The sequence below is a fragment of the Tachyglossus aculeatus genome, chromosome 2 (assembly GCF_015852505.1).
Source record: "Tachyglossus aculeatus isolate mTacAcu1 chromosome 2, mTacAcu1.pri, whole genome shotgun sequence".
Taxonomy (NCBI): Eukaryota; Metazoa; Chordata; class Mammalia; order Monotremata; family Tachyglossidae; genus Tachyglossus; species Tachyglossus aculeatus.
Window position 1 is genome coordinate 137,951,701 of NC_052067.1, and position 263,330 is coordinate 138,215,030.

The following is a 263,330-nucleotide window of genomic DNA, read 5'->3' on the forward strand; positions in this document are numbered from 1 at the left end:
CCCAGAGCGTTTCTGGACAAAGATAATCCGGGCAGCAGCGTGAAGTATGGATTGAAGTGGAGAGAGACACGAGGATGTGAGATCAGAGAGAAGGCTGATGCAGTAGTCCAGACGGGATAGGATGAGAGCTTGAATGAGCAGGGTAGCGGTATGGATGGAGAGGAAAGGGGGTATCTTGGCAATGTTGCGGAGCTGAGACCGGGAGGTTTTGGTGACGGCTTGGATGTGAGGGGTGAATGAGAGAGCGGAGTCGAGGATGACACCAAGGTTGCGGGCTTGTGAGATGGGAAGGATGGTAGTGCCGTCAACAGAGATGGGAAAGTCAGGGAGAGGGCAAGGTTTGGGAGGGAAGACAAGGAGTTCAGTCTTCGATATGTTGAGCTTTAGGTGGCGGGCAGACATCCAGATGGAGATGTCCTGAAGGCAGGAGGAGATGCGAGCCTGGAGAGACGGGGAGAGAGTAGGGGCAGAGATGTAGATCTGGGTGTGATCAGCGTAGAGATGATAGTTGAAGCCGTGGGAGCGAATGAGGTCACCAAGGGAGTGCGTGTAGATCGAGAACAGAAGGGGACCAAGCACTGAACCTTGGGGAACCCTCACAGTAAGAGGGTGGGAGGGGGAGGAGGAGCCTGCAAAAGAGACTGAGAATGAACGACCGGAGAGGTAAGAGGAGAACCAGGAGAGGACAGAGTCTGTGAAGCCAATGTCAGATAGCGTGTTGAGGAGAAGGGGGTGGTCCACAGTGTCGAAGGCAGCTGAGAGGTCGACTTGCCTGGAAACGGGCGAAACTATGGAAAAGCAGGCCTGGGAGAAGCCCTCGTGTCAGTAATAATAATAATGATGGCATTTATTAAGCGCTTACTATGTGCAAAGCACTGTTCTAAGCGCAAGGGTCATCCTGTCCCTCCCTTTCATTCATTCAATCGTATTGAGCGCTTACTGTGTGCCGAAATAACCTGACTGGAAACGGGCGAAACTACGGAAAAGCAGGCCTGGGAGAAGCCCTCATGTCAATAATAATAATGATGGCATTTATTAAGCGCTTACTACGTGCAAAGCACTGTTCTAAGCGCAAGGGTCATCCTGTCCCTCCCTTTCATTCATTCATTCATTCATTCATTCATTCATTCATTCATTCATTCATTCAATCGTATTGAGCGCTTACTGTGTGCCGAAATAACCTGACTGGAAACGGGCGAAACCACGGAAAAGCTGGCCTGGGAGAAGCCCTCGTGTTAATAATAATAATAATGATGGCATTTATTAAGCACTTACTATATGCAAAGCACTGTTCTAAGCGCAAGGGTCATCCTGTCCCTCCCTTTCTTTCATTCATTCATTCATTCAATCGTATTGAGCGCTTACTGTGTGCCGAAATAACCTGACTGGAAACGAGCGAAACTACGGAAAAGCAGGCCTGGGAGAAGCCCTCGTATCAATAATAATAATAATAATAATGGCATTTATTAAGCACTTACTATGTGCAAAGCAGTGCTCTGCACATAGTAAGCACTCAATAAATATGATTGATTGATTGATTCTAAGTGCAAGGGTCATCCTGTCCCTCCCTTTCATTCATTCATTCATTCAATCGTATTGAGCATTTACTGTGTGCAGAGCACTGTACTAAGCGCTTGGGAAGTACAAGTTGGCAACATATAAAGACGGTTCCTACCCAACAGCAGGCTCACAGTCTAGAAGGGGGAGACAGACAACAAAACAAAACATATTAACAAAATAAAATAAATAGAATAAATATGTACAAATAAAATAAATAAATAGAGTAATAAATACATATATACAGGTGCTGTGGGGAGGGGAAGGAGGTAAGTTGGGGAGGGAAAGGAGGGGGAGAGGAAGGAGGGGGCTCAGTCTGGGAAGGCCTCCTGGAGGAGATGAGCTCTCAGTAGCTCTCCCTCTGCTCCCGCCAATCGAGGAGCGCCCCACATTAACCTCTCAATAAAGGGTATTTATTGAGCCCTTACTGTCCACTGTCGAATGTAAAATTAATAATAATAATGGCATTTTATTAAGCGCTTACTGTGTGTAAAGCACTGTTCTAAGCACTGGGGGGTATACAAGGTGATCAGGTTGTCCCATGGGGGGCTCACAGTCTTAATCCCTATTTTCCAGATGAGGTAACTGAGGCACAGAGAATAATAATAATAATAATAATGGCATTTATTAAGCACTTACTATGTGCAAAGCACTGTTCTAAGCGCTGGGGAGGTTACAAGGTGATCAGGTTGTCCCACGAGGGGTTCACAGTCTTAATCCCCATTTTCCAAATGAGGTAACTGAGACACAGAGAAGTGAAGTGACTTGCCCAAAGTCACACAGCTGACAAGTGGCATAGCCGGAATTTGAACCCATGACCTCTGACTCCAAAGCCCGTGTTCTTTCCACTGAGCCACGCTGCTTCTGAGTTATGCCTGTTCGTTGCTCTACATGGTCAACGAGAGGCGTGCGTGCATGATCCAGATGGTCTCCAAATTTTATTCTGCAGAATGGTCAAACACCACACCTCGGGATGTGATTAGTCTAACACCCCAAAGACACTTTTTAGGGTACATTTATACCCAAACAATAGCCCCCCTTCCCCACCCCCCGCACATGCACATTTTAATCACTGACACAGGCATCTTGATTCTCAAATAAGGTTATCTTAGGCCCAGGGCTTGTTGACACACTCTGAATGGTCAGCAGTAAAATTCAGCAACTACAAAGGATTCTCTAAAGCAGACGGAACTTTTTCTGCATTGACAATTTAAAAGTTAACTTTTCCTATTGACATCTTAAAAGTTCTCAACATATTCCTCAGTGTTCCTCAAATTGTGTTACTTCAGCTAAGGCTATGTTTCCACAAAATGGCCTGCACTGTACTTGCCACGCTGCAGAGGGCTGTCATTCAATCATTCATTCAATCATATTTATTGAGCACTAACTGTGTGCAGAGCACTGTACTAAGGCACTGTCCTCCTAGGTTGTGAGCCCCCTATCAGGGACCATGTCTAGTTCTCACCTGTGTATTAATCTTGGTAATATAATATTAAATTGGGAAGCAGCATGGCCTAGTGAGAAGCAGCGTGGCTTGGTGGAAAAAGCACGGGCTCAGGAGTCAGAGGACGTGGTTTCTAATCTCAGCCCTGCCATTTGTCTGCTGTGTGACTTTGGGCAAGCTATTAACTTCTCAATGCCTCAGTTACCTCATCTGTAAAATGGGGATTTTATGAGTGTGAGCCCCACATGGGACAACATGATTATCTACCCCAACGCTTAGACTGTGCCTCATTTTTGCCTTTCCCCTGGCCTGGAATGCCCTCCCTCCACAGATCTGCCAAACTAGCTCTCTCCCTCCCTTCAAAGCCCTATTGAGAGCTCGCCTCTTCCAGGAGGCCTTCCCAGACTGAGCCCCCCTTTTCTTCTCCTCCTCCTCTCCCCATCACCCCCCCCCCCGCTTTACCTCCTTCCCCTCCCCACAGCACTTGTATATATTTGTACAATTTTATTACTCTATTTTACTTGTACATATTTACTACTCATTAATGATGTGCATATAGCTAAATTCTATTTATTCTGTTGGTTTTGACACCTGTCTATATGTTTTGTTTTGTTGTCTGTCTTCCCCTTCTATACTGTGAGCCCATTGTTGGGTAGGGACTGTCTCTATGTGTTGCCGATTTGTACTTCCCAAATGCTAGTACAGTGCTCTGCACCCAGTAAGCACTCAATAAATATGATTGAATGAATGAATGCTTGGCACATAATAAGCGCTTAACAAATACTACCATTATTATTATTAATAGCAGATTGAGCACTGCCCTGGGTGTCAGAAGGGTTTCTAAAATGTAAGCTCATCTTCTAGACTAAAATTGTTGTGAGCAAGGTATGTGTATATCAACTTTTTTATATTGTTACATTATATTCTCCCAGTGCTTAGTACACTTATGGGCAGAGAAATTGTCTGCTAATTCTGTTGTATTCTACTTTTCCAAGTGCTTAGTACAGTGCTCTGCACATAAGTGCTCAATAAATAACAATTGATTGAAGGACCTGGATTGCTTTGCACACAAGAAGCACTCAGTAAATACAGTTGATTGAAGGACCTGGGTTCTAATCCCAGCTCTGCCACGTGTCTGCAGTGTGACCTTGAGCAAGTCACTTGAGCAAGGCCTCAGTTACCTCATCTGTATCAACCTTCTCACTTGCCTCCTCTCTCACACTTCTCCCCATAAAGCTGTATTACTCCCCCACAGAGACCTCCACTCTCTCAACCGCATCCATTTCTCTCAGCTCTTCACTGCTCACCTAGCCTCCCTACCCACTCTACCCACTCTTGATGACCAAATAGGTGCTCTCAACGCTACCTTTCTACCCAACTCAACTCACTCGCTCCCCCATCCTTTTGTTGCTCTCGCACCACTAACCCACAGCCCTGGATCACCTTCACTGTCCACCTCCTTCACTCTTATGCTCGAGCCTCTGAACGCTGCTGGCGGAAATCTAAACACCAGGCCAAACTTGTCCGCTCTAAGTTTATCCTTTCTTGCCGTAACTCTGCCTTCTCCTTTGCCCAGCAAAACTATTTCCCTTCCCTTATTGACACCCATGCCCATCACCCTCATCAGTTGTTTTGGACATCTAACTCCCTCCTCAGGCCCCCTGTTCCTCCCCCTCTCCCATCTCTCACCCCCAATGATCTGGCCACCTACTGTATTAGGAAAATTAACACCATCAGGTCTGAGCTCCCCAAAGTCACCCCTCTCCCTTCTCCATCCCTCCTCCTCTCGACTCCCTCTTCTATGTTCACATCCTTCCTGGCAGTATCCTCAGAGATTTCCTCCCTCCTCTCAAGTGCCATCCCTCCACATGTGTTTCAGGCCCCATTCCATCCCATCTTATAAAGACACTTTCCCCTTCCCTCCTCCCCTCCTTAACTTCCATCTTCAACCACTTTCCAACGGCTTCATCCCCTTTAAAGAAGCAGCGGGGCTCAGTGGAAAGAGCTTGGGCTTTGGAGTCAGAGGTCATGGGTTTAAATCCCGGCTCTGCCAATTGTCAGCTGTGTGACTTTGGGCAAGTCACTTAACTTCTCTGGGCCTCAGTTACCTCTTCTGTAAAATGGGGATTAAAACTGTGAGCCCCACGTGGGACAACCTGATCACCTTGTATCCCCCCAGCGCTTAGAACAGTGCTTTGCACATAGTAAGCGCTTAACAAAATGCTATCATTATTATTTAAACATGCACTTAAGCACTTAATACAGTGCTCTGCACAAAGGAAGCACTTAATAAATACCGTTGATCGATTATTGATTGAATCCCCATTTTGCAGATTGGGGAACTGCGGCACAGAGAAGTCAAATGACTTGCTCAGAGTCACACAGCCGTAAGTGATGGAGTGAGGATTAGAACTCAGCTCCCCTGCTTCTAGACTGTGAGCCCACTGTTGGGTAGGGACCGTCTCTATATGTTGCCAACTTGTACTTCCCAAGTGCTTAGTACAGTGCTCTGCACACAGTAAGCGCTCAATAAATACGATTGAATGAATCAATGAAGGAATGATTCCCAGGGCTGTGCTCTTTCCATAAGGCTATGCTGCTTCCTGTGGTCTGTATAAACACTTGGGAGAGTACAATATTAACAAAATTGGTAGACACATTCCCTCTCCCAAGGAGCTTACGATCTAAAGGGAGAGACAGATATTGCCCAAAGTCTCACAGCAGACAAGTGGCCGAGCTGGGATTAGAACCCACGACCTCTGACTCCCAAACCCATGCTCTTTCCAGTGAGCCATGCTGCTTCCTCATAGAATGTGAGGAATCATTGCTTGTTGCAGAGGGAAATGGGAAGCCATGTCTCAGATGAAGAGGCCGCACCTTTTCAATCAGTCCTCATCCAGAAGCTTCTCCATCTTCTAGACTGTAAGCTTATTGTGGACAGGGAATGTGTCTATTTATTGTTGTGTTATACTTTCCTAAGCGCTTAGTACAGTGCTCTGCACACAGTAAGTGCTCAATAAATACAAATGACTGACTGACTCGACTATCCTGATTGCTCTCTTTTGTCCTTTCTCCAGCTCTATTATGTCCTCCCAAACAGAGGTGGGAGAAATGACTTATGTACATATATGTAATTTGATTTATCCCTTTGCTCTTCCCCCCATCAGCCCCAAAGCACTTATTTACATGTCTGTAATTTTATTTGTATTCATATCTGTCTCCCTGAAGCTAGACAGTGAGCTCCTTGTGAGCAGGGAATTTCACTGTTTATTGTTGTATTGTACTTTCCCACGCACTTAGTACAGTGCTCTGCACACAGTAAGCACTCAATAAATACAATTGAATGAATGAATGACTGCTCAACTCTCACATCAGGAAACCCTGGAGATGAGGCCCCCTCCTCCATCCTGAAGCCAGTGTCTAAACATAAAGAGCAAGAAGCAGCATGGCCTAGTAACTAGAGCACGGGCTTGGAGCCAGAGGTCATGGGATCTAATCCCAGCCCTGCCACTTGTCTGCTGTGTGACCTTGGGCAAGCCACATAACATCTCTGTGCCTCAGTTACCTCATCTGTAAAATGGGGATTAAGACTGTGAGCCCCACGTGGGACAACCTGATTACTTTGTATCCCCCACAGCACTTAGAACAGTGCAGGAGAAGCAGCATGGCTTAATGGAAAGAGCCCAGGCTTTGGAGTCAGAGGTCATGGGTTCAAATCCCTGCTCTGCCAGTTGTCAGCTGTGTGACTTTGGGCAAGTCACTTAACTTCTCTGGGCCTCAGTTCCCTCATCTGTAAAATGGGGATTAAGACTGTGAGCCCTCTGTGGGACAACCTGATCACCTTGTAACCTCCCCAGTGCTTAGAACAGTGCTTTGCACATAGTAAGGGCTTAATAAATGTCATTATTATTATTATTTATTTATTATTATGCCACATAGTAAGTGCTTAACGAATACCATAATTATTATTATTGTTATTATTATGTGGGACAGGGAACTGTGTTCAACTTGATTACCTTGTACCTATCCTAGTGCTTCAAACAGTGCTTGGCACACAGTAAGCACTTAACAAATACTATTATTATTATTATTATTTTATTGAGGCCATCCATTTGACAGTGGGGCCCCCATGGGACAGGGATTGTGTGAGTCCTGATTACCTTCTGTCTATTTCAGCACATAGTACAGTGCTTGGCACAGAGTAAGTTCTTCTTATTATCATCATCATCATCAATCGTATTTATTGTGCGCTTACTGTGTGCAGAGCACTGTACTAAGCGTTTGGGAAGTACAAGCTGGCAACATATAGAGACAGTCCCTACCCAACAGTGGGCTCACAGTCTAAAAGGGGGAGACAAAACCAAACATACTAACAAAATAAAATAAATAGAATAGATATGTACAAGTAAAATAAATAGAGTAATAAATTACTACTACTAATAATAATAATGGTATTTATTAAGCACTTACTATGTGCCAAGCACTGTACTATGTGATGAAATAGACAGAAGGTAATCAGGTTGCCCGACCTGGGGCTCACAGTCTTAATTTCCATTTTACAGATGAGGGAACTGAGGCACAGAGAAGTTAAGTGGCTTGCCCAAGGTCACACAGCAGACAAGTAGAGGGGCCGGGATTAGTACCCACGACCTTCTGACTCCCAAGCCCTGGCTCTTTCCACTAAGCCATGCTGCTTCTCCCACTAAGCCACACTTAACAAATATGATAATGATTCTTATCATTGTTATTATAATAGTAACAACAATACTATTATATGATTATTGATGACGATGTTATGATTCTATGATTAGAGAAGCAGCGTGGCATAGTGGAAAGGGCAGGGGCTTGGGAGTCAGAGGTCATGGGTTCAAATGCCGACTCCGACAATTGTCAACTGTGTGACCTTGGGCAAGTCACTTCACTTCTCTGGGCCTCAGTTCCCTCATCTGTAAAATGGGGATTAAGACTGTGAGCCCCACGTGGGACAACCTGATCACCTTGTATCCTCAACAGGGCTTAGAACAGTGCTTTGCACATAATAAGCGCTCAACAAACGCCATCATTTTTTTAAATAATAATAACAATAATAATAGCCCGCCTGTTCCAACACTGAATTCCCCTTGATGGGGAGGAAGGTTTTTTTTTTCAGACTCTAACCGAACAATTTAAAGCTTTTTTCTCCTAGGTCAGGAGAGGTAACCTCATTTATATACGTCTGTTCCTGTCCATCTCCCCCTCTAGACTGTCGGCTGGTTGTGGGCAGGGAATGGGTCCGTCGACTGTTCCGTCGTCCTCTGCCAAGCGTTGAGTACAGTGCTCTGCACGCCTGGTAATTCCTCACCCTGGGCTTCAAGGCTGTCCATCCCCTCGCCCCCTCCTGCCTCACCTCCCTTCTCTCCTTCTCCAGCCCAGCCCGCACCCTCCGCTCCTCTGCCACCGCTAATCTCCTCACCGTACCTCGTTCTCACCTGTCCCGCCATCGACCCCCGGCCCACGTCATCCCCCGGGCCTGGAATGCCCCCAGTCCCTCTGCCCATCCGCCCAGCTAGCTCTCTTCCTCCCTTCAAGGTCCTACTGAGAGCTCACCTCCTCCAGGAGGCCTTCCCACACTCAGCCCCTTCCTTCCTCTCCCCCTCCTCCCCCCTCCATCCCCCCATCTTACCTCCTTCCCTTCCCCACAGCACCTGTATATATGTATATATGTCTGTCCATATTTATTACTCTATTTATTTATTTTACTTGTACATATCTATTCTATTTATTTTATTTTGTTAGTATGTTTGGTTTTGTTCTCTGTCTCCCCCTTTTAGACTGTGAGCCCACTGTTGGGTAGGGACTGTCTCTATATGTTGCCAACTTGTACTTCCCAAGCGCTTAGTACAGTGCTCTGCACACACTAAGCGCTCAATAAATACGATTGATGATGATGATTTCTGGGCCCCAATCCGCTCCTCTGGTGGCCCCCGCACCCGCCTGCTGCCACCCTGTGGCTCCGGAGGGAATTTCAGCTCTGAGGTCTGGGCTGAGATTCATTCACTCACCCGGTCGTATTTATTGAGCGCTTACTGTGTGCCGAGCACTGTACTAAGCGCTTGGGAAATACAAATCGGCAACATATAGAGACGGTCCCTACCGAACAACGGGCTCACACTCTGGCTGCCTCCGCTGGTATTAATTGTTAATTTGGTATTTGTCAAGCGCTAATTATGTGCCAAGCACTGTCCTAAGCGCTGGGACAGATACTGTTTTCCACCCTAGCCGCGTACTCCAGCAGAAGCGGCATTGACTGCATTTTCCCTAAAGGCTTAGCATAACCACCAAGCTAGCTCTCTTCCTCCCTTCAAAGCCCTGAGAGCTCACCTCCTCCAGGAGGCCTTCCCAGACTGAGCCCCCTCCTTCCTCTCCCCATCCCCCCGGCCCTACCTCCTTCCCCTCCCCACAGCACCTATATATATGTCTGTACAGATTTATTACTCTATTTTACTTGTACATATTTACTATTCTATTTATTTTATTTTGTTAATATGTGTTTTGTTGTCTGTCTCCCCCTTCTAGACTGTGAGCCCGCTGTTGGGTAGGGACCGTCTCTATATGTTGCCAACTTGGACTTCCCAAGCGCTTAGTACAGTGCTCTGCACACAGTAAGCGCTCAATAAATACGATTGATTGAATGAATGAATGAATGAATGAATGAATGAGTGAATGAATGAATGAACCGACTCCATTGTAAGCAGGGTTTAACGGCAGAGTATGTGAGGGATAGGCGCGGCCTCTTGGAAGATTCTGTAATCGAGGAGGGCTGACTGATCTAATTAATTAATTAATTAATTATGGCATTTATTAAGCGCTTACTATGTGCAGAGCACTGTTTTAAGTGCTGGGGAGGTTACAAGGCAATCAGGTTGTCCCACAGGGGGTTCACAGTCTTCATCCCCATTTTACAGATGAGGTAACTGAGGCACAGAGAAGTGAAGTGACTTGCCCAAAGTCACACAGCTGACAATTGGCGGAGTCGGGATTTGAACCCGTGACCTCTGACTCCAAAGCCCGGGCTCTTTCCACTGAGCCATGCTGCTTCTGAAAGCGGCTAGTCCCTGTCTAAAACGACCCCATCCTGTGTGGGAGGTGGCTCCTGCTAACATCTCCTCACAACAGTGTGCCAAAGTTTCGCACGCCTGGGAATCCTTTGTGTGGCTCTGATGAGGAACCAAATAAAAGGGAAGAAGCGGCTGGAATAGGGGCTGTTTGTCCCTCGTACCTCTCCGGAGATGAACGGGGGCGCAGTCACCTTTTCTACCTCTACTGCTCTATCTGAACTCATGTCTCCGGGTCATTTTTCCTATCTGTGTCACCACCTTGGGTCCTCGAACCCGTGGCCGATTTACACCGGTTAATTTATTTTGCCCCCTACTTGTCGATAACAGATGCAAGGTAATCAGGTTTCCCCACGGGGGGCTCACAGTCTTAATCCAGATTTAAGAGAAGCAGCATGGCTCAGTGGAAAGAGCATGGGTTTTGGAGTCAGAGGTCTAGGGTTCAAATCCCACTCCACCAGCTGTCAGCTGTGTGACTTTGGGCAAGTCACTTCACTTCTCTGGGCCTCGGTTACCTCATCTGCAAAATGGGGATTAAAACTGTGAGCCCCCCTGTGGGACAACCTGATCACCTTGTAACCTCCCCAGCGCTTAGAACGGTGCTTTGCACATAGTAAGCGCTTAACAAATACCATCATTATTATAGAGAAGCAGTGTGGGTCAGTGGAAAGAGTCCGGGCTTTGGAGTCAGAGGTCATGGGTTCAAATCCCGGCTCCGCCAACTGTCAGCTGTGTGACTTTGGAAAAGTCACTTCACTTCTCTGGGCCTCAGTTCCCTCATCTGTAAAATGGGGATTAAGACTATGAGCCCCCCTGTGGGACAACCTCATCACCTTGTAACCTCCCCAGCGCTTAGAACAGTGCTTTGCACATAGTAAGCACTTAATAAATGCCATCATTATTATTAATCCCCATTTTCCAGATGAGATAACTGAGGCACAGAGAAGTTAAGTGGCTTGCCCAAGATCACAAAACAGACAAGTGGCGGAGCTGGAATTAGAACCCGCGACCTCTGACTCCCAAGCCTGTGCTCTTTCCACTAAGCCACGCTGCTTCTCATCAACTGGTGGGATGGCAGCAGCAGAGGATTAAATCTCCTAACTCTCCTAACAACCGATCAGTCAATCAATGGTATTTATTGAGCGCCCACTATGCCCAGAGCACTGTACTAAGCCCTTGAACCAATGGTATTGAACTGAGCCCTGGCTCTGTGCAGAACACTGTACCTTGTTATATTGTACTCTCACAAGTGCTTAGTACAGTGCTCTCTGCGCACAGTAAGCAATCAATAAATATGATTGACTGACCTAGAATTTGAGTCGGTGAACTTGGTGGGGTACACCTGAGAAGGAGGGTGACGTAGTGGAGAGAGCATGCCCCTGGGAGTCAGAGAACCGGGATTCTAATCACTAATAATAACAATAATAATAATAATAGTAATTATGGTATTATTCATTAAGCGCTAAGTGCCAAGCACTGTTCTAAGCACTGGGGTAGATACAGAGTGATCAGGTTGTCCCATGTGGGGCTCACACTTTTAATCCCCATTTTACAGATGAGGTAACTGAAGCACAGATAAGTGACTTGCCCAAGGTCACACAGCAAAGTCATGTACCTGCTGTGAGTCACTTAACTTCTCTGTGCCTCAGTTTCCTCATCTGTAGAATGGGGATTCAATACCTGTTCTCCCTCCTGCTTAAGCTATGAGCACTACATGGGAAAGGGATTGTCAGACCTGATTAACTTGTACCTAATAATAATGATGGTATTTGTTAAGTGCTTAATATGTGTCAGGCACAGTGCTTCATGTAGAGTAAGGACTTAACAAATACCACATTATTATTAGGACAATAGAGTTGATAGATATGATCCCCGCCCTCCAGGAGCTTACAATCTAAAATAACCTACAGATAGGAGGAAACAGTAGAATATAAGGAATCAATCAATCAATCGTATTTATTGAGTGTTTACTATGTGCCAAGCACCGTACAAAGGACTTGGGAGAGTACGATATAACAAAATCGGTAGATGCATTCCCTGCTCATGATGTGTTTACAGTCTAGAGGGGCAAACAGACATTAATATATATAATTTAAAATATATACTTTGAAGATATGTACATAAGCGCTGTGGGATTGGGGGTGGGGTGCATATTGAGTGGCCAAAGGTCAAAGATTGAACTGCACAGACGACAGAGAAGGAAGAGCAAGCTGGGGAAAAGAGGGCTAAATTGGGGAAAGGTTTTTGGAGGAGATGTGCTCTTGGGAATGCTTCAAAGGTGGAGAGAGTGGTGTTCTGGCGTATATGGAGGGGGAAGGAGTTTCAGGCTAGGGGGATAACATGGGAGAGAGAGAGGTGGCAAGAAAGACAAGATTGGGGCACAGTGAGGAAGTTGGCTCTAGAAGAGCGGAGCATGAGGGCTGGGCTGTAGTAGGAGATGAGTTGGGATGAAACAAGCTGATTGAGTGCTTTAAAGCCGATGGTATGGAGTTTCTGTTTGATGCAGAAGTGGATGGACAGCCATTGGAGCTTCTTGAGGAGCAGGGAGTCATGAACTGAACGCTTTTGTTGAAAAATGAACCGTGTAACAGAGTGAAGTATGTTTTGAATGTTTTAAAAAGGAATGAAGGGATGGAGTTAGAAGCACAGGTGGAGGGAGTTGATTTAGTAGATTTAGATTTAGTAGATTCTAGACTGTGAGCCCATTGTCGGGTAGGGACTGTCTCTATATGTTGCCAACTTGTACTTCCCAAGCGCTTAGTACAGTGCTCTGCACATAGTAAGCATTCAATAATACGATTGAACGAATGGATGAATTTAGAGTACCTACCCCAGTGCTTGGAACAGTGCTTGGCACATAGTAAGCTCTTAACAAATACCATCATTATTATTTAGAGAGGAGGTGAGAGATCTAATCTTGAGTTACCGCAGGGAACATAGGGAGAGTCGAAGAGGGTGGAGGAAGAGAGGGGGATTAGAGAGGAGCAGGGAAGATTTCAGGATCACACTTGATGGTTTCAATTTTGTTGATGAAATAGGTAGCCAGGTAATCTGGGGAAAAAGATGGTGGAGGCAGGACAGGAGGATATATAGACAGCTCTGTGGGCAGGAATATGTCTGTTTGTTGTTATATTGTACTTTCCCAAGTGCTTAGTATAGTGCTTTGCACTATAGCACTCAATAAATACGATTGAATGAATGAAGTGACACAGAAGTGCCTTAAATGGCAGTTGGGGGAGGAATAGGATGGGGAGATGAGAGATGAATTAGGGAAGGCCTTCTGGAGGAGATGGGATTTCAGACAGGCTTTGAAGATGAGGAGAGCAGTGGTCTCCTGGGTTATGAAGGGGGAGGGAGTAGGGTGGTAGCAGCGTGGCTCAGTGGAAATGATGATGATGATGATGATGGCATTTATTAAGCGCTTACTATGTGCCAAGCACTGTTCTAAGTGCTGGGGAGGTTAACAAGGTGATCAGGTGGTCCCGAGGTCATGGGTTCAAATTCCAACTCCACCGCTTGTCAGCTGTGTGACTTTGGGCAAGTCACTTAACTTCTCTGGGCCTCAGTTACCTCATCAGTAAAATGGGGATTAAGACTGTGAGCCCCACCATGGAACAACCTGATCACCTTGTAACCTCCCCAGTGCTTAGAACAGTGCTTGGCACATAGTAAGTGCTTAATAAATGCCATTATTATTATTATTATTATTATTAGAGGGGTGAAGTATGTGGCTGGCTTGTGGTGGAAAGAGAACAAGGATAGGTAACCAGGAGAGGGCTGATTTTTTTGTTTAAATGGTATTTGTTAGCACTGTATTAAGTGCTGGTGTAGATATAAATTAATCTACAGAGAAGTGAAGTGACTTACCCAAGGTCAAACAATAGACAAGTTGTGGAGCTGGGATTAGAACCTAGGTCCTTCCGATTCGTAGGCCTGTGCTCTGCCCACTTGTCACGCTGGTGATCTGAGTGCCTCAAAGCCAACAAGGAGCTTGTTTGATATGGAGATGATTGGGCAGCCATTGGAAGTTTTTGAGGTGTGGGGAGAAGGGTGCACAGTGTTACTTTTAGAAAACTGATCCAGGCAGCAGAGTGAAGTACGGACTACGGAGGAGAGAGACTGGAGGAAGGTAGTGTCCACAAAGAGGTTGATGGAGTAGTCAAGGAGGGAATTTGGTACCTGCTTGGGCTGGCATGAATTTCAGCAGTCAAGAATGACCAGGAATGAGCCCCCGCCCTCACCAGTCCCTCCTTCTAGGTAGGCTTCCTCAGGTGTCCATGGTCAAACCAGGCTGGGTCTCAAGTCTCATCTCATCCCAGCTCTGCCAATTGTCAGCTGTATGACTTTGGGCAAGTCACTTAACTTCTCTGGGCCTCAGTTACCTCATCTGTAAAATGGGGATTAAGACTGTTAGCCCCACGTGGGGCAACCTGATCACCTTGTAACCTTCCCAGCGCTTAGAACAGTGCTTTGCACATAGTAAGCGCTTAATAAATGCCATTATTATTATTATCTGCTCTGCAGCTGTTCACTGTTCCTCCACATTGTCCTGGGAACAAATCTGCCCAATGGCTGGCTTCCCCTTCTTTGGCCCCCAGCCCCCTCCTCAGGCCTATTCCTCCCTCCCCTCACCAACCAGAGTGGGGCTCCATCCCCTGAACACCTTGGGAAGACCCATGCGAAGCTTGCCTTCTGCTCTGCGTGGGGCAGGCGGCCAGGACAGAGGAAGAGAGAGTGTGTGTACACTTGCCAAGATCTGGCCTTCTCTACCGTTCTCCAGTCCTCCTCCCACTTTCCTCCCCTCCCCTCACTTCCCACTCCTCCCACTCGTTCTGGCTCTGGGGAGGAAGTGGAGGTGTCTGTGTTGGGGAGGGATAATGAAAGGCGCAGTCAGGGTGGTTAAAATCTCCTACATGCTTTATTGGACTGCACAGAGTGGTGGAAGGCCAGAGAACCCACCCATCGAGGCCCTCCCAGCTCCGGCCCTCCTTGGGGACCTGGGCTCTGGGCAGAGGAACTGGGCTGGGGAGAGTGACATAGATGTGCCCCTCTGGCAGAGGGCGGGGGGGTTGGGGCTCCCCCAGGGAGGGTCAACACCTCAGCCCAGGCACAGCTGGGGGACAGTGGGGTTGCCCCCCCCCCCCCCCCCATGCCCCTATTGGGGCCAAACCTGTGAGCCTGAGGGGCTTCCCAACCTGGTGTCGGGGGGAGGGAGGTGGGAAGCTGGCCCCTCTTCTCTTCCCTTGTCCCGGGGCTCCCCACTGCCTGCCAAGGACTGTGGCACAAGGAGGGAGTTAGGGGAGGGGAGAGCGGGGAGAGCTGGGGGCAAAGGGGGCAGGCACTTGGGAAATTCAGGAGATTGTTTTGTTTTTTGGTTCAAAAGCAATAATAGACTCACCCAACTGCACTCCAATCAGTCCCTGCTGATGCCCTCAGACGTAGGACAGCCCCCCCGCATCCTACCGACTAAACTGGCTAGGATTGGGGTGGCAACTGCCGACAACACGCTCCCCTGCCCCAGTTCCTGGGCTGGCTTTCGGGGAGAGTCCACCTCTCCACAGGCTCACTCCCACCCTGCTCTGCCCAGGGAACGGGCCTGGAAGGCGTTGGGATCGAGGGGCCATGAAGGAAGTTGTAAGGGGCGAGGGGGAAGGGCAGGGCTTTTACTCCCTCCAACCATTTTTTCAGGTGGCTCAGGGGAGGAGCCCCAAAGTGGTTGGTTTTAGGGATGAAGACCCCAGCCCCTAGAGGAGCGCTGAGAGAAAGAAGGAGAAGAGAGGCGTCCCCAAAGCCCCTTCCTTAGCTACTCCTGCCCCCAGCAGCTTGCTTTCACCTATCTCTCTGACTGACCCCCTCCCTGACAGGAAAGGGTTGGGGCAGATGCAGAGACCAGGTCAGGCTGGGTCCCACCAGAAAACCCAACTAAACTCGCCATGACCTAGTGATCTGAGATTTGGAAATGGACCGGGAGGGGGTGGAGTTCAGAGATACAGGGGTTTTGATGCGGGGAGGCAGGGGACACCTCCCCGCAACTGAGCTGCCGGGGCCCAGGGTCTGCCCACCCGGCAGAGCTTCCACGGTACAATCCGCAGTGGAGGGAGGGGGCAGCTCGGGCCGGAGGGTACAAGAGGGGCAGCCATGGATTCTGGTCCCCAGAGCCTCAGCTGGGGCCAGGCCTTGCCCTTGCCGATCAGAAGTGCCAAACACAGAGAAGAAAAAAAAACCCAAAAAAGAAGAAAAAAAAAAGGAACCCACCCACCAACAAAATGGGAAAACATACAAACAAGCCCCATGCCCCTCAGCGTGGGGCCAAGGGCACAGGTCTATGTCATGCACTGCAAAGCGGGGACAGCGCCGGGAAGGGAGGCTCTCGGGAGGAGGGGCCGAAGAAGAGGCCAGTGGTTTCCAAAGTGGGACCAGCAGTGGTCGGCAAATAAATAAGGAAAACCCGGGGGAGGGGTCCTGGGGTGAGCCAGGGCACAGCCAGTGGGGGGATAGAGAGTGGACCTCCAGACCCCCTCACCCAACCCCACTGGGGCTCCAGGCAGCCCCCTACTCCACTCCCTGCCCTCGACCTGCTCAGGGGCTACTTCTTGGGCTTCTTGAAGATTTTGAGGGGAAACTTCTTCTTGCCCTGGTTGGAGTCAGTCTCCTCGCCCGTGGAGCCGCTGTCATCCTCGCCGCCGCCGCCACCATGCTTCTTGCCGGCCAGATGCGGGATCCGAGTGGTCTTGCCGCCGCCGCCCCCGTGGTGGTGGGGGGCCGCCCGGCCGTCCACGACGGGGGAGGGGGTGTCCGGCTCAGTGGAGCTGGGGCTGTGGGAGCGAGAGGAATCCGAGTGGCCATGGTGGCCACTGTGGGCGTGGGCGTGGTGGCCGCCGTGGGCAGGGCGGCCCAGCTCCCCAAGGACGGACGGCTGCTCCAGCCCGTGGTTCAGCAGCTGCAGGGCCTTCTTGGCCACGGTCGGGCTATCGGCGGGTAGCTTCTCCTGCAGGGCTGCTGCCAGGCCGGCCGCCTCCCCCGGCCCGCGGTGACTGCCGTTGGAGGGGAGGGCGGATGAGGCCAGGGGGGCCTCGTCTGTGGAGCGGGTCAGCAGGGCGGGTCTGGAGGCCAGGAGCTTGGAGCCCGAGCTGGAGGTGATCAGGCGCTGCGGGTCACTCATGTGGAGAGAGGAGTCCGAGTCGGAATGGGTCAAGTCCCTGCGGCGGAAACACGCAGATGGGCGGAGACAGAGATGGAGGGAGACCGGCAGGGACAGAGACAAAGACAGAGGTCAGGGGCCGGTGGGAAAAGAGGTCCGGGGTGAAAAAGGAGGGTGGGAGAAAGGAAGAGATGGAGAGAGGGACGAACAAGGATGGACGAAAGGGGGTGAAGGGCAGAGGACAACAGGCACGTGGAAAAGCAGAGTTGGAGAGACAAAAGTAGAGAGACTGTCAACACACCATCAATGGCCCAGGAGCCCCGCCCTTCCACTTCTGGTGGAGATCCAGCCCAGGTCCCACCCCTCCCTCAAAGGCTCCTTCAGACCTGACACTCCTAGGGTGAGCAGGGCAGCTGGTCCCCGGGCTAAAGGGGCCAGCTGAGTCCTCAGCCGAAGATGAGTCCCAACTCCGGGTGAATGGGATGTCCCTCCCCACAAACCTCCTTCTTTCTCCCACTGCAGCTGGTGGGGGTGGGGGGAGGGAAGGGGGAAGAGTGGGAAGGTGGGGCATGCTGGACCCGGCCCCTCCCAGCTTCTCCCCAACCTAACAGGAGCTGCCACAGCCGCCCTGGTCCTGAGTCCACTTAGGGGGTGGTTACGGGGTTGCCCAGCTGGTACTGCCAGGGGGCAATCCAGCCCACGGAGTTCATGCAGTAGTGGGACAGGGTTGGGTGGGTTAGAGCAGCCTAGCAAACAGCCACTGGCTGGGGCCGGGGCTGGATGGCGAGTGAGCAACAGGGGCTGTGGGTTCCCGTCCCAGGGCCCCAGGCAGGCAGCTGGGCCAGCCTAGGAGCTGGGACAGGGTGAGAGGTTCTCAATTCACAGCATATGGCATGCACAGGCCTGGCCTGGGAGACACGCCCACAGTGGCAGTGCCCAGAGCTGTGCCCGGGCTGAATTTGGGGAAGGTCCACAGCTCTGTGCCCTGGGTTTCGGGGAAGCAGGGAAGGGGTCTTGTGGTGAAGAGTCAGTCGGACCACTGCTGGCCCCAGCCCCCTGCCCTCTCCGCTCCCTCAGCCTTCCCCAGCCCCTCTCCCACCCCTCCACTTTTCTGCTTCAGGCAGCAGCTTCCATCCTGAAGGCTGCTGGGAAAGGAAGAGAAAACAGGAGGTCAGAGACTCTCAGAGGGCCCAGAATGGCGCTGCCCCTTGCTGGAGGATCATAGGAAGGTTCCACAGAGAGGAAGCTGGTGGCCAACAGCACTTGGAGCCCACCTTTCCATTCCCAGGCTTCCTGCATTGGGGAAGACACTGAAGCGGCTGCCCAGGAGAGGGGGGGTGAGGGGAGGGGAGCAGAGTGGCAAGGGGAAGAGAAGGAGAGAGTTAAGCACCTCGTCTGTGTGTGTGTGTGTGTGTGTGGGGGGGAGCGGCTAAGGAGGCAGTGGAAGGGTGAAGGGCGGGCAGCAAGAAGGAAGGAAGGAAGGAAGGGAGCTGAGGGCCAGAAAGGGTGTGGGACCTGCACCCCTAGAGGAGGAAGAAAAAGCAGAAGCAGTAGCAGCAGGTTAAGGGATTGCCTGGTCCCAACCCAATTCCACCTTCAAACCCACTGGTTTTGCCCCTCCTCCAAGAAGACTGACAACAGCCCCAGGCAAGCCCTGGGCCCTCAGGCTTTTGGAGCCCACCTTCCTCTTCCAAGGCCCACAATGGGGGTGGGGGAGAGATCTCAGGCTCAAGTTGAACTGTCGCCCCCAGCCTCTCCACGGACCTGGACTCCCTAAATGCTGACCTGGTCTTTTCAGGGAGATTTGGGGGCTTTTTGTCTGTCCAAGACAACTTCCCAAGTCCTCTTCCAGCCAACTGAGATTGGGGCTTTCTGGGACAGGGAAGCGGGTGAGTGTCCTAATGCCGCAGCTTATGGCAAGGGGCTGGTGGGAGCCGTCTTGATCCTCTAACCGACCCTGGTTGGGTCTTTCTCTGTCCACGGACCTTAGCAGTCCCCTCCCCGAGCGGCTGTCCTGAAGGCCGGGCAGAAGGAAGGAAGAGGGAGGTTCCGCTACCTCCACCCTCACCTGCCCCTCCTGGAGGGGCCAGGCAACCCCTGCTCCTCCCCCTCGGGTCTCGGCCCCCAGCGGCGGGAGCGTGGCTGGATGCCACGGCTCGCTGAGGGCAGCGGGTCTCTGCCACTCCCCCGTCCCCTCCCCCCTCCCCGCAGAGCAGCGCTACTGACCTTACTACAGAGCCTGTTTGTCCTGACAGAGCATCCTCTGAAGCACGTTGCAAAAGAAAATCAAATAGTGAATCGAGCTGGATGGTCAGCAGGCCGCCTGGCCAGCATGCAGAGCCCGGGCCAGAGTTGGGATGTCATGGGTCCATGAAGGGGGAGGCAGGTGGAGGGAAGGATGGAACTGTCCTTGTGACAAACATGGTGTTCTCAGAGCCTGGGGTTCACAGAGCCTGCCTGCCTGCTTCCCGGGCCTGGCTACCATTTCAGAAGCCTAGCCTTTGGCCTCCAAGGCTAGGGGCATATGGTGGCGGAGCAGGGGAGTGTGGGAGCTGGCCTCTGCTCATTCCCCACTAGTGGGTCTGTTCTGCCCAGCCACTCTGTAGCCAAGGACTCAAAGCCACTATGGCACCCAAGGGTCGGGGATGAGAAAACGGGGGCCGGGAGGGAGAAGAACAGGGCCTTATCCCTGACTTTGCCGCTCCCCTGCCGGGTGACCTCAGGAAAGCCACTCCCCACCTCTAGACCGTTTTTCCATTCCCTCCCTGTCCTGGCAGGCCTGCTTAGGACCGACATCACGTTAGGAAAGGCCCCGGCTAGCCACTGGGCTGGGGCCACTGGCGCTCGTGATTTGGGAGGAGCCAGAGTCTGAGTCAAGGCTCAGCCACCCGACCGCCTGCCTGGTGTGCCAGCGTCCCAAACCAATCCCTTTCCCCAGTTTCTGGCTAAGTTCCTGTCTGACGAAGGCTCCGTTTCCTGGGGCTGCCAGGACAGGCCAGTTGGAACAGAACTAACCAGGGGCCCCTGCCCGCCCAATTTGGAAGACACTAAGTCTGCTGGTAATGTACTGCTCTCGGCTCTGCTCTTCCACCCTGCATCAACCCCTGGCTCCGCAGGCAGGCTTCAGGGTACTGGGATCAGTCTAGTGGCTTGAGAAGAACCATGCCATTTCCTTAGCCATGTCTCCTGAGGAGAGAGCCTGGGTGGGAAGGGCAGGATGGTAAGCTCAGGTGCTTAGAACACCCCCACTCCTGGGCCTCAAACACCAAGTGACCTCCAAGGGTCACCTCATCCACAGAGATGTGAGAGGCCCAGGGTGAGAATTCAGTTAGCAGGACCTGGGGTTTGAGGGCAGGGATCGGGCCTGAGTTCTTGGTCCCTCCCCTAGGCCCAGAGTGGGGCTCCACCCTGGGCACATGCTCCACACAGTGCGATGGTGACAGTGAACGGCCTGTCCGGGCCCCTGCCAGGCAGATGCTGGGGTCTGGAAGGGCAAACGCACCCTCCATCGCCCCAGGCCTGGGCTTCCAGTGAGGACCTGCTAGAGCCAGGACAAGTGGACAGCACAGTCTGGGTTGTGGGGGGTGGGAGGGCCCTGAGACTGGGCTTTGACTCAAGTTGGGTAAGAATATATGAGTTCCCAGGCTGTCACTGCCGGGGAGAACCTGAGGCCTCACCTGCCAGCAGTTTGGCTGGGCCTAAGGCTTCTGGGAGTGCAGTGCCCCTCTCCCAAGGGCTAGGACGGGTCTCTCCATACCCCTAACTCTAACCCTAACCTACCCTTCCTGCCAGCCTGGCCTGACCCACTGCTGAGGGAAGGGGGACAGAACAGTCTCCGGAAGATCTGCTGTCAAACACCACTGGCTGGCGGGCCCTACTGGCTGGACTGGGGACTCTGGCCCATTTCACTAGTTGAGTTTCTTTTGCAATTGGTTTGTGGGAAACAGTCCCACCTGACACCTGGGTGGGGGCCACCCGGAGTGCCTTTCTGGTGCCCAGAAATAGGAAACCCTCACAAACAGCCAATTAGCGGGGTCGGGGGAGAGACGGACCCTGAGCAGGAGTCTTCGGAGCTCTTAGGAGATTAGAGAACCCAACCCAAGCCAAAGGGGAGGATATGGGGGCCACCGGATAGCACGCCACGGTTGGCGCGTGGGCGGGCACGCCGCCGCCCGGCAGCAGGCGGGGGGAGACAGGAAAGAGACGGCCGTATACCCAAAGCTCTCCGAACGACAGTGAATCCCGGAGGTGACGTCAGGAGGGGGCAGGTCGGGGTGGGGGTCCAACTGGAGGAAATAAGAGGTACTGTGATGGTAATAGACAGGTAATAGACAGGTGCTGTGATGGAAGGTAGGCGCAGAGGCGGCGGCGGAGGAGGAGGTGGTGGCGGTGGTGGTGGTGGAGGAAGAGGAGCAGGAGGAGGAAGAGGCGGCAGATGGCGGGCTGGTCCCGTGAACGTCGGAACTGAAAGACTGTCCGAAGGAGAAGCTGCGCATTCGCCGGAGAGACATTCGGCCCGCCACGTAATGCCCCAGCTGGCCCGACTCATTGTGGCCCGGCCCGGGACCCTCTACCAACCTCTGCGATCCGAGGGGGTGCGGGGGATCCACCAGGCGCTGCCGGATGCTGCTGTGCATGCTGGGGCCTGTAACGACACAGGCAGGGCCAGGTGAGTTGGGGGGGGAGGGGGGGAGGGCGGAGGGGGGCACAGGGAGGGCTGGGATAGCCCCAGGCCGGTGGGAGGAGAGGGCAGGACAGCTCACCAGGTCCCGAGGGTCTAGGCCTGGGCTCTCTAGTTCCAGCCTTGCCTCTGTTGTGCTGGGCCTTTTCTGGCAAACCTCCTACCCTCCTTGGGCTTTAGCCTCTTGGCCCATCTGGGCAGGGAGGAGAATCACACCCTTCTACCCTCATCCCCCACCGCCCGCCCCACCCCCATCCCCAGGGGGGTTGTGAGAGAGAGTGGAGTGGGAGAAGCGGTGGGGACCCTGCTGAAGTTGAGTGCTCTGTCAATCAGAGGTACCGCTGTGAGCTGAAGAGCACAAGAGTAGGGTGCTGTGTGTTACCCCAGAGGAGGAGAGTTAGCAGGTGTTGGACAAGACAGATCAGAACGAGAGCACGGGGAGACTCGAAGAACCAGAGACGGTCAATGCCCTCAGCCGGGGTCCCTGGGCTGGACACAGCTCAGCCCCAAATGTTCTGGGGTTCGGATCCCCAAGCCGTGACTCCTGGATGTCACCCCAATTCTCCTCTTCTTCTCTAGTTGTCCCCTGGCTTGAATGTGGCTGAAGAACTGGCCTGGGGCTGCTCCCCAAGGTAGAGGGGAGGGAGGAAAAAGGGAGAGCTAGAGGCAGGAGACCAGGCCTCAGTTGGGGGAAGCACCCGGCCTATGGTGAGGGGCTACCAGCTGGCTGCAGGACCCCGCCCGTTCTCAGATTGCTTTGACAAGTGGTACTTACAGCGTCCCAGGGCAGGCCAGGGGAGAAAGATCTGAGATGGGCAGTGGTGTGGCGGGGAGGGAGGTGGTTAAGAAGGAGGCAAATTAGCGTGGTACTTTTAATCCTGTCCTGACCCTACGGATCTAGGAAAAGGGAAACCCTTGACCTCTCCCTGTCAGCACGCTGACCCTGGCCTAGCCACTGGCAGGACACCCCTGAAACACACCTGAGACACACACGGTCTGCCCCTCCAACTGCTGGGTCTTTCCATTACTTGCAGATGGTTTGGTCTATCTGCCTCCCCTATTTAATCGAAAGCTCCCGGAGGGCAAGGACGGAGTGTCCTGCTTCCACTGTTCTCTCCCCACACTGAGGTTGAGTGCAGTACGGGGTCAATAAACACCACTGACCAATGAGTCTGAGCCGTGTGGCACTGGGCCAGTGGGCAGTGGGGACTGGGGCAATGGTGGCATGGCAGGGGGCAAGCTCCCGCCTGCCGGAGTTGTCCTGTGGGGAGACAGGGTGGCTTTAGCTATTGCCCAGGGAGAAGCTCATCTTCCTGGTGCAGGTGAGGGTGGCCACAAAGAATGTGTCTGGTGGCTTCCCCTACGGGGGTGATGAAGATTTTTCCTCCGGCCCCTGGGGCAAGTCAGTTCCTGGGTCCAGGAGGGGCTGCCCTGTCTGCAGCCTCAGGTCTGACCTGGATGTGGACAGACAGCAATGTCCGGCACTCTGCTCGCCCCCAAGCCCTTGAGTCCCGGATTCTTCTTCACCCTTTCCGAATCTCCCCTTGAGATTAGTGCAAGGCCAGGGCACCGGGGCCGGGTAGCAGCTGCGTTAGTCGGGGCACCAGGAGGAAAGTTGGAGATGGGGGACAAAGTGCCATTTAGTCCAGAGGGTGAGAGAAAACCAAAGGAAGATCATCAAACCGGGGTATTTCCACAGAGCCTGGTCCTCGGAGCCAAGGGACGGGCGCTCACTGAATCTGCGCCCCAGCAGCCAGGCAGCATCTGGGGAGCGGGCAGGCGATGGGACGGAGGGAGAAAAGAGGCAAGTTTACACGGAGAAGTGCAGTCCTCCAGCCTCTGGGGAGAAGCACCCCAGGAGATATGTTCGCCAGTGGGAGGAGAGCAGTGGCCCTGGGCTTGGGGAAGCCTTATTTCAACCTTCTCTGTGGTACTGGTTTCCTCCTACCAGCACACCCCCACCGTCCCTCCCCGCTCGGATGGCCACCCCACTACCCCGTTCTCAGACCCTCTCTCTCTTCCTGGACTCCTCTGCGCTCTTTTCCAAGACTAAGAAAAAAATCCAAAATCCTTCCAAGCAGACAAAGTTCCGGCCTTCCCACCATCACTTCAGACAGCAACTGGGGGCCTCTTCCTCCATCCAGCCTCCAAGACGGTGTTGGGAAGCAGGAGGGCCTCGCTCTGGACAGCCTCCTGGAGTCCCACTGGCCCCGAGGCCTCTTGGCACCATCCCTGACTAACTAAATAAGAAGCAGCATGGCTCAGTGGAAAGAGCACGGGCTTTGGAGTCAGAGGTTATGGATTCAAATCCCGGCTCCGCCACTTGTCAGCTGTGTGACTTTGGGCAAGTCACTTCACTTCTCTGTGCCTCAGTTACCTCATCTGTAAAATGGGGATGAAGACTAAGTCCCACGTGGGACGACCTGATCACCTTGTTACCTCCCCAGTGCTTTGCACATAATAAGCGCTTAATAAATGTCATCATTATCATTATTATCCCCATCCCCCACCCCCCAACAAATGGTTCCTGGCATTCAGCCAGCCGGCTGCCCCTCACAGCCCCAAGACGACTGGTGAAGGAAGCCCAGCTGGGGCCAGCGGGCTGCTGGGACAAGCCCCTGCTCCCACCAACGTTGTCTGGCAACAGTTCTTCCCTCCCCTGTGCCCTCCCCTATGAGTTTGTCTGCCATGGGCACTGCCTGAGCCAGGAGCCCAGAGCTCCCGGTCAGTGCCCATCCAGAGAGGCATTGGGAGGGCCTCTGAAAGGCCCAGAAACACACCTCACTCTCTTCCCCTGCTCTGCCTCTGGAAGCTGGAAATATCACGTCTCAAAGTATCCACCTGAGTCCGTGGGCCCAAGGGCAGGCCCCCAGGAGCAGGCCCTACAGCACCGGGGGTCAGTCGGCCACACCAGACCGGCTCCTTCAGGTTTTAGGGGGCGGCCGGGAGGCAGTAAGGTTGGGAGGCAGGAACCCAGGGCTGAGAGACAGGAGATCTGGGAGATCCAGCTTCCAGTGCAAACTGTGTCCAGACGTGCTGGTGCATGTCCTGGACTATGCTGGCTCCCCATCTATGGGCTAGGTTCCCCTCTGTCCCATGGTAGGCCTTCCCCAGTGGCCCCCAACATCCTCCTGCCTTGCGCTCCAGCTCGCTGGGCCAGTGGGAGGAGAGAGCGGATTCACAAGGGAAACAGACTGGGTGGCCACCAGTGCCCTCAGGTTACCAGCTTTTTGGGCCAGGGCCCCAAAGCGACCTACACTGCATGGACATGGGGGACACGATCTCCTCATCCATGTCGTCCACATCGTCTGTCATGATGAAGTGGGTGGGATTGGGCCGGGCACTGCCCATCCAGCTGGGGTCGATGTTTAGGGCAGCCACCAGAGTGTGGATGCCGGGGTTGTTGACGATCTGGAAGCCACACAGGATTTCGATCTGCTGCCAGCGGTGTAGACGCTCTCGAAGGGCCGCCGTCACTTCACTCAGGGCTTGCCTAGGGGAGGGGAAGGGAGGGGCCGGGTTAGGACAAGGACAGCAGGAGTCCCGCCACTCACCGGCCTGTATCATCCGGGCCCCCCGCCCTGCCAGGCAGCCGAGGGGGTTCTTGGGAGGTGAGGCAAAGTGCCTTACCGGCAAGCAGAGGTAGACAGGATTCACTGAGCTAAAACCCTTCTTCCCTTTCATTCATTCATTCAATCGTATTTATTGAGTGCTTACTGTGTGCAGAGCACTGTACTAAGCGCTTGGGAAGTACAAGTTGGTCTCCCCCTTTTAGACTGAGAGCCCACTGTTGGGTAGGGACTGTCTCTATATGTTGCCAACTTGTACTTCCCAAGCGCTTAGTACAGTGCTCTGCACACAGTAAGCGCTCAATAAATACGATTGATTGATTGATATAGAGACAGTCCCTACCCAACAACGGGCTCACAGTCTAGAAGGGGGAGACAGACAACAAAACAAAACATGTGGATGGGTGTCAAGTCGTCAGAATAAATAGAATTAAAGCTAAATGCACATCATTAACAAAATAAATAGAATAGTAAATATGTACAAGTAAAATAAATAGAATAATAAATCTGTACAAACATATATACAGGTGCTGTGGGGAGGGGAAGGAGGTAGGGTGGGGGGGGGGATGGGGAGGAGGAGAGGAAAAAGGGGGCTCAGTCTGGGAGCCTTCCCACTGGTCTTTCTACCCTGCCAGGCCCTGCCATTCATTGCAGCAGCTCGTCTGTGGGTAGCTTGCTCTGTGCCAGGATGCCCTTTCCCCACACAGCCATCTGTCAGGAGGTCTAGAGAGGATTTCCGGAATGCCAAGAGTCAGGATCATCCAGAGCACCTTGGCAGGAGGTTGGGCCAGCATGGGGCTCTGAGTGTTTGGGTGGGAAGCCAACCAAACCACCCATCCTGGCTTCCACCTGCCTCAGAAACGGCCACCTCTCTTTTCTAAAGCAGCAAGTGACCCAACTAAGGACTGGCCCCAGGTCTCTCGACTGGCTCAGAGAAGCCCAAGGCACATGGAGAGTCGGGTGGATCGGACCGGGGCAGTTAGGGATACACGACGGGCAGAGACTTACTTAGCAGTCAGGATTTTGTGATCCACGTCATCCAGGGAAGAGCTGTGCGCTACGTGAAAGGTGCCAAACAAAGTGTTCCTCTTCTTTTTGATTTTCTCAGCCTGCAAAAGACGGTGAGACTGAAGGGGCAGGCCCTCAGAATGGGCCTTACAGGGAGGCAGGTCCCCAGGACTCATACATCTAAACAGTTCCACCCTTCCCGGAGGTGGCAGCAGCAGCTGGACGGAGGGAAATAGGTCCCAACAGAGGTGGGCAGCCACTGGCTCCATCACCCTCTCCCCCAGCCCCTGAGAACTCCCCGTTTCTGCCACCAGGCTACACCCAGTATTGCCCTAGTGGTTGGTGGACCCCAGGCAAAACAGGTTCCCCAGTCTTGCCCTGGGCTTCCTAGGGCCTTGGGGAGAAACTTCTTTCCATCCGGTGCTCAGTGAGACACCCTGGCATTCCACAGGGCAGGAGGGGAGGGAAGGCAGAGGCTAGAAAGGAGTCACTGAGCAGCAGCAGGACAAGGAAAAAACTGGCCTGGGCCGTGATAGCCCGGACTTGTACTGGAGAGCTCTGAGGAGGCAGGGACAGGATAGGCACACATGACCACGGCCTGCCACACAACTCTTCTCCTCTGCTCCACCAGGCCAACCTGCTCACTCTCCCTCCACACATCTCCTCCCACCCCCATTCCGCCAAACCACAGCATATACCATCCACCCCCACTGGCCCTCCAACTCTTCTTCTCCAAATCACATCCCTCCTCTCCTTGAAACTTCACTGAAAACCCACCCTCGCCAGGAAGGCTTCAAAGATTGACCTTAGTTGCCAGTCACACTGCCCACTCCAAGTCCCCTTCATCCTTATGCGTCTTTCTATAAAGGATGAGTTTGTTGTCTTTGCTCTCTTGCAACTGGGCTGTTCTATACCCTTATCACACTTGGGCTTTCTGCTTACTTGACCGTCTGTGCCACCCACAGCATTCAGTGTGGGGGGGAGGAGGGAGGGGAGGGAGGAAAGAAGGAGGGAAGGGAGAGAGAGGGAGAGAGAGAGAGAGAAAGTGAGTGTGTGTGTGAGTGAGTGTGTGTGCTACCTCCATCATAATCTGTCCGAGGACAGAGACTACGTCTCTTCCCCTTTCCTTGGTCCCTTTCCCAGGACCAAATACAAGGGTCATCCCAAATGAACCCTGACAACCCCCGCAGCATGGCCACAGTTTCAATGAGCTCCATCTCAAAAGGCAGAAGAGGGGAAAGTGATTGGTTGGGTGGGCAAAGGATGGGGCCTGTGGAACCAGTGGCAGAGAGTTTGATCCCCGAAACCATCCGGGCTCTGGCTCCCGACGGAGACGACAGGTACTACCCAGCCAACGGCCCACAGGAGGCGGATCCGCGGAAGTGGGTGGGTCGAAGCAGAGGGACGGCGAGGGGCAGAAAAGTCTCATGTGTCTCCTGGGTTCTGGCTCTGTCAGCTGGGGCTGGCCCCGGGCCACTCACCCCCTCCTTGGCCACCAGCAGTTGCTTTTCGGCGTTCTGCTTCTTGATGTTGTAGTACTGCACCTCCACCTCATGTGTCAGCTGCAGCCACTTCTGGAGAGCCTCCGGCGCGTACCAGGAACTGTGCGACTCCAGCTCCTTCTCGGCGTTCTTCAGTGCCATCCGGACCTGGCGAGAAAAGAGGAGTAGGACTAGAGCTCCATCTAGAGCCCCAGACCACCCGGCTCCCCCTGGGCTGGGCAGCCAGTCCCAACCCTCAAGACAAATAGGGAGGTTTCCCACCCCTCCCTTGTCCCTGAAGGAGAAAGGGCTCAGCCTCAACTGATTTCCTTCCCCGAGTCGACCCACAGGGGGATCAGGCCCAAGAGAGAGTTCTCTTCTCCTGCAGGGGCGGGGTTCCCTGATCTTGAGGTAGCAGAGCGGCCGCTTGGCTGAATCTGCAGATCGAATACTGCTCTCTCTTTCTTTCCATCCTCTCACTCTGCCTGTGAGGGCCTGCGTGGGTTGCTGGGATCTATGGTCCCAGACCGGCTCTCCACCTCACCTCCTTCAACAGCTCCTGCTGGGAAAAGTGACTCTCACAGAGGCAGGAGGCCGCCCCGTCCGGATGACGGATGGAGAGAGCTCCTGGGATGGACTTGGGACCCCCGAAGTGGGGGGTCAGGAGAGAGGTGAGGGTGGGGGGAAATGCCAAGCCAACCCATGTCTAGTGAGGGCCTAGGATCTGCCCCTGCAGATAAATCCCAGAATGCCCAACCTGGGATGTGCCTGCCTTTGCCCTGCAGCACACATAGCCCAGGTGCAGGATGGGGCTCAGGATCTAATTGTCCGAAGAAGGGGAAAACAGGCCTTCTCTGGGAAATCTCTGGCCTGAGCAATATTTTGCTCTCCTCCAGCTGGAGCTGAGACATTGCTCTGATAAAGCAGGGCACTTTGGATGGGGACACGGAAAGGGACAAGGGTCAGTTAACACGGGCTCCCATCCCCGGGGAGATGACAGGCCTTGGAGGAGCACCAGGAGTCAAGGCCTTTTGAGGAAACTTGAGTCCATTAGCCTTTTGCCTCCCCCAGTTTCCCTTTCGGGTCTGTGATCTCCCTCAGTTTTGGGAGTGGGGGAGGGGAGGAGACTCAGGAAGAGTGACAACCATCTCTTGGGGGCCAGGGTGCTTATTTCCCAGCAGTTTTCTCATCAGGTGCCTCATATGTCCTGACCCTAAACGTGGGATGACGGGAGAGCCAGTGATGATCCTGTCTGCCCATTTTGCAGATGGAGAAACTGAGGCCCTAACTGAGAGTAATTAGCTTGCCCAAGGTCAGGGTCGCAATCAGTCAATCAATCAGCTGATGGTATTTATTGAGCATTTACTGTGTGCAGAGCAAGGTACTATTCGCTGGGGAGAGTACACTACTCCAGATCCCTGTCCACAGCTAGAACTCAGGCCAATGGGGGAAATCCCAGAGAAAGGAGACAATAAGCCAGGGCTCAGGGACAGCTTAAGGAGTGTGAGGCCCAGCCAAGCCTTAACCCAGGCCCTAAAGGCACATCAAAGAGCTCCCAACCTGTGGCACACTTCCTGGGCTTCCGGGTGGTGGAACCCACCCCTCCCTCCTCACCCCAGGTGCTTTCAGCCCCATTCTGCCCAATGTCATGCCTTTAGGCCGAGAGGTGAGCGGATGGCTCATGAGCCTCCATCTTGCAGGCCAAAGGCTTCTCATTCCATTGACTTTAACCCAAGATGTCCAGACCCAATGGAGCAGGAAGAGGATTGAATATTTCAGAGTTCTGGGACGAGATGGAGCCTAGCCCCTGCCCCTGCCCCAGCCTGGAAGAAGAGGAAGTCAGATGCTGAGAGAAAGAGGAAGGGTAACAGGCTTTCACCCCACCCCTAGGGCCGAGTCGGTGCCAGCCCTGCCCTGCCCAGCCCAATCCAGCTGCAGGAAGAAGTGAGCCCCAGGCCCGAGGCTCGGGTGGGGGTTGGGGAGAGGCCTGGGATGGGACCAGGTCAGTGGTGGGCCCTTCCCAGTGGCAGCTCTGAGGGCTTGGATGGCCCTGAGTCTCTCCTTCCAAGAGAGGGAAGTAATCTTTCATTGGTCCCTGATCCACCACCGTCTCCCCCAGGATGCAGGTCGACCCAGGGCTGATTGGCGGGGACCAGTGTGGTCCAGGGCGGGCAGGAGTCAAGGCACCGCCTCACCAACACCCCCAGGAAGCAGGGGGTTAGGCTAGAGAAGCAGTGCCTCTGCTGGGGACGCTGAGCAGAAAGCAGCATGTGATTTCCCCGGGGAAGTGAGAAAGAAGAGGAAGGGCTTCAAGCACTGAGGCAAGCCTTGCTCTGTGGCCCCTGGTCCCACCCCTCAGAGGCCACTGCACTCCTGGGCTTCTGTCTCCTGGCCCTGGGGTACCCCGTGCAGGCTAGCCCCTACCTGCTCCAGCTCCTGCTCGGCGTATTTCTGCCGGCTCAGCTCGTTCTCCGTCCCCTCCCGCAGTTCTCGCAGCCGGTGGGCCTCCTGCTTGGCAATGCTGATCTCATCCTGCAGCTTCTTCTCCAGGTGAACCTTCTCCACCTCCACTGTGCGGTGCTCCTCCTGGGCCTTCTGGAGCCTGGGCGATGGGCAGGGGCAGACAAGAATGGGCGGAGGGATTTGGAGCCAATCAATCAACCCATCAATCAATCAATGGGATTTATGAGAGAGACAGGAGCTGGGAAGGGAACGGGAGGAGGGTGGAGGGGAACAGAAGAGACTGACTGACTTCCGTACATTCAACTCCCTTCTCAGGCCCCCGGTTCCTCCCCCTCCTCCTTCCCTCACCCCCAACGATCTGGCCTCCTTCTTCATTAACAAAATTAAATCCATCAGGTCCGACCTCCCCAAAGTCACTTCCCCCCCTTCTCTAACCCCCCGGCTCTCAACACTCTCTGCTACTCTCCCATCCTTCCCAGCAGTATCCTCAGAGGACCTCTCCTCCCTCCTCTCAAGTGCTACTCCGGCCAACTGTGCTTCTGACCCCATTCCCTCTCATCTTATGAAATCTCTCGCTCCATCCCTTCTCCCCTCCTTAACTTCCATCTTCAACCGCTCACTCTCCACTGGTTCCTTCCCCTCTGCCTTCAAACATGCCCATGTCTCTCCCATCCTAAAAAAACCCTCTCTTGACCCCACCTCACCTTCTAGTTATCGCCCCATATCCCTCCTACCATTCCTTTCCAAACTCCTTGAATGAGCTTTCTACACACGCTGCCTCGAATTCCTCAACAACAACTCTCTCCTCGACCCCTTCCAGTCTGGCTTCCGTCCCCTACATTCCACGGAAACTGCCCTCTCAAAGGTCACCAATGACCTCCTGCTTGCCAAATCCAACGGCTCATACTCTGTCCTAATCCTCCTCGACCTCTCAGCTGCCTTCGACACTGTGGACCACCCCCTTCTCCTCAACACGCTATCTGACCTTGGCTTCACAGACTCCGTCCTCTCCTGGTTCTCCTCTTACCTCTTCGGTCGTTCTTTCTCAGTCTCTTTTGCAGGCTCCTCCTCCCCCTCCCATTCTCTGTGGGGGTTCCCCAAGGTTCAGTGCTGGGTCCCCTTCTGTTCTCGATCTACACGCACTCCCTTGGTGACCTCATTCGCTCCCACGGCTTCAACTATCATCTCTATGCTGATGACACCCAGATCTACATCTCTGCCCCTGCTCTCTCCCCCTCTCTCCAGGCTCGCATCTCCTCCTGCCTTCAGGACATCTCCATCTGGATGTTTGCCCGCCACCTAAAACTCAACATGTCCAAGACTGAACTCCTTGTCTTCCCTCCCAAACCCTGCCCGCTCTCTGGCATTCCCATCTCTGTTGACGGCACTACCATCCTTCCCGTCTCACAAGCCCACAACCTTGGTGTACTCCTCGACTCCGCTCTCTCATTCACCCTTCACATCCAAGCCGTCACCAAAACCTGCCGGTCTCAGGTCCGCAACATTGCCAAGATCCACCCTTTCCTCTTCATCCATACCGCTACCCTGATCGTTCAAGCTCTCATCTTATCCCATCTGGACTACTGCATCAGCCTTCTCTCTGATCTCCCATCCTCGTATCTCTCCTCACTTCAATCCATACTTCATGCTGCTTCCTGGATTGTCTTTGTCCAGAAACGCTCTGGGCATGTTACTCCCCTCCTCAAAAATCTCCAGTGGCTACCAATCAATCTGCGCATCAGGCAGAAACTCCTCACCCTGGGCTTCAAGGCTGTCCATCACCTCACCCCCTCCTACCTCACCTCCCTTCTCTCCTTCTACAGCCCACCCCGCACCCTCTGATCCTCTGCCACTAATCTCCTCACCGGACCTCGTTCTCGTCTGTCCCGCCATCGACCCCCGGCCCACGTCATCCCCCTGGCCTGGAATGCCCTCCCTCTGCCCATCCGCCAAGCTAGCTCTCTTCCTCCCTTCAAGGCCCTACTGAGAGCTCACCTCCTCCAGGAGGCCTTCCCAGACTGAGCCCCTTCCTTCCTCTCCCCCTCGTCCCCCCTCCATCCCCCCATCTTACCTCCTTCTCTTCCCCACAGCACCTGTATATATGTATATATGTTTGTACATATTTATTACTCTATTTATTTATTTGACTTGTACATATCTATTCTATTTATTTTATTTTGTTAGTATGTTTGGTTTTGTTCTCTGTCTCCTCCTTTTAGACTGTGAGCCCACTGTTGGGTAGGGACTGTCTCTATATGTTGCCAACTTGTACTTCCCAAGTGCTTAGTACAGTGCTCTGCACACAGTAAGCGCTCAATAAATACGATTGATTGATTGACAGTGCACCACCTTAGGGACAGCAGAGGACTGGGAGAAGAGCCAAAGCCACGAAGGGAGCAGGGGGGGTTGGGCAATGGAACAGGTATGTGATGTGGATATTTAGAAACGGGACATCTTTGAAAACATGGACAGTTTTGGTGCCAGAAGGTGGCACGACCGTGTGTGCTACCGGCCAATGTTTAGCCTCCATTACTTGAGTTGCCCCTTTCCCTGAGCCCATTAGGCTTCCTGCCTCAGGGATGAAGCCCCCTGGGACAAGTCTTCCAAAGGAACTACCCCCTTCTGCCCTACTCCAGGCCTCGCTACTGCAGGGCAGAGCGAGGGCAGGGTGGGGGCCGGGTATAGCTCGGAGACACGGTGGTGCTCCTTTGCCCCTGATGCGGAACCCATGCGTCATTCCCCAAAGCACCCGGGACCTGAACTGGCCCCTGGGGGGCACGCCGTGCTCCAGGCTATAAATGAGACGGGAGAGAGGACGTCCGCCCAGGCCTGAGAAATTGGGGCACGCGGGGAGGGCGGAGGGAGAGGCTGCCCTTCTTGCTTAGTCTGCCCTGGGGTGGATCCAAATATGAGCTTTCGAAGCGGAACCGACCCCGGGGCGGTGTTCTCCACCCAGTGATGGGGTCAGGGTGCAGCTGGCACTTTGGCCTTTGGGGTACCGCTCCCCTTTCCCAGACTCTGACTGGGAAGGAAGCAAGGCAGCGGCTCTGCCTCTGGGAAGGCCCTCTCCACACGGCTCAAGGTGGGCAGCGGGTGGAGAGCAGCCTCAACTTCAGCCAGCTTCTGCCCCGACCGTGGAAATCTCACCAGGACGCCAGCACAGAGCCCTTTCCTGCCCGGTGCTGCTCACCAGTGTCGGCTGGAACCGTCCCCAGCCCTACACTGGTGCTGCCCCCAAGGACCCCTCTCCACCACCAACACCCGCGATAACCATATCGCCTTGGCCACCTGCCTACCAAGCACAGACATGGGGCTGGGCTCCAAGGAGTCTCTTGCCTTCTGAAGGGTTAATGGGGCCCACCCCCACTACTGGCGATGACTCACTCAACCCCCCCTCCCCCACTCAAACTCCCCCAGCCCCCCAGCAGAGATTCTCCAGGCCAGCTGGTTCCCTGGTGGGGAGGCGGAGGAAATGAGCACTTCATGGAGAAAATACTTTCCTCCCTTCACCTGCTAATCCCCAACCTTTGTTCCTCTCCTGTTCAACCTTCTAGCTATATTTTGCTTTCCACTGTCCCACCTCCAGCCCCTCCTTCATGCTGTTTCCCCCACATGGCCTAGTAGATAGAGCACCGGCCTGGGAGTCAGCAGGACCTGGGTTCTAATCCTGACTCAACCACTTATCTGCTGTGTGACCTTGGGCAAATCACTTCACTTCTCTGTGCCTCAGCTATCTCATCTGTAAAATGGGCATTAAGACTGTGAGCCCCATGTGGGTCTGGAACTGTGTCCAACCTGATTTGCTTGTATCTACCCCAGTGCTTAGTAATAATAATAATAATAATAATAATAATAATAATAATAATAATAATGGCATTTGTTAAGAACTTACTACATACAAAGCACTGTTCTAAGTGCTGGGGAGGTTACAAGGTGATCAGGTTGTCCCACGTGGGGCTCACAGTCTGAATCCCCATTTTACAGATGAGGTAACGGAGGCACAGATACGTTAAGTGACTTGCCCAAAGTCACACAGCTGACAAGTGGTGGAGCCAGGATTTGAACCTATGACCTCTGACTCCAAAGCCTGTGCTCTTTCCACTGAGCCACGCTGCTTCTCGCTGCTTAGTGCGGTATCTAGAACATAGTAAGCTCTTAATGAATACTATATTACCCAACCAATCTCAGCCCTCCACAGTAACAGAGGCCTTCTGAAGTCCATCACCTCCAAAATGGCTTCCCTGCTTATCTCCCGGCATCTCCAGTCATATAAACCCACCAGGTTTCTCTATCACTTATGTTCTCGTGTATACATCTGCATCAAACATGAACTCCTGACCACTGGCTTTAAGGCATTCCGTCAGCTGTCTCCCTCCTACTGGTCCTTACTCTTCCCTCAATACAGAAGCATGGGAAGCAGCATGGTATAGTGGATACAGCACAAGCCTGGGAGTCTGAAGGTCATGAGTTCTAATCCCGGTTCCACCACTTGTGTGCTGTGACCTTGGGCAAGTCACTTAACTTCTCTGTGCCTCAGTTACCTATCTGTAAAATGGGGATTAAGACTTGTGAGCCCCATGTGGGACAGGGACTGTGTCCAACCCAATTACCTTGTATCTACCTCAGTGCTTAGTGTAGTGCCTGGCACATAGTAAGTGCTTAACAAATACCATTATTATTATTGTTTTTAGCTCGGCTGTGCAGGTTTCATTAGAAAATCACCAGGCAAGGATTCCAAGAGCTTGGCTTCCACCAGTCCGGCCCAAACTATCTTCCCTCTGAGCAAGTATTCCAGGGGTCCAGGATAGGCGAGAGGGCCGGCTCTGGGGGGGGTGAGGGAGGAGTGGGAAACACAGGGAGGGGTGCAAACTTGGGGCCAGAGCAATGCTCAGGGGTAAAGGCGGCAGCAGAATAGAATTCCAATTAGTCCAGCTGCCCGGAGCTTTCTGGAGCCCTGCTGCTTCTGGGCTGCCCAGCCGGCATTTCCTTCTCATGTCCAGTTCTGCTGAGAGACAGAATGTTTTCATTCCTGAGCGTAAAGGAGACTATCAAAGGACATTCGCCGTCCAGAGAGAAACATAAGCTCCCGGCTCACTCTACTCAACACAGCCCCCATAGGGAGGCCTAAATATGATCCGTGCACACAAACACCAAACACACCCAAAATGGCCCACAAGGTTTGCTTCCACACTCACCCACAAAGACAAGTACATTGGCAAGCACACCCACATATGCACACTCTCACCCCTATGTTCCCACTCACCCATATATGCACATACACTCATACAGGCAAACACCTTTCTACATAAGCACACACCCACACGTGTGTGTATACATGCATAACTGCACATAGGCATACACATACAACTCTCTCTCAGCACATACACACACAGTCACAGTTCACAATCCCTTCTCCTGCTCCACCCCCATCCAAGCAAAGTTTATATTTTCAGGGTAAGGATGGGATGACTCTTCTGATCAATAATCAATCAGTAAATCAATCAATATTGACCACTTGCTATGTGCTTTGCAAAGTACTAAGTGCTTGGGGGAGTACGATATAACAGAGTGGGTAGACATACCCTGCCAGGCATTTTTTTTAATGGTTTTTGTTAAGTGCTTACGTGCTTAAGTGCCAGGCCCTGCACTAAGCGCTGGGATAGTTACAAGCTAATCAGGTTGAACCACAGTCCATGTCCCACATGGGACTCACAGTCTTAATCCCCATTTTACAGATGACACAGCAGGTCACACAGCAGACAAATGGTCTCTAAAATATATTCCCAAGTTGTACAAGCCACGCAAACCATTGGAAAACTGCCCAAGATTCCTTCGTCATGAAGCTGTGTCTGGTTTCCCCACCAGGCATTGTGACCTTCAGACCCTGAGCCCCAAGGAACCTAAAACTCGGCTCCTCAAGTCCATTGTTCTTATTGCACTTTTCATTGTCCTTGTCTACTATGGTTGGTTTTGTGATTTTATTATGTCTTCTGACAACCCCCAGTCAGCAACACACACAACACCCCATGACAGAAGACTCCCTTTACAACCTCTACAGCTCTGCTTACCTGGAGCAGTGGGAAGTCTAAGGAGCTAAACTTTTACCTGTCTGGACATTTTTTTTTCCTTCATGTTATTTGTTAAGTGTTTACTATGTGCTAGGCACTGTACTAAGCACTGGGGTAGATACAGTATCAATCCCCATTTTACAAATGAAGTAGCTGAGGCTAAGAGACTGTGAGCCCGCTGTCTTCTAGACTGTGAGCCATTTGTTGGGTAGGGATTGTCTCTATCTGTTGCCAAATTGTACTTTCCAAGCACTTAGTACAGTGCTTGGCACATAGTACGCATTTAATAAATACGATTGAATCAAACAGTTGCCCAAAATCACCCAGCAGACAAGTGGCAGAGCAGGAATTAGAAATCAGGTCCTTCTGAACCCCAGGTCGTGCTCAATCCCCAAGACCACCTGATTGGGCAACTCCGTTGCTAGTTGCTTGCAATCCATTCTTTCCATTGTCCTGGTCTCACCCCCGCAATGTTTTTTTTCCACTATCTGTTGAGCGCTTACTGTGTGTCAAGCACTGCTCTAAGCTGCTGGGGTAGATACAAGATAATCAATCAGAACACCAGTCCCTGTTCCACGTGGGGCTAAATAGGAGGGAGAACAAGATTGAATCCCTTATTTTACAGTTGAGGGAGCTGAGGCAGAGAGAAGTTAAGTGACTTGTCCAAGGTCACACAGCAGGCAAGTGGCAGAGCTAGGATTAGAACCAAGGTCACCTGACCTCCAAGCCTGTGCTCTTTCCTTTAGGCCTCACGTTGCTCTGCAATTTGTGTGAGCTTAGCCCACATATATGTGAACTGTACGTGGGGTAAGAATTGTGTCTAGTCTATTATATTTACATCTACCCCAGCACTCAGCACAGTGCTTGGTACATAGCAAGCTCTTAATAAATACCACACCTAACTCTTAAGATTGTGAACCTCTTGGAGGTCAGGGATCAGGCCTATTTCTCACCCATGTATGCTTTTCCAGTGCTTAGTAAGGTACCTGGTTCCCACATGAATAAAGTCTACTACACTATTAATACTATTACAACAACTTCTTTCACTCATTCATTCGCTCATTCATTCAATCGTATTTATTGAGCGCTTACTGTATGCAGAGCACTGGCTGTATCAAGCACTTGGAAAGTACAATTCAGCAACAGAGACAATCCCTGCCCACAATGGGCTCACAGTCTAGAAGGGGAGAGACTGACATCAAAACAAGTACCTGTATATATGTTTGTACAGATTTATTACTCTATTTTACTTGTATATATTTACTATTAAATTTATTTTGTTAATGATGTGTATCTAGCTTTATTTTTATTTATTCTGGTGACTTGACACCTGTCCACATGTTTTGTTTTGTCGTCTGTCTCCCCCTTCTAGACTGTGAGCCCGTTGTTGGGTAGGGACCATCTCTATATGTTGCCAACTTGTACTTCCCAAGCGCTTAGTACAGTGCTCTGTGCACAGTAAGCGCTCAATAAATACGATGGAATGAATAAATGAATGAAAGTAAACAGGTATCAACATTTCTTCTTCTACTGGGTGTTCTCATAGGCCATTCATTCATTCAATCATTTTTATTGATCACTTACTGTGTGCAGAGCACTGTACTAAGTGCTTGGAAAGTACAACTCAGCAACAGAGACAATCCCTACCCAACAACAGGCTCACAGTCTAGACCAAAAATGCTCCCCTAAAAGCTCTCTGTACTTCAATCTGGAGAGAAAAATGACAATCTTCCCCTTGCTTTCCACTTGCCTGGCCCGGGATTTCTGACAGGGAGACAGCTTTTCAGGGACCGCACACCTACAAACTGGGCACCTCCTCTTTTAGGAGAGGACAGCATGGTGTTCTTCCGCTGCGGGCTCGAAGAGGCTGCTACCTCACCCATGCCTGTAGCCCTTCTCTAGCCTGGGTTCCTTTGGGGCCCTTCTGTCATGAAGAGGATGCCAAGGACTGTGCCAGGAGCAGTTGATCTGGGTGGGGTCCTCGGGCACTGCCCACAGTCAAAACAAAGGGAGACCGAACTAGCAGTGAAATCTGCCTGGAGAAGACCCTCTCCAAAATCCAATTCTCCAAGAGTTTTGCTGCCTGAGTCACGTCTGCTCAGGAAGGTATCCTGCCACCTAATCCCCAGAGCCCTTTGGGGTCTGTGACCACACAGGGCTTTACCCAGCACCTTCAGGGGCAGCAATGAACTCCTGAGGGTACTCAGGAATCTCCTTCCTTGAACACTTTTCCAAGGAGGAGACATTGACATGTGCTGGACTGGGGCAGGGAGATAGTCACAATGACCTCTGTCAGGCACTGGTAGGACTGACCACTGAACCAATGCAAAGTCCCCATCAAGTTTCCTAACACATCTGATGGTCCAGCCAAATCTACCTCACTGTCCACCCCTCGCTTCCTTCCACCTAATGATCCCAGTAGGGCTTTGGTGTCCCAGGTGCCCGATGGACTACTGGGCTCTGCTACTCTGCCCTCCCCCACTGACCCTGGGCCCTCTCCTTCTCCCACCACATCATCATCATCATCAATCGTATTTATTGAGCGCTTACTGTGTGCAGAGCACTGTACTAAGCGCTTGGGAAGTACAAGTTGGCAACACATAGAGACAGTCCCTACCCAACAGTGGGCTCACAGTCTAAAAGGGGGAGACAGAGAATAAAACCAAACATACTAACAAAATAAAATAAATGGAATAAATATGTACAAGTAAAATAAATAAATAGAGTAATAAATATGTACAAACATATATACATATATACAGGTGGTGTGGGGAAGGGAAGGAGGTAAGATGGGGGATGGAGAGGGGGGCAAGGGGGAGAGGAAGGAAGGGGCTCAGTCTGGGAAGGCCTCCTGGAGGAGGTGAGCTCTCAGTAGGGCCTTGAAGGGAGGCCACCAGGGCAGCATGGGAGAGATGCTGTGCCCCCTCCCACATGGCTGAGGGAGGAAAACCCACCAGGCTTCTCGGCAGCTACTGACGAGAGAACAGTCCCTAGCTTTGCTGCTGACTCAACCTTCCAGTTCCCATTAGTCTCAGCTGCAACTTCAGACCCCCCTCCCACCAGGAAGCCCACCAGCTTTCCCAAAGGGAAGAGTCTGAAAGATTTCCAGGTCCATCCTGGCCCCTCCAGGGTTGTGCCACCCTCCCTTGGTAGCTTAATCCTCCCACTAGGACATTCACTCTAAAGTCTCCACTCCAGACCAGGTCCCCTACCTCCCTAGCCCCAGGCTGTCGATTCTGGCCCCCGCCCATCCGACCCTATGGCAATCTAAACTGGCTTTTGTCAAGAAGTCTGGTAAAAGCTTGGAGCTTGCCTTGAGAAGCAGTGTGGCCTACTAGAAAGAGTACCAGCCTGGGAGTCAGAGGAACTGGGTTCTAGTCCCGGCTCCGTCGCTTGTCTGCTGTGTGACCTTGGGCAAGTGACTTCACTTCTCTGTGCCTCAGTTACCCAATCTGTAAAATGGGGGTTGAGACCATGAGCCCTGTGTGGGACAGGGACTGTGTCCAACCAGATTATCCTGTAAATACCCTAGTGCTTAGTACGGTGCCTGGAACATAGTAAGCGCTTAATACCACTATTTTTATTATTGTTATAATTATCATTGTTAGGAGGGGGAGCACATTATCTGGACTTTCTGGGGGCTTCAGGCCTAGAGCATCCACTTTTTATTCAGGGCGGCAGCAAGCAACAGAGCTCAAAGGGGCTGCATCCCAGTCAGAGGGAGGAGAACAGGTGAACTGAAAGAGTGAGGAGGAAAGTGAGGTCCCAACAAGCCCAGCCCACCCCTCAGTGGGTCCAGGCTGGAAGGGCTCCACACTCAAATCAACCCCCAGGGCAGACATGACTCTGAGCATCAGGGAGAGGAAGTCACCATCAACCATGGGACAGCAAACTGGACACCCTCTGCTTGTAGCACAGCACCCTACAAGTAAAAGATGTGATCCCTGCCCTTGAGGAGCTTACAGTCCATTGGGATCCCTCTCATAGTCTTTGAGCTGGAGACTACCCTAGGCCAGTCACTCCATTCTCCCCTGGGCCCCTCTCAATCAAGCCTTCGCCCTCAGTAGCCACAGCGGACAGTAGCAATTCGTCTCCACCCCGGACAACGCTGCCCACACCATGGCCTTAGCGGGAGTCACTCTCAGTGGGGACCACTGCCCATGCAGAGTGGGTTTTCCCAAGCAGTCTTCTGCTTCCACTGCCAGGCTCGGGGGAGGGCTGGGCTCCCAACCTTTGTGTAGCTGGAGGCAGGGGCCTCTACAATAGACGACTTCACAGGAGGGCTCCAGGATTCCAGGACAACTCCCAGGGCAAAAAGGCCAGAGGGAAGTCTTTCCCCACAACCCAGGGAGAAAGGTTTATTATGGCAAAATTCTGGAGCCTCCCTGTTAAGAGTTGCTCAAAAGAAAAAAACAACCCAAAAACCCAACACCAGAGGCTTCTCCTTACCGGCAGTTCTTGGGAGAGTCCTGGCCCAGGGCATAAAGGAAACATCGAGACACTTCTTTGAGACCCCTCTGCCCCTCAGGGCTGGGCCGGCCCACCAGCAGGGGACTACTCACCTTTCCTGTAGGTCATGGAGACTCTGCTCAGCCCGATGGAGTCCCTCCAAGTCCTTCATCATCTTCTTCATATGCTCTTTGGAGTAGCGATTCTGGATGTACGCGAACCAACAGCCGCCCACCCCGATGACGATGGACACCACCAGCATGAAGTCCTTCAGGTGGTTGTGGCGGGTCACTGGGGGTAAAATCAATCAATCAATCAATCAATTGTGCCGCAGTACTGTGCTAAGCACTTGGAACAGCCCAATAAAGGGAGAAGGCCCAACCTCCATCCACAAGGAGTGGAGACTCTACCAGTCATCAGAGAGGAACATTTTGGTTGTGGGCCTCTTCGGCAAGTCTTTGCAGCCATCCAAGGTGGGGGCAGAGAGCTACTGGGGGGCCATGAACCCAGTCCTCAAGGAGCTCACAATCTAACAGAAGAGGCAGGCAAGTCCTAGAAAGCAGCCGTCCACACTATCTGGTACACACACCCTCATCCAAAACACAGGAATCCATTGAACGTGAGGAGGGCCTGAGTGGGAATAATCTGGAAAACTCCCAGGAGGAGGTGGCTTATGGAGGAAGCCACGGCTGTGGTTCAAATGCTTCCCTGACAGAGTAAAATGGTCACTCTCCTGTCTCCCCACTTCCTTGGCTCTTTCCCTAATGAACTTACTGTTTGCAGCTCTTCTAAAATACCACTAAGGAGGGAAATAAAACTTGGGGTTCTGCTAGGTAACACTGCCAAGGGATGCAAGAAGCCATAGCCCCAACTGTGCACTTTGGGGGGCAGACAAGTTTGGTCCAGCAGCAGGCAACTGGGAGACTATGATGGCAGGTGAGCTGGCCTGGAGGGCTACCATCAGGGTGGGGACAAAGGCCGGCTCACCAACTTGGACACCTCAGGTAAAATCCTGCTATCAGCTCCATGGCCACCGGTCAGCCAACAGAGCCTGCTGGTCTCTGCTCCAAGAGCTGTTTGCCTGGGAAACAGGAATGGAAATATGGGCTGACAGTGATGACAAGAGACTAAACTTGCTAAAAATCATCACTGCTCAGGGACTCCTCTCCCCACATCTAAAAGGACAGAACCATCCCCTGGCGAAGAGCTGTCAGAGAATGTGGGAAATCTGTAAAAGCCTCCAGTCACAGAGCATTTAGGGGAACCAGACAATTTCTAGATCTTTCGAGGACTATGGTGGCAGAGCACCGGGGAGCTCTAAGTAAATTCCAAGTGAAGAGAATATGAATTAATTTCCCTAATGCAATCATGGAATTCCCTTAGAAAGAACTGGAGAAAATGGGCTGGGTTCTTCTTCAGGTTCTGTGCCTGAAAGTGCCCTCTGGCCCCGCTCCAGCCAAGCACAGGCCTTTTACAGCACTGAGCCAAACCAGGAAAGAGGCGAAGGCCCACAAGGAGGCATGCCTAGCGGAGCAGGAGTTGTGAGATTCCTGAGGCCAGACATTTGAAGAAAGTTTGAGGGAAGCAGCGTGGACTTGTGGAAAGAACGTAGGCTTGGGAGCCACAGAACCGGGGTTCTAACCTATTCATTCATTCATTCAATTGTATTTATTGAGCGCTTACTATGTGCAGAGCACTGTACTAAGCACTTGGGAAGTACAAGGTGGCAACATATAGAGATGGTCCCTACCCAACAACAGGCCTTGTGACTTTGGGTAAGTCATTTAACTTCTCTGTTCCTCAGTTACCTTATTTGTAAAATGGGAATTAAGATGGTGAGCCCAAGTGGGACATGGATTGGGTCCAATCTGATTAGCATGTATCTACCCCAGTGCTTAATACAGTGCCTGGCCCATAGTAAGTGCTTAATAACTACCATAAAAATCCAAGTAATAATATTAATAATAATAGTACTTGCTAAGTGCTTACTATGGGCCAAGCATTGTTCTAAGCTCTGTAGTAGATATACAAGTTAATCAGGTTGGACACAGTCCCTGTCCCACATGGGGCTCACAGTCTAAGTAGGAGGGAGTAGGATTTAATTCCCACTTTTCAGAGGGGGTAACAGGCACAGAGAAGTTAAATGATTTGCCCAAGGTCACACAGCAGATATGTGGCAGAATCATGATTAGAACCTAGGTCTTTTAACTCCTGGCCCAGTGTTCTCTCCGCTAGGCCATACATTGATTCCAGATGCGCAGACAAGGTTCTTCCCTTCTCAGCAGTCAGCTTTGGGTCTCCCAAATGATGCTTTTGGCCAATTTCACCAAGGGGTTCACTTGAACTCAGTTTATCCCTGGATTTTATTCAGGCAGAGAGAATCCCGGCCACCTGCTTCCTTCAATGGGCTGGTCTGGGTTAACTGGCTTGCCCTTATAAAAGCTAAAAATAACCTAGGGATATTAAGAGACCCAGAAAATAATAATAATAATGATGGCATTTATTAAGTGCTTACTATGTGCAAGGCACTGTTCTAAGCCCTGGGGAGGTTACAAGGTGATCAGGTTGTCCCATGGGGGGCTCACAATCTTAATCCCCATTTTACAGATGAGGTAACTGAGGCCCAGAGAAGTTAAGTGACTTGCCCAAAGTCACACAGCTGGCAATTGGCGGAGCCGGGATTTGAAGCCATGACCTCTGACTCCAAAGCCCGTGCTCTTTTCCACTGAGCCACGCTGCAAATGAAGGGGAGTGGAGAGATGGGGGAGAAAGGGCAAAGAGGGGCAAGCCTGGCAGAGCAACGAGACCCTGGCAGGGCCTGGGGTCCCGGGGACGATCGTTGACGCCATCCTCCAGATATCGGGGACTCTGTCTCCCAATGCTGTTGTACTGTCCTCTCTCTCAAGTGCTCAGTCCAGTGCTCTGTACACAGTGAGCGCTCCCTAGATACTGTTGAGGGGCTGACTGCCCAGGCCAGAAGATGACAGTTGAAAGTTGCGAGGTGAGCTCCCAGCGGGGGCAGGGGAGCTGTGGGAACCTCCCGCCTGGGTCTTATCAGGAAGAGGGTGAGGCTGGCCGAGAGGGACGGACCCCACGAGACCAGATCCTGACCTGCTGTGGCAAACTTGGGCCTGACTGCGTTCGCAACATCCACCGTTCTTCTCCGGAGACAAAAGCTGGGCTTCGTTGCCAAGCCATCACTCAGTCCCTGATTGGTTTTCAAAGCTGTCCCCATGGAGTCACGTGCAGCACTGAACTAGTAGCCAGCCTCCTCCTCCTCCTCCTTTTCCCCTTCCTTCCCCGCCGCCCCCCCCGACAGGCTGTTCAGTAGATATTGACCTCTCGGTCCTGGGTTCTTACTCTAGGAAAAATAGCCCTATCTGGGACAGGGACTATGTCCAACCCGATTATCTTTTATCTACCCCAACACTTTGTAAAGTGCCTGGCACATAGTAAAGTACTTAACAAATACCATAAAAAAAAGAGATGGGAGGGGAGGGGGAATTTATAAGATTTCCTGGAAGTCCAACTTACATGTTCTTCAATTGCTTTTTTACAAAACAGCATGACTCTTTGAATGAGAAGGCTGTGTGAGCCAATTTACAGCTTACTACGCCCCCAAATCTGGCTCCAGAAAGCATTTTTGAAGCAACCAGGGCCTAGTGCTCTGTCTGGGGAGCACCCTGGGACTGGTTGTCAAGGAAGGGGGTGAGAGTTGGTGCGGTCCTAATACAACAGTCAAGATGTCAGTTCTGTGATCCCAGGTAAGGCTGGGGAGGAGAACAGCCATCCAGTGGGCTTCCACCGTTCCACTCTCTCTGCCAGGCTGTGCGCAGCCTGAGAGAGGCACATCCAGAGGCCTGGGTACCTGCTGCAAACTGCCCAGTAAAAACTCAAGGCCAGAGCAAAAGAGCGGCAAGAAGGGTTATGTCCACAGATCTTCCGCAGAGACAAGCCTGTGGGTCACACATTCATTCATTCATTCAATCGTATTTATTGAACGCTTACTGTGTGCAGAGCACTGTACTAAGCACTTGGGAAGTACAAGTTGGCAACATATAGAGACAGTCCCTACCCAACAACGGGCTTACAGTCTAGAATGGGGGGGACAGACAACAAAACAGAACATGTGGACAGGTGTCAAGTCGTCAGAATAAATAGAAGTAAAGCTAGACGCACATCATTAACAAAATAGAATAGTAAATATGTACAAGTAAAATAAATAGAGTAATAAATCTGTACAAACATATATACAGGTGCTGTGAGGAGGGGAAGGAGGTAGGGTGAAGGGGATGGGGAGGAGGAGAGGAACAAAGGGGGTCAGTCTGGGAAGGCCTCCCGGAGGAGGTGAGCTCTCAGTAGGGCTTTGAAGGGAGGAGGAGAGCTAGCTTGGCAGATGTGCGGAGGGATGGCATTCCAGGCCAGGGGGAGGACGTTGGTCGGGGGTCGACGGCGGGACAGGTGAGAACGAGGCACAGTGAGGAGGTTAGCGGCAGAGGAGTGGAGGGTGTGGGCTGGGCTGTAGAAGGAAAGAAGGGAGCTGAGGTAGGAGGGGGCGAGGTGCTGGAGAGCCTTGAAGCCGAGAGTGAGTTTTTGCCTGATGCGTAGGTTGATTGGTAGCCACTGGAGATTTTTGAGGAGGGGAGTAACATGCCCAGAGCGTTTCTGCACAAAGATGATCTGGGCAGTGGTGTGAAGTATAGACTGAAGTGGGGAGAGACTGGAGGATGGGAGATCAGAGAGGAGGCTGATGCAGTAATCCGGTCAGGACAGGATGAGAGACTGAACCAGCAGGGTAGCGGTTTGGATGGAGAGGAAAGGGTAGATCTTGGTGATGTTGCAGAGGTGAGACCAGCAGGTTTTGGTGACGGATTGAATGTGAGGGGTGAACGAGAGAGCAGAGTCGAGGATGAAACCAAGGCGGCAGGCTTGTGAGACTGGAAGGATGGTAGTGCCGTCTACAGTGATGGGAAAGTCAGAGAGAGGGCAGGGTTTGGGAGGGAAGATAAGGAGTTCAGGCTTGGACATACTGAGTTTTAGATGGAGGGCAGACATCCAGATGGAGATGTCTTGAAGGCAGGAGGAGACATGAGCCCGAGCATTCTGTCTCTTTCATGCCCTCCTCCTCTGTCTCCCACGCCATAACTGTGGGGGTCCCTCAAGGCTCAGTTCTGGGCCCCCATCTATTCTCCATCTACACCCACTCCCTTGGAAAACTCACTCCCATGGCTTCAACTATCATCTCTGTAAGGAAGATTCCCAAATCTGCCTCTCCAGTCCTGATCTCTCTCCCTTTCTGCAGTCTCGCATTTCCTCCTGCCTTCAAGACAACTCTATCACCTCAAACTTAACATGTCAAAAACAGAACTCCTCATCTTCCCACCCAAACCCTATCTGCCGCTCAACTTTCCCATCACTGCAGACAGCACCACCATCCTTCCTGTCTCACAAGCCCATAACCCTTGCATTATCCTTGACTCCTCTCTTTCATTCAGAACATAAATTCAATCTATTACTAAATCCTGTCATTTCAATCTTCATTACATCACCAAAATCCACCCTTCCCTCTCCATCCAACTGCTACCATATTAATCCATGCACTTACCCTATCCTGCCTTGATTACTGTATCAGCCTCTTTGCTGACCTCCCTGCCTCCTGTCTCTCCCCACTCCAGCCCACTCCAGTCCACTCTGCTGCCTAGATCATTTTTCTACAAAAACGTTCAATCCTTGTTTCCCAACTCCTCAAGAACTTCCAGTGGTTGCCCACTCACCTCCCCATCAAACTGAAACTCTTACCATTGGCTTTAAAGCACTCAATCATCTTGCCCCCTCCTATATCACTTCACTAGTCTCCTAATACAAACCAGCTCGCACACTTCATTCCTCTAATGCCAACCTACTCACTATACCTCAATCTCATCTATCTCCCCACCAACCTCTTGCCCTCATCTTGCCTCTGGCCTGGAACACACTCCCTCTTCATATCTGACAGACAATTACTCTCCTCTGTGCTTAATGAAAGAACATCTCCTCCCAGAGGCCTTCCCTCTCTAAGCCCTCATTTCCTTTTCTCCCACTCCCTTCTGCATTTACCTGACTTGATCCCTTTTTTCACCACCCCCACCCCACAGCATTTACGTACATATCTGTAATTTATTTCTGTCCTAATCCTCCTCGACCTCTCAGCTGCCTTTGACACTGTGGACCACCCCCTTCTCCTCAACACGTTATCTGACCTTGGCTTCACAGACTCCGTCCTCTCCTGGTTCTCCTCTTATCTCTCAGGTCGTTCCTTCTCAGTCTCTTTTGCAGGCTCCTCCTCCCCCTCCCATCCTCTTACTGTGGGGGTTCCCCAAGGTTCAGTGCTTGGTCCCCTTCTGTTCTCGATCTACACTCACTCCCTTGGTGACCTCATTCGCTCCCACGGCTTCAACTATCATCTCTACGCTGATGACACCCAGATCTACATCTCTGCCCCTGCTCTCTCCCCCTCCCTCCAGGCTCGCATCTCCTCCTGCCTTCAGGACATCTCCATCTGGATGTCCGCCCGCCACCTAAAGCTCAACATGTCGAAGACTGAGCTCCTTGTCTTCCCTCCCAAACCTTGTCCTCTCCCTGACTTTCCCATCTCTGTTGACGGCACTACCATCCTTCCCGTCTCACAAGCCCGCAACCTTGGTGTCATCCTCGACTCCGCTCTCTCATTCACCCCTCACATCCAAGCCGTCACCAAAACCTGCCGGTCTCAGCTCCGCAACATTGCCAAGATCCGCCCTTTCCTCTCCATCCAAACCGCTACCCTGCTAATTCAAGCTCTCATCCTATCCCGTCTGGACTACTGCACTAGCCTTCTCTCTGATCTCCCATCCTCGTGTCTCTCTCCACTTCAATCCATACTTCATGCTGCTGCCCGGATTATCTTTGTCCAGAAACGCTCTGGACATATTACTCCCCTCCTCAAAAACCTCCAATGGCTACCGATCAATCTGCGCATCAAGCAGAAACTCCTCACCCTGGGCTTCAAGGCTCTCCATCACCTCGCCCCCTCCTACCTCACCTCCCTTCTCTCCTTCTACTGCCCAGCCCGCACCCTCCGCTCCTCCACCACTAATCTCCTCACTGTACCTCGCTCTCGCCTGTCCCGCCATCGACCCCCGGCCCACGTCATCCCCCGGGCCTGGAATGCCCTCCCTCTGCCAATCCGCCAAGCTAGCTCTCTTCCTCCCTTCAAGGCCCTGCTGAGAGCTCACCTCCTCCAGGAGGCCTTCCCAGACTGAGCCCCTTCTTTCCTCTCCCCCTCGTCCCCCTCTCCATCCCCCCGTCTTACCTCCTTCCCTTCCCCACAGCACCTGTATATATGTATATATGGTTGTACATATTTATTATTCTATTTATCTATTTATTTATTTATTTTACTTGTACATTTCTATCCTACTTATTTTATTTTGTTGGTATGTTTGGTTCTGTTCTCTGTCTCCCCCTTTTAGACTGTGAGCCCACTGTTGGGTAGGGACTGTCTCTATGTGATGCCAATTTGTACTTCCCAAGCGCTTAGTACAGTGCTCTGCACATAGTAAGCGCTCAATAAATACGATTGATTGATTGATTGATTGATTTGGCTCCCCCTTTAGACTGTAAGCTCATTGTTGGCTGGGAATGTACCTGTTATATTATACTCTCCTAAGCCCTTACTGCAGTGCTTTGCATACAGTAAATGCTCTATAAATACGACTGATTGATTGATTGATTGGGCCCGGGGGTGAAAAGTAGATTAACATGTTCTATTTCTATTGTGGCCATGCTGGCCTCTGTGCCTTTCACATGCTGGGGACAGCCTCACAGACGCAAAACTAAGTATGTATATTGGCATCCTAGATGGCTCAAGCTGGAGGGGTCTGCCTGGGTTCATTAGGTCCATCCCTCTGATCTAAGTGTGGCTTAGTGGACAGAGCACAGGTCTGGAAGTCAGAAGGTCCTGGGTTCCAATCCCAACTCCACCACATGTCTGCTCTGTGATCTTGGACAGGTCACTTAACTTCACTGGGCCTCTGTTACCTCATCTGTAAAATGGGGATTAAGAGTGTGAGCCCCCTGTGGGACAGGGACTGTGTCCAACCTGATTAACTTGTATCTGCTCCTGCACTTAGAACGGTGCCTGGCATATTACAAGTGCTTAACATAGATCTTAAAAAAAAAAAAGGAAAAAAAGAAAACATCAAGCCCAGGGTGCCCCATGGCCACGGCTTTGGTCTTCAGGTGGCATTTCCGGAGGGCCCCAGGGTCTGACAGCAAACCCACTCATGGGGCTACTAGAGCAAGAAGCCAGGAAACCAGAAGGCAACAACTCTGAGAGGTGCCTGTGACGGCTGTGGGTGGTCCCAACAGCGTGTTGGCTGGGACCCTCGCCCGCCCACCCGTCAAGAGCAGGGCCGGGACCAACCTGAAATGCTCAATCGATTGCCAAACCAACTCTGACTCAGGGGCATCACCTCTCCCACCCCCGGGCTCCCAGAAGCCCTCAGGGCTGACCTAGGCTGGGGGACCAGACTAGGGGGCCAGACTTCCCCCGTAGGTTGGCTCAATGGAAAGAGCACGGGCTTTGGAGTCAGAGGTCGTGGGTTCAAACTCCAGCTCTGCCAATTGTCAGCTGTGTGACTTTGGGCAAGTCACTTAACTTCTCTGTGCCTCAGTTCCCTCATCTGTAAAATGGGGATTAAGACTCTGAGCCCCCCCGGGACAACCTGATCACCTTGAACCTCCCCAGAGCTTAGAACAGTGCTTTGCACATAGTAAGCGCTTAACAAATACCATCATTATTATTATTATTACCCTCCCAAGCAGGTTCCAGTAGTGAGGTAGTGCTATGACCGGAGCCTGAAGGCAGAGACTGAGGGGGTGGGTGTGGATGCCAAGCCGAATGATGTGACTGTTGCCCAGAGGGATGGAGGACCGAGGGGGTGGCATCCATCGAAACAGGACGAAGCTGATGAGTCAAGCAGACGCCTCCCACTGTGTGGCCTGGCGGATGGGACGAGCGGGGAGGATTCAGGAGAGGTGGGGTGCGGGGTTGGGGAGATCGGAGGTCAGCACTGGGAAGCCCCATTCCAGCTGGAGATGCAACAGAGAGCAGGGCTCTCTGCTCCCAGATGGGACAGCAGCTCCCAGACTGAGCCCCCTTTTTCCTCTCCTCCTCCCCATCACCCCACCGCCCTACCTCCTTCCCCTCCCCACAGCACCTGTATATATGTTTGTACAGATTTATTACTCTATTTTACTTGTACATATTTACTATTGTATTTATTTTGTTAATGATGGGTATCTAGCTTTATTTCTATTTATTCTGATGACTTGACACCTGTCCACATGTTTTGTTTTGTTGTCTGTCTCCCCCTTCTAAGACTGTGAGCCTAGAAGGTTGGGTAGGGACCGTCTCTATGTTGCCAACTTGTACTTCCCAAGCGCTTAGTCCAGTGCTCTGCACACAGTAGGCGCTCAATAAGTACGACTGAATGAATGAATGAATGAATGAATGAACAGATGAACCAGGGGCCTGGGAAGAGCTCAGTATCCCCTCAACCCAAGGGCTGAAGGCGGAGGCATCAGCGGGCACTGCCAGCAGCGGGCATGTCCCAGCAAAGGAAGGAATGGGAAAGGCTTGCCGGCACCCAGGGCTCCCCGGGCTTGGATACGGCCAGAAACCAAGCACCCGGCCACATCTGATGTGGCAGCACCTCCAGGGTGTGCCCCGGAGCCCCAGACCTGAGCCAGCCAGGAAGCATCGCCCGGGGAACAGGGCTGTCACATGGACCTGAATAAACAGAGGGGAAATAACCCACGTCACTAGGCGCCAAACTCGGAACAAACAGCAAACCAATTCAACTAGTCTGGCCAAGAAGGCGGAGGAGGGCTGCTTGCCAGCCTGGCTAGCAGATAGAGTTCCTGGCACTGCTCAGCGTGAACACAGTAGGGGCGCATCTGTGAGCTAAAAAATGACTTCACTTCTGGCCCGGTGCTGCCTGGGCTCCCAAGGGCCCCCAGAGAAGGTGGTCAGTACCCAGAAACTCTTTGGGAAATTAAGTCTTTCACCAGAGACTTGAGGAAGCCACTCCTCTGGGGGCTGGCCATCCCCATGGAAAAAGCCCATGGCCACAAGGGCCTGGTGAACAATGGGAGGCCCTCAGGACTGCCACTGAAACTGATGGGAGGACGGGCCTTCTAGAGACAATAATAATAATAATCATAATAATGACGATAATAATAATAATACTATTTGTTAAGTGCTTACTATGAGCCAAGCACTGTACTAAGCACTGGGAGACATGCTAGATCATTTCATGGTCCTCACAGCCTACTTAGGAGGGAGGATGGGCATTGAATCCCCATTTGGCAGAATCGTTCATTCAATTGTATTTATTGAGTGCTTACTGTGTGCAGAGCCCTGTACAAAGCACTTGGGAGACTACAATACAAAAATAAACAGATGCATTCCCTGCCCACAGCAAGCTGGGAACTGAGCCGCAGAGAAGTGAAGTGCCCAAGGTACTTGGAAGAGCCGGGATTAGAACTGAGGTCCTCCAACTCCCAGGTCTGTGCTCTTTCCTGTAGGCCCAGTTGCTTCTCACAAGACGAGAGTAGTAACCTCCACTCCTGCAGCTGCAGATGCTGCCCTCTGCTCGGCTGGCACAAAACTCGGTGCTGTGCAGGAGGGGGATTCTCCCCCATCCCTTCCCTGATCCCTCAACACCAGCAGTCGCCTGGTTTGCCGGCGGAGCCATTCGTTGGGGTGGGGAGAGTAACAGTGGTGGTCACAGCAGTGATATTTATTGACTGCCCACAGGGGCAGTGCCCAGTCCTAACGACTGAAGCCTGAGCCCATATATTCCCCACCCACAAGGAGTCACACTCAGACCCTGCATTAGGCAGAGTTGATGGCCCAGGCCTCTCCAGGGGCAGCCCGGCCCCACTCAAGCCCAAAGGCCGGGAGGACTGTTGTCGGGAGAGAGGGGCCAAGCCTGCCATTTGGCTCCTGGCCCTACCAGCCCAACAAACTGTGCTGCAGGAGCCAAGAGCACACAGGGAAAGGCAGTGAAATGAAATCAGCTCCTCCCACACCTCGCACAAGACAGCTCCCCTGAACTGGATGTTTCCCCACAGGACAGACTTGGACCAATATTACTGTTGCACATTCAAATTAGGAGAAGCAGCATGGCTAGTGGAAGGACCAAGGGCCTCGGAGTCAGGGGACCTGGATTCTAATCCTGGCTCCGCCACTTACTTGCTGCGCGACCTTGAGCAAATCACTAAATTTCTCTGTGCGTCAATTCCTTCATCTGCAAACTGGGGATTCAGTACTTGCTCTCCCTCCTACTTAGACTGTGAGCCCCAGGTGGGATCTGATTATCTTGTATCTGCCCTAATGCTCAGTACAGTGTTTGGCACATAGTAAGCATTTAAATACTACTATTATTATGATTCAATCATTCAATTCAATCATATTTATTGAGCGTTTACTGTATGCAGAGCAGATTCATTCATTCAATTCAATCATATTTATTGAGGGCTTACTGTGTGCAGAGCACTGTACTAAGCACTTATTACTGTTATTACCCTTCCTTCCTCTCCCCCTCGTCCCCCTCTCCATCCCCCCATCTTACCTTCTTCCCTTCCCCACAGCTCCTGTATATATGTATATATGGTTGTACATATTTATTACTCTATTTATTTATTTATTTATTTATTTATTTTACTTGTACATTTCTATCCTATTTATTTTATTTTGTTGGTATGTTTGGTTCTGTTCTCTGTCTCCCCCTTTTAGACTGTGAGCCCACTGTTGGGTAGGGACTGTCTCTATGTGTTGCCAATTTGTACTTCCCAAGTGCTTAGTACAGTACTCTGCACATAGTAAGCGCTCAATAAATACGATTGATTGATTGATTGATTGTTGTATTATTATTAGTTTCAATTTCCTCTAGACTGTAAACTCCTTGAGGGCAGGGAACATGTCTACCAGCTCCATTATATTTTACTCTCCCACATGCTTAGCACAGGGCACTACACACGGTAAGCACTCAAACACCATTGACGGATTTCAATTAGAAACATGGAAACAACTGTCAGTTTCTGATCATGGCTTACCTTTTCAAAAAATATGTGTAAAGAAAAGGGCTCCAGAGAAGCAGCATGGCCTAATGAAAAGAGCACTGGCCTGGCAGTCAGAGAACCTGAGTCCTATTCCCGGCTCTGACCACTGAATGCTCTGTGACCTTGGGCAAATCACTTAACTTCCCTGTGCCTTAGTTTCTTCAACTGTAAAATGGAGATTCAGTGCCTGTTCTCCCTCTGCCTTGGACTGTGAGCCCTATGTGGGGGACGGGGACTGTATCCAAGCTGACAAACTTGTATCTTTCCCAGTGCTTAGAACAGGGCATGACACACAATAAGTACTTAACAAATACCATAATAACAGTAATCCCAGAAACAGGCAGGAGCACATGCTGGGAAATGGCCCCAACCTGTTTGGGGTGACTGGTAATTGAGCACTGAGATGTAGATATCCTCTTGTCTGTTTGGCCATTCATTCCCCCATTTTTGGGGGCCCAGACCAGTTAACTGGCTATTATTTAAGAGGAAGGGAATTTGGGGGGAAGTGACATCCGATCTGAAAGTCCTTCATGTGCTGAGTCAGCATTTCGGGGTTAATAATAATAATAATAACGATAGCATTTATTAAGCGCTTGCTATGTGCAAAGCACTGTTCTAAGGGCTGGGGATGTTACAAGGTGATCAGGTTGTCCCACGGGGGGCTCACAGTCTTCTTCCCCATTTTACAGATGAGGTAACTGAGGCACAGAGAAGTTAAGTGACTTGCCCAAAGTCACACAGCTGGCAATTGTGTGCTTCTCTCAATACAATACAATCAGATCAGACCCAGCACCACATGGGGCTCAGAGTCTAAGCAGGGAGGGACAGCAGACACTGAATCCCTACTTTACAGATGAGGAACCTGAGGCCCAGAGTGGTTAAGTTGCCAACAGCAGGCAAGTGACAGAGTTGGAATTAGAACCCAAGTCTCCCGACTCACAGGGCTGAATTCTTTCCAACAGGCCACTCTGCTGCTCTACTGTACTGTCCTAATAATAACAATAATAATAATGATGGTATTTGTTAAGCGTTTACTATGTGCCAAGCACTGTTCTAAGCGCTGGGGTAGATACAAGGTAATCAAGTTGTCCCACGTGGGGCTCAGTCTTCATCCCCATTTTACAGATGAGGTAAATGAGGCACAGAGAACTGAAGTGACTTGCCCAAAGTCACACAGCTGATAAGTGGCAGAGCCGGGATTAGAACCCACAGCCTCTGACTCCCAAGCCCTGGCTCTTTCCACTAAGCCATACTGCTTCTGGAAAAAACTATGGTTTGCCCAGCCAGGTCTGGACTAGTTCTCTTTAGTTCATTACTGCTCCCTGCTTGAAGAAGCTCTGCAATATAGATATTGCCCCACATCCTCACAGGACCAGGTGTGACTAGCAAGTTAAACCCAATTCCCCACCTCCCTCCCCATACAAGCCCTGATCCCCGGCCCTGTGGCCAAAGCAGTGTGGCCCAGCAGATAGAGCATGGGCCTGCGAGTCAGAGGACCTGGGTTCTAATTCCAGCTCCGCCCCGTGTGTGCTGTGCGATCTCGAGCAAGTCACTTTTCGGGGCCTCAGTTACCTCCTCTGTAAAACGTGAGCCCCATGTGGGACATGGACTGCATCCAACCTAATTAGCATGCACCTACCCCAGCGCCTGCCACATAATAAGCACTTAAAAAATACCATTAAGCAGGATTGTTGTTTTGGGTTTGTTTTGGGCAGACTGACCTCTGCCCTTGGCCCGTTTCCTCCCTCCTGATCCCTCTCCAGTTTCTGTGGTAGACTGGGTGCAGTACACTCCATTCTGACTGGGGCAGATTCATTCATTCATTCAATCGTATTTATTGAGCGCTTCCTGTGTGCAGAGAACTGTACTAAGCACTTGGGAAGTACAAGTTGGCAACATATAGAGATGGTCCCTACCTAACAACGGGCTCCTCCTCCTCACAGGGCTAGTAAGGAGGACCCTTCAGAGACCCCTCGCCATAGCAGCAGCAACGTAACAGTCACTTAACCCCGCTTTCCCCTTCTTCCCTTCCATGTCAGGCAGGGTGCCTGCCATGCCAGAACCGCTGGGGACCAGGCCTCAGCCCACTCAGGAAACTCCGGGTGCTCTTGCTGTCGTGAGACCTCAAATGGTGCAGGTTGAGACAGCTGATTCCTTCTCTCCCCACACCCTGCGTGCTCCAGGGCTGGTGTGCAACTTTTCCCTTGGCTTCACACCAACTCCCTCTCCAGCTTTCCCTGCTCCTCTCAGGGAGACGACAGGAGCAGACCCATCTTGCCCCGGGCAGCCAGTGAAATCACTCCGGCTCCTCTGTGGCTGTCTGACTCTCTGTGTGGCTCTCCGACCCCCGGCCTCCATGGCCCACCCTGGCCCCCAGGAGGCTCCTGTTGTCTCCCTGCATTCACAAGTCATACGGTGGCTCCCCACCTGTAATTAATATCCATTTATCATCATCATCAATCGCATTTATCGAGCGCTTACTGTGTGCAGAGCACTGTACTAAGCGCTTGGGAAGTACAAGTTGGCAACATATAGAGACAGTCCCTACCCAACAGTGGGCATTTAGGTTTGCAGGGTTTACAATTCGGTTCCAATTACTTGGTTTTCAGCTCTGGAGGGAGCCTAGATTCCTGGGCCCAACTCAAGTGTATCTTCTGCTCAGTTTTTGAGAAGCAGCGTGGTTCAGTGGAAAGAGCACGGGCTTGGGAGTCAGAGGTCATGGGTTCAAATCCCGTCTCTGCCGCTTGTCAGCTGTGTGACTTTGGGCAAGTCACTTAACTTCTCTGGGCCTCAGTTACCTCATCTGTAAAATGGGGATTAAGATGGTGAGCCCCACATGGGACAACCCGATCACCTTGTATCCTCCCCAGAGCTTAGAAAAGTAGTAAGCGCTTAACAAATATCAAAATTATTATTATTATTATTATTCTGGGTTCTCCCAGAACAGCCCCGAACCCTTGGGGCTCCATCGGGCACGTCGGGTTGGGAACCACAGGCTTCACTGCAAATATCAATTTTCACTGATTCCCCCTGGGGCCAGTCAGACATGGGCACTGAGCAATGCCCTCCAGCTTGGCTCTGAAAAGCTTTCTGACCCTTTCATGCCCTGGAACCCTAAATCCAACCTGCCCACCTTGTCATAGTTGGGGACACTGGCTTCTGGGAAACGAGTCTGTTCTGGCTATTCATTTTTAACCATTCACTTTCCAGTAGCTTCTTCCCCACTGCTTTCAAACATGTTCATGTCTCCTCTATTCTAAAAAGCACCTCCCTTGACCCCACAGCTCCCTCATTCATTTAATTCATTCAATCATTTACTGAGCATTTACTGTGTGCAGAGCACTGTACTAAGCGCTTGGGAAGTACAAATCGGCAACATATAGAGGCTGTCCCTACCAAACAACAGGCTCACAGTCTCCAGTTATCACCCCATCTCCCTCCTACCATTCCTCTCCATACTCCTTGAGAGTGTTGTCTACACCGGCTGTCTCCACTTCCTCTCCAATTCTCCCCTTGATCCCCTTTGATCTGGTTTCCGTCCCCTTCACTCCACAGAAACTTCCATCTCTAAGATCATCAGTGGCTTTTTTCTTTCCAAATTCGACAGCCTCCTAGACCTCTCAGCTCCCTGAGACACTGTGGACCCCTGCCTTCTCCTGGAAATATCCAACCATGGCTTCACTGAAACTGTCCCCTTGTGGTTCTCCTCCTATTTCTCTGACTGTTCCTTCTCAGTCTCTTTTGCAGGCTCTTCTTCTTCCCACCCTCTGACAGTGAGGGTCTCTCAAAGCTCAGTTCTGGGTCCCTTCTATTCTCCATCTATACTCACTCCTTGCAGAACTGATTGGATCCCATGGCTTCAACTACAGTCTTTTTGGGGATGATTTCCAAATCTACATTTCCAGCTCGGATCTTTATCCTTCTCCGCAGTCTCCTATTTCTTCCTGCCTTCAGGACATCTGTACTTGGACGTCTCACTGGCACCTCAAACTTAGTATGTTCAAAACAGAACTCCTCATCTTCCCACCCAAACCCTGACCTCACCCTGATTTTCCCATCACTGTAGAAAGCACCCCCATCCACCCTGTCTCACAAGCCCAAAACCTTGGCATTATCCTCAACTCATCTCTCTTATTCAACCCACATATTCAATCTGTCACCAAATCCTGTCAGTTCTCCAGGTTTTGGTAAAAATCTGCCCTTTCCTCTCTACCCAAACTGCTACAATGCTGATCCAAGCACTTATCATATTCTGTCTTGATTACTGCAGTAGCCTCCTCACTGACATCCCTGCCTCCTGTTTCTCCCAACTCTGGGTCATACTTCACTCTGCTGCCTGGATCATTTTTCTCAAAAAAACACTCAGTCCACTCAGTCCACACCTTCTCACTCCTCAAGAACCTCCAGTGGTTGCCCATCCACCTCCGCATCAAACAGAAACCCCTGACAATCAGCTTTAAAGCACTCAATCAGTTTCCCCCCAACTACCTTACCTTACTGATTTCCTTTTCATTCATTCAATCTTATTTATTGAGCACTTACTGTGTGCGGAGCACTGTACTAAGCGCTTGGGAAGTACAAGTTGGCAACATATAGAGACAGTCCCTACCCAACAACGGGCTCACAGTCTAGAATTTCCTGCTATGGCCCAGTCCGCACACTTTGCCACTCTAGTGCTGGATTGCTCACTGTGATTCAATCTTCTCTATCTCACTACCAACCCCTGCCCCATGTCCTCCCTCTGGGTCAGAACTCCTTCCCCGTCCATATAGGCCAAAGCACCTCTCGGCCCATATTCAAAGACTTATCAAGGTCAAATCTTTTCCATGAGGCCTTCCCTGAATAAGCCCTCTTTTCCTAGACTCCATCTCCCTCTGTCCCCTTAAAGCACTTTATATTCGTGCCACAGCAATTGTGCATATATATTCACTATTTATTTATTTATTTATATTAATGTCTTTCTCCCCCTCTAGAACGTAAGCTCCCTGTAGGCAGGGAACCTATTTACCAACTCCATTGTATTGTACTCTCCCAAGAGCTTAGTGCCGTGCTCTGTGCACAGTAAGCACTCAATAAATGACATTGATTAATTTTGGTTTTTTATGGTATTTGTTAAGCCCTTACTATGTGTCAAGCCTTGCACTACACACTGGAGTAGATACAAGCTAATCAGGTTGGACACGGTCCTTGTTCCACATGGGGCTCACAGTCTTAATCCCCATTTTACAGATACGGTAACTGAGGCTCAGCAAAGTTAAGCAACTTGCCCAAGGTCACACATGAGACAAGTGGTGGAGCCGGGATGAGGACCCAGATCCTTCTAACTCCCAGGTCCGTGATCTATTTATCTACGTCTGTTCCACCCTGCTTTCCTTCCGTCCTAATTCTACCCGAGTCTCTCAGGCTGCCCCACCCACTAACCTGATCACTGCAAGAGCAGAAAATTCAAACGAAAAGGTAACTTAACACAACCAAAACGTCCAGAGAGCAACTTTCCCAGAGGAAACAGCACTGCCCCATCCATTCTGAAGATTCGGCTTGGTAAGGGCGGAGGCTGGCATTGCCTTGGCAATCCCAGGACATGCCCTCTGATTTGGCTGGGTCCTGCCAGCAGTTTCCCAGGCCCGGGACCGAGAGGGGACCGGAATCCCATGAACACTCTCTACATGGGCACTCTGCTTCTACGTCTAGCAGTCAAACAGGCCGGAAGGCCCAAGGATTGGGAGAGGCCTGACCTGATGAGGCTCACTTAAGCAGAGGGGTCTGGGTCCCCCAAAACTCCTATAAGGTGGCAGTAGAAACCCCGGGCACAGGGAGACTGGTCTCTGTGCTCACTTCTAACCCAAGAAGCCCTCTGGGTTGAGAAAGGCAGATCAGGGTGCAGGCTACTGGAAGGAGGCTTGGGAGCTGCCGGAGTCTTCTGGCTCCCTGCTGTAGGGGGAAGACTCCACACACACCTTCCCCGGGTCTGAGAGCAGTAACAGCCTCCAGGGAGGAGCCCGAGACCAGGATTCAGGTCATCGTTTGTCAAGAGCCCACGGGAGGATGCCACTGGTTAACAAAAGAGATTTCCTGTTTTTTCCTTAAACTCCAGATGGTCTCTTAAAGACTTGTAATTAGCAAGTTTCGCTGGAAAAATATAAAAACACTTCCCATCAGGCCAGGTGCTGGATCTCAAAGTCCCCTGAAAATACTGACTTAGCCATCTTCCCCTCTCCACCAGACCCAAACCCTACAAGCAGTGGAGTTCAATCAGCCTATATACTCCAATCTTTTTTTAAATGGTATTTGTGCAGCACTTACTGTGTGCCAGGCACTGGACTAAGCACTGGGGTAGATACAGAGAAGCAGTGTGGCTTAGTGGAAAGAGCATGGGCTTAGTAGTCAGAGGTCGTGGGTTCAAATCCCAGCTCTGCCACTTGTCCGCTGTATGACTTTGGGCAACTCACTTAACTTCTCTGTGCCTCAGTTACCTCATCTGTAAAATGGGGATTAAGACTGCGAGCCCCACGTGGGACAACCTGATTACCTTGTATGTACCCCAGCGCTTAGAACAGTGCTTGGCACATAGTAAGCACTTCAGAAAAACCATGATTATTATTATTATTATTTGGTTGGACACAGTCCCTGTCCCAAACAGGGCTCACAGCCTTAATCCCCATTTTCCAGATGAGCTAACTGAGGCCAGAGAAATGAAGTGTCTTGCCCACGCTCACACAGAAGACAAGTGTCAGAGCTGGGATTAGAACCCAGGTCCTTCTGATGCCCAAGTTCATGCTCTATCCACTAGGTCACGCTGCGTCACGTTTTTCCTTCCCTAATGCAGTTCCTCAACACCCTCAACATCGAGACCCTCTCCTGACAACACACTAGGCTCTTAGATCCGTCTTCCTCCCACTTGCAAATGATTTTATAGTGGTCTCCCCCTTGAGGTTGTAATCTTCTTGTCAGCAGAGATCCTATCTTCTGTGATTTATGAAAGTGCTCAATAAATCTGCTTGATTGACTGATTGAGGTAGAAAGGTCTGGGCCAAGGACCTGAGGGGGGCAGTCAGGAACATATGAGCTGGCTTGACGATTCCAAGCCACACAGTTCACACAACGCGCATGCAAATCAACGAGTCAGCACCCAATACCAGGTCAGAACTCAAGCCTTTTTGATTGATGGTTTTTGCTGAGTGCTTACAGTTGATTAATGGTCTATATTGAGTGCTTAATTCATTCATTCATTCAATCATATTTACTGAGGGCTTACTGTGTGCAGAGCACTATACTAAGCGCTTGGAAAGTACAAGCTTAATGTGTGCAGAGCACTGCACTAAGTGTTTGGGAGAGTACAATATAATAGAGTTGGTGGACACATTCCCTGCTTCTATCTACCCTGTTCTCTCTCCCTCCCTCCAGGCTCGTATCTTCTCCTGCCTTCAGGACATCTCCACCTGGATGTCTGCCCGCCACCTAAAGCTCAACATGTCCAAGACTGAGCTCCTTATCTTCCCTCCCAAACCCTGTCCTCTCCCTGACTTTCCCTTCACTGTGGACAGCGCTACCATCCTTCCCGTCTCACAAGCCCACAACCTTGGTGTCATCCTTGACTCGGCTCCCTCATTCACCCCACACATCCAATCCGTCACCAAAACCTGCCACTCTCACCTTCACAACATCGCCAAGATCAGCCCTTTCCTCTCCATCCAAACTGCTACCTTGTTGGTACAATCTCTCATCCTATCTCGACTGGATTACTGCATCAGCCTCCTTTCTGATCTCCCATTCTCCTGTCTCTCCCCACTTCAGTCTACACTTCACACTGCTGCCTGGATTATCTTTCTACAGAAACCCTCTGGGCACATCACCCCCCTCCTCAAAAATCTCTAGTGGTTGCCTATCAACCTTTGCATGAAGCAAAAACTCCTCACTATTGACTTCAAAGCTCTCCATCACCTCGCCGCCCCCAACCTCACCTCCCTTCTCTCCTTCTCCAGCCCAGCCTGCACACTCTGCTCCTCTGCTGCTAACCTCCTCACTGTGCCTTGTTCTCGCCTGTCCCGCCATCAACCACTGGCCCACATCCTACCCCAGGCTGGGAATGCCCTAACCCCACATATCCGCCAAACTAGCTCTCTTCCTCCCTTCAAAATCCTACTGAGAGCTCACCTCCTCCAGGAGGCCTTCCCAGACTGAGCCCCCCCTTTTCCTTTGCTCCTCCTCCCCTCCCCATCACCCCCACTCTCTCCCTCTGCCCTACCTCCTTCCCCTCCCCACAGCACTTGTGTATATTTGTACGTATTTATTACTCTATTTTATTAATGATGTGTATATATCTATAATTCTATGTACCTACTCTGCTGGTATTCATCAATCGTATTTATTGAGCGCTTACTATGTGCAGAGCACTGTACTAAGCGCTTGGGAAATACAAATTGGCAACATATAGAGACAGTCCCTACCCAACAGTGGGCTCACAGTCTAAAAGGGGGAGACAGAGAACAAAACCAAACATACTAACAAAATAAAATAAATAGTATAGATATGTACAAGTAAAATAAATAAATAATAAATGGTATTGACACCTGTCTACTTGTTTTGTTTTGTTGTCTGTTTCCCCCTTCTAGACTGTGAGCCCACTGTTGGGTAGGGACCGTCTCTATCTGTTGCCAAACTGTACTGACTGCACACAGTAAGCACTCAATAAATACGAATGAATGAATGAATCTACCCCAGTTTTACATAGTAAGTGCTTAATGCCACAATTATTATTATTAATAACAACCTTATAGTCTAGAAGAACTACATGTTAAGCACATAGTAAGTGCTTCACAAATACTAGAACTATTAATCTGGATCAATGGACAGGAAATGTGGGTTCTAGTCTTAGTACTGCTACCACTCATTTATTCTTTTAGGAATATGGTCTAACCAACTGTTATGCTGTACTCTCCCAAGAGCTTAGTACAGAGATCTGCACACAGTAAGCACTCAATTAATGTGACTGATAAAAATAATTGTTATATTTGTTAAGCGCTTACTATATGCCAAGCACTGTACTAAGTGCTAGGGTAGATACGAGATCAACAGGTCCCATATGGGGAACACAGTCTAAGTAGGAGGGAGAACAGGTATTGAATCCACATTTTGCAGATGAGGAAACTGAGGCACAGAGAAGTGAAGTGACTTGCCCAAGGTCACATAGCAGACAAGTGGTGCAGGCGGGATGAGAACCCATATCTCAATGGAAAGAGCACGGGCTTGGGAGTCAGAGGCCATGGGTCCTAATCCCGGCTCTGCCACTTGTCAGCTGTGTGACATTGGGCAAGTCACTTCACTTCTCTGTGCCTTAGTTACCTCACTTGTAAAATGGGGATTAAGACTATGAGTCCCACATGGGACAACCTGATTACCGTGTATCCACCCCAGCACTTAGAACAGTGCTTTGCACATAGTAAGCACTTACCAAATACCATCATCATTATTATTATTATTATTATTATATCTTCTGACTCTGAGGCCTGTGTTCTTTCCAAGATGCCCACTGATTGATTGACTCAGTCTCCCCATTTGTAAATGGGGAAAACTGGTCTCATAGGGTGGAGCGAGGACAAATGAGAGCACTGATATAAAGACCCTGAGAAGAAAAAGCGTGGTATATACATAAGGTAAGGTTGCCTTCATTGCCTTTCCCTTCATCTTAGGGAATTAAAGGCAATACTTAACAAATACTTGCCCCTAGAGGCAAAATTTCCTCACAGAATCAGAGAAGATAAAGGCCCAACCACGTCAAACCTCGGGACGACCTAGGCGACTGCTCAGCCCCAAACCCCAGGGGCGTTTGAGGTTGCTGCTAGCGGCTATGATCGGGGCAGAAACAACTCTGTGACTTCTGGCGGGGAAGGGAGGAGATGGGAGGGCCCTGGGACTGGGCCCAATGGGAAACTGCTGTTGGGGCAGGTACGGGTAATCGAAATACAGTTCACCCAAGTGACAATATTTGGAGTGTAGGGTGAAGTGGGGAGTCTAATCTAGTCCACACTATCGGGGGGCCTGCCCCACAGCATTCCTGCCCCTCAGCAGGCTGCCTGTCTCAGAGGCAGAGGGAGTGCAGGGCAGCTCCTCACGTTCTGTGATGAACAGAGAAGTTCCCCGAAAAGATCAAATCTTGGCTTCTTGGAAACCCATGGAGCCAGAAGAGAGGGCCAGGCACCTGCCCAAGGCTATTCTGCTCTAACACGTTGAGGTATTTTGCATCTGGCCAACTTACATATCCAGAAGGTTTTAGCCAGATGGGATGGAGCCAGATGGGAAGCAACATGGCTCAGTGGAAAGAGCCCGGGCTTTGGAGTCAGAGGTCATGGGTTCAAATCCCAGCTCCACCAATTGTCAGCTGTGTGACTTTGGGCAAGTCACTTCACTTCTCTGTGCCTCAGTTACCTCAACTATAAAATGGGGATTAAGACTGTGAGCCCCCCGTGGGACAACCTTATCACCTTGTAACCTCCCCAGAGCTTAGAACAGTGCTTGCACATAGTAAGCACTTAATAAATGCCATTATTATTATTATTATTATTGAGACAGGAAGTCTCTGGGAATGGCCTGCATTCTAATACCAGTTCCACCACTTTTCTGCTGTGTGACCTCGGGCAAGTCATTTCACTTCTCTGTGCCTCAGTTACTTCATCTGTAAAATGGGAATGAAGACTGTGAGCCCCAGGTGGGACATGGTCTGTGTCATACCGAATTAGCTTGTATACACAGTGGTTCATACAGTGCTTAGCACATAAGTGCTTAGCAAATACCACTTAAAAAAACATGGGCAGGGCACGATCTGGGGCCTGGCTTCTCCACATTCAGCTGAAATCAGACAGACAAGCTTTTATTAATAGTAATGATAATGCTGATAATAACAATAATAGTCAGGCAATCTGGGTTCTAATCCCAGCTCTACCACTTGACTGTAGTGTGACACTGTACAAGTCATTAGCTTCTCTGAGCCTCAGTTTCCTCAACTGTAAATTGGGGAATCAGTACCTGTTCTCACTCCTACTTGGACTGTGAGCTCCATGAGGGACAGGGACTGTCTGACCTCATTTACTTGTATCTACCCCAGCCCTTGGAACAGTGCATGACACATAGTAAATACTTAACAAATACAATTTTAAAATGATTAATAATAATTGTGACATTAATAATAATTGTGACACTGTGTGCCAAGTACTGTATTAAGCCCTGGGATAGACAAAAGATAATTAGGTCAGCCACAGTCCCCGTCCCACATGGATCTCACAGTGTACTGGGGAGGGAATTGAAGCAGAGAGAAGTGAAGTGACTTGTCTAAGGTCACAGAGCAGGCAAGTGGCAAAGCAGGAATTGGAACCCAGGTTCTTCTGACTCCAGGCCCAGGCTCTATCCACTAGGCCACACTCCTCCTCTATTCAGCAGGCTGTCTCCATCCTGGAGGCCAGGACTTCTCTTTTCCTTTTCTTCTTTTTTTATAGCATTTGTTACTGCTTACTATGTGTCAAGCACTGTTCTAAGCGCTGGGGTAGATACAAGTTTATCAGGTTGAACACAGTCCCTGTCCCACATATGGGACCTGTGCACAATTTGACTTTATTGTACTTAAAGTGTTTGGCGCATAGTAAGAACTGAAGTACCCAAATAATCATTATTATCCCCCAAATCTCCCCTTCACCTTCCCCCATCCACCCTATTAGCCTACTCTACAGAGATCTCCTGAAATGTGAAGTACAAACAGAGGTTGGGGCAGAATGGATGAACAGATTTATCTGGTCTCCCCTGGGATAATCCAAGCTCACTGTGGGCTGGGCCAGGCTGGACCCCAGCCCATTCACAGCACCCAGTTCAGTTTGATGCTCCAGGCGGGTATTGGTTAGCTGTGCCCTCAGGCCAGCCCGAGAAGGGCAGAGGGCACAGGGAGGGCTAGAAGGGAAATACTGGAGGATATAAAGTGGAAGAGGTGACAGGCGGTTGGCATGGTAGGGGAGGTGCCGAGCAGTAGGAGTCCTGAGATGAGCGCTGCTTCTGCTTAGGCAGAGTGGGGAAAGCCCACATGCAACCAAACTGAGGCCCTTCAGTCCGTGGACCCAGGGTTACAGGACAAAGTCCTTCCCGCCCCCACCCCCTGGCCACCAGAGGTGGTGAATGGGATGGCCGCGGGCATTCAGGTCCAGGGAGCTACTGGGTGGATGGTTCTCCCACCTGGCTCTATCCCCAGCTTGCAGCTCATAGCAGAGCCGCGGTCTTGGATAGCCCCTTTTGTCTGATGGCATGAACCCTTTCCCTCCTTCACCCTCACCACCATCTGAAGAGAGAATAATAATAATAATAATAATGATGGTATTTGTTAAGTGCTTACTATGTGCCATGCACTGTTCTACGCACTGGGGGAGATACAAGGTTATCAGGTTGTCCCAGGTGGGGCTCACAGTCTTAATCCCCATTTTACAGATGAGGTAGCTAAGGCACAGATTAGTTAAATGACTTGCTCAAAGTCACACCGCTGACAAGTGGCAGAACCGGGATTAGAACCCGTGACCTCTGTCTGACTCCCAAGCCCCTGCTCTTTACACTAAGCCATGCTACCCCTCCCTGTTGACTGATGGGAGACAGAGGTTCCGCAGAGGCACTTTTTCAGTTGGAGTTGGGCCAATGTCCAAATCCCAGTTTTCCAAACCCAGTCTATTGTGTGCTGGTCCAGGACGCCATTTGGGATCGCCCTCTGCCCTGCGGCTAGCCCCACCCTAACTCTGGCCTGTGGGTGTGGACCTACTCAGACAGTCTCACCCTTGACCTGGGGTGCAACGGCCTGGGACAACCTGAGCCTGGGACTTGTATCCAGGAAAAACCCCTCGTCACCCTGGCCCACAGTCCCCCGGCGGTACTCACGGAGCGGCGGTCCAAAGAGCACTGTGTCCAGGGCCTTCAGCTGTAGTTTCTGTCTGTGACTCCGATCGGTCATCTTCAGAATGGTACCCGTCATGGTGGCGTTCGTTATTGCTAGTCTGCCGGGAGAAAGAGTGCCCAGTCAGTTCCTGGCCACTGAGGGGTCCACTCAGCTAGGCTTTGGTCAGCCTTCCGAGGAGCCAGCCAAGTCCACCACAAAGGTTTGTCACCAGCAGGGCCTGCTCCTTACCCTCCTTCTATTACAATGGTGAAGCACTTTGGTAGGACAACGGATTGGAAATGGTCAATACCATTGGCCTGAGAGCTGTTGTGGGCCTTCTAACCATGTCCACGGCTCAGTCTCTGATCTGTAATTTTATTTATTTGTACTGATGTCTGTCTCTCCCATGTCTAGACTGTAAGCTTGTTGTGGGCAGGGAATGTGATTGTTTATTGTTTTATTGTACTCTCCCAAGCACTTCGTACAGTGCTGTGCACACAGTAAGCACTCAATAAATACAATGAATGAATGAATGATGGCCCCCTGCAGTAACCCTAACCAACAACAAAGACATGAAAATATCTCCACCCTCTATTTCTAGAGACCTTTTTATGGCCCCAGATTTTTTTTTGATGGCATTTATTAAGCGCTTACTATGTGCAAAGCACTGTTCTAAGCGCTGGGGAGGTTACAAGGTGATCAGGTTGTCCCACGGGGGGTCACAGTCTGAATCCCCATTTTATAGATGAGGTAACTGAGGCACAGAAAAGTTAAGTGACTTGCTCAAAGTCACACAGCTGTCAAGTGGCGGGCCGAGATTTGAATCCATGACCTCTGACTCCAAAGCCCGTGCTCTTTCCACTGAGCCACGCTGCTTCGCCTTCCTCACATCAATGAGGGTAGAGAGGGCAGGGTTTATTATCCCCTAGATGAAGAAATTAGGCCACAAGGGCTTAGGTGATTTGGCCATGGTCTGCAAATGGATCAGTGGCAGAGGTGGTATTCTCCCAGTCCAGACAGCTTCTGGCTGACCATCCAGTGGTTTCAGCCTCTCCACCAGGCAGCGGGGAGACGAATTCCAAAGCTAGAGACGAACCCCAGAGCCCCGATGCCTCTGTGGCCTCCTCCTAGCTGTCCTGAAGGGGAGGGCTGGAAGCCGCCGGAACTGACCTGGGCATGGCGTGTCCGCTCAGCTGCAGCTTCCTGAAGGTCTCTTCATACTGGGGCAGTTCCACGTAGCTGATTAGCCACTGTACCACCTCATCCACGGTCCAGTTGTACACTGTGGGGAGGAGCGGGAAATGCTTTGTGTTAATGGGACACCCTCTGCTTTCCGCTCCCAACACCCTGAGGCACAGAAAGGGGGTTCGCCTCCGCTCCGCGGTAGAGGGACAGCTGCATCTTTGGGTGGGTAGGACTCTTTCCCTGCTCCTGGATCGTGCTCACACCTCAGTAACTCTCCCCAGGGGAAGATTCCCAGGCTTGATGAGCAGGGGGAGAGGGCAGTGGTAGTGGGCTGGGGAACACGGACAACACCAGCAGCCAGTTTCAGCAGACCCAGCAGGAGCTCATGGCTGATCTAATAATAAGAACCATTATCATCATATCATAATAATTATTATTAATAATAACGATAATAATAGTGGTACTTGTTCGGTGTTTACTATGTGCCAAGCACTGTACTAAGCTTTGGGGTAGATACAAGAAGGAGCATGGCTTAATAGATAAAGCATGGTCCTGGGAGTCAGAAGGTCATGGGTTCTAATTCCAGCTCTGCCATTATCTGCTGTGTGACCTTGGGCAAGTCACTTCACTTCTCTGGGTCTCAGTTACCTCATCTGCAAAATGGGGATGGAGACTGTGAGCCCCACGTGGGGCAAGGACTGTGTCCAACACGATTTGTTTGTATCCACCCAACCTCAGTACAATGCCTGACATATAGTAAGTGCTTAAAAAGTACTATAATAATTATTATTATTGAAAAAGATAATCAGGCCACATATGAGGCTCACAGTCTAAGTAAGAGGAGAGACCAGGGATTGAATCTCCATTTTGCAGAAGAGGGAACTGAGGCATAGAGAAGTATAGGTCATACTGCAAGCCAGTGGCAGCATAAGAATCCAGGGCTTCTGATTTCCAGGCCTGGGCTCTCTCCACTAGGCCACTCTGCTTCTTCTTATCCCCTCCCTGCCTCCTGAAGGAGCTTCTTACCTGAGGGAACGGGGAGGTGGAGTACCTAACCTGGGGTAGGTCCCAAGAAAGGAGCCCCTCGCTAGCTCTCTGCCAGCTGACAGATCCGAGCCGTATTTAATGATAGCATTTGTTAAGTGCTATGTGCAAAGCACTGTTCTAAGCGCTGGGAAGGTTACAAGGTGATCAGGTTGTCCCACCAGGGGCGCACAGTCTTAATCCACATTTTACAGATGAGGGAACTGAGACCCAGAGAGGTTGTGACTTGCTCAAAGGGCTTTGAAGACAAGGAAAGGGTGATCTGTTGGAGCTGGCTGTGGGCAGGGAATGTGTCTGTTTATTGTTGTATTGTACTCCCCCAAGCACTTAGTACAGTGCTCTGCATACAGTAAGCGCTCAATAAAAATGATTGAATGGATGAATGATAAGAACAGGGAGGGAGTTCCAAGCAGTGGGGAAGGGTCAATGGTGAGAGAGAGATGGAAGCACAGAGAGGTGGTTGGCGTTAGAGGAGTCACGTGGGCGGGCTGGGTTGCTGCTGGGTTGGGAGAGGACGGAGGATAGGAAGTAAGGAGTGAACTGATTGAGTGCCTGAAAGAAGAGGAGTTTCTGCTTGATGCACAAATGAGTGTAAGATCCTTATGAGTGCTTCGGACTTCCCAAGCATTTAATACAGTGTATCGCACTCTATGGGCACTAGATAAATATTATTAGTACTACCAAGAGACAGGGGTGACGCCAAGGTTATGGGCTTGTGGGACGAGGAGAGTGGTGGCGGTACTGTTGGCAGAGATGGGAAAGTTAGGCAGAGAGTGGGTTAAGCAGCATGGCATAGTCCATAGAGCACAGGCTTGGGAGTCAGAAGATGTGGGTTATAATCCCGGCTCCGCCATGTGTCTACTACGTGGCCTTGCGCAAGTCACTTCACTTCTCTGTGCCTCAGTTACCTCATCTGTAAAATGACGATTAAGACTGTGAGCCTCATGTGGGACAGGGACTGTGTCCAACCCGAATTGCTTGTATTCACCCCAGCGCTTAGTTTAGTGCCTGGCACTTAGTAAGTGTATAAAAAATACTACACTTATTATTATTATTTAGAAGGGAAGTTGTGAAAGCATGCCCATTTGAGGTGCCCAAGAAGCAGGAGGAAAATGTGGGTTGGTAGATTAGGTGCTCCTTGTGGGCAGGGAATGTGTCTGTCATACTGTACTCTATCAAGCGCATAGTGCAGTGCTCTGTGTACAGTAAGTGCTTAATGAGTACGACTGACTGACAGGTGAGCAGTCTGGAAAGGAAGAGGTAGGCTTGAGAGTCTTTGGCGTGGAAGACGAAGCCGACGTCGTGTGAGCTCACCAACAGAGCGAGAAGAGGGGAGGACTTGGAACACATAGCTGGGGGCTGAGAGGCAGAAGAGGAGCTAACGACAGACTGGAGGAGGAGAGGTCAGAGAGGAAGGAGAACCGGGTCGGTCTTAGGTCAGCGAAACCAAGGCCTGAAAATGTTTCAAGGAGAAGGGAGTGGCCCACAGTTTCAAAAGGGCAGGCTGAGAGGAAGAGGCAGTTACAGGGCAGGCCTGGGCAGAGCCGTGGCGATGGGACGGGAGCAGGGCGGGTGGAGTAGGGTGGGTGGAGTAGAGTCTTTTTGGTGAGGGAAGAGAGGGGACGGGAAGAAGGGGAGAGGGATGGTTTGGGAAACCTAGTTGTTCAGGATGCCCAGAGCAACAAAGTTCATCTCGTCCTCCCACTATAGTGTCTGAGGAACCTTGAGTCTGCACCTGGAGAAGACTGATGGGCAGGAGGTGGGCAGATGGGGGGCAGGCCCACCCCTTAGAGCTCTGACTGACCAAGGATCTGGTTATGCTTCTTGAGAGAGGCTGAATACAGGTGTCTCCTAGCCAAAGGGATGGCCGGGACCAGTGCCCTCTCTCAGAGGGGAAGAGGCTTGGGAGGCTCAGAAGCCCTGAGGCAAGAAATTATTCACCGAGATTCTTTTTTCTTCTGAAATCAGGCTATGCTGTGTAGAGAGCCTGGGTGTGAAGAGTAAGTGATAATCCCTCTCACAGTCAGCCTGGTGCTCATGCCACTTGAACATGAATTGGGGTGTCACCCTCCTTGAGGTGCAGGAACAAACTGCCTGGGGCATCTCACCCTCCTTGAGGTGCAGGAACAAACTACCTGGGGCATCTTCTCTGTATAGATTTACCATTCATTCATTCAATCGTATTTATTGACCAGATGACCCTGCTGCCCACCGGGCTTGACTTAGAAGGTTTGCATCTGTCTCCAGCACAACTATACATCTCAAGTCACCTGAATCTTGGGGGCAAGAGGGGGAAAGAATGAAAAGAAGACCACCTCCCCAACCTTCCTACTACTCAGTTTCAACTACTTTCTCTACGCAGATGATTCCCAAATCTATCTCTCCAATGCTGACTTCTCTCCTCTGCAGTCTGGCATTTCCTCCTGCCTTCAGGACATCGCTATCCGGATGTCCTGCCAACAACTCCAACTTAACATGTTCGAAATGGAATTCCAAAGCTTCCTATCCAAACCCTGTCCTACTCGTCTTTCCCATTACTTTAGACACCACCACCATTTCATAAGCCCAAACACTGGCATTATCCTCCACTCATCTCTCTCATTCAACTCCCCTATGCACAGCATCTCTAGGATCTCTAGAATCTGCCCTTTCCCCTCCAACCGAACTGCTACTTTGCTGACCCAAGCACTTATCCTATCCCACCCTGGAGACTGCATCTGCCTCCTCACTGACCTCCCTGCCTCCTGTCTCTCCTGACTCCAGCCATACTTCCTTCTGCTGCCTGGATCATTTTTCTAAAAAGCAATTCGGTCCACAACTCTCCACTCCTCAAGAACCTCCAGTGATTGCTCAAGGACCTCTGCATCAAATGCAAAGTCCTTACTGTTGGCTTTAAGGCACTCGATCAGCTCACCCCTTCCTGTCTTACTTCACTAATCCCATACAACGGCCCTGTCCACAAACTTCACTCCCCTAATGCAACTTACCCTGCCTCAATCTTGTCTATCTCACTGCCAACCCCTCGCCCACATTTTCCCCCTAGCCTGGAACTCTCTCTCTGTCCATATACTCCAGATCACCACTCTCCTCACCTTCAAAGCCTTATTAAAATCACATCTTTTCCAAATTCCTACCCTAATTAAGCAATCTTTCCCCCTACTCCCTTCCCCTTCTGCTTCACCTATATACTTGAATCTGTACTCTTATTCATTCATTCATTCATATTTTTCGAGTGCTTACTGTGTCCAGAGCACTGTACTAAGTGCTGGGAAGTACAAGTTGGCAACATATAGAGACGGTCCCTACCCAACAACGGGCTCACAGTCTAGAAGGGGGAGACAGACAACAAAACAAAACATGTGGACAGTGTCAAGTCATCAAAATAAATAGAAGTAAAGCTAGATGCACCCGCACTTATGTTCAGATCCGTAATTTATTTATTTACTTTAATGCCTATCTCCCCCTCTAGACTGTTAGCTCCTTCTGGGCAGGGAACACGTCTACCAAGCCTGTGCCCACTAAGCACTCAATAAATATCATTGATTGTTTGTCTCATAGGCCTCTGGGGACACACAATGGCATCCCTTCTGCCTGCCAGACTTGGCATGTGCCTATGTCCAATGGCCTTCGCCCACAGCAGAGGGCAGCTCAAGACCAGCTGAGCCTCATCCAACACACAGTCAGGCACATGGGCCAGCTAGGGAGCAGACGCCACTTCCTCTATCAATCTAACCCCACTGGTTGCCGGGCTGTCCCCTTTCCCGGCTCAACCCTGGGCCCTAGTTGTTGGCAGGCAGGAGGTGGGCAGGAGGGCGGGCAGCATTCTTGAGGGTGTCTGATGGCAGTTGATGGCAGAGGGCCCCAGGGAGAGGGGGCGGCCATCCTGGAGGGGCTCCTCTTTGGCAAGGTGAACGGAAGCCAATGTGCGCGGAAGTTTGGCAACAGTAGGAGGGAGGCTCCTGAAGGAGGGTGGTGCATGACTCAGTGTGGGATCTCCTGAGGAGCCCAGGGCTGGGCAGGCCGTGCAGGCTGTGCAGGCCTGGGAGTGGGCTGTCGTCAGAAACTGCCTCAAGGCCACGTAGCAATAAGACTGGCTCTTTCTGAGAGGCAGGTTAAAACAGCTCAAGCCCGGGGGAGGAGGGGGCCGAAAGCACTGGAGCTGAAGGCGGCATTGTTCTCTTGGAGGAAGAGTGCAGTTTCCCCTTACTGGATTAGCGCCTCAACAGAGGCACTGGAAACAGCATGGCCTAGTGAACAGAGCACAGACCGGGGAGCTAGAGGACCTAGGTTTTAATCCCAGCTCCACCACTTGCCTGCTGTGTGACCTTGGGCAAGTCACTTCACTGTTCTGTCCCTCAATTTCCTCAACTGTAAAATGGGGATTTCATACCTGTCCTCCGTCCTACCTCGACTGAGAGCCCCATGTGGGACAGGAACTGTATCTGGCCTGATTAACTTGTATCTACCTCAGCACTTCGAACAGTACTTGACACATAGCCAGCACTTAACAAATACCATTAAAAAAAGGAGGGGGCTGAAAACACAACACACGATCGTCTATACACTGCCAATTATTCGGGGAGGAGGATTTTCCAGCTCCTACCTCCTCCTTTCCAGTTCACTCCCTGCTTGCGCCTAAGGGTAGAGGCAAGGGAAATGAAAGGAAATAAAACTCAAACCGGTCCACACAACTGCGGCCTTGTGATGGGCTTGTGCCTGTGGCCCGTCCCTGCCTGCGACCCAGCCTGGCTGGTCACGTTGACTGGGTCCTGCAGGGTGAGCCCAGATGTGTTTGGCTCAGTCACAGCGATGGATGGAGCTCTTGGATAAAACAAAGTTTGGAAATTATCCATCTGATCCCCATCTCTGTGGGATTCCAGGTTATCCAGAGCAAGCACAACTGTTAAGGGAAGCAGCATGGCCTAGTGGAAAGAGCACAGGCCTAGGAGTCAGAGGACCTGAGTTCTAATTCGGGATTCACCACTTGTCTGCTGTATGACTGTGGGTTAAGTCACTTCATGTCTCTGGGCCTCGGATACCTCATCTGTAAAATGGCGACTAAGATTGTGGGCCCTATGTGGGATAGGGTTAAGGTTAGACTTTTTCCAACCTGATTAGCTTGTATCTACCTCAGCACATAGTACAGTGCCTGGCACATAATTCAGCGCTTAACAAATACCATTAAAAAAAAGAACTCCCCCATGGTCCGAAATTCGTGCTTGGAGGCTGATTTTCCTTGACCAATGGGGACTTCTAGACCAAGGACTCAGGACAACAGGGTCTCTGCCACTCCCTGCTGCAGCCCTTTGAGTTGGCCCTGACTCAGTTTCCCCAGCTCAGATCTGACTCCTGGGAGACAGGACAAACTCGTCCAGCAAGAAGCATACATTCATTCATTCATTCAATCATATTTATTGAGCGCTTAGTATGTGCAGAGCACTGTACTAAGCACTTGGAAAGTATTATTCAGCAACAAATAGAGACAATAGCTACCCAACAATGGGCTTAGTCTAGAAATGGGGAGGCAGACAACAAAACAAAACAAAATGTTAGATGGCATCGACCAAGCCGATGGAAATAGTCTGAGAATCTCCCTCTGTGAACCCGGCCAGTGAACTGGCAAGCCACACAATTCCAACTAAGCCCCTAAGTCTTCATTGTTTTACTCAAGGAAATCTTTATCGGGCTCCGATCAAGTCAATTGATCAATGGCATTTATTGAGCACTTAATATGTGCTGAGCACTGTACTAAGCACTTAGGAGAGCACAAGACAACAGAATTAGCAGATAGGCTCCCTGGCTATAACTATCGGCCCAGGTACTCCAGGTCCTAGAAAACAGTGTGGAAGGGACAACATATTAGTCGGGAAGAAACAGGTACCTATCTGGTGAAGCTACAGGAGGCTCTTTTTTTTTTCTTTTTTATGGCATTTGATAAGCACTTACTATGTGCCAGGCACTGTACTGAGCATGGGGGAGATACAAGATAATCAGGTTGGAAACAGTCCATATCCCCATTTTACAGATGAGGTAACTAAGGCACAGATAAGTTAAGTGACTTGTCCAAGGTCACACAGCAGACAAGCAGAAGAGCCAGGATTAGAACCCAGGTCCTTCTGACTCCCAAGCATAAACATTATGCCACACTGCTTCTCAAGAGGTTTCTCAGAGTAGGCAGGGGGTTGGAGGGAGGAAGGTAGCTAATCAATCCATCAATGGTATTTATTGAGTGCTTACTGTGTGCAGAGCACTGCACTAAGTGCTTGGGAAAGTATACCTATATATATATATCATATAAATATATATTATATGTACACAATAATAATAATAATGGTATTTGTTAAGCACTTTCTATGTGCCAAGCACTGTTCTAATCACTGGGGTAGATATAAGGTTATCAGGTTGTCCCACATGGGGCTCACAGTCTTCATCCCTATTTTACAGATGAGGTAACTGAGGCACAGAGAAGTTAAGTGACTTGCTCAAGGTCACACGGTGGACAAGTGGTGGAGCAAGGATTAGAATCCACAACCTCTGACTCCCAAGCCCATGCTCTTTGCTCTAAGCCACACTGCTTCTCATTATATCTACATACATCTATATATGTATAGGTATATAGATATAGATCAATCAATCAATCAATCGTATTTATTGAGCGCTTACTGTGTGCAGAGCACTGTACTAAGCACTTGGGAAGTACAAGTTGGCAACATATAGAGACAGTCCCTACCCAACAGTGGGCTCACAGTCTAAAAGGGGGAGACAGAGAACAAAACCAAACATACTAACAAAATAAAATAAATAGAATAGATATGTACAAGTAAAATAAATAAATAAAGTAATAAATATGTACAAACATATATACAGATATACAGGTGCTGTGGGGAAGGGAAGGAGGTAAGATGAGGGGGATGCAGAGGGGGACGAGGGGGAGAGGAAGGAAGGGGCTCAGTCTGGGAAGGCCTCCTGGAGGAGGTGAGCTCTCAGTAGGGCCTTGAAGGGAGGAAGAGAGCTAGCTTGGCGGATGGGCAGAGGGAGGCCATTCCAGGCCAGGGGGATGACGTGGGCCGGGGGTCGACGGTGGGACAGGCGAGAACGAGGCACGGTGAGGAGATTAGCGGCAGAGGAGCGGAGGGTGCGGGGTGGGCTGGAGAAGGAGAGAAGGGAGGGGAGGTAGGAGGGGGCGAGGGGATGGACAGCCTTGAAGCCGAGGGTGAGGAGTTTCTGCCTGATGCGCAGATTGATTGGTAGCCACTGGAGATTGTTGAGGAGGGGAGTAACATGCCCAGAGCGTTTCTGGACAAAGACAATCCGGGCAGCAGCATGAAGTATGGACTGAAGTGGGGAGAGACACGAGGATGGGAGATCAGAGAGAAGGCTGATGCAGTAGTCCAGACGGGACAGGATGAGAGCTTGAACGAGCAGGGTAGCGGTTTGCATGGAGAGGAAAGGGCGGATCTTGGCAATGTTGCGGAGCTGAGACCGGCAGGTCTTGGTGACGGCTTGGATGTGAGGGGTGAATGAGAGAGCGGAGTCGAGGATGACACCAAGGTTGCGGGCTTGTGAGACGGGAAGGATGGTAGTGCCGTCAACAGAGATGGGAAAGTCAGGAAGAGGGCAGGGTTTGGGAGGGAAGACAAGGAGTTCAGTCTTGGACATGTTGAGTTTTATAGACAGATAATGCCATCTTGCCTCAATGCAATCATGCCTAGTGGCCGGATGCTGGGTCTCTCAGGATCCCTCACTGGGCCTCCAGCCCTAGACGTTGGCAGAGGGCTGTCTCGGAATTCTGCACCTTAGGACGACACACCTGCATGCAGTGGGTACTTGGAGGAAAGGCTGGGAGTACTGTACCTCACTGTACCTCATTCTCGTCTGTCCCATGGTCGATCCCTGGCCCACGTCCTCCCCCTGGCCTGGAATGCCCTCCCTCCACACATCCACCAAGCTAGCTCTCTTCCTCCCTTCAAAGCCCTACTGAGAACTCACCTCCTCCAAGAGGCCTTCCTAGACTGAGCCCCCTTTTTCCTCTCCTCCTCCCCATCCCCCCACCCTACCTCCTTCCCCTCCCCACAGCACCTGTATATGTTTGTACAGATTTATTACCCTATTTTACTTGTACATATTTACTATTCTATTTATTTTACTTGTACATATTTACTGTTCTATTTATTTTGTTAATGATGTGCATTTAGCTTTAATTCTATTTATTCTGATGACTTGACACCTGTCCACATGTTTTGTTTTGTTGTCTGTCTCCCCCTTCTAGACTGTGAGCCCGTTGTTGGGTAGGGACCGTCTCTATATGTTACCAACTTGAACTTTCCAAGTGCTTAGTACAGTGCTCTGCACACAGTAAGCGCTCAATAAATATGATTAAATGAATAAATGAATGGGAGTTGAAAGGGAGGATTCTGGACTAGATTCCCCTGTAGGCTGTAAGCTCCCCACAGGCAGGGACCACATCTACCTACTCTATTGTATTGTTCTCTTCCAGGATTTTAGGTTAGTGCTTGGCATATACTAAGTGCTCAGTAAATACCATTGACTGATGGATTTCCCCCTCCGCTGGCCTGTCTGCCTCTCCCTCGGTCCGTTTGCTGAAAATAGAGTGGTCAGACTCCTGGATCACTGACAGGGGGTGAGCATGGACATGGACCTCATTTCAGAGTTCTGGACCTAGTTCTGAACCGAGAACTCCTTGCCGGAGGCAATATAATCCAGTGGTGGAACACCAATTTGGCAGTCAGAGGTCTGGATTCTACCCTTGGGCTTCCCCTGATGAACTGAGGGACTTTCAGTTTCCCCATCTATACAAAGGGTAGACTTCTCCCTGCCCTGCCTTCTTCCCAGGGCAGCGGTGAGGGGAAACAGGATAACCGCCGCAGAAGCTCTCTGCACTCTGGGGAAGAATCGCTCTTCCGGCAGCATAATGTTGCCAGCCAACCCCCGTTTCCCTTTCCTCTCAGCTAGCCCCAACGGAGCCTTCTGCCCTGACCCCACCTCTGGCCACGAGGGCCTGTGGTTTTGCTGTCGCATCCTGTCTGCTCTGGGTTGCTTCCGTTCAGGACCCTCAAGTGGTTGACCATAGGTGTCGGGCCAGCCACTGCTCTCCTGCAGGATATCTGAGCTGCCACTGCTGCCGCCCCTCCCTCAGGCCAGGCCCCCCCGCCCCGCCCCGCCAGGCTGCAGAGGGTGACGGTAGCTCAGAGCCCCCGTCCAGCCCTTGCCATCCTGGCCATCTTGCTGCTCTTGGACAGAGTTACACATCCCCGTTGGCTACCTGGCCGGACACAAGGGCGAAGCGTCCCTGAGACCCTCCAGATGGAAGGTCAGATACTGAGGCAGAAGAAAATGTCCTGGCAGTTTGTTTCAGCAAAAGAGAAAGCAAATGTAGGTTTCCCTGGGCAGCCTGGGCCCCATGTAAAAACTTGGCTGTCAACAGTTCAGCTAAGCGACACACACACACAAACACACTCTCTCTCTCTCACCGCCCGCCCCCAGCCATTTCTGGGCTGGCTTTCCTGGCAAGCATAATACTTGATAACCTTCTCTTGTGGTTCGACATTTGAATGGGAGTTTTAAGGCCCTGAGTCACCCAGTTTACCAAGAGCCAAGAGGAATTCTGTCTGCTCTGGAAACCCATAGGCCTAAACTGATTCCCTCCAAGACTGCTGGCTGGTGTCGGGGTCTCTGCAGGAGCCTTGGGGCGGGGAAGGAGTAAGGGGGTGGAGATGGCAGATGGGCAGCCTGGATGAACTGTTCAAATGGCCACTTGTCCCTGCTGCTACCCCAAACGAGAGGTAAACAAGGACTTTGACTGCCCTCACCACCATGAGCCTAGGCCAGGCCGGCACAAAATTCAACCTGGATGGGGAGGGGCCCCACAGAATTTATGGCCACATCCTTAAAATCTGTTTCTTTTCCTACCCGTAAGAAGCAGTGTGGTCATAAGCTTGGGAGTCAGGGGACCTGGGTTCTAATCCAAGCTCCGTCACTTGTCCACTGGGTGACTTTAGGCAAATCACTTCACTAATCTGTTCGGCTTAATGGCAAGAGCATGGGCTTGGGAATCAGAGGACATAGGTTCTAATCCCTGCTCTGCCACTTGTCTGCTGTGTGACCTGGGCAAGCCACTTAACTTCTCTGTGACTCAGTTACTCCATCTGTAAAATGGGGATTGAGACTGTGAGCCCCATATGGGACAATCTGATTACCTTGTATCTACTCCAGTGCTTAGCACATAGTAAGCGCTTAACAAATACCATTATTATTATTATTATTCTCTGGGCCTCAATTACCTCATCTGGAAAACGGGGACTAACTCTGTGAAACAGGGATTGTTTCCAACACGATTAGCTTGAATCTACTTCCAGCGCTTAGTACAGTGCGTGGCACATAGTAAACACTTAACAAATACCACAATTGTTATTATTATCGTTATCATTATTATTATGGCTGTCTACCCCAACTAGATCAGAAGCTCCTTGAGGGCAGAATCAGGTCTACCCCCTCCAGAACTCTCCCAAGCACAAAGAATAGCGCCCCAGTTCAATGTAATAAATATCATTGATAAATACCATTGATTGACTGATTGATTGCCACGTGAGAGTGGCCACTTGCAGACAGGCAATTTGTTCCACAGGCTACGGAGAGGGCTTCTGACACCAACATGCCCCTGGGCAGCCCATAGGTGGGCAATCACTACACAAAAATGAGGCCCAGGGCCACTTCTGGACTGCTCCCCTTACTTTCGGTGGGTCTGGCTGCTCCTCTAGGGTTGGCGGGCTGAGCCCTGATCTCTGCCCAGGCTGAGCTCAGCTCACTGGCAGCAACGTTGTAGACCATGATACTCTTATAGGAGAAAGCCCTTTCTGACTCTCCTCCTCCAGGCTCCCTGCCATTTCCCTTTTGGCTTGCCCCAAATGACCAAAGTCTCCATGGCCTCAGCTTTTTCTCTATCGCTGACCACTTCTAAGGCTCCTTTAACCCCATAGGCATTCCAAGGCTTAAGGGTAAATACAGAATTAGACACCAAAAAGAACCCATCCAAATGGGTGGGCTTTTAATCCTAACGATAATTGTGGATATTTGTTAAGCACTATGTGCCAAGTACAGTACTAAGTGCTGGGTAGATACAAGATAATTAGGTCTCACATGGGGTTCACAGTCTAAGTAGGAGGGAGAAACAGTACTGAATTCCCATTTTGCAGATGAAGGAACTTAAGCACAGAGAAGGGAAGTGACTTGTCCAAGGTCACCCAGCAGGTAAGCAGCTGGGCCGGGATTAGAACCCCTGACTCCTAGGCCCGGGCTCTTTCCAGCAGGCCTCACTGCTTCCCGTGGCACTGTTAACCTTTAATATACTGGACAAGACAATCATAAGCTCAAAGCCTGGGGGGGTTACCTCCCAATCTTTGGCACATGGAAAAGGAGTTACAGAACCATAAGGGTATTCACTGATTGCCTACAAAATACCATGCTTTGTCTTTAGCCCTTGGGCAGAACATGGAAAGACAAAATGCTGACCCTGCCCACAAGGAGCTTACACTCCCAAGCCCTCTGGAGGAGCTCAGCTGAAAATAATCATAATAATGATGGTATTTGTTAAGCACTTAACTATGTGCCAGACACTGTACTAAGAGCTGGGGTGGATATAAGCAAATCAAGTTGGACAGAGTCCCTGTCCCATGTGGGGTTTACAGTCTCAATCCCCATTCTACAGATGAGATAATTGAGGCACAGAGAAGTGAAGTGACTTGCCCAAGGTCACAGAGCAGATAAGTGGCGGAGCCAGGATTAGAACCATTACCTTCCGACTCCCAGGCCTGTGGTCTGTCCACTAGGTCATGCTGCCTCTTGTGAAAAGACAAATGGGGTTCTGAATTCCGAGAGACACTCAGATAGGCACCCCGATGTCGCCAGCCTGGCCCTGGGGTCCTGGTGAGGGGTCAAGGGGCTCAGATTAACTAGGGTGGGATAACCACCTTCATATGGAGAGGATTACTCTGTCTGGGGATTTGGGTGGGCCAAGATCACTCAAGAAAAGACAAAGTGCAGTAACCAGAAGTCAGTCCCAGAAGGGGGCTCTCAGCCAACACACAATGGATGAGAGACTTTGGGGGCTCTTCAAATAGGGTTTTTCTGGGTTGGAGGGAAATGATGGTTGAAATTGGGGTTTGGGGGTGAAGCGGACTGGAACTCAAAAAGCCTGCACTTGACTTGGGTGGGACACACATGAAAAAGAAATGCAAATCCGATCTCTGCCTTCCTGGACAGCTGTGGAATGGTGGAATGGTGAGCTGAGCCCTGCTGAGTTCTGGGTTGAGCCATCAATAAATACTTAGCGTCAGTTTAAGTTCTCAGTGATCTACCCCTTGTCAGGGTCCTCTGCCTCTCAGCAGGGATCTGGGGAAACACGAATGGCTTCTCCCAAAAGGGCAGCTTAAACACACTAGAACCATTCCCGGCCTCCTTCTCAGTAGGAGCCAGTCAGTCCACAGGGGACGGGCGGTGCAGAGGTCCCATTTTCAGCAAGGCTAGGAGCAGGCTTCCTGTCTACCCTCCCACCCCCAGCCCCTGGTCCCTTGCTATCACTTAATTGCCTGGGCAGGGGGATTCATCCTGCACAGCGAGACCTCTTCATCTCCACCCTCTGCCTCCCAGGGCATAAATGAATCATTTGGGCTACGCACACCCAAAGCAGCATCCTCCCAACCTGGAATTAAAGAGGCCCCTCACCTTGGCATTGTCCGACTCCTCCCTCTCTTTTAACGCCCATTTTCAGCCTGTCGACAAGTCCAGTCAGTTCTTCCCCAAAAGCATTTCCAGAATTTGCCTCTTCTTCCTGATCTAAATGCCCACCATGCCGCTCCAGGTACGTGTCATAACACAGCTCAACTACTGCATCAGCCTCCTTGCTGACCTTCCTGCCTCCAGTCCCTCCTTCACTCTGTCTGACCATCTTTCTAAAACATCATTCTGAACCTGTTTTCCGCACTTCTCAAAAGTTTCCCATGTCTGCTGTGTGACCTTGGGCAAGTCACTTAACTTCTCTGAGCCTCTGTTACCTCATCTGGAAAATAGGGATGAAGACTGTGAGCCCCAGGTGGGACAACCTGTTCACCTTGTATCCCCCCAGCGTTTAGAACAGTGCTTTGCACATAGTAAGCACTTAACAAATGCCATTATTATTATTATTATTATTATTATTATTATTGTTATTGCCCATTTCTCTCCACATTGAAGAGAAACTCCTAGTGGTTTTAAAGCTGTCCATCGGCTCTCTCCCCATCTTCTTCTCCCCACTCTTTTTCCCCAGACCCTAGCTTGCACATCTCGTTCTTCTCTGCCAACCATCTCACTGTGGCTTGTTCTCCTCTCTTCTGCCACTGACCTATTGCTCACACCCTCCTTTCTACCTGGAACTACCTTGCCCTTCAGTCAGTCAATCAATCAATCAGTCAATGGCAACTATTGAGTGCTTACAATGTACAAAGCACTGGACTAAGCGCTTGGGAGAGGACAACACAATAGAGTCGGTAGGCCCAATCCCTGCTCTCAAGGTGCTCACCGTCTAGTGAACTCACAGATGACTGGTCTCCTCATCTTGACGGCCTTTCTGATATCACATCTCCTCCAGAAGATCTTCCTGGCTAATCACTCACCTTCACCGCCCTCATTCCTCCCAGCTGTTGCCTGGGCACGTCCGCATCACCTGAGGACTTGGGTACTCACCCCTGACCCAACAGCCCTCACAAGATAGCCAGCTCCTACCTTCCCCTTGGGAGCTGACAGAGGCTTCAGACCATCCTGTGGTGGCTTCTGACCATCGAGCATCATGATCAGTGGGGGGGGGGGTGTAGGCCTAGCTGCCTCCCTGACTGGCTGAGAGGTACAAGAGTTCCACAAGACCACCTCGCCCTCAGGGCAGCCTGCCTGATATGACTCGATTGTTCTCAGACCAGGTTAACAATGGCTCCCTTATTGACCACTGGCTACTTCTTCCAGATAGGAGAGGATGACCCACAAAGCCCCTTCCATCGTCCAAGCTCCTAACCCCATCCCGCTCATTAGCCCTGTGGCTCTACACATCAAGGGAAAGGGTCAAGACATTGCCCTGGGTCCTTCTGGCTACATCGCTCCCTTCCCCTAATCAATCAATCAATCATTGGTATTTACTGAACACTTACTGAGTGCAGAGCACTGTATTAAGTGCTTAGGAGAGTACAATATAACAGAGTTGGTAGACACAACCCCTGCTTCCCAAGGCACTGCAGACAGAGCCAATTACCCCTGGGCACACTGCACAGATGCTTCCTTAGGGGATGACAGAGGTTGTGGAGGGGGGGGGGGGGAATGGTCATCAGGGTCACTCCCCAGGCTCCCCAGCCTATGCCTTGGAAGATATAAGGCAGGGGCTGTCAGGGGGGACCAGCAGTGAACTGCTAGAGTCAGCCAGAGACTTGGGGAATTAGAAAAGGTGTTGAGCACCAGTGCTCCCCATTCTACTTGCCTTTGTCCAGCTGCTAGTGCCCAGTGAACCCCCACCACCCCGCCCCTTCAATCCTAGTACAACCAAGCCTTCTTTTCTCACCATCAGGTCATTCCCCAACTGCCCTCAAGGTGTGGAACAGCCATCTGCCCTTAACTGCCACATCACCTCCTTTCCCCTTCTTTACCACCCAGCTCTAAGCCTTCAGGAAACTCCATGATTGATTTCACTTCCTCTCCAACCCGCCATCCCAATCTGGGGGGGACCCACTCCTCCCCCAGCATGCTCTTGAAAATGGGACATCAATTTGAGAAGTAGCATGGAAAGAGCCCCGGCCTGGGTGTCAGAGGATAGGAGTTCTAATCCCAACTCTACCAGTTGTCTGCTGTGTTCAGCACTTAGAACAGTGCTTTGCACATAGTAAGCACTTAACAAATTACCATCATTATTACTATTATTAACCTTGAGCAAGTCCCTTAGTTTCCCTGTGACTAAGATAACTCATCTGTAAAATGGGGGTTAAAACTGTAAGCCTGACATGGGAAATGGACTGTGTCCAACCTGATTTGCCTGTATCTACCCCAGCGCCTGGTACAGTGTCTGGCACCTAGTAAGCGCTTAATGAATACTATTTAAAAAAAAAAAAAAACTTGTATTCATCTCTTCTACTGGACCAAGGGCTTCTGGAGAGAGAAAATCATGCCAGCTCTCTAACACAAAACCCGTCTCTCTCCCGCTCCTGTGCTTGGTATAAGCTGAGGCACCCAATGGGTTCTCAGGAAAAATGTGTTGGGATGAAGAACAGAACAATCTTGCACTTATGTTTCCCTACCCCTCTCTCTCATCCTTCTCTCTCTTCTTTCCCTTCCCTCACCCTGAATTGCCTACTTCCTAGTGGCAAGAGCACAGTGCAAGAATCAGACGAGGTGGGTTCTAATCCTGGCTACCCCACTTGTCTGCTGTGTGACCTTAGGCAAGTCACTTCACTTCTCTGGGCCTGTTACCTCATCTGTAAAATGGGGATTAATAATGATAATAATAATAATGTTGGTATTTGTTAAGTGCTTACTACATGCCAAGCACTGTTCTAAGCACTGGAGTAGATACAAGGTAGATATGTCCCATGTGGGACAGGAATTGTGTCCGATCTGATGACTTTACATCTACCCCAGTGCTCAGAACAGCGCTTGGCACATAGTAAGTGCTTCACAAATACCACAATTATTATTATTACTTTCCACCCAGGACTTAGAGGCAGAAGGCACCCAGGAGCCCCAGCCCCAAGCCCCTGCATTGGCTCAATCGGCCCGTACCTTCAGAGGCTTTCCAGGACTTCCACAGGTCCTCCACACTGATAAGTTTGTCTTCTCCATGGAAAGTGCTGTGCTTCACTGCCGGATCGTGGTAGTTCAAGTCTTCCCTTAGGAACTAGAACAGAAACACACACTGTTATGACACCCCTGGCATCCTGAGGCCCTCTCCACAACATCTCTCCATTTCTAAAAGCCTAGAACTGGCTGGGCCAAACCAGAGCTACCCAAAGCAGCCTGGCAGGGTGCCACCAAGAAAGGACACTTTCTGGGGCCTCAACTTGATTGCAAGAATAGACGTAAAAGCTGAAAGTGAAAGGCCGAGCCGTGGGGTCTGAGCTATCGACCCAGGCCCAGGCTGAAGAGAGAAAGATGGGAATCTGACTTTGCGATTTCACCCAAATGGATGGCCTCCTGGAGGGAAGGACTGCCTGATCTCCCTCCACGACTCTCTCTAATCCTCCGTTTACTGTTCTAGAGCCCCTGTGCCAGCTTTGAACTCTCCCTGCACCTCAGTATCTCTCAAGGCCCTACTGAGAGCTCACCTCATTAATTAATTCAATCATATTTATTGAGCGCTTACTGTGTGCGGAGCACTGTACTAAGCACTTTGGAAAGTAAAATACAGCAATAGAGAGAGACAATCCCTGCCCACAACAAGCTCACAGTCTAGGGGCGGGTGGGTGGGGGGAGACAGACATCAATAGAGAAGCAGTGTGGCTCCGTGGAAAAAGCCCGGGCTTTGGAGTCAGAGGTCATGGGTTCAAATCCCGACTCCGCCAATCGTCAGATGTGTGACCCTGGGCAAGTCACTTCACTTCTCTGGGCCTCAGTGACCTCCTCCAGAAGACCTTCCCAGACTGAGCCCCCTCCTTCCTCTCCCCCTCCTCTCCCTCTCCATCCCCCCCCGCCTTGCCTCCTTCCCCTCCCCACAGCACCTGTATATATGTATATATGTCTGTATGTATTTATCACTCTATTTATTTTATTTGTACATACTTATTCTATTTATTTTATTTTGTTAATATGTTTTGTTTTGTTCTCTGTCTCTCCCTTCTAGACTGTGAGCCCACTGGTGGGTAGGGACCGTCTCTATATGTTGTCAACTTGTACTTCCCAAGCGCTTAGTACAGTGCTCTGCACACAGTAAGTGCTCAATAAATACGACTAAATGAATGAATGAACCTCACACATGAAGTCGGGCCGAATGCCCCACAAGAATCAGTGCTGGATTTTCACTTCTTTGTGGGAATCGCATCTGCTCACATGAGTTTTCAACTACCAATTTAATGCAGGTGGCTCCCAAATCTGGCTCTCCACAATTGCTCGCTCACCTACTTGACAATCTTGTACCTACCCGCTGCCTCTGGGGTATCCCCACCATTCATTCAATCATATTTACTGAGTACTGACTGTGTGCAGAGCACTGTACTAAGTGCTTGGAAAGTACAATTCAGCAATAGAGACAATCCCTGCCCACATCTGGCTTACAGTCTAGAAGGGGGAAGACAAACATCAAGACAAGTAAACAGGCATTAATATAAATAAATATAATTATAGATATATACATAGATACATAAGTGCTGTGGGGCAGGGAGGGGGGAAGAGCAAATGGAGTGAGTAGAGGTGATGCAGAAGGGAGGGGGAGCTGAGGAAAAGGGGGGCTTAGTTTGGGAAGGCCTCTTGGAGGAGATGAGCCTTCAATGGGGCTTTGAAGGAGGGAAGGGTGATTGTTTGGTGGATTTGAGGGGGGAAGGCATTGCAGGCCAGAGGTAGGATGTGGGCCAGGCAAGATGGAGGCACAGTGAGAAGTTTAGCACCAGAGGAGCGGAGTGTGTGGGCTGGGCTGTAGAAGGATAGAAGAGAGGTGAGGTAAGAAGGGTAAGTGCTTAACAAATACCATCATCATCAAGGAGTAAGGTGATATAGAGCTCTGAAGCCAAGAGTGAGGAGTTTTTGTTTGATATGGAGGTTTATAGGCAACCACTGGAGATTTTTGAGGAGGGGGGTGACGTGCCCAGAACATTTCTGTAGAAAGATAATCCAGGCAGCAGAGTGATGTATGGACTGAAGCGGGGAGAGGCAGGAGGTTGGGAGGTCAGAAAGGAGTCTGATGCATTAATCCAGTCGGGATAGGATGAGTGCTTGTACTAATGTGGTAGCAGTTTGGATGGAGAAGAAAGGGCACTTACCTGCATCTCCCTCAACTTCCTATGTCAGAAACTGATCTCTCCTCAGCTGCCCTTAGAAACTTTTGCCTCCTCCCAACTTTTCCTATCACAGTCATCATCACCATCATCCTCCACAGCCTAGAGGTTCACAGCCTTGGCATCATCTTTCATAACTCTCGGCTTTTCACCCCTCATCTTCAGACTCTTTTTAATCCTGTCAATCCTTCATTCAGAGGCATTTATTGAACACTTACTATGTGCAGAGCACTATACTAAGCATTTGGGTGAGTGCAACACTCCCAGAATAATAATGGAAACAACTGTGGTGTTTGGTAAGCTCTGACTTTGTGCCAAGCACTGTACTAGATGCTGGGGTAGATTATCAGGTTGTGCACAGCCCCTGTCTCGCGAGCTACGTAAGATAAGAGAACAGCCATTTCAAACTATTTTTCTCGTGTTCCAAGAACATCTCTACCAACTCTATTCTACTGAAATCTCCCAAGTGCTTAGTACAGTGCTCTTCACACAGTAAGTGCTCATTAAATACTATTGATTGATCGATTCTACTAGATTTCACAGATTCAGTGATTCCTTTCTAAGCCTACTAACAATGGCCCTTGTTCAAGTTCCTGTTTCCACCCTGTTAGGTTACTGTAACAGCCTCCATGCCACATACAGCTGCTTGTATCATCCATCCTCTTAAAGCTATGTTCAGAACACATCATTCCCCTCCTCACCAAATTTTAAATGGTTACTCATTTCTCTCCATTTGAAACCCAATCTGCCCAGGTTCCCTTTCCTCTGACTGATAGATTGCTTTGTTACATGCAGGCTCAGAAATGTTAAGCACTTAGTACAGCACCTGGCACTTAGTAAGCACTTAAAAAATACCATAATTACTATCATTATTAAGAAGAAGTTAAGAGAAGGAGCATTGCCTAGTGGATAGCACACAGGCCCGGGAGTCAGAAGGATCTGGCTCTGCAAGTTGGGCAGGTCACTTCATTTCTCTGGACCTCAGTTACCTCATCTGTAAAATAGGGATTAAGACTATGAGCCTCATGTAGGTCAGGGATTGTGTCCATCTGATTCACTTGTATCTACCCTAGTGCTAAATTCAGTGCCTCGCACGTAGTACGCACTTAACAAAAACCATTAAAAAAAAAGACACAATGACTCCATCAACAACTGGGAATTGAGAGAGCCACAGATTCCATTCAACTCTGTCCAAGAAAACTATCTTGGGGGGTCTCCTCCAAATCCACTAAAAGTACAAGGCAGCCAATGTCCTGGGAAATGACGACGGAGTGAGCTGTGACCTTAGGGTCCAGGAGAGGGGCTCGGGAATATCCCGGCACAGCACGGCTGAAGGGAATTTAAGAGCCGTGAGTAATCTGAATGAACGATTTGGCACAGAGGGCTCTCACTAGCAATGATAGGGGCCATTGTCGGGGGAAGAATACACCAACCTGTAGATCTAACCAGGCTCTCTGGGTGGGCAGAGCCCAGGATGGTGAAAGCGAGGAGCGGGAAACTGCTGCCCAAACCAGTGCTGATGTCAGGCACTCCCCAATCTGGCTTTGGACCAGAGCCCCCATAACTGATTGGGCCATTATTTATAGCTTTGCTCAAGGAAAAGGGCTGAGAGGTGTAGGTTCCCGGGAGAAGGTGACGAGGGGAGAATCTTCCTTTGGCCACCGGGGTCAGTACCTGTTATCTGCGGCCACCTCCCAGTGAGGATGGCCGGCTCTCAGGCTTGGTCCCCGCTGACAGGCCTGCTTTCCACACCACTGAACTGCCAATTTGCAAGGGTCTGACTCTGACAGGTTGAACTGTGAACATATCATGCCACTAACTGGGATTGAGGCGAGTTCAGAAAAAGCCCACAAAATGAGTTTGGTTGCCTCTGATGCACCCCCGTCTAGTTTTCGCCACTATCGTTAACAGCGTTTATTGAGCGGTTGGGTGCCGAGCTGGAGAACGTTCAAGGAAAAGATCCAGTCTCTACACTTGAGATGGGTGGACGCAAACTGCCAACGTATAATAGGCAAGAGAATGCTCTCTTAAGAGTAACCAAATAAAGAAGCCAATAAACCCAGTTTTAGGCCGGTTTCCAGACTTTACCAAATTGTTCTGTCTTAAATTGAGTTAGCCTCAATTTAAAGTCTCTCCCTTCGGCCAGGAGACATTTAGTGGTAGATGGCTACCCCCAGACAGCACAATCAAATGCTACGAAGTAACTATAAAAGACAATCAAATGTTTCTGGTGAGACACCAACTGTTTCTGATCTGGCAACAGATGGAAGACCCAGCAACCGAGGGCTGAGCACACCTCTCTTTCTAGAAACCATCTCTGCCTGGAGGAGCGGTAAGCTCGAGAGACACTCTGAAGAGTCACAGGATTTTGGGGGGAAGAGGAGGATCTTAGGTGGGCCAGGAGATTGCCAGAGTAATTCCAGGTTCAGAGTCCACAGACAGGAGTGAAATCCTGTTCCTCAGGAGCATGGCAGCACGAGCCATAGCTACAGACACACAAATGAGCTCCCCCTCCTCCTCCTCCTCCTCCTCCATCAGGGTGATGGGGTCAAATCTGCTATGGCAGCCTTGCCCCCTCTCCGCCTGAGTATGTCTGAGTGAAGTCCCGCCTCGGGTAGCTGAGAAGCAGCGAGGTCTAGTGGATATAGCACGGGTGTGGGAATCAGAAGAATCTGAGTTCTAATCCCGGCTCTGCCCCATGTCTGCTGTGTGACCTTGGACAAGTCACTTCACTTTTCTGTGCCTCAGTTACCGCACCTGTAAAATGGGGATTAAGACTGTGAGCCCCATGTGGGCCATGTATTGTGTCCAACCTGATTAGACTGCATCTACCCCAGCGCTTAGTATTCATTCATTCAATCGTATTTATTGAATGCTTACTGTGTGCAGAGCACTGTACTAAGTGCTTGGGAAGTACAAATTAGCAACATATAGAGACGGTCCCTACCCAACAATGGGCTCACAGTCTAGAAGGGGGAGACAGACAAAAAAACAAAACAAGTAGACAGGTGTCAATACCATCAGAATAAATAGAATTATAGCTATATACACATAATTAATAAAATAAATATATTAAATATGTGCAAATAAAATAGCGTAATAAATATGTACAAATATATACAAGTGCTGTGGGGAGGGGAAGGGGTAGGGCAGGGAGGGCGATGGGGAGGGGAGGAGGAGGAGGAGCAGGAGAGGAAAAAGGGGGGGCTCAGTCAGGGAAGGCCTCCTGGAGGAGGTGAGCTCTCAGTAGGGCTTTGAAGGAAGGAAGAGAGTTAATTTGGCAGATGTGTGGAGGGAGGGCATTCCAGGTCAGAGGACGGACATGGGCCAGAGGTCGACAACGGGACAGGCGAGAATGGGGCACAGTGAGAGGGTTAGCGCTAGAGGAGCAGAGGGTGCAGGCTGGGCTGTAGAAGGAGAGAAGGGAGGTGAGGTAGGAGGGGGCGAGGGGATGGGGAGCCTTGAAGCCGAGAGTGAGGAGTTTTTGCTTGATTCGTAGGTTGACGGGCAACCACTGGAGATTTTTGAGGAGGGGAGTGACATGCCCAGTGCATTTCAGTACAAAGATAATCTGGGCAGCAGAGTGAAGTATAGACTGAAGCAGGGAGAGACAGGAGGATGGGAGATCAGAGAGGAGGCTGATTTAGTAATCCAGTTGGGATATAATACTAATAATGGCATTTATTAAGGGATAACTTGAGAGACTGAACCAGCAAGGTAGTGGCTTGGATGGAGAGGAAAGGGCGGATCTTGGTGATGTTATGGAGGTGAGACTGGCAGGTGTTGGTGATGGATTGGATGTGTGGGTGAATGACAGAGTGGAGTCAAGGATGACACCAAGGTTGCAGGCTTGTGAGACAGGAAGGATGGTAGTGTCGTCTACAGTGATGGGAAAATCAGGGAGAGGGCAGGGTTTGGGAGGGAAGATAAGGAGCTCAGTCTTGGACATGGTGAGTTTTAGATGGTGGGCAGACATTCAGATGTCTGTACAGTTCCTGGCACATAGTAAGCACTTAAAAATACCATTAAAAAAACCCAAAGAATCGCTGGAGCTCAGGGAATGCTGTAACTTTTAAGAATGCTACTGGCTAAGCACTATGTGTCATGCACTATGCTAAGCACTGGGGTAGATACAAGATAATCATGTGAGCTCATTGTGGGAAGGGACTGTCTCTATTGCTGTATTGTATTCATTCATCATATTTACTGAGCGCTTACTGTGTGCAGAGCACTGTACTAACCGCTTGGAAAGTACTTTCCCAAGCACTTAGTACAGTGCTCTGCACACAGTAAGCACTCAATAAATACAACTGAATGAATGAATGAACACACTTGTTCCATACAGGTGTGGGGTCACTGCCACCAGAGAAGGGAAGAACCTGAAGACTTCTCTTAACAGCAGTGAATCGGAGCTTTCGTTATTGCTAATCGATTGTTTCCGTGGTTTTATGATGTTATTTCTTTACTTGTAGGTGTGTTGCCAGCTTCTCCTCCTTTAAGACTGTCAGCTCCCAGGGGGCTGGGATGCTGTTTAGTACAGTGCTCACAAAAGTAACAGTTACAATTACAATTAGTAATAATTCCGAGGGCCACAGGACTCTGGATAGCACAGCTAACAGCTAAGAGGATTCTGGGAGGCAATAACAATGCAGCCCCAAACCACTTGACAATTTCCCTGTGGCTGGGTTGGGGCAGATTTGGGCTAATTTGGGGTAGGTGAGGCCAAGCCAGGTGGCAACAATTGCATCACGGAGCAGGGAGAAACTGTTCTCTGCCAAGCAAAAGAGAACACCAAGGGGAAGACGCTTGCAGGCCTGGTGGCACCTGCTTTCTGGGGTCCTGGACCAAAGACAGTATGAGCCGGGCCATGGGGGAGGGGACCGGGGCTGGTGGGGCTGGGGAGTGGGGGGGGCGGGTCAGGGCAAGGGTGGGGTAGGGAATGAAAGCAGCAATCGGAGGGGAATGTGAAGGTTACTTCTCGGGGACAGGCAGCCCCAGGATTCTCCTCCAGAGACCAAATGCCTCTCCCTGCGTTCTTTTTTTTTTTAAATTATTTTGTACGATATTTGTTAAGGACTTACTATATGTCATAAACTGTTCTAAGTGCTGGGGTAGATACAAGTTAATCAGGTCGAACACAGTCCCTGTCCCACACGGAGCTAATGGTCTAAGCAGGAGTGATTGGAGGGATTGAATCCCCATTTTCAGTTGAGGACACTGAGGCACGGAGTAGTGAAGTGACTTGCCTTAGGTCACACAGCAGACAAGCGATGGAGCCTAGGATGAGAAGCCAGGTCCTCTGACTCCCAAGTTCGGGCTCTTTCCACTAGGCCATGCTGCTTCTCTTCCTCTCCCCAACTCACTCCGTGGCTTGCTGCCGGTTGGAGAATAGGTTCCCAAATCACCGGGTCAGTATGAACTCCGGCTTATCACACCGTCACCTCCCTGTCTCAGGCCCAGTCTTCTGCGGATGCGCAACTGGACAGAGCCACCTGGTTAATACTCAAGAGACTTGGGCCCCCCTCCTTTTTTTGGGTATTTGTTAAGCAGTTACCATATGCCAGGCTCTGTACTAAATACTGGGACAGATACAAGCTAATCCGGTTGGACACAGTCCCTGTCCCACATAGAGCTCACAATCTTAAACCCCATTGTACAGATGAGGGAACTGAAGCCCAGAGAAGCGACCTGTCCAAGGTCACAAAACACACAAGTAGCGGAACTGGGATTAGAACCCAGCTCCTCTGACGCCCAGGCCTGGGCTCTTTCCACTATCAATCAATCAATCAATTGTATTTATTGAGCGCTTACTATGTGCAGAGCACTGTACGAAGCGCTTGGGAAGTACTAAGCCACGCTGCCTCTCTCGGGGCAGAGAAATACACAGCAGTGGACTTCCCTGGGGTTCAGACCTGAGCCCTCCTCCTGCCCATTGCTGGGGGAAACTCCCCATCATAGAGCGAAGCCCGCAGGTCAGAAGGACGAGGAAGCAGAGACTCCGGTTTTGGTCCCCCCACCCCCTGTGACTTGTGACCTACAAGGAGAATGCGGCAGTGCCGCCTGGATCTGCCCCAACCGGCTGCTCGAGAGCTGCTGGAGGCTCCCTGAGGGATGCTGGGATCAGCTGTTGCTCGGTATTTTTAGCTGGAGGAGTATGGAAAAGAAAAACGATACCTCTTTTGGCTTCCTTAAACAGCGCACCATCCAAATCCACCTCTCCCTGCTCGCAGAAGGGGGCACTGCGGAGAGGGATTCGGCAGACAGGGCTTCACGGGGCCACAGGACTGCAGATTTCGGTGGAAATGACATAATTCCCCACAGCCTACAGGTTAGAGGACAGCCCAGCTTGCTTGGCCACACCTGCCTGGGCATTTCTCTAGCATCCATCACCAGAGCAGCCCAGGGCACTTTCCCTGAACACAGCCAGGTTCAACCCCACTGTCGGGAAAGAACAATGAGCATAGTTCAGTGCCAGAGCCTTGTACAATGCCCCTTTTGTGCCCGAGACTCCACCAACTTACGCAGAGGCCTGCTCCAGGCCAGCAGCCTTTGGCCCTGGCGCTTCTCTCTTCCCCGGAACCACGCATGGGTGGCTGTGGGGGGGACGGCCCCCGGAAGGGGTGCAACTAACCCCAGTAGAGAAGGGGCCCACCAGTCATAGTCTGGGAATGCCCCCTAGGGACCTGGGGACCAACGGGGTGGGCCCTGGCCCCAAAGCAGTAAGTTATCGGGGAGAGAAATGCCTAGGGGGGGAAACGAGACACTTGTGAACCTCTAGTCACCTAGCTCTTGGTCCACAGGGGCTCGAAGTTTTCCATGCGGGTGCAGGCAACCTGGCATTCCCCAACTCTCCCAGAGAAACACAGTGACCTTGGGGAATATCTTAATGTACCCACCAGCCCTGGGCTGCAGGGTTGGGCTGGAGCTCCTGGCTGGGAGCATCAAATAGGAGAAGTGTTGTCTGCTGTGACACCTTGGGCAAGTCACTTAACTTCTCTGTGCCTCAGTTACCTAGTAAAATGGGGATTGAGACTGTGAGCCCATGTGGGACAACCTGATTACAGTACTTAAAACAGTGCTTGGCACAGAGCAAGCATTTAACAAATATTCGTTCATGAATACATGAAAAGTAAGCGCTTAACAAATACCATTATTATGATTATTATTAGTGGAAAGAGGATGGGCCGGGAGTCAGAGGACATGGGTTCAAATCCTGACTCTGCCAACTGTCAGCTGTGTGACTTTGGGCAAGTCACTTAACTTCTCTGGGCCTCAGTTACCTCATCTGCAAAATGGGGATTAAGACTGTGAGCCCCCCGTGGGACAACCTAATCACCTTGTAACCTCCCCAGCACTTAGAACAGTACTTTGCACATAGTAAGTGCTTAATAAATACCATTATTATTATCATTATTATTATTATTCCGGCTCTATCACTTGTCTGCTGTGTGACCTTGGGCAAAGTCACTCCATTTCTCCATGCCTCAGTTTTCCTGGTCTCCCTCTTATTTAGGCTGTGAGCCCCATGCGGGACAGGGACTGTGTCCAACCTAATTCATTTGTATCTATTCCAGGGCTTAAAACAGTGTTTGATACATAGTAAGCACTTAAGAAATATCATTTCAAAAAACATCTCAACAGCAGTAATAGCACAGGGACTATTTTGTCAGGCCCACCACAATAGGCAGCACCCCGGTTGGCCTATCTGTCTGAGGGCCTCGAGACTTAGACCTGGAGTCCTGTGTGGGGCAGGGACTGTGTCTGAGCAGATTCTTTTGGCTCTAACACAGAGTTTAATACAGTGCTTGGCACATGGTAAACACTTCATAAATACCATGATTATCATTAAGCCAAATGACAAAATGAATCTGTGACCTGGATGAGTTCAAGCTGGGCAGGAATTCCTGCCACCGAAACCTTTGGCTGCAGACAGAAGATTTGAATGAGGCCACTAATTAAAAGTGCCTTCCCCCAAGAGTCAGGGTCTTCTCATTTTAATTGGGGTCACTGTTGCCACATTTAAGCTTGATGGAAAACTTAAGTTGGGGTCGAATCGGACAGCTTGCAGGGAGGGGACGCTTGAGGCTGCCAGGCCTGCAATGAATGTCCCCTATCTGTCCAGCTGGCCCCCGAAACCCGGCCCACCCTTGAAGAGACCATTCCTCTGCTAGCTAGTTCCAAAAGGCAGGCCACCGTGATTTTGGCCCCTGGCACCTGCCTGCATACCCTGCCCTCAAGAATCATGGGGTGGAGGTTCTGGGCAGGAAAATGTGCCCAGCCCCAGGAAGTCAGCTTGCCAGGGTCTCTCTCTGGGGCCCAAATATCCTGGGAAACGGACACACGCACGCATGCAGGCATGCACACACGCGCACGCAACCGGAGACAACCTCCAAACCTGATCAAGGAAGGAAGGGGCCACGGGAATGTGGTTTGGGGACCGGACATCTGGCCGGTCACCTCGCTTGTCCCTTGGAAGAGCCGCTTGGAAAGTAGGAGGCTGGGAACAAGCCTTCCTCCTCTTCCTCCTCCTCCCAGTACAGAAGGGAACCCAGGCCAAGGACGAGGGACAACCAGAGGCACCCCCTTGTCTGCCATCCTCCAGCAATACCATGTCCTGAGAGACTACTGTGTGCGCAGCCCTGCGCCAAGCACTTGGAAGAGTACAAAGAGTAAGCAGGTGTGTTCCCTGCCCTTAAGGGTCTTACAATCTACCTGGCACAAAAAAATTGGCAGACTGAGAGAAGGAAAAAGGGCTATGTACATGAGTTAGGGCTTACAGAGTAGAACATGCATGCTACGGAATTAAGTGCCATGGGAGGTTGGGAGCATGCCACAGCATGCAAACTGGACTCCATCTCCTGAAAAGAAATGTAACTATTCCCTGAGAAACCCTGTGTAGAATTCAGATCACCTGGCAAAGAGCTGAAGGGAAGGCTTCTCCTTTGGGACCAAGTAGCTTGGACTCGAGGCTCTGGAGAATGGGTGTTTTGTCCACATCATGCCCCAGGACCTTCTAGTTTTAGTCTGGTCCCCTCCAAAGGCCATAACGAAGTTCGTTCGTTCATTCATTCATTCAATCATTTACTGAGTGCTTACTGTGTGCAGAGCACTGTATTAGGCACTTGGGAGAGTACAATATAATAATAGACAGACTCCCTGCCCACAATGAGCTTACAGTGTAGAGAGGGAGAAGTTCTAAGGCCTGTATTCCGGGTCCAGGGGTGGGGCGGGGCTCATCTCACCTCTCCAGACCCCTCTCAGCACTATCTCATCTATGATCAGACCTCCTTCCCCTCTCCAGGAAATGCCAGCATTGTGGCTCATGGAGATGGGGACTGTGGGAATCAGAAGGGGAGAGGATTTGGGCGCCCGGCATCCTGATCAGGGCTCATGGAACATTGAGGAAAAGAGGGAAGCAGTGTGGCCTAGTGGAGACAGCACAGGCATGGGAGTCAGAAGGACCTAGGTTCTAATCCTGGCTCTACCACTTGTCTGCTGTGTGACTATGGGCAAGTTGCTTCACTTCTCCATGCCTCGGTTACCTCATCTGTAAAATTAAGACTGTCAGCCCCATGTGAGGCAGGGGTGTTCAATCCAATTACTTTGTATTTACCCCAGTGCTTAGCAAATACCACACTTATTATTACTATCATTATTATTATTATCGTGACAAAGAGGAAATTCCTCCTGAGCCTTTTGATCAAAGGTACTGTATGTAGCCTGGACAGGAGCCGGATTTTTCAGATCTGGCACTGGTAATCCTTGTCAGGTGTGCCAGCGGGTACTACACCAGGTCTTCCTTCTGGCATAATAACTGTGGTGCTTGTTAAGTGCTTACTATGTGCCAAACACTGTACTAAGCACTAGGGTAGATACAATACAATCAGATCAGTGTGGCCTAGTGGAACCAACACGGCCTACGAGCCAGCAGACCTGAGTTCTAATCCCAGGTCTATCCCTGGCCTGCTGGGTGACATCAGAAAAGTCTCTGAAATTCTTTGTGCCGCTGTTTCCCCATGCTTAAAATGAGAATTCAATTCTTGTTCACCCTCCCTCATAGACTGGGAGCCCAGGAGACAACAATAGAGACTGTGTCTGCCTTGACTATCTTGTATCTACCCCAGCACATAGTACAATGCTTAACAGATACTAGGCACTCCACAAAGACCACAATTAAATTATATCAGAGCCAGCTCCTGTCCCACATGGGACTCACAGTCTAAGGGGGAAGTACTGAATCCCCATTTTACAAATGAGGAAACCCGGGCACAGAGAAGTGAAGTGACTGGGCCAAGGTCATATGGCAGGCAAATGGCAGACGCAGGATTAGAACCCATGATCTTCTGACTCCCGGGCCTGTACTCTTTCCGCTGGGCCCTGCTGCTTGACAGCCTAAGGCCTCCAATGCCACCCAGGTCCTACTTCAGCACTGCTTTCCCGACCCTTCTCCTCATCGCAGCGCTCCCCTCTCCACCTCGGTTTCAGCTTGGACGGTGACTTAAGAGGTTGAGCGGGTCACGGACTGGGAGTCCCATGGGGTACAGGAACTGTGCCTGAATTGATTCCGTGGCTCAATGGAAAGAGCACAGGCGTGGGACTCAGAGGTCATGGGTTCAAATCCCAGCTCCGCCAGTTGTCAGCTGTGTGACCTTGGGCAAGTCACTTAACTTCTGTGTGCCTCAGTAACCTCATCTGTAAAATGTGGATTACGACTGTGAGCCCCCTGTGGGACAACCTGATCACCTTGTACCCTCCCCAGAGCTTAGAACGGTGCTTTGCACATAGTAAGCGCTTAACAAATGCCATCATTGTTATTATTATTATTTGTATTTACCCCAGTGCTCAGTATAGTGCTAGGCACACAGTAAATGCTGAATATAATAATAGCAATAATAACAATAATACTACTTGGCCAAAGTGCTATAGGGTCCTGGAATTGTAGAGGGTCCTGGAATTGTAGACTAGCCCAGCTCCCGCACTGTCACTGCCATCCTGGAGCTGATCGACCTCATGGCCAGAACTAGCATCGCTGAGTTCACCGCGATGACAGAGATGCTGACACTCAAAACCTGTGAGAAAAAGGCTCGCCACACCTTTCCGCCAACCGAGGCTGGGCTGCACACAAGCTACAAAGAGGATGGTCAGCCATCCCCGACGTGAGATAGGTGTGGCTGGGCCACAGAGGGAAGGACCACAGATGAACCAAGGAGCTTTGAAAAGAAGGGAAGTAAGTCACTTTTGGCTGATATGCATGACGGAGTCTCGAGGCAGGAATGATGGATGACCCTCATCCTGAGACCCCACACAGAGGGACACTTTTAATGATAAAGGCTCACGCTGCAGCCCTGGCAGTCTGAGCCTTGCCGGCCATTTCCCCTTGGAGCCCGCAGTACAGCAAGTGACTAGGCGGGCATGGATGCCACACCCCGCCAAGTGTGAGCCTAGTCTTCACCCTTGTGAGTCAGTCCCGGACAAAAACAGGACTGGAACTCAGGTCTAGACTCTAGATTCACAGAGCAGGGGGCTTTCATTGGACCCAAGGTTGGGCTGCTTAACTGAATTCCCATCAAAAAATACCCAATAACTGAAAGTCAAAATCGTTTCTTCAGCACTCGCAGGCAACGAGGAGAAAACCCACCCTGAATCTGCTTGCTAACCAAGCTGGCCCCTTAAGACCCAGGAATGGACCTGCTTGGAAGCCTAAGCAGGCAAGACAGTCATACAGTCACAAGGAAAGCAGTGTGGCATAGTCGAGTAAACTTGGGCCTGCAAGTCAGAAGGTCATAATAATAATAATGATAGCATTTATTAAGCGCTTACTATGTGCAAAGCACTGGAGACGTTACAAGGTGATCAGGTTGTCCCACGGGGAGCTCACAGTCTTAATTTCCATTTTACAGATGAGGTAACTGAGGCACAGAGAAGTTAAGTGATTTGCCCAAAGTCACACAGCTGACAATTGGCAGAGCCAGAATTTGAACCCATGACCTGACTCCAAAGCCCGTGCTCTTTCCACTGAGCCACGCTGCTTCTCTTAGCCATGCTGCATGGGTTCTAACCCCTGGTCCGTCACTTGTCTGCTGTGTGGCCTTGGGCAAGTCACTACACTTCTCTGGGCCTCAGTTACCTCATCTGTAAAATGGGGCTTGAGGCTGTGAGCCCATTGTGGGACAGAGACTGTGCCCAACCTCATTTGCTTGTATCCACCCCAGTGCTTAGTACAGTGCCTGGCATATAAGGGCATAACAAATACCATTATTATTATTATTATTGTTATTATTATTATTATTATTACTATAAGGAAAAAGGGCAGAGGGAAAAGTGCGCTGCCAGTGAGGCTCTCGTGAGCCACCTGATCATTTCCATGCTCGGAAGGGTCTGAGCAGACAGTCGGGCTCAGCTCTCTGCTTCCATTCACACTAATGATTTCCCCATTCTTCCGGGAAGTCCCAGGTCTCCTGGGAGCAATTCTGTCTCACTTCTGTCATAACCCAGGGAACAGACTCGCTCCAGTGCAGCTCCTTCTGGCCCAGCTGGCCTGTGACCCCCATGGGACCTGGCGGGCTTATGGCATTTCTAATGTACGGAGTTCATTCGAGCCCTCATTATCTGCCCCCACCGGGAACCCCGCTACCCATAGCAGCCCAGTGACAAGCCGGATGCTGCGGAGTAGAGCCCCAGCAGCTAGCCTAGGTTGCAGGGGGACACCGGGGAAACTTGCTCTCCCCAGGTCCCAGCCGAACAAAGAAAATGACGATGCTTACTCCCATCTTGCCCTCACAAATAAGGGCCGCGTGCCAAATGGTGGCGTGCACAGGACGGTTGGAAGGCCTGGGATGCCTGAGACTGCCAGGGGAGGAACATCAGAGGATCTGCGGGTGATCACTGTTTTGGCCCCAAATCAAACCAGGTCCTTTCTCACACTGTCCCCACTAGCCTTCCCTTCTTGTCTCCTTCTGCCTTCCTGCCCTGACCCACTCACTCTTCACACAAATAGTGACCCACACAAATAGTCGCACTGTGGGCATTGCAATTTCATTCATTCATTCATTCAATCGTATTTATTGAGCGCTTACTGTGTGCAGAACACTGTACTAAGCGCTTGGGAAGTACAAGTCGGCAACATATAGAGACGGTCCCTACCCAACAACGGGCTCACAGTCTAGAAGGGGAAGACAGACAAAAAAACAAAACATGTAGACAGGTGTCAAAGTCTTCAGAACAAATAGAATTAAAGCTATATGCACATCATTAAAAAAATAAATAGAGTAGTAAATATGTACAAGTAAAATAGAGTAATAAATCTGTACAAATATATATACAAGTGTTGTGGGGAGGGGAAGGAGGTAGGGTGAGGGGGATGGGGAGGAGGAGAGGAAAAAGGGGGCTCAGTCTGGTAAGGCCTCTTGGAGGAGGTGTGCTCTCAGTAGGGCTTCGAAGGGAGGAAGAGAGCTGGCTTGGCGGATGTGTGGAGGGAAGGCATTCCAGGCCAGGGGAAGGACGTGGGCCGGGGGTCTACGGCGGGACAGACGAGATTCAGCCTAGACCCGCCCTCCAGCCAAATCCCCGCTGACCAGCAGCCGAGAAGGGCTTTACCGACGGACGAGAGACAGTTTCTAGGGCTGCAAGGTTTCAGACTCGCCTGCCCACAAATACCTCGATCATCAGGAGCTGCTCAGAACTCAAACCCTCCAAGAGAAATGATGTGGTCTGATGACAAGAGGGAGTGCCTGGGAGTCAAGAGTCTCGGGTTCTAATCCTGCCTCTGCCACTATTTTTTTTACATGGCATTTGTTAAGCACTAACTACGCGCCAGGCACTGCACTAAGCGATGGGGTGGATACAATCTGAGTATCTTGTATCTAGCCAGTGCTTGGCACACAGTAAGCCCCTAATGAACACTATTATTATTATTACTATGGAGAAAATTCTCCCAAGGGACATTTCTTGATAAAGAGGAAAAAATTGTTCTGACATGCCAGGGAAAGTGAAGCGAAGGGCTGAGGAGAAGGAGAGAAGGAGGTTTCCGCACAGTCAGACTTCCTCACCACTCAGTGGAAGAAATGGCCCTTTTTCTTTCTCCCTGCTCTGGAAGCCCAGAGATGCAATGCAAAGCCAAGGGACCTCAGCTGAGAAAAGTGTTCAGCAACAGCTCCCTCCTTAAATCCCTGCATCCCAAGTCATATCAACCCACCATCCATCTCTACCATTTATGACATACATCCTCAGAGCTCACGTTGATTCAACTGTACCATTCACTACAATATCATCCATTATTTATTCTTGATAATAATCATCGTGGTATCTGCTAAGCACTTATTATGTGCCAAACACCGTGCTGCGCTCTGGGGCTGATAAAAGATCATCAGATTGGACACAGTCCATGTCCCATGCGAGGTTCAAGGCCTAAGGGGGAGGGAGAATGGTATTTAATCCCCATTTTACAGATAAGGAAACTGAGGTACAGAAAATTGGCATGGCTTGCCCAAGGCCACACAGCAAGCAACCAGCAGAACCAGGATGAGAATAATACCACTGAATGACTGAAAGCAAATTTCCTGACGCCCGTCCCGGGCTCTTTTCACTAGGCCTTGCTGCTTTTATTCTGACTTCTAGGTAAACACTTTCATCTCTGTCTCCCACATTTGAGTGCAAGCTTCTCCTGGGCAAGGAACGTCCTGCTCACTTGTTCTGTACTTCCAGGGAACATGTCTGCCAACTCTGTTGTACTGTACCCTTCCAAAACTCAGTACAGTGTTCTGTAACATAGTACGCACCCAGTAAATACCACTGATTGATTGATTGATTGCTGGGTGTTTAGTTCAATGTGGTGCACTTAGTAGGCACTCAGTAACTGCTCCCCCTGCTCCTCCTCCTCTTCCTCCCAGCCCCGAGCTCAGGCTGTTTGTTCCCCAACTATCAGCAACAAGGGGCAGGGGCCAGTGGGGAACTGCAAAGGAGGAGGCAGCCCCAGCAACGCTCCCTCTGGAACCCAAACATCCGCCGTCCCGCTGAAACCGGGCCTGGCCGGGCAAATCGACAAGATGCAGCAGGGCGATGGAGGCGCCCAGAAGGAAAGAGCACAAGCTTCATCCTGTAGAGTTCTTGCATAACGGGAAGACCTCAATTTCCTGACGAGGCCGAGAAAACCTCCCTGTTCTATGTGAGGCTCCAGATGCGGGTGGGCTCGGCCAGAACTGCTCGTGCCACAGACACCACTGCGAAGGCGGAAAGGGGCCGGGGGAGGAGCCTTGCTTTTCCTCTCGAAGATTCGGCAGCTGAAACTGCAAGGGAGAGGACGAGCCGATTCACCCTAAAGAGCGCGCCGGGCAGGAGAACCGGTGTCACCCAGCTCACGCACGGCATTCTGGCACCTGGCCAAGGACCAGGTGTTTGTTCTCTTCAGGGCCCCCTCCCACCCCATGTCCCGTCCTCAGTATTCCCTGCCAAGAGGTCAGGGTGGTGGGGCCAAGGGAGCGTTTCCCTGTGCTCAATGCTGGGCCACGCAGGAAACGGGCAGCCCCACCTCGCTGCAGCTCAGAGACGGTCTGTTTCCCGTCAGATGCTGGGCTCCTTTCACTGCGCCCTGACAGCTTCTGGCAAGATGCACCGAGACCACCCTAGCTCCGAGACAATCGAGCCCCTCGTGGCTAGGGAGGAGCCGCAGGTGGCTTCGTCTGCAGTCCAGCACCTCATGGCTCCTGCCGGCCCCCCTGGGTTTGACCACCACCTTCTCCTGCCACAGCGATTCCTCGTCTTCTGCCTGATTCATTCACTCATTCAATCGTGTTTATTGAGTGCTTACTGTGTGCAGAGCACTGTACTAAGCGCTGATGAGAGCAGCAGTGGCCAGCAGAGCTCGGGGCACTGTCCTCCCAGGTAGGGCAGCCGGCCCTCCCGTTATCAGGCAATGGGTGGGAAACTGGGGGAATCTCCCAGAGCTCTCGAAGAACAGAACAGGCCAAGATAAAGACAATAATAATAACAGTATTTGTAAGCAGAGTAAGCACTTACTCTGTGTCAAGCACTGTTCTAAGCACTGGGATAGATACAGTCGATCACACTGGACACAGTGTCTGTCCCTCACGGGGCTCACAGCCTAAAAAGAAGGGAAGACAGGTGCTGAATCCACACTTTATAGACAAGGAAACAGGCAAAGAGAAGTGAAGTGACCTACCCCAGGTCACACAGCAGACAGAGTTAGTGGAGCCGAGATTAGAACCCAGGTCCCTAACTGCCAGGTCCACACTCTTTCCATCAGGCCAAGCTGCTTCCAGTCACTAAAGCCAGGTGAGAGGCAGAGATATCAAGCATATGGGATTGACTCCGGTTTCGGGGAGGGGAGAAAGGGGGAGGAAGCAGAGGTAATGGGAGGGGCAAGATTCTGGGCAGGGTCTGTGAGCTCCTGCCTCATACTCCACACAGCAGGGGGGCTGCCACTGCCACTGAGGTTGGAAACTTTTTCCTGAACCGATGACACGCCTGAGCACTGCCTTGCGATGTCTGTTTGGTCACAGTGTTAGAACCCTGTTTTCTTGGCTTGCTGAATTTGTAACCTGTGGTTAGAATAAGAATTCATTCCTAGGCTGACATATCTGTCTTCCCCTACTTAGACTGTGAGCTTCCGAGGGGACAGGGATGAACTTGATCTGATTACCTTCTATACACTCTGGCCCTTAACCTAGACTGAGCACATGAATGAACCCTCAGTCGATACCATTACCCCTCCTGCCACTCCATCAATGGCAGTTACTGAGGACTTACTGTGTGCAGAGCACTGTAATACGCACTTGGGAGAGTATGATACAAGGCCATGCAGCAAGCAACCGGCAGAACCAGGAGTATGATAAAAGAGTTGGTACACACCTTCCTTGCCCACAACAAGAAGCACTGTGGTCTAGGAGTTGGAGTCAGAAAGACCCGTGTTCTAATCCCGGCTCTGCCACATGTCTGCTGTGTGGCCTTGGCAAGCCATCTCTGGCCTTCAGTTACCTCATCTGTAAAATGGGGATCAAGACTGTGAGCCCCATGTGGGACATGGACTGGGTCCAACCTAATTCGTATATATTCATTCATTCAATAGTATTTATTGAGCACTTACTATGTGCAGAGCACTGTACTAAGTGCTTGATCTACCCCAGCACTTAGTACAGTACCTGGCACACAGCGAGCACGTAAAAAATATCATAAAAAATCAATCAATCAATCAATCAATCAATCGTATTTATTGAGCGCTTACTGTGTGCAAAGCACTGTACTAAGCGCTTGGGAAGTACAAATTGGCAACATATAGAGACAGTCCCTACCCAACAGTGGGCTCACAGTCTAAAAGGGGGAGACAGAGAACAAAACCAAATATACTAACAAAATAAAATAAATAGAATAGATATGTACAAGATAAATAAATAAATAAATAAATAAATAGAGTAATAAATATGTACAAACATATATACATATATACAGGTGCTGTGGGGAAGAGAAGGAGGTAAGATGGGGGATGGAGAGGGGGACGAGGGGGAGAGGAAGGAAGGGGCTCAGTCTGGGAAGGCCTCCTGGAGGAGATGGGCTCTCAGAAGGGCCTTGAAGGGAGGAAGAGAGCTAGCTTGGCGGATGGGCAGAGGGAGGGCATTCCAGGCCTGGGGGATGACGTGGGCCGGGGGTCGATGGCGTGACAGGCGAGAACGAGGTACGGTGAGGAGATTAGCGGCAGAGGAGCGGAGGGTGCGGGGTGGGCTGTAGAAGGAGAGAAGGGAGGTGAGGTAGGAGGGGGCGAGGTGATGGAGAGCCTTGAAGCCCAGGGTGAGGAGTTTCTGCCTGATGCGCAGATTGACTGGTAGCCACTGGAGATTTTTGAGGAGGGGAGTAACATGCCCAGAGCGTTTTTGGACAAAGACAATCCGGGCAGCAGCATGAAGTATGGATTGAAGTGGGGAGAGACACGAGGATGGGAGATCAGAGAGAAGGCTGATGCAATAGTCCAGACAGGATAGGATGAGAGCTTGAACGAGCAGTACAGTCAAGTACTACCTCCCAAATGTCTGCCTGCATTGACTCTCCTCCCCACTCCTTATCCTCAGCCCTCTCCTGTTACAACACAGCCCAGGCACTTCGCTCTTCTAATGCCAATCTGCTCATCTCTCGCTCTCACACCGATCTCTCTGACTACTTATTCACCACCTCCCTCTTGAAAGGAACCTCCCCCTTCCTTCATAACCAGCAGACCACACTACTCCCCCCATCTGCAAAGCCCTATGAAAACCCCACCTCCCCCAGGAGGCCTTCCCTGACTAATCTCTCAACTCCCCACTTACTGTGTCACTTATGCCCTCCCCTCACTGCACTCATCTCCAGATCCTTAAACTTTCTTGTTTTCCCCTACCTGTAATTTATTTCAGGGTCTACCTGCCCTATTAGACTGTAATTGAACTCTTCGAGTTGTTACTAACTCTACTGTACTCTCCCAAGCTCTTTGTACAGTGCTGTGCATGAGCAAGTGCTCAGAAAATATGACCTAGTCCTCCATAAGCCTCCATGATCCTACACTGAAGTTGGCATTCCCCAATCAGCCCAAGAGAACTCAGATCTATCCGCTAATGCTGAAGGATAAACTGGGTTTTTCACACCTTTCCCAGAGCTACAGGGGAGGAATTTTTGCCATTTGGGGACACTCGCTCCGCTGACCGCCAGGACAAGATCCACCCGATGGATCTTTCCTCTCCAGCTGTCTATGTGGGCCTCCCAGGGGAGGCAGCATCGGGTTTGCCGCTGTCATGGGTCACCAATCAATCAATCAATGGTCTTTTCCGAGTGCTTACTGTGTGCAGAGCACTGGACTAAGCACAATACCGAGATGGCAGACACGTTCCCTGCCCACAAAGAGCTACCAGTCAGATCCGCTCCTGTGCAGGAAGGCTTAGGTGCCAGAGAGAGTTCATAAAACAAGGGGCTTACTGGGAACTGTAGGGCAATAGTAAGAATTAATAATAATAATAATCTTGGTATTTGTTGAGCACTTACTATGTGCCAGGTACTGTACTATGCGCTGGGGTGGATACAAGCAAATCGGATTGGACACAGCATAGTTTGCACTCCTCAGAAGTGTGTTTCAAGTTCTGGGTGGGTTTGCGCCCAGGCTCGGTGGGGCAAGGAAGGCTTCCAACTCGTGAAAGTCGATTTCATCAGTCCTGGCATCCCAAAATCCATCATGTGAGCTTCTAACCTTGAAGCTTAGAACAGTGCTCCAGCACTTAGAACAGTGCTCCAGCACTTAGAACAGTGCTTTGCACATAATAAGCGCTTAATAACCCTCTCTTGACCCCACCTCACCTTCTAGTTATCGCCCCATCTCCCTCCTACCATTCCTTTCCAAACTCCTTGACCGAGCCGTCTACACGCACTGCCTCGAATTCCTCAACACCAACTCTCTCCTCAACTCCCTCCAGTCTGGCTTCCGTCCCCTACATTCCACGGAAACTGCCCTCTCAAAGGTCACCAATGACCTCCTGCTTGCCAAATCCAACGACTCATACACATCCTAATCCTCCTCGACCTCTCAGCTGCCTTTGACACTGTGGGCCACCCCCTTCTCCTCAACATGCTATCTGACCTTGGCTTCACAGACTCCGTCCTCTCCTGGTTCTCCTCATCTCTCCGGTCGTTCATTCTCAGTCTCTTTTGCAGGCTCCTCCTCCCCCTCCCACCCCCTTACTGTGGGGGTTCCTCAAGGTTCGGTTCTTGGTCCCCCTTCTGTTCTCGATCTACACTCACTCCCTTGGTGACCTCATTTGCTCCCACGACTTCAACTATCATCTCTACGCTGATGACACCCAAATCTACATCTCTGCCTCTGCTCTCTCCCCCTCCCTCCAGGCTCGCATCTCCTCCTGCCTTCAGGACATCTCCATCTGGATGTCTGCCCGCCACCTAAAACTCAACATGTCCAAGACTGAATTCCTTGTCTTCCCTCCCAAACTCTGCCCTCTCCCTGACTTTCCCATCACTGTTGATGGCATTACCATCCTTCCCGTCTCACAGGCCCGCAACCTTGGTGTCATCCTCGACTCCGCTCTCTCATTCACCCCTCACATCCAAGCCGTCACCAAAACCTGCCGGTCTCAGCTCTGCAACATTACCAAGATCTGCCCTTTCCTCTCCATCCAAACCGCTACCCTGCTCATTCAAGCTCTCATCCTATCCCGTCTGGACTACTGTATCAGCCTCCTCTCCGATCTCCCATCCTCTTGTCTCTCCCCACTTCAATCCATACTTCACGCCGCTGCCTGCATTATCTTTGTCCAGAAACACTCTGGGCATGTTACTCCCCTGCTCAAAAATCTCCATTGGCTACCAATCAACCTACGCATCAGGCAGAAATTCCTCACCCTGGGCTTCAAGGCTGTCCATCACCTCGCCCCCTCCTACCTCACCTCCCTTCTCTCCTTCTACAGCCCAGCCCGCATGCTCCGCTCCTCTGCCGCTAATCTCCTCACCGTGCCTCATTCTTGCCTGTCCCGCCGTCAACCCCCGGCCCACATCATTCCCCTGGCCTGGAATGCCCTCCCTCCGCACATCCGCCAAGCTAGCTCTCTTCCTCCCTTCAAGACCCTACTGAGAGCTCACCTCCTCCAGGAGGCCTTCCCAGACTGAGCCCCTTCCTTCCTCTCCCCCTCGTCCCCCTCTCCATCCCCCCCGCCTTACCTCCTTCCCTTCCCCACAGCACCTGTATATATGTATATATGTTTGTACATATTTATTACTCTATTTCTTTATTTTACTTGTACATATCTATTTATTTTATTTTGTTAATGTGTTTTGTTTTGTTCTCTGTCTCCCCCTTCTAGACTGTGAGCCCACTGTTGGGTAGGGACTGTCTCTATGTGTTGCCAAGTTGTGCTCCCAAGCACTTACTACAGTGCTCTGCACACAGTAAGCGCTCAATAAATACGATTGATTGATTGATTAATAAATTCCATTAAAAAAAAGCTGTCCCTACACCTGCTGAGAGGGGAACCCGGGGTGCCAGCAACATATCTGGCTTGCTTGCTTGGGCAAAGGACAGTCACTCAGTCAGGTGTATTTACTGACTGCTTACTGTGTGCAGAGCATTGTACTAAGTGTTTGGGAGAGGATGCTATAACAAAATAGTGTTATTATTTATTATTTTATTTTAGAACAAAATAAAAAATAGAAAAACCATTCCCTGCCCACAATGAGCTTACAGCCTAGAGGGGGAGACAGATACTAATATAAATAAATAAATTACAGATATGTACTTAAGTGTCGTGCGGCTGGGAAGGGGAAAGGAGCAAGTCAGGGTGACACAGAAGGGATTTGGAAAAAAAGGAAGAGGGCATAGTCAGGGAAGGCCTCCTGGAGGAGATATGCCTTCAAGCAGCCTGGCGTAGCAGATGGAGCACGGGCCTGGGAGTCAGAAGGTCATGGGTTCTAATCCTGACTCCAGCACTTGTCTGTTGTGTGATCTTGGGCAAGTCACTTAACTTCTCTGTGCCTCAGTTACCCCATCTGTAAAATAGGGATTGAGACCGTGAGCCCCATGTGGCACAAGGGACTGTGTCCAACCCGATTTGTTTGTATCCACCCCAGCGCTTAGTACAGTGCCTGGCACATAGTAAGTGCTTAACAAATCCCATGATTATTATTATTACTATTATTATTCAATATGGCTTTCAGAGTAATGGTCTGTCAGATATGAGGAGGGAGGGCATTCCAGGCTAGAGGCAGGACATGGGCAAGGGGATGTGGGAACAGTGGATTTCTCTGCCATTGTCCTTGGGTTGCTCAGTTTCTCCCCCGAGGTCAGTTTCAGGAAAACGCAGAGTGGGTTCTAAGCTTGTGTGAAAATTCCAGGCAATCGTGTGGGACCTAGAATGCCCAGCAGCCAGCCCCAGGATCCCCTCCCTGCCAGAAGACAGCATACCATGGTTACAGCTTCAGGGCTATTTGGGGCCAGGATGGGCTGCTTAGTGCTTTTGTTGCAGGGACATTTCTGGAAAAGGAACATTCTCTTCCTTCCTTCCCTGCCTGACAAGGCACCCAAACAGAAAAGGAGGGACACGTTTGGAATCCGGAGCCAGAGAAAAGGAACAATGAACAGAAATAGTGAGAGATCTAGTCATGGCCTTAGCTGCTGGAATGTCTTCCCTGCAAATCTCAGAGGAAAAGTCTCCATGACAGCTTCAAGACGGCTTCTGCACTTGATACTGGCTCAAGACTTTGAACTGGTTATAGGTTCTGCCTTCTTTTCGGACGTTTTCCTGGTGTTTCAGAAATTTCTCTCTCTTCTCTCTCTTCCTTTCCCTCTCCTTCTCATATACACACACACACACACACACACACACACTCTCTTTCTCTCTCTCTCTCTCTCTCTCTCTCTCAACCAAAAAAAAAAAACCTCAAGTTTCTCTCATGGGGAATCTGGGTAATTTGCTTACCTTATTTGTTAATATTCCTAAATTAGATGAGGCCTCAAGTTGATGATTTTGGAGGAGCAATAGGGCCTAGTGGAAGGAGTATGGGCATGGGAGTCAGAGGACCAGAGTTCTAATTCCGTCTCTACCACTTCATTCACTCAATCATATTTATTTAGTGCTTACTGTGTGCAGAGCACTGTACTAAGCCCTTGAAAAGTACAATTCAGTAACAAATAGAGACAATCCCTGCCCATAACGGGCTCAGTCTTGGGGGATGTGGGGGAGACAGGCATCAAAACAAGCAAACAGAAAAACATGGAACACTTCACGAATGTGCGTATTACCCTTGCTCAGGGGCCATGCTAATTTTCTCTGTATCGTTCCACTTTTAGCATATGTGCTGCCGAAGCGAGTACAGTCTGCTAAGTGACTTTGGGCAAGTCACTGAACTTCTCTTTGCCTCAATTTCCTTATCTGTAAAATGGGGAGTGAGTACCTATTATCCCTCCTACTTAGACTGGGAGCCCCATGTGAGGCAGGGACTGTGTCGGACCTGATTATCTTGTATCTTTTAACAGAGTGATTCCCTCAATCCCCTTGCCCCTCCTACCGCACCTCACTGCTTTCCTTCTACACCCCAGCCCGCACACTTGGCTCCTCTAATGCCATCCTACTCACTCGATCTCGATCTCGTCTCTCTCACCACCGACCTCTCACCCACATCCTGCCTCTGGCCTGGAACACCCTCCCACTTTATACCCGACAGACAATCACTCTCCCAACCTTCAGAGACATCTCTTACAAGGGGCCTTCCCTGACCAGGCTCTCATTTCCTCTTCTCCCACTCCATTCTGTGTCGCTCTTGCACTTGGATTTGTACCTGTTATTCACCCCTCCCTCAGCCCCATAGCACTTACGTACATAGCCATAATTTATTCACATTAATGTCTTTCTCTCCCTCGAGACTGTAAGCTCTTTGTAGTCAGGAAATGTGTCTACCAACTCTGTTGTACTATACTCTTACAAGAGCTTGATACAGTGCTCTGCATCCAGTAAGGGCTCAATAAATACTACTGATTACACCAGCACTTAATATAATGCCTGACACACAGTAAGCACTTAACAGATACCAAAATTATTGATTATGAGAAAGAATAATCAACCGACAATCCCCCAAATCCATGCATCTCTACAGTAAATTCCCAGAAGAACAATGCATTACTAATATTTATTTAGCCCATATCCTTCTGTATCATCTATAGACTTGGATCTGGGACCTGTGTGCCTTTGATTTTTACCCCACCCTCAACCACAGCACTTATGTACATGCCTTTAAATTATATATTATAAGTTATTTACTTATATATACTTACTAGACTGTAGGCTCTTTGTGGGCAGGGAACATGTCTGCCAACTCAGTTGTACACCCCCAAGTGTTAGTATGGTGCTCTGCACATAGTAAGTGCTCAATAAGCACCATTGATGATGATAAGGAGGAGGACTGGCTACTTGGCAAAGCACATGGTAAAAGGCGATTGAAAATATATAAAAAATGCGTGCAGTCAATTTTGAGAGAATGTGCTTTCATTCTACACTTTGGCTATGACATGATGGAGAAATTAGGGAACAATCTGGCCACAGTCTAAGTCCATTATGGATACAACACAATCCACAAGTGGTCACAAATCCTGGTGCAGGACAAAGCATGTGGGCAATGTGTTGGACAAGGCCTAGCACTGCTCCACATCCTAGCCTCCGCCTCAGTCTTCCTACTTTGGATCAGTGAGGACTGTGTTTCTTGGTGTTTTTGTCACTTTAAGATCGTTAAAATGGTAACAGGGCAGTGAGTAGCAATGGTGTATTCTGGCAGATCAGCATCTACTCAGTCCTTATCCCAGCTGAAACAGAGAAGCAGAGTGGCCTAGTGGAAAGAGCATGGGCCTAGGAGTTAGGGGAACTGGGTTCTAATCCCGGCTCTGCCACTTGTTTGTTGTGTGACCATGGGCAAGTCAATGAACTACCTGGTACCCAAGATCTTCATCTGAAAAATGGGAATGAGATACTGGTCATTAATAATAATAATAATATTATTGTTAAGCACTTACTATGTGCCAAGCACTGTTCCAAGAGCTAGGACAGATACAAGGTAATCAGGTTGTCCCACTTGGGGCTCATAGTCTTAATCCCCACTTTACAGATGAGGTAACTGAAGTCCAGAGAAGCCCAAGGTCACACGACAGACAAGTGGCGGAGCCAGGATTAGAACCCATGTCCTCTGACTCCCAAACCCATGTTCTTGCCACTAGGCCATGCAGTTCTCTCTCCGCCTTTGGTCCCATGTGGGACAGGTACTGTGTCTGACCTCATCATCTTCTATCTGCCTCAGTGCTTAGCCTAGCAGTTGGTGCGTAGTAAGTGCTCAACAAATCCCCCAGTTATTATTAAAATCATTCCTCGTTGGAGGGCTTGGACCAACCGATAGTGCTCCACAGGACCCTAGAGCCCTGCCAATTTTCTCTTTTCCTTTGCAGGAATGGGTTAGAAGTGGGGACCTCCTCCCCATCCCCAGGCCACTGCCACCACCCTTTGGCTCTCTTCCTCCCTTCAAAGCCCTACTGAGAGCTCACCTCCTCCAGGAGGCCTTCCCAGACTGAGCCCCTTCCTTCCTTTCCCCCTCGTCCCCCTCTCCATCCCCCATCTTACCTCCTTCCCTTCCCCACAGCACCTGCGTATATGTATATATGTTTGTACATATTTATTACTCTATTTATTTATTTTACTTGTACATATCTATTCTATTTTATTTTGTTAGTATGTTTGGTTTTGTTCTCTGTCTCCCCGTTTTAGACTGTAAGCCCACTGTTGGGTAGGGACTGTCTCTATATGTTGCCAACTTGTACTTCCCAAGCGCTTAGTACAGTGCTCTGCACACAGTAAGTGCTCAATAAATACGATTGATGATGATGATGAGATAAGCACCCCAAACAACAATGGGACCTTTCAAGGCCCAGCCAGCTGTCATAGTAAGCGCTCGATAAATACCACTCATGATGATGACAAAGCCTGGCTGCAGGAAGCTCGTAGGAGCAGTCTTATCACCCTCTCTCCCTTTCTCAAGCAAGGAAACATGTCCCTACAGCATCCTGGAGCTACCCACGCCCCTACCAAATGCACACATGAAAGATGGCACTCTGACTTTTGAAAGAAAAAGAGAAAGAAGCCTAACTAACAAATGAGGTGCCAAGACAAAAGGACTCTGATCCAGATCATCATCCTTTCCTCTAACACCTTCCCCTCCAGGATTAACTTTGTGCTCCCCCAAGGACTGACTCTACTTCCTGGCAAGCATCGTAGGGCCTGATCCTCTGGTTCCAACCCCTCGCCGTCCTCTCTGGGGGAATTCCAGCCTTCAGGTTCACCGCCCCTGGATCCTCCCTGCTGAGATTTCAAATGCTGCCCGTCTTCCAGACTGTAAACTAGTTGTGGGCAGGAAATGTGTCTGTTTATTGCTGTACTGTGCTTTCCCAAGTGCTTAGCTCAGTGCTCTGCACACAGTAAGCACTCAGTAAATACAACTGAATGAAAGAATGAATACTGCTGCTGATCCACATAATTGCTCTTTCCCTCACTCCACCCCATTCCCCGTCTGCCCCGAGCCAGGAATCCTGGCTTCTGGACCCCAGCTTGGAGACCCTTTCCTCCTGCACCCTAGCCCAGAAACACTCAGTCCCAACTTAAAATGCCCGAGGGCACTGTAATATTGTACTCTCCCAAGCACTTAGTACAGTGCTCTGCATACAGTAAGCATTCAGTAAACACAATTGGTTGGCTGGTGATGTTCCAGGTGAAGTCACCTCTTCCTTAATTTCCTGGTCCCTAAGCAGATATGAGTTCCCCTTGGGAAATGGACTCGGAGAGTGAGTTTTTATCTGCTCTAGCAACTTCTGAGTTTCCCTCCTTGTCTCTGTTGCTGTGTGTGGAGCTAGCTAGTGACCAAAACATGTAGATAGCATTCAACCAGCCGTGGGCAAAATAATAATGTAGGAATTGGTATTCAAAAGTGTTAGTCAAGGACAAATCTTGAAGTCACCTAAACCCCTAACCCATTCATTTCACCGACAGTTACTTTAATGTGATTTTTCCCTTAACGTGAGGTTCTTCAAGAAGCTAACCACTGTTACAGCAGAAAATACTTGTATGTTGAAGAGAATCCCTGTTCCCTGGTAGCTTACAATCGGGGGGGATTTGGGTGGGGACTTATACTTCCCAAGCGTTTAGTACAGTGCTCTGCACACAGTAAGCACTCAATAAATATGATTGAATGAATGAAAGACAAAACTAACCACTTTTCTTCATCCATTCATTCAATCATATTTATTGAGTGCTTACTGTGTGCAGAGCACAGTACTAAGCACTTTTTTAATGGTATTTGTTAAGTGCTTACTATGTGCCAAGCACTGTTCAAAGCACTGGGGTAGATACAAGGTAATCAGGTTGTCCCACATGGGACTCACAGTCTTAACCCCATTTTACAGATGAGGTAACTGAGGCACAGAGAAGTTAAGTGACTTGCCCAAAGTCACACAGCTGGCAAGTGGCAGAGCCAGGATTAGAACCCATGACCTCTGCTTCCCAAGCCCGTGCTCTTTCCACTAAACCACGCTGCTTCTTCACTCGGGAAGTAAAATTCAGCAATAGAGACAACCCCTGCCCACACCGGGTTTACAGTCTAGAAAGGGGGAGACAGATATCAAAACAAGTAAACAGGTAACAATATAAATAAATAGAATTATATATATATTTATATATATATATGCATCAAAACAGGTAAACAGGCATCAGTATAAATAAACAGAATTATAGATATAAATATAAGTGCTGTGGGGTGGGGAGGGGGGTAGACCAAAGGAAGCAAGTTGAGGTGACAAGGAGGGTAGGGGGAGCTGAGGAGTCGAGTAATGACCAAGTCCCCATCTTTCATTCATTCATTCATTCAATCGTATTTATTGAGCACTTACTGTGTGCAGAACACTGTACTAAGCGCTTGGGAAGTACAAGTCGGCAACATATAGAGATGTGAGCCCAACAACGGGCTCACAGTCTAGAAGGGGGAGACAGACAACAAAACAAAACATGTGGACAGGTGTCAAGTCATCAGAATAAGTAGAAATAAAGCTAGATGCACATCATCAACAAAATAAATAGAATAGTAAATATGTACAAGTAAAATAGAGTGATAAATCTGTACAAACATATATACAGGTGCTGTGGGGAGGAGAAGGAGGTAGGGTGGGGTGGATGGGAGTAGGAGAGGAAAAAGGGGGCTCAGTCTGGGAAGGCCTCCTGAAGGAGGTGAGCTCTCAGTAGGGCTTTGAAGGGAGGAAGTGAGCTACCTACTCTTTCCAAACAATGAGTAAAGACACCATTTCCCCGACTCTCCGCCCAGCTCACCCACTGGGAGGGGCAGCAACACTGAGTTGCAACCAAGTCCGGGGCAGCCAAGAGCCCAGGGCTGGAAGATGAGGACATAAAGCAACTTGCTGCCAAGCTTAATTTCCAGTGAGAAGGCTCGGAAACCCAGAATGAAATGGCATTAATGACTCCAGCGGGCTGTAACCCGTCAACTTCAGAGCCACCTAGACCCTGCCAACGGAGTCAGTGCTCCTGGACTGCAGCCCAGCCAGTCGACGAGCAGCCCCACCTCAGGCCCGCACACAGGCCCCATACCCAGGGCCGGGCCGAATCCTGAAATCAGTCTGTGGGGCCTGAGCACTGAGCCAGATCGGAAATGGGCCGTGCCTTATTTCCAGGGGTGAGGGGGCCCTGGGGATGGCTGGGGGGTTACGATCTCAACAGCTCAGGGACAGGGGCCCCTGGGAAGAGAGGTTGACCCTCCTACAGAATTTCCTCTTGCCCAAAAAGATACAGCTCACAGAGTCATGAGCTCGTGCTCTCCAGCCGCTCCTGTCCCTGGGGGGGATCGCTCAGCCAGTAAGGGAGTCTGGGAGGAGGCCCAGAGTGAAGCGGGAAGGAAAGGAGGCTCTTGGGCTGGAGAGGCACAGTGAGCCCATGCGAATCCTCAAAAGAAGACACCTAAGTAAGTAGGAGAGGGGAATCGCTAAAATCCACCCTTTCCCCTCCATCCAAACTGCTACCACGTTAATATAATCACTCATTCTATCGTGCCTGGATTACTGCATCAGCCTTATTGCTGACCTCCCAACCTCCTGCCTCTCCCAACTTCCAGTCCACACTTCACTCGGCTCCCCGGATCATCTTTCAACAGAAACGCTCAGGATGTCACCCTCCTCTCCTCAAAAATCTCCAGTGGTTGCCTATCCTACCATTCCTTTCCAAACTCCTTGAACGAGTTGTCTACACGCTCTGCCTAGAATTCCTCAACAACAACTCTCTCCTCGACCCCCTCCAGTCTGGCTTCCGTCCCCTTCATTCCACGGAAACTGCCCTCTCAAAGGTCACCAATGACCTCCTGCTTGCCAAATCTAACGGCTCATATTCTGTCCTAATCCTCCTCGACCTCTCAGCTGCCTTTGACACTGTGGACCACCCCCTTCTCCTCAACACGCTATCTGACCTTGGCTTCACAGACTCCGTCCTCTCCTGGTTCTCCTCTTATCTCTCCGGTCGTTCTTTCTCAGTCTCTTTTGCAGGCTCCTCCTCCCCCTCCCATCCTCTTACTGTGGGGGTTCCCCAAGGTTCAGTGCTTGGTCCCCTTCTGCTCTCAATCTACACTCACTCCCTTGGTGACCTCATTCGCTCCCACGGCTTCAACTATCATCTCTACGCTGATGACACCCAGATGTACATCTCTGCCCCTGCTCTCTCCCCCTCCCTCCAGGCTCGCATCTCCTCCTGCCTTCAGGACATCTCCATCTGGATGTCCGCCCGCCACCTAAAGCTCAACATGTCGAAGACTGAGCTCCTTGTCTTCCCTCCCAAACCTTGTCCTCTCCCTGACTTTCCCATCTCTGTTGACGGCACTACCATCCTTCCCGTCTCACAAGCCCGCAACCTTGGTGTCATCCTCGACTCCGCTCTCTCATTCACCCCTCACATCCAAGCCGTCAACAAAACCTGCCGGTCTCAGCTCCGCAACATTGCCAAGATCCGCCCTTTCCTCTCCATCCAAACTGCTACCCTGCTCATTCAAGCTCTCATCCTATCCCGTCTGGACTACTGCACCAGCCTTCTCTCTGATCTCCCATCCTCGTGTCTCTCTCCACTTCAATCCATACTTCATGCTGCTGCCCGGATTATCTTTGTCCAGAAACGCTCTGGGCATATTACTCCCCTCCTCAAAAATCTCCAGTGGCTACCAATCAATCTGCGCATCAGGCAGAAACTCCTCACCCTGGGCTTCAAGGCTCTCCATCACCTCGCCCCCTCCTACCTCACCTCCCTTCTCTCCTTCTACTGCCCAGCCCGCAACCTCCGCTCCTCCACTGCTAATCTCCTCACTGTACCTCGTTCTCGCCTGTCCCGCCGTCGACCCCCGGCCCACGTCATCCCCCGGGCCTGGAATGCCCTCCCTCTGCCCATCCGCCAAGCTAGCTCTCTTCCTCCCTTCAAGGCCCTGCTGAGAGCTCACCTCCTCCAGGAGGCCTTCCCAGACTGAGCCCCTTCCTTCCTCTCCCCCTCGTCCCCCTCTCCATCCCCCCATCTTACCTCCTTCCCTTCCCCACAGCACCTGTATATATGTATATATGTTTGTACATATTTATTACTCTATTTATTTATTTATTTATTTATTTTACTTGTACATTTCTATCCTATTCATTTTATTTTGTTGGTATGTTTGGTTCTGTTCTCTGTCTCCCCCTTTTAGACTGTGAGCCCACTGTTGGGTAGGGACTGTCTCTATGTGTTGCCAATTTGTACTTCCCAAGCGCTTAGTACAGTGCTCTGCACATAGTAAGCGCTCAATAAATACGATTGATTGATTGATCCACCTCCATATCAAACAAAAAACTGGCTTTAAAGCTCTCAATCACCTTGCCCTCTCCTACCTCACCTCCCTCCTCTCCTTCTACAACCCAGCCCGCATATTTCACTCCTCTAATGCTAACCTTCTTACTGTGCCTCAATCTCAACTGTCTTGCCACCAACCCCTGGCTCACGGCCTGCCTCTGGCTTGGAATGCCCTCCCTCCTTAAATCCAAAAGACAATTACTCTCCCCCACTTCAAAGCCTTATTGAAGGCACATCTCCTCCAAGAGGCCTTCCCAGACTAAGCCCCACTTTCCCTCATCTCCCATTCCCTTCTGCTTCGCCCTAACTTGTTCCCTTTGCTCTCCTCCCTTTCCAAACCCCACAGCAATTATGCATATATCTGTAATTGTATTTATTTGTGTTGATGTCTGTCTCCCCCTCTCTAGATTGTGAGCTTGTTGTGGGCAGGAATTGTTACTGTTTATTGTAGTTTTCCAAGCACTTAGCAGAGTGCTCTGCATACAGTAAGCACTTAATAAATACAACAATGAATGAATGAATGTGAAAAGGAAAGGAGGCCAAAGAGGAGTCCAACTCACCTCATCACTTTCTTCCACATCCACGTCCCCATTGGCATCATCATCCATCTGTTTGTGGATGTTGCGGACTGCCTCGAAGCTGAGTTGCTCATCCTCATTGTCACACAGAGGCTTGTCAATCCGGCAGAATTCTGTCCCAGGGGCAGAGACGGGGAGAGGGGGAGAGAGAGAGAGAGAGAGACACTCAGACAGGACCCACAAGAAGAGTTCCAGGCCCCCCCCAACCAACTCCTACTAGCCATTTGGAGCAAGGAAGGTTTGGGGAAAGGGACCCTCAAGGACACCAACTCCCCAAGGTCATTTCCACCCAAACAGAAAGGCTGGCTCTCCTTTGGCATCCAGTTGTGGAAACCAGTCTCTAGAGGTGCCGAACTGTGGCTAGTGGGGACTCGAACTTCATTGAGTTAATAATAACAATAATAATAATAATAATAATGGTATTTGTTAAGCTCTTACTATGAGAAGCCATGTGGCTTAGTGGATACAGCATGGGCTTGGGAGTCAGAAGGTCATGGGTTCTAATCCCAGCTCCACCATATGTCGGCTGTGTGACCTTGGGCAAGTCAATTCGCTTCTCTGGGCCTCAGTTACCTCATCTGTAAAATGGGAATTAAGAATGTGAGCCCTTTGTGGGACAGGGACTGTGTCCAACCTAATTAACTTGTATCTATCCCAGCGCTTAGAACAGTGCTTGGCACTTAGTAAGCTCTTAACAAGTACCATTATTATTATTATTATGTGCCAAGCACTGTTCTAAGAGCTGGATACAAGGTTCTCAGGGTGGACACAGCCCTTGATCCACATGGGGCTCACAGTCTTCATCCCCATTTTAGAGATGAGGTAACTGAGGCCCAGAGAAGTGAAGTGACTTACCCAAGGTCACACAGCAGCCAAGTGGTGGAGCTGGGATTAGAACCCAGATCCTTACGGCTCTCAGGCCTGTGCTCTATCCACCACGCCATCTGATTCTACCTCATCAGTCTGGGCTTTAGGTTAGGTCATCAACTGTCGGGTTGGGTCTAGCTGACCACTACCCAGGTGCCTTTTGGGTCTGCCCCAATGAAACCTGTGGCCCCTGTTTAGAGACAGCAAATAACAGGGTTGGGAAAGGGCGGGGGGGGGGGGGGGGGGTGTCACTGTAGAGTGTGCAGACTGTGTGCCGCGACTGATGGTCCCTTCAGGCACCAGTTCCTTTCCTTCATCATCAGAAGCTGGAGGATGCACAAGAGACTTTGGCCCAAGCCAGGAGGGTAGGGAGGGTGGAGGGCAGAGCGTCAAGGGAAGAGAGGAGTGGCAGGACTTGGGGACTGAGGAGTCTCTGGGGAGGACGCAGAGATCAGAGGAAACCCCAGACAGGTGTAGGGCATACAGGTGAGGGAGTATTTTTACCCACCAACTGTTGGACACTGGTCCCCACTAGAAGCTGCTTGTTTGCAGAGGGCACATAGGTGGCAAGGGGAGTGCGTTTTCCAAAGAAAACCCATCAACCGTCCTCCTTATTGTGGGCATTCTCGCTGACAAAGAGCTGCTTATGGGGAGCTGAACCACAATGCCCAGGACAGAATTTCTAGGAAACTGCCTCTGGTGCCTCTCCGGGGGCCAGCCCGTCCACCTGACTCAAAGGGAAGATCAGACGTGGGGCTCAGAGGAGGAGGCCAAGCACGGGGAGCTGGAGGAAAGCAATAGGAAGCTAAAGAAATGTGGACATCCGGGAGAAATGAAACCGGATTAGAAAATCCGTCACATGAGTCAGACCCTGAAGCCATCTGGGAAAGAAGGGGCTGACAGAAACCCAGGTATCGGAAAGATAAACTGGGCTTGGGAGCAAAGTAACCTGGTTAGGCTGGCAGGAATTGATGGAGAAACACAGCTGCACATACTGCCTGACTCTAGCCCTCTTCCAACACCCACTAGCCACTGCCCAGATAAACTGGAGTGTGCCAAGGGTGGAGAAGCAGGGGTGGGCGGGTGGGTGGACTGGGGGGAGTAAAGGGGAAAATATATTTTCTTTCTTCCCTATTCCTAAATGCATTCACAAGTTCCACCTCACCGGCAGCCTTCTATGAAAGTGTACAATGTGCTCCAATCACAGAGGCCTTGGTTCCTGCTCACAGGAGTGTAACAGACACACACCATTTGGAGTTTAGCCCTGTCTTCTCCCTGCGGCCGAGTCTCACAGCAAAACCAGGTCACAGGCCTGCAGATCTGGGGGTCTCCAGAGCTCCTTTGAAGGGTCTCTCAGAGAAGAGCCTTCCTGGCTTAAATTTGGCCCACGGAGAGCAGGAGTCCACGGCTTTCTAAAGCAGGGGTTTGTGCCAATCCAATATGTTCGTAACTTTTTATTTGGCTCTTAATCGGTGTCAATGCAGCTATTTCGTCATCATCATCATCATCATCATCATCATAATAATGGTATTTGTTAAGCACTTGCTATGTGCTAAGCACTGTTCCAAACACTGGGGTAGATACAGGGTAATCAGGTTGTCCCACACAGGGCTCACACTTTTAATCCCCATTTTACAGATGAGGTAACTGAGGCACAGAGAAGTTAAGTGACTTGCCCAAGGTCACATAGCAAACAAGTGGCAGAGGCGGGATCAGAACCCATGTCCTCTGATTCCCAAGCCTTGCCTCTACTCAGCTACGTAGAAACTATTATTATTATTATTATTATTATTAATATGGTATTTGTTAAGCGCTTACTATGTGAGTTGGTAGTTCTAGACTGTGAGCTCATTGTGGGCAGGGAATGTGTCTGTTTGTTATTATATTGTACTCTCCCAGTGATTTGTACACAGTAAGCCCTCAATAAAAGCAACTGAATGCACGAATATGTGTCAAACACTGTTCTAAGCACTGGGGTAGATACGACACCTGCAACCTTGGTGTCATCCTTGACTCCGCTCTCTTGTTCACCCCACACATCCAATCCGTCGCCAAAACATGCCGGTTCTGCTTCGCAACATCACCAAGATCCGCCCTTTCCTCTCCGTCCAAACCGCTACCTTGCTGGTTCAATCTCTCATCCTATCCCGACTGGATTACTGCATCAGCCTCCTCTCTGATCTCCCGTCCTCCCATCTCCCCCCATTTCAGTCTATACTTCACTCTACTGCCCGGATCATCTTTCTACAGAAATGCTCTGGGCATGTCACTCCCCTCCTCAAAAATCTCCAGTGGCTGCCTGTCAACCTACACGTCAAGCAAAACCTCACTCTCGGCTTCAAGGCTGTCCATCACCTCGCCCCCTCCTACCTTACCTCCCTTCTCTCCTTCTACAGCCCAGCCCACACCCTCCGCTCCTCTGCTGCTAACCTCCTCACTGTACCTCTTTCTCGCCTGTCCCGCCTTAGACCCCCGGTCCACGTCCTTCCCCTGGCCTTGAATGCCCTCCCTCCACACATCCGCCAAGCTAGCTTCCTTCCTCCCTTCAGTGCCCTACTGAAAGCTCACCTCCTCCAGGAGACCTTCCCAGACTGAGCCCCCTTTTTCCTCTCCTCCCCACCCCCCACCCTACCTCCTTCCCCTCCCAACACTTGTATATATATTTGTACAGATTTATTACTCTATTTATTTTACTTGTACATATTTACTATTCTATTTATTTTGTTAATGATGTGCACATAGCTTTAATTCTATTTGTTCTGACGATTTTGACACCTGTCTACATGTTTTGTTTTGTTGTCTGTCTCCCCCTTCTAGGCTTTGAGCCCGTTATTGGGTAGGGACTTTCTCTATATGTTGCTGACTTGTACTTCCCAAGTGCTTAGTACAGTGCTCTGCACACAGTAAGCGCTCAATAAATACGATTGAATGAATGAATGAATGAGTTAGCTTGTGCACAGTCCCATATGGGGCTCACAGTCTAAGTAGGAGGAAGAAGAGGGATTTAATACCTATTTTACAATTGAGGAAACTGAGGCATAGAGAAGTTGAGTGCCTTGTCCAGGGTTACGCAGCCAGTAATTGCCAGATCCAAGTTTCAAACCCAGGTCCCCTGACTCCAAGGCCCATCATCTTTCCAATCGGTCACGCCACTTCTCTGGAAGTTGCCCTGGTGCTCCTTTTTTTTCAGTCTCCCTCTAGACTGTAAACTCATTATGGGCAGCGAACGTGTCTGCTAATTCTTTTGTATTGTACTCTCCCAAACGCTTAGTACGGTGCTCTGCATATAGTAAACACTCAATAAACACCAGTGACTGATTACTATACTGGACTCTCTCAAGCACTTAGTACAGTGCTCTGCATACAGTAAGCATTCAATAAATACCACTGATTGACTGATTCTAGGTTTGATGATTATGTCCATATCATCATCTCACTGCTGGTCCAGGGGGAACAGTACTAATAATAGTAGTAATAATACTAATACTAATAATAACAGTAATAATAATAGTAGTAATAGAATAGTAGTAATAATACTCTGATAATAGTAATAATAGTATTGGTTAAGCACTTATTAAGTGTCAAACTTCCCCCTCAGGGTCGCATCTGGAGAGTTTCCAGTACTCTACCCGTCTCAGCTACAGGAGGGAGAGTCAAGCAGAGGCCTACCATTCCATTCCTAGCTCGGGCAATGGCTAGTGAGTAGAAGGCAATCTGCTACAAGTCAAAGCTCACCTATGCTGGGCAGCAGCGGCAGGGGAAAGAGTCAAGGAAAGGAGACACAAGTTTACTGCACAGAAGGCAGCAATGGTCAACCACCTCGGTATTTTTACCAAGAAGACTCTATGGCTACAGTACCAGAACGCTTGCTGAAGGAGAGCGTCACATTCTGGGAGAGATGTTTCCATGGTGTCACTATGGGTCAGAATCGACTCGACGGCATAAGCCAAGATGAGCTAAACACCGTACTAAGTGCTAGGGTAGATGCAAGTCAATCAGGTCACACTCATTCGCTATCCCACATGGGGCTCACAGTCCAGGAGAGGGGGAACTCGAAACCTGGTCTCCCTTCCCGGCCCTGCAAATCAGAGGATAAAATAATAATAAATGAATAATGATGACATTTATTAAGCACTTACTATGTGCAAAGCACTGTTCTAAGCACCAGGGAGGTTACCAGGTGATCAGGTTGTCCCACGGGGGGATCACAGTCTTAATCCCATTTTACAGATGAGATAACTGAAGCACAGAGAAGTTAAGTGACTTGCCCAAAGTCACACAGCTGACAATTGGAAGAACTGGGATGCCTGCTGGGGCTCTGCTGCGGGTGAAGAAGACCTCTGACCAAAGCATGGCTAGGGTATTCCAGAGGTGGTCGGGCCCAGCAGGAATCCAGACAATCTGCTGGCTCACAAGGATGGCGAGGCTGCCGCAACTGCCTGGGCTTCTGGCCACCCTGTTGGGTCATGACATGACGGCCGGCACCAGCACTATTTTGTGGTCGCTTCAGTCCTAAGTGGGTTCTGCATGTCGACTGCTCTGCACACAGTAAGCGCTCAATAAATACGATTGATGATGATGATGATGATGACTGTGCTGCGAGCCACCCAGGCCACCCTGGGCCCCACGTATTTGCTTACTGCACTCCAACCGGAAGGGACAAGACAGTGCGTGCTACGTGGCAGCTGTCTAGACTCCTATCGCCCAAATCAATGCCTTTGCATGAGTCCTTGTTCTCAAGTCTCGCCCGTCAGAGCCGATGGACGCTGCATCCTCAGGGTGGAGGTGGGGAAGGGGAGAAGGTGGGGTGAGTCCAGTAAGGGCTCTGCAGTATTTATTCTACTAAATGCGCCCAAGTTCAGGAAGAAATGTCTCTACCAACTCTGTAGTACTGTATCCTCCCAAGCTCTTAATACGGTGCTCTGCACACTGTAAGCACTCAGTAAATACCATTGATTGATTGAGTCTGCAGAGGTGAGGCGGGTGAACACAAGCAGGTGGACAAAAATCCCCTAAAGAGAACCGGGAGGCCATATCCAAACCATCCAGCCTCAGACGGCAGCAGTGGGAAGAAGGACTGAACGCTGCTGCCCATTCCGACTGGACACTGCTGCCCATTCCAACTGGCCCACCGCCATTAGCCCAAGAGGTCTCTCGACCCGAGGCGCCATTCAGCCCAAGGGAGACTATGCTGAGACACAACAGCTGCGAGTGGTTCTGACCCAAACCAGAACCTCAATTTCATGTGTGGACCACACCCTGGGGAGGGGTACACAGTGGCCCTTTTCTGCATAACTAGGACAAAAAAATCCCTTCAGTAGCATCACCTTAGAGTGTGTGTGTGTTTACATGCATGTGTGCATATGGGAGGGTGTGCCTGGCAGTGGTCTGAGTATGAAGGGGTGGGTGTGTATAATGGAGACCGTATTAGAAGAGTGGGAGCTGTGGGGTGAGCCCACTGTTGGGTAGGGACCGTCTCTATATGTTGCCAACTTGTACTTCCCAAGCGCTTAGTACAGTGCTCTGCACACAGTAAGCGCTCAATAAATACGATTGAATGAATGAATGGGGCTGGACACTCTCAGAAGCCACCGGATAAACTACTGACTTGAAGTCAAGCTCTCTGAAATACTTGAACAAGGTCAACCCAAGGTATTATTTTACAGCTCCACAAATCAATCAGGACCCTTCATCATGGGCTTCAGATAACGGAATAAAAGTGCAAATAAATGAACTAAATCAAGGGTGCACCTGCCTCAGCAAACGCAATCAATCAAGCGTTCGGATTTCTTGAGCACATACTTCGTGCGGAGCACTATACCAACTGCTTGGGAGAGTGCAATATGGCAATTTAACAGAGTTAATAGACACAAAACTAATCCCAATTTGATTAGTTGACATCAATTACCAATCATTTGAGCCAGCTACATCAATTATTATTGTAATGACTCCCTGTTTACTTGTTTTGATGTGTATATATCTATAATTCTATTTATTTATATTGATGCTATTGATGCCTGTTTACTTGTTTTGATGTCTGGCTCCCCACTTCTAGACTGTAAGCCCGTTGTGGGTAGGGATTGTCTTTATTGTTGAATTGTACTTTCCAAGTGCTTAGTACAGTGCTCTGCACATAGTAAGCCCTCAGTAAATATGACTGAATGAATGAATATTTGTTAAGCACGTACTGTGTCCAAGACATCATACTAAATGCTGGGGTAGATACATGCTAATCAGGTTGGACACAGTCTATGTCCCACATGGGGCTCACAGTCTTCATCCTCATTTTACAGATGCGGTAACTGAGGTCCAGAGAAGTAAAGTGACTTGCCCAAGGTCACACAGAGGACAAGTGGCAGACCTGATATTAGAACTCAGGTCCTTCTAACTCCCAGGCCCATGCTCTGCTAGGCAATGCTGCTTCTCCATTAGCCCCAATTAGTTTAGTACAGTGCTCTGCACACAGTAAGCGCTCAATAAATACCATTGAATGAATGGAATGAATGAATGGATAGCCAACCTCTGGAAGTATTAGTCTCATTCTGACTCGTCACTTAATAATAATAATAATGATGATGATGATGGTATTTGTTAAGCATTTACTGTGTGCGAAGCACTGTTCTAAGTGCTGGGGCGGATACAAGGTAATGAGGTTGTCCCACGTGGGGCTCACAGTCTTCATCCCCATTTTACAGATGAGGTAACTGAGGAACAGAGAATTGAAGTGACTTGTCACAAAGTCACACAGCTGACAAGTGATGGAGCCAGGATTAGAACCCACATCCTCTGATTCCCAAGCCCAGGCTCTTTCCACTGAGCCACACTGCTTCTCTCTTCCGGTCCAAATCCTGCTCTTTATCTCGTGGCCCACCTGCACCGCTCCGTTTGACGATCAGAGACCTCTACCACCCAAGGGCAACCCGGCCAGTGCCCGGGGAGAGGAGTGTTCAGGATTAGTTTGAGGCGGCCACGGTTCGGCCTCGAGGCCGCGGCTTGTCCGGGACCCCTCTCTGCAGATCCCACTCTGTCGGCCAGAGGCTGGAGACAAATGCCCAGAGAGGAGCAGAGAGGGGCAGGGTGGGGCCGGGGCCCGGGCCAAGGCAAATGGCTCTGAGAGAGGCCTGTCAGCAGCAGCAGCAGGCCAGGTATCAGAGACACCCTCTCCAGAGGCCCTCAGCTTCTGGGGAGGCCATTAGACGAAACTCAACCTGCTGACAGGTCTCATCAATCGGGTGCTGGCTTGCAGGCCCCAGACGCTCCGTCTTGGCAGCGGGACTGTGTTCCCTGGCTCTTTGTTCACGTCCGGCTCTGGAGTGGAGCAGGTATCCGCCCCTCCCCTGGCTCTCTGGAAATGTTCTTGGACGGAGCCTGCCCTGCCTGCTGCCTGGCAAAATCACGCATTTCCTTCTGGAAATTCCTCCGATCTCTAACCTAGGCAGAGAGCTGCCGAAATAAAGCCAGTCTCCTAATGATTCCTCACCCCTGCTTTTCTTGCCATCCTCCTATCTACCTGCCTCGAACACCCAGAGAAGCAGCGTGGCTCAGTGGAAAAGAGCACGGGCTTTGGAGTCAGGGATCATGGGTTCAAATCCATGGGCAAGGCCCTTAACTTCTCTGTGCCTCAGTTCCCTCATCTGGAAAATGGGGATTAAGTCTGTGAGCCCCCCCGTGGGACAACCTGATCACCTTGTAACCTCCCCAGGGCTTAGAACAGTGCTTTGCATATATTAAGTGCTTAATAAATGCCATTATTATTATTATTATTATTATTATTACCCTCCCCCATCCCTCAGTTTCCCTCCGCCCCCTCTCCTCCTTCAAAGCCCCTCTAAGTCAGCCCCACCGGAAGGCATTCAATCAATCAATCAATCGTATTTATTGAGCGCTTACTGTGTGCAGAGCATTGTACTAAGCGTTTGGGAAGTACAAGTTGGCAACATATAGAGACGGTCCCTACCCAACAGTGAGCTCACAGTCTAGAAGGGGGAGAGAGAGAACAAAACCAAACATATTAACAAAATGAAATAAATAGAATAGGTATGTACAAGTAAAATAAATAGAGTAAAAAATATGTACAACCATATATACATATATACAGGTGCTGTGGGGAAGGGAAGGAGGTAAGGCAGGGGCAATGGAGAGGGGGAGGAGGGGGAGAGGAAGGAGGGGGCTCAGTCTGGGAAGGCCTCCTGGAGGAGGTGAGCTCTCAGTAGGGCCTTGAAGGGAGGAAGAGAGCTAGCTTGGCGGATGTGGGGACGGAGGGCATTCCAGGCCAGGGGGAGGATGTGGGCCCTGGGGCTGACGGTGGGACAGGCGAGAACGACCCACCGTGAGGAGATTAGCGGCAGAGAAGCGTAGGGTGCGGGCTGGGCTGGAGAAGGAGAGAAGGGAGGTGAGGTAGGAGGGGGCGAGGGGATGGACAGCCTTGAAGCCGAGGGTGAGGAGTTTCTGCCTGATGCGTAGGTTGATTGGTAGCCACTGGAGACTTTTGAGGAGGGGTGTAACATGTCCAGAGAGTTTCTGGATAAAGACAATCCGGGCAGCGGAGTGAAGTATGGACTGAAGTGGGGAGAGACAAGAGGATGGGAGATCGGAGAGGAGGCTGATACAGTAGTCCAGACGGGATAGGATGAGAGCTTGAACGAGCAGGGTAGCGGTTTGGATGGAGAAGAAAGGGTGGATCTTGGCAATGTTGCAGAGCTGAGACCGGCAGGTTTTGGTGACGGCTTGGATGTGAGGGGTGAACGAGAGAGCGGAGTCGAGGATGACACCAAGGTTGCATTCCCTACTGACCCCCTCAGATGCTTATACTTATGGTCATTTATATCATCAACATATTTAACCCCACTTATGTTTACTATTTACAGCTTCATTCACTCTTTTTGAACTATTATTTGTTCATATGTTCCCGATTTGTACTTCCCAAGTGTGCTGCGCATAGTAATAGTAATAATAATAATGGCATTTATTAAGCACGTACTATGTGCTAAGCACTGTTCTAAGCGCTGAGGAGATTACAAGGTGAACAGGTTGTCCCTCGGGGGACTCACAGTCTTAATCCCCATTTTACAGATGAGGTAACTGAGGCACAGAGAAGTGAAGTGACTTGCCCAAAGTCACATAGCTGACAACTGGCGGAGCTGGGATTTGAACCCATGACTTCTGACTCCAAAGCCCGGCCTCTTTCCACTGAGCCACGCTGCTTCTCAAGCAGCGTTCCATAAATACGATTGAATGAATGAATGAATGAATTTTTGTCTGTTTCTCTTCTCATTAGGGGACAAACTCCTGGGATGGAAGGTCTGCATCATATATTTCCCCACTCCACCTTCCAAGTACTTAATGCAGTGCTCTTCACCATGTAGGTGTCGGACACCCAGCCAACACGCTAGTGAATGGTGGGGAGGGGGAGGGAGAGAGGGAAAAGGTGCTGGGAATGGGGAGGAGAAGGGCAAGGAGAGGGAGGACGACTCAGGTGTCAGATCATCAGAATAAATAGAAGTAAAGCTAGATGCACATCATTAACAAAATAGATAGAATAGTAAATATGTACAAGTAAAATAGAGTAATAAATCTGTACAAACTCCTCCAATGTTCTCCAGTCCCCATAAGAACCCTCTCAAACATGCCCAAATACCTGATATGCCAGGTACAGCAAAACTGTCCCCCTACTTTTTCTAACTCTTCACCAGCCAATGTTCCAAAAATATTATGGCTGCCTTTGATCTCGCCTTAATCAAATACTGAGTTGGAACACAAGACAGATGGTTGAAGATCTGGCCTAGGAGAGAGGAACTCCGGTTAGGCAGCCCCCTGGGCCCGCCTCTTACTACCCCACTACCAGTGGAAGACCTGACTAAGCTCAGCTCCAACATCCACCCAGAGGGGGAAAAAAAAGGCCTCAGTTACAGTCTTTGTTCCACCCTCAGAAACAAAGCAGATCTTTTCGTACACTGGCAAACATGTTTCCTTATCTTTGGGGTGGGGTCCAGGAATAAACTGCCCTGGTGCTTTGGACAAACAAGCACAAACGCTTTGGCTTAGAGCCGTTGATTCCACTTTGCAGTGTCATGTCAAGAGAGCTCTTAAAAAGACATCTCCCTTCTCTTGGTGGGGGTGGTTGGAGGGGGTCAGAGAGATCCCCTCATATTGAGAGTAGCAGTTGGAGTCAGCATTTCTTCAGCCCTTTATGCAGATAGAGAATGCCTCAGTTTCCTCAGTTTCCCTCCCCGAACTGGAGCTGTTGGCTATTATTATTATTATAATATCTGTTAAGCACTTACTAAGTGTCAAGCACTATTCTAAGTGCTGGGGTAGGTACAAGTTAATCAGGTCAGACACAATCCCTGTCCCATATGGCGCTCACAGTCTAAGTAGGAGGGAGAACAAGATTGAATCCTCATTTCTTTTTTTACAGTTGAGGAAACTTAGGCACATAGAAATTAAGTGACCTGCCCAAGGTCACCCAGCAGATAAGTGGCAAGGCTGGCTTTAGAACCCAGATCCTCTGACACCCAGGCCCATGCTCTTTCCACTAGGCCATGCTGCTTTTCCCCCATTAACCCCTCACCACTGCTTCCTCCTCTCTCCCACAGCCACTCCTTTTAATAATAATAATAATAATAATAATAATAATATTGGTATTTGTTAAGTGCTTACTATGTGCCAAGCATTCATTCATTCATTCAATCGTATTTATTGTACTAAGCGCTTGGGAAGTACAAGTTGGCAACATATAGAGACGGTCCCTACCCAACAACGAGCTCACAGTCTAGAAGGGGGAGAGCACTGTTCTAAGCGCTGGGTAGATACAAGGTAATCAGATTGTCCCACGTGGGGCTCACAGTCTTCATCCCCATTTTACAGATGAGGGAACTGAGGCCCAGAGAAGTTAAGTGACTTACCTAAAGTCACACAGCTGATAAGCGGCAGAGCCGGAATTTGAACCCATGACCTCTGACTCTTAAGCCCATGCTCTTGCCACTAAGCCATGCTGCTTCCCTAACCCTCCTGCAGCCTCATCTGGGCCAGATGGGTTAGCTGAGCAGCTCAGCCTTATAAATCAAAAGAAGAGAATAGACCAGGCAATAATAAACACCATCCAGCTCCCACTCCGCCCAAGAACTTCCATGAAGCCCAAGAAGCAGAGGAATTAAAGTCACTGCACTGTATAAAACCCTGGTGGGGAAACTGAGGGGTGGGAAAGGTGGTTGTTGGAAGATCATTTCCAACAATAAGGCCCTGGAACACAATTGGAAGCAATGTCCAAAGCAAGATGGCTCTGGTGGATGGGACAAGTGAGCAGTGTGGAAAACAACAGGATTGAGCCCATCAACCATCCAATCAGGGGTGTTTACTGAGTGCTCACTATGTGCCCAGAAATGTGCTAAGTGCTTAGGAGAAAGAGTACAACAGTGAAGTGGCTCGGCCTAGTGGAAAGAGCATGGGCCTAGGAGTCCGAGGATCTAGGTTCTGCTCCCAGTTCCACCTAGTCTGCTGTGTGACCTTGGGCAAGTCATTTCACTTTTCTGGACCTTAGTTTCCTCATCTATAACATGGGGTTTGATACCCATTCTTCCTCCTACTTAGATTGTGAGTGCTGTGTGAGACAGTGACTGTGTCCAACCTGATAATCTTCTGTCTACCCCTGCATGGAGTACAGTGCTTGACACATATTAAGCGCTTAACAAGTACCCTAACAAGCCTAAGTACAATAGAGTTGGTAGACACAATCCCTGCCCACAAGGAGCTTTCAGTTTAGAGAGGAATTTACAGCTTCCATCATGTCTATCCAGGCAGACAGGTATTGGTCGAAATACCAAGCCCTCCCTCATTTCTCATCTGTGTTCTAATCCAAGCACACAGCGAAACACAAATGGGAGAACCGCCAATATTTCCTTGGGTACAACTGCAGATTTTCTCCCCACCTGGCCTTAGTTTAGTTCCCTTTGTACTTGCAGCTTTATTTTCTCTTGTCACACAAATTAAATAAAGGTCATTCCACGTAATAAACACACAATAAAATGCTCACTTAGGAGAACCTGTGAATTTATGATATTTTAGGGCACCCTCTAGTACACGATATTTTATGACCTTCAGACAGAGTGGGCCAGGTTTCCTCATTTTAAGGCATTCTGTATCTGAAGAAAGGGCTGAAGAAATGCTGACTCCAACCGCTACTCTTAACAAATATGAGAAACTCACTCGAGTCATTTCCTCAGCAGGACACCCAAGCAGCTGCTGCCTGAGGAACGGAGGGCAGGTGCACGGGGCAGAAGAAACTAGTTCAAAACATGGTGAAGCACCATCTTAAAAAAATAACAGAAACAAACGAAAAACAACAAAAAAAACAACGTATCAACAGAGCAGTGGAAAACTTCTGCAACAGACACATTGGTCCGGCCGGAAGAAATTGGGAGGAAGGAGGAGGCCCTGAAGCAAAAGCTTCAGGAATATATGCACCAGCCTGTTGGGAAGGAGAGTCCAAAGCAGAGACAAGGCTGGTGTGGGACTACTAATCCAACTGCACAGCTAGGATTTACCCTTTTACACAATGCAGGTGGGGGTGTCAGTCCTAGCGTGACCTTTTTCTTTTTCTCATGCTCATTCAGAGAAGAAGCATGGCTCAGTGGAAAGAGCAAGGGCTTTGGAGTCAGAGGTCATGGGTTCAAAACCTGGCTCCACCAATTGTCAGCTGTGTGACTGTGGGCAGGTCACTTAACTTCTCTGGGCCTCAATTCCCTCATCTGGAAAATGGGGATTAAGATTGTGAATCCCACGTGGGACAACCTGATCACCTTGTATCCCCCCAGTGCTTAGAAGAGTGCTTGGCACATAGTAAGAGCTTAACAAATACCATTATTATTATTATTATTATTATCATTATTATTCACAGGTACAGCTAAATCAGTAGCATCATCTTTGAAAATCAGGTTATCTTTCTCCTCATTTTCTCTTTATTTCTTTTGCTCTTTTTGTCTCCCGATCCCTCTCTCAGTCTCTCACTCATCAGCAAGAATCCTGGTGAGTGAATACAGGCAGACTGTCAGATTGAGGGTCCTGTGCCCTCAGAGGAAGCCTGCCCCAAGTACCTTCCCTGTCACCGAAGGCCCGGAGACCAGAGCAACCGCCACCGCCACCCTCGGACTCTGGGTTGGGAGGTGCCGGAGATGGCAGGGAGATGAACACAGAGGCTTGGGCCTTGGGTCGCATCCATGATCCCCTGACCCCATTCTTGGGTGTGGATGGTGTGCCTCTGCTCACCTTAACTTTTGTTTATCAATCAATCAATAGTATTTATTGAGTGCTTACTGTGTGAGAGAGCACTGTACTAAGCTCTTAGGAGAGTACACTGTATCAGAGTTGGTAGACACGGTTCATTCATTCATTCAGTCATTTATTAAGGGCTTAATGTGTGCAGAACACTGTACTAAGCACTTGGAAGAGTACACTGTAGGAATGAATAGACATATTCCCTGTCCACAATGAGCTTACAGTCTTACACGGACCCTGTCCACAACGAGTTTACAGTCCTCCTCCTCCTCCTCCAAAGGGGAAGCATTAAAGACTGGGGGGGTTTGAAACTCAAAGAAGAGAAGGCTGTGGGGGGTACTTCCTGATCCACCACCCCTCCATCTCTGCCGCCAGCCCTGGTAGTAGGAGGGGAGGCAGGATCCCAGAGGCAGCAGTTCCAACCCGGTAACACAAATCAGGGACAGACTTTTTCCTTCCTCCCGCTCTCCCTAAGGGTCAACACACGCAAGCAAGCAGGGGTGCCACCTTCTTGCTAGAGGAGCTCAAAGTGAGGGAGGAAGATCAGCAAGGATTAAGAGATACCTCCAGCGCCAAACACGACGTGCCCCCTGCCCCCCAGACCACCCAAAATATCACCAGTGGGGTAAGATTAGCTCCCAGCTCACTAAAGGTCCAACTGCTCAACAAGCCGCCAGCAGATATGTTCCTTCCCTTGGTAGCACGCACGTTCCAATTATACGCCACAGTAAGCCGCGCCCCTCTATCCCCCCAACACATACACACTCTCTCTCTCTCTCTCTCTCTCTCTCTCTCTCTCTCTCTTTCTCTCTCTGCTCTCTGTGCGGGAAAACTGGAATTCAGGGCAGCTTTCCAAACTCCCACTGGGCCTTCCTGCCTATCAGAGAAACCTCTCTCTCTCGGTCTCTCTGTGGCCTAGGGTTTTTGGGGCCACTGACACAGGCCTTCCAACAAGGAAGAATCAGATGAAGGTGGTTCAGGGTGGTGGGCATGGTGCGCCCGGCCATCAATCGGCAGCAGGCCACTCCCAGTGGAGGCCTCCAGGCACTAGCTCAGGAACAGGCAGCGAGAAAGGACCTCAGGACCAGCTTGGCAGGGTGACCGCTGAAGCATACCACTTTTGCTGGCTTCTCTCCCCAGTTAGGCCGCTTTAGACATTTCCAGACAGGTGCCCTCAGTGGGTAGAGGAATGTGCATAAGGCCAAGGATGGGTTGCTCCACTTGGAGATGTCTTCCAACTGCTTCCCCGCCCCCAAAATGGATCCTGCAATGGGTAAGCATGGACCCTCTTATGACTCCTTGCCCAGGGAAGCCCCTTCAATCAGCTTCACAAGTACGAGCGACAGTGAGGGCCTCTAGACTCTAAGCTCTTTGAGGTCAGGAAACATGTCTACCAACTGAGACTGTACTCTTCCAACCACTTTTTTTCCCTTTATGGTATTTGTTAATGCTTACTATGTGCCAGGCACCGGGGTAAATACAGACTAATTGGGTTGGACACAGCCCATGTCCCCCACGGGGCTCGCAGTCTTAATACCCACTTTACAGATGAGGTAACAGGCACAGAGAAGTTAAGTGACTTACCCAAGGCCACTCAGGAGCCAAGCGGCAGAGCATGGATTAGAATCCAAGTCTTTCTAACTTCCTGGCCCATGCTCTATCCACTAGACCATACTGCTTCTCGTGTGCTCTGTACTCAGTAAGTGTTTAATAAATACCACTGATTGATTAATTGGTCCTGGAGGGGGACAACAGGGGTAAAGCTAAGAGGGAAAAAGCAAAACCCCACTTCCTTCTCTCCCCCAGAAAGTGTGGGTTACACCTCACGGGGCACCGGCCAAATGCCAAAATGCCCTCTACTGGGGTGTCCAGCCCCGCTTCAAGGTTCTGACTGACGACAAAGCAATCACCCAAAAAGGGTTTGTAAAGCCAAGCAGGTCTGGTGCCTCCGTTGCAGATAGCAAAATTGCCAAAGCCATCCAAGAAGCAGCATGGCCTACTGGAAAGAGCACAGCACCTGAGTTCTACTCCCAGCTCCGCCACTTGGCAGATAGGTAAGTCTCTTCACTTCTCTGGGCCTTAGTTTCCTCTTCAGTATAATGGTGATTCAATAACCTTTCTCCCTCTCCCTTAAGACTGTGAGTCCCATATGGGACAGGGACTGGGTCTGACCTGATTAGCTTGTATCTTGCCCCAGTGCTTAGCACAGTGCTTAACAACAACCACAATTATATTATTACTGTGCACTCTGGGTAATAAGTTGTCCCAAGGGATAGTAAGGCCCAAAGCACTCATGTAAGAAAAAAAATCAATCATGTGAACCAACCCCTTTCCTCCTCAGGGAATGAGAGAGTATCAAAGGTATTAAAGAAATCAATCTGGAGCCACCCTCCAACAGAAACCTAATAATAATATTATTATTATTAATAATAATAACAATAATGGTACTGGTCAAGTGCTTATTATGTGCCAAGCACTGTTCTAAACACTGGGGTAGATACAAGTTAATCGGGTTGGACACAGTCCCTGTCCCACGTGAGGCTCGCATTTTTCCACCTTTTACAGGTGAGGTACCTGAGGCCCAGAGAAGTGAAGTGACTTGGCCAAGGTCACACAGCAGATTAGAACCCAGGTCCTCTGATTCCTGATTGTAAGCTCATCCTCTTGACTGGAAGCTCGATGTGAGCTGGGAATGTGTCTGTTTATTGTTGTTTTATACTCTCCCAAGAGCCTAGAACAGGCTTTGCACACCATAAGCACTCAATAAATACAAATGAATTGACTCTCAGGCCCGAGCTCTATCCACTAAGCCATGCTGCTTCTCTAAGTATGTAGTCCTTACCTCTCCCACTGCTTCCAGCTGCCCCCTCACCCTTTCTGTCCCCGACTTTTTCCTCTTTCCCACCATGTGGCTCCCCTCTCTCTCGGGCACAGTAAAAGCACACACTGCTGGAGCTTGGCAATAAATGCAAAACCATAACACTTCCCTTCCTAGTTCTTCTGGCCCGGCCGTTACCCGGGTCCTTGCCCGCCAGAGGAAGTTTCAGTCTCACAGGAGATAAGAAAGTGGAGATATGGTCTCTTTCACTCTCTCCTTTGTCAGGCGGGACTCACCCAGGCCCTGTCAGCCTTCTTAGCTACCCCAGGCTCTTCATCTTTCAGCCTCAACTCTCCCTCTCAATTCCGCCCTGGGAAATTCTCACTGTGGCTGTCAGAAATGATCCGGCATAAGCCCAGAGCCGGCATTCAACCGGGGAGGGAGGGCGATTCGGGGGAGAGGCGCTCTGGAACAGTGACCTCAGCACAATTCAATTTTAACATTGTCGCTGTTGATGCAAGGCCAAAAAAACCAACACAATTTTAGAAGGGGGAACTATAAGACAGTGCAAGTCATAGTTAAGAAAAGCCAAAGGGAGGTAACAAACAGAGCTAAAGACTGCTAGAAGGCTGAATGAAAAAAAGTCATGATTGAGACCCGAGTAAAATGTGCGCCACTGAACCAGAAAAACAAACAAACAAACAAAAAAACCACCAAACCAGTTCCTGACAAAGTCAAAGAGTATCAGATGGAAAAGGCCATGGAGAACTTGCCTGAGAGAGAACAGAAAATCCCTGTAGAGTGACAACAAGTCACGTTCAAAAAGGAAACGCGCTTGGCCAAAAATGCGTTTGAAGAGCAGCACCTCATGAAGGGTGTCACAACTAATAAACAAAAGAAGCTTCAAATCTATCAAAAGTAGCATGCTGGCTAGGCCGCCAATGGGACCACTTGATGACAGCACAGTCAAAAGCTCACTCAGGGGTGGAAAGAAGAAAGCTGAGAGGCTTTTTTAAAATTAAAAACTGGTATTTGTTAAGTGCTCACTGTGTCAGGAGCTGTATTAAGCTTAGAGAAGCAGTGTGGATCAGTGGAAAAAGCACGGGCTTTGGAGTCAGAGGTCATGGGTTCAAATTCCAGCTCCGCCAATTGTCAGCTGTGTGACTTTGGGCAAGTCACTTAACTTCTCTGTGTCTCAGTTACCTCATCTGTAAAATGGGAATTAAGACTGTGAGCCCGCTGTGGGACAACCTGATCACCTTCTAACGTCTCCAGCGCTTAGAACAGTGTTTGCACATAGTAAGCGCTTAATAAATGCCATCATTATTATTAAGCATGGGGTAGATACGAGCTAATAATAATAACGATGGCATTTGTTAAGTGCTTACTATATGCAAAGCACAGGTTGGACACAGTCCATGTCCCACATGGGGCTCACAGTCTTAATCCCCATTATACAGATGAGGGAACTGAGGCACAGAGAAGTGGTGACTTGCCCCGGGTCACACAGCAGACAAGTGGCGGAGCCAGGATTAGAACCCAGGTCCTTCTGACTCCCAGGCCTGCGCTCTATCCACTAGGCCAGGCTACTTCATGTATTTTTTGTTGTTCTTGTTGTCTTTTCTGATGGAGGTGTTATGAAAATTCCCATATCTAAATTGTTTTCCAAAGCCAAGTCAAAGGCTGGCACAGAATCAACTAGACCTTTGAGAGCAACTGGATAAAGGAGTTGTAGAGCAACCACCCAAGCCCAGGAGAGCTGAGGGACTAGGAGGGGAAATTGCTGATGTACTGGATGTGGCGTACTCATCCACACCACTCATGTACATATCCTCCTTAGACTCAATTTCTCCTATCTGTAATTGATTTTAATGCCAGTCTCCCCGGGAGGCTGTCAGCTCCTTGTGACCAGGGATCCTGTCTATCGATTCTATTGTATTGGATTCCTGGGGGCTTCGTACAATATTAAGTGTGATTTTGGGCAAGTCACTTCACTGCTCGTTACCTCAGCTACCTCATCTGTAAAATGGGGATGAAGACTGTGAGCCCCCCATGGGACAACCTGATCACCTTGTAACCTCCCCAGCGCTTAGAACAGTGCTTTGCACATAGTAAGCACTTAATAAATGCCATCAAAAATTAATAAATAAATAAATACTGATTGACTGATTACCCGCGACTCGTCTCGTTCATTCAACTCACATATTCAATCTGTCACCAAATCCTGTTGGCTTTACCTTAATCTCTCTACAATCTGCCCTTTCCTCTCCATTGGAACTGCTACCATGCTTGATCCAATCCCTTATTTCCCACTTGTCTGCTGCATCAGCCTCCTCACAGAAGGAAGCGGTGCGGCGAAGCGACAGAACGCCAATCTGGAAGGCGGAGGACCTGGGTTAGAGTCTCAACTGTGCTGTTTGCCTGCCGTGTGACCATGGGTGAGTCACTTAACTTCTCTGTACCTCAGTTTCCCCATCTGCAAAATGGGAGTAATAATAGCCGCCTTGTCTCTCTACCTCACAGGGTTGTTGTGGGGGTTGAAGTGAACTAGTTAATAAACTAATTAATTAGTTTGTGTTAGAGCAAACCAAGGTATTACCTCTAGACTGTAAGCTCATTGTGGGCAGAGAATGTATCTGTTTACTGTTGTACTGTGCTCTCCTAAACGCTTAGTAAAGTGCTCTGAACACAGTAAGCTCCCAATAAATATGACTGACTGAATGAATGACCTCCCTGCCTCCTGTCTTTTCCCACTCCAGTTCACTCTGCTTTATTTATTTATATATTTATTCATTTATATTAATGTCTGTCGCCCCCTTTAGACTATGAGATTGTGTGGGTGGGAATTTGTCTGTTTATTATTATACTGTACTCTCCCAAGTGCTTAGTACAGTGCTTGGCACACAGTAAGCGCTCAGTAAATGCCTGGACCATTTTTTGAAAGAAACATTTGGTCCATGTCTCCCCACTCCTCAGGAACCTCCAGTGGTTGTCCATCCATCCATTCATTCATTCAATCGTATTTATTGAGCGCTTACTGTGTGCAGAGCACTGTACTAAGCACTTGGGCAGTACTAATCGACAACATATAGAGACGGTCCCTACCCAACAACGGGCTCACAGTCTAGAACTGACTGGACTTGGGCATTGGAATTGATTTTTTTTTAATCAAAGACATTTCTATGAAATGACATAATATCAAAAAAACAAGAAAAGAAACAACACCTTCCCAAAATTGGCATCAAATCCCAGAAACATCAATCCTTTTCTGTCTCTGCTGAATTGAAGGGACTAGAGAAGGGAAACCCTCATTGCAACCGTACAGCGAGTTGAATTATAAGCATGCTCTAGAAGTATAAATCATTAATTATTACTTCTATTTCTTAAATTTATGGGCTTTACATTCATGTGAAAAAACAGGTAATACAATATTTTCTAAGCTGGTGGCTTAAATATGCCAGATTTCAGAGCTATCTCTTGTAAATATTTGCAGCACAGCCTATAGTCTCTGGCTGCCAATTTCTTTTCTCACAATTTTCATATTAAGCTTCAATTCTGGAACTTCAGCTGCTTAAAATAAAGCCCATTACAATCTGGGAGAAATTTCAATTACAGAACATATGGCCTAAGGAGTCATTTGTAATTATCAACTCCTCCCCAAATGGTGGTCAGTTTCATTGGAATGATGTAGTCCAGAATAGGAGATGATCAAATTGAGACCAGTGGGAGAGGCTTGCAGAATTAAGTTTCTAGTTGTAGGGAAGCAGCATGGCATAATGGATGGAGCATGAGCGTGGGAGTCAGAAAAAACTGGTATCTAAACCTGGCTCCTCCACTTGTCTGCTGAGGGACCTTGGGCAAATCAGTTCCCTGATTACTTTGATTACGTTCCACAACAAATATAAACTTCCTTTCCATCGGCTTTAAAGCATTCATCAACTCACAACCACATACCCGACCTCACTGCTCTCTTACAACAACCGAGCCTGCACACTTGGCTCCTCTAATGCCAACCTCTTCACTGTACCTCAATCTCGACTATCTCGCTGCCAACCCCTTAGGCACATCCTCCCTCTGACCAGGAACTCCCTCCTTCTTCATATCCAACAGACTACCACTCTCCCCACCTTCGAAGCTCTACGAAAATCGCATCTCCAACAAACCTTCCCTAATCCGTCATTTCCCCTACTCCCACTTCCTTGTATCACCTATGCTTTTGGACCTGAACCCTGGAAGCGCTTGGTGTTCACCTCTCTCTCAACTCCACAGAATTTGCGTACAGAGCCGTAATTGATTTATTTATATATTAATGTCTGTCTCCCGCTCTAGACTGTACGCTCGATATGGGCAGGGAGAGTGTCTACCAACTCTGTTGTATCGTAGTCTCTCAGGTACTTAGTATAGGGCTTTGCACACAGTAAACACCTCACTAAATACCACTGATTGACTGATCAGAACAACCAGATAACAGAACCGCTCCTAGTCAGACTCAGTCATTATGGCTGTCAGCTGTTGCTTCTGCCACCAGGTAGGCCCCAGTAATAATAATAATAATGATGGTATTTGTCAAGTGCTTACTATGTGCGAAGCACTGTTCTAAGTGCTGGGGGGGGATACAAGGTGATCAAGTTGTCCCATGTGGGGCTCACAGTTTTAATCCCCATTTTACAGATAAGGTAAGGGAGGCCCAGAGAAGTGAAGTGACTTGCCCAAAGTCACACAGCTGACAAGTGGCGGAGCCAGGACTGGAACCCATGACCTCTGGCTCCCAAGCCTGTGCTCTTTCCACTGAGCCATGCTGCTTCCCAGTAGGTTACTTCCTGTAGAAACACAAGCCTCCTGAAGTTGGGAGAACAGTTACTCCACAGAGAAAATGAAATCTGGCATTTCCTCTCTAGGGCCTAGATAATAATAATCATAATAATTGTAGTATTTGTTAAGCACTGACTGTATGCCAGGCACTGTACTAAGCAGTGGGATGGATACAAGCAAATCGGGTTGGACACGGTTCCTGTCCCAAGTAGGGCTCACAATCTCAATCCTCGTTTTACAGATGAGGTAACTGAGGCACAGAGAAGTGAACTGATTTGCCCAAGGTCACACAACAGACAAGTGGCAGAGCCAGGATGTGAAACCATGACCTTCTGAGTCCCAGGCCCATGCTCTAGCCACTGCGCCATGCTGATCCTGTGGGCCTGTAGTCAGTTCCCGAGATCCTAAGCAATGTCACCCTAGGTATGACCGGCACCCGTCCAGCCCAGGCCTCTGTCCCCGGAAGCAGCAACTGAATGTTTGCAGGAACCAAGGGACGGTTGCCCTCCTGGACAGCCAACCCCTTAGGGGCCCGATATCCACAAACCCATCTGATCCTCCAGAAAGCTTCACACATTCCTAACTTTTCCCACTCAAATCTCTGATCACCCATCATATACTCTGAATTGGCCCAATGCTTTTGGTAAGAAAGAATCTCATCCCATCTATAACTGCGAGAGGGAGGGAATCAATAAAATTCAGGAAGGGGATCCAAAAAGCACTTCAAGGTCCACCCCTCTCATGCCTGGCAAACAAGACTGTGTGGATAATGAAGGAGAATGCCGGTAGTTTTATTTTTGCTTCCCAACTCATTTACACCCAGTTCTCTCCTAAAATACGGGAGCCGAATTCTTGCAGAATGCCGTGTTAAGGAAAACATGCATCCATCGATGCCACATGCACAAGCTCAGAAACCACTCCCTCCACCACTGCATCACACCGTAACCAGATGGATGCTCAGAGCCGGAAGAAAGTTTCCTAATTCTGCCTTCACTTTTTATCCAAATATGTAGTGAAAACAAGCATTCTGGCAGATCCGGAAAAGGCACTCTCTCTCTTCAAGCCTCTGGCCTCCTGCTAGGTGCGCCTTCCATTTAGAAGGGAGAAAGGGGCAGGGAGAGCCAGTGGACAGTGAAGAAAGAGAGTCCTAGCCTGACTACTTCCCCCTCAGGACTTGACAGGAGCCACGGGAGAATGGTAATAATAACGATAATTGTGGTATTTATTAAGCGCTTCTTGTGTGCCAGGCACTGTACTAAGCGCTGGGGTGGAAATAAGCAAATAGAGTTGGACACAGTCCCTGTCCCATGTGGGGCTCACAGTCTCAATCCTCATTTTAGGTAAGAAGTTGGGTCTAGGTTCCACTGGCTGTTTGGAGAAACGTGTCTACCAAATCTGTTGTATTGTACTCTCTCAATAATAGTAATGAACTCCCAAGCGCTTAGTTCAATAATCTGCACACTGTAAGCACTCAATAAATACCACTGATTAATTAAAACCACCTGGCCCTAATTCAGCTCACTGGGCAATTCATTCATTCAATCGTATTTACTGAGTGTTTACTGCGAGTAGAGCACTGTTCTAATAGCTTGGAAAGTACAATTCAGCAATAAAGAGAGATAATCTCTGCCCACAATGGGCTCACAGTCTATAAGGGGGGAGGTAGACATCAAAACAAGTAAACAGGCATTAATAGCATCAATATAAATAGAATTATAGATATATACATATCAAAACAAGCATGCATTAATATAAATAGAATTATCGATATGTACATATATACAGAAGTGCTGGGGGGGTGGAACAAAGGGAGCGAGTCGGGGTGACGCGGAGGGGAGGGGAAGCTGAGGAAGAGGGTGGGAAGGCCTCGGAGAGGTGAGCTTTCAGTAGGGCTTTGAAGGGGGGAAGTGTGATTGGTGGATTTGAAGAGGGAGGGCATTGCAGGCCAGAGGTAGGACATGGGACTGGGGGCAACAGTGGAACAGGCAAGAACAAGGCACAGTGAGAAGGTCAGCAGCAGAGAAGTGGAGTGTAGGCTGAGATGTAGGAGAGGACGGAGGTGAGGTAGGAGAGGGCAAGGTGATGGAGAGCTTTGAAGCCAATAGTGAGGAGTTTTTGCTTGATACGGGGGTTGATAGGCAACCAATGGAGATTTTTGAGGAGGGGGGTGAAATGCCCAGAACGTTTCTATAGAAAGATCATCCAGGCAGCAGAGTGAAGTATAGACTCAAGTGGAGAGAGACAGGAGGTTGGGAGGTCAGAAAGGATGCTGATGCAGTAATCCAGTTGGGATAGGATGAATGATTGTACTGACGTGACAGCAGTTTGGATGGAGACTGTACCTCGTTCTCGCCTGTCCCGCCGTCGACCCCTGGCCCACGTCATCCCCCGGGCCTGGAATGCCCTCCCTCTGCCCCTCCGCCAAGCTAGCTCTCTTCCTCCCTTCAAGGCCCTGCTGAGAGCTCACCTCCTCCAGGAGGCCTTCCCAGACTGAGCCCCTTCCTTCCTCTCCCCCTCGCCCCCCTCTCCATCCCCCCATCTTACCTCCTTCCCTTCCCCACAGCACGTGTATATATGTATATATGGTTGTACATATTTATTACTCTATTTATTTATTTATTTATTTATTTTACTTGTACATTTCTATCCTATTTATTTTATTTTGTTGGTATGTTTGGTTCTGTTCTCTGTCTCCCCCTTTTAGACTGTGAGCCCACTGTTGGGTAGGGACTGTCTCTATGTGTTGCCAATTTGTACTTCCCAAGCGCTTAGTACAGTGCTCTGCACATAGTAAGCGCTCAATAAATACGATTGATTGATTGATTGATTGATTGAGAGGAAAGGGTGGATCTTCGCGATGTTGTGAAGGTGAGACTGGCAGGCTTTGGTGATGGATTGGATATGTGGAGTGAATAAGAGAGCAGAGTCAAGGATGACAACAAGGTTGCGGGCTTGTGAGATGGGAAGGATGGTAGCGCCGTCCACAGAGACAGGAAAGTCAGGGAGAGGACAGGGTTTAGGAGGGAAGATAAGGAGCTCTGTCTTGAACATGTTGAGTTTTAGGTGAAGGGAGGACATACAAATAGAGATGTACTGAAGGCAGGAAGAGATGCGAGCCTGGAGGGAGGGAGAGAGAACATGGGAGGAGATATAGATTTGGGTGTCATCCGCGTAGAGGTGATAGCTGAAGCTTTAGGAGCAAATTAGTTCACCAAGGGAGTGAGTGTAGATAGAGAACAGAAGGGAACCAAGAACTGATTCTTGAGGAACCCCTACAGTTAGGGGAAGGGAAGGGGAGGAGGAGCCCGTGAAAGAAACTAAGAATAAACAGCCAGAGAGATAAGAGGAGAACCAGGACAGGACAGAGTCAATGAAGCCAAGGTTGGATAACGTTTTGAAGAGAAGGAGATGGTCAACAGTGTCAAAAGCAGCTGAGAGGTAGAGGAGGATTAGGATGGAGTAGGAGCTGTTGGATTTGGTGAGAAGGAGGTCATTGGTAACCTTTGAGAGGGCGGTTTCAGTACAGTGGAGGGGATGGAAGCCAGATTGGAGGGGGGTCCAGGACAGTGTCGGAAGAGAGGAATTTGAGGCAGTGAGTGTAGATGAATCGCTCGAGGAGTCTGGAAAGGAAGCGTAGGAGGTAGATGGGGGAATAACTGGAGGGAGCTGTGGGGTCAAGGGAGGGGTTTTTTTTGATGGGGGTGGTCCAGGGGAAAGCGGTACATCCCAAAAGTTTCACCATAGGTAGCGGAGAAGACGGAGAGCCTCGAAAGAGCTCCAGGTTCTGACTACCCAGATCGCCTGCTTCTGCTCCCACTGGCTGGGCCGCACGTCACTCTCCCAGCAGTGAGAGTGAAAAATTGGGCATCACTCAGCTATGTGATCGATCTTAGGGGATGCATTCCCAACCTCCAGCTGGGCATGAAGATCTCCGGGGGGTATTTGGAAGCATTGAGACCACTGAAAAGGATAGGCCCCCCACCACCACAAATCCCTCCACACTCCGAGGAACGGGCACAAAAGACCGTCTCTGTGTGGGGAGCCAAACTACCCGTGGCACAATCGTGGCCATTCAGGGTTAGAAACCAGTTCCGGAATTTGTTTGGCTCCTTCTCCTGCTGCAGTGTCCACTCTGGCCATTTCCAGGACCACAGCTAGGAGCTACTCACAGGCCCCTCACCCTGTCACGTGATCCCTAAGGACCCATTTGCCCACAAGACGCTCCAATCTCTTCTTTCCCCCCGATGGTGGTTTGATCAATTTTGCAACCGGGGCCCAGAAAGCATGTGAGGCCTCGAGGGGCCCAAGCCAGGCTGGAAGGGATCTCCCAGGAGGGCCCGGCCTCTGGAAGCAGGAACGCTAGCTAGATTCCAACAGCCCTCTCTTCCAACCTGCCATCCCAACCTCAGCCTGGGTGGCAGCCCCTGCTGGGCACGGATAGCTCTCACTGCCGCTGCCCGCTGTGGGCCCACAATGAGGCCGGCTGGCCGGATCCGCCCCAGAGTCATGAGGAAGCGGGAGCTTGGATGGCCACACTGACCTCTCTCGCTGACTGCCCTAGCTCCCAAAGTAAACAGACTGTGGCACAATCAGATGGAAGATGGGGGGTGTCTATGTGTGTGTGTGTGAGAGAGCATGCGTGTCTCAAGAGCAGAGCAGAGCAAGACGGTCATTTTTAGATCAGAGCAGTTTTCCCCCATCTCTGAGGTTCCGACTCTGCAGAGCCGGTGGCCGGAGTCGTGCGGGTCGGCTCTCGAGGGCCGTGGAGGGAGGTGGGGGTGAGTACTGGGAGTGCACTCCTTTCTCCCTGCTCTTTCAAAAAGTCAAAACGTAAAACGCTGCACTGAGGACTGACAATCTCTCCCCGCCCCTGCCTCACAAGGGCGGGCACTTCTGGGAAACCCAAGGAGAGAGAGCTCTTGTGAGTTGAAAAACGGAAATCCGATACTGCACAGGGTTGGCAGAGGGGCCCTGCTCGACTGGGACTCGAAACCAGCCCTCGGATGACCTACTCTCCCCTAATTTGTTTTCCACCTGGCAATCCGTGTCCTTTAGGTGCGGGGGGCGGGGTAGGCATCTTGCACCCTCCCACGATTGCACAGGGTGGCCAGAAACGGGCAAGGGAGTGCCCGGGGATCAACTAAGCAGGAAGAAGCAGCGTGGCTCAGTGGAAAGAGCACGGGCTTTGGAGTCAGAGGTCATTGGTCCAAATCCCAGCTCTGCCAATTGTCAGCTGTGTGACTTTGAGCAAGTCACTTCACTTCTCTGGGCCTCAATTACCTCATCTGTAAAATGGGCATTAAGATTGTGAGCCCCACGTGGGACAACCTGATCACCTTGTATCCCCCCAGTGCTTAGAACAGTGCTTGGCACATAGTAAGCACTGAACAAATGCCATCATTACAAAGAAGCAGCGTGGCTCAGTGGAAAGAGCCTGGGCTTTGGAGTCAGAGGTCATGGGTTCAAACCAAGGCTCCACCAATTGTCAGCTGTGTGACTTTGGGCAAGTCACTTAACTTCTCAGCTCCTCAGTTCCCTCATCTGTAAAAATGGGGATTAAGACTGTGAGCCCCACATGGGACAACTTAATCACACTGTAACCCCCCCAGCGCTTAGAACAGTGCTTTGCACATAGGAAGCACCTAACAAATGCCATCATTAACTAAGCACTTAGTACAGTGCCTTGCACATAGTAAGTTCTCAATAAATATGATTGAATGAACGAACTGTGGTTGAAGCAGTGTGGCCTAGGGGCTAGAGCACGGGCCTGGGAGGCTGAAAGACCTGGGTTCTAATTTCAGTTCGGCCACTTGTCTGCTATGTGACCTTGGGTGACTCACTTAACTTCTCTGTACCTCAACTATAAAATGGGGATTAAGATTGTGAACCCTCTTCCCTCCTCCTTCTCCTCCTCCTCCCCACTTCTATCTCACTTCCCTTCACTCCTTCTACATCCCAGCCCGCACCCTCCACTCCTCTGCTGCTAGCCTCCTCATTGTACCTCGTTCTTGCCTGTCCCACCATCAACTCCCAGCCCACGTCCTTCCCCTGGCCTGGAATGCCCTCCCTCCACACATATTAATGATAATGATGGTATATGTTAAGCGCTTACTATGTGCAAAGCACTGTTCTAAGCACTGGGGAGATTACAAGGTAATCAGGTTGTCCCACGGGGGGCTCACTGTTTTAATCCCCATTTTACAGATGAGGTAACTGAGGCACAGAGAAGTTACGTGACTTGCCCAAAGTCACACAGATGACAGCAGAGCCACCAAGCTAGCTCTCTTCCTCCCTTCAAAGCCCTACTGAGAGCTCACCTCCTCCAGAAGGCCTTCCCAGACTGAGCCCCCTTTTTCCTCTCCTCCTCTCCATCCCCCTCAACCTACCTCCTTCCCCTCCCCACAGCACCTGCATATATTTGTACAGATTTATCACTCTATTTATTTTACTTGTACATAGTTACTATTCTATTTATTTTGTTAATAATGTGCACCTAGCTTTAATTCTATTTGTTCTGATGATTTTGACACCGTCTACATGCTTTGTTTTGTTGTCTGTCTCCCCCTTCTAGATTGTGAGCCCGTTGTTGGGTAGGGACCGTCTCTATATGTTGCCGACTTGTACTTCCCAAGTGCTTAGTACAGTGCTCTGCACATAGTAAGCGCTCAATAAATACGATTGAATGAATGAACCCCATGTGACATAAGCTGTGTCAAACCTTGTATCCATCCCAGTGCTCAGGACAGTGCCTGGAATAAATGTCTAACAAGTACTGCAATCACTTGGAAGAGTAAGAGTACGCACTTGTAGGAGTAACAGTAAGAGAAGCAGCATGGCTCAGTGGAAAGACCAAGGGCTTGGGAGTCAGGTCATGGGTTCAAATCCCTGCTCCGCCACTTGTCTGCTGTGTGACCTTAGGCAAGTCACTTAACTTCTCTGTGCCTCAGTTACCTCATCTGTAAAATGAGGATTAAGACTGTGAGCCCCATGTGGGACAACCTGATCACCTTGTATCCCCCCCAGCACTTAGAACAGTGCTTCGCATATGGTAAGCACTTAACAAATTACCATTATTATTATTATTATTATTATTATTATTAAGTACTATTTAAAAAGACAAAAATAGTGATGTTACCTTGAAGCTTAGGGATCAGGTCAGTGTTAGAGGTGGGGTGTGTGTGTATATGTGTGTCTATGTGAGTGTGTTTTTGTGTGTGCGTGCATGCATGTGCCTCTCCATGCCTGTGTCTGTCTTGAGAAGCTTAAGGTTTTCTCTGTTCATAAATAACATGGCAACTTTTTTTCTATTTGAGGTAGTTTTCTCAGAATAGAACCTTGAACTGAACACCTCCACTGAGCAGAGTATGGAAACTGGAGATGTAAGGAAATGTGAAGATTTCACAAGTGAAGATTCAAATGTGAAGATTTCAAATGTGAAGATTCTGTCTAGTTGTGCAAAGGACAGCCACTTTTTTGTGTGTTGCTGTTTTTGCTTTTTTATGACTGGGTTTTTTGGGGGCATCTTTGTGGGAGGTTTGGGATTTTTTTTGCTTTTTTTTGGTATTTAAAAAAAATAGGCAAATAAGCTTCCAACTTTTACTCAACAAATCTGAATATCATGCACAAGGTTGGCTCAATGAATGAGGGTCCCATGGCGGGCTGCAGGCATTCTTCCTGTCAACTGTTGCACAATACAGGCCACTGGGCACAGTGAGGTGAGAGAGAGGGAGAGACAGAGAGACAGAGAAAAGAAGCTCAGTGTAGACCACCACCACCACCACTGCTACTGCAAAAACAACTCACGTGCACACCACTCCAGGGGTTAGGACACATCTTTCCCCTCTTAACCACTGATGTCTAAGCAATACTCACCCAAAGGGCAAGGAGCTACAAAACATGGTCAGTTGTTTCTCCACAAGCAAGATGTGAAATTGAGCAAGAGATTCTTTCTCTGAAAGACTCTCATGGCTGCAGTCACCCCAGCAGCAGTCATCTTTGCACCAAAGGCCCACTACCATCCTAGAGAGAAAAATCAAGCTTTGGGAAAGCCTTTTAGACTTAGCTGAAGACTCATTTCCCCCTACACTGTAAGCTCGTTGTGGGCAGGGAACATGTCTATCAATTGTATTATACTGTTGTATTGTACTCTCCCAGTTAGTACAGTGCCCTGCACACAGTAAGTGCTCAATAAATACAACTGATTAATTGGTTCACTCCCACTCGGTCACAGTAGACCAAGGTCAAAGGCAAACCAGAGTCTGCCAGTTCAGGGCAGAGTCAAACCAGGCTGCTTTCTCTCCCCAGCCCTCCATCCCCTACCCCAAATGCCCAGCTCAGTAGAATCAGCCATACCCCTCTGGTCCACAGAGCCATCTCCTCATCCTTGGCTTTGTCATTCCGTGACGAGGACCATTTCACATGTCCCTACTCCTCCCACTGTGTTCAATCTACTCAAACTCTACCCAGGGCTGCTCCAAGGCAATAATAATAATAATAATAATAGTGTTTGTTTAGTGCTTACTATGTGCCAAGCACTGTTCTAAGCACTGGGGTAAACAGAAGCTAATCAGGTTGGACACAGTCCCTGTTCCACATGGGGCTCAGTCTTAATCCCCATTTTACAGATGAGGTAACTGAGAGAAGTGAAGTGACTTGCCCAAGGCCACACAGCAGATAAGGGGTGAAGCCCAGAACAGAATGCAGATCCTTCTAATTCCCAGGCCCGTGCTCTATCCACTAGGGCATGGAAGCTGGCGGACACTCCGGGAGTGTTTCATGGAGAGAGAGAGAGGCGGGTGTGGGGACGTTTCAGCTCAGAGCCAGAACCACTCGGCCTAGATCATTGGTGGCTTGGGACTTGAGAACTGGCATCATGCCTCCTCGACCACTGGTGCTGTCTCCTTGGCCAGGAAGCGCATGCTGTTTAGACGGCCCATCACAGTGCGGGTCTCCGGTGGGCCAGTGGGCTTCCGACTACAGGGCCCTCTGTAAGAGTGGCTCTGGCGGAAGGCTGTGATGTCACCCATCTTTCTTCCAGCCCCAGACCATTAATGGATTTTTCTACAGAAGGTCAGGGGAGGAAGAGTTCATAAACCCTCCGGGCAGGATCAGTGAGGAGTGATGTTCTGCTGTCCAGGAAGGGTTTCGGTTCCAGTTTCCTTCAGCTACCCTGCCATGCTGTATATATTTATATATGTTTGTATGTATTTATTACTCTATTTATTTTATTTGTACATATTTATTCTATTTATTTTATTTTGTTAATATGTTTTGTTTTGTTCTCTGTCTCCCCCTTCTAGACTGTGAGCCCGCTGTTGGGTAGGGACTGTCTCTATATGTTGCCAACTTGTACTTCCCAAGCGCTTAGTACAGTGCTCTGCACACAGTAAGTGCTCAATAAATACGACTGAATGAATGAATGAATGAATGAATGCTCAGAGCAGAAAGGGAAGCCATTGTACCTAGGCCCTAAGCATTGGCTCTCCCCACTTAGGGAAGGCTCCCAGTTGTCAATCAGTCGTGTTTATTGAGCACTTACTGTGTGCAGAGCACTGAACTAAGCGATTGGGAGAGTATAGTACAGTACTCCGCACACAGTAAGTGCTTGGGAGAGTACAATACAACAGAGTTGGTAGACACGTTCCCTGCCCACAACAAGCTTACAGTCTAGAGTTGTCCCCACTCACCATCCTCCGAGAATGCCATCAATTCCCCAGAAGCAGCATGGCGTAGTGGATAGAGCCCGGGCCTGCGAGTCAGAAGGTCATGAGTACTAGTCCCGGCTCTGCCACTTGACTGCTGTGTGACCTAGGGTGAATTCACTTCTCTGTGCCTCTGTTACTTCATCTGCAAAATGGGGATTAAGACCGTGAGCCCCATTTTACAGGCATGGAGAACTGAAGTGACCTAACTGAAGGCCAAACAGCAGATAGCAGACAAGTTGTGGAGCTGGAATTAGAACTCATGAACTTCTGACTCCCAGGGCCACACTATAACCACTACACCATGCTGTGACAGTGGCTCTACTGGAGAGCCATCCAACCATCTCCCATCCCTAACTTTTCCTTCCAGTGACCCATTACAAGCCTCTAGTCCAGGAATTGAGCCAAATACCTCCTGTGCCCACCATTGTTTTTGGTGGCACCAATTCTGCAGAAACTAATTCCACTGGCTTGCCTCCAGCTGGGAGGTGGATTTCCTATGGTTCCTTTGAAAGCTTCCACTGTCAAGCCCCGCCCAGGTCTGTGGGATCTGGGGAGCAACAATTCCAGGTGCCCCCCAAACTCACCCTTCAATCATTTTGTACCCTTCAGGCCCTCCTGTGCATGCAGTATACCACACTGAAGAGACCGGAGGCTTTCATCTAGTCTCACATGGTTCCGTCCCTCTGCTCATCTTAGTTGCCTTTTTCTGGACTGTCTCCAGCTCCATTCTGACCCAAGAGCTCGGTGAAACAGACTGGATAATGCACAGAACACAAGAAGCAGCTGTGGAGAAAATGGGCCTGCATCAACGAAGAAGGCACCACTGCAGTCTGCAGATCCCACTGTCTAAGAGGCGGTCAGAGGGAGACACAGAAGTTGCCCGGGGATTGTCTACAAAGTGAACAACCTCTCCCTTCACGTGCAATTCACCGAAGCCATATGCTTATGTACACCCAGTTCTGGCACAGTACAGGGTGTCGGTGTATATGTGTTTTGGCTACAGAGCAACTGGGGAATTGGGGAATGTTTCTCTGACAACTAGAGGCTTTCTGGGCTCGGCGTGCCACTTTCTCAAAGAAACTGCTTGGGGGCATCACAGCAGGCCCATGGCATCAAAACGGGTGAGCACTACAGTGCCAGTTTTCACGAGAACACAACCCTCGCATTATAGGAGAACTGGGTGCATATTCTTGGAACTGAGAAGCAGCATGGCCTAGTGGAAAGAGCCTGGGCTGGGGAATCAGAGAACCTGGGTTCTAATCCCGGCTCCACCGCTTGTCTGCTGGCTGACCTTGGGCCAATCACTTCACTTCTCTGTGCCTCAGTCACCTTATCCGTAAAATGGGGATTAAGTCTGTGAACCCCTCGTGGGACACGGACCTTGTCCAACTTGATTAGCTTATGTCTACCCCAGCGCAGTGCCTGGCACATAGTAAGTGCTCAACAAATACCATTAAAAACTAAAACAAACTTGATTGACGGTGTTGGCAGGGCACTTGTTGGGTCTGCCACAGGGTTGAGAGTCCCTTGAGGACTGAGACCAGGCTTTCTTCATTCACTACCAATTTCCTGACTCACTAGTACAACAGGAGCCAAGCACGAAGTGAGTCCAAGCAAGTAACTGACAATTTGGATATCAAGCTGACGAAAACCATGGTAGTAAGTTGTCTTCATGGGAAGGTTGAGGGGCTGTGCAGACAGATGCTGCTTCCCCCACCTCCAATTTATTTTAATGACTGTCACGCCCACTAGACTGTCAGCTCCTTGAGGGCAGGGATTCACTCATTCAATCGTATTTATTGGGAGCTTACTGTGGGCAGAGCACTGTACTAAGCACTTAGGAAGTACAAGTCGGCAATATATAGAGACGGTCCCTACCCAACAACAGGCTCACAGTCTAGAAAGTGTGTAGGGATCTAGGGATGGTGTCTACCAAATCTATTTTACTGTCAGTTAATCAATTATATATTTTGAGCACTTACTAAGTGCAAAGTACTGTACTAAGTGCTTGGGAGAACATAATACAACAGGATTGGCAGACAAGTTCCCTGCTCATAACCTCTCCCAAGGGCACAGAACAGTATTCTGCACATAGTAAATACCAGATTGACTGACAGGGATGGTGCCTCTCAATTCTATCACACTGCCCTCTCCCAGGTACTTAGTACAGTGCCCTGCACACAGTAAGCGCTCAATAAATACCACTGATTGAGTGATTTCTCATTTCCCTAGCCCCCTGTGCCGAAAGGATGACCTCCCACATAAATGTCCAAGATGAGACACAATGTCACCATAGGCCAGATCCCATGTCTCCGAGCCCCAGGCTGGGAGAAACCATGGGAATATGGAGGTCTCGGTCTCCCATCCATCATCTCGATTACAGATGCCCCACTTCACAGATCTAGCTCAAATCTAACCGAATCCTTATAGAGACATCTAACATCCTTAACTCTTCCCACCCCTGCCCCAGTGTTTCTGTCTCCACAGCTTCCTGACCCCTATGCCGCACTGTTACTGGGATGCACACTAGTCCTGGAGTGGAAATTCACCTGCTCGGTGTATCTGAAGAGGATCCCGCTGAAGATCAAATCCTATCCAGGCTGCACATGTGGCTGACAATCCATCTCCCCACTGTGCTTATAAAGATAATCTCTGGGCATGCTTATGTGCCTGCCATCTGCAGCTTGTACAGATTCCCGATCTTCTTGAAGTCCCTGGTCAAGAACAGTCAGCCGCCTCAGAACAGCTGTACGGCTGGCTGGTCTGTCTGCCGCTGCTGCCTCCAAGCAGATCATTCATCATAACCCCAACCAGCAGCGAGCAATCACTTGGTGCTCTCCCTAAGTATCCCTCCCAAGATTTTGGAAGCTGTAGTCATGTCCCTTTTCCAGCCTGAACGGTGCTCTTTTCATTGTATCAGGATCATCTTATCGGGGTAAAACAAGCTGAAAGCGAACTTTCCAGACTCCACTCTGGCCCCGGAATCTTGCTTCCGTCTCTATGGAGAGAGCCAATACAAGAGAGATCGGCCTCAGGGTCGGACACCTTGCCCTCTATGGGTGAGAGGCCGGTCTGACTGTGTCAGGATGTTTTTATAGTGAATAAATATTCCCATTCCGCACACAGGAATGCTAACTCTCCAACAAACCTGTACACTCTGCTAAACATCCTTCTGTCTCCGTAAAGTTATTTTTTGGGCTCCCTTGGGAATTTTGTGAGGGAGCAACTGAGAGAGACCCTCAGAGTCTGTCTACCCGTCTCCCATGGCGAAGGTCCACTTAATCCACCCACAGAAACTGTCCTCTGACCTCAAGAAAAGTCAGCCTAGAGTGATAAACTGAACTGAGGAGAGGAGAAGCAGGCTTTGCAGAGGGCCGGGAGGCTGAGTAGGGCCCATTTTGTCCAACATCAAGACGGTTTGAGGATGGGTCTGGGAGAATTTGGGGAGGAAGTCTTCCAAGTCCAGGATTTATCCTCCCAAACTTGGCCTGGGTGGGCTCTGCGACATTGCCCTCATCCGGAGAGACCCCCCTCGGCTACCAGCTGCCCTTACGGCTCAGAAACACTACGGGTTTCAAGTCTCTTTGGAGAAGATGGAGGCTGGCCACCTTTCAAAAAAAAAAGGGTTAAAATTAGAGGGGGTGAGGGAGGAGGCTGAATTCCCAGGGCCTCACCCTTGCAAGACAGCCCTTCCAGAATAGAGACTAACCTCAGTGTATGTGTGTTTGTGGGGGGAAAAGAAGAGGAGGGCCCCACCCAAGTGAGCTGGCTCCGGCCAGTCCAGTCTTCCTGAACACAAGCAATCCACCTCCGGCCCCTTGGCCGTCACCAAGCTGACCTGGCTCCAGGTCTTGCCCGGTCAGAGCCAAGCTCCCTAGCAGCAGTCCGCTCTCCAGCCCGGGGCCTGCACAACCCCGAGGGGCCAAACTCTCTTTTTCCTATTGGTGGGCCCTCCTTCCTCAGCCCGCACCTGGGTGGTAGGGGGAGGAGGAGCCCCAGACAGCTGTTAATCCAACAACCAGACACCTTGTCCAGGAGAGAAAGTGCCCTCTGCCCTAGGTATCAGCTCCTACGGCTGCGGATCTACTCGGAGAGGTACTAGAGCCCCACCCAGGCTTGTGTCTGCAATGTCTCTTGCTTCACTTCTTTCTTTACAGATTAGGTTGTGATAATGCCTCCGCCCTGTTTCCCTAGGGTCTCCCCCGCCAGTTTATAAGTGGCACCTAAGAACTCGTTCTCCCCTATGCCTTTCGGCCCGCTTCAAACCCCACCATGTGGGTTTCCCCAAAATCCAGTCCAGCGGGGGGTGGGGACATGAACAGGGCCAGGGCTAAGACGTGGTTTCATTAAGAACCCATGAAGCAATCCAGTGAGATCAACGGCAGCCCAGGCTTGACCTTAGTAGGCTCCCCTCTGCTCAGGGCCAGAGATTTTCTAGATCTTTTCTCAGCTACTCTCCCCTTCCTCCCTGGGTCCAGGATCTCACTGGGGTCAGGAGAAAAAGCAAGAGAGGGGAAGAGAGAGGGGGGCAGGTCCTGGACCCTGTCAAGAGCTGCTACTACCGCCTCGGCTGCTCTTTCAAACAAGCTGAGATCGGGAAATGAGCAACATCCTGCTGACAGTTGCAGTCTCCGCCCGCCCGCCCCAAGTGAGCCGTTTCTATCAGCTCCAACCCACATTCTCCCTGACTTGGGGCGAACTGCTAAACGGCTGAGTGCTAACCAGGCAACCTACTAATTATTCCTTTCAAAGCTGAGAAAAAAAAACCCAAAAAACCTGTGAGGCCTCAGAACACCACCCGACTGAGATCTGAGTCACCCTTGCCAGGAACATTAAGAAGGACCCGAAGAAACCAGAAACCAAATAAAAGAAGCACAGTGGATGAGGCCAAGGGCGGGAGAAGGGTCCTTCTCCCCAGTTCCATTAGCTGCAGAATACACCATCGTGGCAGGGGGTTTCCGGGATGGTCAAAGGAAGTGCTGGGTTTAAAGGCCACGTGTGAACAGGTCAGAAGTCAACATCTAAGCCCTCAACCCCTTTGGGGGTCTCTTCCCATCCATTCCTACAGTGGTCCTTTGGGTTCTACAGTGATGCTCCGGACAGTGAGGTCTGATGCAGACTCACGGGCGAAGCTGAAGAGCCCGCCACCCGGCTGACAATTCCATTTGCCCTGTACCCTTGGGAAGGTCAATTAGTCTCCCCTGCTTCAAAACCTTATTGAAAGCACATCTCCTCCAAGAGGCCTTCCCTGACTAAGTCCTCCTTTTCTCTTCTCCCACCCCCTCTCTGTACCACCCTGACTTGCTCCCTTTGTTCATCTCCACCCCCTTCCCAGCCCCACATGCATATCTGTAATTTAGTTCTATTAGTGTCCCTCTCCCCCCTAGACGGTAAGCTCATTATGGGCAGGGAATGTATCTGTTTATGGTTACATTATACTCTCCCAAGTGCTTAGTACAGTGCTGTGCATACAGTAAGTGCTCAACAAATACGACTGAATGAATGAATGAATGAATGAAGGTTGTGCTTTGCCGGGCTTGCTGGGGCATGGGCTGTCTGCCACGCCTGCTACCCTTTTCAATTCTGTCTCTTTATATCATCTTCTTCACCAAGTCGCTGCTCTAGAACCATCACTTCCTGCCTGAATCACCACAGGCTGACCTGGAGGCTCCTTCCCAGCCTGGCCACGTGCCTTCAGGGGGGCCTTAGCGTATCCTTAGAATGTTTCTTCTGCCTTCCTTGCCAGACGGAAAGGATGCTGCTGTCACCCAATCTCCTCAGGTGCCCTGCCTGGTGAAGACGTGATGGGGTGGGCAATGCTTCCCCACTGGCAGATTGGCTGCATCCCGGGACCTCATTGTCTTTGAGCTTATCCTGCAGCTAGAAACAATCGGGTAGGTACACTGATTTCAAAGGCTCAGATAGGAGGTCCAGAACTCACAGCCAGAAAGACAGCTGGACCCCGTGATGGCTTTATACACCTTCAGCTTGGTTTTTAATAATGACAATGATGGTATCTGTTAGGCATTTACTATGTGTCAAGCACTGTTCGAAGCAGTGGAGTGGATCTGAGCTAATCAGGTTGGAAACAGTCCCTGTTCCACATGGGGCTCACAGTCTTAATCCCCATTTTACAGATGAAGTAACTGAGGCATAGAGAAGTGAAGTGCCTTGCCCAAGGTTACACAGCAGACAAGTGGCAGAGTCAGGATTAGAACCCAGGTCCTTCTGACTCCCAGGCCTGTGCACTGTTCACTAGGCTAGGCTGCTTCTATAGACTCCCCACTGCCGATCACTGGCACCACACTGAATATCACTCTCCAGAAGGATAAACAAGTCTTCTTGGTTCATTCATTCATTCAATCATTTATTAAGCGCTTACTGTGTGCACAGCACTATACTAAGCACTTGGAGAAGTACAATACTTCCTACTTTGTTGCTTACCCAAGCGCCGATGAACGGTGATCTCCACTGGAAAAACAGTGTGGTCTATTAGAAAGAGCCTGGGTCTGGGCATCAGTCAGAAGACCCAGGTTCCAATCCTGGCCCTGCCACGTGCCTGCTGTGATCTTGGGCTAGTCACTTTGCATCTCTGGCCCTCAGTTTCCTCATCTGTAAAATCAGGATTAAATCCAACTCCCTCCTACTTGGACAGGGACTGTGTCCAAACTAATTAACATGCACCTACCCCAACATTTTGAACACAGCTTGGCAGATAGTAAGTGCTTAACATGTACCATAATTATGGTCTCCAATACGGCCCATGGATTCCAAAATTAGGTCTTGGTGGGAATCCCTACATTTCTCCTATCACTCAGGTGCAGCACAAATCACATCCACTGTGTCGCAGTGGGGTCTAAAGCCCCCCATGAGTCTAGGAGCACAGGATTAATAGGTTCCTATTTAGCAGATCCCAAAACAACCAGCAAAGGAAAGTTGTGAGAAGGCACAAGAGAGCCCACAGGCTGCTCTCTCAACTTTCTTCTTGAATATGGTGTGAGACGCTTCTCTGAAATTTCGTGGCCCTTCCCAGGAGTTGAAGAAGTGCCCAGGAGGGCATGTATGTGGGCCAGCCCTCCCCAGGCCTTGGGTGTCTGTCTCATCCCATCTCATCCCATCTAGGAGCCCAGGGATCCCCTCATCCTCCTGACTGGCGCGGGGACTTCCTTAAAAGTTGGAGGGAGGACCACTTCTCGGCTCATTGGTCGGGGTTCTAGTTTTGGTTGCCAGGTAGCCAAAGTGAGAGGATGACTAGCTTGGAGAGCAAGAGGACAATCCAAGTCCGGACCCCATCAGAAAGTATCACTTTTTGTGTTGTTATTATTGGTATCACTTTTTGTGTTGTTATTATTGGTATTTGTTATGCACTCACTATGTGCCAGGCACATAGTAAACTAAGCTCTGAAGTAAACACAAGATCATCAGGTCACACGATGCTTACAGTCTTAATCCCCATTTTACAGATGAAGTAACAAGCACAGAAGTGACTTGTCCAAGATCACACACCAGACACCTAGTGAAGCCAGGATTAGAACCCATGTCCTTCTGACTCCCAGGACTATGACTTGTCTCCCAGCTCCAAGGACTGCACATTAATAATATGAAAGCTTAAATTCCTAGAATGCTTTCATTTCCCAAAGAACTTTCACGTCTCCTCGACCTGCTCCATCCTCATTCCACTTAGCAGGTGAGGAAACTGAGGTCCAGGGAGGTTAGGCAACTCACTATGCTCACACAACAAATCGGTGACCAAGCCCAGATTGGAATCTCGCTCTTCCTCGCTCTTCCAATCTGCAGCTTGGGATTCCTTTTTCGAGACACTACGCTGCAAAACTCCTTGAGGGCAGGGATCACATCTACTCACCCTACTATACCCTCCTTTGTGCTTAGCCCACTGATCTGCTCAGAGTCAGAGGTCACATTAAAGACTACTGACTGATTGATCCAGCAATCCCAAGAATCCACAGAATCTTCAATCTGGAAAGGATCTTGAAGCAGTGAAGCAGCGTGGCTCAGTGGATAGAGCACGGGCCTGGGAGTCAGAGGTCATGGGTTCTAATCCTGACTCTGCTACATGCCTGTTGTGTGAACTTGGGCAAGTCACTTCACTTCTCTGGGCCTCAGTTATCTCACCTGTAAAATGGGGATTAAGAGTGCGAGCCCTATGTGGGACAAGGACTGACAACACTGTATCTACCCCAGCACTTAGAACAGTGCTTGGCACATAGTAAAGCGCTTAACAACTACCACAATTATTATCTTGAAATGTCATCAAATCAACGTCCCTGCTTTCAGGAATTTGGACTTGCTGAATTAAAGGAAAACAACCTGCCACTCTTCCCTCTCGAGTCAGTGCTATAAGACAACACACCCCAGGCTGGGGAGGAGATCACCAAGCATGGTGAACGCGGAGCAGTTAGGGCATATATCCACAGAGGACATTTCTGGAACAATCAGGCCAAAGAAAATGGGTTCACAGCCGTGAAGCCACTCTGTGTGAGTCAGAAACTCTCATAACGGAACATTAGCAATGCGGTGTTGCCCTTTAGAGGGTGAGATGCCAACATTACAAACTGCACCAACCCCTTGTTCCAGCCAACTCAGTCAGTATGATACTGACTCCCAAATCACAGCCTTCATTTTATACCCAAAATGATCTGGTGAAACTTGCAGGGGTCTAGTTCAAACACGCTTTCATTTTCCAAACCCCTTTGTTACTTCAAGTTTTACCCTTTCTTTCCATGTTTCCCTAGTAAACAAACCTGGTTGGACAGCTCAGAGTTGAGAGCAGACAGTGGCAGAGTGAAACAGCAACTGCAGAAGGCCATGATTTCAGAGGAAATCCCTTCCAGCTACGATTACGGATGCTTCGTTCACTTTCCTCCTTTCACCTTGTAGGGACTGGCAGAGGACTAACCTGGTGACACGGCACGCAAGATGCCAAGGGTGGGAGGCTCTTTTCTGGCATTTCCTCCCACTGTCATGCCCTGGGCCATGGCCAGGGCCAGCAGGCTGGGGCCTTGTGTGCTAAGGGTAGGGCATTGAGTCTTGAAATGGATTCCATTCTCAGCCACGGTCATTTGGTTCTTCAAGAAAGGGAGGCAGATCGGGGAGAACTCACACTCCGGAAGGGCTGATGACGATGGGAAACGGCTACCCATCTGGAGGCCGCCCTCCTGCCCCCTGAGTATGGAGATTTGGGCAGCCACTTCCAAAAGGGCTACTTGCTCCGGTGTCCAACCATGCCATGCACAGACAGCCATGGTGGTGCCTGCCACTCGCCCCCTCCTACCTCACCTCCCTTCTCTTCTTCTCCAGCCCAGCCTGCACCCTCCGCTCCTTTGCCGCTAACCTCCTTGCTGTATCTTGTTCTCGCCTGTCCCGCCGTCGACCTCCGGCCCACGTCCTCCCTCCACACATCCGCCAAGCTCGCTCTCTTCCTCCCTTTAAAGCCCTGAGAGCTCACCTCCTCCACAAGGCCTTCCCAGACTGAGCCCCCTTTTTCCTCTCCTCCTCCATTCATTCATTCAATTGTATTTATTGAGCGCTTACTGTGTGCAGAGCACTGTACTAAGTGCTTGGGAAGTACAAGTTGGCAACATACAGAGACGGTCCCTACCCAACAGTGGGCTCACAGTCTAGAAGGGGGAGACAGAGAACAAAACAAAACATATTAACAAAATAAAATAAATAGAATAAATATGTACAAGTAAAATAAATAAATAAATAGAGTAATAAATACGTACAAACATATATACATATATACAGGTGCTGTGGGGAAGGAAAGGAGGTAAAGCAGGGGAGATGGAGAGGGGGTGAGGGGGAGAGGAAGGAAGGGGCTCAGTCTGGGAAGGCCTCCCGGAGGAGGTGAGCTCTCAGTAGGGCCTTGAAGGGAGGAAGAGAGCTAGCTTGGCGGATGTGGGGAGGGAGGGCATTCCAGGCCAGGGGGATGACGTGGGCCGAGGGTCGATGGCGGGACAGGTGAGAATGAGGCACGGTGAGGAGATTAGTGGCAGAGGAGCGGAGGGCGCGGGCTGGGCTGTAGAAGGAGAGAAGGGAGGTGCGGTAGCAGCGGGTGAGGTGATGGAGAGACTTGAAGCTGAGGGTTAGGAGTTTCTGCCTGACGCCTAGGTTGATTGGTAGCCACTGGAATCCTTTTAAAGTGGGATTAAAGCCACTCCTCCCCATCCCCTACCTCCTTCCCCTCCCCACAGCACTTGTATATATGTTTGTGCAGATGTATTACTCTATTTATTTTACTTGTACATACTTACTATTCTACTTATTTTGTTAATGATGTGCATTTAGCTTTAATTCTATTTGTTCTGATGACACCTGTCCCCATATTTTGTTTTGTTGTCTGTCTCCCCTTCTAGACTGTGAGCCCATTGTTGGGTAGGGACCGTCTCTATATGTTGCCAACTTGTACTTCCCAAGCGCTTAGTACAGTGCTCTTCACACAGTAAGCACTCAATTAATACCACTGAATGAGTGAATGCATAAATCCCCACTCCCTCCAGCAAGACTTCCCCAATTAATTCATGAGAAGCAGCGTGGCCTAGTGGATAGAGCATGGGCCTGGGAGTCAAAAGGACCTGGGTTCTAATCCCGGCTCCAATACTTGTCTAATCGCGGCTCCAAGAGTCAATTTACTTCTCCTTGCCTCAGTTACCTCGTCTGTAAAAGGGGATTAAGACCATGAGCCCCATGAGGGTCATGGACTGGCTCATTCATTCATTCATTCATATTTATTGAGAGCTTACTGTGTGCGGAGCACTGTGCTAAGAGCTTGGGAAGTACAAATCGGCAGTGTATAATGACAGTCCCTACCCAACAACGGGCTCACAGTCTAGAAATGATTAGCTTGAATCTACCCCAGTGCTTAGTACTGTGCCTGGCACACAGTAAGCACTTAGTACCATAAAAAATAATAATTCCCAGAATTCCAGTTCCCAGCAATCCAGTCAAATAAACCCATTAGCCATCTTTAGCACTTACAAACTAATTTATAGCCATCCTGACCCCTTTAGTATTTATGCTTATTCAATTATTTATCTTGACTACTCTATTTGTAAACACTATTATGACTGTCTCCTCTATAAGAGCATAAGATCCGTGTGGGTATGGAATGAGTCACTTCTTCATTCATTCAATTGTATTTATTGAGCACTTACTGTGTGCAAAGCACTATACTAAGCACTTGGGAGAGTACAATATAACAACAAACAGACACATTCCTACCCACCACAAGCTCAATCTGGAGTTCCAAAGCCCGTGCTCTTTCCACTGAGCCACGCTACTTCTCTTAAGGACTTAACAAATACCACAAAAAAAAAAAACTGGCTTAGCATTAATGGAGCTGAACTCCTACAACTCTTGAACAGGGAGTTTAATCATACCCTCTCTCCCTCCCTCCACAACCCAGCAGCCCGTTCCTGGGGCAGTTGAGCAGTTGGAAGTGGGGGTGGGAAATGGTGGGGGGGGAAGAACAGGATTACAGAGGGGCATCCATCCACCGGGTAATAATAATAATAATAATAATAATAATTATTATTATTATTATTATTATTATTATGGCATTTGTTAAGTGCTTACTATGTGCCAAGCACTATTCTAAGTGCTGGGGTAGATATAAGGTCATCAGGTTGTCCCATATGGGGCTCACAGTATTAATCTCCATTTTATAGTGAGGAAACTGAGGCACAGAGAAGTGGCTTAACCAGGATCACACAGTTTACAAGTGGCGGGGCCAGATTAGAACCCACGTCCTCTGACTCCCAAGCCCATGATTTTGCCACTAAGCCATGCTGCTTCAATATCCACCAGGCTCCCACCTCCGCCCATCGCACATACGCTCCACCTTCCTCTTCCACAAAGAACACAAGCTTAGTCTCCCAATCCATCAAAGGTATTTACTGATTCCTTACTGGGGTTTTTTTATGGCATTTGTTAAGTCCTTGGGAGAAGTAGTGTGGCTCAGTGGAAAGAGCACGGGCTTTGGAGTCAGAGGTCATGGGTTCAAATCCCAGCTGCACCAACTGTCAGCTGTGTGACTTTGGGCAAGTCACTTAACTTCTCTGTGCCTCAGTTACCTCATTTGTAAAATGGGGATTAAGATTGTGAGCCCCCCGTGGGACAACCTGATCATCCTGTAACCTCCCCAGTGCTTAGAACAGTGCTTTGCACATAGTAAGCACTTAATAAATGCCGTCATTATTATATTATTATTATTATTATTATTATTATTATTCAAGTACTGTACTAAGCACTTGGGTAGATACAAAGTTATCAGGTTGTCCCATGTGGGGCTTACAGTCTTCATTCCCATTTTACAGATGAGGTACCTGAGGCACAGAGAAGTTAAGTGATTTGCCCAAGATCACACAGCAGACAAGTAGGGGAACCATGATTAGAACGCAGACAATTACTCTCCCCACTTTCAAAGTCTTATTGAAGACATATCTTCAAGAGGCCTTCCCTAAGTCCTCTTTTCCTCTTCTCCCACTCCCTTCCTCGTCACCCTGATTTGCTCCCTTTATTCATTCTCCCTCAGCCCTGCAGCACTTATATCCTTCGTCATAATTGATTTATATTAATGTCTGTCTCCCCCTCTAGACTGTAAGCTCGCTGTGGACAGGGAACATGTCTACCAACTCCGTTATGTTGCTATGCTGTACTCTCCCAATCACTCAGTACAGTAAGCTCTCAATAAATATGATTAATTAATTGAGGTCCTTCTGACTCCCAGGCCCGTCCTCTAGCCACTAGGCCACACTGTTTCTCACTAGCCCAAATTCGTCCAGAGAGTAGATCCCACCTCCCCAAGCCCTCCCCGGCAGCAGCTAAAAAAGTGGTTGATAGTCAGCTCTTCAGAGAGCCAACCACAGCCCCAAAGCTCCTTCCCCAACCCAAGGCTCATGGCAGCCATCCCACAAGAGGGAAGCTAAACCTGAGGGATCCTACTCCAAGCCCTAGGGCAGCCGAGAAAACGCCGAAGACCCAGTGCTTCAGCTTTCCAGTTCCAGGAACTTCACTCCTGCCAAACCAGCCCTTGCTTCCGAGAGCACCAGCCCCACGGCACGTTTACGTCCATATCTGTAATTCATTTATTTAATGTCTGTCTCCCTCTCTAAACTATGAGCTTGTTGTGGGCAGGGAATGTGTCTGTTACGGTGTACTCTCCCAAGCACATAGCACCGTGCTCTGCACACAGTAAGCTCTCAATAAATATGATTGACTGACTGACCCCAGCCATCTGGCTACTGCGAAGAATGTTTCATGCTGCCCATTGGAGTTTCCCTGACCTCCTCCTTTCCCGGGCTGTAGCTACAACTGGCTGACTTCTGTGAGGCCAGAGGGGCCTCGGGTCCCCAGACAGAGTGACTGCTGGGCTCACCGACTGGGCTGGATGGGGCTAAGTGGGGCTAGGCCAGCCGAAACAAGACCCCTCCCTCTGTCCCGTTCCCCCCGCAGCTTGCAAACAGCCCTCCTGCCTTCAGATTCAAGGTCCCCCGGACCCTCGCTGCCCTCCAGGAAGCCCAGACACTTTGGAAGAAGCTGCCCTTCCAGAAGGCTGGTCAGCGGACACTGAAGGGCATATATGTATATATGTTTGTACATATTTATTACTCTATTTATCTTACTTGTACATATCTATTCTATTTATTTTATTTTGTTAGTATGTTTGGTTTTGTTCTCTGTCTCCCCCTTCTAGACTGTGAGCCCACTGTTGGGTAGGGACTGTCTTTATATGTTGCCAACTTGTACTTCCCAAACGCTTAGTACAGTGCTCTGCACACAGTAAGCGCTCAATAAATACGATTGATTGATTGAAGGGCATCGATTCTGGCCCTCGGGGTCTGCCCTCTTCCCCACCCCTCTGGAGGCCCACCCGGCTCTGGGACGCGAGGCAAGACGGCAAACAAGGAGATGCGACCGCACGGCAAATAGGCTGAGGTCCGAGTGACTGTCTCTAAGGTAAAGCCCCTTCCACGTTCTGCCCTCCCTGACAGCTGTTTCGGGCCCCAGAGAAATTTAACAAGAGGATGGTTTGGGGAGTTTTAATAGCACTGGATCTGCTGAAGGTTTCGGTCCTATTAATAGCACAAACCACATGGTCTTCCCCTTCGCAGGGCACAGGGTTTGTGTTGTTTGTAAACTCGGTAACCCAGAGCTGCAGGAGCAGAGCCTGGTGGTGGGGCGGGGCGGGGAGCAGGGGTGAGGGAAGTGACAACGCGACAAACACCGAACCTAAGTAGGGGAGGACTGGTCATTCCGGGAGGGACAATGGGGCATGGTCACAGCTGGAGAGGGCAGATTTGCAACTCCAAGATACACACTATCAGGTGACCAGGGAGGGGGCCACTCGTACCAGAGCACCCACCCCCAACTTCCAGTCTCAGGGAACAGCCTCCCCCACCCATCTGCCTCTCTCAACGCCATGCATGGGACAGGGTGAGAACTGAGTGTCTGGCCATTTCCAAGCCCAAATCCTCTTCAGGTAACTGTGGCAAAGCGATGGGCCGGCTGCTGGGCATTTCCCAACGGGAAGGTGTGCAGACCCTGTGGAGGTTTTTAACAGAGAAGGCTCTAAGAGAGAGAGACTGCAGTCCTCCCCACTGCCCAGTGGATTCTCTCCTTGGGTTCTTCCCCAAGAGAATCGGGAGAACCGAGAAAAAAACAAATTTAACAGCAGAAAAAGCGTGGCTGTCACTTCTTTCTGCTCCCTAGGCAGCACATGGTTCATTGACGCTTGGGTAAGCAACAAAATAGGAAGCACTGTACTTTCCCAAGCACTTAGCACAGTGCTCTGCATACAGTAAAAGCTTAATAAATATGATTGAATGAATGAATGAACCAAGAAGACTTGTTTATCCTTCAGGAGAATGATATACAGTACGGTGCCAACAATCAACGGTGGGGAGTCTATAGAAAGCAGCCTAGCCTAGTGGATACAGCATGAGTTTGGGAGTCAGAAGGGCCTGAGTTCTAATCTAGACTCTGCCACTTGTCTGCTGTGTGCCCTTGGACAAGTTGCTTCATTGTGGCTCATTTGCCTCATCTGAAAAATGGGGGTTAAGACTGTGCACCCCATGTGGAACAGGGATTGTGTCCAACCCCATTTGCTCGTATCCACCCCAGTGCTTAGGACAGTGCCTGGCACATAGTAAGCACTGAACAAATACCACAAATAAGAAACATAATTGGTTCAACCCCAACCTCTTCGTTGGTCTCCAGGACGGAGGAAGGAGAGGGGTCACCAGTGAGCAGTGAGAAGTGGGCTCCAGCAATTCCATTTCCTCACTCTCCGGGAGCCAGTTCAAACCCTGACTCCTGCCTGCCTCCCCCTCTAGAATGTGAGCTCGTTATGGACAGGGAATGTGTCTGTTTGTTGTTGTGTTGTACTCCCCCAAGCACTGAGGAAAGTGCTTTGCACAAGGTAAGCACTCAATAAATACAACTGAATTAAGCTGAATTGAAAAAGCACTCAATAGTGACTCCCTCAAAACAGTTGCATTTCCTGCCTCCCCTCAAGAGCATCAGCATGAAGCCCAACAGCACTGAGGAGAAGAGACGATGGTCTTAAGACTGTCCCAAGGAAAGGCCCACAATGTCCACCAATCAGGCAGTAAAGGCTTGGAAGTCAGTGTGGTGTGGGGAGGGGGAGGGAATGGGGGAAGTGACAAGGGACACAGAAAGAGAGTTCAGAGTTCTCATTTTGGATTTGCTGTGGGCCTTAGGCAAATCAGCTTCCTTCTGGTCCATTAGAATCAGGCTGGGCCATTTTCCTCCTAAAAGCATCACCAACGGTGTTGACTGAGTGCCTGCTATTTACCAACACCTGCCTTGGGCACCTGCTTTGGGCAGGGCACTCTACTCACTAACTGCTGCCTCCAGGGAACAGATCTGGGCATCTGTTATGGGCAGGCCACTCTCCTCAGTGTTCTACTGTGGGCAGAGCGCTGCACTGGGGATATAGGGACCTCAAAATAGAAGACAAGCTCCCTGGCCTTGAGAAGGTTACAATCTCATGGGAGAGACCAGCAGACCCAAATTGCCAATAATAATAATAAAATGGTATTTGTTAGGCACTTATTATGTGCAAAGCACTGTTCTAAGTGCTGGGGGGATACAAGGTGATCAGGTTGTCCCATGTGGGGCTCATAATCTTAATCCCCATTTGACAGATGAGTAACTGAGGCACAGAGAAGTTAAGTGACTTGCCCAAAGTCACACAGCTGATAAGTGGCGGAGCCCAGATTAGAACCCATGACCTCTGACTCCCAAGCCCAGGATCTTTCCACTGAGCCACGCTGCTTCAAATAGCCAAAGGGTTAAACAGGAAGGGCAGAGATACAAATGATCAAAATCACAATTAGGCAGAAAAACAATGGAGTTTGCCCCCGATAAAATCCTGCAGGGTCACTGGCCTGAGGTGATCCAGTAAACAGACCATTTTTTTTCTTAATGGGACCTGGGTCCTGGCCAGAATTCTCTCTTGCTCAGAAGCACAATTGCCCCACCACTCTACCACCACCTAGCTGGACCACGATTGTCCGAAGGAACCCATGTTACCGAGGGCACGACCTCAAAATGGAGAGCCTTGAACCTGAGATGGGAGATTCAGACAGATACCCCTGGCCTGGAAGACACGTCCACAAGGGCAGACAAACCAAAGAAAAAGAAAGTCCAAGAGACAGAAGCACAAACACATACGAGGAGCTTAAGAACCCAGTCTGCAAACACGTAACTAAACCTCCCTAGCATGATTGGGGTCGGGTGGAGTTAAATGAGCAGTTGCTAAGAGCGGCGGGAGAGCTTAGGACCATTTTGATGGTGTTCATGCATTCGGAGAGGAGGGGCCCGGTGGGAGAATTGACATCGACATAGCCAGCAGGGTTTGACCCTGCCCCTGCTGAAAATTTATGGATGACACTGAAAATATTACATGCGTCTGACCTTCCTTTGCAAACCTTAGTCAGAGATCATCCTTTTCTGGGCTCCTGTACTTGCTATTTGCAGCGACTGGAGAGTTTTCAATTCTTCCTCTTCTCCCGATCTTCCCGCAGCCTCTACTGGCAGCATCTCGCCCTGTTCCTGATTGCTGCAAACCAGAGCCCAGCAGAGCTGGGCCAACAAACACCAAGTCACGCCTTGGTGGCAGTGTGGGTGGATTCTTCCCCACACAGTGCTCCAGGCCGGAGGGGTACTGGTGGAGGGGACTGTCTTCAATAAATGCCCAGCTGAAAGACAATTCACAGTGGCTGTGGGACTACCACACCTGGTCAGCGCTGCCCACGAAGGTGGGCTCGGACCAACTTCCACTTGCCCTGGCTCCTTCTGGCCCAGCTCGCTTGGCACCAGAGCCACTCTAGATCCCCCAGGAACGAGGCTGTCCTGTCAGCTCCAGCTTTAGTCATCTGGGCCATGGCTTTGCCTCTTTCATGCATTCGATCATACTTATTGAGCACTTACAGTGTGCAAAGTACTGTGCTAATCACTCACCGAGGATTGTCATGGGCGATGGGATGGGGATGGAGAAATGGAGGAACAGAGAGAAAAGTGGGGGAGCGGGAGGATGAGTGCGCAGGCTAAGGGTCCAGCATCAATCGGTGCCAGGGCGGAATGGGTGTCACATGGACAAACTGAACTCCAAAACCAAGATGAGGGACCATCCATCACATCACATGAGAAGTAGCGTGGCTCAGTGGAAAAAGCACGGGCTTTGGAGTCAGAGCTCAGGGGTTCAAATCCCGGCTCCGCCAACCGTCAGCTGTGTGACTTTGGGCGAGTCACTTAACTTTTCTGTGCCTCAGTTACCTCATCTGTAAAATGGGGATTAAGACTGTGAGCCCCCCGTGGGACAACCTGATCACCTTGTAACCTTCCCAGTGCTTAGAACAGTGCCTAGCGCTTTATAAATGCCATTATTATTATTATTATTATTATTATTACTATTATTATAACAAAGTGGGCAGAGAGCCAGAAGTATGGGCCCAGGGCTGCAACTTCCTCTAACCAAGCCCTCTTCCAGGAAGTGCGGCTATTACTTGCACCGCATTCCATCGCTCTTCAACTCTTCTTGCTTGCCAGAGTCATTAGTGAAACAAAGCGCTTCAGAGGCTGCAGAGACAACCAGGGTAGGCGGGCGGGCAGCCAAGATCTGGGGAGGCCCACAGAACTCTACCTCACCAGACCAGATTCATTACCCACCAGCGGGGAAGGAATCCTTCGGTAGGGCCCTCCTGATGGGGTGGCTCACCCGGACCCTGTCCAGGCCTCCTCAGATCTCCGGTTGAAGAGATGACAGCGGGCACGGAGCCAGGAAGAGACCGAGCGCATGCAAAGGAGACAGCGCTCACAGTTCTGCCCGGGGAAACGCTCTCCACTGAGCAAACGTTCCCAAAAGGCCCAGGAAGGGAGCAAGACAGGGGCATTTCTGGCTTGACGTAGCGGAAAGGGAGAGACTGCAACTTCTGTGGGTGAAACTGCAAAAAGGGGGTGCTCGGGAGACAGCTTTTAGCCAGAGTACTCCCCACTCTCCCCAAACCTGGGAGGCACTTCAAACCAATCCTTGTACCCTAAATCCCTGAAATTGAATTTTTCTGATTAAGCCTGAGATGGACCATAAGTCCCACACAATAGCAGCATAACCCCACCTCCAATGCCACTGAAGAACCCCAGGCCCCAATGGCTCCTGGCCAAATCAATCAGTCAGTGGTATTTATTGAGCACTTGCTGTGTGCAGAGGGCTGTACTAAGCACTGGGGAGAGTACAACAGGGTTGGTCCACACATTCCCGGCCCACAATGAGTCTAGAGGTGCCTAAAACAAGTGTTTGCCCAAGAAGGGCTCCTCTTCCCCTGCTCTCTAGCCACTCCACAGCTGTTGTCCCAGGACATTTCAGCATTTCAACATTTCCAGCCCCAGCACAGGCCGGGGAATTGGGGTAGAGTCTGGGAGGAGCCGGCAGCGCCCGACTCAGGAATCAACTGCCAAGTTGCCATGCAGCCCAGCAGCCCCAGCAGAGATCGGCAAAGATAGGCAGAGAGAGACACACCTCCTAGCTTGGCCCCGGTTGCTCCCAAGCATGAGAACATCTCCGCCTGTCACCCATGGGGCACTAACCTCTCTTCCCTCCCTGTCCACTGGAAGGACTAGAGGAGTTTAAGGAGTGCCAGACACTTGGGCACACATAATAATACAGGTTGCTCGAGTGCTGGTGAGAGAAAGCAGCACCTTAGCCCATTTAATAATAATAATAATAAATAATAATGTTGGTATTTGTTAAGCGCTTACTGTAGCCTTGATGGTGGTTGTTTGACCTTCATTACAGGCCTCCGTTGTCACCTCCACAGTCCCGGGAGCCACGGGAAGTTTCCAGGGCTTCCCCTGGCCCCCACCACCACCCCTACAAGGAATTTTCTTCCATCACCATTTTAAATCTCACCATCCACACAGGCTGGGAGCCCCTCCACCACACGGTTTCTTAGCACAACTCCTCTTGCTCTCTGGGTCTCTGCCAATAGAGAGGGGAGGTAGCGAGCTCCCTGGTCATTCTTACTGGGTCTAGTGAGCCCTCGTAGGGGAAGATTGGGAAATAAGAGGGAGGACTTTACCTGGTTGTTCCAGAACTCCCAATGGGGCTGAATTCTCTAGCTTCTTGACCTCCCTCTTTCCTCAGCACCCACTTCTGTTTCCTCCCAAGTTAGGTAAGAACAAATTCAAAGGCCATCTTGTCAGAAGCTGGGCCCCAGGAGCTGGCTTAAAACCAGGGCCTCTAATCTCGGCCAGCCGATAGCCATACCCAACCCACAGACTAGCCACAGCATCCACTGGCACTTGATAGACACCATAGTTATTACTGAGGCGGGACCAGGTGGATTGGGTTCCTGGACTCTTCAGCTCCAACTGGGCTTCGGCCCTTGGAGTTGTGGAACCTGGGTTGGTGACTGGTAGCCAAATGGAAGCAACATGTCTAGTGGAAACAGCATTGCCCTGGGAGTCAAAGGATCTGGGTTCTAAACCCAGATCTGCCAATTGCCTGCTGTGTGAACTTGAATAAGTCACTTAACTTCTCAGTTTCCTCAACTACAAAAGGAGGATTCAAAACCTGCTCTCCCTTCTACTTAGACTGTGAGCCCCATGTGGGACAGGGACTATGTCTGACCTGATTAACTTGCACCTAACCCAGCGATTAGAACAGTGTTTGACACACAGCAAGCGCTTAAATTCAATTAAAAAAAATTAATCTGCCTCCACTCCTTCCACCTCCAGATATTTCTGGATTTTAATACCATATGTGAATCTAGCCCTCAAAGACAATGAATTACTGGGATTTTTTTTCCCCACATTCCTGGGATGAACAGCCCCAAGGGGTGGGCACTCCCCTCCCTCCATCAGCGGGACCCCGGGAGGGGGTGAACGTCAAGACGTCAAAGTCAAGGACAACAAATGAAACTTTTCCCCGTCCCCCACAGTGGAGATCCAACACATTCACACTTACAATTTTGCTGAATTCTGCCAACATTGAATAAAAACACATTCCTTCCCTCCATCACCGCGACGTCCAAATTCTTCATCTATAAACGAGTCTATTTTTAAGAATTCGTTACAAACTACCACTAAAACATCCCCTTACATTTACAGTGATTTCTAACTGGGCCTCACACGCTGTCTGCTGCAAGTATCCGAAACAATCCTATAGTGTGATGAAAACCACGTTTTAACAAGGGGCTGGGTTGGTGGGGGAAGTTCTGAACTTAGCAGATGTGATAAAGTTGCCCCTTAGATCAAAGAGGGCACCGCTGGTAGTGAGACTGCCCCCAGGTTTGGGAGAGTACAACGCAACAGAGTTAGAAAACACAGAAACATTCCCTGCCCACATCGAGCTTACAGCCTGGATGGGAGTAGCTCTTGAACTGGCCATGAATAGAGCTCCCAGGCCTCACTGCTCCCAAAGCTCTCAGACCTCAGTGAACTATTTTTTTCTGGCAGCACCCTCCCTCCCTCACCCCCTTTGCTGAAGTTAGTTGATTAGAGTGGCTGTGGTGCAAACAGAAGATCCTGGTTCAATTCCCAGTGAGGCCTCCTTCCCATTCAAAGGCAAACCTCTTGAGGGCAGGGACGATGTCTTCCACTGCCATTGCTTGTTTCTAAGTATTCATTACAGTGCTCTGGACACTGTGGGCATTCAATAAAGACTGATGATGATAATGATGATGATGGAAAACTAACTTCCAAACAGAAGAAGGGGGGCAGAGGGGAGGGAAGACTCAAGGAGCTCAGTAGCCAGGAGCTGGTGGTTAAAGTGAGGTAGAGTAAGCAGGGGCAAGTTGGCACTGCTTTAAAGATGGTGGTCATCCAGTCAATTGTAATTACTGAGGGCTTACTGTGTGCAGAACCCTGTACTAAGCATCTGGGAGAGTACAGTAGAACAGAGTTGGTAGACACATTCCCTGCCCACAAGGAGTTTATAGTCTAGACGGGGAGGCAGACATTAATATAAATAAATTTCGGATATGGACATAAGTGCTGTGGGGCTGAGGGAGGGGCGAATTAAGGGCCCAAATCAGGGCGCCGCAGAAGGGAGTGGGAGAAGAGGAAATGAGGGCTTGGGGAATGCCCAACTTTCCAGTGGTTAGAGCCCACCACTCCTGCAGCGGGACCCTCCTCGGTGTCGTGCACGAACTCGTGGCGACAGCCTCGCCCGGGGGAGTGTCAGGTGTTGGGCGAGGGACCATGCTGCCCACCTGACCGATCCCGGGCCTGCGGGAGGCCTCTCCGGAAGTCCGAGACCTGTGGGATGCTGGCTGGAGAAGGTCTCTCTCGAGAGGAACTCCTAGCACATCCTCCCCTCCCCACCTCAAGTGCCACGTTCCTCCTGCCCAAGGTCATGGCTTTGTTTATTCCCAAGCTGTAAAAGCTGGGTGGATGAGAAAGAGCTAGTTTCCTTAGAAGTAGATGTCAACCAGGTCAGGAGGGTGGAGCTGCCCACTGAGGCAGCTGGGGAACTCCCTGCAACTTTGACTTATGAAAGAACCACAAACAAGTCCAGGGTCCCACGCGGGCTCCGCCAGGTTTTTCACATTCGAAAGCATCTCTTTGGGAAGGGTGTCTGGGCGGCTTTCCGAAGTTAGCCCTGCCGGCCCAAGCCCCGATGATGTCACGGAATCGTTTGGGAATTGGGTAAGTAGAGAGGGCCAAAGGCGAGAGCAAAAACGCTCCCCAGGACAGGAATGTTTTCTAAATATCCAAACTGGCTGAGAATGGAGGGGGCCAATTTGATCTTGTGCTTTTGACGGTGGAAACTCCTTTCTTACGTACGTTTCTGTAATTTATATTATGCGTGACCCTCTCTGGACTGTAAGCTTATTGTGGGCAGGGAATGTCTGTGTTATTGTCTTTGACCCACTCTACTTGCCCAATTTCCAAACGATTCCATGACATCAGCGGGGCTCGTGCCGGCCAGGCTAACTTCTGAAAGCTGCCCAGACACCCTTCCCGGAGAGACGCTTTCAAGAGTGAAAAACATGGAGGAGCCACGTGGGACTCTGGACTTGTTTGTGGTTCTTTCACAAGTCAGAGTTGCTGGGAGGTCCCCAGCTGCCTCTGTGGGCAGCTCCACCCTCCTAACCTGGCTGACATCTACTTCCAAGGAAACTAGCTCTTCCTCATCCACCCCAGCCTTTACAGCTCAGGAATACACAAAGCCATGACCTCAGGCAGGAGGAGAGGTGGGGAGGGGCGGATGCGCTAGGAGTTCCTCTCCCGAGGGACCTTCTCCAGCCAGCGTCCCGTCTCGGGCTTCCAGAGAGGCCTCCCAGGGGCCCAGGATCGGTCGGGTGGGCAGCACGGCCCCTTGCCCAACACACGATGCTCCCCGGGGCCGGGTTGTCGCCGCAAGTTCCTGCACAACACCGAGGGGGCCCCACTGCAGGAATGGTGGGTTCTAACCATTGGGAAGTCGGGCCTTCCCCAAGCCCTCATTTCCTCTTCTCCCACTCCCTTCTGCAGTGCCCTGATTTGGTCCCTTCATTCGCCCCTCCCTCAGCCCCATAGCATTTATGTTGCTACCCAAAATTTATTCATATTAATATCTGCCTCCCTATCTAGACTGTAAACTCCTTGTGGGCAGGGAATGTGTCTACCAACACTGTTCTACTGTACACACCCAAGCACTTGATATAGGGCTATGCACACAGTAAGTGCACAAGAAACATGATTGATTGATTGATCTGGAGAGAAGCATGGCGCCACAGTGGTGCGGATTGCCTCTTGCCCGGCTACCGTCACAGGGGTTGGGAGGAGGGGGAAGGAGAGGTCGGGAAGACTATGACCCTTGTCGTGGTCTCCCCCCACGGGGTCGCAGGAAACAGGAGAAACAAGGGAGGGAGGCAGAAAGTCAAACCAGTCAACGTTCAGCTTTCCAGCACAGGGAGTGGGGCTACAAGCGGAGAACCACCCACATGCACTGTCACTTGCTGCTGGGGGAAGCAACCTGTGAGACGAGCTGAAAAGCTGCTCTCTGGTGCATAATTGTTCCTTCATCTTCCGCCAGTCAGTGACGGTGGGGGCGGGGCCGGGGAAAACTTCTGCCAAAACGCCCAGCAACGAGGATACTGGGACCCTCGGTCAGAAGGTGCCACTGTTCCCACTACAACAGTACCCTGCCTCACCCACTCACAGGCCCGAGGGCCCAAAACTGCAGTCCCGGCTGCCCCAGTCCAGGGGCTGGCCTGCCACGAGTCAGGGCTCAGGGGAAGGCAGGCAGTGGGGCGGCCCTTGATTGCTTGATTTCACTTCCTCCCTGCAGAGCAGGAAACACACAACAAGACTCCAGGCAGCCCCCAGACCGAGTGGTGGCACATAGCAACTGGAGACGGTGTGAGGACACCAGGGGTTTGTATGGTCAGGGCCAGCCTGGGGCCAGCAGGGACGGCCGCAGGGTTACTGCAAGGATACCAAAATCCATTAGGCCATCACTCGACAGAGCTGCTGCTCCAGGAGAATGAGATTTGAAAAACCGTTCCTACGTACTCGCCCAGTGCATACAACCTCTGGTTGAGTGAGGGCCAAAGAGCAGACTTCAGCCAGATGCCCAGGTTTCCTTATTTTTTTGTTTTGTTTTCTGTTATGGCATTTGTTAAATGCTTACTATGTGCCAAGCATTGTACTAAGTGCTGGGGTACATATAAACTACTAAGGTTGGACTCAGTCCATGTCCCACATGGGGCTCGTAGTCTTAATCCCCATTTTACAAATGAGTAATTGAGGCCCAGAGAAGTGAAGTAACTTGCCCAAGGTCACAGAGCAAACAGGTGGCAGAGCAGGGATTAGAACTCAGGTCCTTCTGACTCCTAGACCTGTGCCCTCTCCACTGGGCCTTACTGCTTCTCTTAGTTACTTGCTTCTGGCAGTGAAGCCACAATAATCTCCCACTCCCACTTTATTTAATGTCTGTCTCCTCATCTAGACTGTGCAGTAAGTTCCCTGTAGTCAGGGAACATATCTACTATCTCCATTATATTATACTCTCCCAAGTGTTTAGTGGTGTTCTGCATGTAGTAAACACTCAATAAACACGGTTGATTGATTGCGAGAGGAGCATGGTGCCACAGTTCGGTCCCATGAGGGACGCCCAGCATTCCTACACTAGGGCAATCCATCAATCATTATTATCCGTTGAGTGCTTACAGAACACAGAGCACTATACTAAGCATTCAGGAGAGAACCATAAAACAGGCAGACAAGATCCTTGCCCTCAAGGAGTTTTCAATCAAGTGGGGGAGACAGGCAATTTTTTTATGGCATTTGTTAAACGTTTACTATGTGCCAGGCACTGTCCCAAGCGCACAGGTAGATACAAACTAATCAGGTGGGACCTAGTCCATGTCCCACACGAGGCCCACAGTCTTAATCCCCATTTTACAGACGAGGTAGCCGAGGTCCAGAGAAGTTATGTAACTTGCGCTCAAGGTCACGTCACAAGCAAGTAGTGGATCCGGGATTAGAACCCGGGCCCTATCCATTAGGCCGCATCTTCTCAAGTACATTAAGATACATTACAGGAAGGGGAAGCAAGAGAGTATAAGGAAGGATATGTATGTAAGTGCTCGGGGGGGGGGGGGGGAGCTAGTATCTAAGTACTTAGAGGGGATGGATTTAAGTGCATAAGTGATACGGGGATGGGGGGGATAAAGTGGGGAAATGAGAGATTGGTCAGGGAAAGCTTCTTAGATGAGATGAGATGAGATGAGATTCCAGTAGGGCTTTGAAGGGGGGGAGAGGGGAGGTATTTTGGATAAGAAGGGACAAGGAGTTTCATGCAGAAGGGAGAGTGTGACCAAGGGAGACCCAGTGAATATGCTGGCATTGGAGGAGTGAAGTGTGTGGGCTGGGTTGTAATAATAATAATTATTATTATGGTATTTGTTAAGCTGGAGTAGACACACGGTAATCAGGTTGTCCCACTTGGGGCTCACAGTCTTAATCCCCATTTCACAGATGGAGTAACTGAGGCACAGAGAAGTTAAGTGACCTGCCCAAGGTCACACAACAGACAAGTGGCGGATCCGGGATTAGAACCCACATCCTCTGTTCTCTTTTCTTTCCCATGTACTCACGCTTGTTGGGGTCCTAGTACAGGGCATCTGGAGCTGAGAGAAGCCCAGTTAGATTATTACTGACCTACAGCCTGCTGTCTTTTAGGACTAGTCTTTTTGATCTGGCCCAATCTTCATGATTTTTTTTTCCCTCTCCACTGGCCCTGGTAAGAAGGAAAAATAATCTTATGCTTCCTCCCCACCTCTGATTCAAGCTGCCACGGCAGAGAAGCAAGGATTGTTTTGTGTGTCTGGGGGTGAGGGGGGAAGGGGGAGAAAAAGGGGTTGGGTGACTGAGCACCTTGCAGCCAACTGTGAGGATAGGACGATGGCTGGGCCTGGTGTCTGGTGGGGCGGCGCTCTCTCTCTCTCCCACTTCCATGAATGAAGCCCTGTTACCACAAAGTCCTTCTACAATCCTTCCTCCAAGGACCAAGGCCTCCCTGAAACTTGGCCCAAGGTCACTCCCCGCATCTCCCTGTCCCGCTCTCCCAGCCCTTGGAAGTCAGAACCGGTGTGCCCCAAGAAACCACCTGAGAAAAGTGGATGAGCTGTGCGATAGGATGAGAGAAAAAGGTAGACTTGACAGTGTATGGCCACTAAGGAGCCAGAGGATGTGCCGGCTGTCTCTCCTCCATATGCTGATTGTCTCTCCTCACCAAGGTGAGGGTCCCTGAGGCCCAGGGAGGGGGGGATTCAGGCCCAGCGCCGCACCAGGAACCCAGGCAAATGTGGAGTCAATCCCCTCTGTCTTTGACCTCCTGTCCTCCTGCTCCCTTTCGTCTTTTACCCACCAGAACCATCCCTCCACAAAGCGTTAGTATGAAGGTGGTGCCAGCTGGCCTCCAGCTTAACAAATGGACAAAACAGAGGAAAAGGTCTATGTTTCAGTGAGAGGAATTTTTTATGGTATCTATTAAGCACTTACTATGTGCCAATCACTGTTCTGAGAGCTGGGATATAATACAAATTTATCAGGTTGTACACAGTCCATGTCCCACATGGTTCACAGTCTTCATCCCCATTTTACAGATGAGGCATAGAGGAGTTAAATCCCTTGCCCAAAGTCACACAGCAGATGAGTGGGGGAGCCGAGATTAGAACCCAGGTCCTTTTGACTCTCAGGCCCGTCCTCTTTCCACTAGGCCATACTGCATCTCGTGGATTTGGATTAGAGAGTTGAACGTGCTGCCGGTGGGTGCCATTAAAGCGTAGGAACTGGCTGCCTGAGGAACTCTGTGGTGGAATTCTTTGCCAGGAAACACCCCTTCCCCAACCCCGCTGCCATTTTTTTCGTGGGCCTCTCCTCCAGCACGGTCTCCAACAGGTGTCACAAGGGCAGCCCCCACAGAACCGCACAATGTGCCCTGTTCATTCATTCATTCAATCATATTTATTGAGCGCTTACTGTGTGCAGAGCGCTGTACTAAGCACTTGGGAAGTACAAGTTGGCAACATATAGAGACAGTCCCTACCCAACAGCAGGCTCACAGTCTATAAGGGGGAGACAGACAACAAAACAAAACATATTAACAAAATAAAATAAATAGAATATGTACAAGTAAAATAGAGTAATAAATATGTAAAAACATATATACATATATACAGGTGCTGTGGGGAGGGGAAGGAGGTAAGGCGGGGGGGATGGGGAAGGGGTGGAGGGAGACAGGAAGGAGGGGGCTTAGTCTGAGAAGGCCTCCTGGAGGAGGTGAGCTCTTAGTAGGGCTTTGAAGGGTGTTCCCCTTTGTTGCCAACATAATGCCTAAGGGCTAATTCAATCAACTCCCAGGGGGGCAATAAGTGTTCCCCGCCCAGAGGAGGACAGGGCCACTCTCCACCTGGCCCCCCAAACTCTGCTCCTGCCCTGACATTCTGTGGTGGCCCCCTGAAGGACGACCAGCCACCTCACTCTGGAGCAAAGCTGGAATCCAACAGCGGTCAGTCAGTCAATCATATTTACTTGAATGCTTACTGTTGTGCAGAGCACTATACTAAGCGATTGGGAGAGTATGATATAACAATATAACAGATACATTCCCAGCCCACAACAAATTTACAGTCTACAGCACTGAGGAAGCAGGCGGGAAGGAAAGCAGGCCAGATTCTCCTCACCCTCTGCTGAAACTGCCAAGGCTGCTGAGTACTGAACCCAGCTGCCCTCACCTATGCTAGACAGTTTTACCCTTTCCCACAGGAATCAGGGAGGGTAACTTGAATCAGAGGTGGGGAGGAGGCATAAGATTATTCTTCCTTCTTACCAGGGCCAGTGGAGAGGGAAAAAAAAAATCATGAAGATTGGGCCAGATCAAAAAGACTAGTCCTAAAAGACAGCAGGCTGTAGGCCAGTAATAATCTAACCGGGCTTCTCAGCTCCAGATGCCCTGTACTAGGACCCCAACAAGCATGAGTACATGGGAAAGAAAAGAGAACAGTTAGCAGATATTTTTTTTTTTAAGTCCACCACCTGCAAGACCTGCCCTCAGAACAGTCCTTACCATCCTTCATTGTCTACTGAAAAAAAGATGGCAGAGCGGTTCAGGCAGATACCTCGGAACTTAGTGAGCCCCATGTCCAGTCTGATTCTTGTGTATCTACTCCAGTGTAAACTGTGCTTGACCCCTAGTAAGTGCTAAATACTGTAATAATATATAATAACAATAATGATAGTAATAAGTACAACTCTCAAGCCCAGGATCAAGGGGATTCGAAGAAGCAAGTCAATACAATACACACTCAATCAATAGCACAAATCCTTTTTCTGGCCTCAGTGCAAATTTAGCGATTGCCAATTCTACAAGCTGTTGAACCCAGGAACAAATAAATGGGGAAGAGCCCAGATGACTCACTGCCTCTGAGTCCCATTGGGCACAAGCCCTAGGAACTCTGCCCGACTCAGGGAAGGAGCACATAAAATCACAGGGCACATCTTTCCTCTGCTTCCTGAGCCAAAGATTAAGGGTGGCTCACTGTAACCCCGGAGGGTGGTCTGGGGGCCAGAATTTGGGGCAAAAACCCCATGTCCTGGACGGGCAAGTGAGGTTGAGCTCAGTCCAACAGATCTGGGACCCACCACGTGGCCACAAGAGACCAACGGCAGCTTCATTCCCCTGTCCTGGGCCCCTCTGTCCAGAGTTGGATTCGTTGGCAGGATAGCATATTCAGGCATTTCGACTTGGAAAACTTAGCAAGGCCCAACAGGAATTACTATGGGGACCGTCCAGGGGGCTTCTGGCCCAGCACAGACAAGCTCCCAAGTCAGAGAAGCAGTGTGGCCCAGTGGATAGAGCACAGGCCTAGGAGTCAGGAAGACCTGGGTTCTAAACACCCTCTATCTGCTAGATATCAGCAGATATCCCTCTATCAGATAGAGGGAAACACCCTCTATCTGCTGTATGATTTTAGGCAAGTCACTTCACTTTTCTGGGCCTCAGTTACCTCATCTTGAGAGCCTGTCGAGGGACATGGACTGTGTCCAACCTGATTAGCATGTATCTACTCCAGCACTTAGTACAGTGCCTGGCACATACTAAGCACTTAACAAACACCATTAAGGGGGAAAAAAAGACACAAAACCCCAACAGAGCCCAGCAGGCTGGGAGAGGGAGAAATCCTTTCCCCAGAAGTGGGCTGCTGGCCAAGAATTAGGGAGAAGGGGAATGATATCTGTTTCTAGCCCTTTTTCCTCAACCCAAAGTGCACCCAGAACCTCCCAAAATGACTATAGAGGTTTTATCAATCAACCAAAGAGAAGCAGCAGGGCCTAGTGACAACATCACTGGCCTGGGAGTTAGAGGTCCTGGTTCTAATCCTGGCTCTGCTACTTGTCTGCTGTGTGACCTTGGGCAAATCACTTCACTTCTCTGCATCGCAATTTCCCCATCTTTAAAATAGGGATTAAATCCTACTTCCTCCTACGTAGACTGTGAGCCCCATATGGGACGGGGACTGTGTCCCAACCTGATAGCCTTGTAGCTACCCCAGTGCTTAGAACGGGGCTTGGCACATAGTAAGCAGTTAACAAATACCATCTTACCACTTTATTAACCAATCGATGTATATATTAAGAAGCAACATGGACTAGTGGATAGAACATGAGCCTGGAAGTTGAAGGACAGGGGTTCTAATTCTGGCTCCGCCACATGCTTGCTAAGTGACCTTGGGAAAGTCACTTCACTTCACCTCAGTTACCTCATCTGTACAATGGGGATGAAGACTGTGGGCCCCATGTGGGATAGAGACTGTGTTCAACCTGATTTACTTGTATCCATCCCAGCGCTTAGTACAGTGCATGGCACACAGAAAGCACTTAGCAAATACCATAATTATTATTATTGAGCATCTGTTGTGGACAGACCACCATCCTAAGCACTTGGAAAGGGACAATCAATCAATCAATAGAATTTATTGAGCACTTCCTGCGTGCAGAGCACTGTACTAAGTGCTTGGGAGAGAATGCTACAACAGAGTTGGTAGACACAGTCGATGCCCACAAGGAGCTTACAGTCTAGAGGACAAGCACTTAGTACAGTGCTCTGCACTCTGTAAGTGCTCAGTACCATTGATGGACCGAGTTAGAAGACACTTTGATCAACAAGTGGCCTTTCCCCTACAAGCCAAGCTCGGGCAGAGCAAACACGTGCGGTCAACTCAGCCTGGCACCAAGGCTGCAAACCTATCACTAAGAAGCTTTTCAAACAAGCTAAAGTAACTTAATAAGATTGGGGGGAAGTGATCTGCCTTTTGATTAAAATTCTTTGGAAAATTATTCCAGAGCTCTGCTGGGATTAGAGGTGGAACTGGCCGGGTGCCAAGTCCATTCCTTGGGAGCAGCCAGTGAAATGCCATCTGGGACGCTTTTTTGCCCCTTTCCAAGCAATGGGGATTATCTGAGCTGCAAATCACAAGATGGGCTTTGGCTTTCAGGGGTAATGGCTGAGCCAGTGGCCCTCTCAGATACTTTCATCACGGTTGGGAGTGGCGGGGGGGCCTGGGGCCCTGTTCTAAGTTAGATGGCCACAGAGACTCCAGGGAGAGAATCTGAGACTCCTGGCTCCATCATCTAGCTCAATCGTCCCAGGCTAAGGGCACCCAGCAGGGGAAGAATGCAAGTTCTCTCTACCAGCAGGGAAATCCAGCCTGCTCACTTAGCTGATTTGGACCACACCCAGGAAGTCCAGGGCAAAGAGACCAGATCCAGGTCTCAAAAATAATAATTGTGGTATCTGTTAAGAATTTACTAAGTGCCAAGCACTTTACTAAGTGCTGGCAGAGATATAGGATAATCAGATCCCTCATGGGGCTCACAGTCTATGATGGAGGGAGAACGGATATTGAATCCCCATTTTGTAGATGAGGGAGCTGAGGCCCTGAGAAGTTGAGTGACTTGTTGACTCGGCAGTCTACCGTAAACGGTGTAATAAAAACGCCTTGAATTTTTCCAAGCTGGAACACTGCCCCAACACCAGGTGCACCGTGTCATGCCCCCAGATTATTCCTCCAGAAGGATCTGGGGAAACCGGGAAAACCTGTGAAAGCCAATGGGACTCAGCTCTCATCACTAGACTAGGGGTTTCCAATCAATCAATGGCATTTATTGAGCGCTTACTGTTTGCAGAGCACTGTACAAAGCTCTTGGATGAGGACCATACAACAGAATTAGCAGAAAGGTTCCGTGCCCACAACAAGTTTACGGTCTTGAGGGGGAGACAGATATTAATATAACTTATAACATATAGAGATGTGCATATCAGTTCTGTGGGCATGAGGGTGGGGTGGATATCTAATGCCCAAAGGTCACAGATCCAAGAACAAAGACGATGTAGAAGGGAGAAGGCAAAGGGGACTAGAAGGCTTAATCGGAGAAGGCCTCTTGGAGATGTCACCTTTAATAAGGCTTTCCATTAAGCACCCCCCTGCCTGGGGAAATTGCCCTGGGCCCTACAGCCACCATCCAGTCCTTTCATTCATTCAATCGTATTTATTGAGCGCTTACTGTGTGCAGAGCACTGTACTAAGCGCTTGGGAAGTCCAAGTTGGCAACATATAGAGACGGTCCCTACCCAACAGTGGGCTCACAGTCTAGAAGGGGGAGACAGACAACAAGACAAAACATATTAACAAAATAAAATAAACAGAATAAATCTGTACAAATGAAATAGAGTAATAAATACGTACAAACATATATACATATATACAGGTGCTGTGGGGAGGGGAGGGAGGTAAGGCAGGGGAGATGGGGAGGAGGGGGAGAGGAAGGAGGGGGCTCAGTCTGGGAAGGCCTCCTGGAGGAGGTGAGCTCTCAGTAGGGCTTTGAAGGGGGGAAGAGAGCTAGCTTGGTGGATGTGCGGAGGGAGGGTATTCCAGGCCAGGGGGATGATGTGGGCCGGGGTCGACAGCAGGACAGGCAAGAACTTGCCTTCTTGGACAGGACATCCTCTCCACTCCACCGGGCCAGGCTTTCTGGGGGAGGGTTACAGCTGCTGGGTTTCACCCAGAACCTGCTGAGCTTAATCAATCAATCAGTGGGAGTTACTGAGCACTTACTGTGGGCAGAGCACTGTACTAAGTGCTTGGGAAAGTCCAATATAACAGCTTGAGGGAGGAAGACTGGGGAAGGGAGAGAGAGATGAGGGCAAGTACCTGGATTTATCAGGGTAGTGGTGACTAATACATATCCTGAGAGTTTTGGCATGACACAGAAGCAACTTTAATCTAACCCACCCAGAGGACCAAGGTATTGTATAACCTCGACATGGGCTCATGTGGGTCAGTCGGCACCAATTCACTCATTCATTCAATCGTATTTACTGAGCGCTTACTGTGTGCACAGCACAGTACTATGTGCTTGGAAAGTACAAGTCATCAATAAAGAGAGACAATCCCTGCCCACACTGGGCTTACAGTCTAGGAGGGACTGGCCCTATAAGCCTTATATATCATGGACAATCAGACATCTGCATAGTGCTGAACACCTCTCTCCTCACCCTGCCCTCTGGGTTTCCCCCTGCTCCTTTTTTCATGGCGTTTGTTAAGTGTTTACCATGTGCCAGGCACCATCCTCAGTGCTGGAATACAGACAAGGTTGGACAGAGTCCATGTCCCACATGGGGCTCACAGTCTTAATCCCCATTTTACAGATGAGGTAACTGAGGCACACACAGAAAAGTTAAATGACTTGCCCAGGGTCACAAAACAGACAAGAGGCAGCTCTCTGTGGGTGACTAACCAAATGGGGGACTCGGACAGAGAAATTGAACTAAGCACCCGGCGTGTCCTTGGGAAGCGTGGCCTCTCCGGTGCTATGACCTTCTCCAGTACACACAGTGTTCCGAACCAAGTTGCTCCCTCCCTTGAGTAGGAGGAAAGGATTTGCTGGAGTCTACCGGAGTCCAGGCAGCCGATGCCGGCGGCTATCACGTTTCTGCCTGAGGATTTCTTCCCAGAGAGAAAAGAAACAGAAAAGACGATCGACAGCGAGCAGCCCTCCCTTCCTCTGACTTTGCTTATTATTATTATTTATTTATTTTTGGTAAGCGCTTACTATGTGCAAAGCACTGTTCTAAGCGCTGGGGAGGTTACAAGGTGATCAGGTTGTCCCACAGAGGGCTCACAGTCTTCCTCCCCATTTTACAGATCAGGTAACTGAGGCATAGAGAAGTTAAGTGACACGCCCAAAGTCACACAGCTAACAACTGGCGGAGCCGGAATTTGAACCCACAACTTCTGACTCCAAAGTCCGTGCTCTTTCCACTGAGCCATGCTGCTTCTAATTCTAATTCTAATTTGCCTCCATTCTGCGAGCAGGAGCAGGGGAGCAGGTCTGAGGACATCAGTCGGCGAGGCTGGACCTGGGCCATGACCTGGGCCATGGACCATCCCAACCCCACTGGCTACCTTCCTCGGACACCCATCTGAACGGTGCGAGGGGACCCCATGTTCGTCACAAGAAATCTTCATTTGTGACCCCACGCCTTCCCGCTCTCTCATTTGGTCTGGGCTCAGGTGACCCACAGCAATTAAATCTGGGAACTGGCTTAGTGCACAGAGCCCAGTCCTGGGAGTAAGAAAGACCTGGATTCTGATCCCGGCTCCACAACTTGTCAGCTATGTGACCTTGGGCAAGTCATTTCACTTCTCTGGGCCTCAGTTTCCTCATCTGCAAAATGGGGATTAAGAGTGTGAGCCCCATGTGGGACAGGGATTGTGTCCAACCTAATTAACTTGTATCTATCCCAGCACTTCAAATATTGCTGGGCCCATAGTAAGCGCTTAACAAGTACCACAATTATTAACTATGATTATCATTATTATTATTATTATTATAATACCTCTCCCAGGACAGGGCAAGGCAAACCAAATGAGCAAGCCCAGGCTGTGGGATGCTTCAGGGGGCTTCACAGGGAGCAAAGAGCTGGAGGGCCATGGAGGGGCTGCTAAAATGGATCAGGACTCCACAACTGAGGAAGGGCAGGAAGTCCTGAAAGGAGTGGGACCAGAACAAGAGCATGGTTTATTGGCAAGAGCCCAAACTTGGAAGTCAGAGGACATGGGTTCTAATCCTTTCTCCGTCACTTGTCTTTTGTGTGATCTTGGGCAAGCCACTTCACTTCTCTATGCCTCAGTTACCTCATCTGGAAAATGGGGATTAAGACTGTGATCCCCACGTGGGGCAACCTGATTTAGAACAGTGCTTTGCACATAGTAAGCGCTTAACCAATACCATCATTATTATTATTATTACTACCTTGTATCTATCCCAGCGCTTGGAACAGTGCTTGGTACATAGTAAGCGCTTAACAAACACCATCATTATTTACAAAAATCTTTAACAAGGTGCCTGAACTCAGAATTCCAAGCAAGGGAAATGGCACACAGACCCTGAGGAAAGCAGACAGCTGTCACTCCAAACGCCCTGAGGGGGTGGAAGGGAGGAGAGGGGGGACAGGCAGGGGATAATGGGGTGATTTGTGCCACCATCCATGCTAACTGCAGGTCCCAAGTGACAGTCAGAAAAGCCAGCCCACAACTAGCTGCCAGCCACCTTCGGCTGAACCACATTGGCACATAGTAAGCGCTTAACAAATACCATCATCATCATCATACTTCCTTCTGGAATTTCCAAATATTTGCCCATTTCAGAGAGAAAGGTGGGAGTATGCCTCCCACCTGCCCCCACCAACCTGCTGGCCCCTGAGCCTCCCTTGGCTGATCCCCAGACCCACCCCCAGCCTGGAAGGCCTCAGGCCAGCCAGACCAAAGGGGCTGGGATTCCTGGGCCCTGGAGGAAGCACTGGACAATCCCCGGGGGGCCCTAACCCTGGGAGGACTGTCCTTCCTCTCTGCCACCTTCCTGCAGGAGAATACGAGATGCCCAAACAAGGGTCTGCCCAGAAAAAAAATAAATGGTAAAAAGACTCCTTCTCTTCCTGTGTTGCCAAGGATGTTTGTGTTTAATCAATCAATCAGTGGTTTTTATTGAGTGCTTACTACGTGCACAGCATTGTACTAAGCACTTAGCACTGTACTTTGTTTAGCCCCAAAGACCTCTGCTGCTACTGAGCTCAGCGATTCATAGGCCTGGAAGGAGCTCAAGAGGTCATCTCAACCAGACCTCTGTTTTAGAGGAGGTCGATAGACAACCAAGATGGAAGCTGTTCATTCTTTTCGTGAAGTTCTCTGGAAATGGAGACTCTAAATTAACCCTCTGAAGGCCAAGAAACTCGGCCTTAGAGCCAACCAAAATCTCTCTTCCTGTCAATTCCAGCTCATCCATAAGGATATTGGGAACAACTGGCAAGTGCTCTTTTTCCCCATACTCAGAGGCATTTGGGATATGGCTCACTTGGCCCCATCACTTTTTGTTTTAATAATATCTGCTAAGCGCTTACTATGTTCCAGGCACTGCAATAAGTGCTGGAGTAGATACAAGTTCCTCAGGTTGGACACAGTTCATGTCCCACATGGGACTCACAGTCTTAATCTCCATTTTACAGATGAGGGAACTGAGGCACAGAGACGTAGAGTGACTTGCCCAAGGAGTCAGGACTAGAACTCGGGTCCTTCTGACTCCCAGGCCCACCCTCTATCGATTAGGCCAAGCTACTTCTCACTTTGTTTCCTTCAGGATGAATCCCCAGACCTTCCTCAGAGGACCCATTTTCCTATCTTTCAATCATTTCCAATATTCTTGGTGAAGCGGTAGCAGAAGGGAGGGTGATGGGGGGTTAGCGTGCAAACATGTAGAAGTCAGGAAGGGAACGAGATTTCCCGGTGGCGGGTTTGGATGAGCCACAGGACACTGGGATAGAACTTCTCCAGGCTATCATTGCCATTTAGAAGAGGGAGCTGTTGGGGAAGGAAAGAGCCAAATCTCTGATGCATCTGACAGGACTGTTTCTAGGGGAACCAGCTCCCCAAGATAGGGATGGGATTAGCCTAAGACAATAACAAAACAGACTTTCTGGCACCAACTGGAAAAGGGCCGGATCCTCTGCCAGGATGTGCGTGGAGTTGACCACCTAGGAGCTGACCTGTGCCTTCGCCCACTGCGCAGTGGCAAAGGGGACCAATTTTTATAGGACTCATCTCTCATCCAAGGGTATGGAACACACCAGCACAAAGGAGAAGCAGCAGTATGGTCTAGTGGTTAAAGCATGGGCCTGGGAATCAGAAGGACCTGGGCTCTAATCCCTTGTCTTGTCTGCTATGTGACTTTGGGCAAGTCGCTTCACTTCTCTGGGCCTCCATTACCTCATATGTAAAATGGGGATTAGGACTGTGAACCCCATGTGATGATCATCATATGCCATTTATTAAGCACTTACTATATGCAAAGCACTGTTCTAAGCACTGGGGAGGTTACAAGGTGATCAGGTTGTCCCATGGGGGGCTCACAGTCTTAATCCCCATTTTACAGATGAGGTAACTGAGGCACAGAGAAGTGAAGTGAAGCCCAAAGTCACACAGCTGACAATTGGCGGAGTCAGGATTTGAACCCATGACCTCTGACCCCAAAGCCTGTGCTCTTTCCACTGAGCCACGCTGCTTCTCCTATTCTTCTTCCATTCCCATGTGGGGAATAGACTGTGACCGACCTGATTACTTTGTACTTAGTCCAATGCTTGGAACAGAACCTGGTTTAGCAATTACCACTTAAGAAAAAAAAAAACCTGAGGCTGCGCAGCAGACACTGTCGGGGGAGAAGAAACAACACCCCACCTTCTGGTCGGCACTCATGTGAATCACAGGGGAGAAAACATGAGCCTGAGGGATGGACAGCGGTTCACTTGCTCTCTCCAGGCCAGGCTGGGTTGGGGTCCTGGTTCTCTTGGTCTTTGGCTCTTTTGGCAGAGTGGGGCACCCTGTTGGGGAACAAGGGTCCACGGGGGACCCAGGCAATAAGCTCATCTCTATTCGCAAAATGGGAGTCGCCTGGTGCCGGTGTCACTTGTGGAGGGAGGGGTCGCCACCATCACCACGTGGAGTCCTGGCTAACAGGCAACTAAGATTGGGACTGGCGGGTGGCTTGTAAAATGACTTGCTCCATTGTTTAAAACCCACTTCAAAGTTTTCATCACAAAAACCAGGCCTTATATAACAATAATAACAACTGTGGTATTTGTTAAGCACTTACTATGCGCCAAGCACTGTTCTAAGCACTGAGATAGATACAAGGTAATCAGGTTGTCCCATGTGGGGCTCACAGTCTTAATCCCCATTTTACAGATGAGGTTAACTGAGGCACAGAGAAGTTAAGTGACTTGCCCAAAGTCACACAGCTGACAAGTGGCAGAGCCGGGATTGGAACCCAGGTCTTTGTGACTCCCAAGCCTGTGCTCTTTCCACTAAGCCATGCTGCTTCTCAGGACCCACATGAGGTTCACAGTCTAAACAGGAAGGAGAACAAATATTAAATCCCCATTTTGCAGATGAGGGAACTGAGGCCCAGAGAAGTTGGGTGACTTGCCCAAGGTCACATAGCAGGTAAGTGGCGGATTTGGGATTATTTTATTCTGTTTTAATGGTATTTGTTAAGTGCTTACTATGTGCCAGGCCCCGTACTAAGTGCTGTGGTAGATACAAGACTATCACGTTGACCACAGTCCAGGGCCCTCATGATAATAATAATAATAATAATAATAATAATAATAATAATAATAACAATAATGGTATTTATTAAGCATTTACTATATGTCAAGCACTATACTAAGCACTGGAGTAAATATAAGACAACCAGATCCCACTTGGGGCTCATTGTCTGAGTAGGAGAGAACAGGTACTGAATCCCCATTCTGCACATGGGGCTCACAGTCTTAATCCCCATTTTACAGATGAAGTAACTGAGTCCCAGAAGTTAAATGACTTTCTCGGGGTCACAGGGCAGACAAGTGGCAGAGCCGGAATTAGAACCCAGGACCTCGGACTCCTGGGCCCGGGTACTTTCCCATTAAGGCCACGCTGCTTTTCTATGGAATCATATATGAAATCATACATAGTCCCTGTCTACTCGTGCTTCCAAGCTCCAGACGTAGTTAGGGAGAAGATTGGGGGGAAATCTAGAAGGGTACCTGAGAAGTAGGGAGAAGGGTCAGTAAGCATTTCACTTGCTGGAGGTTTTTTTAACTAAGTATTACAGCACCCCGGCTCAGCAAATAAATGCATCTTTTCATTGAGGGTGAGTGAAAAATCTAGGTCAATGAGCAGGTAATCCCGGGGGGGCAGTAAGAGAGAGCTGGTGTGAATATGCGTATTTATATCCCTTCCAATTTGAAGACAGAGCTGTGTTTGCCGAGGTATTGAGAGTTGACATCAAACAAGCTAAAACAAAGATGTGAGCCAAAGACAACACAAGAGGCAAAGGCAGAGAGCATCTGATGAGTGGTATCCTTGTTTGACTGGGAAACTCAACCAACATTTGTTGAGCTCTGATGATGGGAATACAGCAAAATGCATCAAGTTTCCCATCTCCTAGAAAGGTCTTTTTTAGGCATGAGCTGATGCCCAGAAAAAGCAGGAGGGGGTTTGACAGGAAGGGATCAGCATTGGGAAAAGTAGTTGGGGGCAGGGGCAGGAAGGGGGCCAGTATTAGGAAAAGTGGTCGGGGCATGGGCACACTTCCAAAAACTTTTGCCAGCCCACCTTCAGGGCTCCTCTCCTGAAAAAGTGGCCCGGCTCCATTGAAAACGCCAATGGCCCTAAAGAGAATCCAGGGCCAAGACGCCCCATTAGCAGACCCGGAAACAGCTGAATGGGGCACGTGGTGGGAGAACTCTGGCCCGGAAGCCAGGGGGCTGTAGCAGCTCCAGCAAATCCTGGATGCTTGTGGCCACTTCCTCAGGCATCAATGGGGTTGGCGCTGCCCACTCTTCCTCCCTGCAGCACGGTCACAGGGGCCAGGAAAGTATCTCAGACATTTCACCTTGTTGGACTCAGTGGCCCAAAATAGTCCCAGATGAAAAACTAGCCCACCGGACAACTTATCCCAGCTTTAGTGCAAAAGCAAACCCGGAGCAGCCAGCTGGAAGCGGGCCGGCCGGCGGGCGGAGGTGCCCAGTGCCAGGGCTCGCGCCTGAGGGCTGGCCCGGGGGCCCAGAGTCCCACCAAGAGCCTCACCTGTTCCCACCCTTGACGACAACGGGCAGAGCCCTGGCACCTCTCAGCCGGCGTCTTCCAAGAAGGCAATGGGCACACAAGAGCCCAGCTGGGGAGGGGGGCCTCTGCTGCGGGCAAGAAGCAGCTGCCTGACCCAGGGCGCGGCCAGAATTCAAGGAGAACGGCCTTCTGGCTGGGGCCCCAGATATATAACTCAGCTCCGCGTCTAGCTCTAGCTCATGCCCATGACGAGGCCTTTGAGGGAAGTACGGCCTAATGGATAGAGTACGGGCCTGGGAATCAGAAGGACCTGTTTTCTAATCCTAGCTCCACCTCTTGTCTGCTGCGTGACCTTGGGCAAGTCACTTCACTTCTCTAAGGCTCAGTTCCTTCATCTATAAAATGGGAATTAAGACTGTGGGTTCCATATGGGACAGGGACTGTGTCCGACCTGATTAGCTTGCATCTACTCCAGCACTCAGAACAGTGCTTGACATATGGTAAACGCTTAACAAATACCATCATTATTATTATCACTAAATGGCGACCAGGCCCAAACGTCCTCTCCATCTCCACAGACTGAAACGGACTGTCACAAAGACCCCATCTGAGAGGCAGTGCTGGCAAACGCCGCCTCTTGGCTCTCGCCCTTCTAAAATAATAATAATAACAATGATGGTATTTGTTAAGCACTTACTATGTGCCAATTACCGTTCTAATCACTGGGGAAATACAAGGTGATCAGGTTGTCCCACGTGGGGCTCACAATCTTAATCCCCATTTTACAGATGAGGTAACTGAGGCACAGAGAAGTGAAGTCACTTGTCCAAAGTCACACAGCTGACAATTGGCGGAGTAGGGATTTGAACCCTTGACCTCTGACTCCAAAACCTGGGCTCCTTCCACGGAGCCACGCTGCTCGGTGGAAAGCAGCCAGACCCCACTGGGAGGAGCCAGGAAGGCATCATCATGATCCTCCATCCCCGTCGTCATCCCCCCACAGTTCGGCCCCGGCCTGAGTTCCAGGGAATGGCCCGCCCCGACAATCTAAAGGACCCGCTTCCGATACAGCTTCTCCTGGCTTGGGACTGGTTTCTGAGGAGGATGTCCACGCCCGGGAGGCCTAACAGCACCTCACCCCGCCCACTGTCCTGAGGGAGGAATCATCGGTGCCAGAAGTGGCCACAAAGACTGCCAATGCCAGCCAAGAGGCCCAAGGTGAGGCCCAGATTTCAGGACAGCCCCAGGCAAGTTTCTGTCCTGCTTTCTGAGCATTTTAATCAATTGATCGATGGCATTTATCAATAACTGTGGTATTTGTTAAGTGCTTACTACATTCCAGGCACTGTACTAAGCGCTGGGTTGGATACAAGTAAATCGGGTTGGACACAGTCCCTGTCCTTCTTGGGGCTCACAGTTAGTCTTAATCCCCATCTTACAGATGAGGTAACAGGCATAGAGAAATTCAGTGACTTGCCGAAGGTCACAAAGCAGAGAAGTGGCGGAGCTGGGATTAGAACTCAGGCTGAGCATTTACTAGGTGCACAGCAGTGTACTAAGTGCTTGAAAGAGCACAATGCAACAGAATTAGAAGACTCGTTCTCTGCCCATAATGAGTTTACAGGCAAATGGGGGAGACAGACATTAAACTAAATAAATAATTTATAATTTAAATATATCTACATAAGTGCTGTGGGGTGGGGAGTAGGGCAAAAATCAAATATCCAAAGGTCACAGATCCAAGTGCATAGATGATGCAGAAAAGAGAGAAAGCCGGGGAAAAGAGGGTTTAATCGGGTAAGGCCTCTTGGAAGAGATGTGACCTTATGATGTGATTTGCATGAGTTCACTGGGCCCTGACTCCATGGACAGAAAATAAGTCAGTCAATCGTATTTATTGAGCATTTAATGAGTGCAGAGCACTGTACTAAGCACTTGGGAGAGTATAATACAACAATATAACAGACACATTCCCTGCCCACAACGAGCTTACATTCTAGAGGAGGTGCCCCACTTGCCGCCTGCCCCATTCCGGAGAGGCCCATCCAGTCCCTGCCTCTACTGGAAGCCTGGGGTCAGTGGACCCCAGGGGCCACTGGGGTCATGGGACACTTGTCTGGCAATGGCCCAGTGCCCAGTTCACCATCTTCTAGAATGCAAAGTCACTGTGGGCAGGGAATGTGCCTGTTCTGTTGTTCTACTGCTGTCTCCCAAGCGCTTAGTACAGTGCTCTGCACAGAGAAAATGTTCAATAAATACAATTGACTGACTGACTGTTGGGCCTTGTGGGTCTGGAGGAACCGCCAGTGATGGATGGTGGCCTTGGGTAACCCCCTACCACAGGGCAGGCTGAAGGGACCCTATCTGGAGCAGGTCTGGGAATTCTGGATCGGCTCTGTTGCATTCCCAGAGGCCTTTGGGACTGTGAAAAATATGGCTTGGTCCAAGACCCAGAAACTGCAAGTAGAAAGATTCGGGGAATTTTCAGCTACCATCTCATTCTCCCGTAGATCCACTTGGAACCTGACACACCTTAGTGGAATGATAATCCAGCAAACAGTAACTGATCACATCAAACGCAGTCTAGTTAGGAGATGGATGAGGCGGGGATCAAAAAAGTCTTTAAATAGAAATGGGCAAATTTCAGGCCGCTGGATTTAATAAAGATCTCTTCCAGGACCCAACCAAGCAGAAAGCCTTGACACAGTAAGGCTGGTTCACTCAACAGAAAACAAACAAACAAAACCAAACACTCTCCACAAACCAGCTGCATTTCCTCACCAGGAAATGATGACTTCCCCCTTTCCCTCCTCCTGTCACCCTCATTTCCCTGGGGACCTCATTCCTCTCACATCTTCAGCTACCCATTCTCCTCCCCGCCCTTCTCCGGCCATGACTCTCAAATTTATTCCCACTAGCCCCTGTTCTCTCACTCTCTCTGTGACCTCACTTACTGCTCTGCACATAGTAAGCACTCAATAAATACCACTAATTGATTGATCTGAAGTAGCGTAGCCTCCTAGAAAGAGCACAGGCCTGGGAGGCAGAGAACCTGGGTTCTAATTCCAGCTCTGACACCTGTCTGCTGTGTCATTTTGGGCAAGTCACTTAACTTCTCTGGGCCTCAGATCCCTCATCTGCAATACCTGTTCTCCCTCCTACTTAGACTGTGAGGCCCAAGTGAGGCCTGCTTATCTTGTAGCAGAAGCAGCGTGGCTCAGTGGGCTTGGGAGCATGGAGCATGGGCTTGGGAGTCAGAAGCGGTGGGTTCGAATCCCGGCTCTGCCACTTGTCAGCTGTGTGACTTTGGGCAAGTCGCTTAACTTCTCTGTGACTCAGTGGCCTCATCTGTAAAATAGGGATTAAGACTTTGAGCCCCACAAGAGACAACGTGATTGCCTTGTATCTACCTCAGCACTTAAAAGAGTGCTTGGCACATAGTAAGCACTTAACAAATACCATTATTATTATTATTATTGTATCTACCCCGGCAACTAACACAGTTCTTGGCATATACTAAGACCTTAACAAATACCATTATCATTGTTAAAATACTAACATTATTATTATCAGACATTTCCTCTTGACTCCAGGACCTCTCCACATAGATGCTGATATTACCAAACCCTCATAAAATCAGTATTTCTGAAAGTGAATTCTAAGAGCCCAGGCTTGGGAGTCAGAGGACATGGGTTCTAATCTCAGCTCCATCACTTGTCTGCTGTGTGACCCTGGGCAAGCCACTTAACTTCTCTGTGCCTCAGCTACCTCATCTGTAAAATAGGGATTAATATTGTAAGCGCTTAGTACAGTGCTCTGCATACAGTAAGTGCTCAATAAATACAACTGAATGAATGAATAAGCCCCACGAGGGACTACCTGATTACCTTGTATCTACCCCAGCGCTTAGAACAGTGCTTGGCACATAGTAAGTGCTTAACAAATACCATAATTATTATTATTATTACTCCTCCACCGATCTTTCACAATTGACAATAATAATGATAATAATAAATATTGATATTTGTTCTGTGCTTACTATGTGCCAAGCTCTCTGCTGAAAGATGGGATAGACACAGTTCAATCAGATCAGACTCAGTTCCTGTCCCACAAGGGGATCACAGTCTAAGGGGGAGGGAGATTTGCATTTAATCTTCATTTTATAGATAAGAAAACCGAGGTCCAGAGAAGTTGAGCCACAGAGAAGGCAAGTGGCAGAGCCAGGATTACAGCACAGATCTCCTGCCTCCCAATCATGTGCTATTTCCATTAGGCCATGCTGTTTCCCAATATCTTCCTCTAGACTGTAAGCTCCTTGCAGGCAAGCAATCAACTGAGTGTTTACTGTGTGCAGAGCACTGCACTGCTTAGCGCTTGGGAGAGTACAATGTAACAGAGTTAGTAGCTAAGTTCCCTGCCAACGACAGGAATTGTGAAGCAGCGTGGCTCAGTGGAAAAGAGCACGGGCTTTGGAGTCAGAGGTCATGGGTTTCAATCCCAGCTCCACCAATTATCAGCTGTGTGACTTTGGGCAAGTCACTTAACTTCTCTGTGCCTCAGTTCCCTCATCTGTAAAATGGGGATGAAGACTGTGAGCCCCACGTAGGACAACCTTATCACCTTGTAAGCTCCCCAGCACTTAAAGCAGTGCTTTGCACATAGTAAGCACTTAATACAAGCCATCATTATTATTATTACAACTCCACTGTATTGAACTCTCCCAAGTGCTTACAGTAGCATGCTCTGCAAACAGCAAGCACTTGGTAAATACTAGTAATTGGCCCTCAGCTCACCCCTCGCCTCCAGGTCCACTCCCGGGAATGGCTCTTCCCATCCCCAGGCTCAGTTCCTGGTGGCGGAGTGAGTTCAGCTGGGGCAGCGGTGGTCGAAGGGGCGTCCTCGGCCTCTCAGCCCTGGCCCCACTGCCTGTTGCTGGAACCCAGCTCCCTCTCAGATCCAGGTGACCGCTTAGTTTGAGGCATCAAGACGTGGTGCGGGGCAAAGCCTGGCAAAACCAGGGCCGATTCGGCCACAGCCTCCGGAGCTCCCAACACCATCAACATTATCATCACTTACCATTGGCAGAGCACTGACTTCACTGGGCCCTTGGAAGCACCCAATAAAAATAACAGCATAGGCACACTGAAAACCAGGGCAGCGACAGGAAACGGATCCTGCTAGCCTTTGGGTCTGCGGGACACAGAATGCCCATGACACCTAAACCCCAGGAGTTGATCAGAAGGAAAAGAGATAGTCTTGCCAATATCTGATGGGTGCCTTTGCATTTTTCAGGCAGAGGATCCGCTCTGGAGGAGGGTGGCCAAATGGAAAGAGCACCGCACTGTGAATCTGGAGACCCGGGCTCTAATCCCAGCTCTGTCACTTTGCTGTGGGGCCTTGGGCAAGTCACTTTCCTTCTCTGTGTCTCAGTTCCCTCATCTGCCAAATGGGGATTTTTTTTATGGTATTTGTTAAGCGTTTATTATGTCCAGACATTGCTGAGGTGAATACAGCAAATTGAGTTGGATACAGTCCCTGTCCCATGTGGGGCTCACAGTCTTACCCTCCCTTTTACAGATGAAGTAACCGAGGCAAAAATAAGTTAAATGACTTGCCCAAGGTCGCCATGTGGAAGAGCCAGGATTAGAACCCAGATCCTGCTCGCTGCCAGGCACGTGTTCAACTCATTAGGCACACTACCTGTTCTTCTTCCTATTTGGACCGTGAGCTCCATGTAGCACCTGAATATCTTGAGAAGCAGTGTAGCTTACTGGAAAGAGCCCGGGCTTGGGAGTCAGAGGATGTGGGTTCTAATCCCAGCTCCGCCACTTATCAGCTGTGTGACTTTGGGCAAGTCACTTAACTTCTCTGTGCCTCAGTGACCTCATCTGGAAAATGGGGATTAAAACTGTGAGCCCCACATGGTACAACCTGATTACCTTGTATCTACCCCACAGCTTAGAACAGTGCTTGCCATATAGTAAGTGCCTAACAAATGCCATTATTATTATTATTATCTTGTAGCAACCCCAGAACTTAGTACAGTGCTTGGTACATAAGAAGCGCTTAAATACCAAAGTTATTGTTATTATTGTTATTATTATTATTATTATTATCATTATTATTATTATTAATGCAGCCCAGGACATGGCCCTGACCTGCTCTCATGAAGGAGAGAGCGGAGGGGGGTTTTCAAAGGAAAGATGTGTCTAGTGGATAATTCTCCAAATTGTAAATTTCTGTCCTCTAGACTGTAAGCTCCTTGTAGGCAGGATACTCTGTTACATGGCCCTTTCCCAAATGCTTACTACAATGCTTTGCATACTGTAAGTGCTCAATAAATACCATTGACTGACGGATTGATTGGCCCAGTGTTCAACAACTTGAGGAAAATGCTCCATTGAGAAAGCTGGCAGGGGAGAAGTAGATTCACGAATAACAGGACCAGGAAGGAGTGAAGATGTTGGAGTCTCCTACTGGGAATGTCGGGCCTGAGACTTCAGAACCAAGAACCTGCTTGTTGGAATTGACTCTTATGGTAGTGGTCAGCTCTAACACAAGCCTCTCTCCCTCATCCTTCCCAGTTGTGCTCCTGCATTCATTCAATCATATTTATTGAGCGCTTACTGTGCGCAGAGCACTGTACTAAGCACTTGGGAAGTACAAGTTGGCAATATATAGAGACGGTCCCTATCCAACAACAGGCTCACAGTCTGGAATGGGGAGACAGACAACAAAAAAAACGTGGACAGGTGACAAGTCATCAAAATAAATAGAAATAAGGCTACATGCACAGAGTAGAGTAGGCTGGCATGGGGAGAGATCACTGCAAAATGCCGGTGTAGGTGTGTTAAATGCCAGCCCGCAGGGTAATGCCAAAGCTGTGCTACAGTGCTATAATCTGGCAGCTGTATTCACCGCTGCCCACGTTGGCAGGAATTTTTCAAGATTCCTGAAGGGCCTGCCCACCTCACGGGACACCCTAACTAGCTCTTCGGCAGAAGTCTTCACTGCTAATGGCAGAGTCACAGGAGACAAACCAGGACCAGAAGCCAGGTCTCCAGGTTCCCAGGGCAGGGCTCCTCTTGCTGGCCCCGGAGCAGGGCTAAGGAGTATAATTCTGGTGACAAGAGGGAATAATAATAATAATAACTGTGGTACTTGTTAGGTGCTTACTATGTTACTTACTTACTAAGAGAAGCAGCGTGGCTCAGTGGAAAGAGCCCAGGCTTGGGAGTCAGAAGTCATGGGTTCTAATCCTGGCTCTGCCACTTGTCAGCTGGGTGACTCTGTGCAAATCACTCGACTTCTCTGTGCCTCAGTTACCTCATCTGTAAAATGGGGATTAAGACTGTGAGCCCCATGTGGGACAACCTGATTACCTTGTATCCCCCCAGTGCTTAGAACAGTGCTTGGCACATAGTAAGCACTTAACAAATGCCATCATTATTATTATGTTCCAGGCACTGTACTAAGTTCTGGGGTAGATACAAAGTAATTGGATTGGACACAGTCCCTGTCCCACATAGGGCTCACAGTCTTAATCCCCATTTTCCAGATGAGGGAATTGAGGAAAACAGCAGTTAAGTAATAATAATAATTAATAATTTTGGTATTTGTTAAGTGCTTACTATGTGCAAAGCACTGTTCTAAGTGCTGGAGTGACTTGCCCAAAGTCACACAGCACAAGTGGCACAGCCGGCATTAGAATCCAGGTCCTTCTGACTCCCAGGCTTGTGCTCTATCCAGTAAGCCACACTGGCAGTGCCAAGTTGAAAATAACCCTATGGACAGGCAGAATTTTTAAAAATCTAAATGCAAAAGAGTTTAGGCTGGGGCATAGCCCATGTAAATCTTTGAAAATGATTATGCAAATAAGATCAGGGAAGGGCCGCTCGAGCTCAGCTGTGCTCCCATGCCATCTCAGACCATTGTGGCATTCAGATCATGCCGTGGGTCTGCACAGGTGAAGACTGGCTGACCCTGACAGCATGCATAATAACATCTCCCAGGTGAAGCCCCACTGACTCTATCCCAATCATTCAATCGATCAAGCGTATTTATTGCGCATTTACTGTGTGCAGAGCTCAGAATTGAGGACTTGGGAGAGGCCAGTAAAAGACAGTTGGTAGAAATGTTCCCTGCTTACAGTCTAGAGGGGGACACCGGCATTAAAATAAATTTTGGCTATGTACATAAGCACTGTGCGGCTGAGGGAGGGTGAATAAAGGGAGAAAATCCAAGTGCAGGGCTGACGCAGGAGAAAAGAGGGGTTAGTCGGGGAAAAGTCTCTTGATTTTAACAAGACTTTGAAGGTGGGGAGAGTGGGGGTCTGTCGGATATGAAGTGAGTAGGAATTCCAAGTCAGAGACAGGATGTGGATGATGGGTCACCTGTGAGATGGATGAGCTCGAGGGTCCAGTGAGTAATTTGGCGTTAGAGGAGCCAAGTGAGCCTGCTGGATTGTAGTAGGAGAGCAGCAGGGTGAAGTAGGAGGGTCAAGCTCAGCCAGGGTCACACCCTACAGGATGAGGCAAGGAGCACTGTCAGCCGTCCGGCCAGCTCCCTCCCATTCAGCCCCAAGTGAGGAGAACTCGAGAGGCCTCACTTGGGATCAGGATGGCAAACGTGAAGGAAAGCTACTTCAGAGGCCGGGGGCAGGGAGGGGGAGAAACGGTCGGGTAAACGACAACAAGCCAGAAGGCTGTGGTCCTGCACCCACAGGCAAGCATTTTGTCAAATTCCAAAGGAAGAAACTAGTTTTAAAAATATCTGATGTCAGGTAACAGCAAAAACCCTGGTGTCCAACAATTAAAAAAAAAAAAACCTCAGCAGTTATTCCTACTAGTGAGAGTCAATGCTGAAATTGTGCCAACTAATGACCTAGAGCATTCTGGGAGATTGTTCACTTGCGTCCTCTCTCATTCTACCTCTCTCTTAGATCTAGCTAGTAGCTGACCAGAAAGCCAGTCTCTTTCTGAAAGTGTGTGTGTGTGTGGGGGGGGGGGGGGGGTGCAGGGGTGAGGCAGCAAGTCACCCAAGAGCTCTAGACCCTAGGTCAACTAACATTTCCTTCCTGTCTGCCAGCACTTGTTCTGAAACACTTGCAAACCACTGGGCACTCAGTTTTGTTCGCAAAGCAGGGAGGAGGTTTACCAGGCAACAAACTATTTCACCTTTCTAGCCCTACAGCTGATGGTGGGACCTTGAAAACCATCAGCTGGGTCAAGGAGAAGCAGTGAGCACAAGCCAGGTGCAACTTTCCTGACTGGAAAGAACCAAGGAAGAGAGGGAGGAGGGCAGAGCACTATGGCCTTGACTGGAGCCTGCTGCAGTTCCACCAATGGCATCTGGAATCGGAGAAGTGGGTTTCAACTGGCAGTGGCTTGAAACTCAGAAATGCTTGATTAACCCACACAGGAACACACGCCCAGCCCGCAGTGCCTCTCGCAAGAATCCCCAACTGACCCGGAACACAAGTCAAGCAGAGGACATGGTTTGAAGCTGCCGTAATTGACCATGAATTTCCCTCCGGCGCAACGGGCTGACAAAGACAAATGTAGCCCTCCTGAGTCCAAGGTGAAAGCTAGTCCCTTCCCCCACTCACTACCAAATCCAGCTGCTGCCTTCTCCACAGGAATAGCCCCTGGACCAGCAAGCTCAAAGACCCCTGCCAACTCCCCCGACCCCAACAGACCTCCACATCCTTCCTTACTTTCCCCTTAGCCCAGGGGACACAGTCAGCACAAGAACCCTCCGGGAAGCCTGAACCGTCTTCCAGAAGACCAGAAACTCCTCAACATGGCATAGTGAATACAGCATGGGCCTGGGAGTTGGAAGGTCATGGGTTCTAATCCTGCCTCTGCCATTTGCCTCCTGTGTGACTTTGGGCAAGTCTTTTCACTTCTCTGTGCCTCAGTTACCTCTTCTGTAAAATAGGAACTGAGGCTGTGAGGCCCACGTGGGACAGGGACTATGTTCAACCCAATCTGCTTGTATTCACCCCACTGCTTAGTACAGTGCCTGACACATAATAAATGCTTAACAAATACCACAATTATTACTATTATTATTATTCTCTGGGGTGGCCCGAAACTTCTCCCATCAGAGCTCCAGTGGCCAGGCGTTCTGTGGGGCAGGTCTATCCCACCTGGCTTAGTGTCCCAAAGCCAAACCTGGGCTCTGCACCCCGTGGCTCAGTGCAGAAGGGACCACTACGGCCCAGAACACCCTAAGACCTAAAACTCCACCCCCACAAGTGTGCTCTCCTGTCCCAGGGCCACCGTGCATCCGTGGGGGTGTTCGATGGAACTACGGTCGGGTAGAGATGCAAAGTTACAAGCCCAAGTAACCTGCAAACTTCTTCAAGCTCAGCCAGGCGGTACTCCAGTGGTACAAACTCCGGAATTGGGGGGGGGCAACCGGCAAGACACTGCAGCCTTACGCAGGCTCATTTGCTGGATTTTTTTTTTATGGTATTTGTTAAGCGCTTACTATGTGGCAAGCACTGCTTTAAGCACTGGGGTAGATACAAGTTAATCAGGTTGGACACAGTCCCTGTCCACTCTTAATCCCCATTTTACAGATGAGGTAACTGAGACCCAGAGAAGTGAAGTGAGTTGCACAGCAGACATGTGGCGAGTCGGAATTAGAACCCAGGTCCTCCTGACTCGCAGGCCCATGCTCTAGCCACTAAGCCACGCTGCTTCTAATTTCCTCCTTCTGATTCTGTGATTCTGTCGACTAGCAGCCCACTAATGAGCATTAACAACCGACTCCCTCCCTGCTCCTCAGGAGAAAGGGACCACTGAAGTTTTGCCCAGGGGCTTTACCGAGAGGGGGTCCACAACCCTCAGCCTTCTTCTGGCGGTGAGCCCCGTGACCATCCTGCTCTACAAAGCCACCTAATGGATGGCTTCTGGGAAAATCGGAACCCTATGAGATTTACAGGCAAATAAACAGAAACCTCCCCTGAAAGATAAACTCCGGACCTCCGGAGGAGAGGCGATCCTCTCGGTACTGGAGCTGAGCTTTACCAGCTAGAAAGAGGCTGCGAAAGAGGCTGCATGTTGCCACAAGGTACATTTTAATTAGTTTAACCTCAAATCGGAATAGCCCCAAGAAACCCAACGTGGCCCCAGGGGAGAGCTCCTGCCCTTCAGACGATTGGAAGTGATTCAAGTGCCCTGATTTTTCTGCTGGTTTGGGAGGGAGAGAGGGAGCCGCAGTCTTCTTTATTCCTCTCACAGCACAGCCAAACCCAGTCAGCCACATGTGCCAGCAACAGAGATGGCAAACCCCCTCAAATCCAAAACCCCACAGGCCACCCAACCCCAAATGGGCAGCTTTCACTTCCTGGGGCTCATGGAAAACCCGATCTCCACCCCCTGGCCTCCTCGTCATCCACACCTACCAGAGAAGGCTGACTCAGAACGGTGCTGACCCCAGGGGAAAGATGCTTTTTTCTGTTTGGCTTGTCCACTGCAGCTTTTTCTAGACCTCTCCTGGCTTTCTCTTTGAACAAAAATCCCCGACACCATTAACTCCAAGACCTGGGCACTGGTCTCAAGGTGCAGCAATAGCTGCAAAACCACTATGCTCCCCTTTCTCCCAGGATTGGCAAACGCAGGTTTGAGGCAGGAGGGAGAGATAAAGGGAGGACCAGAAACCAAGGAGAGTTCCATGCAAAGCAGAATGATGTCGGGGAACCCCACACACCATCTCCCTGTCCCAGAAACCCACATCCTTCGAATTATCCTTGAACCCTTTCTCTCTCTCTACTCCCACACTCAGCCCGTGGCTAAATCATAATTTTTTCCTCCACAACAATCAATCAATCAATCGTATTTATTGAGCACATACTGTGTGCAGAGCACTGTACTAAGCGCTCGGGAAGTACAAGTTAACACTTGTACTTGTGTTAACACAACACTTCCCAGTTCCACTCCATCCAAACAGCCCCCGTTCTGGTCTGATAGTTCATCGTATCCTGGCTTGGCTACTGTATCAGTCTCGAACTGGTCTCCCTGTCTCCAGCCTCTTCCTTATCCAGTCCCTATTTAACTCTGCTTCCTGGGTCACCTTTTAAAATAATGTTCTGCATACGTTATCTCCACTCAAAAACTTCCTCCAAGTGTCCACTGTTCTCAGCAACAAGTAGAAACTCCTGACCAAGAGTTAAAGGCTATGCCATCAGCTCTTTCCTCTAGACTGTAAGCTCCTTGTGGGCAGGGAGCACGTCTACCAACTGTCTTATACTGTACTCTCCCAAGTGCTTAGAATAGTGCTCTGCACACAAAAAGAACTCAATAAACAGATTGATTGACTTCCCTCCTAATCGTCGACTCTCTTTTCCCCACTACACCCCAGTTTGCATTTTTCATTCCTCCAAATCTCACCTTCTCAATGGGTTTCATTCTTGACTCTCTGACCTCCGATCTCTTCCTCATGCCCCTCCTCCTGCCTGGAACTAGTTTCCCACTTCAAATCCACCTTGTCCAGGCAGCTTTCCTCAATTAATATCTTTATTAATTATGCTATCCATTAAGCACTTGATATGTACGAAGAGCTGGGGTAGCTACAAGATAGGATGCAGTCTCTGTCCCACATGGGCTCACAATCTCCCTCATTCCTATTTTATCTAAATCATCCCCATTTTCCAGATGAGGAAACTAAGGCCCAGAGAAGTTAAATGACTCACCCAAAGTCACACAATAGGCCTGGTGTGTGCTGGGACTTGAACCCTGGCCTCCTGACTCCCAAACCATGCTCTTTCCACTAGGCCACACGGCTTGCAATCATCTAACCTAATCTAATCATCAAATGCCTTTAGCATTTACGTTTATTATACGTGGGAGCGTGTATGCATATTTTCATCATGTCAAATTTATTTACGTTTATCCTTCCACTCTTCTATCCACAGGTCTGGCATTTTCTTTCCTCACCAGTTATTTAATAACTGCTTAGATGTATTTAGTGCTTTTATTTTTACCAAAGTCCTTGAACATTACTTATCCCATTTTAGCCTCACAGCATTCCTATGCTACAGAAAAAGACTGGTATTATCCCCATTTCACATCAGCAAAAACTGAGGCCCAGAGAAGCTGACTTATTCTTGACATCTCTCGACTCAACCCAGTTATTCAATCCATCACTAAATCCTGTGGGTTCAACCTTCACGACATCGCTAATATCTTCCTTTTCCTCTCCATCCAAACTGCTACCACATTAGTCCAAGCACTTAATCCTTGCTGACCTCCCGGCCTCCTGTCTCTCCCCACTCCAGTCCATACTTCACTCTGCTGCCTGGATCATTTTTCAACAAAAACATTCAAGCCATGTTTCCCCACTCTTCAAGAACCTCCAGCAACTGCCCATCCATCTCCAAATCAAACAGAAACTCCTCACCATTGATTTTAAAGCATTCAATCACCTTGCTCCCTCCAACTACAATCCAGCTCACACACTTCTCTCCTCTAACACCAACCTACATCACTGTACCTCAATCTCATCTATCTCACCACTGCCGTCCTGCCTCTGGCCTGAAATGCCCTCTCTCTTCATATCTGGCAGACAATTACTCTCCTCACCTTCAAAGCCTTATTGAAGGCACATCTCCTCCAAAAGGCCTTCCCAGACTAAGCCTTCATTTCCACTTCCCCCACCCACTTCTGCATCACCCCTGTATTTGGATTTGCTCCCTTTATTCACCCCTCCCTCGGCCCCACATCACTTACGTATATATCCATCATTTACTTACAGTAATGTCTATCTCCTCCTCTAAACTGCGGGCTCATTGTGGTAGGGAATGTGTCTGCTAACTCTGTTGTATTATAGTCTCCCAAGTGCGTAGTACAGTGCTCAGCACCACAGTAAGCGCTCAATAAATATGACTGATTGACTGACTTGCCCAAGGTCACACAACAGGCTAGTGGTCACTTTGGGACTAGAGCCCAGGCCTCCTGACCCACAGGTCCATGCTCTTTCCACTGGACCATCCAGCCTCTCTACTTCTGATGAGTTTGTGTACCTGTGAGATTATCAACTTCTTATGTGTAGGGACCATGCGTTTAACTTAACTCTTCTCTCGCAAGTATTTAATTCGGTGCTCTCTGCACGTAACGGGACCTCAATAAATACAATTGATTGCTAGGCAAGGCAAGACAAGAACTCTACTGAACTCAACTCACTCACTCCCCTATCCCTTCATCAATCCTGTACCACTAACCTTCAGCCCTGAATTACTTCTGCAATCTGCTTCTTTTGCTCTTGTGCACGAGCCACAGGATGAGGATGAGGTTGGCCTGACGTCTAGATTCATTCAGTCGTATTTATTGAGCATTTACTGTGTGCAGAGCATTGTACTAAGCATTTGGAACTGGAGGCAATCCAAATGCTTAGTACAATGCTTTGCACACAGTAAATGCTCAATAAATATGACTGAATGAATCTAGATATCAGGCCAACCTCATCCTCTTTTATGTTTATCCTCGCATCTTTAACTCTGACCTCTCCTCCGCCTGGCAAAACTATTTCTCCATCATTCGTTCATTCATTCATTCAATCGTATTTATTGAGTGCTTACTGTGTGCAGGGCATTGTACTAAGTGCTTAGAAAGTACAATTCAGCAATAAAGAGAGACAATCCCTGACCACACCAGGTTTACAGTCTAGAAGCGAGGAGAGAGACATCAAAACAAATAAACGGGCATCAAAATAAATAAACAGAATTGTAGCTATGTATATACATACACAAGTGCTGTGGGGTGAGGGGAATAGAGCAAAGGGAGAAAGTTGGGGCAATGCTGAGGGGAGGGGGAGCTTAGGAAAAGGGGGGCTAATCTGGGAAGGTCTCTTGGAGGATGTGAGCCTTCAGTATGGCTTTGAAGGGGGCAAGTGTGATTGGTGGATTTGAGGAGGTAGGGCATTCCAGGCCAGAGGTAGAACGTGGGCCAGGGGTCGATGGCGGGACAGGCAAGAACGAGACGCAGTGGGAAGGTTAGCACCAGAGAAGCGGAGTTTGCAGGCTGGAATATAGAAGGAGAAATGGGAGGTGAGGGAAGAAGGGGCAAGGTGATGGACAGCTTTGAAGCTAATAGTGATGAACTTTTGTTTGACACAGAAGTTGATGGGCAACCACTGGAGGTTTTTGAGGAGGGGGGTGACATTCACTCATTCATTCATTCAATTGTATTTATTGAGCACTTACTGTGTGCAAAACACAGTATTACGCACTTGGAAAGTTCAATTCAGCATAAAATAGAGCGAATCCCTACCCAACAATGGGCTCACGGTCTAGATGGGGGAGACAGACAACAAAACAAACCCTGTGGACAGGTGTCAAGTCGTCAGAACAAATAGAATTAAAGCTAAATGCACATCGTTAACAAAATAAATAGAATAATAAATATGTACAAGTAAAATAAAGTAAAATAAAACGTAAAAGGATGAAACCAAGGTTGTGGGCTTGTGAGATGGGAAGGATGGTAGTGCTGTCCACAGTGACGGGAAAGTCAGGGAGCGGACAGGGTATGGGAAGGAAGATAAGGAGCTCAGTCTTGGACATGTTGAGTTTGGGGTGGGGGGGTAGGGGGGCATTCAAGTAGAGATGTCCTGAAGGCAGGAGGAGATGTGAGCCTGGAGGGAGGGACAGAGAACAGGGGAGGAGATGTAGATTTAGGTATCATCCACATAGAGATGATAGTTGAAGTCGTGGGAGCGAATGAGTTCTCCAAGGGAGTGAGTTTAGATGGAGAATAGAAGAGGATCAAGAACTGACCCTTGAGGGACCCCTACAGTTAGGGAATGGGAAGGGGAGGAGGATTCCACAAAGAAGACTGAGAATGAATGGCTAGACAGATAAGAGGGGAACCAGGAGAGGACAGAGTCAGTGAGGCCAAGGTTGGATAACGTGTTGAAGAGAAGAGGATGGTAGACAGTGTCAAAGGCAGCTGAGTGGTCAAGGAGGATTAGGATGGGAGCCACTGGATTTGTCAAGAAGGAGGTCATTGGGGACCTTTGAGAGGGAGGTTTCAGTGGAGTGGAGGAGGCAGAAGCTAGATTGGAGGGGGTCCAGGAGAGAGCTGAAGAGAAGAATTCGAGGCAGCGAGTGTAGACGACTTGCTCCAGAAGTTTGGAGAGGAAGGGTAGGAGGGAGATGGGTTGATAACTGGAGGGGGCTGTGGGCTCAAGGGAGGGTTTTTTACAGCCTTATTGGCACCCATTCCCATTGTCCTTGCCAGTTATTCCAGATATTTAACTCCCTCCTCAAACCCCCTGTCCTGTCTCTCCCATCTCTTGCCCCTAATGACCTGGTCACCTACTCTATTGAGAAAATTGAAACCATTACGCATGATCTTCCTGAAATCTCCCCTGCTCCTCTCCAGTCCCTTCCTCCTCCTGCCCCTCCTTCAACTCTTCCATCTTTCCAAGGAGTATGCCAAGAGATGTCCTGCCTTCTCTCAAATTCCATCCCCTCTATCGGTGCATCCAACTCCAAAACATTATCAAAACATTTGTCCCCTCTTTTTTCCCTCCCTAACTGCCACCTTCAACTTTTCACACTCCAGTGGCTTCTTCCCCACTTCTTTCAAACATGCCCATGTCTCCCCTATCCTAAAAAGCCCACTCGAGTCCACAGCTCCCTCCGGTTAGCATCCCACCTCCCTTTCATTCATTCATTCATTCATTCAATTGTATTTATTGAGAGCTTACTGTGTGCAAAGCTCTGTACTAAGCACTTGGGAGAGTACACTATAACAATAAACAGACACATTCCCTGCCCACAAAGAGCTTACAGACTAGAGGGGCGACAGACATTAATATAAATATTTACCTCCTACCATTCCTCTCCAAACAACTTTATTCATTCAATAGCATTTAGAGAGTTGTCTACACCTACTGTCTCAAGTTCTTCTCCTCCAATTTTCTCCTGGACCCCTTCCAACCTGGCTTCTGATCCCCTCACTCCACAGAAACTTCCCTCTCAAAGGTCACAAATGATCTCCTTCTAGACAAATCCAACAGCCTGTACTCCACTCTAATCCTCAACTTCTCAGCTGCCTCCGACACTGCCTATCACCTCCTTTTCCTGGACAGGTTATCCAATCTTGGTTTCTCTGACACTGTCCTCTCCTGGTTCTCCTCTTACCTCTCTGGCCATTCATTCTCAGTCTCCTTCGTGGCTCCTCCTCTTCCTCCCACCCCCTAAATGTGGGGGCCCCTCAAGGTTCAGTTCTGGGTCCCCTTCTATTCTCCATCTCCACCCACTCCCTTGGAGAACTCATTTGCTCCCATGGTTCCAACTACCACCTCTATGCGGATGATACCCAAATCTACATCTCCAGCCCTGATCTCTCTCCCTCTCTGCAGTCTCACATTCCCTCCTGCCTTCGACATCTCTACTTGGATGTTCTCCTGTCACCTCAAACTTAATATGTATAAAACAGAACTCCTTATCTTCCCTCCCAAACCCCGTCCTCCCCCTCACTTTCCCATCTCTGTAAATGGCACCACCATCCTTCCTGTCTCACAAGCCCATAACCCTGGCGCTATCCTTGACTCCTCTCTTTCATTCAATCCACATATTCAATCCATCACTAAATCCTGTCGGTTTGACCTTCACAACAACGCTAAAATCCGCCCTTTCCTCTCCATCCAAACTTCTACCACGGTAATCCATTCACTTATCCCACCCCTTCTTGAATACTGAATCAGCCTTCTTGCTGACCTCCCTGCTTCCTGTCTCTCCCCAACCCAATCCAAACTTCACTTTGCCACCTGAATCATTTTTCTACAGAAACGTTTAGTCCGTGACTCAAAAACCTCCAGTGGTTGCCCATCACCTTGCCCCCTCCTACCTCACCTCACTACCCTCCTATTACAACCCAGTCCGCACACTTTGCTCCTGCAATGCTAGACCTACTCACTGTACCTCAATCTTGTCTATCTCACCGTCGACCTCCTGCCCACGAACTGCCTCTGGCCAGGAATGCCTTCTTACTTCATAGCGAACAGATAATTTCCCCTCCTTCAAAGCCTTATTGAAAACACATCTCCAAAAGGCCTTCCTTGACTAAGCCTTCTTTTCCTTTTCTTCCATTCCCATCTGTGTCACTCTCACTCACTCCTTTTATTCATCCCCCTGCCCAGCCCCACAGCACTTATGTACCTATCCGTAATTTATTTATATTAATGTCTGTCTGCTGTAAACTACATTTCCACTTTGCCTCTGAAGTCCATTGGACAGGAGGGCTACACCACTTGTCTGCTATGGGAACTTGAGCAAGTCTTTTCACCTCTCTGTGCCTTACCTCAACTGTAAAATGGATATTAAAGTCTACCCCGACTTCCTTGGAGAACTCATTCACTCACCAGGCTTCAGCTACCACCTCTATGTGGATGATTCCCAAATTTACATCTAGACTGTAAGTTCGTTGTATGCAGGGAATGTGTCTGCTATACTGCTACATTGTACTCTCAAGTGCTTAGTACAGTGCTCTGCACACAATAAGTGCTCAATAAATATGATCAATTGACTGACTGAAGAAAGCCCTGAAATATCAGGGCCCAGATCCTTAGAGGAAGCTGGAACATGTGGGAAGACTCAAAACTTGGCTGAAAGGAAACAGGCGACTTGCTCAAAAAAGAAAGGGAAAGGAAAAAAAAAGGAAAGGTAGAGATCAAAGGGAGACAAAGGGCCGAGAAAAGAAAAACAGCTGGAGGCACAGGAGAAAAACCATCCAACTGGTCTTCTATCAGCCACAAAACCACCTAATGCCCAGTCTATAGGTCGAACCCAGACAAAAGCCACAACCAGCTGCAGGGCTGGAAACAAAACCCACAGCCCAGCTCACCAACAGGCACAGCGCAGAATCCTGCCTAAATCCCAGCTGAAGACAAGTCCACTTCCCACATTTTTTTTTCACAGTATTTCGTACGTACTTAGTATGTGCCGGGCCCTGTACTAAGCGCTGGGGTGGATACAAGCTAATCAGTTTGGACACAGTCCCTGTCCCACACAGGGCTCACAATTTTAATCCCCATTTTTCAGATGAGGGAACTGAGACAGAGCGAAGTGAAGAGCCTTGCCCAAGGTCCCACAGCAGACAAGAGTCGGAGGCCTCCTGCCCACTGGGCTTCAGGGGCAAAGTGGAAATGAAGTTTACAGCAGAAGCCCTGGCACCCAAGGACTGGAGTCTGGCCTGTGCCCTCTAGGTGAAAAGGCTAGTTTTCCCAGTTTTGACCTACTTGGTCTTCCAGACAGGCAGGGGTAAGAGGGGATAAGTGCTCCTCTAGCCCTTCACTTGAATCTTTCTCTAATAATAAAAATAATAATAATGATGGCATTTAAGCGCTTACTATGTGCAAAGCACTGTTCTAAGTGCTGGGGACGATACAAGGTGGTCAGGTTGTTCCACATGGGGCTCACAGTCTTAATCCCCATTTTACAGATGAGGGAACTGAGGCACAGAGAAGTTAAGTGACTTGCCCAAAGTCACACAGCTGACAAGTGGTGGAGCCGGGATTTGAACCCATGACCTCTGACTCCTAAGCCCGTGCTCCCTCCACTGAGCCTCGCTGCTTCTCTAGAGGTATTGATCAAGGAGCAGAGATTAACCCTTTTCAAGCTGACAAGAGGCATTTTCTTTGCTTCTAAAGGGGGACAAGCTAACCCAATGAAAGGTCCCCCTGGACTGGCAAAGGTCTGGCATTTCTCATTCATTCAATCATATTTATTGAGTGCTTACTGTGTGCAAATCACTGTACTAAGAGCTTGGGAGAGTACAATACAACAACAGACAGACACATTCCCTGCCCACAATGAGCTCACAGTCTAGATGAGACCCAATCTAGTCCCCGACACCAAGTGCCACCTTAAGAAACAGGGGTGGGGGAAAGATAAGTGGTCCCGCCCTTCAGGCCAGACCCCACCAGCAACCGTCCTTCTGAGACAGCTGGACACACCCATGGCCTTAGAGGCGACTTGGGACACTGAGGCAACATGGACAAAGGAGGTATCCCAAAGGCCCCTCAGATCAGGAGCTCCCCCGAGGGACAGAGATCCTTCTAATTTCCACCACTGGAGTTACTCCCAGCACTTAATACAGCACTCTCCACACAGTAAACACTTCCATCTTAGTACTACTTCAACTACTCCTGCTCAACGTGGAAAGCTTTTCTGGAAAAGATGGATTTGAAAGGTCTCAACCCAACAGCCACGGTCCTGCCTTCACATGGAAGAGCGGGCCCTGGGAGCTCTGAGAGCCTGGTGCCTTAATACCCACAAGCCTGGTCCCATATACCCTGCCAATTGGGTCGGGATCTGGTCCCCCCCTGCCCTGTCCAGACACTCACCCCAGGCAAGTGGAAGAGGACGGTTTGAGAAGGGTTTCTGGAAAGGCTGGAAGTCCCATAGATATGTTATGCCCTGAAGTGACACGGACAAAGCCCTGGATGGCAAAGACACCTCCTGAGGGGCCGAGGGCTCCAGGCAGCTCCCATGGAAATGGCGTGGGTGATGACCCAGGGGCCTAGTTAACACTTCCGCCTCTGGGCACTACAGAAATCTCCCCAGGGGCCAGTGCCAAGGGCTTTGGTAAATACAACTCAGTCTGGAGAAGCCATACCGCCTGCCTGCCTGCCCAGGACCCCACAGACAGCCTTGTCATTTGAAGGACACCTGGGCTAGCTCCTACAGAGCCTGGTGCCCATTGCCCCGATGCCTCTCTGCACCAGTTTCCACTGAGCCTGGTGCCTGTCACCCCGATGCCTCCCTGTGCCAGCTCCCACCAAGCCTGTCAGCCAGTCAGACAATCATAATTATTGAGTGCTTACTGTGTGCAGAGCACTTTACTAAGTGCTTGGGAGAATACAATGTAACAAGAGAGCAGACACATTCCCTGCCCACAATGAGTTTACAGTTTAAAGGGGAAGACAGACGTTAATATAAATAAATAAATTACAAGTGTGTACTTGAGTGTTGTGGGGCTGGGAGAGGGGATGAATAAAGGAAGCAAGTCAGGGCAAGGCAGAAGGGAGTTGACGACAAGGAAAAGAATGCTTAGTCAGGGAAGGCCTCTTGGAGGAGATGTGCGTTCAATAAGGTTTTGAAGGAGGGGAGAGTCATCGTCTGTTGGATATGAGGCGGGAGGGTGCTTCAGGCCAGAGGCAGGACGTGGGCAAGAGGTCGGCAGTGAAAGACACGAGATCGAGGTGTAGTGAGAAGGTTAGCATTAGAGAAGCAAAGTGTGTGGGCTGGGTTGTAGAAGAAGAGTAGCGAGGTGAAGTGGGAGGGGGCAAGGTGATTCAGTGCTTTAAAGCCGAGGGTAAGGAGTTTCTGTTTGAAACAGAGGTGGATGGACAACCACTGGAGGTTCTTGAGGAGTGGGGAAACATGACCTGAACATTTTTGTGGAAAAATGATCTGGGCTGCAGAGTGAAGTAAGGACTGAGTGAAGAGACAGGAAGCAGGAGGGTCAGCAAGGAGGTTAACACAGTAATCAAGGCAGGATAGGATAAGGGACTGGATTTACATGGTGGCAGTCTGGATGAAAAGGAAAAGGGTAATTTTAGTCAAACCGACAGGATTTAGTGATGGATTGAATATGTGGGTTGAATGAGAGAGAGGAGTCACGGATAACGCTAAGATTATGGACTTGTGAGACAGGAAGCATGGTGGTGCCGTCTACAGTGAAGGCTAAGTCACGGGGAGGACAGGGTTTGGTGGGAAGTTAGAAGTTTCATTTTAGATATATTAAGTTTGAAGTGATGGGACGACATCCAAGTAATGATGTCTTAAAGGCAGGAGGAAATACCAGACAGTAGAGAAGGAGGAATATTAGGATTGGAGATGTAGATTTGGGAATCATCTGCATAGAGATGGTAGTTGAAACCATGGGAGCAAATGAGTTCTCCAAGGGAGTGGGTGTAGATGGAGAATAGAAGGGAACCCAAAATTAAACCTTGAGGGACCCCCACAGTTAAGGGGTGGGCGTCAGAGGAGGCACCCACAAAAGAGCCCACCAAGCCCTGCTCCTGTTGCCCCAGTGCCTCCCTGTACCATCTCCCACCGAGCCCAGCTCCCATTGCCTTAATGCCTCCCTGTGCCAGTCTCCCCCACCCCCGGTGCCCAGCTCCTGTTGCTGGGCCCCAAGAGGAGGGTCGGCAGGAGCGGCGGTAGCTGACCACTTCGGGGAAGGGCCCTGTTTGGGAGTCTACAGGGAGACAGTGTGGGAAGTGCGTGCTGTGTGACCTTGGGAAGTCTCACCCTCCCTGTGCTTCAGTTTCCTCATGTGTACAACAGAAAGAAGACACTGCTTCCCATTCCAAGAAGCCCCAGGAGGCGACAGGGACTTCAAAATCTCAGAACTATCCCAGTGCCTAGCACAATGCCTGCCACTTAGCAAATACCATAACTCGTGCTACCATAAATACCCGCTGCGGGCTGAGTGCCGTCCTGGGTGTCCTCTGTGTGCTTAGCCTGCCCTGGGTCCCTGGAAACAGAGACAGGAATACAGTCAGGTCAAACTGAACTCGCTCCCTGCTGTTTGGGCCCTGGAGGAGGGAATCAGGGCTCAGATTTCTGGCTATTTCCCTCCCCCTTCTCACTGGAAGCTATAGTGGCAGCAGAAGGCCTTGGCACCTGAGTTCCTGGCTTTTACAAAAAAATACAGTTAGGTGGGCAAGGTGTGGGTGATGCCACAGGGTAGATGGGAACCAAGAGAGGGTAGGAATAGTGGAGGGGAAGGGCTGAGCTGCCCTGCCTGCCTCCTGGCTCTCCCTCTCCAGTCCAAACTTCACGCTGCTGTCCAGATCGTTTTTCTAAAAAATAAATAAATAAATAAATAAATAAAATTTGGTTCACCTCTCCCCACTCCTCAAAAATTTCCTTCCATCTCCGCCTGAAACATAATCTCCCGGCCATCAGCTTTAAGGCACTCAATCAGCTCTCCCCCTCCTATCTACTACAACTCAAAGAGCAGAGTAGCCAAGTGGAAAGAGCATGGGCCTGAGAGTCTGCTGTGTGACCTTGGGCTAGTCACTTAAACTCTATGGACCTCAGTTTCCTCATCTGTAAAATGGAGATTAAGACTGTGAGCCTCACGAGGGGACTTGGATGGTGTCCAACCTTGTATCTACACCAGCAGTTAGTACAGTGCCTGGCATAATGCGTACTTAACAAATAAACTACCAAAAAAAACAAAAAAAAACAAACACACAACCCACACACTTCACTTCTCCGACACCCACCTACTCACTGAACTTTGATATTGTCTATCTTGCTGAAAACCCCTCACCCACATCCTCCCTCTGGCTTGGAACTCCCTCTCCTTTCATATACAACAATTCACCACTCTCCCCCGCTTCAAAGCCCTCCTACAATCAAATCTCTTCCAAGAGGCCTCTTCTGACTAACCCATTTCCCCACCCTTCCGCCCTCTCTTCTGCATCACCCATAGATTTGGGTCATATCCATCTGTAATTTCTGTTAATGTCTGTCTCCCCCATTGACTGTCAGCTCCTTGAGAACAAGGATTGTGTCCACCAACTCTATCAAACTATACTTTCCCAAAATCTTAGCAGAGTGCTCTGCACACAGTACGTGCTCAGTAGATACCGTCGGTTGATTAAGGGTGGGCCGTGGCCCCCTCTCAGCCCCACAGCACTTATGTACATTTTATTTTATTTGCACTGATACCTGTCTCCCCGCCTCTAGACTGTAAGCTCATCGTGGGCAGGGAATGTCACTGTTCGTTGTATTGTACTTTCCCAAGTGCCTAGTACAGTGCTCTGCGCACAATAAATACTACTGAATGAATGAATGAATCTACAGTGTATTTTGTAATTACCTGAAAGGGCTGAATCGTTAAGTCAGGGTTGGCTCCGGGACAGAAAACCACCACATTACATTTAAGTCTATGACAAAGGGGTATGCCACAATAACATTGGTTCACAGTTCTCCTGCAGTTCTGAGGAACTCATTACATATGTATTCTGGGGTGCATCACCCCAGAGGATCTGACTCTTTCCTCGTTCAGTGCCTGGGCCATTTTACTTGTACATATTTATCCTATTTTATTCTGTTAATATGTTTTGTTTTGTTCTCTGTCTCCCGCTTCTAGACTGTGAGCCCGCTGTTGGGTAGGGACCGTCTCTATATGTTGTCAACTTGTACTTCCCGAGCGCTTAGTACAGTGCTCTGCACACAGGAAGCGCTCAATAAATACTACTGAATGAATGAATGAATAAACCAATCCACTCGTAACCCGAAATCTGCCCTGGCTGAACCAGGACTCCACAGCCGCACCAGGTATGCTTCAGTGTGAAGGAGGGGCATGCCAGGCAATGGCCACATCCATTCTCGCTCTTGACCAGACCACAGCCACAACTGGGGCCACCAGGCTCAGAGCCCAAGCCAAAGGCAGGCCCCAAAAGGCCTCCCGGGATGCCAGTTACGGTTGGACCACAGAACATGTGTAGAGCATGGGACAATGAGGAGCTCCCAGCCCCAGGATAAAGCGCTGCCTCGCACCAGAGACACCCATCAAAGCGACTGGCATAAAGTGGGCCTCTGGCTCTCTCTTCCCATCTGCAGGATTATCTCAGACACCGAGGCTTCTCTGGAGGCACCCAGAACTCACAATTCACGGATGCCGGGGGAACCATTCTGATTCCTCTTTACCTTTAACCTCAAGTGAAGCCTCTCTACTAAACTTGACAAAAATTCAGCCCTCACGATCCACGTTCCTCGCTGCTGGGTCCCTCAAACAATCTAACCTTTTAGCAAATTCTCAGAGCCTCTGAGAACAAAACTGTCAGCCTGGGAGTCAGAAGGACCTGAGTCCTAATCCTGGGCCCCACTTCTTGGCCGTGTGATCTTGGGCAAGTCACTTAACTTCTCTGTGCCTCAGTTATCTCATCTGTAAAATGAGGATTAATGCTGTAAGCCCCATGCAAGGACTGTGTCCAACCTGATTAGCTTATATCTCCCCCCACGCTTAGAACAGTGCTTGACACATAGTAAGTGCTTAACAAATACCATTCATTCATTCATTAGAATTTAGTGAGCACTTCACTTACTGTGTGCAGAGTACTGTACTAAGAGCTTGAGAGAATACAATACAACAATAAACAGACACACTCCCTGTCCACATTAAGCTTAGTCTAGAGGCGGGGGGGCAGACATCAATACAAATTAATAAATTACAGATATGTACGGAAGTGCTGTGGGGCTGGGAGGGGGGAGAAGAGCAAAGGGAGCAAGTCAGGGCAACGCAGAAGAGAGTGAGATATGTTATTATTATTATTATAACCCCCTCCTTCCTCTCCCCCTCCCCATCCCCCCAGCCCTACCTCCTTCCCCTCCCCACAGCACCTGTATATATGTTTGTACAGTTTTATTACTCTATTTATTTTACTTGTACATATTTACTATTCTGTTTATTTTGTTATGATGTGCATCCAGCTTTACTCCTATTTATTCTGATGACTTGACACCCGTCCACATGTTTTGTTTTGTTGTCTGTCTCCCCCTTCTAGACTGTGAGCCCGTTGTTGGGTAGGGACCGTCTCTATATATTGCCAACTTGTACTTCCCAAGCACTTAGAACAGTGCTCTGCACAGAGTAAGTGCTCAATAAGTATGAATGAATAAATGAATGAATGAATGAATAAACCAAAGTGGCCAGAACATCCAATTTGGGAGGAAGACGTCCTTGCTGTGCCACTAGTCCAGCCCTTTCATCAGTGCCTCCAGGCTCACCCCAACTCCTTGCCCAGGTGGTCTCTTGCTTGCTCGCAGCCTCCTGACACCTCTCCCAGAACACCGATCCTCCATAACTCACACTCACCCCCCAGCAACCCAAGCAGGAACGCCTATTCCATGCCACGCACGCCCACGCTCCTCCTAGGAACGCCCGCGTGTCACTCTGGTGAAAGGAATTTTTTTTTACTTTTTCCCCCTGTTCAGGAGTAACCTGCCAAAGTTCGGACGACAATTACAACATGGCCTGGTGGAGAGAGCACGGGCCCGGGAATCTGAGGGCCTGGATTCTAAATCTCAGCTCTGCTGCTTACCTAATGGATGATCTAGGACAAGTCACTTAACTTCTCTGCCCCTCAGTTCTCTCATCAATAAAATGCAATACCCCTTCTAGACTGTGAGCCCGTTGTTGGGTAGGGACCGTCTCTATATAATAATAATAATAATAATGATGGCATTTATTAAGCGCTTACTATGTGTAAAGCACTGTTCTAAGCGCTGGGGGATACAAGGTGATCAGGTTGTCCACGTGGGGCTCACAGTCTTAATCCCCATTTTACAGATGAGGTAACTGAGGCACAGAAAAGTCAAGTGACTTGCCCAAAGTCACACAGCTGACAAGTGGCGGAGCTGGGATTTGAACCCATGACCTCTGACTCCAAAGCCCAGGCTCTTTCCACTGAGCCACGCTGCTTCTCTATGCTGCTGCTTCTTTATATGTTTCTGACTTGTACTTCCCAAGCGCTTAGTACAGTGCTCTGCACACAGTAAGCATTCAATAAATACAATTAATTGAATGAATGAATGTATGAACCTGTTCTCCCTCCTGCTTAGACTGTGAGCCCCATATAGGGCAAGAACTTTGTCAGACCTAATAAACTTGTATCTAGCCCAGAGTTTAGAACAGTGCTTGGCATACAGTAAGCATTTAATAAATACAACAAGCATCATTGTGGTTGTTATTATTATTATTATTATTATTATTATTATTATTATTATTATTATTATTATTGGGAAGCAGTGGGGCATAGTGCTTGGTGCACGGGCCTGGGTGTCAGAAGGTTGTGGGTTCTGATCCCGGCACCGCCACTAGTCTGCTGTGTGACCTTGGGCAAATTATTTCACTTCTCTGTGCCTCCAATTCCTCATCTGTAAAATGGGGATTAAGACCGTGAGCCCCATGTGGGACAGGGCCTGTGTCCAACCCGATTTGCTTGTATCCACCCCAGACTTTGTGCTTAACAAATACCAGAATTATTATTATTGTTATTATTACAATGGTAGTGAGGACTATTCCAGCAGCCAAAAGCCACTGCGCACGAGCAATGGAAGGAAGGCGAGGCCGTCAGGAGGACAGGAATAGGGACTGAGAGGCATCGGACTGCCAGCCAAATGGGTTCAGGGTCTCTCATGGTTCAGGCCGGGCCCCCTCACTGACCCTGACTCCACATCACCACCATCACCACGTACTGAAGGCCCACAGTGAGCAGGGCACTAACTGGATTCTCTAGACTGTAAGCTCGCTGTGGGTAGGGAATGTGTCCACCAACTCTCGTTATACTGAATTCTCCCAGGCACTTAGTATGGCTCCCTGCACCCAGTAAACGCTCAATAAATACCACCGATCGATGGATTGAGACCATGGAATCGGAGGAAGGGATGCGATCTCTGGCCTTGAGGAAAAGGCAGTTTAATGGGAGGGAGAGGTGGGGAGGGAGATGAGCGCTCACGGATTGCCGAATCTACACTAGGTCAAAGGATCGGAGCACAGATCCAAGTGATAAAAACTAAGCAACTAAATGAACTGATGAAATGGGTGACAAACAAATAGAGCTACACCCTACTGCTCAGGTGGCTGATAGGGAGAGCTGGCTGAGAAATGCCCCAGCTCCCGTGTTGGCCAGAGTCCCGCGTCCAATGTGAGGGTGAAAAATTCATTCAATCGTATTTTTGCTCCCTAACTCTGCTCTCCCACTTGAGGAGGGAGCGGATTGGTGCTCAGCCCCTTCCTTGTCTCATCTTGGGATGTCCGGAGCTCAACCTCCCACCTCAAAGCTTGGCCTGTCTCCACCCCCACTAGAAAACAGACACTCCTTACTATCGGCTTTAAACCATTCGATCATCTTGTCCCATCCCACCTCACGTCACTGATCTCCTATTACGACCCAACCCGCACATTCCGCTCCTCTAGCCCTGGTCTCGTCTATCTCGCCATTGACCCCTTTCCCACGTCCTCCACCGTCCTGGAACTCCCTCCCAATCCATAAATTCCAGACCACCATTCTCTTTACACCTTCAAAGCATCATTAAGGTCAAACCTCCTCCACGAGGCCTTCTCTGATTAAGCCCTCTTTTATTATTATTACTAATAATAATAATAACAATAATGATGATGAAATTTGTTAAGCACTTACTATGTGCCAAGCACTGGTCTAAGCGCTGGGGTAGATACAAGGTAATCTGGTTGTTCCATGTGGGGATCACAGTCTTAAACCCCATTTTACAGATGAGGTAACTGAGGCACAGAGAAGTGAAGTGACTTGCCCAAAGTCACACAGCTAACAAGTGGTGGAGGCGGAATTAGAACCCATAACCTCTGACTCCCAAGCCCATGCTCTTTCCACTAAGCCATGCTGCTCTTTTCCCCAGGTCCCTCTCCCTTTTGCATCATCTATGCGCTTGGATCTGCGACTTTTGGTCATTTAATATTTGCCCTGCCCTCAGCCCCAAAGCACTTACATAAATATCTACAAATCACATATTACAATTATATACTCTCCCCCTATAAACTGTAATCTCATAATAAGTATGGTACTTGTTAAGCACTTACCATGCGCCAAGCATTATGGGCAGGGAACGTGTCTACTAATTCTCTTGTATTGTACTCTCCCAAGTGCATAGAACAGTGATCTATGATCCCCCTTCTAGACTGTGAGCCCGTTGTTAGGTACGGACCGTCTCTATATGTTGCCAACTTGTACTTCCCAAGTGCTTAGTACAGTGTTCTGCACACAGTAAGCGCTCAATAAATACGATTGATTGAATGAATGAATGATCTGCACATAGTAAGCCCCGAATACCACTTATTGATACAAATTACTTACTTATTCATATTACTACCTGCCTCCCCCTCTGGACTGTAAGCTCATTATGGGCAGGGAACATGTCTATTAATTCTGTTATATTATACTCTCCCTAGCATTTAGTACAGTGCTCTGTAAGCGCTCAGTAAATACCACTGATTGATAGCAAGAAACAGCTGAAGGGCTGGGATGGGAATCTACTACCCTTGCCCGACAGAGGAGGGACACTTGGTGTTTCCTTACCCCAACCCTGGTGAGGCGGAGACCAGACAATCAACCAATTATATTTATTGAGCACGTACTACAGTAATAGTAATAATAATGATATTAGTTAAGCACTTACTTTGTGCCAGGCACTGTACTAAGCACTGGGGTGGATACCAGCAAATCGGGCTGGACTCCGTACCTGTCACATGTGGGGCTCATAGACTCAATCCCCATTTTACATATGAGGCACTGTACTAAGCACTTGAGAGAGTACAATAGAACAAGTTGGCAGATACTTTCCCTGCCTTCAAAGACCTTACAGTCTAGAAGGGGACCAGTCATGCCCAACGGGCATGACTTTCCAGCAGCTCTCTGTCTAAAAGCTCCCTTTTAGACTGTGAGCCCACTGTTGGGTAGGGACTGTCTCTATATGTTGCCAATTTGTACTTCCCAAGCGCTTAGTACAGTGCTCTGCACATAGTAAGCACTCAATAAATACGATTGATGATGATGATGATGATGCTGAGCCCACTGACATTCATCCAGAATGCAGCAGGTATGCCAACTGAGCTAAGAAAAAAAAAAAACTGCTCATTTTTTGTGGATGTGGGAGGAATTTAAAAAAAAAAAACTTTCCTGAAAAATACGTAGTCCTGCTGATCGTGTTTGCCCGTTTCCCAGCGATGCATAGTCCAATGATCCCCAACGGTCTCTTGTCCACTCTCAATTTCCTCTCCACCCAACCAGGACCATAGGACCAAGCTTCTGGGAAGTCTGTGTTGAAAGAAGGCTGGACTTTACAGCTGTCTTGGGCGATCAGCCCAAGTGAGGAAGAGACCCGAGGCTTAAGAAGAAGCATAAGGAGCAACGGGGTGAGAAGCAGCAGGTAAGTGGCTGAAGGGTTACCCGGTATCTACTCCCATGTGTATTAATAATAATAATAATAATAATAATGGCATTTGCACTGTTCTAAGCGCTGGGGAGGATACAAGTTGGTCAGGTTGTCCCACGTGGGGCTCACAGTCTTAATCCTCATTTTACAGATGAGATAACTGAGGCCCAGAGAAGTTAAGTGACCTGCCCAAAGTCACACAGCTGACAATTGGTGGAGGCAGGATTTGAACCCATGACCTCTGGCTCCCAAGCCCGGGCTCTTTCCACTGAGCTATACTGCTTCTCCTGACAGCATTATAGTGCTTATTACAGAGTAATTTCAGTGCTTAGCACAGAGTAGGCCCCTAACAAATACCACAATTAACTGTCAATGGAGACAGTATGCTCCTTATGGGCAGGGGTCCGTGTGCTGTACCTTCCAAACACTCTGCACACAGTAAGCGCACAACAAACGTGATTGACATTATAAATAAGGATGATGCAGGAGGGTAAAACAAGGAGCAGGCCAGTGTTCATGAGCAAGGACTCCATTTTATGAACTGGGCAGGGGAAATGTCTCAAATCTTGACGGTGCCCATCTATTGGTTTTTTTTCTGGGAACTCATTCCCCACAGGAAGCGGTTGGGGCAGAGGGAGAATGTCGTTCCTGATACCTGATCCCATCCGCCAAGCTAGCTCTCTTCCTCCCTTCAAGGCCCTACTGAGAGCTCACCTCCTCCAGGAGGCCTTCCCAGACTGAGCCCCTTCCTTCCTCTCCCCCTCGTCCCCCTCTCCATCCCCCCAGTCTTACCTCCTTCCCTTCCCCACAGCACCTGTATATATGTATATATGTTTGTACATATTTAGTACTCTATTTATTTATTTATTTCACTTGTACATATCTATTCTATTTATTTTATTTTGTTAGTATGTTTGGTTTTGTTCCCTGTCTCCCCCTTTTAGACTGTGAGCCCACTGTTGGGTAGGGACTGTCTCTATACGTTGCCAACTTGTACTCCCCAAGAGCTTAGTACAGTGCTCTGCACACAGTAAGCGCTCAATAAATATGATTGATTGATTGATTGATACCTCAAGCCAAGCTGAGCAAACCCAACAATACAGAGAGGCAGTGTGGCCTAGTGGATAGAGCACAGGCCTGTGTGTCAGATGGACCTAGATTCTAACCCCAGCTATGCCACCTGACTGCTGGGTGACCTCGGACAAGTCACCTCACTTTTCTGTGCCTCAGTTCCCTCATGCGAAAAATGGGGATGAAGACTATGAGCTCCATGGAGGACAGAGATACCGTGTCCAACCTTATTAACTTGTATCTACCTCGATGCTTGGAACAGTGCTTGACACACAGTAAGCGCTTAACTAATACCAACATTGTTACTGTTATTGCTATTATTATTAAATGGGTGTCTGTCAACCTCTAACATGGATTGTGCTAGGATGGCAGAAGCCGTGGGATCTGAGGCCCAGGGCTCCCCCAACCCCAGAGCCCTCCAGGGACCACAGAGCGGGTGACCCCCCGTCTCTCGGTAGCCACTCCCTTGTCCAACCTGTGGCGGGCTGGCCTCCGTGACGGCGATGCGGCCGGCTCTTCCCCGAGAGCCGCACGTTCGAGCAGTAATGAACTGCTGTACTTTCCTCTTTTGCTCCTTCTCTTGTTTATTCTTGACTTGTTTAATTTTGCCTGCCGAAGGTCTCGTGAATTTGCTCTGCCTGTTTCTCCCCGGCCTGCTCCTCATTTGGTTTGTGGGCTCTGCATCGCGTCCTAATCCCCAGTACCTACCACAGACCTTCGCAGAATGTTTGGGCTTAATCGATGTCACTGATTATTGATTTGTTGACCGACATCAATGCCCATCAACACAGAGAGAAAAAGCCACCCTACAAAAACACCAACTCCAGGCCTGGCTGACTTTTTCAGACAATGGGGGAAGAGCCACAGGGCTGGGGTGAAGTTGGGGAGGGGCCATACTCTCCCGGAGGGGGGGGGAAGAGGGGCGTCCCTGGTCTCTAGGCTGCAGGGGCTCATCCGGAGAGGCACTACTCAATCTCCACTGGGCTGGAGGTTGTACGTTACCCTCTGTCAGGCCATACGGAAAAAAACCCAAAAAACACATCTTCCTACAAGGAACCACCTAGCCTGCTTCACACTGATCTGGCAGTGGCTCTGCTGACAAAACCTGACATCGACCACAAAGCCCCAGTCTTCTCCACCCAGGCCCAACAGCCCAGACAAGAAACCTCCTTTCCAGACCCCAAGAGTTAGCTGCACTCATTTCCCCAACTCCCCAACCAAATCCATCCTTGGCTAATAACTATAATAACAGTAACAGTGATGGTATTAGTTAAGCACTTACTCTGTGTCAAACACACAGGCAGATTGGATGCTGTCCGTCATCAGGCTCCGGTCTAAGCATGGGGGAGAATGGGTACTGAATCCCCATTTTACAGATGAGGAGACTGAGGCATAGAGATGTGACTTGCCCCAAGTCACTCGGCAGGCAAGTGCCGGACGTGGGATTAGAACCCAGGTGCTCTGGCCCCCAGGCCCAGGCTCCTTCCTCTAGGTCTCACAGCTTCCCTAAACACAGAGCCTTTATGGAATCCGAGGCTGAGGTGGGGCCTCGGTGGAGCTGAGACAGTTTTCAGACTTTAGGGTCCGAATACTTTACTTTTGAAGGGGTTGTTCTGGAAAACACCCAGGTTGGAGTGTAGTTCTGGGTGGTCCATGGCTGTAGCTACAGCCAAGGGTCCTCCCCCTGTGCCGGCCCGGTCCGGCCAATTAAGGGAAGGCCAATTAAGAAAAACCCAGGGGAGAACCAGAGGAGCATCTCCTGTTGTTTATGAAGGACTTCAGTTCTACAGGAGGGCTTCCTTCTGAGCTTTGCCTCACTAATAGTAGCAGTAGTGGTAGTAATAGTAAGTGGTGAGCCCGTTGTTGGGTAGGGACCGTCTCTAGATGTTGCCGACTTGTACTTCCCAAGCGCTTAGTACAGTGCTCTGCACACAGTAAGTGCTCAATAAATATGATTGAATGAATGAATAGTAATAGCAGTAAAGTAGCAGCAGCAGTAGTAGTAGTAAAGGTCTAGTGGAAAGAGATTGGGCCTGGGAGCCAGAGGACCTGAGTTCTAGTGCCGACTCTTATTACTGTTGGGTATTTATTAAGCACCCGCTGGGTGCAATGTACTGTGCTCCCTACTACTTTATCCAGTTGGCTCCACTACCTTCTACACAACTGTGAACATACTGCTCAGTACAGTGAACCCAATAAATATTTACTCATCATCATTACCAGGTGGCCCCAAGTGGGCAGAACCTTTGAACTGGCTATTGTGGGGAATATTAAATGAAGATTTGGTCCCTGTCCACATCCGCAATCTATTTAAATGTCTCTCTCTCCCTGTAGACTGTAAGCTCACTGTGGGCAGGGAACGTGTCTACCAACGCTGTTGTACTGTACTCACCCAAGTGTCTAGTACAGTGTTCTGCTCATAGTAGTGCTCAAGAAATGCCACGAGGATGATGATGGTGATCCACAGAACGGGCCCCGTCCTCCCAGGCTCAACAAGATCGCACCCTCTCTCCACGTCAGCAGGCCCCCTCTGAAGCCTCCTGTCCAGCCCCACCCCAAATCTCTCCTTCTAGACATGGCGGTCAGGGACAATTCCAATGCACTCCTGAATAATTCATTCATTCATTCATTCAATCGTATTTATTGAGCGCTTACTGTGTGCAGAGCACTGTGCTAAGCGCTTGGGAAGTACAAGTTGGCAACACATAGAGACAGTCCCTACCCAACAGCGGGCTCACAGTCTAGAAGGGGGAGACAGAGAACAAAACCAAACATACTAACAAAATAAAATAAATAGAATAGATATGTACCAGTAAGATAAATAAATAAATAGAGTAATAAATATGTACAAACATATATACATATATACAGGTGCTGTGGGGAAGGGAAGGAGGTAAGATGGGGGGATGGATGGGGGGACGAGGGGGAGAGGAAGTAGCGGAGGGGTGAGACGGTTGATTTCTTGCGCCCTTAGGTGTCTGGCTGCCCGCCCTGGCTTGCCGCTTCTTGTAACCCTTCAGTCAGTCAGGCAATCATATTTATTGAACGCTTACTATGTGCAGTGCAAAGCACTGTTCTAAGCGCTGGGGAGGTTACAAGGCGATCAGGTTGTCCCACGGGGGGGGCTCACAGTCTTCATCCCCATTTTCCAGATGAGGTAACTGAGGCCCAGAGAAGTGAAGTGACTTGCCCAAAGTCACACAGCTGGCAACTGGCAGAGCCGGGATTTGAACCCATGACCTCGGACTCCAAAGCCCGTGCTCTTTCCACTGAGCCACGCTGCTTCTCTAATATCACTGGGAATCCCATTGGGAGCCATCCTCGGTGACTGAACATTGAAAATGCAAGAGAAAGCAGGAGGACCATCCCCACCACCACCTAACCGAGGTGTGGAAAGCCAGACGGGGCTCTCAGAGACTCTTTAGAAACTGAAAGAACAACGTCAGCAGGCCTGACAGAGCTAACCGTCTTCTCCACCACAGGATTGGGACCAGACGAGCCCAACAGGGCTCCTCACTGGGAAAGCGGCCCCAGACGTGCTTGGGAGCCCACACGGCAGGGAGGAGAGGCTCATGGGGAGGCACCGGCCCCAATCAATCAATCAATCAATCGTATTTATTGAGAGCTTACTATGTGCAGAGCACTGTACTAAGCGCTTGGGAAGTACAAATTGGCAACACATAGAGACAGTCCCTCCCCAACAGTGGGCTCACAGTCTAACAGTCTAACAGTGGTCACAGTCACCACTGGGCCCCTGGACCACCATCCCGTTTCCCGCCCCCCACCCACCCTCAGCCTGGTTCCCTGTGGGTCAGACACGGAGCAAACACGCATGCCCTGGAACTGCCCAGCCCTCCGCTTCTCCTTGCTAGCTCCCTGGCTTCCCTCACCCATGGCACTTTCCACAAGGATCAGGCCACCTGTCCTGGCTCAACTGTTGGCCACACTCAATCCCTAGGCACCCATCTCAGCCCCCTCCCTCCGGGCAACTTTCCCAGGATAGACCGGCCAGCAGGCAGGCCGGGACCGGGACGGCGCAGGGGGAGGACCCTCGGCCGTGGCTCCGGCCGCGGACCACCCAGGACTACACTCCAACCTGGACGTTTTCCAGAACAGCCCGGCAGAAGTAGTCGGAGGCGCCGACCCTGAAGTCTGAAAACTGACTCAGCTCCACCGAGGCCCCACCTGAGCCTCAGATTCCATAAAGCAGGTCCCACGGGGAGAAAAAAAAGAAAAAGAAAAAGAAATTCCAGGCTCTATGTTTAATTTCCTGATCAGCGGGGTCTCGGTACGAATCAGTTTCTGACCACCCCTGAGGAGAACCCACTGAAAAGCAACTCAGCCAGGATTCAATTAATCAATCAATCAATCGTATTTATTGAGCGCTTACTGTGTGCAGAGCACTGTACTAAGCGCTTGGGAAGTACAAGTTGGCAACATATAGAGACAGTCCCTACCCAACAGTGGGCTCACAGTCTAGAGGGGGGAGACAGAAAACAAAACAAAACATATTAACAAAATAAAATAAATAGAATAGATATGTACAAGTAAAATAAATAAATAGAGTAATAAAGAGCCCTGATGGGCCTTGCCTAAAAGACTGATTGAGAAAAATCAGACCCCAAGGAAAGGGGGGAAAAAGCCAAACTGGATAGAAGAGAAGCAGCGTGGCTCAGTGGAAAGAGCCCAGGCTTGGGAGTCGGAGGACCTGGGTTCTAATCCTGACTCTGCCACTTGTCTGCTGTGTGACCTTGGGCAAGCCACTAAACTTCTCTGTGCCTCAATTACCTCATGTGAAAAATGGGGATTAAGACTGTGAGCTTCACATGGGACAACCTGATTACTCTGTATCTACCCCAGCACTTAGAGCAGTGCTCTGCAGAGAGTAAGCGCTTAACATATACCATAATTATAATTATTATTAGGGCTCCCCAGCCCAGCCCTATTGCCAACTTAATCATTCTGCCTTTTGGAGTAGCCAGAAAGCTCCTTGCCTTGACTGAGTCCCTGAGTCTGCAGCCAAAACCAAACAGAACCTGGAATTGAGATGCAGACCAAGCCTGGCTCAAACTCTAAAACAAAAGCAGATTCCTCCTTCAGTTAGCCGAGGGCACCAGTTTTCGGTTGCTCCTTCGACTTGCTAGCCACCGTTGGGGACGGAGGCAAGTCAAGGGCTCGGACGAGGAGAAATTGGCCCTCCATTTGGGCACAGCAGGCACAGCAGGGAGGCGAGGTTAGTAGGATGGTGGTGGATGTAGCGGTGGAGGGGCGAAATAGAGATGGAAAGAGCACAGACCGGTCACTGAAATCACAGGTGGAGAGTGGGGCGCTCCGAAAAAGTCACCCTCTCCCTACTCCCCTCCCTCCCTGATTGGGTAGGGACCGTCTCTATATGTTGCCAACTTGTACTTCCCAAGCGCTTAGTATAGTGCTCTGCACACAGTAAGCGCTCAATAAATACGACTGAATGAATGAATGAATACCCGAGCCCAGACCCCACGGCTGGAACCTGTTCCAGACCCCGGCCTTTTAAGTGCGACCTCCCCGGGCAGGCTTCCTCCAGCCTGGGCAGCCCTGAACACTGAAAAGGCAAGAGTAGACAGAGGACACCCCCCCCCCCCCAATTTCTGGGCTGGACAACTCTGAAAATTTAGGGTTAGGCAGGGGACCCCCACCTACCCTCCAGACTGGACAACTCAGAGTCCGGTTTTCGGTTCAGGGCCTGTACCGGTAGCCTAGGGTAGCCAGCCGGCAGCCCTGGGGCACTGGTTGCCAGCTCACTGTGCCGGGAAGCCCTGCCCTGGTGGCAACGGGGCTGGACTGTCTGAGGAAAGGGGCAAGGCCCCCCAAACCAGCAGCTACAGAAGCCGGGTCGGCCACCGAGAGCCAACTGGCTCTGGGCTGAGCTGGCACTAGTTTTCCACTGTAATTGGGATGGAGAACTTTCCTCCTCCTCTCACCCCCCCACTCCCGCCCCCATGAAGGGTCCTGGGAGAGTCTTCCTCCCTCTCCCACCCCCAACAGGGGTCCTGGGAGACCCTTCCTCTCCCTCCCATCCCATCAGGGATCCTGGGAGACCCTTCCTCCTCCTCCTACTTTCCACTCCCACCCCCAACAGGGGTCCTGGGAGAGCCTTCCTCTCCCTCCCATCCCATCGGGGGGTCCTGGGAGACCCTTCCTCCTCCTCCCACTTCCCCCTCCCACCCCCAACAAGAGTCGTGGGAGAATCTTCCTCCCCCTCCCACCCCCAACAGGGGTCCTGAGAGACCCTTCCTCTCCCTCCCACCCCAACAGGGGTCCTGGGAGACCCTTCCTCTCCCTCCCACCCCAACAGGGGTCCTGGGAGAGACTTCCTCCTTCTCCCACCCCAGCAGGTGTCCTGGGAGAGACTTCCTCCTTCTCCCACCCCAGCAGGGGTCCTGGGAGACCCTTCCTCTCCCTCCCACCCCATCAGGGGTCCTAAGGAGAGACTTCTTCCCCTTCCCAACCCATCGGGTGTCCTGGGAGACCCTTCCTCTCCCTCCCACCCCCATCAGGGGTCCTGGGAGACCCTTCCTCTCCCTCCCACCCCCATCAGGGGTCCTGGGAGACCCTTCCTCTCCCTCCCACCCCATCAGGGGTCCTGGGAGAGACTTCCTCCTTCTCCCACCCCACCGGGGGTCCTGGGAGACCCTTCCTCTCCCTCCCACCCCCATCAGGGGTCCTGGGAGACCCTTCCTCTCCCTCCCACCCCATCAGGGGTCCTGGGAGAGACTTCCTCCTTCTCCCACCCCACCGGGGGTCCTGGGAGACCCTTCCTCTCCCTCCCACCCCCATCAGGGGTCCTAAGGAGAGACTTCTTCCCCTTCCCGCCCCATCAGGGGTCCTGGGAGACCCTTCCTCTCCCTCCCACCCCAGCAGGGGTCCTGGGAGAGACTTCCTCCTTCTCCCACCCCACCAGGGATCCCGAGAGACCCTTCCTCTCCCTCCCACCCCATCAGAGGTCCTAAGGAGAGACTTCTTCCCCTTCCCGCCCCATCGGGGGTCCTGGGAGACCCTTCCTCTCCCTCCCACCCCCATCAGGGGTCCTGGGAGAGCCTTCCTCTCCCTCCCACCCGATCAGGGGTCCTAGGGGAGCCTTCCTACCCCTTCCCCCCCCCCACCCAGCAGAGGTCCGGGGAGATCCCTCCCCTCCCTCCCGCCCCATCAGAGGTCCTAAGGAGAGACTTCTTCCCCTTCCCGCCCCATCAGGGGTGCTGGGAGGGCCTTCCCCTCCCTCCCCCCCCCCCCCCATCATCAGGGGTCCTGGGAGCCCCTTCCTCCCCTCCCCGCCCCCCCCCGAGGGGTCCCGAGGGCTGACCTGCGAGGAGGGTGGATTCCTCGGGGCTTGGTCCCGGCGGCTTCTCCGCGAGGCCCCGCTGGAGGAGGAGCAGGAGCAGGAGCAGGAGCAGCGGGACGGGCGGGGGGGCTCGGCGGGCTCCGGGGGCTCGGCGGGCTCCGGGGGCTCGGGGGTCGGGGCGGGCGGGCCCCGGGTGTCCGGGCCATGGTCGGGGGGCCCCGGGGGCGCTCAGCCCCGCTCCGGCATGCGGGCCCGGACGGCGGGCTCCTCGGAGGGCTCCTCGGAGGGGGAGGGCGAGGGCAGGGGCGAGGGCAGGGGCGCTCGGCGCCGGACGGCTGGAGGCTCCGGCCCCTCTCCCTGCCGGGATCCCGCCCGGCCTGATCCTGGGATCCTGGGCCCCTGGGATCCTGGGATCCTGGGATCTCCCGCTCCCCGGGAGCCGGGCGGGAGGAGGCGGTGCCTGCGGAGGGGCGGGACGGAGGAGGGCGCCCCCCCGACCACAGAATGGTATCGCCCTGAACCCCCCCGGGTCCTGCACGATGGTCTCTCCCGCCCCCCCCCCCCGTCCCCCGGCAGTGGTCTCTCCCGGGCCCTCCGCCCTCCCCCGACTCGGCGATGGTCTCTCCCGGGCCCCCCCCGGTCGGGCCTGCTCAGTGGTCTCTCCCTGGCTCTCCGCCCTCCCCCGAGTCGGCGATGGGCTCTCCCGCCCCCCCACCCCCACCCCCACCCCGGTCGGGGCCGCGCAGTGGTCTCTCCCGGGCTCTCCGACTCGGCTCTGGGCTCTCCCGGGCCCCCCCCCCGGCCCGGGCGGCGCAGTGGTCTGTCCCGGGCTCTCCTCCGGCCCCCCCCCGCCCCCGAGTGGGCGATGGGCTCTCCCGGGCCGGGACCTCGGACGGACCCGCCCCAAACTGAGAACGACGGCCGCGAGGGGGCGCCAACCGACGCGGCCGCAGCGCGCGGGGGGCGGGGTCACGAGGGATGGGCGTGGCTTTCGGCGAGTCCCCGCCCCTCCCTCCGCCCTCAGCCAATCCGCTTCCTCCGCCTCGGGCCGCTCGGCCCCCTCCCCGCCGGCGCCCCGGAGCCCTGCGCGCAGCGGCCCCTAGTGGCTCTTAGAGGTACTGGCCGGGGCGCCAATTCATTCATTCATTCATTCATTCATTCATTCATTCCGTCGTCTTTATGGAGCGCCCGCTGGGTGCAGAGCACTGTGCTAAGCGCTTGGGAAGTCCAAGTCGGCAACATACAGAGACGGTCCCTACCCAGCAACGGCCTCACAGTCTAGAAGGGGGAGACAGACAACAAAACAAGTGGACAGGTGTCAATACCATCAGAATAAATAGTTATAGCTATAGATACATCATTATCGATCAATCAATCGTATTTATTGAGCGCTTACTGTGTGCAGAGCACTGTACTGAGCGCTTGGGAAGTACAAGTTGGCAACATCTAGAGACAGTCCCTACCCAACAGTGGGCTCATAGTCATTAATAAAATAAATAGAGTAATAAATATGTACAAATATACACAAGTGCTGGGGGGAGGGGAAGGGGGTAGGACAGAGGGAGGGAGGGAGGAATATGTATGTTTTGATATGTTTGTATTCATTCATTCAGTCGTATTTATTGAGCGCTTTCTGTGTGCAGAGCACTGTACTAAGCGTTTGGGAAGTACCAGTTGGCAACATATAGATACGTATATGTATAGCATGGCTTAGTGGCAAGAGGCCAGGCTTGGGAGTCAGAAGGTCATGGGTTCTAATCCCACTCCGCCACTTGTCTGCTGTGTGACCTTGGGAAAGTCACTTCACTTCTCTGGGCCTCAGTTCCCTCATCTGTAAAATGAGGATTAAGGCTGTGATCACCTTGTATCTACCCCAGTGCTTAGAACGGTGCTTGGCACATAGTAAGCGCTTCACAAGCGTGGCTCAGTGGACAGAGCACGAGCTTTGGAGTCAGAGGTCATGGGTTCAAATCCCGGCTCCGCCGATTGTCAGCTGTGTGACTTTGGGCAAGGCACTTCACTTCTCTGGGCCTCAGTTACCTCATCTGTCAAATGGGGATTAAGACTGTGAGACCCCCTTGGGACAACCCGATCACCTTGTAACCTCCCCCAGTGCTTAGAACAGTGCTTTGCACATATAGTAAGCGCTTAATAAATGCCATTATTATTATTATAAATACCAACATTATTATTATTATTATTATCTATTATTCTATTTATTGATATTGATGCTACTGATGCCTGTCAGGCAGAAACTCCTCACCCTCGGCTTCAAGGTTGTCCATCCCCTCGCTCCCTCCTACCTCACCTCCCTTCTCTCCTTCTCCAGCCCAGCCCGCACCCTCTGCTCCTCTTATGCTAACCTCCTCACCGGGCCTCGTTCTCGACTGTCCCACCATCTATCCCCGGCCCACGTCCTTCCCCTGGCCTGGAATGCCCTCCCTCCTCACATCCGCCAAACTAGCTCTCTTCCTCCCTTCAAGGCCCTACTGAGAGCTCACCTCCTCCAGGAGGCCTTCCCAGACTGAGCCCCCTCTTTCCTCTCCCCCTCCTCCCCCCTCCATCCCCCCCGCCTTACCTCCTTCCCTTCCCCACAGCACCTGTATATATGTATATATTTGTACGTATTTATTACTCTATTTATTTTACTTGTACATATCCTATTTCTTTTATTTTGTTAATATGTTTTGTTTTGTTCTCTGTCTCCCCCTTCTAGACTGTGAGCCCACTGTTGGGTAGGGACCGTCTCTATATGTTGCCAACTTGTACTTCCCAAGCGCTTAGTACAGTGCTCTGCACACAGTAAATGCTCAATAAATACGATTGATTGATTGATTGTTTACTTGTTTTGACGTCTGTCTCCGTCTTTCTAGACTGTGAACCCGTTGTGGGCAGGGATTGTCTCTCTTTGTTGCTGAATTGTACTTCCCAAGCGCTTAGTACAGCGCTCTGCATACAGTAAGCGCTCAATAAATACGATTGAATGAATGAAGTGCCAATCGGAAGGGATGGTGGCACCCCCTGGTGTCCGGCTTGTGCAATAGCGGTTCAGTTCAGTGTTCCGCTGCACTCTACTTCATAGTTCGTTCGTTCATTCATTCATTCATTCATTCATTCAATTGTCTTTATTCATTCATTCATTCATTCAATCGTATTTATTGAGCGCTTACTGTGTGCAGAGCACTGTACTAAGCGCTTGGGAAGTCCAAGTTGGCAACATATAGAGACGGTCCCTACCCAACAGCGGGCTCACAGTCGTATGTATGTTTGTACATATTTATTACTCCATTTATTTTACTTGTACATATCTATTCTATTTATTTTATTTTGTTAGTATGTTTGGTTAGGCCCTGCTGAGAGCTCACCTCCTCCAGGAGGCCTTCCCAGACTGAGCCCCTTCCTTCCTCTCCCCCTCGGCCCCCTCTCCATCCCCCCATCTTACCTCCTTCCCTTCCCCACAGCACCTGTATATATGTATATATGGTTGTACATATTTATTACTCTATTTATTTATTTATTTATTTTACTTGTACATATCTATCCTATTTATTTTATTTTGTTAGTATGTTTGGTTTTGTTCTCTGTCTCCCCCTTTTAGACTGTGAGCCCACTGTTGGGTAGGGACTGTCTCTATATGTTGCCAACTTGTACTTCCCAAGCGCTTAGTACAGTGCTCTGCACATAGTAAGCGCTCAATAAATACGACTGATGATGATGATGATGATGATGGTTTTGTTCTCTGTCTCCCCCTTTTAGACCGTGAGCCCACTGTTGGGTAGGGACTGACTCTATATGTTGCCACCTTGTACTTCCCGAGCGCTTAGTACAGTGCTCTGCACACAGTAAGCACTCAATAAATACGATTGATTGATTGATTGGTAGAAGACTATACTTAAACAGAATTGGAGTGCTATTCTTGGGTGGGAAAAATTGCACAATAACAGGTCCAGCTTAGTGTTAGAATCAATCAATCGTATTTATTGAGCGCTTACTGTGTGCAGGGCAGTGTACTAAGCGCTTGGGAAGTACAAGTTGGCAACATATAGAGACGGTCCCTACCCAACAGTGGGCTCACAGTCTAGAAGAATTCATAAGGGTCAAGGTGGTAATAAATATCCAGTTCATCCATGACAGGATTCAGCATAAAAATTCTGACCCAACAGCAGGAAGTTTTTACAGAAGCAGTTGCTGATGGCAGTCTTATTTGTGACTTGTATTAAAAACATTTTTAAAAACCACACTCTTCCCCCTCCCCTCCAATAACACACACGCATCACACAAGCACACACATACACTCCGCAATGTTCCAAGGGGGAAAAAACCACAAAGAAATTATGATTCGGGACACACAACATTTAGCCAACCAACCTCCCGTTCAATGCACGGGCCAGTAAATCTTTTCGACGTCCTTGAATTCTACCTCCTGTTAGGGGAATAGGTGAGCTCGGGAGAGCTTACTGCATGCACAGCACTGTACTAAACGCTTGGGAGAGTACACTATAACAATACACAAATACATTCCCTGCCCACAACGAGCTCACAGTCTAGAGTCCAGTAGAAAGCGTCAATTTGGTCATCAAGAAAAGGTAGTTTGGGTAGGGAGGCTCGATGGGACATGATTCATTCATTCATTCAATCATATTTATTGAGCGCTTACTGTGTGCAGAGCACTGTAATAAGCGCTTGGGAAGTACAAGTCGGCGACATATAGAGACGGTCCCTACCCAACAACGGGCTCACAGTCTAGAAGGCGGAGACAGACAACAAAACAAAACATGTAGACAGGTGTCAAAATAGTCAGAACAAATAGAATTAAAGCTGTATGCACATCATTAATAAAATAAATAGAATAGTAAATATTTACAAGATGAGTTGAGAAAATTGGATCATCATCATCATCATCATCAATCGTATTTATTGAGTGCTTACTGTGTGCAGAGCACTGTACTAAGCGCTTGGAAAGTACAAGTTGGCAACATCTAGAGACAGTCCCTACCCAACAGTGGGCTCACAGTCTAAAAGGGGGAGACAGAGAACAAAACCAAACATACTAACAAAATAAAATAAATAAAATAAATACTATGTGGGAAGCAGTGTGGCTCAGTGGAAAGAGCGAGGGCTTGGGGGGGGGTCAGAGGTCATGGGTTCGAATCCCGGCTCCACGTGTCCTTGGGCAAGCCACTTAACTTCTCTGTGCCGCAGTTACCTCATCGTAGCGGTGGTCCAGGAGGGGGTTGGCCATGTTGGGGACGTAGCCGGCAGGTGGGACAAAGCCACGACAAACCACAAAGGCTTCAATGCTGGAGTTGCGACTGCTGCGGGGCTTGGCACAGGTGACGTCCGGGAAGAAGATGCGGAGCTGGGAGTAGAGCAGGGTGACGTCTCGGCCCCGGAAGATCTTGGCCACGAAGGTGCCCCCCTGCTTCAAGACGTGGGTGGTGATGTTCAGTGCCGCCAACAGCAACTGGGCCTGAATGTACTCGTCGATGTCGTGCAGCCCGGTCACGTCAGGGGCTCCGTCACACACCACCAGATCGGCCGGCTGCCCCTCAAAATGCCGAATGATCTCCTGGGCCGTGGATACCTTAGTGATATCCCCCTGGATCTGAATGACCCCTGGAAGAGGAGCCATGGCCTGGAGGTCCACCGCCACGATGGTGTTCGCCGCGTCTGGCCCCTTCAGTTTACGGCTCAGGACTTGGCTCCAACTGCCCGGTGCGGCGCACAGATCCACGGCACGATGTACCCCCTGGAAGAGTTGAAACTCCTCAGCCAGCTGCAGCAGTTTGAAAGCGCCGCGGGCCCGCCAGCCCTCCTCTTTGGCCAGACGGTAGTAAATGTCCCTCTTGTCCTTGGAAGACCGACCCATCCCTTCAGTGCCGGGGGTCTTTTGCGTCCAGGCTGTGGCTCTCCCGCCTCAGTTGGGGCCCAACAGGCCTCAGGCAAGAGCAGGAGCAGGAGGCCGGCCACGTTGGGTCACGACGCGGTCTGGCTGGGATCAAAAGGTCAGAGGTCTCCGTGGGGGAACTGCACAGATTTGTGGGAAGGAAGGATTTGCAGGAGAAGAAGCATGGCTTAATGAAAAGACCATGGGCTTGGGAGTCAGAAGTTGTGGGTTCTAATCCCACCTCCACCACTTATCAGTTGTGTGACCTTGTGCAAGTCACTTAACTTCTCTGGGCCTCAGTTACCTCATCTGCAAAATGGGGATGAAGACTGTGAGCCTCATGTGGGACAATGTGATGACCTTGTATCTACCCCAGCGCTTAGAACAGTGCTTGGCACATAATAAGCGCTTGACAAATACCAACATTATTATTAAGTGTGCGGGAGAGAAGGCAGGTGAGGAGGTTGTGGTCAGAGAGGGGGATTTTGGAGTTGGTGAGGGCTAGAGATTGTGCAGGAGCTAAAGGTGATGAAATGGAGTGAGTGTCCAAGTTGGTGAGTGGGCAAGCTGGGGTGGAGCAGGAGGCCTGTGGAGTTGAGGACTGATAGAAATTGGGCAGGGGCGGGTGGTCAGGAGCATCTATGTGGAGAAGCAATGTGGCTTGGGACAACCTGATCACCTTGTAACCTCCCCAGCGCTTAGAACAGTGCTTTGCACATAGTAAGCGCTTAATAAATGCCATTATTATTATTATTAAAGAACACTGGTTTTGGAGTCAGAGGACGTGGGTTCTAATCCCATCTCCACCACTTGTCTGCTATGTGACCTTGGGCAAACCACTTAATTTCTCTGTGCCTCAGTTACCTCATCTCTAAAATGGGGATTAAGACTGGGAGCCCCACGTGGGACAACCTGATTACCTTATATCTGCCCCAGTCCTTTGGGCAGTGACTGGCACATAGTAAGCACTTAACAAATACCATCATTATTATTATTATTGAAGTGCCCAATGATCGATATAGGGATGGAGAAAGAGAGAAGGAATGTACTCACCTGTCCCGCTGTCGACCCCCCGCCCATGTCCTTCCCCTGGCCTGGAATGCTGTCCTTCCACACATCTGCCAAAAAAGCTCTCTTCCTCCCTTCAAAGCCCTTCTGAGAGCTCACCTCCTCCAGGAGGCCTTCCCAGACTGAGCCCCCTCCTTCCTCTCTGCTTCCCCATCCCCCACCCTACCTCCTTCCCCTCCCCACAGCACTTGTATATATTTGTACAGATTTATTACCCTATTTATTTTACTTGTACATATTTACTACATTATTTATTTTGTTAATGATGTGCCTATAGCTGTAATTCTATTTGTTCTGTCGATTTTGACACCTGCCCGCATGTTTTGTTTTGTTGTCTGTCTCCCCTTTCTAGACTGTGAGCCCACTGTTGGGTAGGGACCGTCTCTATATGTTGCCTACTTGTTCTTCCCAAGCGCTTAGTACAGTGCTCTGCGCACAGTAAGCGCTCAATAAATTCGATTGAATGAATGAATGAATGAGAAGGGGATCAAAATGGCTTTAAAAAGTTGGAGCTGAGGCCTAGGGGGCGGTAGGTGACCGTTGCTAGAATCTGGAGTGGGTTATAGAGGCAGATGATATGGGCTTCCAAAAAAAGGAAAATAATAATAATGATGATGGTATTTTTTTAAGCATTTACTATGTTCAAAGCACTGTTCTAGGCGCTGGAGAGGTTACAAGGTGATCAGGTTGTCCCACGGGAGGTTCACAGTCTTCATCCCCATTTTCCAGATGAGGTAACTGAGGCCCAGAGAAGTGAAGTGACTTGCCCAAAGTCACACAGCTGACAGTTGGCAGAGCCGGGATTTGAACCCATGCCCTCTGACTCCAAAGCCCGGGCTCTTTCCACTGAGCCACGCTGCTTCTCTGAAAGACAGGAAAGACCCTGTTAGGACAGAACCCGGTAGTCTCCCAGGCAGGGACGGGACCATTGATCCACCACATTCACCCGAAGGCACCTTCATTCATTCAGTCATATTTATTGAGCACTTACTGTGTGCAGAGCACTGGAATAAGTGCTTGGAAAATAAAATACAGCAATAAAGAGAGACAATCCCTGCCCATAACGGGCTTACAGTCCAGAGGATGGGTTTCTAGTCTAGGGGGGATTCCTTCTCCCGGGGACCCCAGCCATGAAACCCTGCGGGTTCCAAACACCCTCCTAGAGAAGCAGCGTGGCTCAGTGGAAAGAGCCCGGGCTTTGGAGTCAGAGGTCATGGGTTCAAATCCCAGCTCCGCCAATTGTCAGCTGTGTGACTTTGGTCAAGTCACTTAACTTCTCTGGGCCTCAGTTACCTCATCTGTAAAATGGGGATTAAGACCGTGAGCCCCCGTGGGACAACCTGATCATCTTGTAACCTCCCCAGCGCTTTGAACAGTGCTTTGCACATAGTAAGCACTTAATAAATGCCATCATCATCATCATTAGTAGGGATCTGACACCCCCGCCCTTCTACTGACACCCCAGAACCGTCCTAGCCACTTTTCTCTCCCACTCCACTCAGGATAGTCTCATCCAGGACCCCCAACTCTGCGCTGTGGCCCCCAAGAATATGAATTAATTATTATGGTATTTCTTAAGCGCTTACTATGTGCCAAGCACTGTTCTAAGCACTGGGGGAGATACAAGGTGAGCACTTGTCCCACGTGGGGCTCACAGTCTCAATCTCCATTTTACAGATGAGGTCACTGAGGCACAGAGAAGTGAAATGACTTGCCCAAGGACACACAGCAGACAAGTGGTGGGGACGGGATTAGAATCCACTACCCCTGACTCCCAAGCCCACGCTCTTGCCACTAGGCCATGATGCTTCTCTAAAGCATATAGGGGAAGCAGCGTGGCTCAATGGAAAGAGCCCGGGCTTTGGAGTCAGAGGTCATGGGTTCGAATCCCTGCTCTACCAGCTGTCATCTGGGTGACTTTGGGCAAGTCACTTCACTTCTCTGTGCCTCAGTTACCTCATCTGTAAAATGGGTATTAAGACGGTGAGCCCCCTGTGGGACAACCTGATCACCTTGTAACCTCCCCAGCGCTTAGAACAGTGCTTTGCACATAGTAAGCACTTAATAGATGCCATTATTATATATATATATATCCCTATATATATGCTTATGCTTATATATATGCTAAAGCATATATATCTCTAAAGAAATATCTCTAAAGAATATAACCCCCTTTCATTCTGCAACACTCTTGCTCTTGCATTTGTACTCTTTATTCACCCCACCCTCAGCCCACAACACTTTCGTACATATCTGTACGGGAACCATGTTCAACCTGATGAACTCGAATCTACCCCAGCGCCTAGTACAGTGCCCGGCACAGAGTAAGCACTTAAATATCACAATTATTATTATTCTTATGAATTAACCCTGTGAGGCCCGTGGATTATATATATATATATATATGTATATGTGTATATGTTTGTACATATTTATTACTCTATTTATTTTACTTGAACATATCTATTCTATTTATTTTATTGTGTTAGTATGTTTGGTTTTGTTCTCTGTCTCCCCCTTTTAGACTGTGAGCCCACTGTTGGGTGGGGACTGTCTCTATATGTTGCCAGTTTGTACTTCCCAAGTGCTTAGTACAGTGCTCTGCACATAGTAAGCGCTCAATAAATACGATTGATGATGATGATCTGTAATTTCTTTTGAGAAGGGCCTCAGTTCTAATCCCGGCTCCACCACTTGTCCGCTGTGTGACCTTGGCAAGTCACTTCCCTTCTCTGGTCCTCAGTTACCTTATCTATAAAATGGGGATTAAGACTGCGATTCCCCAAGTGGGCCAGGGACTATGTCCAACCTGATTTGCCCGTATCCACCGTAGAGCTTAGTACAGTTCCTGTCACACGGTAAATGCTTAACAAATACCACTATTATCATTACTATAATTGCCTTCCCCTCTAGACTCTGAACTCCTTGAGGAGAGGGCACGTGTCTACTAGCAGCGTGACCTAGTAGAAAGAGCACAGGCCTGGAGTCAAAGAACCTGGGTTCTAATCCCCGTTCTGCCACTCACCTATTGTGTGACCTCGGGCAAGTTCATTCATTCATTCATTCAATCATATTTATTGAGCGCTTACTGTGTGCAGAGCACTGTACTAAGCGCTTGGGAAGTACAAGCTGGCAACATCTAGAGACGGTCCCTACCCAACAGTGGGCTCACAGTCTAGAAGGGGGAGACAGAGAACAAAACAAAACATATTAACAAAATAAAATAATTAGTATAAATATAATAATAATAATAATAATGGCATTTATTAAGCTCTTACTATGTGCAAAGCACTGTTCTAAGCGCTGGGGAGGTTACAAGGTGACAAGGTTGTCCCACGGGGGGCTCACAATCTGAATCCCCATTTTACAGATGAGGTAAGTGAGGCACAGAGAAGTGAAGTGACTTGCCCAAAGTCACACAGCTGACAATTGGCGGAGCTGGGATTTGAACCCATGACCTCTGACTCCAAAGCCCAGGCTCTTTCCACTGAGCCACGCTGCTTCTCTAATATGTACAAATAAAATAAATAAATAACATATATACATATATCAAACATATATACATATATACGGGTGCTGTGGGGAGGGGAAGGAGGTAAGGCGGGGGGGAAACTTCTCTGTGCCTCAGTTTCCTCATTTGTAAAATAGGGATTCAATACCCTATCTCCCTTGGACTTATTCATTCATTCAGTTGTATTTATTGAGCACTTACTGTACGCAGAGCACTGTACTAAACGCTTGGAAAGTACAATTCAGCAACAGAGACAATCCCTGCCCAACAAGGGGCAGAATGTGAGCCCCATGTGGGACAGGGACTTTGTTCACCCTGGTTTTACTGCTTTGCACACAGTCAGCCCTCAATAAACACGATTAATATTATTATTATGGTATTTGTTTAGCGCTTACTAAGTGACCGGCACTGTACAAAGCGCTGGGGCGGATACAATCTAATCAGTTGGGACACAGTCCCTGTCCCACGTGGGGCTCACAGTCTCCATTTTCCAGATGAGGTAACAGAGGCCCAGAGAAGTGAAGTGACTTTCCCAAGGTCACCCAGCAGACAAGTGGTGGAGCCGGCATTCGAACCCATGACCACCTGACTCCCAAACTTGTGCTCTACCCACTCTGCTGTGCTGCTTTGCAGTGCTGGGCACACTTCATTCATTCATTCATTCATTCAATCATATTTATTGAGCGCTTTCTGTGTGCAGAGTACTGTACTGAGCGCTTGGAAAGTACAATTCGGCAACAGATAGAGACATTCCCAACCCAACAACGGGCTCACAGCCAAGAAGTACTCGACAAATATCCCAGTTAGGATCGTGTTCTCCCAAGCGCTTAGTACAGCGCTCTGCAGCAGGAAGTGTTGGATGGAGAGCCAGAGAAGCAGCGTGGCTCAGTGGAAAGAGCCTGGGCTTGAGAGTCAGAGGTCATAGGTTCAAATCCCGGTTCCGCCGCTTGTCAGCTGGGTGACTTCGGGCAAGTCACTTGACTTCTCTGGGCCTCAGTTACCTCATCTGTAAAATGGGGATTGATTGTGAGCCCCACATGGGACAACCTGATCACCTTGTATCCTCCCCAGAGCTTAGAACGGTGCTTTGCATGTAGTAAGCGCTTAACAAATACGAAAATTATTATTATTATTATGGAGATGATTGATTGATTGATTGATTGATTGATTGGTTGAGTGATTGCCCCAGCAGGGGGAGAAGATTAAGAGGAGGAGCAGCAGCAGCAGCAGCAGCAGCACGTGGGCCAGGACATCCGCATCCGGCCTAGGGCCCGGGCTGGGTGCAGGGCGCGGGGCGACGGGTTCCTGCTCGCTTCTCTGCTGATCTTTGTCTTTTCCCCCACTGCTGACCTCAAGCACCCCAGGCCCTTCATTCATTCATTCATTCAATCGTATTTATTGAGCGCTTCCTGTGTGCAGAGCACTGTACCAAGCGCTTGGATAGGACAATTCAGCAATAAAGACAGACAATCCCTGCCCACAACGGACTCACAGTCTCGGGGCTGTGAGGCAGACATCAAAACAAGTAAACGGGCATCAGTATAAATACATAGAATTATAGATATTATAATAATAGTAATAAGGGCATTTATTAAGCGCTTACTATGTGCAAAGCACTGTTCTAAGCACTGGGGAGGTTACAAGGTGATCAGGTTGTCCCACGGGGGGGCTCACAGTCTTCATCCCCATTTTACAGATGAGGGAACTGAGGCCCAGAGAAGTGAAGTGGGTTGCCCAAAGTCACACAGCTGACGGAGGTGGGATTTGAACCCATGACCTCTGACTCCAGAGCCCAGGCTCTTTCCACTGAGCCACGCTGCTTCTCTATATATACACATAAATATATACACATTCATTCATTCATTCAATCGTATTTATTGAGCACTTCCTTTGTGCAGAGCACTGTACTAAGTGCTTGGGAATCAATCAATCAATCAATCATATTTATTGAGTGCTTACTGTGTGCAGAGCACTGTACTAAGCACTTGGGAAGTACAAGTTGGCAACATATAGAGACAGTCCCTACGCAACAGTGGGCTCACAGTCTAAAAGGGGGAGACAGAGGACAAAACCAAACATATTAACAAAATAAAATAAATAGAATAGATATGTACAAGTAAAATCAATCAATCAATCAATTGTATTTATTGAGCGCTTACTGTGTGCAGAGCACTGTACTAAGCACTTGGGAAGTACAAGTTGGCAACATATAGTTGCCCAACAGTGGGCTCACAGTCTAGAAGGGGCAGACAGAGAACAAAACCAAACATATTAACAAAATAAAATAAATAGAATAGATATGTACAAGTAAAATCAATCAATCAATCAATCAATCGTATTTATTGAGTGCTTACTGTGTGCAGAGCACTGTACTAAGCGCTTGGGAAGTACAAGTTGGCAACATATAGAGACAGTCCCTACCCAACAGTGGGCTCACAGTCTAGAAGGGGGAGACAGAGAACAAAACCAAACATATTAACAAAATAAAATAAATAGAATAGATATGTACAAGTAAAATCAATCAATCAATCGTATTTATTGAGCGCTTACTGTGTGCAGAGCACTGTACTAAGCGCTTGGGAAGTACAAGTTGGCAACATATAGACAGTCCCTACCCAACAGCGGGCTCACAGTCTAGAAGGGGGAGACAGACAACAAAACAAAACATGTGGACAGGTGTCAAGTCGTCAGAACAAATAGAATTAAAGTTAAATGCACATCATTAACAAAATAAGTAGAATAGTAAATATGTACAAGTAAAATAAATGGAGTAATAAATCTGTACAAACAATACAGGTGCTGTGGGGAGGGGAAGGAGGTAGGGCGGGGGGGGGGGGAGGGGAGAGACTAAGGGAGCGAGGGGCTCCCACACAACTGCACTGTGACCTTGGGTAAGTCACTTTACTTCTCTGGGCCTCAGTTCCCCCATCTGTAAAATGGGGGTTGAGACTGTGAGCCCCGCCTGGGACAAGCAACCTGATTTGCTTGTATCCACCCCAGCGTTTAGTAATAATAACGGTGGTATTTGTTAAGCGCTTACTATGTGCCAAGCACTGTTCTATGCGCTGAATAATGAGGATGGTATTTATTGAGAAGCAGCGTGGCTCAATGGAAAGAGCATGGGCTTGGGAGCCAGAGATTGTGGGTTCAAATCCCGGCTTTGCTGCTTGTCAGCCGTGTGACTTTGGGCAAGTCACTTCACTTCTCTGTGCCTCAGTTGCCTCATCTGTAAAATGGGGATTAAGACTGTGAGCCCCACATGGGACAACCTGATCACCTTGTATCCTCCCCAGCGCTTAGAATAATAATAAAGTTGGCATTTCTTAAGCGCTTACTATGTGCAAAGCACTGTTCTAAGCGCTGGGGGGGATACAAAGTGATCAGGTTGTCCCATGTGGGGTTCACAGTCTTAATCCCCATTTTACAGATGAGGTAACTGAGGCTCAGAGAAGTTAAGTGACTTGCCCAAGGTCACACAGCAGACATGTGGCGGAGTCGGGATACAAGCACTTAGAACTAGTGCTTGGCACATAGTAAGCGCGTGGGTAGGGACTGTCTCTATGTGTTGCCGACTTGTACTTCCCAAGCGCTTAGTACAGTGCTCTGCACACAGTAAGCGCTCAATAAATACGATTGATTGATTGATTAAATGCTTACTATGTGCCAAGCACTGTTCTAAGCACTGGGGCAGATACAAGCTCCTCAGATTGTCCCACGTTGGGCTCACAGTCTTCATCCCAATTCTACAGATGAGGGAACTGAGGCGCAGAGAAGTGAAGTCTCTTTGGAGTCAGAGGTCATGGTTTCGAATCCCGACAGCCACATGTCTGCTGTGTGACCTTGGGCAAGTCACTTAACTTCTCTGGGCCTCAGTTACCTCATCTGTAAAATGGGGATGAAGACTGTGAGCCCCCCGTGGGACAACCTGATCACCCTGTATCCTCCCCAGTGCTTAGAACAGTGCTTGGCACATAGTAAGCGCTTAACAAATGCCAATTATTATTATTATTATTATTCTCTGAGCCTCAGTTACCTCATCTGTAAAATGGGGATTAAGATTGTGAGCCCCACGTGGGACAACTTGATCACCTTGTATCCCCCCCGGCGCTTAGAACAGTGCTCTGCACATAGTTAGCGCTTAAATGCCATTAAAAATTTTTAAAAAATAAAAATAAAAAAGTGACTTGCCCAGACAAGTGACGGGGCCAGGATTAGAACCCTCTGACTCTCAAACTAGGCAAAATTCCTCACTCTCTGCTTCAAGGTTCTCCATCACCTCGCCCCCTCCTACTTCCCTTCTTTCCTTCTCCAGCCCAGCCCGCACCCCCCACAGTGCTCTGCACACAGTGAGCGCTCAATAAATACGACTGACTGAATGAATACTTACTATTCTATTTATTTTGTTAATATGTTTTGTTGTCTGTCTCCCCCTTCTAGACCGTTGTTGGGTAGGGACCATCTCTATAGGTTGCCAACTTGTACTTCCCAAGCGCTTATTCCAGTGCTCTGCACACAGTAAGCGCTCAATAAATACGACTGAATGAATGAATGAATGAAGCCCGTGCTCTTGCCACTAAGCCATGTTTAGTACAGTGCCTGGCACATAGTAAGCACTTAAGAAATCCCACTGTCAGTAGTATTATTACTATTATTACCTGTCTACTTGTTTTGTTGTCCGTCTCCCCCTTCTAGACTGCAAAGCGGGTGTGGGCAGGGATTGTCTCTATTACTGAATTGTACTTTCCAAGCGCTTAGTACAGTGCTCTGCACACAGTAAACGCTCAATAAATACGATTGAATAAATGAATGAATGATTATAATTATATTTATTAGCTGTGGGGCCCGGGCTCGGATAGTGCTTGTCAGGAGCAGGACTGGCTGGCTTGGGGGCCGGAGGAGGAGCAGGAGGGAACAGGAGATGGGGGGAAGGAGTATCATCAATCGTATTTATTGAGCGCTTACTATGTGCAGAGCTATGGCCAAGTGAATTATAGATCCTGGGCTTGGGAGTCAGAGGACGTGGGTTCTAATCCCGACTCCACCACTTGCCTGCTGTGTGACCTTGGGCAAGGCACTTCACATCTCTGTGCTTCAGTTCCCTCAGAAGGTTGTGGGTTCCAATCCCGGCCCCGCCACTTGTCTACTGAGTGACCTTGGGCAAGTCACTTCTCTGGGCCTCAGTTACCTCATCTGTAAAATGGGGGTTGAGACTGTGAGCCCCACGTGGGACACGGACTGTGTCCAGCCCGATTTGCTTGTATCCACCCCTGCGCTTAGTTCAGTTCCCAGCACATAGTAAGTGCTCAACTAATACCACAATCATCATCATCACATGGGACAAAGGACTGTGTCCAACCCGATTTGTTTGTATCCACCCCAGCGCTTAGTACAGTGCGTGGTTTAGTGGAAAGAGCCTGGGCTTGGGAGTCAGAGGTCATGGGTTTTAATCCTGACTCTGCCACTTGTCTGCTGTGTGACTTTGGGCAAACCATTTCACTTCTCTCCCCTCTTCCCCCTCCCTCCCCCTCCTCCCTCTCCCCATCCCCCCCCACAGCACCTGTATATATGTATATATGTTTGTACGTATTTATTACTCTATTTATTTATTTTATTTGTACATATTTATTCTATTTATTGTATTTTGTTAATATGTTTTCTTTTGTTGTCTGTCTCCCCTTTCTAGACTGTGAGCCCGCTGTTGGGTAGGGACCGTCTCCATATGTTGCCAACTTTTACTTCCCAAGCGCTTAGTACAGTGCTCTGCACACAGTAAGCGCTCAATAAATACAATTGAATAAATACAATTGAATTCTCTGTGCCTCAGTTCCCTCATTTGTAAAATGGGGATTAAGACTGTGAGCCGCACATGGTACAACCCGATTACCTTGAGAAGCGGTGTGGCTCGGTGGAAAGAGCCCGGGCTTGGGAGTCAGCGGTCCTGGGTTCTAATCCGAGCTCCACCACTTGTCATTCATTCATTCATTCAATCGTATTTATTGAGCGCTTACTGTATGCAGAGCACTGTTCTAAGCGCTTGGGAAGTACAAGTTGGCAACATATAGAGACGGTCCCTACCCAACAGCGGGCTCACAGTCTAGAAGGGGGAGACAGACAACAAAACAAAACATATTAACAAAATAAAATAAATAGAATAAATATGTACAAATAAAATAAATAGAGTAATAAATACGTACAAACATATATATATATATGCAATTGTGACTTTGGGCAAGTCACTTAACTTCTCTGTGCCTCAGTTCCCTCACCTGTAAAATGGGGATTAAGACTGTGAGCCCCACGTGGGGCAACCTGAATTCCTTGTATTCTCCCTACTGCTTAGAACAGTGCTTGGTACGTAGTAAGCGCTTAACAAACACCATCATTATTATTGTTATTGTCTCTCCCCCAGTGCTCAGAGCAATGCTTGGCACATAGTAAACGCTTAGCGAACACCATCATCATTATTATTATTGTAGCCCCCCCGGTGCTTAGAACAATGCTTGTCACATAGTAAGTGTTTAACAAACATTATTATTATTATTATTATTATTATTATTATCTCTCCCGCAGCGCTTAAAACAGTGCTTGGCACATAGTAAACGCTTAATGAACACCATCATCATTATTATTATTGTACCCCCCCATTGCTTAGAACAATGCTTGTCACATAGTAAGCGCTTAACAAACACTATTATTATTATTACTACTATTATTATTATTATCATCTCTCCCCCAGCGCTTAGAACAGTGCTTGGCATATAGTAAGCGCTTAACAAACACCATCATTATTATTATTATTGTCTCTCCCCCAGCGCTCAGAACAGTGCTTCGCACTTAGTAAGCGCTTAACAAACACCATCATCATGATTATGATTGTCTCTCCCCAGTGCTCAGAACAGTGCTTGGCACCTAGTAAGCGCTTAACAAGCCACAAGAAGCAGCGTGGCTCAGTGGAAAGAGCCCGGGCTTTGGAGTCAGAGGTCATGGGTTCACACCCCAGCTCCGCCACTTGTCAGCTGTGTGACTTTGGGCAAGTCACTTAACTTCTCTGGGCCTCAGTTACCTCATCTGTAAAATGGAGACTAAGACTGTGAGCCCCCGGTGGGACAACCTGATCACCTTGTAACCTCCCCAGCGCTTAGAACAGTGCTTTGCACATAGTAAGTGCTTAAAAAATACCATCATCATTATTATTATTCTCTGTGCTCTGTAAAATGGGGATTCATTCATTCATTCAATCGTATTTATTGAGCGCTCACTGTGTGCAGAGCACTGTACTCAGCGCTTAGAGCAGTGCTTTGCACATAGCGCTTAATAAATGCCATCATTATTATTAATTAATTCATTGATTCAATCGTATTTATTGAGCGCTTACTGTGTGCAGAGCACTGTACTAAGCGCTTGGGAAGTACAAGTCGGCAACATATAGAGACGGTCCCTACCCAACAACGGGCTCACTGTGAGCCCTCCATGGGACAACCTGATCACCTTGTAACCTCCCCAGAGCTTAGAACAGTGCCTTGCACATAGTAAGAGCTTAATAAATGCCATCATCGTTATTACTATTATTAATAACAAACGCCATCATCATGATTATGATGATTAGAGAAGCAGCGTGGCTCAGTGGAAAGAGCCCGGGCTTTGGACTCAGAGGTCATGGGTTCAAATCTCGGCTCCGCCAATTGTCAGCTGTGTGACTCTGGGCAAGTCACTTCACTTCTCTGGGCCTCAGTTCCCTCATCTGTAAAATGGGGATGAAGGCTGTGAGCCCCATGTGGGACAACCTGATCACCTTGTAAATTCCCCAGCGCTTAGAACGGTACTCTGCACATAGTAAGCGCTTAATAAATGCCATCATTATGATGATGATTATTAGTAGGAACGCAGTGCCTGGTGCAGAGTAATAATAATAATAATGATGGTATTTATTAAGCGCTTACTATGTGCAAAGCACTGTTCTAAGCACTGGGGAGGTTACAAGGTGATCCGGTTGTCCAGGGGGGCTCACAGTTTTAACCCCCATTTTCCAGATGATGTAACTGAGGTACAGAGAAGTTAATAATAATAATAATAATGGCATTTATTAAGCGCTTACTATGTGCAAAGCACTGTTCTAAGCGCTGGGAAGGTTACAAGGTGATCAGGTTGTCCCACGGTGGGGCTCACAGTCTTCATCCCCATTTTACAGATGAGGGAACTGAGGCCCAGAGAAGTGAAGTGACTTGCCCAAAGTCACACAGCTGACAGCTGGCCGAGGCGGGATTTGAACCCATGACCCCCGACTCCAAAGCCCGGGCTCTTTCCACTGAGCCACGTTGCGCGTGACGCACCGCACCGTTATCATCTGGCCTCTCCCAAGCGCTTAGTCCAGCGCTCTGCGCCCAGCAGGCGCTCAGTAGGTACGGTGGGATCGATCAATCAGTCGTATTTATTTATTGGGCGCTTACTGTGTGCAGGGCACTGGACTGAGCGCTTGGGAAGTACAAATTGGCAACATAGAGAGACGGTCCCTACCCACCAGTGGGCTCACAGGCCAGAAGATGAATGAGTGGAGGAGGAGGAGGAGGGAGGGGCGGACCCAGAGACTTCCTCGTTGTGTGTGTCCCCCCCCTCCCCTGCCCTGCCCTCTCCTCCTCCTCCTCCTCCTCCTCCTCCTCCTCTTCCTCTTCCTCCTCCTCCTCCCCGTCCTCGTCGTCGTCGTCCTGGTCCTCCTCCCGCCCCCCACTTCCTCCGGCCTCGTCTCACTTCCTCCTCGGGCCCCGGAGCCGCCGCCGCCACCACCGGGAAGGACCCAGGTGAGCCCGGGCCCCAGAGGGGGCGTCTAAGACGGTGTCCGGCCGCCCCGGGTTGGGGGGAGCGGGGGGGACCTCCGGGACTTTCATCATTATGGTATCTGGGGAGCGCCAACTCCGTTGCCCGTTTCTGCCCGAACTTCCCCCGACTCCGGCCCTCAGTCTTCCCTTTCTCCCGGCCTCCTAATCACCCCTCTCTTGGCCACCCAGTCTCTCAGCCTCCCAATCTCTCGGCCTCCCAATCTTTCTAGACCGTGAGCCCGCTGTTGGGTAGGGACCGTCTCTATATGTTGTCAACTTGTACTTCCCAAGCGCTTAATACAGTGCTCTGCACACAGTAAGCGCCCAATAAATACGATTGAATGAATGAATCTCCCGGCCTCCCAATCTCCCTCCTCCCGGTTTCCCAATTTCCCTGTCCCCGGCCTCCCAATCTCTCGCTCTCCCAATCTCCCCATCTCCCCTTTTCTCTGTGTCTCCACTTCCCCCCATCGCTAACCCTCGGTCTCCCCCCTCTCTCTGCCCCTTGGGCTCCCCCCCCCCCCCGCCCCTTTCAGACGCTCAGATTCCCTCATCTCTTACCCCTCAGGTCCCTGCCTTCATCCCTAACCCCTCAGGTTCCCCACTCACCCCTAAATCCTCACTCTCTCCCCCCAGCCTCGTCCCTAACCTCTCAGGTCCCCCCACCTCATCCCTAACCCCACAGGTCCGTCCCCCCCCCCCCCGCCCATCATCCCTAACCCCTCAGATCCCTCCAACTCATCCCTAATCCCTCAGGGTGTTCCCCCCCCAACTCATCCCTAACCCCTCAGATCCCTCCAACTCATCCCTAACCCCACAGGTCCCCCTCCCCCCAATCATCCCTAACCCCTCAGATCCCTCCAACTCATCCCTAACCCCTCAGGTTCCCCCCCCCCCCCCCCCCCCGTCTCCAACCTCTCAGGTTCCCCTCCCCATCATCTCTAATCCCTCAGGTCCCCCCATCCTCATCTCTAACCCCTCACATCCCCCCCCATCTTCATCTCTAACCCCTCACATCCCCCACATCTTCATCTCTAACCCCTCAGGTTTCCCCCTCCCCCTTTCCCTCAGTGAAGGGTGTCAGCGAGCCCTATCTTTGTGGGTTGGGGGATGGACTGTCTTGTTTTGGGGGGCAGTGGAATGGGCATACTGACCTCTGGGATTTCCTTTCTGCCCCTGCTGCCTCTGGGGAAAAGCCCAGCATGCACCAGGGCCTTCGTTTTGCTTCATTTTGCGCCCAGGTGGGCACACTGGTCTCTTGGGGAACTCTGAGCAAATTTGCCTCTCAGGATGAAAAGCCTCCTTCTGGGAGCGATGGGATCGGATAGGGGCCTGGGGAGGAGATGCAATGGGAGAGTTCATGATGGAAGGAGGGAGGCAGAGAATCAATCAGTCAAACAATCAGTGATTTTTATTTAGTGCTTACTGTGAACAGAGCGCCTTAGCATTTGAAAGAGCACAGTACAACAGAGTTGGGAGACAGATTCCCTGCCCCCAAGAAGCTTAAAGCCTAGAGGGGAGATGGATATTAAAATAAATTATGGATACAGATGTAAGTGCTGTGGGGCCCAGAGCGGGTGAATATCAAATGCTTAAAGGGTACGGATCGAAGCAGAAGGGAGAGGGAGTTCAAATGCCCATTCTTGCCTAGTTCAACGCCCAGAATTCACTACTACCCAAAAATCCAGACATCGAACCTTCCTCCTCGTAGGCCTCCAATAGTTGCTTGGCCTTGGACTAAAGGCGTGACCAGGAATAAAAGGAACCCTGGGACCCTTTCTTCTGAACTCTCCTCGGTCTGGACACACATACATGTTTACAACTGTGGGCATGTACGTTTTAGGAGCTCACTCCAAGAGTCTGTGAGTCTGAGCCGGTGATGCCCAAGGGAAGGTAATGTGTCATTCTGCCTGGAAAGTCCCCTGGGAAAGATTGCCTGCTTCCTGCCCAAGTCTCCTTAACTTTTATATATATTTATATTTATATATACATAGTATTTGTTAAGCACTTAATATATGCCAGGCATTCTACTAAGCGCTGGGGCAGATCCAAGGTAATCAGTTCGGACCCAGTCTGTACCCCACATGGGCTGTATGCCACATGGGGCTCACAGTTCTAATCCCCATTTTACAGATGTAGTGATGTAACTGAGTCCCAGAGAGGTGAAGTGACTTGCCCAATTGTAATTCCTGTTTTACAGATGTAATGATGTAACTGAGTCCCAGAGAAGTGAAGTGACTTGCCCAAAGTCACACCGCAGACAAGTGGCAGAGCTGGAATTAGAGCCCAGGTCCTTCGGACTCCCAGGCCCGGGCTCTATCCACTAGGCCACACTACTTTTCTTTCCCTCTCGAAGACTTTTCTGGTGTCTTACCTCTAGTCTTGTCTCCTGCGGAAAAGCCTCTCGAGAAGAAACCACAAGGGAGCTCCCTTCTGGGGTGCAGAGGATATTAGGAAGTGATGGGGGTGGAGGGTCTCTCTCAGACCAGACTTTGATGGGTCAGGGCTCTTTCAAAAGCTGAGGGCTGGTACCTCAGTTTTCCTTCATTCCTCCTTCTATATCCTTCAGTCTCTCTCTCTCTCTCTGCCCTCTCATTCAGCTTCTCAGTTTCCCTTGCTGGAAGCAGATTAGGTCAGGCTAGGGAGGGCCGGAGACTTGGGTTCAGGATGGCTGCCCCTAGCCCATGTCATTCATTCATTCATTCATTCAATCGTATTTATTGAGCGCTTACTGTGTGCAGAGCACTGTACTAAGTGCCTGGGAAGTACAAGTTGGCAACATAGAGAGACAGTCCCTACCCAACAGTGGGCTCACAGTTACGGCCTGTGACTGGCCTGGAACACCCTCCCCCATCAAACACGACAGACAAAGACTCTCCCCCACTTCAAAGGTTACTGAAGGCACATCTCCTCCAAGAGGCCTTCCCAGACTAAACCCAACTTGTCCTCATCTCCCTCTCCCTTCTGTGTCGCCCGGCCTTCCTCCCTCTGCGCTTCCCCACTGCCAGCCCCACAGCACTTAAGTACATAGCTGTAATTTTATTTATCTGTACTGATGCCTGTCTCCCCCACTCGAGACTGTAAGCTCGTGGTGGGCAGGGAATGTGACTGTTTATTTTTGAACTGTGCTCTTTCAAGTGCTTAGTACAGTGCTCTGCATACAGTAGGCAATTAATATGATTGAATGAAGGAATGGATGAGTTGTTGCCACTCAACCGTATTTTGCTTCAGTCTGTAAAGTTCCACCCCAGAAGCAGCTGTGTCTGATGCCAGGTCCGGCAGCAATAGGCTGAATGAAGGGTTGAAGGGACACAATGGGAGGGAACAGGAAGATTTGGCCATAGTCTCCTGACTCTTCCCCATCTCTACCCCCACACCGCCCTGCCCCCCAGCAGTCTCATTTTCATGTCCTGTGTCCAGTTTCCTCTTGTGCTGTTTCAGAGGGGAGGTGGGGTGGAGGGTGGCGAAAGGGGGAAGGACCCAGGGGAGGAAGGAGGGAAGCAGCAGTTGGCCTGAAGCTGGAGACAGCTCCACCCTTAGCCTGGGCCTGGGTCCAAATGGCCTTGGGGCTGCCCACGTCAATCCATTTCAGATTTGCTCGATTTGATTCTCATTTCCCAGGCACCTGTCCCCTTAATAATAATAATAATAATGTTGGTATTTGTTAAGCGCTTACTATGTGCAAAGCACTGTTCTAAGCGCTGGGGAGGTTACAAGTTGATCAGGTTGTCCCATGAGGGGCTCACAATTTTAATCCCCATTTTCCAGATGAGGCAACTGAGGCCCAGAGGAGTTAAGTGACTTGCCCAAAGTCACACAGCTGACAGTTGGCAGAGCCGGGATTTGAACCCATGACCTCTGACTCCAAAGCCCAGGCCCTTTCCACTGAGCCACAGCAGTGACGGCCTTTGGGACAGGTACTGCCAGGGGCCGGGGCCTAGCCGGAGACGAGAAGGGACAAGCCAGCCCAGAGGGAGCAGCTTGGCCTAGGGGAAAGAGCCCAGGGCTGGGAATCGGAGGACCCGGTTTCATTTGCCTGCTGTTTGACCTTGGGCAAGTTGCTTCGCTTCTCCGGGCCTCAGTTTCCTCATCTGTAAAACGGGGATTTAATCCCTGTTCCTCCTCCTACTTAGACTGTGAGCTCCATGTGGGACAGGGGCTGGGTCCAAACTCATTAGTGGGTATCACCGCAGTGCTTGGCACATAGGAAGTGCTTAACAAGCTCATTCATTCATTCAATCGTATTTATTGAGCGCTTACTGTATGCAGAGCACTGTACTAAGAGCTTGGAAAGTGCAATTCAGCAATAAAGAGAGACAATCGCTGCCCACACTGGGTTCACAGTCGAGAAGGGGGGAGACAGACATCAAAACAAGTAAACGGGCATCAATATAAATAGAACTATATACACAGCAAAACAAGTAAACAGGCATCAACATAAATAAATAGAATTATAGCTATAGCTGTGGGGCGGGGAGAGTAGAGCAAAGGGAGCGAGGCGACCTGGGGGGGAGCTGAGGAAAAGGGGGGCTTACTCTGGGAAGGCCTCCTGGAGGAGGTGAGCTCTCAGTAGGGCTTTGAAGGGAGGAAGAGAGCTAGCTTGGCGAATGTGAGGAGGGAGGGCATTCCAGGCCAGAGGTAGGATGAAGGCCAGGAGTCAACGGCGGGACAGGGAAGAACGAGGCCAGGTGAGAAGGTTAGCATAAGAGGAGCGGAGGATACGGGCCGGGATGGAGAAGGAGAAAAGGGAGGTGAGGAAGGAGGGGGCGAGGGGTTGGGGAGCTTTGAAGCCAATAGTGAGGAGTAGAAGCACCGTGTCCTAGTGGATAGAGCTTGGGCCTGGGAGTCAGAAGGTCATGGGTTCTAATCCTGGCTCTGTCACTGGTCTGCTGTGTGACTGTGGGCAGGTTACTTCTCTGTGCCTCAGTTACCTCATCTGTAAAATGGGGACTGAGACTGTGTCCAACTCGATTTGTATCCACACCAGCGCTTAGCCTGCCTGGCACAAAGTCTGGAACAAAGAAAGTTCTTTAAAAATGCCATTATTATTATTATTAGGGTTCAACAAATAGCCCAATTGTTATTAGGGAGTAGCAGGGACTGAAGCCATTTCCCCCGCTCAACACAAACACACATCTTGTTTCAACTGTTTTATGGACAATGGAAGAAGCCCAGAAAGGCAGGGTGACCTGTTTGGGCCAGGACAGCACAGGCCAGAATCCTGGGGCCTGGTCTGGACCAAACTGAGCCTCAGGAGTAGATTCCCTTCCCCAGCCTTGCTGGCAGGACTCTCCTGGGTCTCTAGGACTTCCCCCTGGGCAAGCCTTGTCCCCACAGGGACTTAACCCAGTAGCAACCTTAACCGTTTTTTTTTGTTTTTGTTTTTTTGGTCGGGAAGTGGGGTTGATGGTATTTGCTAAGTGCTTACTATGTGTCAGGCGCTGTAACTAAGCACGGGGGTAGATACAAGATAATCGGGTTGCACACAGTCCCTGTCTCCCATAGAGCTCACAGTCATAATCCACATGTACAGGTGAGGGGACTGAGGCACAGAGAAGTTAAGCGACTTGCCCAAGATCACACAGCAGCCCAGTGGCCGAGCTGGGATTAGAATTCAGGTCCTCTGACTCCCAAGCCTGTGCTCTTTCCACTAGACCACATCCTTCTCAAGATGCTGCTGCTGTCTTAGGAAAGGCTCCTGTCATACCGTAGAGGGAAGGCAGGCCTCGGGGAGGAGAGGGAGGGAGACAGGTGGATGGGCAAATGGATGGATGGGCAGGTACACCAAGCAGCAGGGCTTGGAGGTGGCTAGAAGCCAGGGGCCCCATCTCCAAGACCAGGCTGGGTCATTCATTCATTCATTCATTCATTCAATCAATCGTATTTATTGAGCACTTACCGTGTGCAGAGCACTGTACTAAGCGCTTGGGAAGTACAAGTCGGCAACATATAGAGATGGTCCCTACCCAACAACGGGTTCACAGTCTAGAAGGGGGAGACAGACAACAAAACAAGTAAACAGGTGTCAGTACCATCAGAATAAATAGAATTATAGCTCTACACACATCACTGATAAAATACATAGAGAAATATGTACAAATATACACAAGTGCTGTGGGGAGGAGAGAGGGGTGGTGGGGGGGTGATGGGGGGAGGAGGAGGAGAGAAAGGAGGGGCTTAGTCTGGGAAGGTCTGGAGGAGGGTCAGCTTAGTGGGAGCTGTCTGTCAGTGGACAGGATAATAATAATAATGGTATTTGTTAAGCGCTTAGTATGTGCCAAGCACCGTTCTAAGCACTGGGGGGATACAAGGTAATCAAGCTTGTCCCACGTGGGGCTCACAGTCTTAATCCCCATTTTACAGATGAGGGAACTGGGGCACAGAGAAGTTAAGTGGCGTGCCCAAAGTCACACAGCTGACAAGTGGCGGAGCCAGGATTAGAACCCACGACCTCTGACTCCCAAGCCCGGGCTCTTGCCACTAAACCATACTGCCTGCTGCCATTCAGCCAGGCTGGGGCCTAAACCATGCCCAGGCATGAGGTGGTGAGAGAGAGAGAAAGAGAGAGAGAGAGAGAGGGAGGGAGGGGTGTGTGTGTGTGTGTGTGTGTGTGTGTGTGAACCTACGCACCCTGGGCAGGCAAGGGGGTGGGACTGTCTGTGGCCCTTGATGTCTGAGCTGCTGAGGCAGAGGCGGAGAGAGAGGCTGGGGTGGGGGGAAGCTGGGTGCAGAAGTTTCCTCCCTGACACATACTTTCCCCGGTGGAAAATCCCCTCCAGACTCACGAGGGGATGGAGGGGGAGGGGGTCAAGGTGGTGCCAGGAGAGGAGGAGGGGGTGGGGAGGGAGCCCCCCACCCCCATCCAGGTCCCTCACCACCGAGCACCTGTGACCTGGGCTGCCTGCCCTCGGCGGAGGGGTGGAGGGGCCGGGCCACAGAAGGGACGGGGGGCCGGGGCATTGGGGAGACCAGCAGGGACTGGATGAGTTTTTAATTAATAATAATAATAATAATGGCATTTATTAAGCGCTTACTATGTGCAAAGCACTGTTCTAGGCGCTGGGGAGGTTACAAAGGTGATCAGATTGTCCCTCGTGGGGCTCACAGTCTTCATCTTTTAGACTGTAAGCCCACTGTTGGGTAGGGACTGTCTCTATATGTTGCCAACTTGTACTTCCCAAGCGCTTAGTACAGTGCTCTGCACACAGTAAGCGCTCCATAAATATGATTGATGATGATGATGATCCCCATTTTCCAGATGAGGAACTGAGGCCCAGAGAAGTTAAGTGACTTGCCCAAAGTCACACAGCTGACAATTGGCAGAGCTGGGGTTTGAACCCATGACCTCTGACTCCAAAGCCTGTGCTTTTTCCACTGAGCCACACTGCTGAATGTCTGTTGAATGATCCTCAGAAGGCCGGATCAAATCGAATTCATCGTTTTCGAGCCTAGCAGCATGAGGGCGGAGTGGTCTAGGGAATAGAGCCTGGGAGTCAGAGGACCTGGGTTCTAATCCCGGCTCCTGATCACCTTGTAACCTCCCCAGTGCTTAGAACAGTGCTTTGCACATAGTAAGCGCTTGATAAATGCCATCATTATTATTATTTTTATTATCTTGGGCAAGTACTTCACTTCCCTGGGCTTCAGTCCCCACATCTGCAAAATGGGGATTCAAGATCCATTCTCCCTCCTATTCGGACTGTGAGCCCCATGAGAAGCAGTGTGGCATAGTGGAAAGAGCACAGGCTTGGGAGTGGGTTTTATAATCCCAACTCCGCCCCTTATCAGCTGTGTGACTTGGGGCAAGTCGCCTAACTTCTCTGGGCCTCAGTTCCCTCATCTGTAAAATGGGGATTAAGATTGTGAGCCCCACGTGAGACAACCTGATTTCCTTGTATCTACCCCAGCACTTAGAACAGCGCTTGGCAAGTAGTAAGCACTTAACAAATACCATCATTATTATTATTATGTGGGACCAGAAGATCTACCTATATCTACCCCAGCTCTTAGAACAGTGCTTGGCACATAGTAAGCGCTTAACAAATACCATTATTGTTATTACTATTATTATTCTCATTATTATTATTATTATTTGGGACCAGAAAATCTACCTATATCTCCCCAGCTCTTAAGAGAAGCAGCGTGGCTAGAGAAGCAGCGTGGCTCAGTGGAATGAGCCTGTTCTTGGGAGTCAGAGGTCATGGGTTTTATAATCCCGACTCCGCCCCTTATCAGCTGTGTGACTTGGGGCAAGTCACTTAACTTCTCTGGGCCTCAGTTTCCTCATCTGTAAAATGGGGATTAAGATTGTGAGCCCCACGTGAGACAACCTGATTTCCTTGTATCTACCCCAGCACTTAGAACAGTGCTTGGCACATTGTAAGCGCTTAACAAATACCATTATTATTATTATTATTATGTGGGACCAGAAGATCTACCTATATGTACCCCAGCTCTTAGAACAGTGCTTGGCACTTAGTAAGCGCTTAACAAATACTATTATTATTATTATTATTATTATTATTATTATTATTATTATTTGGGACCAGAAGATCTACCTATATCTACCCCAGCTCTTAAGAGAAGCAGCGTGGCTAGAGAAGCAGCGTGGCTCAGTGGAATGAGCCCGGGCTTGGGAGTCAGAGGTCACGGGTTCCAATCCCAGCTCCGCCGCTTGTCAGCTGTGTGACTTTGGGTAAGTCACTTAACTTCTCTGTGCCTCAGTTTCCTCATCTGTAAAATGGGGATGAAGACTGTGAGCCTCATGTGGGACAACCTGATTACCTTGTATCCCCCCCAGCGCTTAGAGCAGTGTTTTGCACATAGTAAGCGCTTAACAAATACCATCATTATTATTACAGTGCCTGGCACACAGTAAGCCCTTAACAAATACCGCAATCATTTGTGCTATTATTAATGCTACAATTATTAGTATTATTATTATTACCAAAATTATTATCATTATTATTATTATTACTAGCTTGGTCACTTTTTCCTCACATAACCAACCCTCAACCCCCAGTCCCAGTTCCTGCGGCTAGTGAGCTAACAGCTTCCGAGGGGATGGGGCGGGGAGAGGTCGTGAGAAGGGAGGAAGCTCTCTTCGACTCAGCCCCGGCATTCCCACCTCTGGAGCCCAGGAACCTTCTCTGCACTTCCCAAGCGCTTAGTACAGTGCTCTGCACACAGTAAGCGCTCAATAAATACAATTGAATGAATGAATGAATGGTGCCACTTCAGCCCTGCCCAAGCCGCTCCTCCTGCCTCAGAAAGAGCCCTGCCCCATCCTGAGGTGGGGTCTAGAGGATAGAAAAGACCCTCCAAGCCTGGGTTTCCCAGGCAAGAGCACTGTGCCCCCCTGGTTGTACTTCCCAGTCCCCCCACCCCACCACGGTGACTTCCTTAGGAGGGGGTGGCCACAGTCCCATTTCCCAAGTATCTTTCTCTCTCTTCCCCATACTGGACCCCTACAACGGAGAGAACCAGACTTCTAGGTTGCTTCCATGTAGCGTTTAGGCCCCGACCTGAGATCCAGATCCTTTTCAGGGAACCATGACAGCCTTGCCTTCTTGCTGAGCTGGGGAGGGGGCCTGCTGTGGGGACTTGTAAGCTCTGTAACACAACTGTAGGACTGTAAGCACGTTGTGGGAAGGAAATGCGTCAGTTATATTGTTGTACTGCACTCTCCCAAGCGCTTAATACAGTGCTCTGCCCACATTAAGTGCTCAATAAATTGGATTGACTGGCTTCTCCCTTATGGGAGTCTGGCTGGGGGCTGGGCTGGCTTGGGTCCTGTCCCTGGAAGGAGAGAGATGGGTCACTCCCTGCCTCTTAGTCACAGCTCTGGCCAGACACAGCTTCTGGGAGCCCTTTCCCTCACCCCCCGGCTTGTCCTTGTCCTTGTCCCAGCCGGCTCCACCTTCCCCAGCGCCCCTGGACCCTGACTCTCCCCTTCAGAGCCCTGATTTGACTGGATTGGTTAGCCAGAGCTGCCGTATGCCTCCCACACGCTCCTCTCCATGGGAATATCAGTCCTAGGAGCCACCAGCTCACACGTAGGCCCAACCCATCCCACCACCGAAGGAGAGTTTGGGTCATGAGGGCCCCACCCCCAGTCCCGGGGCCTGGACTGGGCTAAAATGTGCTGAACTAAGTGAAATCCCCTTGGGTCAGGATAGGGCAGACAAGCCGCCTTGTCCTTTACCCTGAATCCCAGCTCTCTGCTGATCCCATAATCCTAACCCTAACCTTCGCTTTATCTCTGTCCCCAGCCCCGAACACTACCACTCCATGATCTTTCAAGAGAAGCAGCGTGGCTCAGTGGAAAGAGCCCGGGCTTGGGAGTCAGAGGTCATGGGTTCTAATGCCGGCTCCGCCACTTCTCAGCAGCGTGACTTTGGGCAAGTCACTTCACTTCTCTGTGCCTCAGTTACTTCATCCGTAAATGGGGATTAAGACTGTGAGGCCCCCGCCATGGGACAACCTGATCGCCTTGTAACCTCCCCAGCGCTTAGAACAGTGCTTGGCACATAGTAAGCGCTTAATAAATGCCATCATTATTATTATTATTAAGATGGCAATTCAGGGTGGTTAGGTTTAGAGAGGCAGGCAAGGGATGGGACACTGACCTTCCTGCTTTTGGCAGGGAAGGGCTATGAGGCAGACAGGGAAACTGAGGCATATCCTAGGCTCTGCTGCACCTCCCTCCATCCCACTGTAGACTCTTTCCCCCGACCTTGGGTTTGGGGTGGGGAGCTAGGCTTCCTGCCCTGGATGGGGAACGTACTGGGTCGCCAAGAGAGGCAGGAAATAATACAGGTTCTTTGTCAACATTACCCAGGATTTCTTGCGTAAATGTTGAGAGGGTTTTTTTGTCGTCGTTTTTATGGTATCTGTTTAAAGTTTACTATGTGCCTGGCACTGTACTAAACGCTGGGGTAGATGCAAGCTAATCACATTGGACACAGTCCCTGTCCCACATGGGGCTCACACTCTTATCTCCATTTTACAGATGAGGGAACTGAGGCACAGAGAAGTGAAGTGACTTCCCCAAGGTCACACAGCAGACAAGTGGCAGAGCCGGAATTAGAACCCAGGTCCTTCTGTCACCCAGGTCCGTGCCGTGTCGGCCACACTGCTTCTCGTGTTCTCCCTCCTGGGAGCCCGTGAGGGACGGGGACTGTGTCTGATCTGATTATCTGATGTCTTTCCCAGCGCTTCACACAGTGCTTGGCAAATCGTAAGCCCTTAATGAATACCTTTATTATTCTTATTGTTATCATTACAATTATTATTTTATCATAACCCTTAGGTGTGGGGTCAAACCCAGATCTCCCTTTAGCTCTTCCCGGATACTGTCCTATGGATTCCCCTCCCTCCTGCTGGGGTCTTCCCGGAATTGAGGCAACTGAAGGGACAGAGCTGGTTTTCATTGGTATACGTTTTCCCAACGTTCAGTGCCGTACAAGGCACATAGTAAATGCTTGATAAATACCGTTACAGGGGATGATGAGAGAGAAGGGGTTTTCCAGGGTGCTGTTGGGAGGAGAACTCAGGGGCCTGGGCTGTCTTGCTGCAGTTGGGACCCCCAGGTGCTGCCTTTCTTCACCGTCCAGGCTCATAACCGCAACCTCCCCGGAGACCCAGGCCCCCAGCCTGACTCTGCCTCCTTCCCCTCCCTCTCCCCGCCACCCTCCCCCACCGGCTCTCTGGACCTCTGCTGGTATTAGGACACTTCCCTTGCACTAACCGTCAACCCCAGTGTAAAATCAGCTCTTTCCCCTTCTCCTCTTACCCCCACCCCCTCCGCCCAAAGTCCCCATATGTGGGTCCACTCACACACGCACACTCCCTCCCTCTCTCTGCTGCTAGGTCTAGCCCCTTCCCCCACCTAACCTGGAGAAAGATTCTCCCTGAGCAGACTGGACCTGGTCTGGCACTATCTACCTCTGCATTTCTGCCGGTGTCCAACTCCGCCCCTGCCCCTCTTGGTCCTTCCTGTCCCGCAGCCCCATCTCTGCCTTCCAGTTGGTCCTAAAGACTCAAGCAAGCGAGATCTCTTCAATTGAATATGCAGATCGATCCCTGGGAATTACCAGAGGGGCTGCCCTGAATAACGCATTCCCCTTTGGGGGAAAGGGGAAGGCCGGCTGGGGAAGAGGAAGTTAGAGGAAAAGGAGAGTCCCAGAATAGAGCCGGAGATGAAATGGGCCCAGGCCCTGGCTCCCCTTTAACCTCCATGGGCCTTCCTGGAAGTCGAGACTCCCTCCTCCCCTCCCTCCCTCCTAGACCGAACCCCCACCTCCTCTGGTCCGGATCCCACTGTTGGGTCGGGACTGTCTCTATATGTTGCCAACTTGTACTTCCCAAGCGCTTAGTACAGTGCTCTGCACACAGTAAGCGCTCAATAAATACGATTGATTGATCGATCGATTGACGCAGGGGGCCAGGACTTAGTCAGGGCTCCCGACTGGAAGGGTTCTGGACTCTCCTGAAGCCCCTAGGAGGAGGCCCGAGAACAACTGTTACCTCATCTGGAAAATGGGGATTAAGATTGTGAGCCCCCCCGGCCTCCCGTGGGACATCCTGATCACCTTGTATCCCCCCCAGCGCTTAGAACAGTGCTTTGCACATAGTAAGTGCTTAATAAATGCCATCATTATTATTATTATTATTAACTGATGAGCACAGGGTGGGGCTTATGGGAGTTTCTGTGAGTTCAAGACTAGGGAATGACGCAGGGAGGGGAAGGTTGGAAGGGTGATGGGCTGTGGGCCGGGTTCTAGATTGGCCGGCTGACCCCGGGTTCCGGATTCTCTCGATGGGGAGAGGCTTGCGGGGGGTGGCGGGAAACAATGGGAGCTGCCCGCCCCCACATACGAGGTCCCCTGCCGCCCCGGGAGGAAGTGGCCAGTGGGGGGAGGTCCCCAGGGTCCAGGCGGAGGTATAAATAATCTCCTGGCCCCAGTGCTTCCGGCAGGCTCCCCTCTGGCTCCTGGGGGAGGGGTTCTGGAGGGGAGGGACGGAACCAGAACTTCTTGCTGCCCAGTTACTCCTTTCCCAGATTGCCCGGGGTGGGGGGAAGGAAGAGAAAGAAGCAGGCCTGCCCCGGGGGTTTCCCCCTTCCTCGTCATAACGGAATCTGTTGCTGCCACCCTCCCTCCCCCATCCTCCCAGGTGGACTGGGCTCCGGCCCCACGTCGAGCTCAACATCGGAATGTTCCAGCGATGTGGGAGGGGGAAGAACCCCAAAAGCTGCTCCACCTCCACACTTCCCTTCAGTCCGTGGGGGACAGAGGGACGATGCGGGCGGGAGTCCCGGCGGGCAGGCCGAGGCCTCGGGGTCGGATGGCTCCTCTCCTATAGACCTAAGGGTTGACCTGAGGTGGGGGGCGGGTCAGGACTCCCTGGCTGGGGAGGGAGCCGGAGGGGGCAGAGCGTCACCCCAGTGGCCGGGGTCCATTTAGGATTCAAGGTTCTGGCTCACAGGTTCTGAGTGTGGCCTTCACGGTGATAACCGAGGCATTTACTAAGCACTTGCTCTGGGCTAAGCACTGCGGATGCAAGGATATGAGCTGGGTCCCGATCTCACATGCCGAGGCCCACCATCTTTCTCATCCCCATTGCGCAGATGAGGACACTGCGGCCCAGGGAGATTCAGTGGCCGGTCCAAAGTCTCTCAGCAGGCCAGTGGGGGAGCTGGGACTCAAACTGGGTCTCCTGGTTCCCACGTTCCACCCTCTTGCCACCGAGCCGTGCTACCCCCTCCCCGGCCACGTCCCCTCGCACCAGAGGCAGCACTGTACTAAGCACCGGGGAAGATACAAGAGGGTAGGTTCTTTTTTCCCCTTCTAGACTGTGAGCCCATTGTTGGGTAGGGACCGTCTCTATATGTTGCCAACTTTACTTCCCAAGCGCTTAGTACAGTGCTCTGCACACAGTAAGCGCATAATAAATATGATTGAATGAATTCTTCTCTATCAATCAATCGATGGTATTTATCGGGCACTTACTAAGTGCAGAGCAATGCACTAACTGCTTGGCGGGAGAGTACAATACAACAGAGTTAGTAGATACCTTCCCAGCCCAAAACGAGCTTACAGTCTAGAGGACGAGCTTGCTAGACTGTAAGCTCTTTGTGGGCAGAGAAGTGGTTAGTTGTGTTGTTCTATCGTACTCTCCCAAGCACGTAGTACAGTGCTCTGCACACGGGAAGCACTCAGTAAATACGATCGACTTACTGACTGCAAGCTAATCAAGTTGGACCCAATCCGTGTCCCACGTGGGGCTCACAGTCTTAATCCTTGTTTCACCGATGAGGTAACCGAGGCCCAGAGAAATGAAGTGACTTGCCCGAGGTGACACAGGAGCCGAACGGCAGAGCCGGCATTAGAACCCAGGTCCTCGGACTCCCAGGCTCGTGCTCTATCCGCTAGGCCGCACCGCTGCCCACGCGGCTCGTCGGTCGCGGGAGGTCCCGGCCTGACCCCGTCTCTCTCTGTCCCTCCGCAGGTCGCCGTAGCGGGACGGGGGCCGGCGGGACGGAGGGGGGCGTCTGGGCCCCCCGGGGGCCGGCCGGGGGGGGCCGGGGCGGGACGATGCAGAGCATCAAGTGCGTGGTGGTGGGCGACGGGGCCGTGGGGAAGACCTGCCTCCTCATCTGCTACACGACCAACGCCTTCCCCAAGGAGTACATCCCCACGGTCTTCGACAACTACAGCGCGCAGAGCACCGTGGACGGCCGCACCGTCAACCTGAACCTGTGGGACACGGCCGGCCAGGAGGAATACGACCGCCTGCGCACCCTCTCCTACCCGCAGACCAACGTCTTCGTCATCTGCTTCTCCATCGCCAGCCCCCCGTCCTATGAGAACGTCAAGCACAAGTGGTACCCGGAGGTGTGCCACCACTGCCCCGATGTGCCCATCCTGCTGGTGGGCACCAAGAAGGACCTGCGGGCTCACCCCGACACCCTCAAGAAGCTCAAGGAGCAGAGCCAGCTGCCGATCACCCCCCAGCAGGGTCTGGCACTGTGCAAGCAGATCCACGCCGTCAAGTACCTCGAGTGCTCGGCCCTGCAGCAGGAGGGCATCAAGGAGGTGTTCGCCGAGGCCGTCCGGGCTGTGCTCAACCCCACCCCCGTCAAGCGGGGCCGCTCCTGCTTCCTCTTGTGACCGGCTCTGGGGGAGCGGGGCACGACCCGCCAGGCTCACGGTCCCATCTGCCCCCCCTCCCGCCGCCCCCTGCCCCCCTACCCCCCTGCTGACCATCCTGTTGAGCTTCAGACACCAAGCTCCCAGAGAGTGGAAGGGTGGGGGCTTTCTGGGAACGGGACGGAGGGGGACGGCAGGAGCCTCCACAGCCTCACCCCTCCCTAGCTGGGCCCCCTCCTGCCCCTCTCTCTCGGTGCCCCGGGGTGGGAAGCGATACAGTCCATCCCAGGGGAGGGGGTTCTGTGCAGCCCCCACCCTCCTTCCTCCTTCCCTGCTTCCTGTGGGACTCTCCTTCCCTAAGGTCAGGAGGCCAGTGGGGAGCGGAAAAGGAATTTCTCTGAGGCCCCCTGAGACCACCACCACCAGCAGCAGCAGCAGCAGCAGCAGCCGCAGCCCCCTCCCCAGCCGCCCCCTCTGAGGAAGGCCATTTGCCTCCCCTTCCAGCCGAGACTCCAGCTCACCAGCTCACCCACTAACCCAGGGAGTGTCCCACTTGGGCTCCCTGCATCCCGCAGCCAGCTCAGCTGCTCCCGGCATTTGGCTCCCGGCACCCCAGAGGCCTGGGACCTGAGGAGCAGACCAGGATCCTGAGAAGAGGGCGGGAGGGGAAAGGGGCGCATGTTGCCTCCCCCCTTCCCCCTCGCAGAAGTCTCCCTCCCCGCCTCGCCCCAGCTCCCTGAGAGCCTCCGCTTGGCAAAGCAGAGAGGGTAGGGGGAAACCAGCCCCCACACCTCGGCTACATCAATAAACCAGTATCCAACCTGGCCAGACCCTTGTCTCTGCAGCTCCATGGGGCGGGATCCCAGACGGCTGAGGATGGAGGAGGGGTGAGGGAGCAGGGACGGCAGAGTAGCGGCGAGGCCTAGTGGCTACGGCGCAGGCCTGGAAGTCAGAAGGACCTGGGTTCTAGCCCCAGCTCCACCACTTGTCTGCTGTGTGACCTCGGGCAACTCACTTAGCTTCTCTGTGCCTCAGTTACCTCATCTGTAATTTGGGGATTAAGATTGTGAGCCCCATGAGGGACATGGACTGTGTCCAACCTGATTACTTTATATCTATCCCAGCACTTAGAACAGTGTCTGGTACACAGTAAGTGCTTAACAAATACCGTTCAAAAAAAAAACAAACAGGGTGGCCCAAGGACCAGTCCTGCCCCTGTCGGGTTGTCTGGGACTCCAGACCCCATAGCCCCCTCCCCCTGCCTTCCCCAGGAGCCCATTTTCTGTTGTTGGGATGGAGGGAGCCAGGTCCAGCCCCTCACAACTTCATTGTGAGTGGGTCTGTCGCTTCTTCCACAGGTCAGAGTGGGTATTTGTTGAGCGTTAACTATGCGTCAAACACTGTGACCAAATGTCAGTCAGTCATTTATTGAGGGCTTACTGTGTGCAGAGCACTGTATTAAGCGCTTGGGAGAGTACAGTACAACAATAAACAGACATATTCCCTGCTCACAAGGAGTTCAGGAGTCAAAGGACCTGGGTTCCAATCCCAGCTCTGCCACGTTTCCTGTGTGGCCTTGCCAGTCTTTTCATTCCTCTGTGCCTCAGTTACCTCATCTGTAAAATGGGGATTAAGACTGTGAGCCCTTCATGGGACATGGACTCTGTCCAACCCGACTAGCAAACATGGAACAAATACCGTAAAAAAAAGGAAAATCCTCAGGTCAGATCCAGTGAAGACCCAGGCACCTTCACTCCTGACATCCACCCCCAACTCGTACCTCGGGCTGGACGGAGAGGAAAGAGGGCAATGAGGAGATGGAGCCGGTGCTCCCAGACACCAACCAGCTAATCCTCGAGGTTGTGCTCGGCCCGCTCGCTCCTAGTCCCCAGCCTGAAGCCAGCCCACCCTGCCCAGACTTTTATGTTTCATGCTCCCCAGGAAAGTGGTTGGCAAAAGATCAGGAATTGAAATGTCATGGCTCTAGAGAGACCCGATTTTGAGGGATTCCCCACTCCTGGGGAGAGGAGCAGGGGGTTTGCTGTTAAAGGCAAAAGGACTAGGGCCTCCATGTTCTTCAGAGCAGAAAGAGGAAATGGGCTTAAGCTGCAGCAGGAAGGACTTAGACTAGGCCCAAAAAAGAACCTCTTGTCAGCGTGAGAACCAGGAACTGGGAAGATTGAGGAAGGCCAGTGTCCCCTGAGGATGAGCCCATAGCTGCCCCAGTTGGGTTGGGTGGAAGCAAGGGAATAGATGAGATGGCCACCAGACAAGCCAAGCACTTACTTCACTCAGGTCTGGCCAAAATGGGGCAAGCCCAAACCTGATTTAGCTCTCCCTCATTGTACTGGTGTGAACCCCACAAAATGGGTTCCCCCCATTACCCTCTTCTCATCCTGGAGCAGAAAGATCCCAGGCCAGGGGTCAGACTGGGAAGGGGTGGGGGGGTGGGGGTGGGGTAGAAATCCTTCCTAGTGTCACAGAGCCAGGGGCCAGAGGGTTGGTAAAAAATATTTATTTTTTTATTGAAGCCAAGAAAATGTACAACCAGCAGCGGAGAGTTGGGACAGACTATCCCTTGACCTCTCTTGGGGTGTCAAAGCCAAAATGAGACGGCTGAAGGGCTGACGACTGGCGAGGTGCAGGGGACAGGCAGTGATGG

The 263,330-nt window shown here is 50.0% G+C and overlaps 3 protein-coding genes and 2 non-coding genes across 6 annotated transcripts; 2 read left to right on the forward strand and 3 right to left on the reverse strand.

Annotated features, from left to right (window-relative positions):
• Window positions 1-15,241: 15,241 nt before the first annotated feature.
• Window positions 15,242-226,363, reverse strand: STIM1 (stromal interaction molecule 1). 2 transcript variants are annotated; one of them, XM_038766384.1, is made up of 13 exons: window positions 226,259-226,363; window positions 117,220-117,350; window positions 84,037-84,151; window positions 67,171-67,282; window positions 66,003-66,118; window positions 41,069-41,246; window positions 30,400-30,577; window positions 27,976-28,143; window positions 26,495-26,595; window positions 25,175-25,410; window positions 23,601-23,681; window positions 21,815-21,881; window positions 15,242-17,294 (listed from the first exon to the last, which is right to left on the reverse strand). In XM_038766384.1, exons 2-13 carry the CDS (start codon window positions 117,265-117,267, stop codon window positions 16,682-16,684), a joined length of 2,013 nt encoding a protein of 670 aa, XP_038622312.1. In that variant the 5' UTR covers window positions 117,268-117,350; window positions 226,259-226,363; the 3' UTR covers window positions 15,242-16,681. The 2 variants fall into 2 exon arrangements, with proteins under 2 accessions (XP_038622312.1, XP_038622317.1); XM_038766389.1 differs by lacking the exon at window positions 23,601-23,681 and having other exon boundaries at window positions 226,259-226,362.
• Window positions 108,980-109,086, reverse strand: LOC119924625. Its single transcript, XR_005449328.1, has one exon. It is a non-coding gene; the product is annotated as a U6 spliceosomal RNA (small nuclear RNA).
• On the forward strand, window positions 121,693-121,829 carry LOC119924510. The gene has a single exon (XR_005449221.1). It is a non-coding gene; the product is annotated as a small nucleolar RNA SNORA7 (small nucleolar RNA).
• A 4,249-nt stretch (window positions 226,364-230,612) lies between the features above and the next one.
• Window positions 230,613-232,130, reverse strand: LOC119943824 (putative tRNA (cytidine(32)/guanosine(34)-2'-O)-methyltransferase). The gene is made up of 2 exons (XM_038765002.1): window positions 231,444-232,130; window positions 230,613-230,660 (listed from the first exon to the last, which is right to left on the reverse strand). Exons 1-2 carry the CDS (start codon window positions 232,104-232,106, stop codon window positions 230,613-230,615), a joined length of 711 nt encoding a protein of 236 aa, XP_038620930.1. The 5' UTR covers window positions 232,107-232,130.
• Window positions 232,131-260,089: 27,959 nt separating this feature from the next.
• RHOG (ras homolog family member G) lies at window positions 260,090-261,488 on the forward strand. Its single transcript, XM_038769767.1, has one exon. It carries the CDS (start codon window positions 260,114-260,116, stop codon window positions 260,687-260,689), a length of 576 nt encoding a protein of 191 aa, XP_038625695.1. The 5' UTR covers window positions 260,090-260,113; the 3' UTR covers window positions 260,690-261,488.
• The last annotated feature ends 1,842 nt before the right edge of the window (window positions 261,489-263,330 follow it).

What these genes read in the sequence shown, in the direction of transcription:
- STIM1 (XM_038766384.1), bottom strand. Translation starts at nt 117,267, where the DNA reads ATGGATGATGATGCCAATGGGGACGTGGATGTGGAAGAAAGTGATGAG. An exon ending in GCTCTTTGGACCGCCGCTCC is followed by an intron (nt 41,247 to 66,002) that starts GTGAGTACCGCC and finishes TTTTACCCCCAG; the next exon opens with TGACCCGCCACAACCACCTG. An exon ending in CTCCATGACCTACAGGAAAG is followed by an intron (nt 30,578 to 41,068) that starts GTGAGTAGTCCC and finishes CCCATCGCCCAG; the next exon opens with GCTCCAGAAGGCCCAGGAGG.
- LOC119943824 (XM_038765002.1), bottom strand. Translation starts at nt 232,106, where the DNA reads ATGGGTCGGTCTTCCAAGGACAAGAGGGACATTTACTACCGTCTGGCC. An exon ending in TGGACCACCGCTACGATGAG is followed by an intron (nt 230,661 to 231,443) that starts GTAACTGCGGCA and finishes TTCCCCTAACAG; the next exon opens with GAGGTAGAATTCAAGGACGT.
- RHOG (XM_038769767.1), top strand. Translation starts at nt 260,114, where the DNA reads ATGCAGAGCATCAAGTGCGTGGTGGTGGGCGACGGGGCCGTGGGGAAG.